Below are 288,358 nucleotides of genomic sequence, written 5' to 3'. Positions count from 1 at the left end.
ATGGAGGGAAGGTCATTGATGAAGTGGCTGAAGTTGGTTATATACATATAGTGAGAGCTAACACAACACGTCATTGAATCTTACAGCACAAAGGTGACAATTCCATCTGCCTTACACATGCTGCCTCTTTGAAAAAGCCCTGCACCAAATTTTTTCCCACAATTGTGTCATTTTAGTTCTCCAAGTATATGTCCAATTGCTTTTGGAAAATTTCTATTGAATCTGAATCCATCACTGCTAACCAGATGTTAGAGGTCATCTCGTTTTAAGAAATTTGTTTTCAACAAGTAGTTATTTACCAAATATTTTCATTTTATGATTCTCTGGTTATGAACTTGCCTGCTGGAAGAAACAGTTCTAGCTCTATCAAAATCTGTCATAACTTTGAATACCTCTATTAAGGCTCCCTTTTCTTGTTGAAGGATAACAATCCCAGCTTCTCCAATCTCTCCATATAACTGAAGTTTCTCACCCCTATTATCATCCTTCTCAAAACACTTCTCATGACTTTGACATTCTTCCTAATGTACAAATCTTGTAAAGCAAGATTATTGACAACATCCATGTGAAGAGGATTCCAATGTGGAGATTGGACACCCTCATGAGGAAGATGAGTTTTAGTGAGATTAGTTGGCTTACGATGTGGGTATCTTGTTGAAAAATCCATGGAATCAGATTTGGTTGTTTCTATCATCTTTTGTGAGGAGTGATGTGTCAGACACAGTTTGCCTGTTAATCATATTTGCCTCATTCTTACCCTGAATATTAACATGTAAGATAAGATAGATATTGTAAATTGTTTTACCTTTCTGAACTTGTATAGTAAAGTTTATTTATGTTCAAAACCAGTGGAATCTTGTGGCTTTATTCACTGAGTAAGCAACTTGAATCTCAAATTTTATTTACTTCGAACAAAATGTTATTTGTCCTCAACTGGATCTTGCCCCCCCCCCCCCGGACACCCATGTCCCAGGGTGGGCTAAGGGTCATAACAACGACGTTGATATGTTTTAGCAAACTGCAAAATCGTACACACTATGCACAAGTCAAAGTCATTTATATATAAACAAAGTAATGATCCTTTTACAATCACTGGGGTGCTACTGTATACTTCTCTTCAGTCAAAAAAATGATTTGTTCAACACTACTTTCTCCCTCCTTCCCATAGCAAGTTGGGTACCCGCATTGCTACTGTCCCTTTGAGACCAGGTGCTTCTATTTTTCAGACAAATCTGTTATGTGGTACTTTATCAAATGCCTCTTCAAAGTTACAGAGAGCAATATTGGATTCAGTAGCACCACTCTTTGGGTACTGTGGGTGCTGTTTGGGAATCAAAGTAGCATCCAATGTATGTACCCACATGAATTGCGTTGCATGCTATCTTGGTGAATGTTTCAGGTGATTGACTTACACCTGAAGTATGCAGAGCTGTCCAATCATGATCCTTATCAGCATACAATATTGACTCGATGCCATTGTTGCCATTTGGTGCTCAATGCTCCACCAAAGTCTTTTCTGAAACTTGCACACCTGAACACATAAGCAGCAGAAAGGATTTCCCACTGTGGCCCCCGATCAACAATATTTAAAGGGGACAATCAATTCCTTTCAATTTAGTTGCTGGTTCAATTCTTCTAGATGATGCTGTGAATAACAGGCAGTGTGTACAAGCTGTGAAATGTGGGTGTGAGGCATGAAGCAGTGCTAAATATGTGGGGCAAAGTTATGACTGTTAGGTATAAGTCCTGATTGGTAGAGATTATTGGTAGTTGATGTAATGTCCTAAGTTTGTCAGGGATTGTAGGTTTTAACAAAAAGAAAAAACTGTGGTTTGCAGATGTGGATTCAAAGAAACAACAACTGATTTATTGAAAACGATGTTCTCTGCACTGCACAGAGCACAAACTGAAAGTAAAACAGCAACCTGCAACACTAATGACATCACCATCAAATCATGTCATCAGCTCTTAAAGCAACCTGCAACCCTTTTAAATATATAACAGGTAATCAATGAATGTTTGGTGAATTGAAGCTAGTGTACAGTTGGAAGATATAGCCTTTGAAGATGCATTCACTGACCTTGATTACTCTTGTTGAACTCCTTATGGTACTGCAATCAAGTCTTTGGAGCTTGACTCTTGCTATTGACCTTTATCACTTTCAGCTCCCACTGCCTTAAGCTCATGTGTTTAAAGAGCCTCCTGGACTCTTGTTGGTCGATGACACCTCCTTCTCTGCACCTTTCAGTATTATCTCATGTGCAGCAGCTTAAAATCTTAGACCCTGTGATCTTACATGTTATGTCATTTTTTTATCCTGGCAAAACTGATGTGCTTTCTGCATGATTAGCAGCACCTGCTGAAACCACAGTGCTCTTCCTCTTTCATTAGTGCAGGATATCTTTAAGTGGGACGAGGAAATTATGATTTTGGAACCCTTGCTGATGCATGCAGCCAATAAACATGCAGTTAGCACTGATACATTTTAATGAGCAGACAGTACAAAGTTGGCCTGTTACCTAAATTTCAGTCTCTGGATGTGGGTTAATTGTGCATCGCTCTCTAATTTAGCCCCAATATATGCATCTATGGCACATGCTTCATCAATCCTCTCTGTTACTTTGTCAAATAACTTCTTTCTGGCTGGTCAAACATGATTTGGCTTTAATCCATGTTTCTCCAAGTGAGAATTAATTTGTCCTTCACAATGGTCCCCAGTAGTTTTTCCACCATTGCATTGGATAATCCATATAGACGGGCTCAAGATGAGAGGGGTGAAGTATAACTCAGATATTAGAGGGATCTTTTTTACACAGAGGGTGGTGGGGGCCTGGAATGCACTGCCAAGTAGGGTGGTGGAGGCAGACACGCTGACATCGTTTAAGACTTACCTGGATAGTCACATGAGCAGCCTGGGAATGGAGGGATACAAACGATTGGTCTAGTTGGACCAAGGAGCGGCACAGGCTTGGAGGGCCGAAGGGCCTGTTTCTTGTGCTGTACTGTTCTTTGTTCTTTGTTCTTTGGACTGATCTTTGTTTCCAGTCCACCGATGCCAGATCCTTTCTCAAATATCTGAAGTTTTCCTTCACTTTTGCTTTTTCTTGTCCCTCTCACAACTACTATAAACCCAAATATATTATGGTCACTATGCCCAGTTGTTTCCCTACTGCAACACATTCTAGTTGCCTTACTTCATTCTCTCAACTAGATCACACAATGCTTCATTCCTCTTTGAGCTAGAAACATACTCATTAAGAAAATTATCCTGTACATGTTTTAGGAACTTCCCCTCCAGTCTATATCAGGGTAATTGAAGCCCCCTATTATTATTATTTTTACATTTACCTGCAATGTGCCCACAGATTTGCTCCACTGTCTTTTTCTCAGTATTTATGGGTCTGTAAAAAACACACAACAGTGTTTATTGTTTCTTAACTGTTTCTTAACTCTAACTAAATAGATGCAACCTTTGTTTGAACCTTCTAATTTGCCATTTATATAATGAGGCTTCATGGAGGAGGAAAAGGGAGATTTTGTCTGTCATGGTGAGCTATAAGAACAAGATTTTGTGGTTTTGCATTATTTCTGATATAACTAGTGTTGTTGTAGGTACCCGTTTATCAACGTGGTGGCACCATCATACCCAGGAAGACACAGGTGTTGAGATCCACAAAGGCTATGGAGACAGTTTCATACACCCTACATATTGCACTGAATTTTGAGGTAACAGATATTTCTGCTCTGTAAATTATACTTCTATGATGTTTCTGTTAACATGTTAAGCGAGGTGACTGAAATAAATGTGGGTAGTCACAGTTCTGCTGCTGGGTGTGTGTGCACTTCGGGAGGATGGAAGGATAGCTTTTGTGGGAAATAGAAATGCTGAGACAGAGACAACCTCTCTGGTCTGATTCAGGAATGCTTGGTTGACAATGGAGGCAAAGCCATAAAAATGATAATTCTTAATGCTCTCTTTAATGACAGAAAATTCACTGGCAAATGAAAATCTGCTGTTGGTGTTTGTTATATCTGTCTTGCAAATTTCTGCAGATTGTTCTTCTGAACAGCTGTTGCAACTTTGATTAAAAATCCCTCAAAATGCTACGTAAATAAGGTAGTTACCAAAATTAATGTTCAATTGGGAGAAAAGCCGGTGATGTGCTGCAATTTTATAACTCATTCCAATCATCGTGCATCCATTTATGTATTGCCTGATAGATTCAGTTGTAATGGACCTTTTCCTGGAAAGCCCAGGAACAGTAACTGCCAAAGTAATTCTACACTGTAATGCTCTCTAAAGGAACATCTGAGATTGAGCCACCTTGTGCTCTGAGCTACAGTTATATTAATCCATTTCTTCTCCAGCTTTGGTGGCTCTTTACCATATGGAGAAAGGCAAGTAGCTGGTAGAGGAAACTTCTGATTTGGGTGGAGAATGGCTGCGATATCAGCACTACACACTACATGGAACTGGAAAGTCTGAAGCATAATAAGTTTCTGGCCAAATTAATATTCCAACCAACAAGCTGAGGGGGATCCAAATGCACACTCTGGTACAGCTTGCCAGTTTCTCGAGGCAGAAAATGAGCCAGCTGTGACCCCATCCCACTCATGCAATTGAACAGAGTTTAGGAATTTACAAATTGAAAACCATGGCAAGATAAACAGTGTAGCTACTTCAAGCAGAGTCTGTCAGTCATTGATTATCAGTTCTTCACCATTCAGGCTGATCTGTTCCATATTTCTGTTCTAGAACTCAGCCAGAGGGAAGCTGTTTCTTGATGATGGTCATTCATTCAACTATCAGAGCAAGAACCAATTCTTGCTCAGGAGATTCACCTTCAAGGATAATACATTTTCAGCAGTGTGAGTATTATCAGCAACTCAGCTTTTACTCTCACTCATTCAAACAGTTTTGTGCCAAGTTCTTAACTCTTTGGAGTAGCTTTTATATTTGAATGTTACTGGCTAGTGATAATCTTTTAGTCTTTGGTTGTCATAAGAAGCATATCTACAGTGATATCATCACAAGGTTTATTTTATGAAGGATATAGCCAAGAGAAGTGTTTTCAACAGAAGAGTTTACCATGATGGCAATTTCTGAGTCAGTGCAATTATCAATGAAGAGACTAAGCATGAGAACGCTTTCTAGTGATGGCCTTTTCTAGGAATCTTACTGGGAAGGAATCAAGCCACAATGGAAGTTCTACAGCAACAATTTGTCTCAAAAAATATCTCAAGATACTTCATTGAGAAGGAAAGGTGCAGGCATTGAACTTTTGTGGAAGGCTTGAGGGAGCCAAAAGCATGATAGGAGAGATTGGTTTTAAGAATTTTTTTTAAAGCTGGAGCTGAAGGTAGAAAGCTAAAGGGTTCAGGAAGAAGGGAAGTTGAGAGGAGGATCAAAATGGCTGGAATCTCTGTAACCAAAGGCACAGGCGATTAAACACAAGGCTAAGCGTGGGAAGGATGCCCAGTGGATGACTTTTAGATGCTTTGAGGTTGAAGATCAGAAGCTGACAAAGAGAACTCTAAACGGGAGGTGATGAAAGCACAAAGCGTACGTTGGTGGCAGTGTAAGATTGTGATAGAGGTGGGCAATATCTTAAAGGTGAAAGCAAGTATCCTGGGTGATGATTGGATGTTGGTTTGGAATTCAACTCTGGGTAAATTGCAGAGTTTTTGGTCTGTCCCAGAAATAATAGGGATTTTAACTTCTGAGCAGGAAAAGGCCACACGAAGAGTTGACTTATCTGGGAGCAGCAGAAACAGGCCCATCAAATGTTAACAACTGAGCATCATTAGCCACTGCCAACTTATTGACTAAAACCAGAATTGGAAATGATGGAAAGCCAGCTGGTACAGTTCTTCCGAATGCTGCATACTTTCCAGAATTGCTATGTATTTCCAGGGTCTCACTGCTACGAACCTGGGAGAACTTCATCCTTTAGATTTCTCATTTGCAGGTTTGTGTCAACCAGGCCTGCCACTGCAAAGAGTGGCCCCATGTGAGGGTGACTACAAATAGGACTCTGGGGCAGGAAGGAAGAAAGGTAGTGGAACAGAGAAAGGTATGGGATTGGATTTGATGGGTGATAACAGGGATTGGGGGCAGGAGATTGATGCTTGAGTGGCAGTATGATAGTGGGTGACCAGAAATTGTAGGTAGGTCAGTGGATTAGGGCTTGGGAATGGGCAGACAGTGATAGCAGACTGTGGTTGGGTGTTCTTTGGAGACAGACAATGGATTTAGGAACAGGGAATGGTGGTTCACAGAGGAGAGAGGGTGAAATGGGGAATTGGGATTTGGTGGGATTGGGCCTTGTATCGGGGCAGAAATGGACACTGGGGACTGGGGGAATCAGGACTCATGTAGTTTGGAGAGGGAACCAGGAAATTCTGAGCATCCCTGCTCCACCTGTCATGACAAAGGAAAGTTTTAAACTTGGAAGAACCTTTATGATTTTGAGACCTAATTGTAGCTACTAAGATGGCCACTGCAGTCGCATTGCTCTCTTTGGGTTAAGATTGTGTTGGGATCCTGTTGAGATAATTGTACCCAATTTGCATACTCATAGGAGGTGCCTCATAAACTTGATAAAGCATGCATTTTAAAATTAGATCAGAGTTGGTATTTTCATCTGCTCCATTTTAATTTTCCCTCCTCCCCCAGGCTGGGAAACCAGGAGAGGTTAAAACTCTCCCAATCACTTCAGTATGCTGAATATTAAAGAAAATTTGGGCTAATCCATTACTATTTTGGTCAAGCAGATGGCTGAGGGATATGTTGGAAAATTTGTATTGGGAACTGAAGGGTGGGCAACGTCCAAGAAGGGAGAGAAGAATATACCAGACAACTAGATAATAACTAGAGTCCAGTAAACTGAATGTTGTTTCTGGGAAAACTTGGGCCTAGATTTTCGCTCCCAAGTCAGGTGGTAGGAGTTAGCCAATTTCTTGGCTTGCTGTACCCACTTCTAGAAAAACTACCTCAAATGGCAAGATCTTGGTTGCACCTTATGCCACACCATGCCCCATCACCCTATGGCCCTTTATAACCCCTGTTGCAACTTTGAGCCAACTCATGTCAACCCACCCACCATCCTTTGCCCTTATACAGTCCATATTAATTCAGCCAGTATCCATCATAGACAAATCTCAGGAGCCATACTGAGATGAAATAAAGTAAAGTTTTAAATCCGAATATAGAGTTCACTGTATAAGCTTCTGTTCGTGGAAGTCAGTGAAATTCCCTCAAGTACTTAATCATCCATCATTCCAGTACCTAAGAAAAACCAAGTAGCGTGCCTTAATGACTATCGGCCGGTGGCTCTGACATCTATCATTATGAAGTGCTTCGAAAGGCTAGTCATGGCACAAATCAATTCTAGCCTCCCGGACTACCTGGATCCACTACAGTTTGCCTATCGCCGCAACAGGTCTGCAGCAGGCGCCATCTCCCCGGCCCTGCACTCAACCCTGGAACACCTAGATAACAAGGACACCAATGTCAGACTCCTATTTATTGACTACAACTCAGCCTTCAACACCATTATTCCCATGAAACTCATCTCCAAACTCCAGGGCCTGGGCCTTGGCACCTCCCTCTGTGACTGGATCCTGAACTTCCTAACTCACAGACCACAGTCAGTAAGGACAGGCAACAACACCTCCTCCATGATCATCCTCAACACCGGTGCCCCACAAGGCTGTGTTCTCAGCCCCCTACTATACTCCTTATACACCTATGACTATGTGGCCAAATTCCCCTCCAATTCGATTTTCCGACCCACCATAGTAAGTCGGATCTCAGGCAATGACGAGGCAGAGCACAGGAATGAGATAAAGAATCTGGTGAATTGGTGCGGCAACAATAATCTCACCCTCAATGTCAACAAAACGAAGGAGATTGTCATCAACTTCAGGAGAACATGCCCCTGTCTACATCAACAGGGACAAAGTAGAAAGGTTCAAGTTTTTAGGTGTCCAGATCACCAACAACGTGTCCTGGTCCCCCCATGCCGACACTATAGTTAAGAAAGCCCATCAATGCCTCTACTTTCTCAGGAGACTAAGGAAATTTGGCATGTCAGCTACGACTCTCTCCAGCTTTTACAGAAGCACCATAAAAAGCATTCTTTCCGATTGTATCACAGCTTGGTATGGCTCCTGCTCTGCCCAAGACCGCAAGGAACTACAAAAGGTTGTGAATGTAGCCCAATCCATCATGCAAACCAGCCTCCCATCCATTGACTCTGTCTACACTTCCTGCTGCTTCGGCAAAGCAGCCAGCATAATTAAGGACCCTACGCACCCCACACATTCTCTCTTCCACCTTCTTCCATCGGGAAAAAGATACAAAAGTCTGAGGTCACGTACCAACCGACTCAAGAACAGCTTCTTCCCTGCTGCTGTCAGATTTTTGAATGGACTTACCTTGCATTAAGTTGATCTTTCTCTACACCCTAGCTATGACTGTAACACTACATTCTTCACTCTCTCGTTTCCTTCTCTTTGAATGGTATGCTTTGTCTTTGTATAGCGCACAAGAAACAATACTTTTCACTGCATGTTAATACATGTGACAATAATAAATCAAATCAAGTTAATCTCTTTTAAGCAAACTGTTGATGCGCGATATATCACACGAGAGGCAGGATGTACTCGGGAAATAAAGGCTTTTATTGCCAACAATAACGGAGCTACTATATACAGTATACAATCCCAGACTAAAGGGTCACCAGGCAGAGCAGTGACCTTTATAGCTCTCCCAGGAGGCGGAGCCAACTGGGGTGTACCATAGGACTATATTAACAGGTAGAACAGCCCAACCCTAACCCCAACAGTAACATATCTACAGACTCATAGTACTGGCCAGACCATGGCTCAGCACTACCTGGTGGGAACCAACAATGGTTCACCACATTCACCCCTCCTTTGAAAACAAAGGCCGGCGGGGTACACAACACAGAACAATTGTTCATCTGTCTATAAGTTCAAACGGTCTGGGGGACCGCACCGTCGTTGTGACCTCCTCAACATCGGCGATGACACCGGTTCAGGCAATCGCGGTGACGTTCTCTCCAAGGCGGTGTCCAGCGACTCCTCCAGTTCCTCACGGGCCGGTAGACCACGAGGTGGTGACAATCCGCTGAACTCGGGCATGCCTTGAAGTGGCGACCATCTCCTGGACTCAGGCAAGTTGTACACGGGAGTAAGAGGGTTAAGTGGTGGTCCCAATACTGCCCGCGCAGTGTCAGGAGGGGAAATAATGGTTGGGGGGTCCCTAACAGGAGGTGTGGGAGCGACAGGGGTTTCCAAGCCCCCTGCTGGCACCAGATCTCGAATCGAGACCATGTCCTCTCGCCCGTCAGGATATGCCACGTAGGCATACTGAGGGTTGGCGTGGAGGAGATGGACCTGTTCAACCAAAGGGTCGGATTTGCGGGTCCTAACATGCCGCCGCAGGAGGACAGGTCCTGAGTACGTCAACCAAGACGGTAATGAGGTCCCAGAGGAAGACTTCCTAGGGAATGAAAACATTCTCTCATGAGGAGTAGCGTTGGTTGCCTTACACAGGAGTGAGTGTGTGGAGTGGAGCGCATCAGGGAGTACCTCTTGCCAACGGGAGACTGGAAGACCTTTAGACCTCAACGCCAGTAAGACAGCCTTCCAGACTGTAGCATTCTCTCGTTCAACCTATCCGTTACCCCTTGGGTTGTAGCTCGTGGTTCTACTAGAGGCAATCCCATATGAGAGCAGGTATTGCCTCAAGTCGTCGCTCATGAACGACGAGCCCCTATCGCTGTGGATATAACAGGGGTAACCGAACAGGGTGAAAAGATCACGAAATGCCTTGATAACCGTGGCAGCGGTCATATCAGAACAGGGAATGACAAAAGGGAATCGTGAGTACTCATCAACCACATTGAGGAAGTACACGTTCCGATCTGTCGAGGGAAGGGGGCCCTTAAAGTCCACACTCAGTCTTTCGAAGGGACGAGTGGCCTTAATGAGGTGTGCCCTGTCAGGTCGGTAGAAGTGCGGTTTGCATTCCGCGCATACCCGGCAGCTTCTGGTTATGGATCTGACATCCTCCACCGAGTAGGGTAGATTCCGGGCCTTTATGAAGTGGAAGAGCCGAGTGACCCCCGGATGGCAGAGGTCATTGTGGAGAGCCTGCAATCGATTCTCCTGCACACTAGCGCATGTTCCACGCGACAGGGCATCCGAGGGCTCGTTGAGCTTCCCTGGACGATACATGATATCATAATTGTAGGTGGAGAGTTCGATTCTCCACCTCAAGATTTTATCATTCTTGATCTTACCCCGTAACGTGTTGTTGAACATGAACGCCACGGACCACTGGTCCGTGAGCAGAGTGAACCGTTTTCCCGCCAAGTAATGGCGCCAATGCCGAACGGCCTCCACAATGGCCTAGGCCTCCTTTTCCAACGCCGAATGTCGAATTTCAGGGCCTTGGAGAGTGCGAGAGAAAAAGGCGACGGGCCTGCCCGCCTGGTTAAGTGTGGCGGCCAGGGCGAAATCAGATGCATCACTCTCCACCTGGAAGGGGATGGACTCATCGATAGCGTGCATCGTGGCTTTCGCGATGTCGGCTTTTATTCTTGCAAAGGCTAAGCGGGCCTCTGTTGCTAGGGGAAAAGAGGTAGACTTGATGAGCGGACGGGCTTTGTCCGCGTAATTGGGAACCCACTGTGCATAGTATGAGAAGAAGCCTAAACATCTTCTCAGTGCTTTGATGCTAGTGGGCAGGGGGAGTTCGAGGAGGGGACGCATATGGTCTGGATCAGGGCCAAGGACCCCCTTTTCCACCACGTATCCGAGGATAGCTAGGCGGCACGTGCGAAATACACACTTCTCCCTGTTGTAGGTCAGATTCAGGCGAGATGCAGTGCGTAAGAATCTAAGAAGGTTGGCATCGTGGTCCTGCTGGTCATGGCCGCAGATGGTGACGTTATCCAGGTACGGGAAGGTAGCCCGCAGCCCGCAGCCCGTTCTGGTCCACCATTCGGTCCATAGCACGCTGGAAGACCGAGACCCCATTCGTGACACCAAAAGGAACCCTTAAAAAATGGTACAGGCGACCATCCGCCTCAAAGGCCGTGTATTGTCGGTCCTCTGGGCGAATGGGGAGCTGGTGGTAAGCAGATTTTAAGTCGATGGTGGAGAACATCCGGTACTGCGCAGTCTGGTTGACCATGTCAGATATGCGCGGGAGGGGATACGCATCCAGCTGCGTGTATCTGTTAATGGTCTGACTATAGTCTATGACCATCCGGGGTTTGTTCCCATTCTTAACCACCACGACTTGCGCTCTCCAAGGACTAGCGCTAGGTTGGATGATCCCTTCCTTGAGGAGCCGCTGAACTTCAGATCGAATGAAGATCCGATCCTCAGCGCTGTAACGCCTGCTCTTTGTTGCGATGGGCTTGCAGCCTGGCACGAGATTCTGGAATAGGGAGGGTGTGGTAATCCTAAGCGTTGAGAGACTACATGTGGAGCGCGTTGGGCAATTTAGAGGCTGCGGGTCTCCCACTGAAAGCGGAGGGAGTGGCCCATCGTACTGCAGGGTTACACTCTTCAGGTGGACCATAAAATCTAGTCCTAGGAGTATTGGCGCGCAAAGGTGCGGTAACACAAGGAGCCTGAAGTTCTCGTAAACCGTGCCCTGCACCGTCAGATTGACCACGCAGCTCCCTAGCACGGTGACAGATCGGGACCTTGATGCCATCGAAATTGTCTGCTTGACAGTCCGAATCTGGAGACCACACCACTTCACGGTGTCTGGGTGAATGAAGCTCTCCGTGCTCCCGCTGTCAAACAAACAATAAATCTGGCGTCTGTTTACCTGTATGTCCATCATGGACTTGTCGAATCTGTGAGGCTTGGCCTGGTCCAGGATGATCGACGCCACCGTTGGTTCGTGGGTGCAACTGCAGGCAGCTGAGATGGTTGATGACGACCCCTGCTGGTCATTCGCGGTCGGTGCCGACCAAAATGGCTGCCCCCATAGGTCGCACGTGGACGATGGCGCCAAAACCTGCGGCCCCTGCAGGTCGCACGTGTCTTGCGACTCCGTCGTTCGGAATGGCGACGTCCTGGAATCGCACGTGGTAGAAGACCTTGAAGATGCAGAAGACAAGGAGGCCGGCTTCGGGGAGTCACACACCGCACTGCTGTTCTTTGATGGAGGTTTGGACCGGCATACTTTGGAATAATGCCCCTTCTTGCCGCAGGCGGAGCACAACACCGCTTTAGCTGGACATCGCTGCCGAGGGTGTTTCACCCCCCCACAGAAGTAACACCGCGGGCCACCTGGAGCTGCTGCCGTCGTCAGGTCCGAGGCTGGGAACGCAATCGCGCAGTTTTTTGGTCCCGCTGAATAAAGTGGAGTCTGCGACTGTCCCTGCCACACTGTCTCCACGCGGTCGTCAGGGTACATCTCCAGACTTTTGGAGGCCGTTTCTAGAGCGTCAGCTAACTCTATGGTTTTAGTGAGATCGAGGTTACCTTGCTCCAACAGCCAAGGGCGGATGTACGACGAGCCGATTCCCGCCACAAACGCATCTCGAACTAGGTCGCTCATGTACTGGGCTGCCGACACTGACTTGCAGTTGCAGGCTCTGGCTAGCTGCTGAAGCTCGCACGTGTACTGTTCCATCGTTTCGCCGGGCTGCCGCCGTCGAGTGGCTAGAAGGTGTCGAGCATGGATCTCATTCGGCGGTTTGTTGTATTGCTTCTTGAGAAGCTCGAGGGCCCCTTTGTAGTCGGTGGCCCCACGGATCGCTAAGTATACAGCGTCGCTTACCCTCGGTGGAGGACCCGGAGTCTGTCAGCGTCGTCGGTGACCGCTGTGGAGGCGTCGAGGTAATCTTGGAACCACTTGAACCAGTGGTCGAAAGTGTTCGACTGCACGTGGGTCCAACGTAAGCCGTTCGGGTTTAAGCATTTGCTGCATGTTTTCTTTTCAAAAAAAAAGAATTTACTTGTTGGCAGTAAAATTGATGCGCGATATATCACACGAGAGGCAGGATGTACTCGGGAAATAAAGGCTTTTATTGCCAACAATAACGGAGCTACTATATACAGTATACAATCCCAGACTAAAGGGTCACCAGGCAGAGCTGTGACCTTTATACCTCTCGCAGGAGGCGGAGCCAACTGGGGTGTACCATAGGACTATATTAACAGGTAGAACAGCCCAACCCTAACCCCAACAGTAACATATCTACAGACTCATAGTACTGGCCAGACCATGGCTCAGCACTACCTGGTGGGAACCAACAATGGTTCACCACACTGGTTAATCTAAAATTAATCATTTAATAGCTTCTCTATCTGTTTAATCTCCTCCAGTTCCAAAATGCTACAAGATACCTGCACTCCTCTAATTCTGGCCTCTCGTGCACATCCAACTATAATTGCCCTACCATTGGTGGCTATGCCTTCATTTGCTTAGGTCCTAAATATTGAAATTCCCTCCCTACACCCCTTCACTTCTCTACCTCACTTTTGTCCTTTACGACAGTCCTCGACCAAGCTTTTGGTCATCTGACCTAATATCCCCTTACCTGGCTCGGTGCCATACTTCGTTTAAAATGCTCCTGTGAAATGCCTTGAGATGTTACATTACTTTAAAGGCTGTCGGGGGTGTTTTGCACCTGCATTCACAGTGAGTGCAAATCTGGTTTGGAAACAACTGTGCTTCCAGACCAGATTTGGTCTGGAAACACATGGAGAGATGCATGCTAGTTTTCAGTCGGAGCCTGACACTCTGAGAAATTGTGGTAAAATTCTGTCCTCTATATATAAATATAGGTTGTTGTTCATCATTGAGTGCTCACTACCTGCGTAAGGCTAAACTTTCTGTTTCTCTGTTCTCTGAACATTCTCTGTTCAGGTGTGCTGATGAGAGGGGACAGTATTGCACTGATTGTGTGGTGGAGAGGGTCCTCGTTATGGGAGCTGCAAGACCTACTTGTGTGACAACACAGTGCCCAGGTAAACAAATTGATCAGACTGTTCTCAGTGAACCATTGTAACAGAGGGATTTGTAATCCAAAATGTTCAGTTTCTCAGCAGTAAGTAGAAATACTTAAATCTGAAATAAACAAAAAAATGTTGGAAATATACAACAGAGATGGCACTATCTGGGGAAGACTGGGGAATCATATGGGAAACCCACTGGAAAGGCGACACTTGTTCGATTTTTATCCGTGACACACAAACCCAGGAAAGGGAGGGAGAGAAGATGGATGTGTAAGTTATAAAAACGACCAACCTCTTCTGTTCCTGGCTAAGCAACAGAAATGAGATGCTCAATGTAAAAAACAGAGAGAGTTGAATTATTCAAAGTATTTGCTTCTGGCAGTTGCACCTAAATGTTGATTAAATGTTCTAAGAAAATCTAAACGGTGAAAAGGAGCTGACAGTAATTATCTGGTTGGAGTGTGTATTTTCTGTGCGTTCATACAGCCTTGTCACAAGCTAAGTTTCTGATCTTCATCCTCTATATCAGAAGACCTATTTCCATCTCCTTAACATCAGAAGACTCCACCCTTGATTCAACTCATCTATGCTGAAACCTTCATCCATGCTTTTGTTATCTCCTTTCTCAATTATTCCAATGACCTCATCTCTGTCCTCCCGTCCTCCATAAACTTTAGCTCTGCTGCCCTTCTCCTAACTGTACCAAGACCCGTTCACCTCATGTGCTTGCTGATCTACATCGACTCTTGGTCCAGCCATGCTTCAAATTTAAATTCTCTCCCCTGTGCTTATATCTCTCCACATCATGACTTATATCTCTACACATGCTCAGGCCACCTCCCTTCCTAATGACTTTTCATCTCTGTACTCTTCTCTGCTCCTATAACCTTCCAAAAACTCTGTGTTCCTCTAACTCCACCCTCTTGTCTATCTCTGAATTTATTCACTCCATCATTGCCTAGGTCCTAAGATTTTGAATTCTTTTCACCTCTCTCTTCCTTGAAGACTCCCCTTGTAACCTAGCTCTTTGGCCAAGCTTTTTGACATTTGCTGTAAAATCTGTTTATGTAACAGAGCCCGATTTTGCCATTTTGATTCTAAGTGCTGAATCTGGGAGTGTATCAGATCTGATTTTTAGACTCGTCTTCAGGTACCCCCATATGCACCCTGCCTGAAAAAAAAGTGATTCTGAATTGCGCTGCAAAAGCCTGTGGGCGGGGCTTATCGCACCCAAAACACTGCTGCTCTGATCAGAGTCTTCAACTGCGCATGAGCAGTAAGAAAATAGAAAAACGCTCCCCTGCCACATCGCTTCCGGGCCCGATAATGCCTCCCCCCTGGCCCCCACAGACTGATCACGGCCCCCTGCCCTCCTTCCCCACCACCAATCGCACGCAGAGTGGCAGCGGATCCCCACTTGCTGCCCCCCACTGATCGCATGCAGAGTGGCAATAGACCCTCCTGCCCCCCCCACCAGAGAGCCATCTGACCCGCCTCCCTCCCCTCCCCCCATTAGAGAGCGATCTGACCTGTCTCCCTCATCTTCCCCCCCCCAAAACCAGGGAGCCATCTGACCCATCTCCCTCCTCCTCCCCCCACCAAAGAGCTATCTGACCCACCTCCCTCCCCCCCACCAGAAAGCGATCTGACCCGCCTCCCTCCCCCCCCACTAGAGAGCGATCTGACCCGCCTCCCTCCCCCCCCACTAGAGAGCGATCTGACCCGCCTCCCTCCCCCAACCAGTGAGCCATCTGACCCGCCCCCCCCTCCTCCCCACCACCAGAGAGTGACCTGACCTGCCTCCCTCCCCCCCCCCCCACTCCACCGCCCCCCCCCCCAACCAAGGAGCCATCTGACCCGTCTCCCTCCTCCTCACCCCCTACCAGAGAGCGATCTGACCCACCTCCACCCCCTCACCAGGGAGCCATCTGATCTGCCTCTCTCCTCCTCCCCCCACCAGAGAGTAATCGGACCTGCTTCCCTCCCCCCACCAGAGTGGCATCTGACCTGCCTCCCTCCTCACCCCCCCCCCCCCCCCCCCCCCACCAGAGAGCAATCTGATCTGGCTCCCTCCCCCCTCCTCACCACCGATCTGAGTCAGAGAGCCGCCGGAAACTCTGAACTTACCTCCTCAGAATCTGGAGCACCCGAATCGGACCTTTGCAGACCATGTCTGTTTTGCGCCAAATCTGGATGGGCAAACGCGGTGGTAAAGGGGGAAATGCCGATAAGTTTGGGCGTGCAGCCCATTAAGTCAACTTAAATGCACGCAAATGCTGACGGTGGCCATTGTAGGCCCTAGGTAAAGGGGAACGGGCGCGGAGGCGGGCGCGGACCGGGCTACTCGCCTCATGCCTGACTTTACCAAGTTTTTGTGTCCGAAAACGGGCACAACTTGATGGTAAAACCAGGCCCACAGAATCACATTTAGTTTGATAATGCTCCAATGCATCACCTTGGAATGTTTCATTTCATTAAATGCACTACATAAATGCAAGCTGTTGTTGCTGTATTCTTTGATACCTACCACTCTGTTATTAACAATGTTACTGACAATTTTGGTCATTTCCCTTTACAGATGGACAGGAGAATCCAGTCCATTTCACCTATAATGTGAAGAAGTCCCTTTTAAACATTGAAGGCCTACGATTTAACTTAGGGTGTGACTGGATGCTGCAACTTCATTACTGAAGGGTGGACATTGAGCTATCTGAGTGTACCATGGAGGAAATGTTCTTCACTTGAATGCCTGGTCAGCTACTTTACTGGTACCAATGTTATGGGGAGATGATGCTAACTTGTATTACATTAGGCTAATGTGCCGCATTTCCACTCCATCTGACGAAGGAGCAGCGCTCCGAAAGCTAATGGTATTTGCTACCAAATAAACCTGTTGGACTTTAACCTGGCGTTGTTAAAGCTCTTGCTGTGTTCACCCCAGTCCAATGCCGGCATCTCCACATCTGAAATGATCCAACAGGCCACTCAGCTCAAGGGCAATTAGGGATGAGCAACAAATGCTTGCCCTGCCAGTGATACCCACATCCATTAAAGAATGAAGAATACCCGTTCAGTAGATTGATTTTTTGCGAGGATTCAGTTAGTGTTATGATATCTATTTCCCAATTATGAATATCTGAATTTGAATGTTAAAACATTATTTCTTTCCTATTTCTATTTAATCTACATAATCTAATTGAAGAAAAAAATTGCATGTATTTGAGTGCAATTGATTCTCAGATGTTTGATCTCAGGGGACAAGTAGCAAAGTACATAAGAATCAGGATCATTACAGATTTGATCCTCAGTCTGTGATCTCAGTCAAGGTTGTAGTGCTAGTACCAACCATTATGCAGTGATTTCCATAGAGATGCGCATATGCATAGAATTAAGGTGAGAACAAGATTGGTCTGAGCTGTGCTGTTTTCTTTGGTTAGAAATCTATTGCTGCTCCATGTCTAGGCTTATATATGAAAAGGGGCCGCGTGAGTTAGGGTTTGAGATTAACCTGAACACTTGGAATTGTGGCCACAGATGAGTCTAGTTCTTCAGGAGTGGGGATAACGTTGACTCTATGCTCACCCAACAGGACTACACAGCAATAAAAACGTTAAGTGCTACAAAAATTCAGCAGGTTAGGCAGCATCTGTGAAGAGAAAAACAGTGTTCGCATTTTGAGTCCAATGTGATTCTTCTTCAGAACTAAAGAGAGGGAGGAATTTGATTGGTTTTATGTTGTTGAAAAGGAGAAGAGGGGTGGGTAGAAGAAAGGGAAATTCAGGGATGGGTTAGATGGTGGAGAAGATTAAATGACAAAGGTGTCATGGAACACAAGGCAAAGAGAGTGGTAATGATTGTTATGAAAGACACAAAACATTTGTCCAGTGTCGATGTTATTTGCAGAATAAAGGTCAGCACTAACTGAAAACAAAAACATGAGAAAAAGTCAGGGGTGATCTTACTGGCTCGTCACGCCAGTCAATCAGCATGGCGAGCTGGTAAGATCGGGTGACAGGCGAAAAATTGGACTCGCGCCTGTTTTCTTGCCTCTCATGATGTTACTGGCCCCGTTTTGCGGACAGAATCAGCCTTGCACCCAGGAGGTGCATGAGGCTATTTTAAATATGCATTGGTCAATTTTAGTATCATCAGTGAGTCCCGGACGCCATCGTCCGAGCTCCTTTGTCCTTAGCTGCTCGCCAGTGGAGATCCTCACTGGCGTGGATCACATATGGTTCCCATCAATGGGGACCTGACATGATGGCCTCGCCAGTGGGACCGGAGGCCATTGAGGCTCCACCCACCAGGCACCGGGAAATGCCAAGGGGGCAGTCTCAGAGGAGAGGGTGCAGGGGCTGAATGGGGGGGAAGGACTTGAAGGGGGTGGGCCCATGACAGAGGACAGGACCATGATGGGCATTGCGGGAGGGGGGGATTCCCTAAGGGGGGAGGCTACTCTGCCTGGTGGGGGGAGGGGTGGGGTGGGTAGTGTCGGCCATGACAGCAATCGGCAGTGGGGGGGGGCAATCAGGGGCGGTGATTTGCTGCGGGTGGGGGGGGGGGGGGAGACAGGATATTGGTGATGGCTGTTGGCCAGGGGGGGGGGGGGTTATCGGGGGTAGCGATCAACTGGGGTTGGGAGGGGATCCGGGGCAGTGTTCAGCTGGGGGAGGGATTTGGGAGGCCATCACTGGTGGGGGTAAGTGACATATCTCCCAGTGCACTGTACACACTGTACACATTACACTGAGAGATCAAGGCACCTACACAATGGCACCCCTATAACTCAGAAGCTAGTTTCCTGTGTGAATAGGCTCCCCCCACTCCCCTGCTGGCGAGAATCACACTTTGCCTCATTTTTTTCTCAAGTTCTGCACGATTGTGTCTGCGAGCTCGCCCAAAAAACGGGCACTATTCTTTCCCATTTTCACGCTCATTCGGCACTTAGAATTTTTTTGGTAAGATCGACCCCGTAGACTTATGCACTTTGGGGGAAATTTCAAAATGGAGCACATGGTTTTTGGTCTGAAGTTGGTGAACTCAATGTTGAATCCAGAAAGCTGTGAAGTGCTGAATCGAAAGATGAGGTGCCATTCCTCCAGCTTGCTTTGGACTTCACTGGAACATGGTAGCAGGCCAAGGATAAACATGTAAGCATGAGAGCAAGGTGGTGAATCGAAATAGCAAGCAACCTGAAGGTCGAGGTCATGCTTGCGGAGTGAACAAAGCCCAGTCTGCATTTGGTGTCCTTAATGTGAAGGAGACTGCACTGTGAGCAGCGAATACATTGGACTAGTTTGAAAGAAGTACAAGTAAATTGGTGCTTCACCTGGAATGAGTGTTTGACCCTTGGACAGTGAGAAGGGTGGAAGTAAAGAGTTAAGTGTTATACAATGAAGGAACATAAGGCACATATACTAGAAATGTTCTCACTTTTGCTGGCATGGAGCAGAAATCTGTCAGAGTTTTGTTGTTAAATGTGAGTCACTGGCCAGAATAGGTATGAAGTGCAGTAGCAGTTGTTATGAATGGGGAGAGAGATGGTGGTGGAATAATTTTTTCTCTTTTCCCTCACCTTTTGGTGGTTCACAACAAGAAGTATATATTTCGAGGGATTGTTTTAAATCCCTTTTGGGTGATGTGAGTTTTAATAAAACAGGCTTTCCAGTAAGTTTAAATCAGGTGAAAAGATAACTATTTAGTTACACAACAGCCCAAAGTGCCTATTTACAAAACACCCCAAAATGTGAACACTCACTCTCTCAAACACACAACACATATATACAGATGAATTCTAGAGAAAAAGCATGCATTTAAAGGAATTTCAAGAAGCAATCATTTGTTTAAATTAGTCCTTGAAGGTGCAAGCATTGTCGGTCTGATGGGTAGTTTCTTGTGGTTCTTTGAAGATAAAAGTGGACGTTTAATGTTTCTGAGTTCCACATATAGTTGTGGCCGAGTTTCAGTAGAGACAAATCTGTGTAGGAGAAGACAAATTAGCTCACCTCTTGCTGCTTGGCATGACTGGTTATATTAGATAGAGTTCCTTTCTCTTGCTGGTGGATGTTCCCTTGCGTCTTGTTGACTTGCTCCTGGCTGGTTCTTGAAATAACATGTTTTCAGAAGTCAGTTTCGATCATGTGTATACACGATCAATACTTCCATTATTCACATAAACGATTCAAAGTTGGAAGACATTGCTACTCAATGAATTTGATTTGATTTATTATTGTCATATGTATTAGTATACAGTGAGATGTTTGTTTCTTTTGTGCAATACAGACAAATAATACCGTTCATAGAGAAGGAATGGAGAGGGTGCAGAATGTAGTGTTGCAGTCATAGCTAGGTTGTAGAAAAAGATCAACTTAATCTAAGATAGGTCCATTCAAAAGTCTGCTGACAGCAGGGGAGAAGCTATTCTTGAGTCAGCTGGTACATGGTCTCAGACTTTTTCCCAACAGAAAAAGGTGGAATAGAGTATGTCTGGGGTGCGTAGGGTCCTTGATTATGCTGGTTGCTTTTCTGAGGCAGCGGGAAGTGTAGACAGAGTCAATAGATGGGAGGCTGGTTTGCGTGAAGGAATGGGCTTCATTCATGACCCTTTGTAGTTTCTTGTGGCCTTGGACAGAGCAAGAGCCATACCAAACTGTGATGCAACCAGAAAGGATGCTTTCTATGGTGCATCTGTAAAAGTTGGTGAGAGTCATAATGGACATGCCGCATTTCCTTAGCCTCCTTAGAAAGTAGAGGCGTTGGTGGGCTTTCTTAACTGTAGCATCGGCATGGAGGGATCAGGACAGGTTGTTGGTGATCTGGAAACCTAGAAACTTGAAGCTCTTGACAATTTCCACTTCAACCCCATTGATGTAGACAGGGCCATGTCCTCCACTATACTTCCTGAAGTCGTCGCACCAATTCACCAGATTCTCTATCTCTTTCCTGTACTCTGTCTCATCATTGTTAGAGATCCAACCTACTACGGTGGTTTCATTAGCAAACTTGAAAATCGAGTTGTAGGGGAATTTGACTCCACAGTCATAGGTGTATAAGGAGTATAGTAAGGGGTTGAAGACACAGCCTTGTGGGGCACCGGTGTTGAGGAGAATTGTGGAGGAGGTGTTGTCGCCTGTTTTTACTGATCGTGGTCTGTGGGTTAGGAAATCTAGGATCCAGTCACGGAGGGAAGAGCCAAGCCCTGGGCCATGGAGTTCGGAGATGCGTTTTGTAGGAATAATGGTGTTGAAGGGTGAGCTGTAGCCAATAAATAGTAGTCTGACATAAGGATGAATAGTGACCATTCATGCCAGTTCTTTTATACCTTTCTTTGTTAATTTCTGAATTTGCAAACACTCCGTCTGGGGTGAGAGTTGACAGTATTTGAGCTCTTGTACATACCCAGACAATGGAAGTTGTAAATTATATAAGTGGTCTCATGTTTTAAATGTATTTTCAAAGGGTCCTCTATACATGGACATTTATATGTTAATTATTTTCCAGAAGCACGTTCAGAAATGAGTTAATTCTCTCTAAACCACTACTGTGGTTACTTGACTTGCTGGCAGTTATTTTGGGAGAGTGTAATGTCCATTGTTCCACGCTTTTCCCTTTTTTAAAAATATGGAGTCCACAATAAATGGAGTTTGCATCTTAAAATTTAGAAAATCACATGTTCCTGGCCATGTATAATTATACCAAAAGATTTCTCCCTCCAACAGAATTGGACAAATGCAGCTGATTTAGGCTTCTGATGAAGGCTCACAAACCTGAAGCATTAACTCTGTTTCTCAGCCCATTGACACTTCTTGACTTGAGTATTTCCAGCATTTTCTGTTTACATAACTTAAACTAGGGTTTGTAAAAATATGTCAGTTTGCATTGATGGATTTAACCTCCTGATGTGAACTGACTCTCCCATGTTGGGCCAGCAGTAATTCTTGGATTCATTTTATTTCGTGGGAGTATTACACCCAGGATAGATGTCCAAATCACCACTCACCTCCACATTGTCACTTTAATCTTCAATTGTTATGCTAACATTTACAATCAGTTGATAACCAGGTCCATTTCACAGTCTTCTTAGATCATCTTTGGGGGAAGTGATTATCATTCTTTGTAGCCAGCATTAATAAATATGATTTGACTGCAGTTTAAATACAGTTCAAACATCACTGTTTTATCACATACAGGTGAGAATGAGGACCATGCTCCTGATCAATTGGATTTTTTACATGCTTTTAACAGTTGGATTGTTTTCTTTAGAGCAGACATGGCTGAGGGGGGACATGATTGAGGTATACAAGATTATGAGGGGTACAGACAGGATGAATAGACAGGAAAAGAGTTTAGGATGTCCGAGGTAGGTTCTTTACTCAGAGAGTGGTTGGGGTGTGGAATGAACTGCCTGCTGTGATAGTGGAGTCGGACACTTTAGGAACTTTCAAGTGGTTATTGGATAGGCACATGGAGCACACCAGACTGATAGGGAGTGTGATAGCTTGATCTTGGGTTTCGGACAAAGCTCGGCACAACATCGAGGGCCGAACGGCCTGTACTGTGCTGTACTGTTCTATGTTCTATGAATACAAAACAGCTGCTCCCCTTAGTTGAAGGGTCAACCACGAGGAGGCAGAGTTTTCGGGTAAGGGACAGGAGATAGAGAGGGGATTTGAGAAAAAAACATTTTCACTCAGAGGGTGGTGGGAATCTGGAGTGCACTGCCTGGGAAGGTAGTGGTGGCCAAAAATCTTACAACTTTTAAAAAGTATTTGGACGAGCACATGAAATATCATAACATTCAAGGATACAGGACAAGTGCTGGAAAATGGGATTAGCGCGACTTTGGGGTTGTTATCGTAGGTGCAGACTCAATGGGCCGAAGGGCCTTTTCTGCACTGTAAGATTCTATGACTCTTTGAAATGCATGGGGCCACGATGAGCTCCCAAATTCTCTCCAAGTCTCACGCCATCTGGTCTTGGACATTGACATTTCATTATTGTTATAGGGCCCAAATCTTGAGGTACATTATGTAACAACAATACGGCGGGAGCGGTATCACCATAAATACTACAGCAAATCAAGAATACGCAACCCTAACATCTGAAAGTAAATGCAACCCTGACATCACTTACCAATTCCTGAAAACAAAATAATTGAAACTAGCGGTTTAAATATCAACACACATAACAGCTCAATCTTGTTCTGATCTTGTGATGTTCTAACATGTGATAGGTTGTGTTGATGGAAAGGTACCACACTATAGTGGCAGTTGAAATGGGAATGTCAGTGACCTTCTTGCAATGCTAGAGATCTCTTCTGCAAAGGCAACAAGATTGTCACCAGTGGGTTGGCAAAAACAATATCTGCTTAAGCTCACAGATGCCAAAGTTGGGCTACGAGCATTTGTGATGTTGAAAGCAGCCCAGCAGGCTGTTGTTCATATTCCTGATCCAATTTTTCTAATAAAACATAAAATGTTGGAAATACCCTGGAGTCAGAAATAGTCATGATGTGGAGATGCCGGCGTTGGACTGGGGTAAACACAGTAAGAGTTTTAACAACACCAGGTTAAAATCCAACAGGTTTATTTGGTAGCAAATACTATTAGCTGTTGGAGCGCTGCTCCTTCGTCAGATGGAGTGGAAATGTGCTCTCAAACAGGGCACAGAGACACAAAAATCAAGTTGCAGAATACTGATTAGAATGCAAATCCCTTCAACCAGCCAGATCTTAAAGATACAGACAATGTGGGTGGAGGGATGTTGGATTTATGTCACATTATCAGTAACCCCCACATTGCAAGAAGGTCACTGACTTGCAGGCTGTCCTGTCTGGAGACAATACACATCTCTTTAACCTGTGCTTAATGCTCCCTCCACCCACATTGTCTGTATCTTTAAGGTCTGGCTGGCTGTAGGGATTCGCATTCTAATCAGTATTCTGTAACTTGATTTTTGTGTCTCTGTGCCCTGCTTGAGAGCACATTTCCACTCCATCTGACGAAGGAGCAGCGCTCCGAAAGCTAATGGTATTTGCTACCAAATAAACCTGTTGGACTTTAACCTGGTGTTGTTAAAACTCTTACTGTGTCAGAAATAGTGGCAGTGGTTATAATCTGAAGTTATTGATCTCAATGTTGAGTCCTTTGGGCTGTAAAATGGAAAATATGAGGCATGGTTCCATTCCTTGAGTTTACTTAAAACAATTTGTGCATACCACAAATGAAAACTGCTTAGTTCATATCCACTTACTATGACGTTGGTGTATGGCCACCAAATGCCATTGGGTCTTGTGTGATTCTTTAGGCATTACTTTTTTAAGGAAGGGATACTTAACTGAACCAATCTTAAAATGATGAAAATTCAAAGCATAGTCTGGGAATGAATAAGAGAATGGTTAAAAGATAAGCAATATGGAGTTCTTAATAGAGCTGTGACATGATGGGGAAGTGCTGAGTAGGGTGCTCCAGGAATTGATTTTTGGATCTGAGTTTCTAGTTTTCATTAACAATTTGAGTTTTGAAGGTCAGTAATACAAGGGCCCTGATCTCTAATGTTCGGGAAGCATCTTATATTTAGGGTATACTTAGGCGAGAGTCAGCACCTAAGTTGCAGTTGAGAACTCTCAAACTCCCACTGCCATTTAATGCTAATTTGAGTGTTGATTGGCAGTTGATTGTCTGCCCTTGGAAGGAAGTCCTGCTCATAAGAGCCATCACCCACTCAGACTGACCAACAGCTCTTCAATCCAACCAGGCACAGCGCTGCAATGGCCAGAAGCGGTATGGCAATATACTGCCCAGAACTAAGTTCCAGGACCTTTGAAAAGGTAAGTCCCGGGGGCTGGATGGTAGGGGATGCCTGGGGGCCAGCAGAGCGGCAATTGTGGCATCGGGAGGGGGGGGGAGAGGGGGTCCCAGAGTTCCAATGTCCTGGGGGAAGGGTGCCAACTCTGAGGGGGCCTTCAGAGTGAGGCATCTCCCTTATACCTTCCTGCCTGAGGTGGGAAAAAGTTTAAATGTCACTTTCCCACCCTGCCAGCATCTGCTCTAGCCAACCTAAAAATTGAGGCTGGGCAGGATAAGACTTTTAAGTGGCCATTAAATGGCCAGTTAAGTACCTTAATAGGTGAATGGGTGGGTTTCCTGCCCAAGGTCTTGCCCACCCAAGCATGAAATTGTGTCTGTGTTTGGGTGGATAAGTTCCCAAGGGGAATCCTGTCCATTCAATTTTATGCTCCCCCCCACCTCAGAACTCGCTTTGGAGGAACATAAAATTCTACCCTTAGATTTTCCAATGAATGCTTCCTGAGTATTCCTGAGCATCTGATCAGATGCTGTGTTTGTGGCGCATTTAAGTCAACTGAGTCAGATTATTTGTAATGTTTACACTGTTGTTCACTCTCCATGAGCAAAATATATGTCAGTTGTTATATGGCAAATTAAGAATGTTAAAAGACACAAATATTTCTGCACAACTCTCAAGATTGACCTTAGTCTATCTGTTCAGATTCTTCCTCCAAAATTTGTTATAAATTATTGCATTTCTCTGTTCAAAGAAATGTTGAGAAATATTAAACTGTTGCATGATGACTAAGATTTTATTTGTCTGTTTCTATTTTCTACCTTATTTCTAACAGTTGTCAATAGACAAAATAAATACAAATATTTAATTTACTCTGAAGAAGCTTCCCATTTTTAAGGACCACTTTGTGCATTCCTTTGGTTGATCATTTTGCAAATGCTTTTGATACAGGGCACACTTTGGGCCAGGAGAGACGAATTAAGAGCATTTTCACCACAAAGTCTCGTGGTATTACAGACAATTTCTCCACTCTTCAAACAGTATCATCAGGTTTCTTGAAATACTTTTTTGGCAGGAATTTGAATTTGAGACATTTTTGAAGCAGGTCCTTGATGCTTTTTGGAAGTTTTACATTCGGGTTTTCTTCCTGATAACTCAATTTGTTTCAGGATGTGGACGTTGTTGTCAACACGTAAGTATTGCTCATCTCTAGTCACCCTGCAGTAGTGTCGTTAGATGGTTTGAATCTTTGTAAGATGAATGGCCCCAGAGTACCATGTCGGCCTGACTAGGTAAGAGTGGTAAATTCCCTCCCTGAGGTATGTTCATGGACCAATTGGATTCTTCTGACAAGGTAACCATGTTAATTTTTTTCTGATGCTTCTGTTCAAATTGCCAGGTTTATTTAATCCAGTTTCAAAAATTAACTAATTGTGGTAAGTAAATCGGTACCAGCCACAATACAATTGTACTTCTTTGCTTCACATTTCACACTACTATACTTGCTTTTACTGCAACATCCCATTCAACATTGCTTTGGGCAGCAGCAGCTGTGAAACAGAGGCTTATCATTGCTCAGAATGTGTGATTTTTTAAAAAAAACTTTGATTTTCAGTATCTTGAGGAGAAATACTCCTTCTTTGTGATTCTAGATCCATTGAAGTGAGCTGTGTTAATGGGTTTTCAAATCATCTTGCAGAAGATCTGAGGAATTAAAGCTCTAGGACTCTGAAAACAGTGCTTTAAAATTTGCTCATTAGAAGGCCATCAATTGAATTTAGTTAACATGAGTAATTTCTTCAACTCAAAACGCAATATTGGTGGATGTGTGCTACTCCAGTTGCAACAGTTAGATCCTACCTTTTCCAGTTAAGTCAACCAGCAAATACCTTCATTTTTTTTACAAGATCTTTCAATTTGGTAATTCAGCTTACATTTACAAATTTTGTAGCTCTTTGATTCAAAATAAATACAAACCCTATATGTTGAAAAAGGTATAAGAGACTTCTGTCTCAGTTCTCTTCTGCTGTAATCGGTATATAAATCATTTCACTGTCTTTAACTTGGCTTTCTGACGGTTGATTGCCTTCTTTAGTGGAGGTAATAGTTTGAAGTTGAACCTTTAACGTCATTGTGTCATGAACCATTATTGTAATCAAATCTGTGGAAGTTCTTGAAAAATCTTCAATAAAGTGCTTCTCATGTACTGACCAAGCGACATGCTATTTGAAGTAGAAAGCTTGTAGTAGGTAATTTGAAGCCAGTTCTGTGTAATGATCGGTATAAAGGAACAAATGTTTCTTTTGCTCATCTATCTAAAAGAATATTTGTTTAATTTTTCTTTTTCACTTCATTTATTGCCAAACCTATGTCTGTCAAAATCCACCGTCCAGCATGGACCTTATTAGTGAGACCGCATTTAGAATAATGTGTAGTTTTGGACCCAATTGAGGAGGGATGTCATTGCATTGCAGGTGGTTCAGAGGAGGTTCACTAGATTGATTCCAGAGATGAAGGGTTTGTCTTGTGAGGAGAGATTGGGCAGTTTAGGCCTATATTCTCTAGAGAGGATATCTAATTGAGGTGTACAAGATGATAAGGAGCATTGAAAAAGTAGACATGGATAAGACGTTTCCTCTTGTCGGGCATTCTAGAGCAAGAGGTTGTAGTTTTAGGATAAGGGGTGGCAGATTTAAAACAGAAAAATTACTTCTCTCAAAGGGTCATGTGTTTGCGGAATTCACTACCCCAGAGCATGGTGGATGCTGGAATATTGAGTACATTTAATGATGAGGTGGATAGATTTTTAATTTGTTAGTGTTGGAAGGACTCTGGTGAATGGGCAAGAAAGTGGAGTTGAGGCTGAGATGAGATCAACCATGAGTGTATTAAATGGCAGAGCAGGTTCAAGGGGCTAAATTACCCACTCCTCCTAGTTCTTATGTAATATATTTCCAGTGGCAAGAATACACGAGATTTTTGCTATTGGTTTTCCACATTTCTTACAACTTATCGTATCACAAGATGTCCCTCTTCTAGGACCTCCAGGAGCAAGAATTCCTCTTTGAAGAAGTCTGATAATTGGTGACTTGCACCTGCCCGTTTTGTTTTAGATACCTTTTTTCTCTCCAATACTTCTTTCATTCTAGCAAGGTCAACCCTCAACCTTTTCTCAGTGACAGTCAGTTTAATGAATATTATCCAAAAAAGAATGATTATCCACATTCAACAGACAAACTTTTCTCATAACACCCCTTGCATATGGATTTCATTCAGAATGTTAGATGAGTACAATCACATTGCTATCTCTTCTACCAGCACCACATTTCTGCAGCTAGAGTACTTTTAACTACCCTTTTTACCTTCATAAAATCATAGAATCCCACAATGCAGAAGGAGGCCATTTGGCCCATCGAGTCTGCACCGATCACAATCCCACCCATGCATTTACCCTAGTCAGTCCCCCTGACACGAAGGGTCAATTTAGCATGGTCAATCCACCTAACCCGCACATCTTTGGATTCTGGGAGGAACACAGTAAGAAGTTTAACAACACCTGGTTAAAGTCCAACAGGTTTATTTGGTAGCAAAAGCCACACAAGCTTTCGGAGCTCCAAGCCCCTTCTTCAGGTGAGTGGGGCTTTTGCTACCAAATAAACCTGTTGGACTTTAACCTGGTGTTGTTAAACTTCTTACTGTGTTTACCCCAGTCCAACGCCGGCATCTCCACATTCTGGGAGGAAACCAGAGCACCCGGAGGAAACCCACGCAGACACGAGGAGAATGTGCAGACTCCGCATAGACAGTGACCCAAGCTGGGATTCAAACCTGGGTCCCTGGCGCTGTGAGGCAGCAATGCTAACCATTGTGCCACCGTGCCACCCCATCTTCTTGGCTTTCCAGGCCAAGGGACAACATTTTCCATTTTCACCTCCTGAGATATATTCTAACCACCCCCCCCCCCCCCCCATGCTAAAATATCCATCCAGAAGATTGGTATGGGAAGCATCACTAAAACATATCTTTTGAATCACCAAAGGCTGGAAATTTGAGTGACCAATTCTCAGAATTTACTTACTTTAATATTTTATTTGCCCTCAAAACCTCCTCAATTGTAGTGTGTTTCATTACAGTACGAAGTTCCAACATGTCACAAGTGGCAATGAGTCTTGTTTGCATTGTCAGTTTAATTGTTAAGATTAAGCTTATTAACTGCTCTGTTCCTCTGGGAACAAGATCATTCAGCAAAGACCTGGTCAAGTTACAATCAACACTTTCTACATACGATTGTTGATTCAAGATTACTCCATAACTATGCTGTTTAATATCTAACTCTAAATGTTTAAAGGTTTTTGAAGCCTTACTTCCAATCTTAAATTTCCACTTTTATCTTACCGATAAGAAACTGCTCAAATTCCACAAGAACTCCCCATAAACAATTATCGAAGTGCATCAGAAAAATGCCCATGAGTTTTTCTTTGTGATACCAGTTGAACACTGTTGGGTCTGTATTCAACTGAATACAACCTACTTTCAACCAGACAGACCAAATGGAGAAGTATCATAATCTCAAAACATCAGTCAATCCATTAGCATGTGTTGAATTCCCACAGCTTATTTTCAAAGTGATTTAGGTAGTTTCAAAAACACATGTTTTGAAAATTTTCACCCTGAAAGAAAACGTGGTTTTTGTAATTAATTGACCTATGTTCCCACAAATGTGTAGCTAAGCGAGTCATAACAATCCACAGTGGGGGGAGTCAACACTCACATCTTGATCACCAAATCTCTCTGTCAAACCCTGAGTAATAGTCTTGCTTTAATTTTATATGTCCCATCTCCACACACATCCACCTGTGTGATAAGGCTGACTGTCCCCTATCTGTCTCTTCAGAGGAGGCATCAAATTCTTTCCAAACATCCAACTCATTGTTTTGCCCCTCTTATCGATTTTTCTTCTAAAACTTCCTGATCACAAGGGCATCGACTTCTAGTGGAATTGATTGATTTCTCTATATACCTGTTCTAGGAAAACCACGGCCTATCTCTTTCTGGACCATTGACAATTGGAGCTACTGTTGCAAGGACGTGATTGTTTCCTAAGGCTGGAGTCATTTCCAGATCTGTCATGGGAACTCACCGTGTTCTCTGCCTTTCAGTTTTATCTCATTTGCCAGTCCACATATCTTACCTCCTATCCATAATCTTGAATACTTAGCCAATGTTTGAATTTGCCAATTCCTTTCCCTGCTCTTCATACAATAGTTGCATCTCTCCATTCATTGGAACCTTTCTGTATGAATGTTATCATACTACTGAATTTTGCAGTTGTCCTTTGGGAAAAATACTCCTGTGCATTGGTATCACTTTGTCTATCAACCCAGCCCTTATCTACTTTAACCTGCTCGTCATGACTGTCAAACATTGGAGCATAGGAGATGCAGGGTTCTTCATCGCCTAATAATTGCTCAGATTCTGCAAGTTTATAATCAACTGCAAATAACCTAGATAAATGTACCCTAATAGTTTGATTAGCGAGCTGGAGAATTACTATCTTCCCATCACAATCTATTACTTCACCTGGACCTTTCCATTTGTTCTGACCCTGTCTTTTGTAGTATATTAAGGACAGAATTCTCCCAAAATATGACTCTGGGAATTTTACCGTCCTGCTCGCCATGATAATCGTAGTGGGCAGGACACAGACATGCAAAGGTCTGTTAACCTCGGGCAGGATTTTGCAGTCTTGGAGCGGGCGCGGCCGGAATATCCCGCACTAAGTGTCATAATGGCGAGAATAACAAAGCGATCTGTGCTGGTCTCTCAGGTGCACTCTGCACCACAATCCTCCCACACTCTGTCATTTTTTTTGAGAGTTGGGAGTTTTGCACCGGCACTGGGGAGGGTGGACCTAAATATGTCGGTGAGCTGGCATCAGAGCACTCGGACACCGTTCTACAAGAGTGCCCTGATCTCAGTGCACTGGGAGACCCCCTCCCTCCCCCCATGAACATTGGGAGCCCTTCTCATCGGCGACATGTTCTCCCAACCCCTCCGCGACATGGGTTGCCGGCATCGGGGCCTTCCTGATGGATCCCTCTGCCTGACCCTCGACACACCTCTCCATCATCATGACTTCCGACATGATCCACCTTTGCATGACCCCCCCTCTGCTTAGCCCCTGTTATAGGCCCCTCTATTTGTTCTTAAAGTGATGATATTTACCCTATTTTGAAGTTGAGGGCCAGAAATCTGCTAATTTACTACTTGTGAACAAACTTGTAGGGGATATTGCCACTCCCTTCTATCCAGAACTCCTTTGCATTACAAGAAGACTTTTGATGACTTTGTCATAACAGAAAATTACCAACCTGCTCTCCCAACCCTTCCTTGCAATTTTTAATCTGTGTGATGCTGCTGCATTCATTCCCCTAACAAGAGCATTAAGAGGTGAAAATGGGAACCAGGAGTGAGGAGTGAAGGCTCCACAGATGTCAACCCTTGGCTCTACAGCCTGCAAACTTGAATCACCGCAGTCCTATTGCAAACCAGGTTGCCTCAGAAGGAGGCATTAAGAACTGTCTTAGACCAGGACAGCTTCCCAGAGTTGTGGCAAAGCTGCATTTCAGCCTCTATGCTAACATCCAAGGAAGATTCAACACAATTTTGTGCTACTTAGTGTGGGTGGTGAGACCTCAAACATCCCAACTTCAACAGAATGCCTCCAAACCAGTCATTGCATCTAAAATGGATACCTTTAACCACTGACCCATAGATCTTTGAGGATCTGTTAGATTGATTGAATGGATCAGACAGAATTATATAGATGTTGGTTCTAGAGATAAATTAACTTGTTGGATATTGACAATGTACAAGCAAGTCTATATACTCACAAGTAGGATACAAATTTATGTCGCCTTAGAGGAATGATTCATGAACAACATCAGGTGACTTACCATGAATCTATCAATTCTGAGATAAATTCCATGTGATCCTTGTGTGTGATGTGCTACTACATCAGTTGGTGACAGTGTTGCACCACATATACTTGAATAAAGAGGACTACCAGATGGAATGTGGACAGCCCATAAAAGATTAACATATTCTTGTGTGCCTTTTGCCATTCATTTTTGTCCAGATTATTAGCAATCCAGTCATAATATGTTGTCAACAAAGCTAGGCAATAATTCTTTACATAGATACTATTGAATCCCAATGATCAAAGAAAAGTACAGCACAGGAACAGGCGCTTCGGCCCTCCAAGCCTGTGCTGATCATGATGCCCTAACTTTAAAAAAGCCTTCAATCCTTACTCCGTCCATATCCCTCTATTTCCTCCCTATTCATGTACCCATCCAAATGCCTTAAATGTTCTAATGTGCCTGCTACCACTAGCGCGTCCCAAGCACCCACTACTCTCTGCGTGAAAAACTTCCCCCGCACATTTCCCTTAAACTTTCCCCCTTTCACCTTGAATCTGTGCTCCCTTGTAATTAACACTTCCACTCTTGGAAAAAGCCTCTGACTATCCACCCAGTCTATGCCTCTCATCATTTTGAAGACCTCTATCAGGTCTCCCCTCAGCCTCTGTCTTTGCTGTGAAAACAATCCTAGTTTATTCAACCTCTCTTCATAGCCAACACCCTCGAGACCAGGCAGCATCCTGGTGAACCTCCTTTGCACTCTCTCCAAAGCTTCGATGTCCTTATGATGATGTGGTGACCAGAACTATACGTAGTACTCCAAATGTGGCCTAACCAAGGCTTTATATAGCCGCAGCATGATTTCCCCACTCCTGTACTCAATGCCCCGGCTGATGAAGGCAAGCATGCCATTTGCCTTCTTAATCACCTTGGCCGCCTGTGTTGCCACTTTTAGGGAACTGTGGACCTGCACACCCAGATCCCTCTGTAAATGTTCCTAAGGGTTGTGCCATTTATAGTATAATTCATACCTAAATTTGATCCTCCAAAATGCATCAGCTTGCATTTGTCCAGATTAAACTCCATCTGCCATTTCTGTGCCCAAGTCTCCAATCTATCTACATCCTGTTATCCTCTGACAATCCTCAGCACTGTCAGCTACTCCACCAATCTTCGTGTCATCCGCAAACTTACTAATCAGACCACCCACATTTTTCTCCAGATCATTTACATATGCTACAAACAACAGAAGTGCCAGCACTGACCCCTGTTGAACACCACTAGCTACAGATCTCTATTCTGCAACACAGTCTTACGTTCAGTCAAGCCAGTTTTATATTCATCTAGCCAGCCCACCCAGAATCCCATGTGATTTTAGTTTTTGTACCAGTCTGCCATGTGGGACCTTGCCAAACGCCTCACTAAAGTCCATATAAACTACATCCACAGCCCTTCCCTCATCAATTTGCTTTGTCACCTCTTCAAAAAACTCGACCTTTCCCATACAAGACCATGCTGCCTGTCACTAACTAGTCTATTTTCCACCAAATGTGCATATATCCTGTCCCTCAGTATCTTCTCCAAAAGCTTCTCCACCATTGATGTGAGGCTCACCAGCCTGTAATTTGCTGGATTATCCCTGCTTCCTTTCTTACACAAGGGAACAACATTGCCTGTTCTCTGGAACTTCGCCTGAGGTCAAAGACTATATGAAGATATCTGTTAAGGCCCCAGCTATTTCTCCCCTTGCCTCCTGCAGTAACCTGGAATAGATCCCAACCTGTCCCAGGGACTTGTCTACCTTAATGCAATTTAGGATACTCAACATTTCATCCTTTGGTATATTGACGTTCTCAAGTGCATTCACACACCTATTCCTGACCTCAACATCTGACATGTCCTTCTCCTTGGTGAATGCCGATACAAAGTACTCATTAAGGATTTCACCCACTTCCTGTGGTTCCATGCATAACTTTCCTTCATTGTCCTTGAGTGAGCCTAATCTTTCTCTTGCTACCCACTTGCTTGTAATATATGCATAAAAAGCCTTGGGATTCTCCTTGACGCTGTTTGCTAATCTAATCTGAGGCTGTTATTTCATAATACATAGTTATTTGTGTGGACTTTTGAATTGTTAAGTTTTTTTTCTAATATCACATGAAATGTCCTGAGCAAGGTTGAGAAGGCAAGGTCTTCATGAATAACCTCAGCTGGCACAGGAATTGAACCCGTCTGCTACCGTTGTTCTGGATCATGAACCAGCCGTCCAGCCAATGTACCCCTGTGGTTTCTGCACTTTTACTGTAATTCTCCATGTTGAATATCCCATGATGCCAATATATATTGTGGTCGGTGCAGACTCGATGGGCCAAAAGAGTTCTATGATTCTTCCATTACCATTTGGATTAAGAACTCGAAAGCACATTCCAAGAATTTTGGGACAACAGCTCTCAGGGTTTGCAGGTGATGATACCATCAGTTCTTCCCTCCCACTGGTTAATAGTTGCCCTCATCCTGTATCCAACTAAGGTGACATGACAATGACTGCCTTCAAGATACTGTCCTTTCACTTGGTGATAGATTTATAGCCAGCCTCTCAGATGTCTACTCATAAAAGGGTCAGGATAAAGGGCTAGCTATTCCTGTATCTACAGTGGTGATATCACCTCCTTAAAAAGTTCCTCTTAATCTGACATGAGGTTTATCTCAGTTCCAAAACACTCAGAATATCATAATACAACCGATCAGTGTATGGATTGATTTAAAAATAGCATAGAATGCCATGGTTAGAGAAGAAGCAATTGATCTAAATTATATATGTGCTCAAAAAACTGCTTTTTGATATGAAGTCCAAAATTCTGAAGTCAATTGATCTTTATGTTTGAAAGGATTTTTTTATTAGTGTCACAAGTAGGCTTACATTAACACTGCAATGAAGTTACTGTGAAAATCTCCTAGTTGCCACACTCCAGCGCCTGTTCGGGTACACTGAGGGAGAATTTAGTATGACCAATGCACAATCTACACGTCTTTCAGACTGTGGGAGGAAACTGGAGCACTCGATGGAAACCCACGCAAACACGGGGAGAATGTGCTGACTCCGCACAAATGGTGACCCAAGCCAGGAATTGAACCTGAGTCCCTTGCAAATGGAGACAAATTTTCTTCTGCATGAGACCTTACTGAAATGTTGCCAGATAAGTAGGATTCTCTGGAGACATATGAGTAAGGTAATGGTGTAGACCCAGGCAGAAGGGTATCATCATCACTTTTTATAGTATCTTGTGTGCCTCCCTAATTTTTTATTTTTTTTATTTCTGTTCTACATAGAATAAAATTACAGAGCGTATATAGCACAGAAACAAGCCAATTTTCCCAATCAGCCCATGCTAAAATTATGCTCCACTCGAGCCTTCTCCTGTCCTTCCTCCTCTAAATTTATGAGCATAATCCTGTATTTGCTTTTCCCTCAGATGCTCATCTATTTTCTCCCTATAGGTATCTATTCACTCAGCTATTATCAGTGGTGACAAGTTCCACATTCCCACCCACTCTTCGGCATAGAGGTTTCTTCTGAATTCCCTATTAGCTTTCTTGATGACTATCCTATATTGATGGCCTCTAATTTTGCTTTTCTCACAAGTGGGGCCAAAATTTTCCAGCTCCTCCTGCCGGCCGGACCTTCCAGTCCTGCCTATGGTGACCCCCTAGCTGTAGATATCCCAGCGACAAAAGGTACGAACAATGGGAAAATCTGTTGACAGCAGTATGATTGGAGGATCTGGCCACTGGCCAATGAGAGGCTGCCATAAACACTGTATGTACTCTATCAAAACCCTTCATAATTTCAAAAACATTTATTAGTTCATCTAAGCTTTCTTTTTTCAAGAGAATGGATATCCAAGTTTATCATTCTTTCCTGATAGATATAACCTCATAGTTCTGTTGTCATCCTTGTTAATCTTTTCTCACCCTCTGATGTGCTCTATATTCCTTTTATAATGTGGTGACCACAACTGTACATTGTATTCCAGGTTGTTATCCAAAGTTTGATAAAGGTTTTGTTTAGTTTGTCCACTTATAAATTCTGTCCCACTAGAAATAAACACTGGTGCTTTGTTTGTTTTTTTAATGGCCATATTAATCTGCATTACCTTTAATGTTTATGTATTTATACTCACTGATCCCTTTGCTCCTCTACTCCATTTTCCAAGGAACATGTGATTAATTTTTTATTTACCAAAATGTAATGTCTCACATTTATCAATGTTAAAATTCATTTGCCAATTAAATGCCAATTCTGCATGTTTATTAATGTTCTTGTAATTCGTTGCAGTCTTCCTTAGTATTGACTATTCCTGTTAATTGGGAGTTACTGCAAAATTGGAAATTCTGATTTTGATTCCAAGGTCTAAGACATTATTATAATTTGTTAACAACAGTGTAAAGTTGTAAAGTTTATTTATTAGTCACAAGTAAGGCTTACATTAACACTGCAATGAAGTTACTGTGAAATTCCCCTAGTCGCCACAGTCCGGCGCTTGTTCGGGTCAATGCACCTAACCAGCACGTCTTTCAGAATGTGGGAGGAAACCAGAACACCCGAGGGAAACCCACGCAGACACGGGGAGAAAGGAAAGGTCCCAATCCAGAGATTTGAACCCATAATGTAGGCAGATACTTCAGTGGAGGACTGAGGGTTGGGTTTCATCTTTTGGATGAAATGTTAAACCTCTCAGTAGATGTAAAAGATCCTGTGACATTGGGGAGGTGATGACCTAGTGGTATTGCTAGACTGTTAATCCAGAAACTCAGCTAATGTTCTCAATGTTCTGGGGGCCCATGGCAGATGGTGGAATTTGAATTCAGTTAAAAAAAATCTGGAATTAATAATCTACTGATGACCTTGAAACCATGATCAAATATTGAAAAAACCCATCTGGTTTACTATTGTCCTTTGGGCAAGGAAATCTGCTGTTCTTACCTGATCTGGCCTACATGTGACTCCAGAGCCACAGCAATGTGGTTGACTCTCAACTGCCATCCAAGAGCAACTAGGGATGGGCAATAAAACTGGCCAGCCAACAATGCCCATGTCTCACGATGAATGAAAAAAAAGGACTTGGATGCAGTCCACCTGATTCTGTTCTAAGTGTTGATGCCAGCGGCAGTAGTAATGCAAGCTGACCTGGCTGGAGATCAATATTCATCTTCAAGCTGTGAGGAGGTGAAAAAGCGAGAGACTGTCAGCAAGGTCATCCATCCTTTACCCCTCAAGTCCTCTTTAAACCCATCGTGATCCAACGTATGAAAGCTGACCAACCCTCACCATTCCTGCCGCCCAGTGCAGGGTTGAGAAGCTTTGCCAACATCAGCTAGCTTGTACCACCATGGTATTTCACATTCGATGGTAGTCATGATGTGGAGATGCCGGCGTTGGACTGGGGTCAACGCAGTAAGAGTTTTAACAACACCAGGTTAAAGTCCAACAGGTTTATTTGGTAGCAAATACCATAAGCTTTCGGAGCACTGCTCCTTCGTCAGCTGGAGTGGAAATGTGCTCCCAAACAGTGCACAGAGACACAAAATCAAGTTACAGAACACTGACCAGAATGCGAATCCCTACAACCAGCCAGATCTCAAAGATACTGACAACGTGGGTGGAGGGAGCATTAAGCACAGGCCAAAGAGATGTGTATTGTCTCCAGACAGGACAGCCTGCAAGTCCAGGAGGCAAGCTGTACCCCCACTCCGAAAGCTTATGGTATTTGCTACCAAATAAACCTGTTAGACTTTAACCTGGTGTTGTTAAAACTCTTACTGATTTCACATTCGACCATGGCCTTTGGTCTGGCTGATCCCTCCCTTCACTTCACTTCAATTATGGAGCGCATCATCTTCTTGTGCAAGTGGATTCCCCTCCATGGCCTATAGCCACTGGCCCCATGGCCCTGCCTGTGACTGCCTCTTCCCCTGAGCCAGACTTATATTTAGTGCCTGGAGAATTAGCTGATTTAGCGATGATGATAGACAATTGATAGGAGGCTCAGGACTCGCAGGAATGTGAGAGGAGGGCACAGGTGCCCTCTGAGGCGAAGAAGGATGCCAGGTGTATGATCCCAAATGACCATCATGTCACCTTCCTGGGTAGTTGCCAAACTCTAAACAGCTGCACAGTCATGGTATGAGCTGGCATTTTCAGATCAAATGGCAGACCCACCCTACCCCCATGTGATTTGCATTACCCATCTGTACAGTCTGGAATAAAGTTGAGAAGGGCACTTACTTCCTTGCTCCCCCCTCAGATTCCATGGTGACAGGTCCCTGTTTCTCAGGACCTGCACTATATCACGCCCGTGTGACTTCCAGCTGGAGAGGTGGGTGCATCGCGGGAGGCTGCTGATTCAGGCTTCCAGCCCGCTAATGACATTACAGTGAGGGGTTTTACATACTTATCAAGTTCCCGTCTGATCGGGGCTGGCGAAGAGTGCCAGGAGAATCACGACGGATTCACACCCAGCGGAAATTCTGTTTTAGGCCCGATGCCCAATTCAACAGGCTGTCAGGATTCCCATCAGGGGCTAGCAGGCCTGGTGAATCCTGGCTGTTATTTTGAAGATGAGCGAGTGAGTTTTCCCTGGTGTCCTTGCCAATACTTATTCTTCAACAAATATTATAAAACATCTGGTTATTATTAAATTGCTGTTTGTTGTACTTTACTGAGTGCAAATTGGATGTCCTGTTTCCTACATTATAACAGTAACTACACTTCAGATGTACTTTATTGGCTGCTGAGTACTTTGGGATATCCTGACACCTTGAAACGTGCTATATAAATGTAAATCTTCATTTCTCAGACAGCTTCTATGATAACACAGACTGATACCATCGGAGTTGAGATAGCTGTCACCTAGTTTTGTGGACTGCTGTTGAAAGGAGCTCTCAAGGTATCACAGCATTACTGTAATTTAATCTACAGCAGAGTAGTAGGAGTGCTGAGGCACTGCACCCAGGAGACTGGCAGCAACTCCATGAGAGGGGCAGCCGCTGTCCTCGCTCAGAATCACATCATGCCTGCTTGCCAGCCAGTGCCCTTCAGCAGCCATTCAGCCAGCCAACCTAGAGTTGCTGCAGTCTGCAGCCAGGTCTTCTAGGTCCTACATTGTTGAGGGGTCGGAGGGGTCACTTCTCAAGTCATTTACAGTCTCGTCAATGGAAGCTCAGCAGCCTTCCATGTCCCAGATGTTTCAGGAAACACATTTTAGGGGCCTCAGAATAGAAAAATAGACACAAAAGGCAGGCACGATGGTTTCTGCAATCATAATCAGTCATTATGGGCAGAATGGGCAGTATTTTACCTCTTTAGGACTGCAACGTCATGACTAAAGAGGGGGTCCCAAGCCCACACTTGTCGGCAGTATTTCCCATAGGCGGCCTCCTAATTGGCCTCCTCCAGGCTCACTATCCAGCTGGCAGATGGGATGTAGTTGGTGCTGGTCCAATCAGCCCATTCTCCATTCATTAACAGTCTCGCAACTTCGAGAGCCAGCAGCTCCATAGGGAGCAATGCTAAGACAGCTAGGAAATTGAGAGGCTTGTGGAGGTAAGTACAAAAATAAAAATCTTGTGGGGACAAACAGACATTGGAACACTAGGGTGGCTTTCCCTGCTCATGGCCTCTTCTTTGATGGACAGAGTCTCTAGCTTCTCTAGACAGTGGGGCTTCTCCACTGCTGGCAAAATGACAATGGGTAAGGAAAATTTGCCTTCATTCAGCAAGCAGTTGGTCTGAAGCTTCTCCTACTGCTAAGAGATTTTCCTGGCAGCAAGACTGTGTTGGGGAACTGCCCCTGCTATTTTCCTGGCATCTCACAGCCTCCCAGCCTTCTACCGCAGAGCTGGGAAAATTGTGCCCTGTATGTTTGATAAACAGTAGACTTTGTTTGTTATTTGTCTTTTATAATGAACTCTGAGGAATACCAAAACTTTGGAGTTAAGAGAGACAATCAGATGATTTGTTATACTGTGGGTGAATGAAGGTCAGGCTGATTTAGTTAGGCTTCCAGTTAGCTGGTGTTTGGGAGCTTGGGCAGAGAAGGGCTCTGGTGATTGCTGCCTCTCCTCCCACTCCTCCTCTTCCTCACCTTGAGTGCAAGATTGGAAAACACCTGAAAATAGGCATGGGGATTGTGATGCAGGCGTGGTATAAATTTTCTGATGCCTGCTCACATAAGTGATTGTACTATGCACTAAGCTGAGCAGGGGGCACAAAATTGTGAGAGGCTGGCATAAAGTAAAGGTAGCCTGCACCTCATCACTTAAAGGGGAGTTGCATTTTGGCTGCATCACTAAAATGCACTTACTGGTATTTACTTCCCACTGTCTTGCAGGACAAGTAGATATACAACAACAGGCTGCAGCACCTAACGTGTGGCAGACAGGGACCTTTGCCTGTTCTTATTCCATGGAGGAGATTTATCACCATGAGTGGAATGGCCATGACTGAGACCATGGCCAGTGACAAGGCTTTCCCCAGCTTCCATCACCATAATCTGACCATATGCCTGTGTCTTTTTAGGTACTCACAAAGCACAATCTAATCAGACATTGGTGCAAGAGAACGCGGTTGAAGAGCAGGTGCACAGTGGTGAAGAAGACACATCATCATTCACTGTAACACTCACAGCCACTAGGTCAGATAGTGACATTGTGTCTTCCTCACAAGGTAACTTTGAGGCCAAATCTGCACATGGTGAGAGACTGCCTCAAGTGGGTTGCCAGAGGAGGATACAGGGATAGCACAGGTGCAAGCTTGCCAGATGCTAAGATTGCAGATGAGCTTTGCTGCAGAGGACTTAAATGAGGATTTTGATGAAGTGGCCTACAGAAGAAAACTGAAAGGTATGCACACTTAAATGTTTGGTGCTTTGGGAAGCTTGCCAGTCAATGTCAAGGAGCCTGAAGCCTTGACTCCAACTTGGCACAGCATGAAGCCAAACCTGTCCAACACGGAAGTGATCGTCAAATCCATGAGAACACGTGTGGATCTATCCATGAGACAATGTCTGGCCTATATCTCAGCTTCCATTACAGCAGATGGAGAAGCCACCAAGTACCTGAGTTCAAGCTCAACTTAAAGTCATGTGCTTATGCAAGCTCTATTTACTGCCATGCAGACGTATTCTGGTGCCATTATAGGACCGGGTACACATGTTCAAATGGATTTGTAATGTGTCAAAGGAGTCCAGCAGGAAAACTTTTCTGCGGGAGTGATAGTGACAGCGTGAGTACAAAACTGCTGTCCTCTCAGAAGAGCAGCACTTGTTTGCCCAACAGTGGCACTCCACCAGTGTCCTTGCCACTGCCTGTCAGTTAGCCAACTCCAAATGCTGCTGCTCAGGCTGAGATGATACATTCCACAGGTGAGCCTTTTGGAGCCAGAACTGCCTGAGGTTGTCTTATAAGGAAGGCTATCTGCAGTCTCATCCACAGAATGTCGGCAGCCTTCTATCAGCTATGCTTCAGTTACAGGGGCAGGGCTGCAGAGAAGCACTTGACTCGGCAAAGACATACAGAAGACTGGTACTAAGGGATGCACGAGGGTGATTAGTTTACTATTATGTGCAATATGGCATGGCCTGATTTTTAAATTTGGTTTGGAATTTGTCTTGTGGTGACTTTTATTTTAACACTGTGGCTAGAAGGACACTGTGAAGGTCGGTAACAGAGCAAAAGCAAATTTTGGTGGCGGCATCAAGCTGCATTTGGCGGAAATGGCAGATGATGACCTTTTGAATACAAAGGCTGGTTGGGTAGAAAGCGAGGACAAGGAAACCCTATCATGGCTCTGGGTGGGCAGAAAAGGAGTGAAGCAGCCATGAGGGAAATTAGTCAGACATGGTTGAGGACCCTCTAAACCACAGTGAAGAGAAAGCCTCTGCTCAGGAAAAAGGAAGACATGTCAGTAGCACCATTGTAGAAGGTAGCATTATCAGAACAGATGTGACAAAGACAGAGGAACTGGGAAAATGGAATGGAGTCCTTACAGGAAGCAGCAAGTGTAAGGTGAAGTTGGGATTGTCGTAGAATGGGGATTTGGGATTGTTTTCACTGATACCACAGTCAGATGAGCCGATCATGGAGAGCCTGGGTGGATAGGGACTGTGCCTTCCTCCTCATCTTTCCTTTCATTTCGCCTCCTCCTCAGCTAGTTAGCATATAGCTGGTGGCAAGGGCTGTGGCCTCATGATGATGAAGTTGAATAGCAGCAAACCATGACAAATCTTGGCACACAATCAGCTGAGTGCTGCATGACTCCTCCAGAGCGAGCCAGGCAGCGGAAGTATTGTTGGTCTGTGTTTCATTTTATATTTTCCATTATGAGAATACTGTCAATGTGCATGTGGGATATTCACCAAAGGCATGAGCTATGTGGTCAGCAGATAGCCCTTTTCAGCCTGTTGCCACCCATGAGTTTTTATGGTGGTTATAATGCAGATTGAAAGCAGACTGCAGCAGAATGAAGACATCAAGCCAGGATACTAGGCATGATAGGCTGTATATGGTAGCACACCAGCTGGATTTTGAGGGTGAGGAATCCCTTTCAGTTTCAGTACATCTGAGTTGACATGCAGCATCCACAAAGTGACCTGCATGCAGTCAACGACAACCTGCGCCGTGAGAAGGCCTTCAATCCTCCTGAAGATCAACACTTATTTGAATTGCTTCTCTCCAGCAAGAGAGAATGAAATGAATTCAGCCTTCTTCAAATTCAGAGCCCCAGTGACCCCTCTTATGCAACAATAAATAACAAACTGAGAGATGTTGCAGATATTGCCTGTTACAACCTGATTGAAGCCAGATCCATGAAAGTTCATGACCATGATCATCTTCACAGCTACTGCCCTGCTCTGAGTTTACAGTTGTAGCTGCAATGGGTAGCAGATTTCAGTGGGGACCACCTTAGTGAAGCAGAGATGTTTGTCATAAAGTCCGTCACTGAGGTTCAAGTAGGAGATTTGCTCCCCGAAAGTTCTGGCTAGATATGGTCTTCTGCTGAGAGACCTTCTCCCTTCACCCTCTTTTCAGCAACTTGCCCCTCTCTGCTCATTCTCCCTGTCATAGACCAAAGGAAATGTCAATTAGGGCATGAGAACAACTATGTAGAATTTCTGAAATCAGGACACAGACCTTCAGCATGTGCCATATCACTTTCTGGAGATGTCTGCAACTTCAAACAAGTTTAGAAATCATTACTGTGGAAATTGTAGGAAAAGCTGGCAGAAATTTTAACTTGAAAATAGTTGATGATCCCTTTAAATAATGGGAGGATGGAAGAGGAGATGGTGTCCTGCCTGTTGCCGAATGTGCGTTCAACTGTGCGAGGTTAAGAACAATTGTTGGCTGGCGCATTGAGCTCCAAAATTGGCACAGCTGCAGTAAAATCAATGTTACATGATAATTGATATCATGAACTACTTACTACTTACATGTGTATGCGTGTGTATGTGCATGCATACACATCTGGTGCTAGACATGTCACCAGTACACGCATACACAAAGCCAGGGTGGCTTTACACATGAATCACAGAAAGTTAACACTCAAGTAAACTAGCAATTTGGAAGGCAAATGGCATGTTAGCTTTTCTTACAAAAGGATTGAATTATTGTAATAATTCTTATTGTAATAACTCTAATAATTGTAATGAAGTCTTACTAAAATTGTGTATCACAGTGTTTCAACTTTGCCCTATATAGAGCATTAGTGAGGCCACACCTGGAATACTTACCTGAGGAAGAAGATTCTTGTTGTAGATTGCAGTGAAAGTTCACTAGACTGGTTCCTGGGATGAGGGTACTTAAGGAGATTGGCTATATTTACTGGAGTTCAGAAGAGTGAGAGGTGACCCTAATGAAACATGTAAAATTCTCAAGGAACTTGACTGGGTAGAGGGTGCAAAAATATTTCCCCGAGCTGGGAAATGTAGAACATGGGGTCAAAGTCTCAAAATTAGAGTTTGGCCATTTGGGACTGAGGTGTGGAAAAATTCTTCACTCAAAGAGTTGTGAATCTTTGGAATTCTGAACCCTAGTCCTGATGAAGCTACAGCACAGGACATCGACACGAAATAGCAAAAGCAGCAAAGTGATCCATAACCAATGGACCAGATCAAAGTGATTCGGTCCTGCCACATCCAGCTGTGAATGATGGTTAAACAATGAACTAGATGAGGAGTCTGTACATTTATCCCCATCCTTAATGATGAAGAAGTCCAGCACATTAGTACAAAAGACAAGGCTGAAACATTTACACTCACCTCAGCCAGAAGTGCTGAGTGGATGATCCATCTTGGCCTCCTCCTGAATTCCCCAATATGACAGCCAATTTCATTCACTCTACTTGTTATGATCCTTGCCCAGATCCTGGGATGCTGAGGGAAGGGGGTTCCAGTTAGGGACCAATAACATTTTGTTTAATGTGGATAATGTTTGTGATTCATGACATTTATTAAGTGAATAAAGCCACAAATGTGAACAAAAAATATAAACTTTACCATACAAGTTCAGAAAGAAAGAACAATTTACAATATTGATCTTATGCTCTAACATTTAGGGTAAGTATGAGGTATCGGTGAATTAACAGGTGAATAGTGGTCAAATAGATCACACTACAGAATAAATAACCAAACCGTGGATTTCTCAACAACCTACCCAAGCATTTGTCACATAGTGAGCCAACCAATCTCACCCAAACCTTGCCTTTCTCTTAAAGGTTTTCCAATCTCCGCACTTGAAGATCTTGCCTTTGAATTCTCTTCAAAAGTCATTCCCACTCAGGTGTCTTTAACAAAGACCTACCTCACAGGTTTTCATCCTTACCTTCCAAGATTCTTTTCCCTTGGATCTCTGAGTACACTCAAGCTTCAATTTCCATGCACAATCTCAGATCTTCAACCGTGGGAAGTTAAACACCACTCCTCCAGAGTTGCTCCAACGGCCCACAGCACAGAGTCATCAACCTTCGGCTGCCTTCTCAGATCTTCAGGGCTCCCCTCATGCCCACCTCATTCAAAAGTCTGATCCCTGCAGCTCTTACGTGAATTTGAATTTCTTTTTTATAATCTTACTTAAGCGGACCTATTCCTGTCACTTGGCTTTTATTCCTTGTCTGGAACTGCTTTTTGGAACCTCTCCCTGTCCCCCTCCCTGGTTAGGCCTTGTCCCTATTCTCCTCCCGTGTCTGCTCCCTGAGACACACTTACAATGGCAAGTCATCTGACCTGCCTTTTTGCACTGTTTTGTTTCCCTTCTTCTGCGCTGGTGTGCAGGACTTGTCTCTGGCCTGAAGAACACAAAAAAACTGCGCCCATGCAGCCTTTTCCCTCCTGACCATATACAGGAAGCCCAAGGATCTTAGGGAAACAGAGTTCCCAACATTTGAGCTAAAGTTAAGTATCTGAGTTTCTTAACACGTGATATCAGGAAATGGGTGAAGACACTGGATACAGCAAAGGCTATGGGCCCTGACAATATCAAAGAACAAAGAACAATACAGCACAGGAACAGGCCCTTCGGCCCTCCAAGCCTGCACCAATCATGTGTTCCTAACTAGACCATCCGTTTGTATCCCGCTATTCCCAGTCTGTTAATGTGGCTATCTAGATAAGTCTTAAATGAGTCTGGCGTGTCTGCCTCAACCACCTTGCTTGGTAGTGCATTCCAGGCCCCCACCACCCTCTGTGTAAAATACGTCCCCCGCATATCTGTATTGAATCTTGCCTTGAACTTGTGACTCCTTGTGTTTGTCATTTCTGACCTGGGAAAAAGCTTCCAACTGTTTACCCTATCTATGCCCTTCATAATTTTATAAACTTCTATTAGGTCGCCCCTCAACCTCCGTCTTTCCAGGGAGAACAACCCTAGTTTACTCAATCTCACCTCATAGCTAATACCCTCCATACCAGGCAACATCCTGGTAAACCTTTTCTGCACTCTCTCCAAAGCCTCCACGTCCTTCTGGTAGTGTGGCGACCAGAGCTGGACACAGTATTCCAAATGTGGCCTAACCAACGTTCTATATAACTGCAACATCATATGCCAACTTTTATACCCTATGCCCCGTCCAATAAAGGCAAGCATGCCATATGCCTTCTTCACCACCTTTTCCACCTGTGCTGCCACCTTTAAGGATCTGTGGACTTGCACACCCAGATCCCTCTGTGTGTTTATACTCCTGATGGTTCTGCCATTTATTGTATAGCTCCCCCCTGCATTAGGTCTACATCCTCACAGTCATACTGATGTTTTGTGCTCCAGAACTAGCCACATCCCTGTGCAAGCGGTTCCAGTACAGCTCCAACACTGGCATCTATCCAATAATGTGGAAAATTGCCCAGCTATGTCCTGTTCACAAAAAGCAAGACATTTCCAATCCAGCCAATTAATCTACTTTTGATCATCAGCAAAGTGATGGAAGCTGCATTGACAGTGCTATCAACCAGCACCTACACAACAATAACCTACTCACTGATGCTCAGTTTGTGATCTGCCAAGACCACTTGGCTCCTGACCTCATTACAACCATGGTCCAAATATGGAAAAAAGTGCTGAATTCCAGAGACAAGGTGAGAGCAACAGCCCTTAACCCAAGGAGAGTTTGACTGTATGTGGAACCAAGGAGCCCTAGCAAAGTTGAAGTCGATGAGAATCAGGGAATCCCTCCACTAGTTGAAGTCACAACTAGCACAAAGAAAGATGGTTGCGGTTGTTTCAAGCCAATCGTCTCAGCCCAGGACATTGCTTTAAGAATTCCTCAGGGTAGTACCCTGGACCTGACCATATTCTGCTGCTTTATCAGTTATCTTCCTTCCATCATAAGCTCAGAAGCAGGGATGTTTTCTGATGATTATATCGTGTCCAATACTTCACATATACTGAATCAGCACATTCCTGCATGCAGCAAGACCTGGACAACATTCAGGCTTGGGCTGATAATTGGCAGGTAACATTTACATCATGCAAGTAGAAGGAAATGACATCTCAAGCAAGAGAGAATCTAACCATCTCCCCTTGACATTCAATGGCATCGCCATTGCTGAATCCTCCATAATCAACATCCTGAGGTTAACAACTAAAATCTTAACTGGACCAGTCTTATAAACATTGTAGCTACAAACGGAGGTCACATGCTGAGAATTCTGTGGCGTGGAACTCAATTCCTGATTACCTATAGCCTCTCCATCTTCTGCAAGGTACAGGTCAGGAGTGTGTTGGAAAATTCTTCATTTGCCTGGATGTGTGCAGCTCCAACAACTTTGAATAAGTTTGAGACCATCCAGGACAAACCAGCAAGCTTGATTGCTGCCCTTTCCACAATCATTCAATTCTTCCATCGCCAACAAGCAGTGGCAGTCATGGGTACTATTTACAAGATGCACTGCAGGAACTCACCAAGTCTCCTTAGGCAGCACTTTCCAAACCCTCAACTGCTACTATCTAGAAGGACAAGGGCAGCAGATACTTGGGAACACCGCTAACTGGAAGTTCCCCTCCAAGTCTTTCATTATCCTAAATATATCACCATTCCTTCACTGTCGCTGGGTAAAAATCCTGGAACTCCCTCTCTAACAGCATTGTGGGTGCATGTACACCTCAGGGACCACAGCAGTTCAAGAAGATAGGTTACCACCATCTTCTCAAGGCAAGTAGGGCAAATAGGGATGGACTATAAATTCTGACTTAGCCAGCGACACCCGTAAGTAAATTTAAAAGAGCAACATTGAAGATGCTCACCACCAGCCAGGACAAAGCAGCCTGCTTGAGCAGTCCTATGGGAACAGCATGTGGTGAACCATTGTTGAATCCCACCAGGTAGTGCTGAGCCATGGTCTGGCCAGTACTATGAGTCTGTATATATGTTACTGTTGGGGTTAGGGTTGGGCTGTTCTACCTGTTAATATAGTCCTTATGGTACACCCCAGTCAGCTCCGCCTCCTGGGAGAGCTATAAAGGTCACTGCTCTGCCTGGTGACCCTTTAGTCTGGGATCGTATACTGTATATGGTAGCTCTGTTATTGTTGGCAATAAAAGCCTTTATTTCCCGAGTACATCCAGCCTCTCATGTGTTATATCGCGCCTCAATTTTATTGCCAACAAGTAAATTCTTTTTTTTGAAAAAAAAAACGACAAAGAAAACATGGAGCAAATGCTTAAACCCGAACGGCTTACGTTGGACCCACGTGTGGCGGGAGCATCGAACACTTTCGACCACTGGTTGAAGTGTTTCCAAGATTACCTCGACGCCTCCACAGCGGTCACCGACGACGCCGACAGACTCCGGGTCCTCCACGCGAGGGTAAGCGACGCTGTATACCTAGCGATCCGTGGGGCCACCGACTACAAAGGGGCCCTCGAGCTTCTCAAGAAGCGATACAACAAACCGCCGAATGAGATGCATGCTCGATACCTTCTAGCCACTCGACGGCAGTAGCCCGGCGAAACGATGGAACAGTACGCGTGCAAGCTTCAACAGCTAGCCAGAGCCTGCAACTGCAAGTCAGTGTCGGCAGACCAGTACATGAACGACCTAGCTCGAGATGCGTTCGTGGCGGGAATTGGCTCATCGTACATCCGCCTTCGGCTGTTGGAGCAAGGTTACCTCGATCTCACTAAATCCATAGAGTTAGCTGACGCTCTAGAAACGGCCTCCAAAAGTCTGGCGATGTACCCCGACGACCACATGGAGACAGCGTGGCAGGGGCAGTCACAGACCCCACTTCATTCAGCGGGACCGAAAAACTGCACGATTGCGTTCCCAGCCTCGGACCTGACGACGGCAGCAGCTCCAGGTGGCCCGCGGTGTTACTTCTGTGGGGGGGTGAAACACCCTCGGCAGCGATGTCCAGCTAAAGCGGTGTTGTGCTCCGCCTGCGGCAAGAAGGGGCACTATTCCAAGGTATGCCGGTCCAAACTTCCATCCAAGAACAGCAGTGCGGCGTGTGACTCCCCGGAGCCGGCCTCCTTGTCTTCTGCATCTTCAAGGTCTTCTACCACGTGCAATTCCAGGACGTCGCCATTCCGAACGATGGAGTCGCAAGACACGTGCGACCTGCAGGAGCTGCAGGTTTTGGCGCCATCATCCACGTGCGACCTATGGGGGCAGCCATTTTGGTCGGCACCGACCGCGAATGACCAGCAGGGGTCGTCATCAACCATCTCAGCTGCCTGCAGTTGCGCCCACGAACCAATGGTGGCGTCGATCATCCTGGACCAGGCCAAGCCTCAGAGACTCAACAAATCCATGATGGACATACAGGTAAACAAACGTCCGATTTATTGTTTGTTTGACAGCGGGAGCACGGAGAGCTTCATTCACTCAGACACCGTGAAGCGGTGTGGTCTCCAGATTCGGACTGTCAACAATTACGATGGCGTCAAGGTCCCGGTCTGTCACCATGCTAGGGAGTTGCGTGGTCAATTTGACGGTGCAGGGCACGGTTTACGATAACTTCAAGCTCCTTGTGTTACCGCACCTTTGCGCGCCAATACTCCTAGGACTAGATTTTATGGTCCACTTGAAGAGTGTAACCCTGCAGTACGGTGGGCCACTCCCTCCGCTTTCAGTGGGAGACCCGCAGCCTCTAAATTGCCCAACGCGCTCCACATGTAGTCTCTCAACGCTTAGGATTACCACACCCTCCCTATTCCAGAATCTCGTGCCAGGCTGCAAGCCCATCGCAACAAAGAGCAGGCGTTACAGTGCTGAGGATCGGATCTTCATTCGATCTGAAGTTCAGCGGCTCCTCAAGGAAGGGATCATACAACCTAGCGCTAGTCCTTGGAGAGCGCAAGTCGTGGTGGTTAAGAATGGGAACAAACCCCGGATGGTCATAGACTATAGTCAGACCATTAACAGATACACGCAGCTGGATGCGTATCCCCTCCCGCACATATCTGACATGGTCAATCAGATTGCGCAGTACCGGATGTTCTCCACCATCGACTTAAAATCTGCTTACCACCAGCTCCCCATTCGCCCAGAGGACCGACAATACACGGCCTTTGAGGCGGATGGTCGCCTGTACCATTTTTTAAGGGTTCCTTTTGGTGTCACGAATGGGGTCTCGGTCTTCCAGCGTGCTATGGACCGAATGGTGGACCAGAACGGACTGCGGGCTACCTTCCCGTACATGGATAACGTCACCATCTGCGGCCATGACCAGCAGGACCATGATGCCAACCTTCTTAGATTCTTACGCACTGCATCCCGCCTGAATCTGACCTACAACAGGGAGAAGTGTGTATTTCGTACGCGCCGCCTAGCTATCCTCGGATACGTGGTGGAAAACGGGGTCCTTGGCCCTGATCCAGACCATATGCGTCCTCTCCTCGAACTTCCCCTGCCCACTAGCGTCAAAGCACTGAGAAGATGTTTAGGCTTCTTCTCATACTATGCACAGTGGGTTCCCAATTACGCGGACAAAGCCCGTCCGCTCATCAAGTCTACCTCTTTTCCCCTAGCAACAGAGGCTCGCTTAGCCTTTGCAAGAATAAAAGCCGACATCGCGAAAGCCACGATGCACGCTATCGATGAGTCCATCCCCTTCCAGGTGGAGAGTGATGCATCTGATTTCGCCCTGGCCGCCACACTTAACCAGGCGGGCAGGCCCGTCCCCTTTTTCTCTCGCACCCTCCAAGGCCCTGAAATTCGACATTCGGCGGTGGAAAAGGAGGCCCAGGCCATTGTGGAGGTCGTCCGGCATTGGCGCCATTACTTGGTGGGAAAACGGTTCACTCTGCTCACGGACCAGCGGTCTGTGGCGTTCATGTTCAACAACACGTTACGGGGTAAGATCAAGAATGATAAGATCTTGAGGTGGAGAATCGAACTCTCCACTTACAATTATGATATCATGTATCGTCCAGGGAAGCTCAACGAGCCCTCGGATGCCCTGTCGCGTGGAACATGCGCTAGTATGCAGGAGAATCGATTGCAGGCTCTCCACAATGACCTCTGTCATCCGGGGGTCACTCGGCTCTTCCACTTCATAAAAGCCCGGAATCTACCCTACTCGGTGGAGGATGTCAGGTCCATAACCAGAAGCTGCCGGGTATGCGCAGAATGCAAACCGCACTTCTACCGACCTGACAGGGCACAACTCGTTAAGGCCACTCGTCCCTTCGAAAGACTGAGTGTGGACTTTAAGGGCCCCCTTCCCTCGACAGATCGGAACGTGTACTTCCTCAATGTGGTTGATGAGTACTCACGATTCCCTTTTGTCATTCATTGTTCTGATATGGCCGCTGCCACGGTTATCAAGGCATTTCGTGATCTTTTCACCCTGTTCGGTTACCCCTGTTACATCCACAGCGATAGGGGCTCGTCGTTCATGAGCGATGACTTGAGGCAATACCTGCTCTCATATGGGATTGCCTCTAGTAGAACCACGAGCTACAACCCAAGGGGTAACGGACAGGTCGAACGAGAGAATGCTACAGTCTGGAAGGCTGTCTTACTGGCGTTGAGGTCTAAAGGTCTTCCAGTCTCCCGTTGGCAAGAGGTACTCCCTGATGCGCTCCACTCCATACGCTCACTCCTGTGTACGGCAACCAACGCTACTCCTCATGAGAGAATGCTTTCATTCGCTAGGAAGTCTTCCTCTGGGACTCATTACCGTCTTGGTTGACGTACTCAGGACCTGTCCTCCTGCAGTGACATGTTAGGACCCGCAAGTCCGACCCTTTGGTTGAACAGGTCCATCTCCTCCACGCCAACCCTCAGTATGCCTGCGTGGCATATCCTGACGGGCGAGAGGACACGGTCTCGATTCGAGATCTGGCGCCAGCAGGGGGCTTGGAAACCCCTGTCGCTCCCACACCTACTGTTAGGGACCCCCCAACCATTATTTCCCCTCCTGACACGGCGCGGGCAGTATCGGGACCACCACTTAACCCTCTTACTCCCGTGTACAGCTTGCCTGAGTCCAGGAGATGGTCGCCACTTCAAAGCGTGCCCGAGTTCAGCGGATTGTCACCACCTCGGGGTCTACCGGCCCGTGAGGCACCGGAGGAGTCGCTGGACACCGCCTTGTAGAGAACGTCACCGTGATTGCCTGAACCGGTGTCATCGCCGGTGTTGAGGAGGTCACAACGACGGTGCGGTCCCCCAGACCGTTTGAACTTATAGACAGATGAACAATTGTGCTGTGTTTTGTACCCCGCCGGCCTTTGTTTTCAAAGGAGGGGTGAATGTGGTGAACCATTGTTGGTTCCCACCAGGTAGTGCTGAGCCATGGTCTGGCCAGTACTATGAGTCTGTATATATGTTACTGTTGGGGTTAGGGTTGGGCTGTTCTACATGTTAATATAGTCCTTATGGTACACCCCAGTCGGCTCCACCTCCTGGGAGAGGTAGAAAGGTCACTGCTCTGCCTGGTGACCCTTTAGTCTGCGATCGTATACTGTATATGGTAGCTCTGTTATTGTTGGCAATAAAAGCCTTTATTTCCCGAGTACATCACGCCTCTCGTGTGTTATATCGTGCATCACAGCACCATCTGCAAGTTCCTCTCCTTAGCTCCAAGATATGGCATTCTCACTGGCCAACTAAAAGTGGTGAGTTACTGAGTGAAAGAGGGAACGAGTAATTGATTCAGTGAGAGTGATTTAGAACGTGGATGGAGATTAAAAGAAGATGAGGGTGAAATTATCATTGAATGAGACTAAGGGAGCAATCTTACCAACGTTGAAACATTGTCAAACTCCTTTCACTCCACACCCACCCCTTTTCACCCACTCTTCTCCCTCACCCTCTTACACCCCTCTCATCCTCTCACACCCTTTTCACCCACCCCTCTCTCAATCCCTCACCCACCCCACTTATGATCCCATACCCCCTTCAACCCCTCAGCTATCCATCTCTCTTCAAACACCCCTTTCATTGCCCTCTCACACCCCTGTCACCCTCACACACCCCTTTAACTCTCTCACACACCACTTTCATCCTCTCACCCCACTCACCCTCTCACACACCTCACTTAGCCTCTCATGCCCCTTCATCCCTTACCTCTCCCACTCACACACTACACTCACCACTATACAAACTCTCATCCAATCCACTCACCCTATTCACCCTCTCACACCTCTCTTACCCTCTTAATAACTAGACTCACCTCACTCACCCTATTCATTATTTCATCACTTCACTCTTTCTCTCATACATTCCATTCTTCCGGCAAATGTTTCTGCGCTGGAGATTAAGTGCAGTTGGCATACAGAAAAGGAAGGGTCAAGGAGAATCCCAAGGCTTTTTATGCATATATTAGGAGTAAGAGGGTAGCAGAGAAAGAGTAGGCCCACTCAAAGAAAGTAAAGGGAAGTTATACTTGGAGCCACAGGAAATGGGTGAAATCCTTAATAGCACTTTGTATCGGTATTCACCAAGGAGAAGTGACAGATGTTGAGGTCAGGGATAAGTGTGTGAACACTCTTTAGAATGTCAACATATCGAAGGAGGAAGTATTGTGTATCCAAAATTGCCTTAAGGTAGACAAGTCCTTGGGGTCGGACGGGATCTATCCCAGATTAATGTGGGAGGCGAGGGAGAAATGGCTGGGGCCTTAACAGATATCTCTGCATCTTCTTTGATCACAGGCAAGGTTCCAGAGGACTGGAGAATAGCCAATGTAGTTCCCTTGTTTAAGAAAGGAAGCAGGGATAATCCAGCAAATTATAGGCCGGTGAGCCTGACATCAGTGGTGGAGAAGCTTTTTCAGAAGATACTGAGGGACCGGATATATGTACATTTGGAAGAAAACAGACCAGTTAGTGACAGGCAGCATGGTTTTGTACAGGGAAGATCGTGTCTCACCAATGTGATTGAATTTTTTGACGAGGTGACAAAGAAAATTGATGAGGGAAGGGCTGTGGATGTAGTTTATATGGATTTTAGTAAGGCATTTGACAAGGTCCCACATGGCAGACTGGTACAAAATCTAAAATCACTTGGGATTCGGCATTGGCTGGCTAGATGGATACAGAATTGGCTTGATGATAGGAGACAGATATTAGCAGTGGAAGGGTGTTTTTCAGAAAGGAGATCTGGAGCTAGTCGTGTTCCACAGGGATCAGTGCTGGGACCTCTGTTGTTTGTAGTATATATAAATGATCTGGAGGAAAATGTGGGTGGTCTGATTAGTAAGTTTGCGGATGACATGAAGATTGGAGGAGTTGCTGATAGTGCCGGGGATTGTCAGAGGATGCAACAGGATACAGATAGATTGGCGACTTGGGTACAGAAATGGCAGATGGAGTTTAATCTGGACAAATGCTAGGTGATGCATTTTGGAGGATCAAATTTAGGTGTGAATTACTGTAAATGGCAGAACCCTTAGGAACATTAACATCCAGAGGGATCTGGATGTGCAGGTCCACAGTTCCCGAAAAGTGGCAACACAGGTGGCCAAGGTGATTAAAAAGGCATATGGCATGCTTGCCTTCATCAACCAGGGCATTGAGTACAAGAGTTGGGAAATCATATTGTAGCTATATAAAACCTTGGTTTGGCCACATTTGGCATACTGCGTGCAGTTCTGGTCACCACACTACCAGAAGGGTGTGGAAGCTTTGGAGAGAGCGCAAAGGACATTCACCAGGATGTTGCCTGGTCTCGAGGGCGTTGGCTATGAGGACAGGTTGAATAAACTATGATTGTTTTCACAGGAAAGACAGAGGCTGAGGGGAGACCTGATAGAGGTTTACAAAATGATGAGCGGCATAGACAGGGTGGATAGTCAGAGGCTTTTTCCCAGGGTGGAAGTGTCAATTACAAAGGGGCACAGGTTCAAGGTGAGAGGGGGAAAGTTTAAGGGAGATGTGCGGGAGAAATGTTTCATGCAGAGTATGGTGGGTGCCTGGACACGCTGCCAGAGGATCTGGCGGAAGCAGGCGCATTAGCAACATTTAAGTAGTGTCTGGATGGGTTCATGAATAGGGAGGGAATAGAGGGATATGGACTGAGTAAGGGCAGAAGGTTTTTTTTTGTTTAGTTAGAGCATCATGATCGGCACAGGCTTGGAGGGCCGAAGGACCTGTTCCTGTGCTGTACTTTTCTTTGTTCTTTTTTCTTTGAAGCGCAGCTCACCCTGGCCGACATAGCTGTGCATTCTTCTGTGAGGAACAAATGGTCATTGAAACCTAAGCAACATTTGGCCCCAAGCTGCAAAGGATTATTGCCAGAATGCGCAATGTGAGTGTCCAAATCCTTCAATTGGCATTTAAGACCATAAGACCATAAGACATAGGAGCGGAAGTAAGGCCATTCGGCCCATCGAGTCCACTCCACCATTCAATCATGGTTGATTTCAACTCCATTTACCCGCTCTCTCCCCATAGCCCTTAATTCCTCGAGAAATCAAGAGGAGTATTCCGAACATGTCTCAGCTGAGCCTTGCTCGCTATATCCAAATGTGGAAATTAGTAGGGTGCCTCTTCAAAAGGCCCAAAAGTCCAGTTGTTATAGGATCATAGAATTTGTACCGTGCAGAAGGAGACCATTCAGCCCATTGAGTCTACACTGACTCTCTGACAGAGCATCTTACCCAGGCCCTCTCCCCGTAACCCCATATTCTTAACTGGCTAATCCCCCTACCCTACACATCTTGGGACACATGGGGAAATTTTGCATGGCCAATCAACCTAACCAGCACATCTTTGGACCATGGGAGGAAACCGGATCACCTGGAGAAAAGCCACACTGACACGGGGAGAACGTGCAAGCTCCACACAGTTAGCCACAGCCAGAATTGAACCCGAGTTCCTGGTGCTGTGAGGCAGCAGTGCTAACCACTGTGCCACCGTGCCCCCCTAACCACTCTCACAAGCTCTCAGACACCTCCCCTGCGATTTTATTTCCAAGGTTGTTGTTCAGCTGAGTCATTCCATCAGCTGTCGAAAATGCAGCTGCTCCACTTCTATTATAAGACCAATTTTTAACCCTCCCCAGACTGTACAAGTCCCTCCTATCATCCTGGAAGAGCATCATGTGTAAGTTTGCCTCCCTCCGTTTCCGCTCCCTTTAATCATAGAAGCCATAGGATTCTGGTAGATATACCTATCCTCCCCCAACCTATTTCTGTTGATGTCCTGATGCCTCATGTCAAATTACCCCCTTCCTATCTTCCTATGTGCAGTGACCGACTGAGGCCTCCACACATGAAACTCACCGAGTGCTTCCCCTATTTACCAGTTCCCTATTTACAGGCTGCACTGACTTTGACTGTTACATCTGCAACCAAGCTACCTATACCCAGGTCTGAAATATATGATAGACTGACCATGTCCTGTACACCATATTGTGACCGACACAGCCCAGACAGGCCTTTCCCCTCCCTGGACTAGGACCAGGATATGCATGCCAGGCACAGCCTTGTAGCATGGTGTGCACTGCCCTATACTGTCTTTGCTTTCTGGCCCTGACTACATGCTGTGAGCTGCCCAAGTAAGCCTTAGACATATCCCCATCTCTCTTGTGCTGGTGTAATGCCCCGCCAGTCATGTGTCTCTGGCCATTGCTTATCTCCTGTGCTCCTTTAACTCCTGAGCAGCCCTGGCATGGAGTTGGAGCAGCCATTAGTGCAGTGCAATGGAAGATAGGCAACAGTTGCTCGCACGGATCTCAAAGTCATGAGTGAAATATAGTTCACCAGGTAAATGTCCGTTATATCTGGTTGTGATTCACAATGGTTTAATGCTGGTATGATCGTTTGATTTGGAGTGGAAGCGTGATTCTGACGAACTGAATGAGCATTAATGAAATGCAAAGGTATGCAAATTCAGTTCCCAACATGGTGCAACAGGCAACTAAACCTGCCATGAAACTCAGAAGCAGAAAGTTACGATCCATCTTCATGCCATGGCAGAAAACCGACTTTTGGCTACACTCCAAATTTTCTTGTCCTGCCATTGAGGGGAGGCAATGGCCCAGTGGTACTATTGGTAGACTAATAATCCAAAAACTCAGCTAATGTTCTGGTTCGAATCCCGCCACTGCAGATGGTGGAATTTGAATTCGAAAAAAAATATCTGGAATTAAGAATCTATTGATGACCATTAAACCATTGTTGATTGTCAGAAAAACCCATCTAATTCACTAATGTCCTTTAGGGTAGGAAATCTGCTGTCCTTATCTCGTCTGGCCTACATGTGACTCCAGAGCCACAGCAGTGTAGTTAACTCTCAACTGTCCTCTGAACAAGGGCAACTAGGGATGGGTAATAAACGCTGGTCAGCCAACAATGCCCATGTCCCACGAATGAATAAAAAAAACACTCTTCCCACCATTGGCAGGACCAGAAAATTCCACTCACCCTCTCATCCATCCAACTATTTAGTACAACTATCGATTAAATGTAAGGGTTCCTAACCAAGCTTTGCAAGTGCTGAGTGACTGCTTGTTGCCAGTATATTGTAACCACAGCACCTTGAGGAGTGTGGTGAACCATAGTTGGTTACCACTATGAGTACTGAACCATAGATGGTCAGCACTATGGGTACTTGTAGAGATGTTACTGTTGTCACTGTTGGGGTTAGGGTTGGGCTGTTCTACCTGTTGATATTGTTCTGTGGTACACTCCAGTTGGCTCCGCCTACCTGGAGGAGTATAAAGGTCACTGCACTGCCTGGTGACCCTTTAGTCTGGGATTGTATTGTATATAGTATGGTCCATTCTTGTTAGTAATAAAAGCCTTTATTTCCCGGGTACGATCCAGCCTCCCAAGTGATTTAATCGCGCATCAATTTTATTACTAACAAAATTTTGGTAAAACAAAAACCATGGCGCAAATGTTGAAACCCGCTCGGCTTACTTTAGATCCACGTGCGGCAGGAGCGTCGAACCCTTTCGACCATTGGTTAAAGTGTTTTCAAGACTACATCGATGCCTCAACAGCCATTCAAAACGACGCCGATAGACTGCGGGTCCTCCACGCAAGGGTAAGCGACACTGTATACTCATCAATCCGCGATGCCCAAGACACAAAGGGGCTATCGAACTACTTAAGAAACTGTACAACAAACCGCCAAACGAGATCCATGCTCGACACCTTCCAGCCACTCGACGGCGGCAGCCCGGCGAAATGACAGGACAGTACCTGCGCGAACTTCAGCAGCTAGCCAGAGCCTGCAACTGCAAGCCAGTGTCGGCAGCCCAGTATACGAACGACTTGATCCGAGATGCGTTCGTGGCGGGAATCGGCTCATCGTATATTCGCCTTCGGCTGCTAGAGCAAGGTAACCTAGACCTCGCTAAGACGGTGGAATTGGCTGACACGATGGAAACGGCCTCCAGAAGTCTAGAAACTTACCCCACCGACCACGTGGGAACATCGTGGCAAGTACAGCCACCGACTCAACTTTACCCAGCGGCTCCGAAAAACTGCGCGATTGTGCTTTCAACCTTGGACCTGACGACGGCGGCAGCTCCAGGAGGCCCGCGGTGCTATTTCTGTGGATTGGCGAAACACCCTCGGCAGCGATGTCCAGCTAGAATGGTATTTTGCTCCGTGTGTGGAAAGAAAGGGCATTATGCCAAAGTCTGCAGGACCAAATCACCCTCCAAGCATAGCAGCGCGGCGTGTGATTCTCCAGAGCCTGTCTCCTTGTCTCCAGCTGCTTCAAGGTCTTCCACCACGTGCGATTCCAGAGCGCCGCCATTCCTGACGACGAAGACACAAGACACGTGCGACCTGCAGGGGCCGCCACTTTTAGCGCCACCGACCACGTGCGATCCATGGGCGCAGCCATTTTGGTCGGCACCGACCGCAGACGACCAGCAGGGGTCATCATCATCAACCATCTCAGCTGCCTGCAGTTGCACTCAAGACCCAACGGTGGCGTCAATCATCCTGGACCAGGCCAAGCCTCACAGACTCGACAAGTCCATGATGGGCATAGAGGTAAATGGACGCCTAATTCATCGTTTGTTTGACAGCGGGAGCACGGAGAGTTTCATTCACCCTGACACCGTGAAACGGTGCGGTCTCCGAGTATGGACTGTCAGACAGACAATTTCGATGGCGTCGAGGTCCCGGTCTGTTACCATGCTAGGGAGCTGCGTGGTCAACCTAACGGTGCGGGGCACAGTTTATGAGAACTTCAGGCTCCTCGTGTTACCGCACCTTTGCGCTCCAATACTCCTGGGACTAGACTTTATGGTCCACCTGAGGAGTGTAACCCTGCAGTACGATGGGCCACTCCCTCCACTTTCAGTGGGAGCACAGCAGCCTCCAAATTGCCCAGCGCGCTCCACGTGTAGCCTCTCGACACTCAGAATCACCCCACCATCCTTATTCGAGAATCTCGTGCCAGGCTGCAAGCCCATCGCAACCAAGAGCAGGCGTTACAGCGCTGAGGATCAGATCTTTATTCGATCTGAAGTTCAGCGGCTCCTCAGGGAAGGGATCATTCAATCTAGCACTAGTCCATGGAGAGCGCAAGTCGTGGTGGTTAAAACTGGAGACAAACCCCGGATGGTCATAGACTATAGTCAGACCATTAATAGATACACGCAGCTGGATGCGTATCCTCTCCCGCGCATATCTGACATGGTCAACCAGATTGCGCAGTACCGGGTGTTCTCCACCATTGACTTGAAGTCAGCTTACCACCAGCTCCCCATTCGCCCAGAGGACCGAAAATATACGGCCTTTGAAGCGGATGGTCGTCTTTACCACTTTTTAAGGGTTCCCTTTGGCGTCACGAATGGGGTCTCGGTCTTCCAGCGTGCAATGGACCGAATGGTGGACCAGAACGGGCTGCGGGCTACCTTCCCGTACCTGGATAACGTCACTATCTGCGGCCATGACCAGCAGGACCACGATGCCAACCTCCTTAGATTTTTACGCACTGCGTCTCGCCTGAATCTGACCTACAACAGGGAGAAGTGCGTATTTAGCAAGCGCCGCCTAGCAATTCTCGGATACGTGGTGGAAAACGGGGTCCTTGGCCCTGATCTAGACCGTATGCGTCCCCTCCTTGAACTTCCCCTGCCCACTAGTATCAAAGCACTGAGAAGATGCTTAGGTTTCTTTTCATACTATGCACAGTGGGTTCCCAATTATGCGGACAAAGCCCGTCCGCTCATAAAGTCTACCTCTTTTTCCCTAGCAGCAGAGGCTCGCTTAGCCTTTGAAGGGACAAAAGCCGACATCGCGAAAGCCACGATGCACGCTGTTGATGAGTCCATCCCCTTTCAGGTGGAGAGTGATGCATCTGATTTTGCCCTGGCCGCCACACTTAACCAGGCGGGCAGGCCCGTCGCCTTTTTCTCTCGCACCCTCCAAGGCCCTGAAATTCGGCACTCCGCAGTGGAAAAAGAGGCTCAGGCCATTGTGGAGGCCGTCCGGCATTGGTGCCATTACTTGGCGGGGAAACGATTCACCCTGCTCACGGACCAGCGGTCCGTGGCGTTCATGTTCAACAACACGTTACGGGGTAAGATCAAAAATGATAAAATCTTGAGGTGGAGAATCGAACTCTCCACCTACAACTATGATATCATGTACCGTCCGGGGAAGCTCAATGAGCCCCCAGACGCCCTATCGCGTGGAACATGTGCAAGTGTGCAGGAGGATCGATTACAGGTCCTTCACAATGATCTCTGCCATCCGGGGATCACTCGGCTCTTCCATTTCGTAAAGGCCTGGAATCTACCCTACTCAGTGGATGATGTCAGGTCCATAACCCGAAGCTGCCAGGTATGTGCTGAATGCAAACCGCACTTCTACCGACCTGACAGGGCACACCTTATTAAGGCCACTCGCCCTTTTGAAAGACTGAGTGTGGACTTCAAGGGCCCCCTCCCTTCGACAGATCGGAACGTGTACTTCCTCAACGTGATTGACGAGTACTCACGATTCCCTTTTGCCATTCCCTGTTCAGACAGGACCGCTGCCACGGTTATCAAAGTATTACGGGATCTTTTCACCCTGTTCGGTTACCCCAGCTATATCCACAGTGATAGGGGCTCGTCATTTATGAGTGACGACTTGAGGCAATACCTGCTCTCAAAAGGGATTGCCTCAAGTAGAACTATGAGTTACAACCCCAGGGGTAACGGACAGGTTGAACGAGAAAATGCTACAGTCTGGAAGGCTGTCTTACTGGCGTTGAGGTCTAAAGGTCTTCCAGTCTCCCGTTGGCAAGAGGTACTCTCTGATGCGCTCCATTCCATTCAGTCCCTCCTGTGTACGGCAACCAACGCTACTCCACATGAGAGGATGTTTTCCTTCCCTAGGAAGTCTTCCTCTGGGACCTCATTGCCGTCTTGGTTGATGTACTCAGGACCGGTCCTCCTGCGGCGGCATGTTAGGACCCGCAAGTCCGACCCTTTGGTTGAACAGGTCCATCTCCTCCACGCCAACCCTCAATATACCTATGTGGCATATCCTGACGGGCGAGAGGACACGGTCTCTATTAGAGATCTGGCGCCAGCAGGGGACTTGGAAACCCCAGTCGCTCCCACACCCCTAGTTAGGGACCCCTTGACCTTTATCTCTCCTCCTGACACGGCGCGGGCAGTATCGGGACCACCACTTAATCCTCTTACTCCCGTGTACAGCTTGCCTGAGTCCAGCAGATTGTCACCACCTCGTGGTCCACCCGTCCGTGAGGAACTGGAGGAGTCACTGGACATCGCCTTGGAGAGAAGGTCACCACGGTCACCAGAACCGGCATTACCGCCAGTGTTGAGGAGATCGCAGAGACGGTGCGGTCCTCCAATACGACTGAACTTGTGAATATATGAACAGTTATTCTGTTTTCTTTTGCCCCGCCGGCCTTTGTTTTAAAGGAGGGGTGAATGTGGTGAATCATAGTTGGTTACCACTATGAGTACTGAACCATAGATGGTCAGCACTATGGGTACTTGTAGAGATGTTACTGTTGTCACTGTTGGGGTTAGGGTTGGGCTGTTCTACCTGTTGATATTGTTCTGTGGTACACTCCAGTTGGCTCCGCCTACCTGGAGGAGTATAAAGGTCACTGCACTGCCTGGTGACCCTTTAGTCTGGGATTGTATTGTATATAGTGTGCTCCATTCTTGTTAGTAATAAAAGCCTTTATTTCCCGGGTACGATCCAGCCTCCCGAGTGATTTAATTGCGCATCAAGGAGGAGGAAGTAAATTTGAGAAAAACAGAAAAATCCTGCTAAATGAGCACAGATCTGTCTCCGTTTACATGATCCTTGATAAGAGGACAAATAGAGTTGTCAAAGGCACAGCCTCCTTAAGTTTATTTTTAGTGTTTGATCTTGCTTGCTAGTGTTGGCTGACTTCACTTCTGAAAGGAAACCAGAACAGCTGAGAAGCCCAAGAGAGAGCAAGAGAAAGAAAACGAGAGAGAGAGAAAGAGAAGGATCAATTCGGAAAGGTTCAACAAATATACTGCTCACAGCTTGGATGATTTTTTGAATTTTATTTTACTTACTGAACAGAAAACTGTGAGGAAGTTTTACTGTGATCATACAAAACAATCTTGAGCCTTGTGAGGAACCTGGAACCAAAACTTTTTCAAAGTCCCTGGTGCCCCTCAAATGTGATATTTGGTGGAACAGCTTATGCTTTATGGTTTATGCTTTCTTGGTGGATATATGTCCTGAAAGAAACTGATTGAAATATTTTGACTGTATTTATAAGCTGCAAAAGCAAACAGCCAATCTATTTTGCTCTTTTATGAAAAACCAAGTGCAATTTCCTTCCTGGTTCTGTGGTCTGTATTTTTTTCTCCTATTTATAGATTATTTTCCTCCATTTTTGTGAAACCGTGTGATTGTCACTATGCCTCATGTCATCAACACAGTGCAGGAATCACCAACGCGTGTCCGGAGCCGATCTGAACTGGCGAGCAAAGCTGCCCTGTATCCTATCATCCACCGTAACAAGAATGTTGTCTTTGCCAAGAGTGAAGTCTTTCAACAGCTGAAAGAGGAGTGTCTAAGAAAAGGTGTCTTGTTTGAAGATGAGGAATTCCCTGCCAATGACTCCTCACTTTTTTACAGCCAGGCTCTGCCCTTTAAGCTGGAGTGGAAAAGACCCCCAGTGAGTGACATGGTGTTTCTTCGACATAAATCAATGGGTGCAGTCTGTGGGTAGCTTTATGCTTAGTCTGTTATAGTGTGCGACATGGGAATGCTTCTAAGTCTAAGTTAGAGTATACAATCAGGTGTGTTCCTCATAATGGATTGCAATGTTTCTCTGATGAAAGGTTTGTTTTTCTGATATTTTTTCCTCCTGTTCTCTTGTTCTGTTTAAGTGGTGTGCAGCATGTTTGCAGTGAAATTGGGTATTGGCTTGCATCTGCAGTCAGCCACATTAATGGTTCCAGATTTGGCAACATATCCTTTTTTAATTGTCAGACTATTTGCCTCGACATTGAAAGTGTTTTAAAGTTTATTTATTAGTGTCACTAGTAGGCTTACATTAATACTGCAATGAAGGTAGTGTGAAAATCCCCTAGTTGCCACATTCGGGTACACTGATGGAAAATTTAGCATGGCCAATGCACCTAATCAGCACGTCTTTTGGACTGTGGGAGGAAACCGGAGCACCCGGAGGAAGTGCATGCAGACACGTAGAGAGCGTGCAAACTCTGTACAGTCACCCAAGCAGGGGATTGAACCCGGGTCCCCAACACTATGAGGCAGCAGTGCCACCATGCCGCCCTATTTACAGGGAGGCAATAAGAATGTGAGGGATGTGGAGACACCGCGGATCTTAATGGCTGACCCTTATTTGCATATTGTAGGACAGGGCCTAGCTGCCTGGCAGTCAGCCACACTGACAGCCTGGCTGGTGAGTGGGAGGGAGTATGGGTGTTGGGAGGCACAGCCAAGAACTCTTCTCATGGGGAAGGGAACACCAGCTCCAGACAGCAACTGGGAGTGGGGAAGGCTGGGGGGATTCCTTGAGTGGCCTTGTGGGAGAATTCCTTCTCCTCCTGACTCATTGGTATGTTGAAAGGGCCACTTGCTTTGGGAGCCTGACTTGGCTCAGCTGCAGGAAATCCCACAGCAAGGATCTTCCCCTCGCTTACAGTGACATTTATGTCTGTTTATTAGGACCCTGTTTGTATTTTGTGAGAGCCACATCTGTGACCTGGTTTCTGCATTTAAAAATTGAAAGGAGCTGAAGTGCGATTGGGTCGGGATTGAATGGCCCGATTCTGACATTTTAATCTGTCATAGTCCTTTAAGGGCTATTTCCCAATGGTTCAATTGGGTGCTGAGTTGAGGACTCACTCAGACTTGCCTGGGCATCTCCACATCATCACTTACTCCAGGAGTCAGAGTTTTGGGCCTGTGGAGGTCTTTTTCCTTGCTCTGTAATGTATAGTTATTCTGTTAATAAACCAGTGTTCACTGACCTGAGCTCGAGCTTTACCTCACTATGCTACAGTGGCAATGAGGGTAAATTGGAAGATCTGCGTGGTCAGCTGCATTTCAAGACCTGGCTTCTACTGGATTTAGGCCACAACAGCCAAATATGCGTCAAGCATGCCTTTGACCAGGATACCCAAAGCTTTTGATCCCAACATGGAATATTGGGATCAATACATTAAGTTAATACATTAAGTTATTCTTTAGAGCCAGTGGAATAGAGGAGGAGGAGAAACAACAGATTATCCTGTTGTCCGGTAAGATCAGCAGCGTCTCCCCATCCTCCACATCCTCAACGCCTCCCTGTAAATATTGAGGAGCCCAAAAGTACAACTTGATCCAGAGCTTAATTTCTCCAGAGGCCCCGATACCAAACCTTTCGAGCAGCTGGTGGCCTTAATAAAGGAGCACCTTCATCCCAAGCCATCTGGAATCATGCAGCGGTATAAGTTTAAGTCAACTAACAGGAACCTGGGAGAGTCTATCACAGAGTTTGTGGCTAGATTGAGACAGCTGCTGAACAGTACAATTTTGGAACCACAGTGCAAGATATGCTCAGAGACATACTAGTTTGTGGGGTGAACAATTTGACGATACAGAAAAAGCTGCTGGCTGAAATGGTTGTTACATCAGCCAAAGCCATGGAGATTGCACAGGCTATGGCGAGAGCTGACAAGGTTGCTAGTAACTACAGAGCGTGCAGCATTGTGAGGTGAATAGGCTTGGGGGAGGGGTCCTTCGTAATTTTGGCACCAAAGACGAGGGCATGGAGGTCGGTGCAAGCAGGAGCAGTGAACAAGAGCGGGGACAACGGAACAGAAGATGAGGTTAGTCGATCGAGAGAGTGGAAGAGTGTTACCGGTGCGGGATAGAGCACCATCAAGAAGCATGTAGACTTAAGAGTGTAGTGTGTTTTGAATGCAACCAGAAGGGCCACATCCACATTCATTGCAGAGAGAGGAAGAACCGCTGGGTGGCAAAGAAAAAGAAAACAACTCCAGCTCAAGGGCATAATATAAATAGCAACTCGCAGAGCAACTCCAAAGACAGGCTCGTGGTGTTACGGTTGAATAATTTAAGTGTGTGCAAATCAGTCCCATTGTAATTGAATTATTGGTAAATTGTCTTCTGCTCCACATGGAAGTAGACATTAGATCTTCAGCCATTGTAATGGGAGAACATATGTATAAATATTTGAAAGGCAGTACCCAAGAGATGAAGTTGAAAGAAACCTCGGCAAGGTTAGCTATATATAGGGGAGAATCCTTAAAAATATTGGGAATAACATCTGCGCCCATGATATCCCAGCATCAATCAGCTCGACTACCTTTCAACATTGTGAAGGGCAAGGGCCCCAGCCTATTCGGACAAGATTGGTTGAACCAAATTAAATTGGCTGGAGATCTTCAGTATAAATGATGATAGTTTCCAAGTGGTTTTCAGGAAATACCAAGAGGTCTTTTGTAATGAACTGAGGCAGATATGAGGTGTCAAAGCCATATTAATTGTTAATTCGGACTCCACTCCCAAATTGTTTACAGTTTAGCCAATGTCTTATGCTTTGCATGAATGAATCGAAGCAGAGCTGAAGCAGTTAGAAGAGTTGAGAACAATAAGGCTCGTACAATTCTCAGAGCGGACAGCCCCTATTATTCCCATGATGAAACCAGAGAGAATGATTCACTTCTGTGGGGACTACAAATTAACTGCAAACTAAGTGGCAAACTGGATGGTTAACCAATCCCAAAGAGTGAGGACCTATATGCAAAGTTAGCAGGAGGACAAAAATTTACCAAACTCGACATGAGCCATGTGTATCAGCAGTTGGAGCTGGATGAGGACTCAAGGAAGTATGTGACGACAAATACTCACCAGAGTCTGTACAAGTACACCCGGTTGGCCTTTGGCGTTTTATCAGCTTGTGCCATTTTCCAGAGAACCATGGAGGATTTGCTGCAGGGCACATCTAAGGTATTGGTGTACCTAGATGATGTGTTGGTCACAGGGATTCCCAAGAGGAACATTTGGCGAACCTCGAGGAGGTACTGAAAAAATTTAAAGATGCAGGAGTAAGGTTCCAATAAGACAAATGTAACTTTCAGGCCTCCGAGGTCACGTACCTGAGTTTCAAGGATCGTGCCCTTTAGTGGAGAAGGTCAAGACTATCAAAAAGGCACTAGTGCCTCATAACGTGTCCGAACAGAAGTCTTTCTTTGGCATGGTAAATTATTATGGGAGTTTCATACTCAATCTGTCAACACTATTAGCATCTCTACATCAGCTGCTGAAAAAATATCAATGACAGTATTGGAATAAGCCCTAGAGAGAGGACTTCAGAAAAATCAAAATTGCTCTGCAAACATCTGACCTTTTGGTGCTTTTCGACCCAAAAAAAGAGATGGTGTTAACGTATGATGCTTCACTGTATGGAGTGGGGACAGTGCTGTTACACAAGATGGGAGAGGGAACAGAATGGCCTGTGACCTTTGCCTCCAGAACTACGGCAGATGCAGAGACAGGCTACTGCTAGATTGAAAAGGAGAATTTGGTGATGATGTACGGGTTTTAAAAAAGCACAAATATGTACATGGCTGCACTTCATGATAGTTACAGACCACAAACTGTTATTGGGCTAGTTCAAGAAGGATAAAGCCACTCCTCCCATTGCCTCAGCCAGAATCCAGTGTTGGGCATTGCAGTTAGTGGCCTATGAGTACTCGGTCCAGCACAGGCTGCGTCCTCACATTTCGAATGCAGATGCCTTAAGTCCTTTTCCCTCCTGCAAAGTGATTCATCCCTGCCAGTGGTGCAAGATAGCATACCCACCCTGAACCTTTTGGATATCCTACAAATTTCCTCCCAGCAAATCTGGACATGGACCCAGAGAGACCCAGCACCGGTGAAAGTAAGAAGAATGGTCCTTCATGCTTGCAATGATGACAAATCTGCAGTTTTGGCCCTGTCAAAGCCGAAAAGAGGAGTTGAGTGTAGAGAATGGAGTGTTGTTATTGGGATTGAGAGTGGTCAACCCCGCCCCCCTCCTACTCCTCCAGCCAGTGAGGTGCTGCTACTGGAGGCAGCCCACCATGGCATGACCAAGATGAAGATGCTTGCATGCGGCTACATCTGGTGGCCAGGTCTGGACAAGGACATTGAAAGCGTGGTCAAGCAATGTGACCTATGCCAGCTGCACCATGTGCATGTGATGAGATCCATAGCCTCAATGGCGACGATAGAGAAGTTGCGGCAGACGTTTGCCAACCATGGATTGTCAGAGGTCCTGGGGACTTTCACTAGTGAGGAATTTCATTATTTTTTGTGGTCAAATGGGGTTTGGCATGTTAAAACAGCACCTTATCATCCGGCGTCCAATGGGTTGGCAGAGAAAGCTGTCCAGACCTTTAATGTATCAACCAAAAAACAGCCCCCAGGCTCCCTGCAAACTAAGAGTTTCAAGGTTTCTGATGGCTTATTGGATGACCTCTCACACTGCCATGGGGGTGTTCCCTGCTGAATTATTGGTGGGTGGGTGGGTGACTGCGGCAGTGCCTGTATCTCGTATTTCTAAACCAGGTGGGGAGGGTGGAGATAAAGCAGGGTGCCCAGACAATGTGTCACTAATCATGCAAACTGCAGTGAGCTTTCAGGGTGGGCGACCTGGTTTTTGCAAGGAACTTTTGGAGAGGACCACTGTGGATCACAGGGGAAGTTGGGGAAAAGACTGGGCTGGTGTGGTACATCATCAATGTTCAAAGAAATAGAGTGCGGAAACATGTGAATCATTTAAGGGAGAGACAAGTGAGTGTTGCTCTGGAGTAGCAGTCAAGTACTGTCGTGCCGGTAATGGGTGGTACCATCCAATGTGAGTGGGGGTGAAGTGCATCACCCAGCAAGAGAAATAACCTTGGCAGCATCGGTAAGTGAAGAGGATTCGGTAAGCATCGGTAAGTGAAGTGAAGTAAGTGGGGCAGCACGGTAGCGCAGTGGTTAGCAGGGGCGGCACGGTAGGACAGTGGTTAGCTGCTTCACAGCTCCAGGGACCTGGGTTCGATTCCCGGCTTGGGTCACTGTCTGTGTGGAGTTTGCATATTCTCCTTGTGTCTGCGTGGGTTTCCTCCAGGTGCTCCGGTTTCCTCCCACATTCCAAAGATGTGCAGGTTAGGTTGATTGGCCAGGCTATAAATTGGCCCTTAGAGTCCTGAGATGCGTAGATTAGAGGGATTAGCGAGTAAATATGTAGGGTTATGGGGGTAGGGCCTGGGTGGGATTGTGGTCGGTGCAGACTCGATGGGCTGAATGGCCTCCTTCTGCACTGTAGGGTTTCTATGATTCGATGATAGGATTCTGACCCAAGCAGTTTCTTACTGGTTGGAAGTCCATCCAGCGAGGAGCAGGAGGAGAGGGGCTTGCCCAGGAGCTTCGTCGCTCCCAGTGAATTCAGAAATCACCAGACAGACTGGACTTGTAATTAACTGTATTCGAAGCTTTGGGTTATTTTTGTAAATAGTTATTTATCTGTCTTTGTGTGTATAGTTCCAAACTTAGAGAGAAATATGGGTGGTGTAGCCCTTTAAGAGGCAGTTCCCTGAAAAGGTCATGTGACCCACTGGTCCAATCGGGAGCTGAGTTGGGGACTCACTCAGGCTTGCCTGGGCCTGGTCCAGGAGTTGGAGTTTTTTCCATGCGCTGTAATGTATATAGTTATTCTGTTAATTAACCTTTGTTAGTTCACTGACCGGAGTTTGAACCTCAGCTCGCTGCACTACATAATCTCTTCTCCAAACACTCTCCCACCTATCTGGAGACAGGGGTTAAAATAGTTTTTATTTTGAATAAATTGTGGATCATCAAACTGGGAGTAATTTTTCCCCAGTAATTTATTGCCATTCCATCTTCCAAAAAAATCTTTCCCTATTAAATAAACAAGTGAAAGTAAGTATCTGATGGCAGGTAGATTGAGATAATTTCAGATGGCACAAACAGCAGGTACTTCTTGGATATTCTTGCAGAGAAAATATTCCAGTTGAAATATTTATGGTTTTGTATCCTTAAGTATAATTATGTGCTCTGAGTAGATAATTGCTGTGGTACAATGCAGCCTTGGGCAATAAATTTATGGTCAACTTTTTTTTCCATATCCATGACAACTGATTCATTTTATCATTTAATTGTAATATATATGATAAGCTGTGCTTTACCATTAATTCAATCTGTAAATATTTTACAAGCTTATATGTTTATATATTTTACTACACATTTGTATTCTCATGGATTGTGGGGTGGTGATGCTGAGGGTCTTATGTGAAGGGCCCATGAATGTTCTTGATGGTCAGTGAATTCTTAATCCAACTCTGACTATCTGAATCAACACTAGCTTGTTGCCCTCTTCAAATAAATCTCCGTTACACATTCATTCCAATGCACTATTAGGTCATTAGTGAGAACGGATCTGCTCTCAGAAGATTATGAAGTAGAATCAGTATGGGTGGAAATAAGGAGTAACAAGAAAAACTTGATTGGAGTAGTTTATAGGCCACCAAACAATAGTCATACCATTGGACAGAGCATTGAACAAGAAAATATTGGAGCTTCTAACAAACCTAATGTAATAATGAAGGGGAACTTTAATCTTCATAGAGACTGGGACAATTAAATTGGTAAGAGTGATCTACAATGAGTTTGTGGAACTTTTTTGTGACAGTTTCTTGGACTAATATGTTTGGAACCATCTAGGAATAAAACTATCTTAGATCTAGTTTTGTTTAATGAAACAGGGTTAATTAGTAATGTCGGAACAAAAGATCCATTGGAAAATAGTGATCATAATTCCACTAAATTCCAGGTTAAATTTGAAAGTGATATACTGCAATCATAAATAAGAATCCTAAACTTAAACAAAGCCAATTTTATAGGTATGGGGGGACAACTGACTAAGGTAAATTGGATAAACAGACTAAAAGGTGTGGCTTAAATGAACAGTGGGAAACATTTAAATAAATAATTCAAAATATCCAACAAAAATACATTCCATGGAAAAACAAAAACTCAGTAAGAAAGATCCATCCAATCAAGAAGTTAGGGATAGTATTAGATTAAAAATAGAGTCTTACAATATTGCAAAAAATAGTAACCGGAAGATGCATTTGTAGAATCTCTTCATGGCAGTTTCTTGCAGCAACACATTGTGGAATTGATAAGAGATAAAGCTATCTCAGATCTAGTATTGTGTAATGAGGCAACGTTAATTAGTAATGTCATAGTAAAAGATCCACTGGGAAATAGTGATCATAATACCATTGAATTCCATGTTGGGTTTGAAAGTGGCATACTCCAATCACAGACAAGAGTCTTTTAAATTTCATCAACATCAATTACATAGGTATGAGGGGTGAGCTCGCTAAGGCTAATTGGGTAAATAGATTAATAGGTACAGTTGTAAATGAACAGTGGGAAATATTTAAAGAAACAATTCAAAATGCTCAACAAAAATGCATTCCATTGAAAAACAAAAACTTGGCAAGGAAGACCGAACTGTATCTCACTCTGGAAGTGAGGGATAGTAGTAGATTAAAGGAAGGGCTTCTCATGTTGCAAAAAATAGTAGCAAATCTGAGGATTGGGAGTGTTTTAGAAGCCAGCCAAAGGGCCACCTAAAAGTTGATAGAAAGGGAAAAAATAGAAAATGAGAGTAAAAATCCAAAAATATGAAAACAGATTGTAAAAGCTGTTATAAATCTATAATAAGTAAGTGAGTAGCTAAAATAAAATTCATCCCTGTGAAGCAGAGACAGGAGAAATTATTATGAAGAATGATGAAATTAGAGATATTTAACAAATATTTTGCATCTGTCCTCACAGTAGAATTTACAAGTTGCTTACTAGAAATAGGGGATAATCTAGGGACTAAAAAAGTGAGGAAATTAAGATAATTAGTATCAGCAGAGAAAAAGTATTGGAGAAATTCAACGGACTAAATCCAACAATTCTGCAGGATCTCCAACCTACAGCTCTAAAAGAGATAGAAGCAGAGATATTGGGGGACATTTTTGCTCTTGGTTTCAGCAGTCGGAAATGGCAGTGGGGGCGGAGAATCGAGAGGAGTCCCAAAATGGCTTTCACACCGCCAGGATTTCCCCATCAGCAACCCCCCCCACCAAAGATGTAATGGGAACCCCATTACCATACAATTACCATTTACTCAGCGGGCGTTCCACTGTGTCGTTCCCCCCACAAGGGGATTTTTCTCTCTCTCTCTCTCTCTCTTCCCCTCTCTCTCTCGTCAAGAGGGTCATGCCTGGGTGATACCATAGCAGTGCCTGGGTGCACTCTCCCCTGGCGGGAGGCAGTGCCCAGGCAGTACCAGAAGTAGAGCCGGGGCCAGGGAGGGGGGAGGTTCTGTTGGGTAGGTCTGGTGGGGAGGTTCTGTGTGTCCGTGGGTGGGAGGGGATAGGGTGTTCTCTGTGTCCCTGGTGGTTTGGGTGTGGTGGGGGTCCCTATGTTCATGGGAGGAAAATATTTTTATTTTCATTAGATTTTGCGCCGATCTAACATAATGGTGGGAAAAACTAGCAATGGAGCCAGCTTGACTTTTACTTGAAAAAACAGAAAATTCTACTCAGTGGATGCGTGAGCTCTGATTTCCCAAAAACAGGCCCATCTGTTTGGAAGTTTGAACAAAGTAACAATGCGTTTCAAGAAAGAAGGGAAAGAGAAAACGAATTTTAATCCAGATAAATGCGAAGTGATGCATTTTGAAAGAACTAATGTAGGGAGGAGTTATACAATAAATGGCAGAGCCATCAAGAGTATAAAAACACAGAGGGACCTAGGTGTGCAAGTCCACAAATCCTTGAAGGTGGCAGCACAGGTGGAAAAGGTGGTGAAGAAGGCATATGGTATGCTTGCCTTTATAGGACGGGATATAGAGTATAAAAGCTGGAGTTGATGTTGCAGCTGTATAGAACGCTGGTTAGGCCACATTTGGAGTACTGCGTCCAGTTCTGGTCGCCGCACTACCAGAAGGACGTGGAGGCTTCAGAGAGAGTGCAGAGAAGGTTTACCAGGATGTTGCCTGGTATGGAGGATCTTCGCTATGAGGAGAGATTGGGTAAACTGGGCTTGTTCTCCCTGGAAAGACGGAGAATAAGGAGAGATCTAATAGAGGTGTACAAAATTATGAAGGGTATAGATAGGGTGAAAAGTTGGAAGCCTTTTCCCAGATCGGAGGTGACGATCATGAGGGGTCACGGGCTCAAGGTGAGAGGGGCGAGGTATAACTCAGATATCAGAGGGACGTTTTTTACACAGATAGTGGTGGGGGCCTGGAATGCGCTGCCAAGTAGGGTGGTGGAGGCAGACACGCTGACATCGTTTAAGACTTACCTGGATAGTCACATGAGCAGTCTGGGAATGGAGGGATACAAACAACTGGTCTAGTTGACCAATGAGCGGCACAGGCTTGGAGGGCCGAAGGGCCTGTTTCCTGTGCTGTACTGTTCTTTGTTCTTTGAAAAGAGCAAATTCAGAGCAGGGAACAGGAGATGGGAAATGAGTGAGTGACTCAGAAAGACAGAAGCAGCGCAGGTTGAAGACGTATGCGGCACCAGAACTTGGCAGTGTTAAAAGGTATATATGTCAATGCAAGGAGCAGAGTAAATAAAGCTGATGAGCTGGGGCCGACCTGTTGGACTTTAACCTGGTGTTGTTAAAACTCTAGCTGGGGACACACAGAGACACATGACATCACCATGTAATGATATCATCGCTATAACTGAAACTTAAGGAGAGGCAAAAATAGCAGCCCAAAATCCCTAGGTACAGGGCAGAATTTTGCACTCAGTGCAGAGTGATAGCTGAGGCAAGAAAACCAGTGTGCAGCTCTCCAGCCAGGTTTTCTCTCCAGATCTTCTTGCACTCGATGCATGGTTTTGACCGTCATGCTGGCGGGCTGCCCTAATAGAGCCGGCATTGCCGGCTCCACAGAGAGAAAGGGCATCCCTTTTCCCTTGTCCTGCTTCCCGTAGCTGAGGGGTCATTTATCAGGGGGCATAGATTTAAGGTGATTGGCAGAAGGATTAGAGGGGACATGAAAAAAAAAGTCTGGAATTCACTGCCTAAGTTGGTGGTTGAGGCTGAAATGCTCAACTCATTTAAAAGGTCCCAGGGTCTGCATCTGAATTGCTGTAACCTGCAAGACTATGGACCAGGTACTGGAAAATGGGATTAAAATGAGTGGCTAGTTTCTTTTTTTATGGATGTTGCAGACGCGATGGGCTGAATGGCCTTATTCTGCAGCATACCTTTTCTATGGTTTTATGGTTCTAAAACGGAACTACTGGCCAGTTAGCCTGTATTATTATTAAGGAAATGTTAACAGTACATTTAAAATGTACGATTACAAGTCAATATCGTTTTACGAAAAGGAAATCCTGTTTGACATTTTTTTGAGGCTGTAACTAGTAGGGTAGATAAAGGATAGCATCAATAGATGTGGTATACCTGAACTTCCAAAAGATATTTGATATGGTGCCACAAGAAATGTTAACAGGAAAGATATAGGCTCATGGAGTTGGTGATAATATATTAGCTTGGATAGACAATTGTTTCACAAAAAGGAAGCAGTGACTGGCAAAAACAGGACATTTTCAAGTTGGCAAGCTGCAACAAGCGAAGTGCTGTAAGGATAGTGCTGGGGTCTCAGCTATTTCAATCCACATTAATGACATAAACAAAGAGGCAGAGAGAAATGTATCTAAATGTGCTGATGATGCAAAGCTAGGTCGGAAGCTAAGTTGTGGGGAGGACACAGTGAGACTGCAAAAAGGTTTCAACATGTTAATTGAGGTAACAAGCTGACAGATGGAAAATAATATGAGGAAGTGTGAAGTTATTCTCCTTGGTTATAAGAATAAAAATGATATGGAGATGCTAGCATTGGACTGGGGTGGGCACAGTAAGAAGTCTCACAACACCAGAGTAAAGTCCAACAGGTTTATTTGGAATCATAAGCTTTCGGAGCACTGCTCCTTCATTCAGTCCACTCAGTTGATGAAAGAGCAGCGCTCTGAAAACTCGTGATTCCAAATAAACCTGTTGGACCATAACCTGATGTTGTGAGACTTCTTACTGTAAGAATAGAAAAGCAGCATATATTTAAAAGTTGCGAAACTTGTAAATGTTGATGTTCAAAGAGAATTGTTTGTGTTTGTACAAGAAATGCAGAAAGTTAGCGTGCAAATACAATGAGCAAATGGCATGTTGACGTTCATTGCAAGGGGTTTGGAGTACAGGAATAAAAAAGTCTTACTAATTGTTCATTGCCTTCGATGAAACTACATCTGGAATATTGTGTGCAGTTTTGGCTTACGTTTTAAAGAAGGTTTACTTGCATTCAAGGCTGTACAGCAAAAGTTCACCAAATTAATCCCTGGGATGAGGAAGTTGTCCAATGTCCAAGGTTGAGTAAATTGGGACTGAGGGCAGTATTTTACGGCCTGGCTCGTCCCAAAACTGTAAAACCCTGCCCGGGTCAATGGACCTTCCCATTGTCCGCCCCTCTCCTGCTCCAATTCCCGTGGTGGACAGGGTGGTAAATTCCGGCCTATATTCTTTGCCAGTTCCAGTGGCCCAATTGATCACAATTCCGTTGCAATGCTAGATAACCTTCTTCTCTGTCCACTCTGCCACCAATCTTGGTGTCATCTGCAAACTTACTAACCATGCCTCCTAAATTCTCATCCAAATCATTAATATAAAAGACAAATAACAGTGGACCCAGCACCGATCCCTGAGGCACACTGTGACCAGGCCTCCAGTTTGAAAAACAACCCTCTACAACCACCCTCTGTCTTCTGTCATCCAGCGAATTTTGTATCCATTTGGCTACCTCATCCTGGATTTCTTGAGATTTAACCTTATGTAACAACCTACCATGTGGTACCTTGTCAAAGGTCTTGCTAAAGTCCATGCAGACAACGTCGACTGCACTTCCCTCATCTACCTTCTTTGTTACCCCTTCAAAAAACTCAATCAAATTCGTGAGACATGATTTTCCACTCACAAAACCATGCTGACTGTCTCTAATCAGTTCTTGCCTCACTAAATGCCTGTAAATCCTGTCCCTCAGAATACCTTCTAACAATTTACCCACTACAGATGTTAGGCTCACCGGTCTGTAGTTCCCAGGCTATTCCCTGCAGCACTTCTTAAACAAAGGCACAACATTTGCCACCTTCCAGTCTTCAGGCACATCACCTGTGGCTGTCAATGATTTAAATATCTCTGCTGGGGGACCCACAATTTCCTCCCTAGCCTCCCACAATGTTCTGGGATACACTTCATCAGGTCCCGGAGATTTATCTACCTTGATGCGCTTTAAGACTTCCAGCACCTCCTTCTCTGTAATATAATCACTTCTCAAGACATCACTATTTGTTTCCCCAAGTTCCCTAACATCCATGCCTTTCTCAACAGTAAATGCTGATGAGAAATATTCATTTGGCATCTCACCCATCTCTTGTGGATCCACTCATAGATGACCTTGTTGATCCTAAATTGCTCTTTTGCCCTTTAAGTATTGGTAGAAGCCCTTGGGATTCTCCTTTACCTCATCTGCCAAAGCAATCTCGTGTCCCCTTTTTGCCCTCCTAATTTCTCTCTTAACTCTACTTCTACACCCTCAATACTCTTCAAGGGGTCCACTTGATCCCAGCTGCCTATGCATATCATATGCCTCCTTCTTCTTCTTGACCAGGGCCTCAACATCCCGAGTCATCCAGGGTTCCCTACTTCTACCAACCTTGCCCTTCCCTCTAAAAGGAATCTGCTTACCCTGAATCCTGGTTAACACACTTTTGAAAGCCTCCCACTTATCAGATGTCCCTTTGCCTGCCAACAGACTCCCCCAATCAACCTTTGAATGTTGCTGTCTAATACCATCAAAATTGGCCTTGCCCCAATTGAGAATTTTAATTTTGGGCCAGACCTATCATTCTCCATAGCTATCTTAAAACTAATGGAATTATGGTCACTGGTCCCAATGTGAATCCTCACCAACATTTCCGTCACTTGTCCTTCTTTATTTCCCAAGAAAGCGTTCCCTCAAAGGGTTGTGAATCTTTGAAATTCTTTACCCTAAGGGTTGTGGATACTCCATCATTAAATGCATTTAAGGCTGGGATTGACCAATTTTTGTCTCGCAAGAGACATGGAGAATGTGTGTGAAAGTGGAGTTGAGGTCCAGGAATACCCCACATCATAATGAATGACAGAGCAGGCTCGACAGGCCATATGATCTAACCCTGCTCCTATTTCTCCTGTTCTTGGCACGCAGTATTTGATCACTCTAGTCTGCATCACCAATCCTATAACCACCAATCCGATCCCCAAGCAGATACTTAATCCAGCTCCTTTCTTCAATTAGTTTCAGCCTCAATTGCTGAGCCTGGGAACCTGATCCACAAGTTCAGCACTCACTAATTTGAGCGGTGTTTTATACTCTCCCCATGTGGCGAGTTTGGAGGCAGCGAGCGATTGTGGTGGGTGGGGCGATGGCCTTCCTGCCCTGCCATCAATTAAGGCCCTTATGTAGGCAACTAATGACCACCTAAGGGCCACTTCCCACTGCCGCTGGTATTAACCTAACAATGGGCAGGCCTGTTGCCATGCAGGAAGCATGACATACATACCTGTACAGGTTACTCGTGGTCTCCCTTAGTGGGTCTCCCATAATTCAGTGCCTGAGTGAGGAAGCTGACACTTGGAAGAGAGGGCCCACTGGCACTCACCCCCTGCCCTGCTGCCCGCCTAACTACACTCCTGTCCTCCTCGACCTCCGCCCTTTGAAACCCCCCCATCATCATCTACCTCTGGCTTGGGTTGCCCCAACCCACCCCTGGTGGTACTAATGAGCAAAAGAGCTTCTACCTCTGATTTGCCAGCTGTTCTTGGTGGATGGGACTTCCTGCCCCTGGGATCCTGATCTTGTGAAAGGCCTAACATCTCAAGTGCCTGATCGTCTTGTGATACACTTATCCAGCCGGCAGCTGAAACCTCCCGTCACCTCCATAAAATTCTCCTCTTCGAGTTTTTTCATTTTAAGCTGTGTATTTTCCAGTCCTTGTTACTGATAAATCCAGGTTCAGGAATCACGATTGACAAATTCACCTCACTGTGCCATCAAATATTTTAGGGAGGATGGTAAAAATTGACATCACTGGCAATAAGGAATAAGTATGATATTGTTGTACAAATTATGAATTAGGAGTAGGAGTAGGCCATTTTCCCCTTGAGCCTGAGCTGCTGCCATTCAATAAGAACATGATTGATCTGATTGTGGCCTCAACTCCATATTCTGCCCATCCCAGATTAGTGTTTTGACAAATGGGCCTTAAGAGTATTTAAGGAACACAAAGTTTAAACATTCAATGTCTTTCAGTGAGGGCGAAAATTTGATCTTCGACCAGTGATGTGTAATGGAGCATGGAATTTGTTGTGCTCAAACAGTTGAGTCAGCCCCTTATCTTTCTTTTTCTGAACAGTGTGCTTACATTGTTTTAAAAGCTTTCATGGTCCAGGTTGAATTCTGAACCTGATTACATGAGGCATGACAACATTGACAGGATAAACTGCTGATTCTCCCAAAAAAAACAAAGACATGTTCCCCCTGCCCTCAGAGCAGCAAGTGCAACTGAAGCACTCTGAATGTTAAAGATCCACAAGAGTTAAATAATTTCACCAATAATTAAATAGTTGTTTACTAGTATTGACAGTGCAAAAATACAACATTTGGTTTGAGATTATTATGAAATTCCTTCACCTGCAATTTTTAAAATGGCTTTCTTCAGATTTACTTCAGCCCCAGAATGGCACTTATAACTTTCTCCTTCTCTGCCAAAGTCACTGACTCTTCCTGGCAGACTGGCCATTTTTCATAGCTGAGTTCAGGCAACAGGTGCCAGAAGCTCCTTAAATGTGGAGGGCTTAGCAGCTGAGTCTAATTCTGTCTGTTGTCTATATACACACACACACCAATCCCAATGGAATTTCCATCGGAATTGCTTCGTTAAAGAGGGCAATCCTTCCTCTTCTATGGCATAATGGAGAATAGAAAAGGCCAGGCACAATTTGAACCATTTCTATATACTACATCAAATGAAAAGGACGCAATGGATGTTCCCAGAAGCCTGTCTATTACCAATTCCCACCAAGGTGTGAATCTCTGTGCTGGTGGAGGGTACGGGTGACATGGAACATCCAGGAATTCATCAGGGTTGCTATCCTGGCTGTTTTCCAAAGTTGAACTCATGGTTGGACCTGGCTGATGCACTGATTTTCCTGCAAGGGAAGGGAAGATGGCATTAATGCATGGCAGGAGCATAAGGATAGGAGTGAGAGAACTTGCGTGAAGCTAGCTAGATGGATGATTGTGTTGTGGGTCCTCATTTTTTTCTCTTGGCTTACCTTGCCGTCAGTGCACGAGTGGTCCTCTTCCCCCCGGCAAGCTACAGCGTGCTCTCCTTGAATGGGGAGAAGATTTTCAGTTTGGGCATGCCTCCACCCACCTGTGCTCTCTCCTTTTTATTGTGATCCAGCTTGGCCTATTAGGAGATAGATGTGGAGAACGGAAGCAGGATGCATGCCAGGTCAGATAGTAAGGATGCATTTCACTGCATGTATAAAAGCAAAATACTACGGATGCTGGAATCTGAAACAAAAACAGAAAATGCTGGAAAATCTCAGCAGGTCTGACAGCATCCGTGGAGAGAGAATAGAGCCAACGTTTCAAGTCTGGATGACCCTTCGTCAGAGCTGACAGCAAAGAAAATCAGACAAGATTTATACTATGTGGGGGGGATGGGGGGGTGCTGTAATTGGACAAAGGTAGTCCCTTAAGAATCCTCAGGTAATCCCTTAATCTGCACCTCTGTTCTGCCGTTCTCACATTCCAATCACAATACAGCCCCTCCCGCCACCACATAGTATAAATCTTGTCTGATTTTCTTTGCTCTCAGCTCTGACAAAGGGTTATCCAGACTAGATACTTTGACTCTATTCTTTCTCCACAGATGCTGTCAGACCTGCTGAGATTTTCCAGCATTTTCTGTTTTTGTTGCATAGCATGTATGGTTGGTGGGTAGGAAATGGGATGTGATGAAGAGAGGAGTTGCAGGGGAATTGATGAAGCTTGTGGGAGGCCGAGTGGTGGGGCCCCTTGAGATAGCAGTGAGTGAGCTCCCAGTAGATATGTGATGGGTGTGTGAATGAGTGGGTGTTGACAAATGAAAAGAGTACTTACCCTGGCTGCACGGAGGAGGTCATTCATCTTCCTGCACTAGATGCCCATCCTCTTGCGCAGGGAGTTTGCGCTTACCAGTGCGGCCACAGCCTCCCATGCAGGGTTGGTGACCTTGCTGGTTGGCATTCTGCCAGTCCGAGGTTCTCCATCCCATCCAGCATTAATCATAGATTCATAGAATCCTACAGCGCAGAAGGGGGCTATTCGGCCCATTGAGTCTGCACCGACCACAATCCCACCCAGGCCCTATCCCCATAACCCCATGCATTTACCCTAGCTAGCCCCCCTGACACTAAGGGGCAATTTAGCATGGCCAAACCACCGAACCCACACATGTTTGGACTGTGGGAGGAAACCAGAGAACCCGGAGAAATCCCACGCAGACACGGGGAGAATGTGCAGACTCCGCACAGAGAATGACCCAAGCCGAGATCAGTGCTACCTCAGAAAACCTCAGGGAAGCCTTCCTAGCAGCCATCCTCTTGACAGGACCTGGAACAAGTGCTAGGGAGGTGTTTAAATGGAGCACCCCCGACTGAAATTTCAGCTGATGGTGGGGTCAGCCTGCTACAGGCATGGTATGAAACTTGTACAAATTCTTTTTCCTAAAGTGCCGAAAAATATGGCATGAAAACTCACCAGCACTGCCGGCAAGCTGTTCACCACTTTTCACCCAAAGTGACACTTTGCCAAAAAATGTGAAAATTCCACCCATAATCTAAGCAAACACTTGATGAGATTAACTTGGACATAAGTCATTAAACAATTCCTGTCAGGCAATCATGCAGAATAATAGTTGTAATCATAGAATCATCGAATCCCTACAGCACAGAAGGAGGCCTTTTGGCCTATCGAGTCTGTACCGACCACAAGCCTACCTAGGCTCTATTCCTGTAACCCTCATTTACCCTGCTAATCCCCCTGACTCCAGGGTCAATTTAGCATGGCCAATCAACCTATCTTTGGAGAGGGAGGAAACTGGAGCATCCGAAGGAAACCCACCCAGTCACGGGGAGAAAGTGCAAACTCCACACAGACAGCGACCTGAGGCTGGAATTGAACCTGGGTCCCTGGCGCTGTGAGGCATCAGTGCTAACCACTGCGCCACCGTGCCGTGAAGGGATTGGTTTATTTATTTCTATCAATGCAAAATATATAGGTGCAATAATATATAAATAATTAACATGTGACTTGACCCTTTCTCAGTTGGTCATTTTGTTACTTGAAGCTTGGTTAAGCTCCACATATATACCATTCTCCCACAGACTTTATGACTGCTTCACTTTCCTTCAGCTTTCTTCTTTAAAAGCATTAGGTTCAGTCAAACTGACTCCCTTCCCCTGCTGAGTAGAATTCAGACACTTGATAAAGAGCTCTCCAGAGTTCAAATGAGTAGAAATTTTCCAGCCGCAGTGAGTGTGAACGATGACTGGAATGTCAAATTATCTTTTCATTGACTCCAATGTGCTGGGTCAGCCAATCCTGCAACCTGATGTATACCACCAGCCCTTTTGTTCACTGAACTGAATCCTGCGAATATAAATTTAGTTCCCCAGTCACGCCTTTAATGTACATAACACCAAGGTAGCTTATGGTAGGCAGCATATGAAACACTGAAACATAACAATCATGTTGAAAAATATTTCTACGCTATATTTTTACCTGTGCATTTTTAGCTGGACATGAAATTTAAAATGCAAGATATGGTTTAGTATTTTGAGTTGAGAACCTGTATCTGAGTGTTGACTCAGACAATTGGCATCCTTCCATTGGCAAGAGATGATGGAATGCAACCTCAAAACTTTGATATGATCAGATGAGATCATCTGCATGAGGGTGAAGTGTCCTCTCCATTTGATTTTTGGCTGCATATCCCCCAGCAGGATTTGGAGATACAGTTTTCCCCAGCATCCGCATCGCTTTACCTCTCAATCCAAAAGAAGGGTGAGAGCCCCTACATGTGGAGCCCACTCACTTGCAGAAGTTCCTGGAAGGCGATTATTTAAAGGGAGCATCAGCCACTTATAGGACTCCACCGCAATGTCTTTCCTGATCCAGACCCACAAGGCAGTGTGTCCCAATAGCTGGGAGTAGGCTGCTGGATGCCAGGGCATGTCCACATGCGGCAGGCTAGTATATCACATCTCTGGGTCCCGTTTCCTCAGATCCGTTGTTCTTCATAATGCAGAGTTTAATTTAATAGTTTATTTATTATTGTCACAAGTAGGCTTACATTAACACTGCAATGAAGTTACTGTGAAAATCCCCTAGTCGCCACATTCCGGCGCCTGTTTGGGTACACTGAGGGAGAATTTAGCATGACCAATACACCTAACCAGCATGTCTTTTGGACTGTGGGAGGAAACCAGAGCACCCGGTGGAAACCCACGCAGACACGGGGAGAACGTGCAGACTCCGCACAGACATGGACCCAAGCCAGGAATCAAACCCGGTTCCCTGGCGCTGTGAGGCAGCAGTGCTAACCACTGTACCACCATGCCATCCTTATTGTGCTCCATTCTTTGAGTTTCTGAGAGGTGTCATCGGACAAGTTTTAAGTAGGTATCCTTTGTCTTTGAGCTGCCAGTTGGTAAATCTGCTTGGAAATGTGAAGAGTTGAGAGAAGGTGAGTTCGGGAGAGTTCTGAAACTCCTGAACTCTCAGTCGTTCAGCACTTTGAATTTTTTTCGTGAAATTTCTCCCAGAGTTGAGACTCTTGCGGGCCCCTTGGGAACTCTGAGTTCCATGTAGTTGATGACAGATGTTGTTTTGATGTCTTCTGCCATTTTGAGAAGGTAATGGGCAGCACAGGCATCCCCCTTAAGAGAGAAAAGAACAACAAACAAAGAACAATACAGCACAGGAACAGGCCCTTCGGCCCTCCAAGCCCGCGCCGCTCCCTGGTCCAAACTAGACCATTCTTTTGTATCCCTCCATTCCCACTCCGTTCATATGGCTGTCTAGATAAGTCTTAAACGTTCCCAGTGTGTCCGCCTCCACCACCTTGCCTGGCAGCACATTCCAGGCCCCCACCACCCTCTGTGTAAAATATGTCCGTCTGATATCTGTGTTAAACCTCCCCCACTTCACCTTGAACCTATGACCCCTCGTGAACATCACCACCGACCTGGGGAAAAGCTTCCCACCGTTCACCCTATCTATGCCTTTCATAATTTTATACACCTCTATTAAGTCTCCCCTCATCCTCCGTCTTTCCAGGGAGAACAACCCCAGTTTACCCAATCTCTCCTCATAACTAAGCCCCTCCATACCAGGTAACATCCTGGTAAACCTCCTCTGTACTCTCTCCAAAGCCTCCACGTCCTTCTGGTAGTGTGGCGACCAGAACTGGACGCAGTATTCCAAATGCGGCCGAACCAACGTTCTATACATCTGCAACATCAGACCCCAACTTTTATACTCTATGCCCCGTCCTATAAAGGCAAGCATGCCATGTGCCTTCTTCACCACCTTCTCCACCTGTGACGTCACTTTCAAGGATCTGTGGACTTGCACACCCAGGTCCCTCTGCGTATCTACACCCTTTATGGTTCTGCCATTTATCATATAGCTCCTCCCTACATTATTTCTACCAAAATGCATCACTTCGCATTTATCAGGATTGAACTCCATCTGCCATTTCTTTGCCCAAATTTCCAGCCTATCTATATCCTTCTGTAGCTTCTGACAATGCTCCTCACTATCTGCAAGTCCTGCCAATTTTGTGTCGTCCGCAAACTTACTGATCACCCCAGTTACACCTTCTTCCAGATCATTTATATAAATCACAAACAGCAGAGGTCCCAATACAGAGCCCTGCGGAACACCACTAGTCACAGGCCTCCAGCCGGAAAAAGACCCTTCCACTACCACCCTCTGTCTTCTGTGACCAACAACGACTGAAACAACTCTATGATGACATCAACAAGTTCCATCCCACCATCAGACTCACCATAGACTACTCTCCGGAATCGGTTGCATTCTTGGACACACGCATCTCCATTAAGGACGGTCACCTCAGCACCTCACTGTACCGCAAGCCCACGGATAATCTCACGATGCTCCACTTCTCCAGCTTCCACCCTAAACACGTTAAAGAAGCCATCCCCTACGGACAAGCCCTCCGTATACACAGGATCTGCTCGGATGAGGAGGATCGCAACAGACACCTCCATTCGCTGAAAGATGCCCTCATAAGAACAGGATATGGCGCTCGACTCATTGATCAACAGTTCCAACGCGCCACAGCAAAAAACCGCACCGACCTCCTCAGAAGACAAACACGGGACACAGTGGACAGAGTACCCTTCGTTGTCCAGTACTTCCCCGGAGCGGAGAAGCTACGGCATCTCCTCCGGAGCCTTCAACATGTCATTGATGAAGACGAACATCTCGCCAAGGCCATCCCCACACCTCCACTTCTTGCCTTCAAACAACCGCACAACCTCAAACAGACCATTGTCCGCAGCAAACTACCCAGCCTTCAGGAGAACAGTGACCATGACACCACACAACCCTGCCACAGCAACCTCTGCAAGACGTGTCGGCTCATCGACACAGATGCCATCATCTCACGTGAGAACACCATCCACCAGGTACACGGTACATACTCTTGCAACTCGGCCAACGTTGTCTACCTGATACGCTGCAAGAAAGGATGTCCCGAGGCATGGTACATTGGGGAGACTATGCAGACGCTGCGACAACGGATGAATGAACACCGCTCGACAATCACCAGGCAAGACTGTTCTCTTCCTGTTGGGGAGCACTTCAGCGGTCACGGGCATTCGGCCTCTGATATTCGGGTAAGCGTTCTCCAAGGCGGCCTTCGTGACACACGACGGCGCAGAGTCGCTGAGCAGAAACTGATAGCCAAGTTCCGCACACACGAGGACGGCCTCAACCGGGATATTGGGTTCATGGCACACTATTTGTAACCCCCACAGAGTTTCACTGGCTGTCTTGTCTGGAGACAATACACATCTTTTTAGCCTGTCTTGATGCTCTCTCCACTCACATTGTTTTGTTTCTTAAAGACTTGATTAGTTGTAAGTATTCGCATTCCAACCATTATTCATGTAAATTGAGTTTGTGTCTTTATATGCTCTGTTTGTGAACAGAATTCCCACTCACCTGAAGAAGGGGCTTGCAGCTCCGAAAGCTTGTGTGGCTTTTGCTACCAAATAAACCTGTTGTACTTTAACCTGGTGTTGTTAAACTTCTTACTGTGTTTACCCCAGTCCAACGCCGGCATCTCCACATCACTTCTGTGACCAAGCCAGTTCTCCACCCATCAAGCCACCTCCCCCTTTATCCCATGAGATCCAACCTTTTTCACCAGCCTACCATGAGGGACTTTGTCAAACGCTTTACTAAAGTCCATATAGACGACATCCACGGCCCTTCCCTTGAATATTTGTTGTCACCATCCTGGAGTGATTCTAGAATCATATCTATGCCCTGAAGTTGGATTCCTTGAGGGTCATAGAGTGGTGTGCCTGTTGCTCGTATCCAGAGTTCTTTCAGTCATAGTTCCTTACCTGAAAGCACCATGACACTGGCTTCTGTGTCCAATTTGAAATGGTGAGGTGACCACTTACAGAGACGTAAGCGTTTCAAAAATAGAATCAAGGATTGTTGATGTCAGCCAAGAAGCACTGTTAAATTTTTTCCTGGTGTGGTATCTCAATCTCGTAGACTGTTTTGGGATCCTCTTCCTCACATCTTGATGTCTTAGACTTTTGCAACTTTTTGAGTATCCCAGTCAGTTGCAGTGAAAACATTGTACAGAGATTGCTGGACATTGCTCTCGTCTCTGTGGTCTTTTGGCTCCACAATGCTGACATGGTTCTCCACCATCATGTGGTCTGTTTAGTTATTGTCATCCTTTGGCCTGGCGTCTCCCTGCCCTCCAGTGGCTTTATAAGCCGGGGTTGCTGTATACCATGACATAACTTATCCTCGTAAAATGGACCTATGTTGCTGGCAAATGTCAGACTGCCTGACTATTTGGATTGCCTTTTCCAGAGTCTGTATGGATGTTCGAAAGGGCATCATCAGCCACTCGGACTACTGTTCAGTCTCATACAAGCTCTGTTGGTGAAGCCACATCTGTTCACTGGAGCGCTAGAACTTGGATGGTTGAATATGGTCGAGGCTTCATTCCGTCCATGTTGGGATTTGCACAGTCCGATACGACCTTCAGTACACAGGCTTTTCTTACTCTTTATTATACAATATCCATCCACGCATAAGCACTTATTTTGGAAGCTAAGACTTGCCTCACGGAAGCTGCGTTCTTTTGAAGCTCAGGAGGAGAGCCTTTTGTAGTGTAAACACTCTTGTTGGTGTCCATTTGAGGTCATCATAGTCATAGCCTGCAGCCAATCAGTATCATTAATTTAGGGAAGAGCCAACAGTTTCCCCAGGCTGCTGCATTCTTGAAGATGTTATTCCTTCTTAAAAAACTCTTGAAGGAACATTTTCATACTTAACTGAGAATTCATTTATTCCTTTTGTCATCAATTTCTTGCAGCGAATTTTCTAATTAGGATTTGGGCACTTTAGAATGTTGTTGGAGTAATTAAGAGGTGTGATTCCCAACTTTGGCTGAGTTTTTAAAGCTTTTGTTTTTTTTTTCTCAACAGTGCTCGGCTGCCATATGGTATGGTGGCACCTCTGAAGGGGGACTGGTTGCAGTGATTAACAAAACATAATCCTCTGACTGATTAATCACCTGAAGACTGTTAAAAGCTTGTTTAGCGTTAAAACTGAATTTTTCTGACCCTTGCTGGGTCCTTTGTTTCTGCAATCGATGGGGATTTTCAATGGATCTCCACATGCTCTGGTGGAATCCTTTTGTGCACAGTGGATTTTTCTTCTGCATCTGTAATAGAGCATCTTTTTAGCTGATGTCCAGCTGTGCCTTCAGTTCAGGTGCACTTCAGGAAGATCAGGATGCTGTTTTTCTTTGGTATTTCAGATTTTGCATCCTTCATTAGTTTCTGTTTTGGGTTTGTTCATTAGCTGCCATCATGTTGTAAGGGTTTGTTCAGTAGATCTCTGAACAAGGTTCAGAGGCTTGCCTAGTTGATCAGCAGTAACACATAACTATATACACATATACAGAGTATTGCCAAAACTAGGAGCTATCTTCATGTTGACTTCTACTCCATACAACTCTGTTTCCTCTCTACTATGTGTTTCTATACATCATTTTCTGAACACCGTTATACTACAGATACATGTTTAGATAGGCCAGTTACTACGGTGCTGCCTGAGCATCCAGAAGCAGACAACTGATTGTTCATTGTGCCCTGAGGATGAGGAACTGCAACCTCTTTATAAGAACACCATCTTGAAGGGGGAAATTGTTTGCCAAATTTTCCTATGCCCTCTCTCCCTCCACCCACACAACCCATGTCGTCTGGAGCAATATGGACCTCTTGTATAGAAAAATAGTTAAATCTGGCACAGTTCCCTCCCAATAAGAAAACTTGATGCCTTCGTCAGACCACTGCATTGTTGGAAGTGCAGCCCTTTGGACAGGATATTGAACTGATGCTTCATCTCTGCCCTCTCATGTAGACATAAATGATTGCACTGTATTGATGGACTCGATAGTCTGAATCGTCTCCTATGCCATAACAACGCTATACATTTAGCGTTGATGAGCAAATGAGGGATAAATAAATAAAAGGATTTGTAAATAGGATGAGATGAAGAGGGTTGGGAGGAAATAAAAATGGAGCATAAACACCAGCGTTGATCTGTTGGGCTGAATGGCTTGCTTTTGTGCTGTAAATACTATGCAAATTATGAAAGAAGCTGGTATCACTAACACCAGTCTAATTTGGGGTGAAGATAACTCGAGTAAACAGGTTTGCTAGATGGTTTAGCACTTGCTGTCTACCAAGGACAATAATTATTGAATTATGAAGGATGCTTGCCTTTTTGACAGGCCTGCTTTTGACCGCAAACTGTTAAAAACTGTCCAGATCAGGCAGCTTTACTGTAACATTTTGTTATATGTTTAACTCACTTGCTTCAACCATTTGGCTGCACATTGTAGCATGAGATGCAACTCTATGGTGCTAAGTGCCCAAGTTATGGACATGTAGAAATAAACTAAAGGACTCTGTGAAAGGACTCAAAGTATGGAACATTTTGCTATTTTGGTTTCAGTAAATAAAGCACCCTTGAAAGTTAGCCACTGTATTGTTTTTGGGTTGCCAAGGTATTTTGCTTATATATTAATTTATTTATTATAATAAAGACATTTTTAGTTTAGCCTGAAATGTTTACTTCAGCATGATTTTTTTTCTTTGAAGAAAGCCTGGGGTTGTGGGAGTGTGTAGTATAGCTTTGAGATAAAGGGTATTGTTCGTGTTGCTGAATGCTGATCCCTTTGTTCTTTGCATGAGGTGTAATAAGTTCCAGTTCATAGGTGATGTAGTCCTGCTATTAAATCTGGCTTGATCCTATAAGCACAAATGTTGAGTGTTGGGACAAGCCTGAAATCTAATAAGTTAAATCAATGAGAGCAGAGAAAAATCTTTTAAAAAACAGACATCTGTCTCTATACAGGGATTGAAAAGTGAGTGGGTCAGAATTAAAGGGGAGAAATGCATCAGCACCTGATGTCACAAGCTCAACACCAGCCCAGCCAGGGCTACAAGACCGACAATCAATGGGCTTGTGTCTCTATTGGATTAAAGTCTATAGACTGTCTCACACACAACCCATTGAATGCAGCTTTAAATGTCAATGCCATTTGCTGAGGCAGACTGGGCCTCTTTCAGTTCTTTCGATACAGAAAAAAGATGTTTATCTCTATTTTTCTTGCTATTCTTCGTCAATGTTATCAACACAACCTCTCTGACGGTTGTAACTCAGCAGTCCCTCGGCGTGTAGGTTTTGTTCTTTCTCTATTGTACCTCGGCCAATGGCCTGAGGGAGATCAGCTTTTGTACTCTATTCCGCAGGTGTGACGTTGCTTGAAACCCATCCAATCAGAAATGAGCAGCCTGGATTTATGCCAGGAGTTTGTGTCCTCTGAAGGTATTGTAACGTGCCGACTGACATCATCTGCTCCTGGTGAGGTAGTTGCTGCCTCACTAGCACTCTATCTGCTGATTGAGAAGTGAACATCTTTCCTGGAAATCATGCCATACACAGCATCCGGGCACTTATGTGACCGCCTGGTGCGTGAGAGGCAGAGGAGGGAGGGGGAAGGGTCAATTCACAAGCCCATCAAATTTTATGAGCAGGACTTTGTGATGCTGAAGCAGGAATGCATGCAGAAAAAGATTCTGTTTGAAGATGAGACATTTCCAGCGACAGTGGAGTCCCTCGGGTATAAAGAACTGGGACAAAAGTCCACAAAAGTGAAGAACATATTGTGGAAAAGACCAAAGGTAGGGATCCAAGCAGAATCTATTTTCTAGTAGATGTCTTGCCCAGTAGGATATGTGAGGTTGAAGTTCCTAAAATGACTCTGAGGGATATCTGTGCTCTGCAATAGATGGTTGAGGGTGGGAGTACTTGCAGTTGCTGTAAGTAAAGGGCAGTCTTTATGACGTGTCGGTGGGTTGGGAGTAGTCGCAGCCACAGCAAGTGAAGGACAGTCTGCACTATGATGGCTGAGTGAGGGTGGTAGAATTTGCAGTTACTGTAATTGAAGAGCAGTCTGTGTAATCTGAAAATGGATACAGGTGAGACTGCTTGCAGTTACTGTAAGTAAAGGGCAACCTGTCCTGTGATAGGAAGGTGACAGTGGACGTACTCAGTTACTGTAAGTAAAGCACTTGCTTTACTGTAATTGGAGAGTGAGGCTAAGAGTACTGGAGTTACTGTAAGTGAATAGCAGGCTTGCTCTGAGGGAGGGAGTACTCTGAGACTGTAAGTGAAGGGCAGTCTGTGTAGTCTGACACCGGATACAGGTGGCACTACATACCGTTACTGTAAGCCATTTTTAAAATTTATTCATCCGATATGCTTTTAAGGCCAACATTTATTGCTCATCCCTAATTCTCCTTGGGAAGGGACAGTAAACAATGTTCATGGACCATTGTAGTCACGGTGCTATTCAGGAGGGAGTTCCAGGATTTTGACTCTGTGATGTAGAAGGAATGGCAATATTTTTCCAGATTTGCATTCTAATTAGTATTCTGTAACTTGATTTCTGTGTCTCTATGCACTGTTGGAGAACAGATATCCACTCCATCTGACGAAGGGGCAGCGCTCCAAAAGCTTATGGTATTTGCTACCAAATAAACCTGTTGGACTTTAACCTGGTGTTGTGAGACTTCTTACAATATTTTTCCAGGTCAGATGTGCGTGTGTAACATGTGGGAACTTGGAACTGGTGGCATTCTCACGTACTTACTGCCCTTGATCTTCTAGATCAGGCTTGTCCAACGTGCGGCCCAAGGGCTGAATGCGGCCCTCAAGCCCATATATGTGGCCCCAGAGCCAGTTTTCAAAATGCCAGTCAGGCAGATAAGTTTGAGTGGAAGAAACTGCATGGCGCTGCTCCTCCAATCACACACCATTTATTTCTGCTGATTGGCTCGCCACTGAATTCAAGGGCTGGGAACCCAAGGGTTGGGGGCCAAGGAGCGGAGTACCAAGGGCTGGGGAGCCAAGGAGTTGGGCCCAGGGAGTCAAGGGCTAGGAAGCCAAGGAATGGATCTGGAGAGCTGAGGGCTGGGAGCAAAGCCCAGGGAATGGAGGTGCAGGAGAGCAAAGGTGCCAGTAAGCAGAGCCCGGATATCTGGAAGAGGTCCCGGGCATCTGGAGCGGGGTGCAGGAATGCGAGAGCACAGCACAAGGCAGCATGAGTAGAGCCCTCTGGCTTCTGAATGAGTGAGTGATGCAGACTGTGTGAGAGAATGTATGAGAAAGAGTGTGGGAGTGGCGGAGTGTGAGAAAGAGAATGCGATGAGGAGAGAGAGAGAGATTATGTTAGCGGAGTGAGAGAGTGTGAGGGGAGCGAGAGAGATTGTGAGGGAAGAGAATGTGAAAAGGGGGGGTGGGAGAGTGAGAGTAAGAGATTGGGTGGGTGGTGGTGAGAGTGCTGGGCAGAATGTGCCCATAAATCTGTCTCACACCCAGTATCAGGCTCCTTACTCACCCTCACCCACACATACCATCAGGCACTCCCATCACATTGGGTGAAGGTGACTGAATGAATACCCAGAGCCTGGAAATGAGCCAGAAACACACGCGCTCACTCTGTTATGCTCTAATACTCATCTTGATTCATTATGCTTCTTTTCGAGCAGCACGTTGCTTCTTTTCATACCTCAGTTTTGTTTTGAAACTCATATTTAATGTTGTACCAAATTTTGGGGGGGATTTTCCTGCCTCGCTTTCAGTGGGCAGGAATGGAAGCATAGCAGAGAATTGAATGGGAGTCCGCAAACGGCTTACATGCCAGTGGGATTTCCCCATTCGCATGTCCCCAGCCCCCGCCACTTATGACATAATGGGGTTCCTGCTCATGAAAGATCAGGAACCTCATTAGCATATATTAACATACACCTAGCGGGCCTCCCTGCTGTATAGTCCCCCAATGTAGGAATTTCCCCCCTGCTGGTGTGACGCCATGTTGGCAGGGTTTACAACAGGTTTTGTAAAATTGGAACCTGGTAAACCGTCCCTCTTGGGGGTGCAAAGATAAAAGGAGCCCTCATTAGGGAGATAGTCATGCATAGGCACTGGGGACAGTGTCTGAGCACTCCCGGTGGCAATGCTGGGAGGGCATCCCTTGGGGGTGGCCGGGGGTGGGGCGGGTGGGGTCCCAGAGAAGTGCTGGTCCCTTATCTGTGGGGGGTTTGGGGTCGTGTGGTCCCAGGTTTGTGGCGGGGTGCAGTCCTATGACTGTGGAGGGTGGGGAGATGTTATATTTATTTTTCTTCGATCGGCATACCCTTTACACATGGCACCTTGATCTTTTAAAAGCTGCTTTTGCTGAGCCTGTCCCACCAGCGAGACACGGTGGGACCAACCTCCTGTTTTTTTCAGCAAAGTGCTTGAAAATATGGCAGGAAAAGCCAGCAGTGCAGCTTCATAGAAGAAACCTTTTTTTTCATAGAAACCCTACAGTACAGAAAGAGGCCATTCGGCCCATCGAGTCTGCACCGACCACAATCCCACCCAAGCCCTACCCCCATATCCCTACATATTTTACCCACTAATCCCTCTAACCTACACATCTCAAGACACTAAGGGGCAATTTAAGCATAGCCAATCAACCTAACCCGCACATCTTTGGACTGTGGGAGGAAACCGGAGCACCCGGAGGAAACCCACGCAGACACGAGGGGAATGTGCAAACTCCACACAGACAGTGACCCGAGCCGGGAATCGAACCCAGGTCCCTGGAGCTGTGAAGCAGCAGTGCTAACCACTGTGCTACCGTGCTGCCCATGCCATACCGTGCAGCTGGAAGGCTACACTCCGCTTTTTCTGTGGGGGGTTCACACTTTACCAAAAAACCAAAAAATTCCATCCTTTAGCTTTCTGAAATTTGTTCAGTGTAGAAAGTTTTCAAATGTGACCCCTCCCTTCTACCCCTCCCCCCCCCTCCCCCCCCCCCCATGCTAAAAGGTTGGATTAGCCTGTTCTAGGTGGTAGATGTCACGAGTTTAGAAGTTGCAGCTGAAGGATACATGACACGTTGCTGCAGTATATCCTGCAGATGGTACACACTGTAGCCTCACTGTGCTGAGGAGGGCCATAGTGCTGGAAGAAGTGAATATTTAGGGTCTGGATGGGGTTCCCCTCAATGGGCTGCTTTGTCCTGGATATTCCTGAGCTTAGAAACATAGAAAAACTACAGCACAAACAGGCCCTTCGGTCCACAAGTTGCGCCGAACACATCCCTATCTTCTAGACCTACCTATAACCCTCCATCCTATTAAGCTCCATGTACTCATCCAGGAGTCTCTTAAAAGACCCTATTGAGTTCGCCTCCACCACCACTGACGGCAGCCGATTCCACTCGCCCACCACCCTCTGTGTGAAAAACTTACCCCTAACATCTCCCCTGTACCTACCCCCCAGCACCCTAAACCTGTGTCCTCTCGTAGCAGACATTTCCACCCTGGGAAAAAGCCTCTGAGAGTCCACCCGATCTATGCCTCTCAACATCTTATACACCTCTATTAGGTCTCCTCTCATCCTTCGTCTCTCCAAGGAGAAAAGACCGAGCTCCCTCAGCCTATCCTCATAAGGCATGTCACTCAATCCAGGCAACATCCTTGTAGATCTTCTCTGCACCCTTTCAATCTTTTCCACATCCTTCCTATAGTGAGGCGACCAGAACTGAGCACAGTACTCCAAGTGGGGTCTGACGAGGGTCTTATATAGCTGCATCATTATCCCCGGACTCCTAAACTCAATCCCTCGATTGATAAAGGCCAGCACACCATACGCCTTCTTAACCACCTCCTCCACCTGCGGGGCCGATTTTAGAGTCCTATGGACCCAGACCCCAAGGTCCTTCTGATCCTCTACCGTACTAAGAGTCTTTCCCTTTATATTGTACTCCTTCATCCCATTTGACCTACCAAAATGAACGACGACGCATTTATCTGGGTTGAAGTCCATCTGCCACTTGTCCGCCCAGTCTTGCATCCTATCTATGTCCCTCTGTAACTTCTGACATCCCTCCAGACTATCCACAACCCCACCAACCTTCGTGTCGTCGACAAACTTACCAACCCATCCCTCCGCTTCCTCATCTAGGTCATTTATGAAAATGACAAACAGCAAGGTTCCCAGAACAGATCCCTGGGGCACACCACTGGTGACCGACCTCCATTTAGAAAAAGACCCATCTATACCCACTCTCTGCCTCCTTTGGGCAAGCCAGTTCTGGATCCACCGGGCAGCAGCCCCTTGGATCCCATGCCCTCTCACTTTTTCTAGAAGCCTTGCATGGGGGACCTTATCGAACGCCTTGCTAAAATCCATATAAACCACATCTACCGCCTTCCCTTCGTCAATGTGTTTAGTCACATTTTCGAAGAACTCCACCAGGCTCGTAAGGCACGATCTGCCCTTGACAAAGCCATGCTGAGTATTCTTGAGCATACTAAACGTCTCTAAATGCTCATATATCCTGTCCCTCAGGATCTTCTCCATCAGTTTACCAACCACTGAGGTTAGACTCACCGGTCGGTAATTTCCTAGGCTATCCCTATTCCCCTTCTTGAAAATAGGAACCACATCCGCAATCCTCCAGCACCTCTCCCGTCTCCATCGACAACGCAAAGATCATCGCCCGAGGCTCTGCAATCTCTTCCCTCGCCTCCCACTTGAGTATTATTGGAGCAATAATAATGAATGTAATAGATAGTGGACATGCTTTGGGGAGTCAAAAGAATACCTCGGTTCTGACCTGCTACTGTAGCTGCAATGTTGATGGTAGAGGATTTGAGGATAGCATTGCAGCTTTTTAATATTCATTCATGGAATGGGAGAATCACTGGCAATGGCAGCATTTATTGCCCATCATTAATTGTTCCTGAGATGATTGTGAGCCTCTTTCTTGCATCACTGCAGCTCATGAGTTATAGATACCCAACAATGCTGTTAGGGAGGAAGTTCCAGAGGTGGCACGGTGGTACTGTGCTTAGCACCGCTGCCTCACATCGCCAGGGACCCTGGTTCGATTCTGGCCTTGGGTAACTGTGTGGAGTTTGTACGTTCTCCCTGTGTCTGTGTGGGCTTCCTTCGGGTGCTCCAGTTTCCTCCCACAAAGTTCACAGATGTACAGGTTAGGTGGATTGGCCATGCTAAATTGCTCCTTAGTGTCAGAGGGACTAGCAGAGTAAATATCTGGGGTTACGGGGATAGGACCTGGGTGGGATTGTTGCAGTCTTGATGGGCCAAATGACCTCCTTCTGCCCTGTAGGGATTTATGATTCTATGACAATGAAGGAGCAGAGGTATAATTTCAAGTTAGGCTGGTGTGTGACTTGGAGAGGAATTTGCATGTTGTCATACATCTGCAGTCCTTCATGATCTACATGGTACGATCAAGGAGGTTGTGAGTTTGAAAGGTGCTGTTGGAAGAACCTTGGCAAATTGCTGCAGTGCATCTTGTAGATAGTACACCATTGTAGCCACAGTGCACCATTGGTGAAGGGTGTGAATGTTTGAGCTCCTGGATCAATTAGCTGCTTTGTCCAGAATGGTGTTGGAGTTGCACTCTTCCAGGGAAGTGGAGAGTATTCCATCATTTTCTGACTTGTGCCTTATAGATAGTGATCAAGCTTTGGGAAGTCAGACAGTGAGCGAATTGTTCGCCGTGGAATCCCCAGCTTCTGATCGGCTCTTATTTGCACATTATTTATTGGGTTGCTTCAGTTAAGTTTCTGGTCAACGGTAAGCCTCAAGGTGCTGATGTTGGGGAATCATAGATGGTAATATTGTTGAATGATGTGGAGATGCCGGCGTTGGACTGGGGTAGGCACAAAAGTCTCACAACAGGTTAAAGTCCAACAGGTTTATTTGGCAGCACAAGCTTTCAGAGCTCTGCTCCTTCATCAGGTGAGTGAGGAGTTGTATTCACAACAGGGCATATACAGACACAAACTCAATTTACAAGATAATGGTTCGAATGCGAGTCTTGACAGATAATCAAGCCTTAAAGGTACAGACAATGTGAGTGGAGAGAGGGCCAAGCACAAGTTAAAGAGGTGCGTATTGTCTCCAGCCAGGACAGTTAGTGAGATTTTGCAAGCCCAGGCAAATCGTGGGGGTTACAGATAGTGTGACATGAACCCAAGATCCTGGCTGAGGCCGTCCTCATGTATGCGGAACTTGGCTATCAGTTTCTGCTCAGCGATTCTGCATTGTCGTGTGTTGTGACGGCTGTCTTGGAGAACCCTTACCTGAAGATCAGAGGCTGAATGCCCGTGACTGCTGAAGTGTTCCCCGACTAGAAGGGAACACTACTGCCTGGTGATTTTCGAGCGGTGTTCATTCATCCATTGTCGTAGCGTCTGCATGGTCTCCTCAGTATACCATGCCTCGAGACATCTTTTCCTGCAGCGTACCAGGTAGACAACGTTGGCCGAGTCGCAAGAGTATGTACCGTGTACGTGGTGGATGGTGTTCTCATGTGAGATGATGGCATCTGTGTCGATGATCTGGCACGTCTTGCAGAGGTTGCTGTGGCAAGGTTGTGTGGTGTCGCGGTCACTGTTCTCCTGAAGGCTGGGTAGTTTGCTGTGGACAATGGTCTGTTTGAGGTTGTGCGGTTGTTTGAAGGCAAGAAGTGGGCGTGTGGGGATAGCCTTGGCATGATATTCGTCTTCATCGATGACATGTTGAAGGCTCCGGAGAAGATGTCGTAGCTTCTTCACTTCGGGGAAGTATTGGATGATGAAGGGTACCCTGTCCGCCATGTCCCGTGTTTGTCTTCTGAGGAGGTCGGTGCGGTTTTTCACTGTGACACGTCGGAACTGTCGATTGATGAGTCGAGCGCCATATCCTGTACTTATGAGGGTGTCTTTCAACATCTGTAGGTGTCTGTTGCGATCCTTCTCATCTGAGCAGATCCTGTGTATACGGAGGGCTTGTCCGTAGGGGATGGCTTCTTTAACATGTTTAGGGTGGAAGCTGGAGAACTGGAGCATCGTGAGGTTATCCGTGGGCTTGTGGTACAGTGAAGTACTGAGGTGACCGTCCTTGATGGAGATGCGTGTGTCCAAGAATCCAACCAATTCTGGAGAGTAGTCCATGGTGAGTCTGATGGTGGGATGGAACTTGTTGATGTCATCATATAGTTGTTTCAGTGATTGCTCGCTATGAGTCCAAAGGAAGAAAATGTCATCGATGTATCTAGTGGATAACATCGGTTGAAGGTCCTGTGTACTGAAGAGGTCTTGTTTGAACCTGTGCATAAAGATGTTGGCATATTGGGGTGCGAATTTGATCCCCATGGCTGTTCCGTGCATCTGGATGAAGAACTGGTTGTTGAAGGTGAAGACGTTGTGGTCCAGGATGAGGCCGATGAGTTGTAGAATTGCATCTGGAGATTGGCAGTTGTCAGTGTTGAGTACTGAGGCAGTTGCCGCAATGCCATCGTCGTGGGAGATGCTGGTGTAGAGTGCCGAGACATCCATTGTGACGAGGAGTGCTCCTGGTTCAACTGCTCCATGTATGCTGAGTTTCTGTAGGAAGTCCGTAGTGTCACGACAGAAGCTGGGAGGAGGTCAGGAGGTGCGTCAATGCCAGATTCATCAGCCGCACTCACAAGACAGTCCTGAACGTCACCCAAGCACAATGCAACGCCATCCGCGCTCTCAACATTGTCATCAAACCAGCAGACAAAGGAGGGGCATACTGAACAGAATGGATTACTGCAAAGAAGTGTACTGACAATTGAACAACGAGGAACACTACAGACAGTTACCAGCAGATCCGACCAAAGAACACACCCGTCAACTCAACAGACTGATCAAGACCTTTGATCCGGACCTTCAGAGCACCCTCCGTGCTCTCATCCCATGTACTCCCCGCGTTGGAGATCTCTACTGCCTCCCGAAGATACACAAGGCCAACACACCCGGCCGTCCCATTGTATCAGGCAATGGAACCTCTCCGGCTACGTCGAGGGCATCCTGAAACCCATTGTACAAAACACCCCAGCTTCTGTCGCGACACTCTAGACCAGCATCCCTCACGATGACGGCTTTGCTGCAACTGCCTCCCTCAGTACTCAACGCCGACAACTGCCAATCTCCAGATGCAATTCTACAACTCATCCACTTCACCCTGGACCACAACGTCTTCACCTTTAACAACCAGTTCTTTATCCAGATGCACGGAACAGCCATGGGGACCAAATTCGCACCTCAATATGCCAACATTTTTATGCACAGGTTTGAACAAGACCTCTTCACCGCACAGGACCTTCAACCGACGCTATACACTAGATACATCGATGACATTTTCTTCCTTTGGACTCATGGCGGACAATCATTGAAACAACTATATGATGACATCAACAAGTTCCATCCACCATCAGACTCACCATGGACTACTCTCCGGAATCGGTTGCATTCTTGGACACACGCATCTCCATCAAGGATGGTCACCTCAGCACTTCACTGTACCACAAGCCCACGGATAACCTCACGATGCTCCACTTCTCCAGCTTCAACTCTAAACATATTAAAGAAGCCATTCCCTACGGACAAGCCCTCCTGGATCTGCTCAGATGAGGAGGATCACAACAGACACCTACAGATGTTGAAAGACGCCCTCATAAGAACAGGATATGGCGCTTGACACATCGATTGACAGTTCCGACGTGTCACAGCGAAAAACCGCACCGACCTCTTCAGAAGACAAACATGGGATACGTCGTCCAGTACTTCCCCGGAGCGGAGAAGCTACGACATCTTCTCCGGAGCCTTCAACATGTCATCGATGAAGACGAATATCATGCCAAGGCTATCCCCACACCCCCACTTCTTGCCTTCAAACAACCGCACAACCTCAAACAGACCATTGTCCGCAGCAAACTACCCAGCCTTCAGGGGAACAGTGACCCCTGACACCTGCCACCGCAACCTCTGCAAGACATACCGGATCATCGAAACTGATGCCATCATGTCACGTGAGAACACTATCCACCAGGTACACGGTACATACCCTTGCGACTCGGCCAACGTTGTCAACCTGATACGCATGATGTGGAGATGCCGGCGTTGGACTGTGGTAAGCACAGTAAGAAGTATCACAACACCAGGTTAAAGTCCAACAGGTTTATTTGGCAGCACTAGCTTTCGGAGCCTCAAGCTCCTTCTTCAGGTGAGTGAGGACTTGTGTTCACAAACAGGGCATATAAAGACACAAACTCAATTTACAAGATAATGGTTGGAATGCGAGTCTTTATAGGTAATTTACAGGTAATCTTTACAGGTAATCTGATACGCTGCAGGAAAGGATGTCCCGAGGCATGGTACATTGGGGAGATCATGCAGACGCTACAACAACGGATGAATGAACACCGCTCGAAAATCACCAGGCAGGAGTGTTCCCTTCCAGCCGGGGAACACTTCAGCAGTCATGGGCATTCAGCGTCTGATCTTCGGGTAAGTGTTCTCCAAGGCGGCCTTCACGACAACGCAGAATCGCTTAGCAGAAACTGATAGCCAAGTTCCGCACACATGGGGACGACCTCAACCAGGATCTTGGGTTCATGTCACACTATCTGTAACCCCCACGACTTGCCTGGGCTTGCAAAACCTCACTAACTGTCCTGGCTGGAGACAATACACATCTCTTTAACTTGTGCTTGGCCCTCTCTCCACTCACATTGTCTGTACCTTTAAGACTTGATTACCTGTAAAGACTCGCATTCCAACCATTATCTTGTAAATTGAGTTTGTGTCTGTATATGCCCTGTTGTGAACACAACTCCTCACTCACCTGATGAAGGAGCAGTCCTCCGAAAGCTTGTGCTGCCAAATAAACCTGTTGGACTTTAACCTGGTGTTATGAGACTTCTTACTAATATTGTTGAATTCCAAGGGGAGATGGTTAGATGTTGTCTTGTTGGAGATGGTCATTGCCTGCCATTTGGGTGGCACAAATCTTACTGCTGTTTATCAGCCCGAAGCTGAATGTTGTCTAGGTCTTGCTGCATGCAGGTGTAGAACTGAATACTCTGCAATCAGCAGCAAATATCCATACTTCCGACTTTCTGATGGAAGCTATTGCTGAAGCAGCTGAAGATGATTGCACCTGCAGCAATGATATGGTGCTGTGATGATTTGCCTCTACTTTTGTTTGTGCTAAGCGTGATCTCTGACAGTGGGGTCAGTGATATCATTGACCTCACCTTTAGTAGGCCTCTTTGATGTCACACTAAGCCAAATGCTGCCTTGTTGTCTGCTACATTCTACCTTCTGTAAACTTGAGGTCACCCCAAACTCTGCTGCTCATGTCTTAACTCGGAGAAGTCCCATTCTCCTGTTCGCCCAAGTGCCCGCTGAACTATGTTGGCTCCCAGCAAAGAAACATTTTAGCTGGAATCTTATCACTGATCACGGCGGCGGAATTTTCCCGTCCCGCTGCAGTGAATGGAGATTTGGCTGGCGGCCAAATTCTCCGACCTCGCTGCTGCGGGAGCGTGGTGTGAACAGCAGGTAAGATCGCTCCCTTTGATTTTAAAATTCTCATTCTTGTTTTCAAACCCTGCATGGCCTTGCCCTCCCTACCTTTGTAATCTCCTCCAGTCCCAAAGCCCTCTGAGATATTTGCATTGCTCTAATTCTCTTGTACATTCCCAATTATATTTGCTCTACCAATGGTGACCATGCTTTCAGCTGCTTAGGCCTCAGCTCTAAAATGACCTCCCTTCAACTCTACATTACTCCACTTTTTACACACTCCTTAAAACCTATCTTTTTGACCAAGCTTTTGATCATCTCTCCTAATATTTCCCTTCCATACCCAATCTGGCCTACATGTGATTCCAGACCAACTGCAATGTGGTTGACTCTTAACTGCTTTCTGACTAGCCTAGCAAGCCATTCATTTCAAGGGCAACAAGGAGTGGGCAACAAATGCTGGCCTTGCCAGTGATGCCCATATTCCATGAAACAATAAAGAAATAAATATTTTCCCAAGTTGAAGAGGGGAATGTTCGAGTTAAGAGAACATTTTCAGTTGCTGACAGGCCCGACTAATTATGATTTGTTTCCTTGTCAGGAAATCTGTGAGAATCCAAAGTTCATCATTGGTGGAGCCTCAAGAACTGATATCTGTCAAGGAGATTTGGGTAAGCTCTTGCTTGAAGTTTTCTAAGCCTTGAAATTACTTGGGAGCTAGTATGGGACCAACACTCAATAGCTTCGACAACACCATTGATCAGCTATTTTAATTTAAACAGGTTATAAGGTTATAAAGTTGGTTATAATAGAGTGGAAGAATTTGGCATGAATGCATTAAAATTATGCCAGTAATGCTTTCCATTCTGTAGTTGGTACTAACAGGGATCCAGTATGTTAACTGGTCACCCTCAAAAATAAATATTTTCATATAGTGTTGGAGCAAGTAAGTAATGCAAAAAAGAATGTCATTGCCTGAAAGTATAAAGACATCCAGTGAGAAGAAAAACTATCCTCTACCAATGTGGAAATCATAGGAACATGCGAATTTGAAAAGTATCTGCTTAGAAATTTGCCTGGACCCAAAATGCCACAGATAGACCCAGGACCAACTTAGTATTGCACCTTATTATCATTTAACTAGTGAATTGCTGACAGATTTGATTTGATTTGATTTATTATTGTCACATGTATTAGCATACAGTGAAAAGTATTGTTTCTTGCGCGCTATACAGACAGAGCATACTATTCATAGAGAAGGAAACGAGAGAGTAGAATGTAGTGTTACAGTCAAAGCTAGGGTGTAGGGAAAGATCAACTTAATGCAAGGTAGGTCCATTTAAAAGTCTGACGGCAGCAGGGAAGAAGCTGTTGTTGAGTCGGTTAGTTAATGACCTCAGACTTTTGTATCTTTTTCCCGACGGAAGGAGGTGGAAGAGAGAATGTGTGGGTGCGTGGGGTCCTTAGTTATGCTGGCTGCTTTGCCGAGGCAGCGGGAATGGATGGGAGGCTGGTTTGCATGATGGACTGGGCTACATTCACAACCTTTTGTAGTTTCTTGTGGTCTTGGCAGAGCAGGAGCCATACCAAGCTGTGATACAGCCAGAAAGCATGCTTTCTATGGTGCATCTGTAAAACTTGGTGAGAGTCGTAGCTGACATGCTAAATTTCCTTAGTCTTCTGAGAAAGTAGAGGTGTTGGTGGGCTTTCCTAACTATAATGTTGGTATGGGGGGACCAGGACAGGTTATTGGTGATCTGAACACCTAAAAATTTGAAGCTCTCAACACTTTCCACTTCATCCCCGTTGATGTAGATAGGGACATGTTCTCCCTTATGCTTCCTGAAGTCGATGACAATCTCCTTCGTTTTGTTGACATTGAGGGAGAGATTATTGTTGCCGCACCAGTTCACCAGATTCTCTATCTCATTCCTGTACTCTGTCTCATCATTGTTTGAGATCCGACCTACTATGGCGGTGTCGTCAGCAAACTTGAAAATCGAGTTGGATAAAAGGTGTCCCAGGCAGCTTGCTGGGGTTGAGAACTCAATGGTAGCACTGGTCCTCAGGTGAGACATCAACGTGTGACTAGGACTGAGGGTCAGGAGGGCACAATCAAAATGTCCTGTTACCATGGTCCCTATGTGTAGATCAGTTATCAAGTATTTCTTAAAGAGTATAATAACTCCAGGAGTCAGCTGTAAAGGAACAGCTTTATTGCACAAAATAAAATCAAGCAAAACCACAAGCCTGTGGTAAACACAAACAGGTCCCAAACGCGACAATACAATGGACCCACTCAAGGGCCTGCTTTACAAAGGGCTCGGTATATGGGCTCCATCTGCTAAGGTAATTACCAATCATCAGGGAGCTCATATTTTACGAGTCCTATAGGGAGGTCACTCAATGATTCCCCATGCAAGTCCTGGGTATTATCACAGAGAGAGAAAAAAACAAATGTTAGTTACACATCACAAAAAAACCTGTTCAGATACAAGTGTGCATTATTCATATGTAGTTCCTGAAGGGCAAGTAATTACAAACAGCAGCCGGTTACATATAACAGCATTATTAACCTCTGGTTTGAAATATCAGATGAACGGGGAGATACTGACTGACTGGTTGGCTGATTTTTGACCACTTTGGCTCCAGTTCAAAGACTCGGGCCCCCTAAGGCCTTTTGGTTCTTGTGGCCCAACCAACTGCAGTCCACCTCACATTGTGGTGAAGACGATGTTCTGTGTGATCTTTGCGACTTTGAGAAAACAATTCTTCTTCTGGGTAAATTACAGGATGGAGGTTCATTTTGTTCTACTGATCTTCTCCCAAGATTTTTCCTGGTTGATGAAATTAAGAAGGAGGAGGAAGTATTTCTGCCCCGGTAACATCCTTCCCCTCCTGGCCAGTGATTTTTATGTAATGAAAAACATTTCTGTTTCCATGAATGGGCCTTATTGTGAGTTGTTGAGAAGAGTTCTCAAATTTCCAGTAAGTATGACTAGATCACTGATCAGATGGCTTCTCACACAGTTGTCTTCATTTCCAAGTAACCACTAGCAGGCTATTATTCACTGAAAGCTGTGGTTGCTATCAGGTAGAGAAAGAGACCATTAGGCCCAAGAAAATCCACACTTAAGATTGTCCCTACTTTCCACTTTCTCCCCATAATCCTCAGCTCTTTCTTGTCAGAAATGTGTAGTTTCCTGACCCCACAAATATCCTGTTTCAATAGCCTCGCCCAGAAACTTTTATAAGACTATTATCCTTTGAAGAAAATGTTCTGTCTCACTCCACTTTCACTTTTCACTTGTGTTTCTTGGCATTTGAACCTCAGCATCCCATGAACAGTTAAATGGACATAGTGGCTGCTGCTTGGAAACTCATGCACGTGAGGTTACTGATCAGTTCCGATGAATTAGTAGGAACCAGCAATGTGAAATTTCTCATTCTGCAAAAAAATGGAAGAATTATATGTTATTAACAGTTGGCTAATGAAATCATAGAAACATGTGAATTTGAAACATATCAGCTTAGCAATTTGCCGAACCCAAAATGCCACAGATAGGCCCAGGGTCCACTTAGCGTTGCACCTTGGGCCTCGTTATCATTTAACTGGTGCATGGCTGACAGCTAAAAGGCGTCCCAGGCAACTTGCTGGGGCTGAGGACTCATTGGTGACAGTGGCCTTCAGGTGAGTCATTAAGAGGATTGTGGGTCGGAAGGACTAAAAATGAATGGGGGTCCATGAAGATGGGTAGTAATCGTGGAGATTGGGGGCTGCGGTCAGAAAGGTAGCGACCAAGTTTGTGCAGGATGGCACCAGTGATTGGGAGAGTTTATGGTTGTAACTGGGATATTCAAGATTATGTTGAGGGTGGATGGTGGAGAATGATGGTCGGAATTGCCTGCTTTGAGGGTTCAGGTAAGTATATTTTAAACATTTACCTTGCAGTGTACAACAATACTTTTAACAATTGCCTGTTAGTCCATATGTAGTGGTTGCATTTAGTTTTCCACCTTGGGCACCTTGCTTCTGAGTCAGAGATTGTGGGTTCAGGTTGTTTTCTAAGACTTGAGCACAATAATCAAGGTTGACAGTCCAGCACGTTACTGAGGCCTCTGTACTATCAGAGGTAGTGGACTGGATTTTCCTACTGTTCCCACTGGTGGGATCTTCCGGCCCCACTGATGGCGCTCCCCGTTCCCTGCCATGGGTCCTCCGGCAGCAGAGAGTGCGAACAAAAACTCCGTTGACAGCGGCAGGACCAGATGATCCCACCACGCCCATTGATATGGGGTGGTGTTGGGGACTAATAGAGGAATTATCCCTGGTGTCCTAGCTATTTTATATCTCTCAATTAACACTACAAAATAACAGATTATCTGGTCATTATCACATTACTGTTAGTGTGCAAATTGACTGTCACATATTTCTACATTACAACAGTGACAACACTTCAGAAGTATTTCATTGACTGCAAAGTACTTTGGGAGGTTTGGTTATTGTAATAAGCATTATGTAAATACAAATCTTTCTTCCTGCTAACAGCTGTGTTCATTGCAGGGAATGCTCCCAATCCCTTAGCTTATGCAACACCTCGAGGTCACTGCTTAATATGTAGTGTGAAGAGAGGCAAAACTGGGATCAAACTTCTTTCAAGACTCACCACCTGAACACTAGTCACCGGTACCTATATAGCTATTCCCCAGTACAAGTCACGAAGGATGACAAAATTAAGGAAAAATATCACAGCTTTTGGAGGGTTAATAAGTGATATAAGAGCAGAGTGTTTCTTCCATTCTTCATAGAACAATTGCTGGAGCTACTGTATGCTGACAAGCATAAAATAGCATTGTGTGAGATAGGTGCTGGGCCTCGGGTCAGTGCTTTGGAACAATGCCCATTAGGAGCAGCACCCCAGCAAGCTGCCGACCTTTGTACAGGCTATTGTTTCAGCAAACCATGTCCTAACAATCAGATGTGCTGCTAGTGGATTCTCTGTGTTCAGATGGAGCATGCTCTGTATCATCAACAGCAAAATATTTGTTTCTTGCATTTGTACATGTGATAGGGGCATCACTAGCTAGGCCAACATTTATTGTCCATCTCTAATTGCTCTTGAGAAGGTGGTGTTGAGTCTGCATGAACTGCTGCAGTTCAACTGGTGTAAGTACTCCCACAGTGCTGCTAGGGATGGAGCTGCAGGATTTTGAACCATGACAATGAAGAAACAGTGATATATTCCATATCAGGGTGGTGTCTGTCTTGGAGGGGCATTTGCAGATGCTAGTGTTTCAATGAATCTGCTGTGTTTGTCCTAGTTTAGTTTATTTTATTTTATTAGTGTCACAACTAGGCTTACATTAACACTGCAATGACGTTACTGTAAAAGTTACTAGTCGTCACATTCTGGCGCCTGTTTGGATACAATGAGGGAGAATTTAGCATGGCTAATGCACCTAACTCGCACGTCTTTCAGACAGTGGGAGGAAACCGGAACACCCGGAGGAAAGTAGAGGTTGTAGATTTGGAGGTTGCTATTGATGGAGCCCTGGTGAGTTGCTGCAGTGTAACTTGTAGATGGTATACTCTGCTGCCACAATGAACTGGTGGTGAAGAGAGTGGATGTTTTAACTGGTGGATAGGCTGCAAATGAAGTGGGCTGCTTTGTCCAGGATGGTATCAAGCATCCAGGCAAATGGAGAGTATTTCGTCAGATTCTTGACTTGTGCAGTGCAGATAGTAGTTAGGCTTTGGAGAGACAGAAAATTAGTTAATCACACAGAATTCCTAGCCTTGGAACTGCTTTTGTAGCAGTAGTGTTCATCTGACTGGTTCAGTCAAGTTTCTGATCATTGATAATCCAGGATGTTGATGGTGGATGTTCAGCAATGGTAATGCTGTTGACTGTCATGGGGAAATGGTTAGATTCACTCTTGTTGGAGATGATCATTTTCTGGCATTTGAGTGGCATGTTACTTGTCACATATCAGCCCAAGCCTGAATATTGACCAGTTCTTGCTGTATGCGGGCATGGACATCTTCAGTAAATGAGGAGTTGCGAACGGTATTGAACACTGTGCAACCTTCTGCAACCATCTCATTTCTGAGCTTTTGTTTGAGGAAAGGTCATTGATGAAAGAACTGAAGATGGCTGTGCTTAGGATGCTGCCCTAAGGAACTGCTGCAGGGGCTGAAATAATTGTTCTTCTTTGTGCTAGGTATAACTCCAACCTTAACAACTGAGACAGAACCTCAAAAAGAAATCTGTGTGAAATACTGACAGATATTTCTGAAATCCTTAGAAATACCTACAGCTAGAGAATGGCCCACATCTGATCTGCATCCAGGGGGTGGTGGCCAGATTTCACTCTGTGCCCTCCCCCCAACAGAATGAAACAAAGGCACTTTTTGCTGAGATGGTTGTGGGGAGACAGAAGATTTCTCGACACTGCACTCCTGCCTCTGGAGTGAAAATACAGGTTTAATATGTCAGACTGATGACCCTTCATCAATATAAATTCATATTTCCCCGTGCCAAGCAGCTCTCCAATGAATCTGCACTGTGTCTCCATTGCCACAATATCCAGAGTTTTACCCTGGGCTCCTGAATAATGTGTTCCAATTATACACAGTAATACACAGTTTTCAAAAGCTTATTAAACAACTAAATTTCACATAGCACTCCCCCTTAACCAGATGTAACCATCCTGTGGGCACACGGCTGTGCAATTGGGACCATGGCTTACTGTTGGGGCTCAGTGGAAAGAGCTTTACTCTGCATCTAGCTGCACTGTACCTGTCCATGGAGTGTGTGCTACATCTTGGGTAATTAAAATGGGAAAGGGTTGAATTTCTTAAGACTTACTTGATGTGCATGAAATTCACCAGGTAAAGTCCAGTTAGAACCATAGAACCATAGAAAATTACAGCTCAGAAACAGGCCCTTTGGCCCTTCTTGTCTGTGCCGAACCATTTTATGCCTAGTCCCACTGACCTGCACTTGGACCATATCCCTCCACACCCCTCTCATCCATGAACCCGTCCAGGTTTTTCTTAAATGTTAAAAGTGACCCCGCATTTACCACTTTATCCGGCAGCTCATTCCACACTCCCACCACTCTCTGCGTGAAGAAGCCCCCCCTAATATTCCCTTTAAACTTTTCTCCTTTCACCCTTAACCCATGCCCTCTGGTTTTTTTCTCCCCTAGCCTCAGCGGAAAAAGCCTGCTTGCATTCACTCTATCTATACCCATCAAAATCTTATACACCTCTATCAAATCTCCCCTCAATCTTCTACGCTCCAGGGAATAAAGTCCCAACCTATTCAATCTCTCTCTGTAACTCAGCTTCTCAAGTCCCGGCAACATCCTTGTGAACCTTCTCTGCACTCTTTCAATCTTATTTACATCCTTCCTGTAACTAGGTGACCAAAACTGTACACAATACTCCAAATTCGGCCTCACCAATGCCTTATATAACCTTACCATAACACTCCAACTTTTATACTCGATACTCCGATTTATAAAGGCCAATGTACCAAAGGCACTCTTTACGACCCTATCCACCTGTGACGTCACTTTTAGGGAACTCTGTACCTGTATTCCCAGATCCCTCTGTTCAACTGCACTCTTCAGAGTCCTGTCTTTATCTTTTAAAACTTGTCAGCACACTAATAACTGGTTGTCAGTGCTCCTTAAGTATAACTTAACGCAATTCCTTCAACTCAACAAGAACAAGCCCTGGAATATTGCAGTCAGTAAATCAAGTCTGTCTGAAGGATTAGCATTCCAGAAAATAATCCCATCAGATTACTATGTGTGAAATTTAAGCATAAAGTATCAGGATCAAACTGGACTCAAGGTGTCAAGATTTAACAGAAGCAAACATTCAAACCAATATTACAAAAAATAAGCAGCGAATTAAGTGAGACATTGGGGGGAATTCTCCATGCTGGTGGGATTCTCGTGGGTTTCACAACGGCATGGGGTGACATCAGTGGGAAATCTCATTGACAGCAGCAGGGCCAGGGAATCCTGTGCCAACGTGCCATTTCCTGCCGCCGAGAAACACGTGGCTGGGAGGTGAAAAGGATGGAAGCCTTATATTGAAAAAGTGACTTATTTGATAAAATAACATGTAAAAGGTTTGCTAATGATATTTTGGTTCATGGAATAGAAGGGTCAGTGTTAGCTTGGATAAAAAACTTGGCTTAAGGGCAGAAAACAGAGTCATGTTGTTTTTCAGATGGGGAATGGTAGACAATGATGTTTCCAAGTGTCATGCTACGAACATTTCTTGTTTGAGATATATATATATATATAAGTGACTTGGAATTCACAGAGTGAAATTACAAAATTTACTCATGATACCAAATTTGGAGATGTTTCAGGCAGTGAGGATGGTACCAGTCGACTGTAACAGGACATTAATAGACTGCCAAACGGGCAGACAAGTGACAGATAGAATTTAATTCAGAGCAGTGTGAGCTGATGCTTAAGGTGGCAGAAGAGATCTGTCGTTCAATATGGACTTAATGGCAGTGTAAAGGGATGGATGGACCCGGGGATCCAACTCCAGGAATGAATAGACTTTTGAAAGTGGCAGAATATATTTAGAAGGTTGATAGGAAACCATATGGGATCTTAAGTTCACAAATAGAGGCATTTAGTAGAAAAGCTGAGAAGTTATGCTGAACCTTGATAAGCTGTAGTTAGGCCACAACTAGAATGTTGCATCAAGTTCTGGGAGAATGTGAGCGTCCTTGGGAGGATGCTGATGAAATTTACCAGGAAGGTTCCAGGAAAGTGTGTTTTTAGCTACAAGGTTAGGTTAGAGAAGCTTCAGTTGTTCTCCTTGAGCAAAGCTGATTATTATAGGTTTGGAGAAGGTAGACAAATCAAAACTGTTCCCTTTAACTGATCGTACAAGGACAACAGGACATAGATTTTTAAGTTTTGGATAAGAGATGCAAAGAGACTGTGAGGAAGAACTTTTCATGCATTGAATGATAATAACCCGGAGCTTGCTGTCCATGAAGGTGGCAGAAATGGAGATGATGAATGATTTCAAAGGAAATTGGATTGGCACTTCATGGAAATAAACCTGCTAGGCTATGGATATGGGAAGAGAATTGCACATGGATTGGATTGCTCTTTGGAGAGCCAACATGTATTTGATTGGTCAAATTATTTCTTTCCATGCCATAGTGAGTTTTGGATTCAATGGGTGAATTGAAAGTCTGACCCCAAGATGGGTCTTGAGGTGGGAGAGAGCATTTAATTATGCTAGAGGGTATGGCATAGGGATTCCATCACCTTCTCACCTATTCCTCCATTAAGCCTGTGGATGGCTTTCCTGCCCAACATCAGTTGTTTTCTTAAATATTGTTAAATATTAGGCCCTCTATGTTTCAGCAGGCACAGAATAATTTTCTTTCAGCTTCTAAAGGGCAGGCTATTTAAATAACTTCAGAGTCTGACAGTTCTTTAGCCCTTATCCATCCATAATAAGTATTTCTATCTACTTTCTCCAGTGAAAATGGATTCTGTTTGAATTCAACATTGAGTTCAAATGGCTCTGCTAAGTTGGTATTTCTAATATGTGGGAGTCACATCCTGCTCCCTTGCCCTACCAACAAAAATGGGATGTGCCAGATTTGGGGGTGGAACTTCTTGATCTGAGTCCCACCTTCCTTTTTAAAAGATTCTGAAGTATCCACGACTCCATGAAAATCTAGGCCTAACTCTGTTGCTTTCTACAGAGGGAGGTGATGACCAAGAGGTATTATCGCTAGACTATTAATCCAGAAACTCAGCTAATGTTCTGCGGACCCGAGTTTGAATCCCCCCACAGCAGGTGGTGGAATTTGAATTCAATAAAGAAATCTGGAATTAAGAATCTACTGATGAACATGAAACCATTGTCGATTGTTGGAAAAACCCATCTGGTTCACTAATGTCCTTTAGGGAAAGAAATCTGCCGTCCTTACTTGGCCTAGCCTACATGTGACTCCAGATCCGCAGCAATGTGGTTGACTCTCAACTTCCCTCCAAGGGCAACTAAGGATGGGTAATAAATGCTGACCAGCCAGCGATGTCCGAGTCTCACTTACCTGCAGAGTGTTTCCAGCACTTACTGTTTTTATTACAGCTTTCAATTAATTGGAGCAGATTAAAGTGCTTTGATCGATTTGATAGTTGTTTAAGATTACAAGGAAATGAGATAGAGTTGATAGAAAAGGACTTTTAACTGTATTTCCGGAGTATAGAACGGTGTAGAACAATGACTAAATATAAGATGGAAGTATTTGGACAGAGAACAAGAATTTTTTTTAAGCACAGTTTGTGAAGTTGTAAATGCAGAGTTAGTGATTGAAACAAGTGATGTCAATACTCAAAAAGGAGTTGAAGAGGCAACTGAAAGAATTACCTTTTCTCGCTGTGAAACTCAAAGCAGGTCACAGATTCATTCTCTCCTTTAACTCTCTGTGTCAGCCTATAACATGCTGCTTCTAATATTAGAGGAATGATTAGCTTTGCAAAGTTCAACAGATGGTGCATCAGTGCTGTCTTTAAATGTCACAGCAATTTGAAGACAAGGTGTCCTGTTTCTTTCATTTGGTGCATCATATGAGATAGTAATTTCCCACTGATTGTTGGCATTATCTAAAGATATGAATTCATGCCTATTACAGTCTTGCACTCCTTGGGTTTGGTTTCACTCTTCCAATCCAATGTTGAGCACCTTCACCTGACTCAGAACTTAGGTAATTAAATTGATCTCTTGCAGTTCCTCTCTTCTTTCGAAGGCCTTTTATCTGCTGGAGTATAGTTTCTCAGTAATTAATACATTTCTGCATCTTGTGAAAATGGCCATTCATTATGTGTTCGGCCATACAGTGAGCATCAGCGGATTGTTATACTGTGGGGGCAGGGGATGGAAATTATGACATCTGAGCCATATCCTGTCCTTCCCTAACATCGTGATGTGGAGATGCAGGCGTTGGACTGGGGTAAATACACTAAGAAGTCTCACAACACCTGGTTAAAGTCCAACAGGTTTATTTGGTAGCAAAAGCCACTAGCTTTCGGAGCGCTGCTCCTTCGTCAGGTAAGTGGGAGTTCTGTTCACAAACAGGGCATATAAAGACACAAACTCAATTTACAAAATAATGATTGGAATGTGAGTCTTTACACGTAATCAAGTCTTAAAGGTACAGACAATGTGAGTGGAGAGAGGGTTAAGCACAGGTTAAAGAGATGTGTATTGTCTCCAGCCGGGACAGTTAGTGAGATTGTGCAAGCCCAGGCAAGTCATGGGGGTTACAGATAGTGTGACACGAACCCAAGATCCCAGTTGAGGCCGTCCTCATGTGTGCGGACCTTGGCTATCAGCCTCTGCTCAGCGACTCTGCGTTGTCGTGTGTCGTGAAGGCCGCTTTGGAGAACATGGCCCTCATAAGAACAGGATATGGCGCTCGTCTCATCAATCGACAGTTCCGACGCGCCACAGCGAAAAACCGCACTGACCTCCTCAGAAGACAAACACGGGACACGGCGGACACAGTATCCTTCATCGTCCAGTACTTCCCCGGAGCGGAGAAGCTACGACATCTTCTCCGGAGCCTTCAACATGTCATTGATAAAGACGAACATTTTGCCAAGGCCATCCCCACACCCCCACTTCTTGCCTTCAAACAACCGCACAACCCCAAACAGACCATTGTCAGCAGCAAAATACCCAGCCTTCAGGAGAACAGTGACCACGACAACCCTGCCACAGCAACCTGTGCAAGACGTGCCGGATCATCGACACAGATGCCATCATCTCACATGAGAACACCATCCACCAGGTACACGGTACATACTCTTGCAACTCGGCCAACGTTGTCTACCTGATACGCTGCAGGAAAGGATGTCCCGAGGCATGGTATATTGGGGAGACCATGTAGATGCTACGACAACGGATGAATGAACACCGCTCGACAATCACCAGGCAAGAGTGTTCTCTTCCTGTTGGGGAACACTTCAGCGGTCACGGGCATTCGGCCTCTGATCTTCGGGTAAGCGTTCTCCAAAGCGGCCTTCACGACACACGACAACGCAGAGTTGCTAAGCAGAGACTGTTAGCCAAGTTCCGCATACATGAGGACGGCTTCAACCAGGATCTTGGGTTCATGTCACACTATCTGTAACCCTCATGACTTGCCTGGGCTTGCAAAATCTCACTAACTGACCCGGCTGGAGACAATACACATCCCTTTAACCTGTGCTTAACCCTCTCTCCACTCACATTGTCTGTATCTTTGAGACTTGATTACCTGTAAAGACTCGCATTCCAACCATTATTTTGTAAATTGAGTTTGTGTCTTTATATACCCTGTTTGTGAACAGAACTCCCACTTACCTGATGAAGGAGCAGCGCTCCGAAGGCTAGTGGCTTTTGCTACCAAATAAATCTGTTGGACTTTAACCAGGTGTTGTGAGACTTCTTACTGTGCTTACCTAACATCAGCATGCACAGGGCTAGAGTTAAGGCCAACACAGAGGCACTTATGAAGAGACACCAACAGATTCTCCAACAAGAAGCACTAGAATTATAGAGCACAGAATGAGGCCATTAAGCTCTTTGTTTCTTTTCATATTCATTCAAAGATGTAGGCTTCGCTGGCTAGGCCAGCATTTATTGCCCATTGTTAATTGCGATGTCCTTAATTTGGAGGTTGGACTTGATCTGTATTGGGGATATATGGTGACAATAGCATCATGGATAGCGGCATAAGGGCTGACTAAAATATTTGTGACTATCCCATGTCCCAATTCGATACCCAGGTAGCAACTGAGTGGTCTATGCTGTTCTATTTTTATACTTTGTACTGGATTGAGATGGTTAAAATTAAGATAAATGTTAACTGTATTTTTGTGGGACTTGAGTCACATATAGGCCATTCTGGGTAAGCACATCTGGTTTCTTTCCCTAAATGCCTTTCAGGAAAATATGTCACCTACTCTGAAATGTTGACATAGGACTGTTTATTGGGTCAGTACTTGATGAGAGATCTATGCTGCAACAAAACCATTCTGTACCTTATTTAGGAGCGTTTGATGATGCAGTGTATAGACATAACTTAACTATGTGTTTAACCTGTTCTACACCTCACTGTAGAGTGCTTGACACACCAGCAATGAGTGTGAAAAGCTGGAATGCAGCTTCTAATCCCTCGAGTTTAGCCGGCCATTAAATTAGATAATCTGCAATTGAACTCTATATACCCCAGGTTGTACCACATCACTGAATGCCTTTGACTACCAATTTGGTTTAACATTTAAAAAATGTAAAATGAGAGTGATAAAGCTCTATTTGCAGCACCTACACTCCTAATCTGGTTCAATGCAATAAAAGCATCCAAAATGCACATAATTAAAAATTCAAATAGGAGGCTTTCTAGTGTACATTCCTGTAAGGATGAAGAATAAGTATGGCAAGTTTTGGAAACCTTGGATAATGAGACACATTGTGAGCCGAGTCAAAGAGAAAAAGGAAGCATTTGTCAAGGCTAGGAAGCTAAGAACACACAAAGAAAGTGTGGAATACAAGGAAAGTAGAAATAAACTTAAGCAAGGAGTAAGGAGGGCTAAAATGGGTCATGAAAAATCATTGACCAGCAGGATTAAGGAAAATCACAAGGCTTTTTATACATATATAAAGAGCAAGAGGGTAGCCAGGGAGAGGGTTGGCCCACTCAAGGACAGGGGAGGGAATTTATGCATGGAGCCAGAGGAAATGGGCAAGGTATTAAATGAATACTTTGCGTCAGTATTCACCAAAGAGAAGGACTTGGTGGATGATAAGTCTGGGAAAGGGTATGTAGATAGTTTGAGTCATGTTGAGATCAAAAAGGAGGAGGTATTGGGGTGCTTGAGAAACATTAAGGTAAACAAGTTCCCAGGGCCTGATATACCTCAGAATACTGAAAGAAGCAAGGGAAGAAATTGCTGGGGCCTTGAGAGAAATCTTTGTATTCTCACTGACTACAGGGGAGGTCCCAGAGGATTGGAGAATAGCCAATGTTGTTCCTTTGTTTAAGAAGGGTAGCAAGAATAATCCAGGTAATTACAGGCCGGTGAGTCTGAAGTCAGTGGTAGGGAAATTATTGGAGAGGATTCTTCGAGACAGAATTTACTCCCACTTGGAAACAACTGGACGTATTAGCGAGGAGCAACATGGTTTTGTGAAGGGGAGGTCATGTCTCACTAACTTGATCGAGTTTTTCGAGGAAGTGACGAAGATGATTGATGAGGGTAGGGCAGTGGATGTTGTCTACATGGATTTCAGTAAGGCCTTTGACAAGGTTCCTCATGGTAGACTGGTGCAGAAGGTGAAGTCGCATGGTATCAGAGGTGAGCTGGCAAGATGGATACAGAACTGGCTCGGTCATAGAAGACAGAGGGTAGCAGTGGAAGGGTGCGTTTCTGAATGGAGGGCTGTGACAAGTGGTGTTCCTCAGGGATCAGTGTTGGGACCATTGCTGTTTGTAATCTATATAAATGATTTGGAGGAAAATATAATTGGTTTGATTAGTAAGTTTGCGGGCAACATAAAGGTTGGTGGATTTGCAGATAGTGATGAGGACCACCAGAGGATACAGCAGGATATAGATCGATTGGAGAGATGGCAGATGGAATTTAATCTGGACAAATGTGAGGTAATGCATTTTGGAAGGTCTAATACAGATAGGAAATATACAGTAAGTGGCAGAACCCTTAAGAGTATTGATAGGCAGAGGGATCTGGGTGTGCAGGTACACAGGTCACTGAAAGTGGCAATGCAGATGGAGAAGGTAGTCAAGAAGGCATATGGAATGCTTGCCTTCATTGGCCGGGGCATTGAGCTTAAAAATTGGCAAGTCATGTTGCAGCTTTATCGAACCTTAGTTAGGCCGCACTTGGAATATAGCGTTCAATTCTGGTCACCACACTACCAGAAGGATGTGGAAGCTTTGGAGAGGGTACAGAAAAGATTTACCAGGTTGCTGCCTGGTATGGAGGGCATTAGCAATGAGGAGAGGTTGGAGAAACTTGGTTTGTCCTCACTGGAAGGACGGAGGTTGAGGGGCGACCTGATAGAAGTCTACAAGTTTATGAGGGGCATGGATAGAGTGGATAGTCAGAAGCTTTTTCCCAGGGTGAAAGAGTAAATTACTAGGGGGCATAGGTTTAAGGTGCGAGGGGCAAGGTTTAAAGGAGATGTACTAGGCATGTTTTTTACACAGAGGGTGGTGGGTGCCTGGAACTCGCTGCTGGGGGAGGTCGTGGAAGCAGATACGATAGTGAGTTTTAAGGGGCATCTGGACAAATACATGAATAGGATGGGAATAAAGGGGATAGGGTCCCCGGAAGGGGGTTTTAGTTCAGTCGGGCAGTATGTTGGTGCAAGCTTGGCGGGCCGAAGGGCTTGTTCCTGTACTGTAATTTTCTTTGTTCTTTGTTCAAGTAGCAGAATCTTTAAAATCAATTTTAAATTCCATATGTTTGCAACTGTTGGTTTTAGGACAAGATACCTGACACCCCGCTTCATTTATTGTTAATCAAAATTCTTGAACTGGGACCAAAATGCTTTTATGATGTAGGATAGAGAAAAGATGGCATGCCATCTAGAACAAGAATGCAATGTCTTGGAGAGGAGTGACAATTCTGGTGCTGTTTGAAACCTGGAGGGCAGAGGCAGGCTGTTTGAAAAGCCATGTTTCAATCCCACTGGGAAAGGTTGCTGGTTTTAGGGAGAACTGTATCTTGTAATGAACGTACCTATTGTTCCAGTGGGGATTTCCCAAATACCTTCATATCTTTAAATAAATTTTGAATTTCTCAATGGTTTGTTGGTGCCAACAAGGTCAGACACAAGGGAGGAGAGCAGAGGTGAGACATGCCCTGATAGTGCCTCATCTTCAAGTATACATGACTAAAAATTAAACCTCTGATCTTTTTACCCTCTTTTGTCCAATTGCTTGGACAATTTAGAATAAATATGAATAATCGAACATTGTGGATGATACATGAGTAATGGGACAATGCAGCGAGTACATGAATAGTGGGATAATGTTGAGCGTGCACGTGTTAAGGTCAGTTTAAAGAGTACACAGGCAATGGGACTGTGCAGAGGGTACAAGAACAACAGGAAAGTGTAAAGGGTACATGAATAATGAGACAATGTAGATGGTACATGAGTAATGGAACAATGTAGAACAGACACCAGTAATAGAGCAGTGTAGGATATGTAAGTAATAGAATAATGTAGAGAGTACATAAATAATGGGATAATGTTTTCTTTTCATTTGTTCATGGGATGTCAGTATATCTGGTAAAGGCAGTATTTATTGCTCATCACCAATTGCCTTTGAAAAAGTGGCTGTGAACTGCTGTCCTCTGCTACAGTCCATGTGATGTAGGTGTACCCACTGTAGTGTTAGGGAGGTTGGATAAATATATGCCAGTAGATGTAGTGTATTTAGATTTCCAAAAGGCATTTGATAAGATGCCACATTAAAGGTTACCACACAGTTTTTGTCCCATTATAAATGGAGAAATATACAGGTTACATTGGAAGTTCAGACAAGGTTCATGAGACTGATTCCTGACATGAAGGGTTTTATTATGAAGAAAGGTTGAGCAGGCTGGGCCTATATTCATTGATGTTTAGAAGAATGGTAGGTGGTCTTATTGAAACATAAGAATCTGAGGGGGCTTGGCAGAGTGATGCTGAGAGATAGTTTTTGTGCACCTGCTGCTCCTGTTCTTCTAGATGATAGAGTTTGTGGCATTTGTTGAAGGAACTTTGGTGAGTTGCTGCAGCACATCTTGTAAATGGTGCACATTGCAGCCACTGTGCGCCACTGGTGGAGGGAATGAATATTTAAGGCGGTGAATGGGGCGCTGATCAAGCAGAATGTTTTCTATGGACAACAAGTACTCCTGCTTGAGTACTGTTGGGGGGGGACAGCCCATCTGGGGGAAGCAGCAGTGGCCGTGTCTCCGGGGTGGAGTCCGGCCCTGGAACTCAGAGGGCTAAGGAAAAGAGGAGGAAGGCAGTATTAATCGGGGACTCGACAGTCAGGGGGACGGACAGGCGATTTTGCGGAGACTTCTTACTGTGTTCACCCCAGTCCAACGCTGGCATCTCCACATCGTTGCCCAAAGGAGGGAGAGAGTGGGTATAGATGGGTCTTTTTCTAAATGGAGGTCGGTCACCAGTGGTGTGCCCCAGGGATCTGTTCTGGGACCCTTGCTGTTTGTCATTTTCATAAATGACCTGGATGAGGAAGCGGAGGGATGGGTTGGTAAGTTTGCCGACGACACGAAGGTTGGTGGGGTTGTGGATAGTCTGGAGGGATGTCAGAAGTTACAGAGGGACATAGATAGGATGCAAGACTGGGCGGACAAGTGGCAGATGGACTTCAACCCAGATAAATGCGTCGTGGTCCATTTTGGTCGGTCAAATGGGATGAAGGAGTACAATATAAAGGGAAAAACTCTTAGTACTGTAGAGGATCAGAAGGACCTTGGGGTCCGGGTCCATAGGACTCTAAAATCGTCCCCGCAGGTGGAGGAGGTGGTTAAGAAGGCGTATGGTGTGCTGGCCTTTATCAGTTGAGGAATTGAGTTTAGGAGTCTGGGGATAATGATGCAGCTATGTAAGACCCTCGTCAGACCCCACTTGGAGTACTGTGCTCAGTTCTGGTCGCCTCACTATAGAAAGGATGTGGAAAAGATTGAAAGGGTGCAGAGGAGATTTACAAGGATGTTGCCTGGATTGAATGGCATGCCTTATGAGGATAGGCTGAGGGAGCTCGGTCTTTTCTCCTTGGAGAGACGAAGGATGAGAGGAGACCTAATAGAGGTGTATAAGATGTTGAGAGGCATAGACGGATGGACTCTCAGAGGCTTTTTCCCAGGGTGGAAATGTCTGCTACGAGAGGACACAGGTTTAGGGTGCTGGGGGGTAGGTACAGGGGAGATGTTAGGGGTAAGTTTTTCACACAGAGGGTGGTGGGCGAGTGGAATCGGCTGCCGTTAGTGGTGGTGGAGGCGAACTCAATAGGGTATTTTAAGAGACTCCTGGATGAGTACATAGAGCTTAATAGGATGGAGGGTTATAGGTAGGTCTAGAAGGTAGGGATGTGTTCGGCACAACTTGTGGGCCGAAGGGCCTGTTTGTGCTGTAGCTTTTCTATGTTTCTAATAGCAAGACTAGGGGCAAAGCTAGTTCTGGAGAGCATATCTTCAATCTTTACTGTGTTCAGTGCATTCTGCCCTTTATTGATATCATGTGGAATGAGTTGAATTGGCTGAAGACTGGCATCTGTGATGCTGGGGATCACAGGAGAATGTCGAGGTGGATCATCCACTCTGCACCTCTGGCTGAAAGAGGTTTGCAAACACTTTCACCACTTCTTTTGCACTGACATGCTGGACTCTTCCATTATTGAGGATGGGGATGTTCATTGGTTGTTTAATTGCCCATCACCATTTATGACTGTATGTGGAAAGTCTGCAGATAGATCTGATCCACCAGTTGTGTGATTGCTTAGCTCTGTCTATAGCATGTTGTTTCTGCTTTATAATTTGTTTGCAATCCTGTGTTGTTGTTTCACCTCATTTTTCGGCATACTCCCTTATTGAACTAGGGTTAATCCCCTGGCTTGATGGTAATGTTAGACTGGGGGATATGCTGGGCCATGAGCTGACAGATTGTAGTGAAGTACAATTCCGCTGCTGATGGGCCACAGTGTCTGATGGATTCCCAATTTTGAATTACCAGGCGTGTTCTGAATCCATCCCATTTAGCATGGTGATATTTCTACACAAAATGATGAAGCATGTCCTCAGTGTGAAGCGGGATTTTGTTTCCACAAGTACTAGGCGGTGGTCATTCCTACCAATACTATCATGGTCAGATGCATCGACCACAGATAAGTTTGTGAAGACCAGGTTAAGTAGGTTTATCCTCTTGCTGCTTTTCTCACCACCTACCACAAGCTTTGCCTGGATATAGCTCCTTTAGGATTCAACCACTTTGGTCAGTAGTAGTTCTGCCAAGCCACTCTTGGTGATTGACATTGAAGTTCCCCACCCAGAGTACAATCTGTGCCTTTGCTACCCTCAGTTCTTCTTCCAAATGGAAGAGTACTGATTCATCAGCTGAGGGAGGGTGATAGGTGGTAATCACAGGAGATTTCATTTCCCATGGTTGCACTGATGCCATAAGACTTCATAGGTCTGGAAACAATGTTGAGGACTCCCAGGGCTACCACTCCCTTACAGTATATAAACTTACACACAGCAATACAGAAGTAAATACTTTTCACTGTATCCCAATACATGTGACAATAATAAATCAAATCGAATCAAAAGCTGTATGGTATAATAAAATAAGAGGGGTCTCTGTTGTTTGAAACAAATCAGAGCAAACATACTCAAAGATATACAATTGCATTATTTTACATAACTTTGTTTCTTCCCAATCAAAGATGAACCAAATATTATTTTCAACTATTTTCCCAATTTTTGGTATCTTAAATCTTGCGCAAGTTTTTTTTCTAAACCTGGAATTGAAAACAACAAAACTCATTAATATATCAACTTCAAAGGCAAACATTTTGGTCAGGGAAGACAGCATTTTAGATTAATCTCCTATTGTTTCTAATTTTCTTCTCAAACTGATTTGTCAATCACAAGTGTTTGCGAACAATATCCTGCTTTAACATGATTTGACAATGGCTTGAATATATGGTGTGCTCTCAGTTGGACTGAGGGGACCATATTAATATCCTTAGTCTGTTAATATCATTGGATTTGATCACATTTCCACAGTCATGTTTACTGGTGATGATGTGGAGCTGCCTGCGTTGCCCCTTCATCACATGAGTGCAAGTGGCAGCGCTTCGAAAGCTCGTGCTACCAAATAAACCTATTGGACTTTAACTTGGTGTTGTGCGACTTCTTACTATGTTTACTAGTTGCCAGTGCAGCTGGCACAGACTCGAGAATCACCTGTGCATTGGGATCATTCGAGGTAGCTGGTCTGTTCTCCTCTGTGAAGCTGAATAGCACTTAATAACTCCCAACCATTGACACTATCTACATTTCCTGCTGCCCTGGAAAAGCAACCAGCATAATTAAGGACCCCACGCACCCTGGGCATATTCATTTCCACCTTCTTCCATCGGGAAAAAGATACAAAAGAGTATCTTTTGTATCTTTTCAGAGTAATGAAGTGCCTCCTAGATCATGAAGTGCTTGACACTGGAGTTCCCTCCTTGGAGTGACCTGTCTCTCATAGACCGATATGTCATTTTCCCCCTGCACCAGAATGATTAAATTGGTTAAATGTGAACAGTTGGGGAGCAAGAGATGTTGCAGATCATTCTGTGGGAATGTTTTTAGAGTTATGCATGCAAGTAATTACTGTTATTAGAACTGACTTTAACATTCAGGATGTCTCCAAGAGCAATGAAACTCTAATTGACCTAAACACTTAGGATGTTCCAAGACCAATTAATCTCTAACTGAGCTGAGGACATTGCAGAAATTGGACATGAAAATAGTAAGTCAGGTGGCATACAAAGGAATAAAGCATTACAAATATGACAACCTATCTGGTTGATACAGCAAATTCTCTGCTTAATTATGAACAGTGCACAAAAGATCTCCAAGCTCCAAAATATGTTACATCTTCTTTCCATGACCCATCATCATTGCCTGGCATGTGAAATATTTTTCTTACAGACCTATACACATTGGGTGGGGGCCTTCATTTATGCCTTTTGGTTAGGACAAAAATGCTTCATGTTAAAATCAGGCTATCTCCATCCCCCATAAAATGTCCCCCATAAAGATGATACAGAGTACCAAAGAGGTGAGTTTATGGTGAACTCAGATTTGGATTGCAACATTGGGAAAAAAGATCATAGTCCATTTCATTCATTTTCTCCCATCTTGGTAGTCATACTATATGATGATAATGGAGTTGTTGACGAGTTTGAATAATCAATCTCTGTCAACTTGTCTTCAACACACCCACCTACATGAGAAAAACCCCAGTGGTGGAGAGCTTTGGGAATCATAGGACTAAAGTCACCTGCTCCTCCCAAACATGCTGCAGTTGCCATGTCATGTCTCAAATTACTCAGATCCTGTAGCCCTGAATGTTGGGATTGGGTGAGTCAATACTGATGGTTTCTATTTTTAACCAGGTGATTGCTGGTTCCTGGCTGCCATTGCTTGTCTGACTCTTAATGAGAAGCTGCTGTACCGGGTCATCCCTAGAGATCAGCACTTTACAGAAAACTATGCTGGGATCTTCCATTTCCAGGTACTGTCATTCTCCAGAAGGATAGTGATTATAGAAGCAAGCAGGCTATCATCAGAGTCAGTTTCGCAGTATGTTACAGCATCGGCTGTGGGCTGTTTCTGTTCTTGTTCTGCTAGGTCACAGATAGCAATCAACCCCTCTCTTCAAAGGGAATCTGGAGTTTCCTTGGGCCTCACAGTCTCAGGACATCCATTGGCACTTCCCAACCTTATCACTTGCATCCCTAACTCTGGTCCACTTTGTGAGTGAAGGTCATTATTATATTGGAAACAATTCCATGATCGGCCCAGACATGGAGAGCAGCCACATCCTCCCTCAACAAAGGAGATAGGATGGACGTAGGGAAGTTGTTTCCATTAACAGGGGAGACTAGGACGCGGGGGCACAGCCTTAGAATAAAAGGGAGTCACTTTAGAACAGAGATGAGGAGAAATTTCTTCAGCCAGAGAGTGGTGGGTCTGTGGAATTCATTGCCACAGAGGGCTGTGGAGGCCGAGACGTTGAGCGTCTTCAAGACAGAAATTGATAAATTCTTGATTTCTCGAGGAATTAAGGGCTATGGGGAGAGAGCGGGTAAATGGAGTTGAAATCAACCATGATTGAATGGTGGAGTGGACTCGATGGGCCGAATGGCCTTACTTCCGCTCCTATGTCTTATGGTCTTATGGTCTTATATCGACAGGGAATACTCAGGCATATCACAGGCAAATGACAGGGAATGCACGGACAAATCCCCCTGTACAGACACTTCCCCCATTCACACAGGGAACTTGCCATTTATTTTCTTCCACTGAGACAGTCAGGGACGAGCCAGACATTTCCCCACAAGTTAGCTAGATATCAGAAGGATGAGGAATGCATGGACATGTTCTGGTAGCTGTGAAGCTGTTTGGTCTATTGTTCTTTAATAATCAGTGTGGTAAATGACTGTGTGCAACATGTTGGGGAAATCTGAAACACTCTCCCGCAAAACGCTGGTGATGTTGTGGGTCAACAGAACATAGCTGAGGTTGGTAGATTTGACTGGATCAGGATAACAAGGGTTATGGAGCCAAGTGTTAATATCAAATGTTAGTATATCATGGAGGAATAATACAGCAACTTGTCTTTTACCATCAGCAAGTTTAATCTGAATCCAGCTCAGTAGAGATAGAAACTCCTTATAGTTTCCCCACCCCAACTGTTCCAGCTGTGTCTATTTTATACGGTTTTGGAGATTGCGCCAACAACCATTACCTGACATTAATAGGACATTTAGCTTAACAATGTAATTGCCAAAGCATGCACTTGCTGCGACATTGACATCAACATTGTATGGACTTAAGACTCTCCATGATTGAAGTGAATGACAAGACAGACTCAAGAGACTAAATGGCCTACTGCTGATTCTTTGTCACTATACTTTAGTGTGAGTAGAATTGCATGGATGAAAAACTACCAGCGTTTGAAAGGGCGAGGCCTGTGACTGAAAGTAAATCATTTTGACGGTGAAAGAGAAATGCCCAGTCAGTGAAGCCAGACCCGGACTTGACGTCTTTCTTCATGGTGTAGTTCTGTACTGTTCCAATTCACCCACCTGTCCTGTTCCACTTCCCCCACCTGCCTTGTTCCACTTCCCCAACCTGCCCTTCTCCACTTCCCCCACCTGCCCTGTTCCACTTCCCCCACCTGCCCTGTTCCAATTCCCCACCTGCCCTGCTCCACTTCCCCCACCTGCCCTGCTCCACTTCCCCAATCTGCCCTGCTCCACTTCCCCAATCTGCCCTGCTCCACTTCCCCAATCTGCCCTGCTCCACTTCCCCAATCTGCCCTTCTCCACTTCCCCCACCTGCCCTGTTCCACTTCCCCCACCTGCCCTGTTCCACTTCCCCCACCTGCCCTGTTCCAATTCCCCACCTGCCCTGCTCCACTTCCCCCACCTGCCCTGCTCCACTTCCCCAATCTGCCCTGCTCCACTTCCCCAATCTGCCCTTCTCCACTTCCCCCACCTGCCCTGTTCCACTTCCCCCACCTGCCCTGCTCCACTTCCCCAATCTGCGCTGCTCCACTTTCCCAACCTGCTCTTCTCCAATTCACCCACCTGCCCTGCTCCACTTCCCCCACCAGCCTTGCTCCACTTCCCCCACCAGCCCTACTCCACTTCCCCCACCTGCCCTGCTCCACTTCCCCTACCAGCCCTACTCCACTTCCCCCACCAGCCCTACTCCACTTCCCCCACCTGCCCTGCTCCACTGTCCTGTTCCAATTCACCCACCTGCTCTGTTCCACTTTCCCCACCTGCCTTGCTCCACTTCCCCCAACTGACATAAGACATAGGAGCAGAATTAGGCCACTCGGCCCATCGAGTCTCCTTCACCATTCAATCACGGCTGATATCTTTCTCATCCCCATTCTCCTGCCTTTTCCCCATAAGCCCTGATCCCCTTATTAATCAAGAACCTATCTATCTCTGTCTTAAAGACACTCAATGACCTGGCCTTCACAGCCTTCTGCGGCAAAGAGTTCGACAGATTCACCACTCTCTGGCTGAAGAAATTTCTTCTCATCTCTGTTTTAAAGGATCGTCCCTTTTAGCCTGAGGTTGTGCCCCTGGTTCTAGTTGTTCCTACTAGTGGAAACATCCTCTCCATGTCCACTCTATCCAGGCCTCCTGTAAGTTTCAATAAGATCCCCCCTCATCCTTCTAAACTCTAATGAGTACAGACCCAGAGTCCTCAACCGTTCCTCATACGACAAGCTCTTCATTCCAGGGATCATTCTTGTGAATCTCCTCTGGACCCTTTCAAAGACCAGCAGATCCTTCCTTAGATACAGGGGCCAAAACTGCTCACAATACTCCAAATGGGGTCTGACCAGAGCCTTATACAGCCTCAGAAGTACACTCTTTCTCTTATATTCTAGGTCTCTTGACATGAATGCTAACATTGCATTTGCCTTCCTAACTGCCAACTGAACCTACACGTTAACCTTAAGAGAATCTTGAACAATGATTCCCAAGTCCCTTTGTGTTTCTGATTTCCTAAGCATTTTCCCATTTAGAAAATAGTCTGTGCCTCCATTCCTCCTTCCAAAGTGTGTAGCCTCACACTTTTCCACACTGTATTCCATCTGCCACTTCTTTGCCCACTCTCCTAGCCTGTCCAAGTCCTTCTGTAGCCCCCCTCAATACTACCTGTCACTCTACATATCTTCGTATCATCTGCAAACTTAGCAACAGTGCCTACAGTTCCTTCTTCCAAATCGTTTATGTATATTGTGAAAAGTTGTGGTCCCAGCACTGACCCCTGAGGCACACCACTAGTCACCGGCTGCCATCCTGAAAAAGACCATTTATCTCCATTCTCTGTCTTCTGCCCATCAGCCAATCCTCTGTTCATGCCAGGATCTTACCCTTAACATCATGGGCTCTTAACTTATTTAACAGGCTCCTATGCGGCACCTTGTCAAAGGCCTTTTGGAAATCTAAATAAATCACCTAACTTCCTTGTTACCTCCTCGAAGAACTCTAACAGATTTGTCAGACATGACCGTCCCTTGATGAAGTCATACTGACTCATTCCTATTTTATCATGCACTTCCAAGTACTTAATGATCTCATCTTTAATAATGGACTCTAAAATCTTGCCGATGACTGAAGTCAGGCTAACCGGCCTATAATTTTGTGTCTGCTGCCTCCCTCTTTTCTTAAAAAGTGGTGTTACATTAGCTACTTTCCAGTTCTTTGGGACCCTCCCTGCCTCCACTGATTCCTGAAAGATCACCACAATTTCCTCAGCTATCTCTTTTAGGACCCTGGAGTATATTCCATCCGGTCCAGGTGATTTATCCTGGACCTTGCATTTTCCCCAGAACCTTCTCCTTAGTGATGGTTTGCTCCACTTCTCCCACCAGCCCTGTTCCACTTCCCCAACTTGCGCTGCTCCATTTCTCCCACTTGCCCAGTTCCACTTCCCCCACCTGCCCTGTTTCAACTCGCCCACCTGCCGCCTTCCAATTCCCCCACCTGCCCTGCTCCACTTCCCCCACCTGCCTTGTTCCAATTCCCCCACCTGCCCTGCTCCACTTCCCCCACCTGCCTTGTTCCAATTCCCCCACCTGCCCTGCTCCACTTCCCCCACCTGTCCTCTTCCAATTCGCCCACCTGCCCTGCTCCACTTCCCCCACCTGCTCTGCTCCACTTCCCCCACCTGCCTTGTTCCAATTCCCCCACCTGCCCTGCTCCACTTCCCCCACCTGCCTTGTTCCACTTCCCCCACCTGCTCTGCTCCACTTCCCCCACCTGCCTTGTTCCAATTCCCCCACCTGCCCTGCTCCACTTCCCCCACCTGCCTTGTTCCACTTCCCCCACCTGCTCTGCTCCACTTCCCCCACCTGCCTTGTTCCAATTCCCCCACCTGCCTTGTTCCAATTCCCCCACCTGCCCTGCTCCACTTCCCCCACCTGCTCTGCTCCACTTCCCCCACCTGCCTTGTTCCAATTCACCCACCTGCCCTGTTCCACTTGCCCCACCTGCCCTTCTCCAATTCACCCACCTGCCCTGTTCCACTTGCCCCACCTGCCCTTCTCCAATTCACCCACCTGCCATGTTCCACTTGCCCCACCTGTCCTATTCCACTTCCCCCACCTGCTCTGTTCCACTTCCCCGCCTGCCCTTCTTCAATTCACTCAGCTGCCCTGTTCCACTTGCCCCACCTGTCCTATTCCACTTCCCCCACCTGCTCTGTTCCACTTCCCCGCCTGCCCTTCTTCAATTCACTCAGCTGCCCTGTTCCACTTGCCCCTCCTGCCCTGCTCCAATTCCCCCACCTACCCTTCTCCAATTCGCCCACTTGCCCTGTTCCACTTTCCCTACCTGTCCTGCTCTATTTCCCCCACCTATCCTGCTCCACTTCCCCCACCTGTCCTGTTCTACTCTCCCACCTTTCCCTGCTCTTACTCCTCCTCCCCCACCACACTTCACCCTCCCACCCTAATGTTCTAGACAGTTCTGGACTGTCTAGAACTCTTGGCCCTGCCACACTTGTAAGGGCAGAGTGGAAAATCTGGGATTCCATCTTCTTAATATGCAGTTAGAACCCAAAGTCTGAAGAAAATGGAATTTTCACTGCTCTTTGGTTCAAGGCCCTTTTAAACACCTGGATGGATTCTACCCCTAACTTTTACACAGCTCCAGGAAATTGCCTCCCCCTTGACATTTTACAACACCCTTCAGCTCACATCTCATGAAAGCGAGACTGCTCCAGTAAGAACATTTACATGCAGTATACTTCATGGGTAAATATTCATCCTGTTGCCCAAATGTAAAATTGATATTGTGCCCATTATAGAAATTGTCCAATTATCGTTTCTGGCAGGTGGAAAACAGGAATCTGTTTCTCACTTACTACCTACATACAGGCAAGTGCTTTTCCAGAGGGTAGAAATGAAGTGGCAAAATGGAGCTAAAGCCTGGTGGAAAGGAACACCTGGTGGCTACTCATTTGTTATGTTGGATGGTTAGGAGGGGAAAACTCAGATTTATTTCAATAACATGATGACTGACGTATCAGAAAACTGTCTCAGTGGACTCTTACCCCATCAACATATTTTTCTATTTTCCCTTCAGATGCTTATCTGGTTTCCTTGAATTTCCTATTGGAATTATTAGATACTATTTTGTAATTATGTCTACTGTGACCTAGGATAAAAGCAAATTACGGTGGATGCTGGAATCTGAAACCAAAAGAGAAAATGCTGGAAAATCTCAGCAGGTCTGGCAGCATCTGTAAGGAGAGAAAAGAGCTGACGTTTCGAGTCCAGATGACCCTTTGTCAAAGCTGAACAGGGCAGGTGGGGGAAGTGGAACAGTTTTGACAAAGGGTCATCTGGACTTGAAACGTCAGCTCTTTTCTCTCCTTACAGATGCTGCCAAACCTGCTGAGATTTTCCAGCATTTTCTCTTTTGATTTCTACTGTGACATAGTCTGAATGTCCTTACCGGTGGTTGGAATGAAGTAGTTCAAGCCCACATCAGACAATTAATGGTGTGAGGAGTAAAAGTTCTTTCCCTGTGCAGTGAGGCTACAGTACTAAATCTGTCTGTTCATTGCAGTTCTGGCGTTTCGGTGACTGGGTGGATGTCACTGTTGATGATCGAATCCCCACCTTCAACAACCAGTTGGTTTTCACTAAATCTGCCGAGAGAAATGAGTTCTGGAGTGCTCTGCTGGAGAAGGCCTATGCCAAGTGAGTGCGGTCATTGGGGTAAGAGCTCCACTCTCTTGCCATTGAATACTGCTTAGGCTGGCTGGGTCACAACACCTGATGTTTCTTGTTGAATCTTCCAGAACTCACAACTCCATTGTTGAACTATCTCAGAGTTATCTTAGTTGTTCTAAAATTTCCAGGAATATTGCCGGCTTTCCAAGTATTCACCTGTTTTCTCGACAATGTTGACTTTCAAAAGCAGCCTGTGCTAAAACTGAGATTTAATACCTCATGACTTGGGGCACTTTGTTTGAAATGAAAAGGACTAAGCTCAGCCATGAAACTAGCCGCAATTAATAACCTGACATCGCTCAATCTTGGGAAGAATGGGTAAGGCTCTGGAGGGTGGAGATCTATCCAGCAAGGAGTGAGTGTTACTAGGAGCAAAGGAGAGATAATTGGGGAAAAGAGGATTTGTTTCTCCAACAGTGAGTGGAGGGTCAGGCTGTGCTTTCACCCACCACCCTATTTACCTTTCACTCAGGCTGCATGGATCCTATGAGGCGCTAAAAGGTGGCAATACCACAGAAGCCATGGAGGATTTCACTGGTGGTGTTACTGAATTCTTTGAGATGAAGGAGGCTCCCAAGGATCTGTACAAGATCCTAAAGAAGGCAACAGAGAGAGGTTCTCTTATGGGCTGTTCTATTGATGTAAGTGTGCCCTCCAGTGGCAAAATATTGGCAAGTCAGCTCTTGCGTGTCTGTTTTCTCCAAACGTTTTTTTGAGTTACATGTACACATTGAAATGTTCATTCAAGTTCGAGAATGTCTACTTGGACTACTGTTTCATTCAAACTGTCCGAAGTAGATTGATTGAGAGATATTTTGGAGCAGGACACCAGTTAATGTACTCATATCATTCCATGGAGGAACTAAGAGACACCAGTTGGTGCATAGATATATCCTTGGAGGAGAGAGACGAGAGACAACAGATACCTCATTGATCAGTGAGTTACAGAGGAGCATTTCCTGCCCATGTGAAACTACAGACCCTGTATTATCGCCATGTGATATAGCACACTCTTCCTGCTCCATTTGATATCACAGATCCCCTTCCTCCATGTGTGATATCATAGAAACCACTTTTGTCACTATGTGTTATTAAGCCGGGGTATTACTCTTCTTGCTGAATACTTAGCGACATCGTGTGACAGTTTTGCATGCACCATTTTAACACAGCAATAAAAGGGTTATAAATAGAAGCAAAATACTGTGGATGTTGGAAATCTGAAATAAAAACAGAATATGCTGGAGAAGCTCAGCAGGCCTGGCAGCATCTGTAGAGAGAGAAATAAACTTAACATTTCAAGTCCAAATGATCCTTCTACAGTTCCATGGAAGGGTCAAATGTGCTCAAAATGTTAACTCTGCACCTCTCTTCACAGTTGCTGCCAGACCTGCTGGTTATAATAGGCTGGCCTCGCCCCTGAAAGCTTTGGTATACATTTGTGATGCAAAGTTGTTTGCTGATCATCTACTGCTTCCTGGTAGCTTAAATCTCAGATCCTTGTCTGTACCATTTATTCAGACCAGTAATGAGGCATCTCTTAGAACATAGAACATAGAACATTACAGCGCAGTACAGGCCCTTCGGCCCTCGATGTTGCGCCGACCAGTGGTACCAATCTAAAGCCCCTCTAATCTACACTATTCCAATGTCATCCATATGTTTATCCAATAACCACTTGAACGCTCTCAACGTTGACGAGTCCACCACTGCTGCAGGCAGGGCATTCCACGCCCTTACTACTCTCTGAGTAAAGAACCTACCTCTAACATCTGTCCTATATCTCTCACCCCTCAATTTAAAGCTATTCTCACCCCTCAATTTAAAACTATAATTTAATTAAAGCTATAATAGATAAAGCTATCTATTTCTATTTCTCTTGGAAACAATGAATTATGAGATTAGGATTAAACAAATCCTGATGCCCCTTTCCTATGGCTCCATGTGTTCCCACACTTTGACTTCCCTTCTCCTTTCCTTATGCCTAAGAAACACCTGGTGGATAGTGGGCAGCTGCTACCTCACCTTTTGGCACTCTCAGCAAATGGTCTAAAGCACTGTAAAATGATAGAAATCAACTGATTTCACCAGGGTTAGTACCTGAGAGGGCTGATCAGAGTGGGAGGACTATTATCAACACCTATATGTAGCTTTTTAAAAAAAACTGCTTTATCTCTTTCACTAACATGTTTTATAATTCTGCATCTTCTTTTTACAAGTCTCACTTATTCTCACTCCCACCTCTCTATTTTTTTCTCTTCCTCTCACTCTTCCTTCTCATTACCCTAATCACTCACATGCTTTCTTTTCTTTCTGGTTCTCTTATTCTCTTTCACTCTGTCTCTCTCACTCTGGCATGACCTCTCATGTTATCTCTATTCTGCACTCTTTTCCTGTACCAGTTATCCCATTTCATTACCCTGTGGTGTCTTTTTTGCTTACTCCTGTTCTGTCCCTCACCAATGCTATTTTATTCACTCTCATTTCTATTTCTATTTTTCTCAATCTTAAGCTCGGATATTGAAGCAATCTGTGTTCATAGACAGCAGGACCTGGACAACATTCAGGTTTGGGCTGATAAGTGGAAAGTAACATTTGTAACATGTACCTGCTAGGCAATCTCCAACAAGAGAGAATTCAATCATCTCCCCTTGACATTCAATGGCATCACCATTACTGAAAAAAGACATTTTGTTGATGCAGTCATCAAGACTATTGCAAGAACACTAATTTCAGGGAAACAACTTGATACTGCACGAAAAGAGGGTACTAAAAATTACACTGACAACCAGTTTAAGATTGTCAGTTAGGCTTGCAGTGTGCTGCATTTGCATGTACAGGATGCTACATATATGAATACACAAGGCCCTGGTCTTTTCAGACAGAAAGAACATGGACATAGATTGCACCTGTTTCAGCTAAACAGATTAATTGATTGCAATTCACTGGTTCCTTCCTCAGGGTGACACCTTGACCAACTGGAGTCAAGTTAGTTTAAATTTTCAAACAATGCTTGGCAGTTAGCTGTCCGTCACCATCAACTGGTTAATTCTTCATGGCCCCTACCAATCAGAGTCTTTCTTCTCATACGGTATAAAGTTGATGTTATCCCTGACATCGGTATTCTTGAATTGTCCTGATGAGTGCAACGTGAAAAGCTTCAACAAAATGGTGGGAACCCCAACCCCCACCCCCTTCTCCATGATATGTTTTGCAGTTGTGGAGGTGGCCTACCATTGGCAGCTATCAACAGGGTGTCCTGTTGTTCCTATCCCCTGCTGCCGAGGGACCCACGGTAGGGACTCCCCGTCCATGGGACCAGATGATCCTGCTGGTGCAAAAGGCTGGAAAATCCCACCCAGTGTCTTTTTTCAGTAATACTCAAGTTTTGTACTGCCAAACACCTATTGGCATTACTATTGCCGAATCCCCTACTATCAACATCTGGGAGTTACCATTGACCAGAAACTGAACTGGACCAGATATATAAGTGGGAGTGATAACAAAACGTTGGCCTTCCAGCAATGCCCACAGTCCAAAAAAAAACTTTTTAAATGCTGCCTCTTTCTCTCCAAAACGTCCTTGCGTTCCAATGTCACATGTTTATCTTTCCATTTCTGTTGACTTCTCCCTTTTATGTCTGATATCTTTCCTTTAATTTCTTGTCCTGTTTTTCTCTCTCATGATGTTTTGTGTTGCCTCTTTTTTTCTCTCTCATACTGTCACATTATCTCTTTGTGTATCTCTCTTTGTCTCTCTCTCTGCTGTTCCTCGTTGCTCTTTTGATGTCTGATATCTTGTGATGGTCTCTGATATTCCAGGACAGACTGTTTCATGGGACAGGTGTCATGCCACAAGCACTGATCCAAAGATTTCTGCTTAACAACACAATTGCTCCGGATAACTCTAAGTTCAAAATTGGCGATCAGAGCAAGAATTTGGATGACTTTCCTATCAGGGTTTGTATGGCAAGAGTGGTGATTTGAGGCAACTAAGGAGTGCATCTGCAAGGCATGCTGGCTAACCGGTACGGTTAACTATCTTGAATAATCAGGAACTCAGCACATTTACACAGTGAGGAAAACTTATCCAGCTGAACGAACAGGAATTCTGCACAGTTAGTGCGTAACCCTTACCCTCTTGACTAAATAGGAACGGTGCAGTTACATCATGGATAATCCTTTCGATACTGAATAAGTAAGAACTCTGTACAATTTTGCAGTGAGTGCCATTACCCTGCTGAATGAACAAAGGAATGGAATTCTTTCAATGTTGTCCCAATCTAACATTATGTCTTTGGCGGAGGTTTGGTACAACCCACAGAGAAGCATCTGAAATGGCTAAAGTACAACTGGGGATTAGGAGAATCCTTGCGAACATTCTATCCCAGGAACCCGACACCATTCCAGAACAAGCATCAAAACCGCTTGCATCTCAGTTGTGTGGTACTGACTAAAATCTCTGATTGGCAAAACCAAACACATGGCCTTAGATCTTGATTGCTTACTTAGATGAAGTGTCATTTTAAGTCATTGCTAATTTTACAAAATTAGGGACATTTTGTACTGGAATGCCAAAATGCCATGCTGACACTGATTGATATACAGTTGGTGATGAATTAACTCCCACAAGGCTGGTGTCCCTTCACCAAATCCAGCTTCATTTACAATAGCTAATGATACTCAGTTGATATTTCCCAGTACAGAGGATACACCCTGAGTGCTGGTAACTTGTCCACTCCACATTATATACATTTGCAGGGTTCCTGGACTGGACAGCCTTAATCAGGGAGCTAATTTTCTAACAGGTCCACCTTGTGGACCTTTTTAAAGTCATTACAGGTGACAATTCAGTGTGTCCAATGAATCCCAATTAGCATGCGAGGACAATAGAATTCCTTTAATCATGTCAGCCTAATTTTACCTTGTCTCCGTTTTGAATGTGTGTCATTTGCAGTTTCTCCAAGCCCAGTCGCATGCAGCGTGGTAACAGAAGCCACCAACCCTGTTTGAGTTCTTAGCTGTGCTGAGCTAACCTTGCAAAGTGCACACACTCATCCAGATACTTTCAAAGATGCTAATGAGGTGGTTACATGTCTGTCTGTGCCTAGTTGCCATTTTATGCTTCACATCTGGTTGGAAGGCTGTGCTGAAATATTTGAGGTAACCATTAATTCCATCAACCATTCGATTAAAGCGCTTTCCTTAAAAATTGACAGGAATTTGGGAGGGGGTGAGGTGGTAGATGGCAGGGACATATGCCTGTATTCCCTGAGCCTTCGGCCAAGAATGAGAATACCTGCATGCCAGCACGATGCATGTTGCTTTCCTGCACACAGGACTACGTGGAACAAATTACTGTGCTCTTGTGAGGCAGGGTCTAAGTACTGTGTGCTTACACAGTAGTTCAGTGCAGTTATATCATTGGTTTAGGCTTATTCCCTTGCATCCCTATTCCAGAAAATTTGAGGCATGGGGTTCGTAGATTTGGTGGAAAATGAGGGGCCCAGGAGTCGCAGAAACCTGGTGAGCTTAGAGAAAAACTTTCACCGCCTCTTTTCTTCTGCCCATGATAAGTAGTTGTTTTTCAGATTGAAGGAGGGGTTCTAATGGAATTCCCCAGTGGTCTAAGTTGGGACCTTTGCTCTTCCTGATTTATATTAATGACCTAGACTCTGGTGTTCAGGGCATGATTTCAAAATTTGCAAATGATACGAAGTTTGGAAACGTCAGTTATGATGAAGATAGTCTTGAACTTCAAAAGGACAGAGACATGTTGGTGGATTAGGCAAAGAAGTGGCAGATGAAATTTGATGCAGAGAAGTGTGAAGTGATTCATTTTGGCAGGAAGAATACGGAGAGACTGTATCAAATTCTAAAGGAGGTGCAGGAACAGAGAGAGCTCAGTGTATGTGTGCATAAGTCACTGAAGGTGGCAAAGCATGTTCAAAAAGCAATTCATAAAGTATATGGTATTCTAGGTTTTATGAGTAGGGACATTGAGTACAAGCCAAGGGGGTCATTGTGACATAAGTTAGGCCTTCTCTGGAGTACTACATCCAGTTCCTGGCACCGAAGTTGTGGAAGGATGCATTGGAGAATGTGCAGAGGCGATTCACAAGAATAATTCCAGGGATAAAAAATTGTAGCTATGAGAATAGATTGGAGAAGTTGGGACTGTTTTCTTTGGAGAAAAGAAGGCTGAGAGGAGACTTGATAGAGACATTCAAGATCCTTAAGGCTATGGACAGGGGGGGGGGTAAGAGAGAAATTGTTCCCACTCAAGAGAGCTTCAAGAACTAGAGCGCACAGATTCAAAATAATTAGCAAAAAGAGTAAATCTGGTGAGGATTTTTTTTTCATGCACAGATTGGTTGGAGTCAGGAATGAACTTCCTGAGAGGGTGGTGGAGGCAGGTTCAATCTAAAAGGGAGTTAGATTACTATCTGAAAAAAAAAGGTGCAAGGTTATGGGGATAAGGCATGGGAGTGGGACTAGGTAGAATGTTCTTTCAGAGAGCCAGTGCAGACTTGATGGGCCGAATAACCTCCTTCTGCACTGTAAAGATATTGTGATTCTGTGATGCCGCTGATTCCCACTGGGATACAGATTGTTGGGCACTGGAAATTGGGGTATGGATCTTTGAGCATTGACAATTGTGATGCCAGTCATTAGACACTAGCAGTTGGGGTATAAATGATGTATATCTGGAAAGAAAGCTGGCTTTCTGTCATTAGCCAGAAATTAGGTCATAAAAAAGACAAAAGGGCATAAGCCAAGCCACATCGCAGAAAGACTTATCACCGTACACAGCTAACGGTTAGGCAATGTCACACTGCCAGCGCAATCTCACTGACTCTTCTGTTTCAACAGTCTTTCGTACCTTTACAGTTTGAGACACGGACATCCAGTGGCTTGGTCAAAGGTCATGCCTACTCTGTGACCAGTGTGGATGAGGTAACGTTTAAAACCTGCCCATTGATTAACTTGATTTGGAAATTTGTGGAGTGTATATAATAATGAGGTTCACACATGAGCAATGCAGAAAGTGATTTTGGGAGAATACCAGGGGTATGCAGGGAGTGATTACGGGGGGAGAATTGTGGTACAGGGAGTGAATATGGAGAGATATTGGGGTATAGAGAGTGATTATGGGGGGATACTGGGCATACAAGGAGTGGGGGTAATACTGGATCATAGGGGGTGATTGCATGTGGAGTACAGGAAAAAAAGGAATTGATTAGAAAGGAATACTGGGATGCAGGGAGAGGTCACATTGGAATAGAGGAAGTGATTACAGGTGGCATACTGAGGTACAGGGATTGATTAAAGAAGAGCCTGGAACACATGAAGTTGAGTGGGTGTACTGAGATATAGGAAGTAATTGTGGGGGAAATACTGGGGCACATAAAATGATTATGAGTATTTCTATTCTTGTGCTAGTTTATCCCAAGATATTGTTCTAATAACTTAATTGTGAGACCAAAGTCTAAATAGATTAGGGAGGAATCTGCGTGCTGAAAAAAGACATTATGCATGATAATCTTTATCCCTCCATGTTTGTAATTTATGTATGGTGTGCACATATGAATTAAGAGCAGGAGTAGGCCACTCGGCCCCTCGAGCCTGCATATCTCAATATTGTGACCAGATTGACAGGTACAGCAGGAATTGATCATTCTGCAATTTTTTGATTTCAAAAAGAAATGATCTCAGTGGGTCCTGCTCTGTTTTTTCTGCTTGGTTGATTGGTTTCCTGTGGCAAAGTCATATTAATAATTGAAAGGCATCCAGGATTGTAGGTGCTTAAGCATGCTGTGCTTGATGTGATGGATGATTATAAAATGAGTTAAGACTGGGATTTAAGGCTAAAAAATATATTTTGTTTGGGTTTGAAGTTTCATAGGAACCCAATTATTTACCCTGATTCCTACTCATTTTAAGTTTGATGTGTTCTAATGAAATTGGGAGGATATTTGTGAATAGCCTTAAATTTGCAAAATGAACTCATTTTGGGCCAAGATTTGGGTACAAAATGTTCCTTTATTACATTAAAGCTGTTATGTAAGGATAAGTTGCTATCATTATGTCTACAAAGGAAACTCCAGGTGATTGTGGTAGGCAGTATACAGTTCAGTTTAGTATGTTTGTGTTTATTAATCTGTGTTGTCTTTGATATTATCCATAAATGACAATGGTAATTTTGCCAACAGGTCACTTATAAAAGTCAGAAGGTGAAATTGCTGCGTTTGAGGAACCCATGGGGAGCAGTGGAGTGGAATGGGTCCTGGAGTGACAAGTATGCTTCTTTTCTAAACATTTGCCTGTTGTGGACCTTAGTTTTCACACTGCCTTTATCCTTGTTCTGCTCCAAATATACATTTGTCCCTCCTGAGTCTGGGCATAATCTGTTTTATCTTTGGTGGTCGTGCCTTAAGTCACCTTGGACGTACTTTCTGAATTTTCCTCCTTAAACCCCCTCCACCTTGGCACTTCTCTCAATTACAATAATAGCCTCATAAAACCCACCCTCTCTCCTTTTTTTCCAATTACTGATTAATATGTACTTCTCCTTTGTGAAGAATCCACGTGTGTTTCTTGGATTAAAGGTATTATACAAGTACAAGTGGTTGTCAACCAGAATCATGCAGGGAGCTTTTTTCTCACCTCTTAGATTGTGTTCAGTTTTTTTCCTGCTTATTGAAGCTCAATTAGGGATGGCATTTTTGCACCTGAGTAGGGTACACATTGTTAGGAAATTTCCATAAACCCAACTTGGAAAAAACTGCTCTAAATTACAAAGTTTTCATTCCGGGGGTGGATGCTAAGTAGAATCAGGCCCACCAGGGTGTGAAACAGTGTGGAGACAGACACAGAGGCTGCCAGGTGCCGAGGCGCGATGGCTAAATGGCCCACCTCGGTGCTGTGGGACTTCGCCCAGTTGAAACAATGCAGCAGCAGATGTGATACCAAATGGTAATCTTCAGTACCAGAACAAGCCTTTGTGTGTCACAGTTGTCAGAGATTCCTGTGCTGCCTTCTCCACATTCATTGTAAATAGCGCAATTTTGCTGAAATTTTGGCTGTCTGTCAATCCCGCAAACAAGTCTTCAATGTGAGGTAATGGGTACTGCTCAACACATAACATTGGATTTATGGTGACCTTGAAATCCTCGCAAATCCTCATGGATCCATCTTTTTTGATGACTAGAACAATAGGCATGGTCTATTCGCTGATGGCTGACAGGTTCCAGAACTCCAGTCTTCACAAGTCACTTCATGTCAGCCTCCATATGGTACAGAACTTGCCTTCAAACATTTTGCTTGGTTTCCTGCTTTTATTTTCAATTTGACTATAATGTCCTTTATGCTCCCTAATTCTCCATGGAAACAACACTGTGCTTTTTTAAAGATTGTTGTGAGGTCTGACTCTAGATTGGTCATCATGTTGAATTCAGCCCAGTTCAGTCAAATCCTATCCAGCCATACATGACCCATCAACGGTGGGTAGTTTCCCTGCAATATGCGTAGAAACAAATTTGTACGTTGAGTTGTACAGCCACTTCAATATGACCCTCCAGGGGAATCACTTCTCCTGTGTACATCTTCAGTACCATCCTTGATCGTTCTAAGGGAATGTGTTTGAGTTTTCCATTGAAGATATTCTATGGAATCAGTGAGACTGCTGCCCCAGTGTCAACTTCCATTCTTATTTGCTGTCCTTCCAGCAGTGAAGTGACCCAGTATGTGCCTGAAGTACTGCCGATGGCTAGCACATGTAGTGATAGCTCCTCCTCTGACACTTCGTTCTTCTCGACCCTATTTTACAGCATGGACATTTCTCCTTTTATTTTGTTTAAGTGCTGTCTTGGTTTCTCCTTGCTTCTGATTTTTATTCATAGCTTGCTTCTTCCTTCTGCAGGCAGGCTCTATGTATCCTTTTGTTCCACAGCTTCGACATTCCATGTCTTTACGCCAGCACTCAGTAGCAGAATGCACTGGCTTTGCCATTAGTAATATGTACAAGATCCGAATCTCGGGTGTCAATTCAGTGAACATTTTGGGCTTGATTTTACCATCGCATTGTGTCCGTTTTCGGGTGCGAAAACATGGTAAGGTCGAGCGTGAGGTGAATAGCGCGATCCATGCCCGCCTCTGCATGCATTTAAATTGACTTAATGCCCAACTTTACTGGCACTTCCTCCTTTACCACCGCGTTCGCCCATCCAGAATCGGCGCAAAACAGACATGCTCCATATAAGTGAGGATGAGTGAGGAGGTAAGTGCCTAGTGTCCGATGGCTCTCTGCTTGAGATCGGTGGGTGGGAAGGGGGGTTCGCTGCCACTCTGCTGGAGATCAATGGGGAGGAAGGGGTGTCCGCTGCCACAGTGCCTGAGATCAGTGGGGGAGAAGGGGGGTCCACTGCCACTCTGCCTGAGATCAGTGGAAGGGAATGGGGGGTCTGCTGCCACTCTGCCTGAGATCGGTGGGGGGGAATGGGGGGGTCCAATGCCACTCTGCCTGAGATCGGTGGGGGGGAATGGGGGGTCTGCTGCCACTCTGCCTGAGATCGGTGGGGGGAAGGGGGGGCCTGCGATTGGTCTGGGTGGTGGAGGGTGTGGGGGAGAAGGCGGTCAGTAATGTTGTGAGACTGGGGCATTGTCTGTGAGGGCCAGGGAGGGATGTTGCAGGGGAGCAACATTCTATCTTTTTTTTCTGTGCATGCGCAGTTGGAAGTGCCGATCACAGCTGCAGGGTTTCAGGTGCATTAAGCCCCGCCCATAGGCTTGTGCAGCGTGATTTGGACTCGCTGATATTTTTGCAGGTAGAGTGCATATGGGGGAGCTCAGAAGGGGTCTAAAAGTCAGATCTGAAACATTCCCAGTTTCAAGTCCGCCCAGCACTTAGAATCAAAATGGTAAAATAGGGCCCTATGTGTACTCGAGTACACAAACTCAATTCATAGAAATCATAGAAACCCTACAGTACAGAAAGAGGCCATTCGGCCCATCGAGTCTGCACCGACCACAATCCCACCCAGGCCCTACCCCCATATCTACCCACTAATCCCTCCAACCTATGCATCTCAGGACACTAAGGGCAATTTTTAGCATGGCCAATCAACCTAACCCGCACATCTTTGGACTGTGGGAGGAAACCGGAGCACCCGGAGGAAACCCACGCAGACACGAGGAGAATGTGCAAACTCCACACAGACAGTGACCCAAGCCGGGAATCGAACCCAGGTCCCTGGAGCTGTGAAGCAGCAGTGCTAACCACTGTGCTACCATGCCGCCCTGGGTTTCCTTTGCAGCAAGTTCCATAGAAACAGCAATTTCAATGCCTTTCTCGAAAGTGAGATTGTTCTTAGTTAACACACGTTTTTGTGTTGCTTCACTGTGCAGACCACAAACAAATCAGTCATGAATGATATCATTTAGCATGTCTCCAAACTTTCAATATTTTGCAAGTCTTTAAAGTACTGCAACAAATTGTGCAATTGACTCACCATCCTCCTGGTTTCTTTTATGGAAACTAAGCATTTTGCAATCACCAAGGGTGTAGATGAAAAACATGTTTACAAAATATCCACAATTTTCTTTCAGGATCTGTTTTATCAGATTGCACTGGACTGTGGAGGACGGTGGAGGAAATTAAAAGTTTATCGCCCCAATCATGCTTAGGAAAATGGACACTATAATACCTTCGGCTATTTTGCTTGCCTGCGCAAAATAGTGAAAACACTCGGTATAACAGTTCCATCACTCCACATTTTTGTCAAAACCTTCAACGATGCTGAAACCTGCCTTTTTTTTAACGAATGCAGGGTTGTTGTACGCACACTTTACAACCACACTTCCAGCAACTGCTTTTCTTTACACGAGGTGCTAATTTGAGCTTCAGCCTTTCTTTTGTTCCAGTCAGCTTTATAATTTGTTTGCAGAGTATCTTTTACTCACGTCTACGTTAATTCTCTGTAACACGTGTGAAAAGTTTTCTTTTTCTGATGTTTCCTTGCTAAAACGTCTTCTTCAAGTGGCTCAACAATGCGGCTCAACAATGTGGCTCATAGTCCTCATCGCCAGTTATGTTGTGTATTTGGAGACATGACACTTGGAAGCACTGGGTTAAAAACAAACAAAACTTTATTTGTGGTGTGTGGTCTCTTCTATAGCTGCTGTTTCTCTCTCTGTTTTCCTCTGTATATCTCATCACATCACTTCCGTTTGCATACATTACTACATTATTACCGCAGATCTCCACAATGAGCCAACAGGAACAAATACATATCAAACAGGTTTTGAAAATATCTGAGTTAACTTAAAAGGGATCTGAGTATATCTGGTAGTACTAACTAAACATGTCTTTGAGTAATATTTAGTGTGTGACAGTAGCTGTGAATAATACTTAAGCTGGATATCACGATACAAGCTTTTTGAAAAGAAGTAACTCTGTAGAGTAGTATTGGTAATTTAATGTTACACTACTACCTACAAACAGCATTTGTGTTACAATTGACCATTTCATTCGTTGACTAGGAAAGCTAAAAGCCAGGTTTGACTGTCAACTGCCCAGTGTCCATCCTGTTTGGGTAAGTTCATGATCATGTGGTGCTCCTGCTCAGTTTCTAAAACTCACTGTCAGCACGTGAGTGATTTACACTCTGAGTTGTCCTGGAGCATTACATGGCAGCTCCTCATTTCCCATTTCTACACAGAGAGGCAGTGGTTTGTTAAAGTTACAGGCCTCTCCCAGTTTTGATGAAGAAATTTTCTTTCTGTCCCAGGGCCCGGGAATGGTCCGAGATTGAGAAAGTACAAAAACAGCGGCTGCAACATCAAATGAAAGAAGATGGAGAGTTCTGGTGAGAATAAAATCCTGCTCCCTTATTTTCAAGCACTCTGATTGTTAAATAGAAAGTTAATTTATGGGGGTAAACAGGGGGTGGAATTTAATAAGAAGAGCTCAGATCCTGAAAATGGGACTAGAAGTGGACACCAATTTAACTTACAGGTTGTGAGTCACCATGCACACAATCAAAGTACAAATTGTAATTGCATGCAGAAAGCATGTGCAGTCATATGGTAAGGTATCACTTTCAGCAGCCTGCCTTCTTGCTGATTGATGCACCATCAATCGAGCAAAGACTAGTTTGTATGCAAGAACAAATAGACTTTTATTAGCAAAAGACTTGGAGCACACCCATGCCGATGAACTGGTCCAGACTGAGGCAGGGGGGTGGGGAGCAGTCGCCTTTATACCTAGACCGGGGGGGGGGAGGAGACTCGGGTAGGGCCGGCACCGATGTGTCCAGGCATGTCACATATACAGGTAATAAGCTAACAGTGGTTCACCACACTGATGTCACAGCAAGGCAGAGTGGGTGTGAAAAAAAAATTAACAAGTATTGAGGGTGCAACGATTACACTATTGTTAAAACACTTATGATATGCATATGAACATAGTTATCACTATATATTTTGTTCACTTGACTATCATGTGTATTCTGTGCATTTGTTGGGGCATCTTCCCTCAGGGCGTATTGCACTGTCATGCTTCATTTTGGCATTTGTTGCTGAATGCTGTTCCTAGGGAGTTTGTGAAGTCAATTGCACCCTACACCTGTGGGAACCACATGATGGCCCTGAAGACAATTGCTCTTGCAGTTTGGCTATCAGCATCTGTCATGCGTAGCTTAAATTCATTAGCTGTTTTGAATTGGTCGCCTCCCGTATGCACTTAGTTGTTTCAGCCTGGGTATTGTTGCACATGTCCCCCATGGAGCCCTGAAATGAGCTGTTGATGTAGAAATTTAGGGCCACAGTTATCTTGGGGGCAATTGACATGGGGTTCGCTCAAAAGCCACAGGGTTGCAGGTCTTGCTCTGGGAGCACACACAGGTTTTGCGATCTCTAACATTACATCTCAGATATCTGGAGGTGGTTGGTGTACATTCTGAACATTCGATGAGGCACTAATGTTCTTTGTCGATGAAGACGACCCTGGTTAAGTTCCTCCTGACCTCCCTTCTCCTGGCTGGTGTCAACTAATTGCCTCATGGCCTATGTTATTATGTGACCAAGTTCCCCCTCTGGCGAATCCTCTCCTCCACCATCTAAGGTTTTAAAAAGATTGAGACCCATTGCCAATCCACAAAGTAGAACTGTGTGAAGAAGGCAAGCAAAGATATGAGCAGCTCTGTTGTCATGGCTTTCACTGCTAGAGCATCTGCAGTTTACCAATGGGAATGCATGACCCTCCCATGGACTACATGCAGAACTCGTCCTATCCCACACTAGCTTCCTCCTGTACATATCCCACAGCCCAATCTCCTGCAAGATAGATGTTTCCTTGCAGCGCCTGATCTCCAGCAAGCTAGAAAATTCCTGCTCTGCCCAAGACCGCAAGGAACTACAAAAGGTCGTGAACGTAGCCCAATCCATCATGCAAACCAGCCTCCCATCCATTCACTCGGCCTACACTTCCCGCTGCCTCGGCAAAGCAGCCAACATAATTAAGGACCCCATGCACCCCAGACATTCTCTCTTCCACCTTCTTCCTTCGGGAAAAAGATACAAAAGTCTGAAGTCACGTACCAACTGACTCAAGAACAGCTTCTTCCCTGCTGCCATCAAACTTTTGAATGGACTTACCTTGCATTAAGTTGCTCTTTCTCTACACCCTAGCTATGACTGTAACACTACATTCTGCACTCTCTCATTTCCTTCTCTATGAACAGTATGTTTTGTCTGTATAGCGCTCAAGAAACAATACTTTTCACTGTACGTTAATACATGTGTATAACACTGTACGTTAATACATGTTAATAAATCAAAATCAGATCAAAATCAAAAATCAAATCAATGGACACTAACATTGTGACCCTGCAACTGGTGCCCATCCACCTGCATCCTTTCTTTGTCACCATTGAACTTGCTCCCATCTCCATTGACCCTCCCAATATTATCCTGCTCCTTCTCCCAACCAACCTAGAGCATTCAACCATTCCATTTGACTCAGAGCCATTGACTCTCAACCTACTGACTCTCAGCCTTGACACTTCCGTCCTCACCTTGACACTCCAAGCATCACCCTTCGCCTCCCTTTACTTTCCTTCCCTCAGAAACCATTGACCCGCTACCCCTGCAGCTGAACCTGCCCTTCTTCAAACTCAAGGGCCCGTCCCTGACTTTTGACCAGCCATATGTGGTGCAGCAATCTGTCTTGGACTCAAAGGATGAGACCACTGCAACGGTGAATCTGTTCCTGTAAGCCAGAGGAACCTCTCCCCCCACCCCACCCCCCCAAAGGAATCATGAGATATGGGTGATTTCCAAGGATGTTCAAACTTTGGACCATATGTGATCCTTAATTCATGTTGCAATATGTAGGATGTCTTTTGATGATTTCAAGAAGAATTTTACAAAGCTGGAGATTTGTAACCTGACGCCAGATGCACTGGGTGATGACAAGCTCCATAAGTGGACTGTGTCCATTAATGAAGGACGGTGGCTAAAAGGCTGTTCGGCTGGGGGCTGCCGCAACTATCCAGGTAGGTCCTAACCTGTACCAATAGTTGCTTCTTTCTTTCCATCTTTCTCTATCACTTCTTTGTTTTATTTATTCTCACTTTGTCTTCTTTCTCTTTTTGGTTTCTTTCTCTTGTTTCATTTGTCCTTGGGATGTGGTGTGAATTTGTCAAGACAGCATTTACAGCCCATCCTTGGTTGCCATGAAAAACTGCTGCCACAGTCACATTTAGTAGAGAATGTTCTTATTACTGAACTTCATGGCAATTGCATAGAACTGAGTGTTTGCTCATCAACTTCAAAGGCCATTTCGAAGTAACTACACAGTGTGAGGCTGGAGTCAATTGTAGGCCCCATCTGAATGGTTGTGGCATTCCCAACTCCTGCACAACGTTTGCTTTTTATGATAATGTGAAGTTTTCATGGTTATTTCTTTGGTGCCAACCCATAAATCACCAGGTTTATTACTTCTTATTTACCTTCTTTCTCCCTCCCTCTGTGGAGGGATGATGCTCACATCAGTATTGTAAGAAATTACTTGGATTTATATCTCACCTTATCTTGATTTCTTTATTCACTTTTCATACCTTTTCTTTAGCTATCTTACTCTCTCCTGTCTCTCGCTGTTCTCTATTTCTGCTTATTTTCCCTTTTCTTTCTTTCAGTCTGTTCTTGCCTCCTAGTCCTTTGTTTTCTTTCTCTTTACTTTAGACTCTGTCAGTAGAAATTAGCCAAATACTAATATCTTTCCTTCTCATTCTTTCATTTAAGACACGTTCTGGACAAACCCTCAGTACCGACTGAAGCTCTGTGAGGAGGATGATGATCCTGATGTTGCTGAGGTCCTCTGCACATTTGTTGTTGCTTTGATGCAAAAGAATCGTAGGAAGGAGCGCAGGGTGGGCGTAAACTTTCATACCATTGGATTTGCTATTTATCAGGTAAATTCTGAAATTTGCCGAATATTTGAAGATTCATCTATAAAGCACGCTTAGCGTTATGCCACCACACCAATCTGGTCATAATTTGACATTAATTTAGGCAGCAAGAGCAAGACACTGCCTATTTTGGGTTTTAAAAAATGCTCATATCAGTATAGTAAGAAATTACTTGGATTTATATCTCACCTTTCATAATCTTAAGAAGACCTAAAGTCCTTCATAGTCAACAAATTACTTTGGAAGTATAATCCTGTTGTAATGTTGAAAAACAGCATATTTGCCAGATAGCAAGATCCCATAAACAGCAACAAGTTAAGGATGATAGAGTATATAGGTAGGGAAGTCTTGCTACAACTGTACAGCACATTGGTGAGATCACACTAGAGTATTGTGTACAGTTTTGGTCTCCTTACTTAAGGAGGGCTATACATGCATTGAAAGCAGTTGAGAGAGGGTTATCCCTGATTCCAGGGATAAAAGGATTGCCTTAAGAGGAAAGGTTGAGCTGGTGGGTCTATACTCATTAGAGTTTAGAAGAACGAGAGGTGATTTTATGGAAAATGTAAGATTCTGAGGGGGCATGACAGGGTAGATGCTGGGAGGATGCCTACTTGCCTGAAAATTATTCCACCCTTCTCCTGTAAGCCTGCCTCCCCTGTCCAGCCTTCGCTTTACACTTCTTGCTAACGATACTCATGTGAAGTTGTGCAAGGTCCCCAGGGAGGGGAAAGCAACATTTCCAGGCCTCAAAGTTGTTGAAAAGCTGAAGCAAGCCACTTATATACAGCTGTAAAACTGAATATTCTAAATTCTCGCTGGCAGTGATTTAATTCTGGCGAGGTGGCCTTTTAGTGAGCACAAATGAGATGCCAATGCATGAAAAAGGGATTCTTGATATTGTTTGTCAGGAAGCTCAACCTGCCTTTCACCCGCCCTGAAAATTGGGAGAGCTAAATTCCATTGTCAGGAAACAGATTTTTTGCCTCCCGCCAAACTAAGTGTCCTTGCCTGCCACAATTCCCACTGCTGGCAGGAGCTGAAAATTTGACCCATTGTCTTCAGCTCCACTAGGTCCTGCTTGCTCATCACCTCTATGCTTGTAGAGTTACATTGGTTTCCAGCCCATCAATGCCTTCATTTCAAAATTCTCATTCCTAAATTGAAATTGCTCCATGGCTTTGCACCTCTCTATCTCTATAACCTTCATCATCCTTATACGTCCACGTGATACCTTTATTCCTCCAATTTGTTTTTTTGCACACTTCCTTTTTTATTGCCCCACCATAGCTGCTGCACCTTCAGCTGCACCTTCAAGCTCTGGATCCCTCCCTAAACCTCTCTATCTCTCTCTCTCTCCTCCTTTAAGTTATTTCTTAAAAAATACTTCTTTGACCAAATTTTTGGTCGCCAATCTTAATATCTGCTATGTGGTCCATTGTCATATATTTGTATGCGCATGCTGCTGTGAAATGCCTTTGATGTTTTATTATGTTGAAACAATGATATAATTGTCAGATAGTGTTGACCTTTGTCAAACAGAAGCAGGAAGACAGAGACTAGAATTTGCAAAAAAGGAAGGCGGTTTGTCGTAACTTTATAAAGAAACCTAAACCAAACTATTCAGTTCAAAGGACAATTGTAAACATGCTATAGGTAACAAAGAACTGGTCTGTGGGATAGACCGAAGGCAGTGGATGGCTGAAACTGGCTTCAAGTTTATTTCAGGTCAGACTAGGATAAACATTGACCTAAGGCAGACAAATCGAAGGTGATCTGGTGGAAAAGATCACATACTCATTCTCAAACCTACTTTAATCCATTTACATTCAGATCATTGGTGAGTTCTATAAGAAAAATAGAAAGATTTGCATTTATCTAGCACCTTTAATGACCTCAGGGCATCCCAAAGTTTTATACAGCCAGTTAAGTTCTTTTGAAGTTTAGTCACTATTGTAATGTAGGAAACATTGCAGCCAATCATGCAAAGCTAGCTCCCACAGTGAGATGAAAATGACCAGATTATATGTTTTTCGGTAGGCTGCCTGGGGAGAGAGAGGGCAAGCTGTCCAAGTGGTAGGTTCAGGCTGTCCAGATGCCCTTTAAATATGGCGCCCAGACCTTCCACCCTATGAAGTAATCGCCAAAGAGCCAGGCTCCTTACAGATGAACTGAACATTGCAAGAGTATGGTCAGCTGTTTCCCCCCCTCCCACAGCAGAAGTCACTTTCACTTCTGCTCCCGCCACCAGACTTCAGAAGAGAAGATTGCAGCCACAAAGTTAGATTGACAAGTTACAATCAATTAGTCAAAATGTTGGTTTGTGGAGTTGGCTCTTTTAACACTTTTTCTTTTCATTGTACAGGTGCCCAAAGAGGTAAATAAGCAAACAGGTGACCACGGATTGGAGTAACATGTTGTAATGTAATGTTTGTCATAATGCTTGCTGTTACAGATTTACTATAGCATGTTTGTTGTAACATTAGTAGTGAAATATTTGCTTTAACACATTTTCTGTGTCTTGTTTTCTGTGTTTTGTTTGCAGTGCACTATCCTGTTCTGTGTCATGTCTCTTGCCATTGCAATCTGGTTGGGCTTCAGATAAACAAACTTGCACTGGTTGGAGATGATATTCCTCTTTTTCCTTCCCAATTTGGTTAATATTTTGTAATCATCCTTCTGTGCAACTGGAGAAATCCTGCTGTATAATCTTACATGATGCATGGCAAATAATTCCTCTCAATGAGTCAATGATTTCATGAACTTCACTTGTGCAGCTAAATATAAAACTTATATATGGATGGCCCCAGAAGTAGAAGATACAGCAAGAGATTTGCAAAAGATTTTAGAATTCTTATACAATTGGGTAGACACAGGTAAAATGAAATTAAACTCTGATAAATGAACAGTAATACATACTGAGCTGAGGAGTATCATAAGAAGGCAGATGGGTTAAGTGGCAGAAGGACACTTAGAAAAGGTCTTGGGAGTGACAGTAGACCCAATAGTCTAGACTAGAGATGGAATAACACTGAAGCCATTTAACTGCCAGTGTCAACAGATTCTATACAATATAAATATTGACATTTGATGTTGCATTTTGCAAGTTGCAAACATTTATTTGTTCAGTTATAAAGAACCTGAGTAGCAAGAGGAACCTTTAATAGATACAAATGCTGTGCACAGAATGCATGTTCAATTGGTAATTTCTTTGAACATGTACAAAATATTTTTGGGTGGGATGGATTATTCAGGAGTGGAGAGGGGAGTGTATAGGAGCCCCCACTATACTTGGTGACCAAGGCCAGTTGCCTTCTTAATCCGAGAAGGTCTAGACAATGTACTGAAGCAACTATCAAAACAAATAGCTTGCCAGGATATGTTTTGCCAGAATAGTGTAGGACAAATATTGCTAGGTTATGTTCATAGAATAGAATCCCTACAGTGCAGAAGGAGGCCATTCGGTCCATCGAGTCTGCACCAATTCTTACCCAAGCTTACCCTGTAACCCCACGTATTTACCCCTCTAATCCCCCTAACCTATATATCTTGGGACACTAAGGGGCAATTTAGCATGGCCAATCCACCTAACTTGCACATCTTTGGATAGTGGGAGGAAACCAAGACTCCCGGAGGAAACCCACACAGACTTGGAGAGAACGTGCAAACTCCATAAAGGCAGTCACCCAAGGGTGGAACTGAATCTGGATCACTGGCGCTGTGAGGCAGCAGTGCTAACCATTGCCACCGTGATGCCCAGAAAAGTTGAGACTTTACAATTCACGAATCAGAGTTGGAGTACTATGTTCAGTTCTGGTTGCCAAGCCATAAACATCAAATGCATACACTGGGATAGGAAAATTAGGAATGAGACCACTCCCAAGTGTAAGATAGATGATTTGTATTGCAAGGCCAAAGACTTCTATGTCCTTTTTTGCGACAGCCATTCAGCCATCTCAATTTTATGCAGCTATCCCTTTCTTGGCTAAATAAGTTATATCCTGCAATATGCTAGTCCTGTTTATTATGTACCTATGTTTTAGTTATCGTGACTATAATTAATTTCTCTCTGAAATTTTTGCTTCCAGCTTCCTTGATTTGTTTTTGATACTGTTAACATTGTGTGAACAGGCAGCTAATTTATTTTTCCCTCACTTTATTTTGAAGTGTTTGTATAATTATGTTTCATGGCTTTATTTGCTCCTTGATAATTTGTTTTCCTTACATTGGTCTCACCTTTACTCTGATCTCTTATTTCCCTGTCTTCATGTTACTGTTATTTCTCTGGATCTCTGGCATCCTCCCCCACCACCACTGCTCCCTCTCCTCCCCCATCCCAACCCATTTATCTGAAACCCTATTCACAAGCCTGTTTATCCTTTCTGCTAGGACACTGATTCCACCCCAGTTCAGCAACGGGCCATCCCAGTGATATAGCTCCTTCCTATCTCAGTATGAATGCCAGAGTTCCATGAAATAGAATTACTTCCTACACCAATCTTTCAGTTGTGTTCTGTCTTTCCCTGTGCTAATTAGCAAATGGCTTGGGTGCTAATTCCAAGATTATCACCAATAGAGTCCTACTTTTAAAATTGAATTCCTTGCTCTTGACACTCCATAATTAAATCTTTCCTTTAAATTCCTTAACTAATCCTTATCTTCATCTCTTGCCTTTAGCTGCATTCACATTCTTGCAGTCTGCTTGAACAATTTATACCCCAATTTGCTTTCAATTGGTTCAATTTAAAGATTCTGTTCCTATTGTCTTGTTTCTCCTGCCGGTGGAAAGATTCATTCCCTATCCAACACTGCCAGTCCTCCCAGAATCCATATATGTTATGCAGTATGGAAATGTTTAATTTCACTACTGGAACAGAGATGTGCAAAACTTTATTCACTTGTTTCTTTTTTTAGATGCAAGGCAATAAGCAACACCTTCCCAAAGATTTCTTCCTCTACCAGGCATCTAAGTGCAGGTCTAAGTCTTACATTAACCTACGGGAGGTATCGCAGCGTTTCAGCCTCCCCCCAGGGGAGTACGTCATTGTCCCTTCCACATATGATCCACACCAAGAAGGCGAGTTCGTTCTCAGGGTCTTCTCGGAAAAACAGAACATGTCAGAGTAAGTCAGATCTCACCAGGCAAGGGTGTGAATGGAGATCAGGGTGGTAAACAGTGTCTTACAAAGGAGAGCTGCCTGGTCAGCTGTCCCCTCCTTGTCCCACCTGCCTTCTTGATAGAAGAGTGATAATTGCAGTATTAAAGAAGAGCAGGGAGTTTTCCCATTGTCCTAACGCAACACCATCGAAAAATATGATTAACGAGATGCTCATTTCTCTGTCACGCATGTGGGCTTAGTGCGTGCAGATGGTTGTTAAGTCTGCAACGCAAAAGCAGTTAGTGTATTTCAGAGTAGTCCACAGTGTGTGAAGTGAACTGAAGAGTTTCTGTGAAATGTGATTCAGTATTTCATAAATGCAGATTTTAATTTATTGAAGATTGCTCTTTGCTGCTATGTAAGCCTTTGGTGAAAGCTAAGTTTGGTCAACTGGTTCATTTTCTTTCTCAGTTAATTTTGAAAATTATTATTAAACGATAAGTCTTAGCTGTCCCTCAGCTTGTTCGCTATGGGCCATGAACTGTGCAAACCCAGAAAGTTTGTGCTTTGATCCAAGTCTCTGCTGTGTTATCAGAGCTAAGCTGGATTTTATTTGATTTGATTTATTATTGTCACATGTATCAGTATACAGTGAAAAGTATTGTTTCTTACATTCTATACTGACAAAGCATACCGTTCATAGAGAAGGAAAGGAGAGAGTGCAGAATATAGTGTTACAGTCATAGCTAGGGTATAGAGCAAAATCAACTTAGTGCGAGGTAGGTCTATTCAAAAGTTTGATGGCAGCAGGGAAGGAGCTGTTCTTGAGTCAGTTGGTACATGACCTCAGACTTTTGTATCCTTTTCCCGACGGAAGAAGGTGGAAGAGAGTATGTCCGGGGTCTGTGGGATCCTTAATTATGTTGGCTGCTTTTCTGAGGCAACAGGAAGTGTAGACAGAGTCAATGGATGGGAGGTTGGTTTGCGTGATGGACTGGGCTACATTCACGATCCTTTGTAGTTTCTTGCGGTCTTGGGCAGACTAGGAGCCATACCGAGTTGTGATACAACCAGAAAGAATGCTTTCTATGGTGCATCTGTAAAAGGTGGTGAGAGTCGTAGCTGACATGCCAAATTTCCTTAGTCTTCTGAGAAAGTAGAGGTGTGGCAGTAGATGCACAGAAGTGATCTCAGTTCCCCAGAGTTGGCAATTGGAAAATACAGCAAGGTCCCGGGTGCTAATCACCTCCGAGAAGTGCGTGCAGTTTGGTTGATTGCAAGATTGGGCTGCATTGTGATGTTCATTACAGCAGAATATCCTGCAAATATCATCGATGGCTGCACATGAGAAATGGTTACTTGTTGAAGTCCAGAAAGATGGCACTATATTGCAGCAAAGTGTATAATGATGAAATCACATTTGGAGTACAATACTGTGCACAGTTCTGGATATGCTTGCCTTAGATGGATTGCAAAAAAATCCACTGGACAGATCCCGATGTTCTATAAGAAGAGCTAAATGGGCCTATATTCTCTGGAGTTTGGAGAATGATAAATGATATTAGTAAAATGTATAAAATTCTTAGAGGGCTTGATTGGGTAGATGCTGACAGCCTGTTTTCACTGGAGAATCTAGAGTGAGGATAGGATTGTATTTAATGGAGGTGATGGGTGTCTTGCCCACTGGCTGAAGACGCAGTGAGAGCCCCATGTCACCTCTTTTCGGGAAGGCCTGCTGAATTTAGTGCCACTCACGTAATTAACTAGACAATGGCATGCTTTCCCCTGGATTCAGGAGCTCAGTGATGGAAGTCCCACCCTCCGAGTGCTGCCCAGTCAGAGGCACACAGCTCTATTGAACGGCAGTACCACTGGGAATGTAGTTCCCAATGTGACACCCCACCCAAGTCCACCATGGTATTTATCAGGGTGAAAGTGACAAGGAGTCCATCCACAACTCTCTTGCCCAATTAAATGCCCACCTGCCACCAAACTCGCATGGGGGAGGTGGGGTGGGGGGGCCGGGGTGGGGGGGCCGGCCCGGCCCCCAAATTCATAACTTGCACACGGGGGGAGAGTTATCATTCATTTTCGCTGGAATATTCCACTCCTGTTCACCTCTGGTGGCTTTGGCATTGACAGTGTAAAATATTGCGAGAAAGCCAAAGTCACGCTTCGCATTGATATAAAAGCAGGAAGTGATCTTCCCCATCCCCTCTCAGTGATGTTTCCCACCATTCAACGTGTGGAACCTCATTGTAATGCGTTAACGTATCATTATCGAGCTCATGTACCAAGAACCACATCCCCATGTATAAAAGTGTGGCATGATGTCAGAACAGTGCGATGCATGACTGGTCTCAAAGGGAGTGCACCTGAAAAGCAGAACCCCAAGGAAGGCTCGGAGGTGAGTGTAGCATTCAGGGAAAGGGTGAAGAAAGGGAAATGCCAGTTTGATGCCGGGGGTGTCCCTGGGTGAAGAATGTTTCCTGATGTGCTCGCCGTGCACTGAGGTAGACGTTAAAAATGACGCCTGGATCATCAAAGTGCTAAGCTGAAGGAGGGATGGGCAAATCAGAGGCCGCTGCTAGCGGGACCCCTGCCTGCCTTCTCTTCCTTTAAATCCCACACTATATGGTGGAAAATGTCGCCATTGCCTCAGAGCTGCTTTTCCCATCTGGCATCAGCCTTTGCCAATATTGGAGAAAATCTCACCCATAGTCTCAGGATAAGTTGACTATTTAAGCCTGAAATGAGAAGTAATTTCTTCACTTAGACTCTTGTGAAAATAGGAAACGTAATCAAATCTTTCGGATGTGACTGGAGGTGTCCACAGGGAGCTGTACTATTTTCTCAGCTTTTCAATATATTTGTAAATGGCTTTGATGAAGGTATGGAGCTGCATATCTAAGGTTGTCAACAACATCAAGTTGGATGGCACAGTAAGTCATGTAAGTTGGAGCAGAAAGTTGCAATGAGACATTGATAGATTAATTCAGCAAACAAAACAGATGAAGTTCAATGTGGGGAAATGTGAGATCATTCACTTTGGACTGAAGAAATATAGATTGATGTATTTTCCAAAAGGTGGTAAGGTGTGTGTTGTGGATGAGTGGAGATGCACTTTAGGAAGGAAGTGAAGGCATTAGGGAAGGTGTAGGAAATATTTACACAAATCATTCCAGCTATGAGAGATTTTAGCTACGAGTTTGGATTGGAGATATCAGGGTTATTCTCCTTTCAGAAGAGAAAGTTGAGAGAAGATTTAATTGAAGTTTTAAAAATCATGAGGCAACTAAATGGCGTAGATAGTGAAATTGGTGGAAAAGTTGAGAATAGGAGGATGCAGATTTAAGGTGATTGGAAGAAGAACAGTGATGTGAGGAGAAAGGTTTTTACACAGTGAGTGGTTAGGATCTGGAATACACTTCTTGAAAGGGTGATGAAGGACTGAGTCATAGAATCTACAGTGCAGAAGGAGGCCATTTGACCCATCGAGCCGTCCCCGACAACAATCCCACCCGGGCCCTATTCTCATAACCCCGCATATTTACCCTCCTAGTCCCCCTGACACTAAGGGGTAACATCATGGCCAATCAATCTAACCCACACATCTATGGACTGTGGGAGGAAACCAGAGCACCCGGAGGAAACCCACGCAGACGCAGGGAGAATGTGCAAACTCCGCACAGAGAGTGACCCAAGGCCAGAATCAAACCTGGGTCCCTGGCGCTGTGAGGCAGCAGTGTTAACCACTGTGCCACCATGCCACCCGATTGAATCGTAGCTTTTAAAAGTTTAATGGCTCAGGAAGCCCAACTGGAAATGAATCTAGTTTATTACAGATTGCAAAGTAAAATCACTACCATGGTATACACACAGTAGTCCCTGCCTGGGACTACAATTCAACAGGCCCCGTCTGGGCCCGCCTTATAAAAGACTCAGGTATTGAGCTCCAGCTGGGCAGGCCACTGCCTGTTACCAGGGGACCCATATTTAATGAGCCTCACAGGGAGATCAATCAGTGATTCCCCATGGACCTCATGGGGAATTGGATAAACACCTGAAAAAAAATGCAGGGTTGCAAGGGATAGGTGGGGGAGTGGGACCAGTTAAATTGTACCTGCAGAGAGTAGGCCTGGAATTGATGGACCAAATAGCCTCCTTCTGAACTGTGATTTTAGTTGTGAGGGTGTAGGTGAGAATGGCTAGGGCTTGTTTACTGTCCATCCCTTGTTGCTCTCAGAAAATAGTGGACCTTTTCCTCCGATTAATGAGTGGGTTGCTGGGCCATTTCAGAGAGTGTTAAGAGTTGGACAGATACGCCGTCCCGCGGGCAAGAGGCGGTCCATGACTTCAGGTAGGATTTTACGGTTTCAGGACAAGCGATGCCATAAATTTCTGCCCATAGTGTGGAGTTGGAGTCACATATAAATCAGACTGGGTGTGGGTGCTAGGTTCCTTTTCTAGAAAGTTGTTAATAAACTAGTTTGAAATTTCTGACAATCCAGCAGTTTTCATGATCAATTATTGTGGCACAGTGGTTAGTACTGCTGCCTCACAGCGGGTTCGATTCCCAGCTTGGATCATTGTCTGTGTGGAGTTTGCATGTTCTCCCCCTGTCTGCGTGGGTTTCCTCCGGGTGCTCCGATTTCCTCCCACAGTCCAAAGATGTTCAGGTTAGGTGCATTGGCCATGCTAAATTGCTCCTTAGTGTCCCGGGATGTGTCGGTTAAGTGGATTAGCGGGGTAAATATGTGGGGTTATGGGGATAGGGCCTAGGTGGGATTGTTGTTGGTGCAGACTCGATGGGCCGAATGGCCTCCTTCTGTACTGTAGGGTTTCTATGATTATCCCACACTTCACCAGATTTATAAATCTAATTTCACTATTTGTCATGGTGGAATTTGAACCTATGACCTCTTGGCATTCTAGCCCAGTGCCATAAACACTTTCAGTTAAACCAGTATGTCAGCAGGTATTCCTGTTTACTCATCTTCACTGACCCCTCCTCATATTTGCAAACTTCAGAAACCATGGCCAGAGTTTTCAATTCTGAGTCCAGAACCCAGTTGCTAATTCTAGTTTGGTTCCTGACCCCACACAATATGTTCCAGACACACTCTCCCAGGATTTTGAGGGCCAGGACAATGGATTGAGGGTGGGCTCTCAAGGCTGGAGTGTTAGTTCGCGACCTTCTAACACTGACAAATAGGCAACCGCACTGGCTAAGGTGGGTGGTGCTGATCCGTGATGGAGAGACAGGCGAAGCCCCAACATGGAGGTAGCCTCCAAAGGAGAGGTAAGTTTTGTTTTAACTTAAAATGGCCACAGCTACCCTACCATGATCATGCTGGAAAATCTAGTCATGGGTGGCCAGTGGCCACAACTGTGGTTCGCCAGCCATAATGGATTGTGAGTGGGAGTCTGTCACGTGGTCCTCTGCCCATCCCTCACACTTCCTGTCCACCAGATTGGCCTGGACCATGTCGCTCGCATTGTGACTATAAAACCCAGAAATGGGGTGTTAATAGACTGATCAATGATGAGCCTCAATCCGTTGCCCACCGTGGCAATGATAATAGCTTGGGGTTGGATCATGATGGTGAACTGGCACAGAGCCCAGTGGCACAAAGTTATGCACCAACTGCCCCTGGTCTGGAGCCCACATTGATTTAAAAATCCTAGCCCATCTCGCCAGACCTTGCTGAGACATCTTACACAGGTGAAATTTAGACAAACATTTTCATTTCTTACAATAAATATATGTGTGATTTATTTATTTCAGGGAAACTGAGAGCCAGATCATAGCTGACACCCCTGAGGTTTGTACCATCTTTACTTTTGTTCATCCTTTTGGTTTTGTACACATTTATTATAAACTGTTTGTGTTCTGGTTTTCCAAGAATCCTCCCAGTGCAGCCTCTACTTCCAACAGGCTCAGTGACAGATCACATCTTATAAATTCAACAACCTTTTAATTTTGGTGTTGGGGCTTTGCCTGCTTCTCTACGAGCAGAAATGTGGGTCTCTACCAAAACTTTTCTAAAATGATGGTGATAACTTGAGGGAATCTCCATGTCTGTTTAACTGGCTTGTTTACTTGCCAAGTGTGATACATCCTTGAGAAGCAGCTCTCCCTCATACTAAATAAGATACTGAGTGACACAGCAGATTAAAATTGTCCTCCCATGTCTGGGGCCCAGGTTAATCTGCAGCCCAAACCGATGGGATTAAAATCCCCTCTGTTTTCTGGCTATACATCATCCTTTCTGACATGCACCAGAAACCCAGCAAAGGCCTCTCAAACATAGTTTGACATGTGTTGCAAAGCCACAGGACATCGGATGTGGAAAGTATAAATGCTATGCAGGGAACCTGGGAGTTGAGGAACACAACTGGGGCAGAGTTGAGGCATTCAAACAATGTTATAGCTGATCTAGGAGCTTGATGTTGGCATTGGTTGCCAAAAACAGAAATAGTTCCATTTTTCAGAACTAACTTAACGGCAGGGAATGAACAAGTCTGCCTGTTTGTAGAATGGTGCAGGTAAGCAGTTAAATTGCAGTGGTTTAATTTCCCACTCTGTATCCACCAATTTCTGATTCAATGCCACTGTCATTGTGGCAGATGTGGGTGCCCACAGGTTTCAAGTGGGAGCTTCATGCACAAATGATAATCTGTGATGTCGGTAGCACCGCAATGGTATTTAATCCTCTCCTGGGGCAGTGAAATTTTTCCAACACTAAAATGCTTTCCTCAGTGGGGCCAAGGAAGTAATTTCTAGTGGGCAGCTGCCTGGCAGCCTGAAATTAAATCTGGGATTTAAAATATCCCGAACTTGAAGTTTCACATGACCCTGCCACCCTCTGCCTGAAACCCACTTCAGCTTAAAATACATCCCAAAATTTATAAGAAGTTTTCAGACTGTTCAGGATTTATGTCATGGCTGAAAATGTTAATGTAGCTTGCTCATCGTTTTCCTACTATTATTTTTATTTCTTCTATGATCCGAGTGAATAATCTTTCTTTCCCCTCTGTCCAATCATCTTCTGCCGGTTCAGCTGCAGGTATGTGAGCTCTGCTATTGAATGTTTGTTATGCTTTGTTAGTGTTTGGTGTCTGAAAGCTCTTGGACAATTTTGGCTCATTCAGAGAGTAATGCTGTCAGTTGATGATGAAAGGGCATAGAAAATCAGGTGATGAGGGTGCCACGTCAGAAGTGGGAAAGACACCTTTGACTCAAAAGCACCAACGAAGCACATTTAGGAATGAGGGTCTTCCTCCACAATAATGCTTGGACAAATGTGTCTCCAGTATTTAATTATGTTCAGGATTAAAGTATGGGGTGCAGCAAGGCCTACTCCGCCTCCCTATGCGTGAACATGGGGCGACACGGTGGCACAGTGGTTAGCATTGCTGCCTCACAGCGCCAGGGACCCGGTTCGATCCTGACTTCGGTCACTGCCTGTGTGGAGTTTGCATGTTCTCCCTGTGTCTGCTGTGTGAAGTTCCATTCAAGGTGTATGTCCAATACTCAACTGATGGACTGTGCTTATGTGCAAGGTAGACTGTATGTCCACTGACCAGAGTAACTCAGGCTGCGTTGACTGTACTTTGTCTCTCAACATAGTGGGATAAATCTTGACTTTCTGCAATAGTATAAAATTAGTGATTGTGATGGAACTTAACATTTGAGAGGGATGTAAGATTGCCTATCAACTCGTTATCACCCATTTTGTAATGATGGAGTCAAGATTTACTACACTGTATCCAATATGGAGACTAACTTAATAGTTTGTGACTTATGCCTATTTCACACCCAATCTGCATGTTTCAATGAGTCTGTCCTACTGGGTGGTCCAGATGAACCAATCCTGGAGTTCATGAGACTTTTGTCAGTCCATGGTGTAAGTGTTTGCAAGGAAGGCTTATTTTCTTGTTCTAGACTATCTACAGACCTCTCATATAAAGAATCCTACTCACTGAAATATTGACCCTTGTAACAGTCATTCCCAGCTGTCAGTTTACAGACCCTGTCAGGATTTAAGTTAAAATCTTTTATGTACAGACGGTGGCAGTAGTTTGGAAATCTCTTTCATAAATGGCTGTTGATGTTAGGTCAACTGTTAATTTTAAATTTAAGATTGATAGATATTTGTTAACCAAAGATATTCAGGAGCATGGGGTTAAGGCAGGTATGTGAAACTAGTTCATACCTTAATCATGATCTCACCTAATGGCGGAACAGACTTAATGGCCTACTCATGTTCCCATGGCCCCTTGCTCCCAGCACCTAACTTACAGGCTCCCTCAACCTAACTATAAGCTCACAAGCCTTTCTTGTGCCCAGTGCAAGTCTCTCCTTTCCTCTTTGATCATATCGCAGGCCTTTGTCCCACTTTTTCAGCCTCTAGGCACTGCTTTGCTTGATTGGAAACCCAAAGACCCTTGTCCTCAAATAACCTAAAACCCAAAATGTGGGATACTTTTCCCCAGTCTGTCAAAATACTAACAGATTTTCATCCTCAAATACCATTCCATGGACTATTCAAATAGTACACCATGGATCTCATTTCTGCCCAACACCAGGTGGAAATTCAGCATTAACATACTGTCTCATCACCTCCTAGAAACACCTCACCCTTGATGCTGGCTGGCATGGCTAATTTTGGACTTGTCATTTCCCAACAAACATTTCCAGCACTATCGCTGAGTGGTGCACAGTTCCAGATTGCTAGGATGTGGAGTCCTAGATGGTTGCTAACAAGCTGTTAGACTTTGGGCAGGTATTGTCTGCAGATAATTCGACCAAACAGATCTGTGTGGTTACCGACAACAATCGGACAATTTTAATTCTTTTCACTCCCAGTAAAACTGCAATCACAAACTTACATTCCATGATCAATACAGGAGAGAGTGGAGGAAAATGTGCTAAATGTTAGTTTTATCCTGCCTTGAAATGAGTTGTGGACATGTTTTGGATTAGAGTCATAGAGGTTTACAGCATGGAAACAGGCTCTTCGGCCCAACTTGTCCATGCCGCTCTTTTTTTTTAAATCCCTAAACTAATCCCAATAGCCTGCATTTGGCCCATATCCCTCTATACCCATCTTATCCATGTAACTATCTAAATGCTCTTTAAAAGACAAAATTGTACCCACCTCTACTACTACCTCTGGCAGCTTGTTCCAGACACTCACCACCCTCTGTGTGAAAAAATTGCCCCTCTGGACACTTTTGTATTTCTCTCCTCTCACCTTAAACCCATGCCCTCTAGTTTTAGACTCCCCTACTTTTGGGAAAAGATATTGACTATCTAACTGATCTGTGCCCCTCATTATTTTATAGACCTCTATAGGATCACCCCTCAGCCTCCTACGCTCCAGAGAAAAAAGCCCCAGTCTCTCCAGCCTCTCCTTATAACCCAAACCATCAAATCCCGGTAGCATCCCAGTAAATCTTTTCTGCACTCTTTCTAGTTTAATAATATCCTTTCTATAATAGGGTGACCAGAACTGCACACAGTATTCCAAGTGTGGCCTTACCAATGTTTTGTACGACTACAACAAGACATCCCAACTCCTGTATTCAATGTCCTGACCGATGAAACCAAGCATGCCGAATGTCTTCTTCACCACTCTGTCCACCTGTGACTCCACTTTAAAGGATTGTTTATTCTGATTTAATGCTCCAGTTGACTGTTGTTGGTCAGGACCCCTCTTAGAAGAAAATTATGTATTTTTCTTTCTTAAATTTGTGTTAGATATCTGGATTTTACAGATGTTTTCTTGAAGGATCATTTATTTTCCAGTGTATATGTTAAATTAAGACCTTATTTTGTTCCTTCTCTAACACATCCCTTCCTCGTAACTGTCCCTTTATAATAGGAACCTACCTGATAATATCCCCTTTATTGCATAGACCTATTTGATAATTCCCTCCATTGTTAGAGTCCCTTCCTAATAACACCCTTATATACCCACTTTATAACAGACCCCCTCCTGCCCTTTCCTCGTGTTGCCTCATTCATAACAGGCCCCTCTAAACAACACTACATTATAATATACCCCTCCTTATGAAACTACAATATAATAGTTCCCCTATTTGTAACATTACTTTGATAATGGATTATTTTCTTATGTCACAAGTTCCTGTTCCTATAGGGTTCCTCACATACATCAAGACATATCAAAATGCTTGACAAATGGAATGAAAATAATGGTTACCAAGTAAGAGACAGGGAATTGAAAAACAAGGATCCTTAACAAGTTGTTGAAAATGAGCAGGAAAGGTTAAAGGTGGAGGGAGTGCAAGAGCCTAATGACAGCCTTGATGTAGGAGACAGAGGGGCAGAGCCAGGTGTTTTAGGCCTGCACTTGGCATCTGACCGCCCCCCCCGCCACCCACACACACACCACCCTCGCTCCCCCACCTCCAGTTGTAATCAACAAGGGACAATGTATTCGTGATGCATGGGAGAGGACCAAGAATGGAGACCTGAGGCAGTATGGACATGACTATAGAACCACTGGTAAAACCATTTACAATTTCACATTGCTGCTGGGAGTTACTTTAATGTAATTCAATTAATGGTTAATTCTCTGCTTACAGTGAAGACTTGTAAATATCTTTCTTTATTCCATGCACCTCCTTATAAAACATCATCTATAATATCTTCCTCTTCACGTAACACATTGCATCCTTACTTTTTTGTCAAGTGTTATTTCCTCTAAAGCAGTCATGTAATGGACCTCGGGTTGTTGATATTAAGCAATGTGTGCAGTTCTAGAACATAACTTCTGTCCTACGAGGGAGAGACCTCGTAGCTGAATGTAGGGATGTGTGAGGAGTGAAAAGCTCCACAAATACATTAAAAGTGTTCAATCCTTCCCCTGCCTCAAAGAAAGCTATTCCTGAAATGAAATGTAGTAATCTATAAATTAAACAAATAAATGTACCTTATGTTCACTTCATTTTATCTGACATTTTTCTTTCCATCTGTACTTCTTTCTATTTTCTGTGGTTCAGGTCTTGCTGTTATCAGATACCTTTCACTACTTTGCCAAAGTGAGTTTAGACAGTGACTGTGGGGACAATATTCCCCTCTCCTAACTCAGCAATGGTCAACTGTAGTGCGGCCTGGCTGAGACCAGCCAGCTTAACACAAATTGACCAAACTGGAACTTTACTGCTCCATATGGCCCATTCTGTGGAGCCAACTGAGTGGAACTTGAGTAATTGTACCTTCAAGGCACCTGTCAAACCCATTCTGCATCTCCACCACTCTCTGTTTCATCATTTCTAATCACTCCCTCTTTCCTCTAGCCAATCATCTTTGTTTCTGATAGAACTAAGGACACTGTAGACTCGGAGATGGAAAAGGAGAAAAAAGTGGAAGAGAAGAAAAAGACAAAGGTTTTTCCATGTACTAGCATGGCTTGGATTGTGATAGCCTGACCTCGGTGAATATGCTCTGCACTGCTCTTTCCCATTCAGAAGGGTCCTTAAATAGCAGACAGATGCTGACACTTAAAATTTTGATGCGTCTGAATGGAAAAAGGTCAAAGTATGACAGAGTTCAAGAGCATCAGGGTTACACCATGTCTCTGAGCTTCCTGTAAGGATCAAAATCTGTCCCGACTGAATATGGGGATTTCCTAATGCAACTAGGAATGCATCACTGGCAGAGAACTAGAAGGTGCTTGAGAAATGGGAAGGAAATAGGGCTGCAAATAGATTAATCTCACTAATAGGTTCAGACTCCTAGAGAGACAGTCTCAGTAACAGGACCCATTTCATAGTGAGAGAGAGCCTCGCGAACAGGACCAGAGACCTAGAAAGAGAGATAGTCTTACTAAAAGGATCTGATGTCTGGAGAGAGACTGTCTCAGTAACAGGACCCGACTTCTGGAGAGAAATATTCACATTCAAATACAAAGTGCAATTAAATTAAAACATTTCAAGGACTATTGCCAGAATTTCTTAATTAAATATCCTGATTCTGAGGCCAGCTTGACAAAGGAGATTTTTATGGTGCTTCTCCCCATTTAGAAGTGATATCTTGTCCCTCAGTCCTTACTTCTGGATTTACCAGAGTCAGAAATGAATAGAAACGCCCATTTCATCTTCTATTCTGAGTGGACAGGTGAATTGCAATGAACAAATTAGGAAATTCAGAGTGTGCAGCTAGGGCAGTCCTGCTTGTGCATGTTGGAAAAGAAGCAACATCCTTGTTTATACTTTAACTTTGAGCCAAGTAAACTGTCCGTGTGCAGAATAAACAGTGACTTGAGGCTGATGTACAGCATCACCTGGATTTTCATAGACAGTGGAATTATGTGAGCAGCTGAAGTGAGCATGAATTTTGGTTTGTTTGGAACATTAACTGAGGCAGTCTTACACTGCAAGGGATGTTTTATGCCAGATTATAAATGTGCTTCCTGATGCTTAAGTTAATGCTTCATAAAATCTATTGGACAGAATTATCATTGGCCTTATGTGGGGTTGAGAGTCCTGTTGAAATGTTGCCCATCGGCATTTTCCAAAGCTGAACATCAAAAGTCTTCTAGAGAAGCAGCCACCAGAGGCCTGTTGACAAGACGTACTGCAAGCTCGTCACAAAAATAGCTTTATTGCTTATGCTAGTTGTTTTGAATTTGGCTTTGATGTTTTAGACTTTTCTCAATTGACTTTTTACACAAATGCCTTTTCTAAGATGCTAAGAGACCCATTCTCGTTGCATCAACAACTGTTTAATCTTTGATTTAATTTCTTCCACGGTTAGCCTTCAGCAACAACAGCCAGGGAGGAGAGTGAGGAGGACCTGCAATTCCGCTGTATTTTTGAACAGATTGCAGGAGATGTAAGTATTATTGACTCTTGTTACCAATTTCTTTCCAGTGAAGTTGGGAGTTTGGAAATATTGATGCAGACCTTCCGGTCACCAGATTGTCAGGGACCGATATATCGGGATCAAAGATTATGGGGAAAAAGCAGGATTAAACTATTGAGTTGGACGATCAGCCATGATCGTAATGAATGGCGGAGCAGGCTCGAAGGGCCAATTGGCCTCCTCCTGCTCCTATCTTCTATGTTTCTATGATATATAAGCCAAGATGTGTGTCAGGATCCCATGGAAGTCCTCGTGCACTGCCTCCATGGGAAATACTCGAAGTTTGAACTTCTAATGGGCTGTTCCAGAGACCCTCTGAAATAGAATCAGAGACTTCGGACAGCTCCGATGTACTCACTTTTTGACATAGTTACCAGGAAATGTTGGACAGAAAAATCCTAATCTAACTCCTGGGTAATTATGCAATTGTGAGTCAATCACTCACACTGGGTCACCACACCTCAACTGCCCCCCAACCTTACCTGACTAGCCCCCACCATCTGACTCCACTACCCGACCTGATCGGATTACCTCCTGACCAGGTCTGACCACACCACATTCCCCTAGACCAGACCTGACTAACCCCACAATCTGACCTGAATAATCTGACCCACCTACCCACCTCACCCATCTGCCATCTACCTACCTACCACCTTAACCACAAGTCAGTCTACCCACCTGCCATGCTACCCATCTGCCACCTTAACATCCTGCTACACTACCACATTACGCACTTTAAACCCACCTACCACCCTACCCTAATGCTGCCCACCCATGTACCACCTCGCCTACATAGAACATAGAAACATAGAAAAACTACAGCACAAAACAGGCCCTTCGGCCCCACAAGTTGTGCCAAACATATCCCTACCTTTTAGGCCTACCTATAACCCTCCATCCTATTAAGTCCCATGTACTCATCCAGGAGTCTCTTAAAAGACCCTATTGAGTTTGCCTCCACCACCACTGACAGCAGCCGATTCTACTCGCCCACGTCCCTCTGTGTGAAAAACTTCCCCCTAACACCTCCCCTGTACCTACCACCCAGCACCTTAAACCTGTGTCCTCTCGTAGCAGCCATTTCCACCCTGGGAAAAAGCCTCTGAGTGTCCACCCGATCTATGCCTCTCAACATCTTATATACCTCTATCAGGTCTCCTCTCATCCTACGTCTCTTGCCTTCCTATCATCCTGCCCACTTCCCACCTCACCCACCTGCTACCTTACAACCCTATCAACCTGCCACTTCACCACCCTATTCACCTACCGCTCTGTCACCTGCCACCCTGTGACTCTACCCACCTACTACCTCACTCACCTATCATCTACTTACTTACCTCATTGATCCTACCCACTTACCTCACTCATCTAACCATATTACCATACCATCCATTCATCCATTCACCCATTCAGTAACATTCATCCACATCCATTCAGTAGCATTCACACTGGACATTTAAATAACCTTGAGTCAGCTTCTGTTCTGCTTCTCTTCACTGTTTACTGCATGGATTTCTGCACTGGGGGAGTTCTTCTGCATTGTGGATCAGATATCTGACCCTTTCAGCTGTATTAAAGTAAGTGATTAGTTTTTGTTTAGTTCTGATGCTGATTGGATGAGTTGGGCGTATTTCTTTCATCTCAGGACAAAAATCAGTTCCCAAAATAGGAGTGATGCCAGAGGACAGCTGGTGATTGCTAATATCACACCGCTTATTCAATAAAGAGGAGATTGATAAACATGGCAACTACAGACCCCAGTCAGCCTAATGCCAGTGGTGGGGAAATTTGAAAGCCAAAATTTCCATGACAAAATTAGTTGGGAAAATATTAATTTATAAGTACAAACTAGTACAGAATTGTTTAAGGAAAATCATACTTGATAAACCTGATTAAATTCTGTGATGCATTAAGAGAGAGGATTGATGAAAGAAATGTAGTTGAAGTAAGGAATATGCAATTTCAAAAAGTGTTTGATAAAGTACTACACAAATGACATATTAGCAAAATTGAAGCCCATCGGTAGCATGGATAAAAAACAAAAGCTAAAGGTCAGAAAGCAGATGGTAGTGGTGAACATTGTTTTTACAACAGGAGGGAAATATACAGTGATGTTCCTTAGAGATTTGTACGAGGACCATTGCTCTTTTTGATATATATTTGTGTCCTGAACTTTGTTTTGTAGGGCATAATTTCTAAGTTTGCAAATTATACAAAACTCAGAAATGTTGCAAATAGTGACAAAGTTAAGGAGGATACAGACAGGTGATTGCTAATAATTTAATTTTAACACAGAAATATGAAAAGATGTATTTGATATGTATAAGGTGGAAAGATAATAATTAATGGTACAATTTTAAAGGGATGCAGGAAGAGGATCCTGGCATCAGTTGCTGATACTAATTGTGACATTCCTGTTGTCAGGTGATTCAAGTGCTCGCCTGGATGGAATTATAGGATATCCCCACCAAATGTAGCAAAAGGTGCTAAATGAATATTTTTGATTACTTTGACAAGCCTAAGAGACAGTTGTCAGAGTAACAACAAATGCTGTTGTGTTAAAGTGGAGGAAAGGCAAACTCTGGGGCAAGATTATCATAAAATTTAAATGTTTTATCTTGTTCATCACAGGATATGCAGATCACTGCATCTGAAATGAGGAATATCCTAAACCGTGTTGTTAAAAAATGTAAGTATCAATTAAACAAACTTAACACTAAACCTCATCATTACAGGAAGGTTGAGTGAGATAATGCCCAGCACCTGCACTATTACCTCTGGAGGTTGTCCTTTATCTCATCCGCACACTGCTCTTGGTGACATTTTAAGAAGTTCATCCATGAGATGTGAGCATCGCTGTCAAGATCAGTATTTATTAACCATGCTGAACTGCCCTTGAGAAGGAGTAGCAAGCAGCCTTCTTGAACCACTGGAGTCCATGTAGTGTAGGTATATCCACTGAGTTATTAGAGAAGAGTTCCAGGATTTGATACCCTAACAGTGAAAGAACAGCAATATATGGATGATGTGAGACTTAAACAGAAACTTGAAGGTTGTGGTGTTCCCATCCATCTGCTACCCTTGTTGTTCTAGGTGATGGAGACTGTAGGTTTGGAAGGTGCCATTGAAGATGCCTTGGTGAGTTGCTGCAATGTTCCTTCCTGATGGTACAAACTGCTGCCAAGGCACAATGGTGATGGAGGGAATGAATGTTTAAGGTGGTGAATCAGGTGCCAATCAAGCAAACTGTTTTGTCCTGAATGGTGTTGAGCTTATGAGTTTTGTTGGAGGTGCAGCCACCCAGGCAAGTGGAGAGTATTTCATCGCACTCCTGACTTATACTCTGCAGATGGTGGCTGTGAACAGTTACGAGATAAGTTACTCTCTACAGAGTTCCCAGTCCCTGGTCTGCTCTTATAGTCGTAGTATGGTTGTCCAGTTATGTTTCTGGTCAGTGGTCATAGAGTAATTTATAGCACAGAAGGTGGTCATTTTGCTAGAAGTGCACAAGATTATGAAAGGCTTAGATAGGGGTAGACAAGGAAAAATGGCTCCCATTAGCTGATGGTACAAGGACTAGGAGGCACAGAATTAGGATTTTGGGCAAAGGATGTTGTCCTTTAGAGTCATACCTGGAAAATGGTCATGAATATGAGGAAGAACTTTTATACGTGATGAACAATAATGTCCCTGGAACTTGCTGTAAATGAGGGCACTGGTAGTGGGAACAATCAATGATTTGAAAAGGGAATTGGATGGATACTTGAAAGAAATAAACTTGCTAGGGAGAATGATTAAATTCTCTCTTGTTCAAATGGTCATTGTCTGGCATTTGTGTGGTGCAAATGTTAAATTATTTGTCACTTATCAGCCCAAGCCTGAACGTTGTCCAGGTCTTGCTCAAGCGGGCATAGATGGCCACAATCACTGAGGAGTTGCGAATGTTACTGAACATTGTACAATCAGCAAACATTCTCACTTTTAACCTATGCTGGAGGGAAGGTCATTGATGAAGATGGTTGGGCCTAGGACGCTACCCCGAGGAATTCATGCAGCGATGTTGTGGGACTGAGCTGATGGGCCTCCATCAACCACAACCATTTTCCAGGTATGACTCTAACCAGTGGATAGTTTCCCCCTTAATTTGAATTGACTTCAATTTTGCTCGGGCTGCTTACTATCACACTTCGTCAAATGCTGCCTTGATGTCAAGGGCAGTCACTCTTACCTCACTCTGGAATTGAGCTCCTTTGTCCATGTTTGGATCAAGGCTAGAGTGAGGTCTGGAGTTGAATGGTCCTGGCAGAACCCAAACTGAGCTTAAGTGAGCAGGTTATTGCTGACTACGAGTCACTTAATAACCTGTCAACACCATCTTCCATCACTTCGCTGATTGACAATAAATTGAAATAGCGATAAATGGCCTGATTTTATTTGTCCTGCTTTTTGTAGACTGGGCATAGAACATAGAACATAGAAAGCCACAGCACAAACAGGCCCTTCGGCCCACAAGTTGCGCCGATCACATCCCCACCTCTAGGCCTATCTATAGCCCTCAACCCCATTAAATCCCATGTACTCATCCAGAAGTCTCTTAAAAGACCCCAACGAGTTTGCCTCCACCACCACCGACGTCAGCCGATTCCACTCACCCACCACCCTCTGAGTGAAAAACTTACCCCTGACATCTCCTCTGTACCTACCCCCCAGCACCTTAAACCTGTGTCCTCTCGTAGCAACCATTTCAGCCCTTGGAAATAGCCTCTGAGAGTCTACCCTATCCAGACCTCTCAACATCTTGTAAACCTCTATCAGGTCACCTCTCATCCTTCGTCTCTCCAGGGAGAAGAGACCAAGCTCCCTCAACCTATCCTCATAAGGCATGCCCCCCAATCCAGGCAACATCCTTGTAAATCTCCTCTGCACCCTTTCAATGGCTTCAACATCTTTCCTGTAATGGGGTGACCAGAACTGCGCGCAGTACTCCAAGTAGGGTCTAACCAGGGTCCTATAAAGCTGCAGCATTATCTCCCGACTCCTAAACTCAATCCCTCGATTAATGAAGGCCAGTACGCCTTCTTGACCGCATCCTCCACCTGCGAGGCCGATTTAAGAGTCCTATGGACCCGGACCCCAAGGTCCTTCTGATCCTCTACACTGCTAAGAATGGTACCCTTCATATTATACTGCTGCTTCATCCCATTGGATCTGCCAAAATGGATCACCACACACTTATCCGGGTTGAAGTCCATCTGCCACTTCTCCGCCCAGTCTTGCATTCTATCTATGTCTCGCTGCAACTTCTGACATCCCTCCAAACTATCCACAACACCACCTACCTTGGTGTCGTCAGCAAACTTACCAACCCATCCCTCCACTTCCTCATCCAGGTCATTTATGAAAATGACAAACAGCAAGGGTCCCAGAACAGATCCCTGGGGCACTCCACTGGTCACTGACCTCCATGCAGAGAAAGACCCCTCCACAGCCACTCTCTGCCTTCTGCAGGCAAGCCAGTTCTGGATCCACAAGGCAACAGCCCCTTGGATCCCATGCCCTCTCACTTTCTCAAGAAGTCTTGCATGGGGGACCTTATCGAATGCCTTGCTGAAGTCCATATAGACCACATCCACCGCTCTTCCTTCGTCAATGTGTTTGGTCACATTTTCAAAGAACTCAACCAGGCTCGTAAGGCACGACCTGCCCTTGACAAAGCCGTGCTGACTACTTTTGATCATACTAAACTTCTCTAGATGATCATAAATCCTGTCTCTCAGGATCCTCTCCATCAACTTACCAACCACTGAGGTTAGACTCACCGGTCGGTAATTTCCCGGGCTGTCCCTGTTCCCTTTCTTGAATATAGGGACCACATCTGCAATCCTCCAATCCTCCGGAACCTCTCCCGTCTCCATCGACGATGCAAAGATCATCGCCAAAGGCTCCGCAATCTCCTCCCTCGCCTCCCACAGTAACCTGGGGTACATCCCATCCGGTCCCGGCGACTTACCAACCTTGATGCCATTCAATAGTTCCAACACATCCTCTTTCTTTATGTCCACATGCTCGATCCTTTCTGTCCACCGCAAACCAGCAGTACAACCACCCAGATCCCTTTCCACCGTGAATACCGAGGTAAAGTATTCATTAAGCAGCTCCGCCATTTCTAACGGTTCCGCACAAACTTTTCCCCCTTCACCTTTTAAGGGTCCTATGCCTTCACATCTCATCCTTTTACTCTTGACATATTTGTAGAAAGCCTTGGGATTCTCCTTAATCTTACCCGCCAAGGCCTTCTCATGACCCCTTCTCGCTCTCCTAATTTCCTTCTTAAGCTCCTTCCTACATCCCGTATACTCCTCTAAATCCTTAACACCTCCTAGCTCTCTGAACCTTCTGTACGCCTCTCTTTTCTTATTCACCAGGTTCATCACAACCTTCGTGCACCACGGTTCCCGTACCCTACCAACACCCCCCTGTCTCATCGGAACGTTGTCATGCAGAGCTCCAGACAAACATTCCTTGAAAATCCTCCACTTTCCTTCGGTACTTTTCCCCAAGAATGCCTCCTTCCAATTTACCCTTCTAATTTCCTCCCTGATGACACTGTATTTCCCTTTACTCCAGAGAAACACTTTCCTAGCCTGCCTGATCCTATCTCTTTCCAATGCTATCGTGAAGGAGATAGAATTATGATCGCTATCCCCAAGATGCTCACCCACCGAGAGATCCTCCACCTGTCCAGGTTCATTAGCCAGCACCAGATCAAGTACAGCCTCTCCTCTAGTAGGCTTATCCACATACTGTGTCAGGAAACTCTCCTGGACACACCTAACAAACTCCTCTCCATCCAAACCCCTAGCCCTAGGGATATTCCAATCTATGTTTGGGAAATTAAAATTTCCCATCACGACAACTCTGTTATTCCTACATCTCTCCAGGATCTGTTTCCCCATCTGCTCCTCAACATCTCTGTTACTATTGGGCGGCCTATAGAAAACACCCAGCAACGTTACCGACCCCTTCCTGTTCCTAACCTCCACCCACAGAGACTCCGTAGTCAATCCCTCCACGGCGTCCACCTTCTCTACAGCCGTGACACTATCCCTGATCAACAGTGCCACTCCCCCCCCTCTCTTGCCTCCCTCCCTGTCCTTCCTGAAACATCTAAAACCCGGCACCTGAAGCACCCAGTCCTGTCCCTGAGACATCCAAGTCTCCGTAATGGCCACCACATCACAATTCGAAGCAGCAATCCACGCTCTAAGCTCATCCACTTTATTCACTACACTCCTGGCATTAAAATAGACACATCTCAGACCTTCAGCCTGAGCACTTCCCTTCTCCATCACTCGTCTAACCTCCCTCTTACCCTGTTTACATTCCTTATCTATTTGCGAGCTAACCTCCTCGCTCTCAGTCCCCTCATTTCGATTCCCTGCCCCCAACCTTTCTAGTTTAAAGTCTCTCCAGTAGCCTTAGCCAACCTGAGTAATTTTCCTCACTCTAGGCTTACATCATCTACTCAGTCCATTCCTTCTCTTTTGTCTTCCTGCTCCCCTGTCACTACCCCTGGCATGTAAACCTTTTGGATAAGGCAGCAGCTACCCCCCATGGGTCTCTTAGGATTGTCTGAAGGTCCAATGAGGCATGTGTTGCTGCCTCTTTTGCAAGCAGTAACACCAATTTTTGAGGCCTCCTCTCTTGGTTATTTTCCCACCCAGTATGTCCACTACACCCCAGGCGCCATTGCTTCCTTGGATTCTACCAGTGGATCAATTATTGACTCTTGATGCCTTTCTCTGCAGCATGTCCATTCACTTCTGAACAAAATTCTTGCCATCCCTGACTTATTGTAGACTGTTGCATTTATATTGTGGCTTTGACTGCAGTTTGGCTCTTGGGTCTTGGGTGGTGATCCATATTTATCCCCTCCTAATGCCTTTCTATAACCAATTGTTGTGATGCTGTAGCCCTTATCACCAAATTCCACTTTGATTTCCTCCACTATCCTGGCACTTTCCTCTTTGAAAACCTTGTCCCATTCCTCCCACTTCTGCTTTAAAATCTTTGCTAATTATTGTGCATCCCCATCTCCCAGAACCAATGGTGATAGGCCCCTTGTTTTCAAATATGTATAAGCTGTAAATGACTTTGTCGTTTTTCTTAAGTGAATATGCTCAAGCCTGCAGAGCCCAATATAAGATCAACCTGGATGCCCACAGGACTGACAGTTTAGTGTTTTGCTGCTTGGAGGAACTTCTGCAGCCGCACCATCTCTGGCCTTTGGGCACATTGGATCTTATGGGTTTGGTAAAATTGACTCTTGAAGTATGTTGGACCAAATTTCAAGCTTACCTCCACATGGGTTGTTTGGCTGCACTGTTTTCCCAATAGAGCTGATCTACAAGATATAAATTTGTAAAGCTCTTTTTTAGGGTGCCCTTGTATCATTTGTACTGACCACTTTGATGCTGTTTCCCCTGAGACAGTCCTTCATAGAAAATCTGTTTAGGGATTCTTTAGTAAGCTACATGGGAGACCTGGCTTGCCCATCTAAGTTCTGTTTTTGGGAGGGTGCATTCCATGCTGTGCCACTGGGTTGAGTTGTTTCCAGCTGTGGTATTATCGACAGTAATATAAGAAGCAGGCTTTGTTTAGGACTCTTTTTATTAGCCCCTCCAGTGAAAACCAATCAGTTATGCATCCCTCTTTAGGGCAGCTGTATTGCCTGATGCTGATGTTACGTCCAAGCATCTCCACCAATTAATCATCATCTAATGACTGCCTACACTTGTTGAGGACTGCGACTTCCAGTGTGACTGCACCTGTCATTTAACTCTCTTCCTGCCATGATAGATCTGGGTTGTATGTCTACAGGTCAGACTTCACAACTAAACCCACACTAAGGAATTTGGCTATAGTGGAGGAAGGGCGTGTACTGCTGCCCCCACACTGTTGGCTGCTTTTGCATGACCCCAGAGGTGAGGAGAATCCAAGATATCTAGATAGCTTGGCAGCTGCAGTGGATGGCTGTTGCTTCCTGCTTTTTCCCCTTGCTGGAGTCCACAGTGTGTTGCTATTGTTCCACATCTGCCAAAAGTACCAAGTACTTGTAGGTGTTGTCGTCATGCCTCCACGACTTTGTTTCATCCTTCCAACATCTGTTCCTCCACTGTGAGGTAAACATTAACAGGGTTCACCACGAGAATGGATGAATTGGACTTCACTTCAAGTCGTATTGCACCCCCAACCCCCAGCCACACCCCAATTTTGCCACAAAGACTTGTGCTGTCCCTTCCTCCTTCAGCACTTTGATTATTCATGCTCAGTGATTCCAATCTGCATCTCAGCTCCTCTCCCTGTCTCTCTCCTGAATTCACCTGCCCCCTATTCTCTCTTAATCTCTCCTTCTTATAGCCTTTCTTACCCAGACTCATTGGCGTTCCTCAAATCTTCCATCTCCCATGGCCTCTCTAATCCTCAGTGAAGCACTGTGGGTTATTTTCTACTTCAGAAGTCTCTATATTATATTTTTGTGTACATTTTTTTATTTTGTGTGTGTGTTTTTTAAAATTGTTTACTCCATCCTTAAAGTTACAAAGCCAATGCTCAGAATGGACCAGGCAAACCCACGTCAATTCCTTGCTTGCTCCAAAAACCAAATTCAAAATCCAATTGAATCCAATTCATGGTCCCGTCAAGAAAGATCCAAGCTGATAAGATAAGGCATTGCACTCCATCTTGGGCTTGATCTTAGCCACAAGGCCGAGAAGTGTGTGTGTTGCTACTGATATTGCAGGAGCCCCTCTATGAAACATTGTCAGTGCAGTACACACTGATTAATAGGATCACTGAACTGTGTGAGTGATTGTCAGTGCAGTAAAAACCGACCAGTGAAACTCCTTAACTGTATGAGGGATTGTTAGCACAGTATTGGTGTTACACTGCAGATAGAAAGTTGGTGAGGGATGAAACCAAAGCCAGTCTTTACTTGGGATACATTTATTTAGAGTGAAATATTTCCAGTATATATCTCCTGACTGCTCCCACTCTCGTATCAGTAAGTGTCTGTGTTCAAGTAACCATCCAATCAATGACCTCGCCTACATTACTTAACTTTAATTGATACAATTCACAAATGGGACTCCTCTGTTGTGCGAAAGATTGTTAGTACGGGTCCCACTGATTAATAGGATCCCCAGACTGTGTTGCAGATTGTCACTATTATCCATATGGTTAATGGAATGCCCCAAAGTATGTGAGAAAAGGCTGGCATTCCTAATGCAGTAGGAGATAATTTCCTTTCCTTTTCCCCTTCCATCCTTTCCTATACACAATATTTAAAATGTTTTTTCTTTTGACATGTGATACTGTGATTTTGAATATTAGTATTCTTTCTCCTCACAGACAAGTTGAAAACTGAAGGGTTCACTCTCGAGTCTTGTCGCAGTATGGTTGCCCTCATGGATGTATCCTTTCATTGTCAATAATCTGAAGTCTTTACCTTTACTCCAGACCCAACTGAGTGCCAGGTTTCAGTGATGCAAGTTGGTTCGATGTTTGTCATTGACTCTGCAAAAGGCTGAGGGGAACAGTGCATTTCCACAATTTTCTGCTCTAGATTCTTGGTCTATATTGAGATAGTTGGCTACAGGCTGGACAGTAGTAGAAGTTGTACAACTGTCCTTGGCACTCTTTTAAGATGAGAACTAGGAGCAGGAGTAGGCCATCTGGCCTCTCGAGCCTGCTCCGCCATTCAATAAGATCATGGCTGGTTCCACCTCAACTCAGTCCTAAATCTGCTTCCCCTTATTTTGAGGCCATGCCCCCTAGTTCTAGTTTCACCTGCCAGTGGAAACAACTTCCCTGCTTCTATCTTATCTATTCCCTTCATCATCTTATATGTTTCTATAAGATCTCCCCTCATTCTTCTAAATTCCAATGTAGCCCCAGTCTACTCAGTCTGTCCTCATAAGCCAACCCTCTCAACTCCTGAATCAACCTAGTGAATCTCCTCAGCACCCCCTCTAGTGCTAGGGACCTTTCTCAAGTAAGGAGACCAAAACTGTACACAGTACACCAGATGTGGCCTCACCAGCACCTTATACAGCTGCAACATAACCTCGCTGTTTTTAAACTCCATTCCTCTAGCAATGAAGGACAAAATTCCATTTGCCTTCTTAATTACCTGCTGCACCTGCAAACAAACTCCTTGTGATTCTTGCACAAGGACACCCAGGTCCCTATGCACAGCAGCATGCTGCAGTTTTTTACCATTTTGGTAGAACAAAGATCAGCTGACTCCATAATTGTGTGACTTTCAAAATTTGGAGCCAGCTAATTTATCCCCATCATGGCAGAAAAGCATTTTGGTTTTTTTTCTATTTTACAAGTATTCTATTCTTTCATTCTAATAGTGCTAACTTGCACTGGGACATGCTTCCACAGACAATGGTGAGCTTTCAGTACCCTGTCAAGTGACTGTCATTTATATGGGAATTGGGCGGCACGGTGGCACAGTGTTTAGCACTGCTGCCTCACTGTGCCAGGGACCCGAGTTCGATTCCCAGCTTGGGTCACTGTCTGTGTGGAGTTTGCACGTTCTCCTCGTGTCTGCGTGGGTTTCCTCTGGGTGCTCTGGTTTCCTCCCACAGTCCAAAAGATGTGTGAGTTAGGTAGATTGGCCATGCTAAATTGTCCCTTACTATCAGGGGGACTATCTAGGGTAAATGCATGGGGTTGTGGGGATAGGGCCTGGTGGGATTGTGGTTGGTGCGGACTTGATGGGCTGAATGGCCGCCTCCTGCACTGTAGGATTCTATGATTTCAGAAAAATTGGTCAACTGCAAGGCATATCTCAGTAGAGCTTGAACCTGCCCTGACTCAATGTCCATGCTTATCCACTTTCAACAGAAACTGCAGGATGGCAATTGTGAGAGAGAAACTTGACCAATTTTCACCACCTCACTTCTGGTTACTGATGCCAATTGGAGCTAATTTCCCTCATGTTGACAACTGGCTGTGATCAGCTAACTCAGCCTAGGGCAGGACTGGATCCAGTCTATAGTGGCAGTGGATAGTTGAACTAAGTTCCCTGATCCTTTGACTTTAACTTCCTTTCTGTTTTTTGAGTTTGCACGTAAATTGTTTTCTTCCCCAAAATTTGTTCTGCTGAAATATAACTTTACTTCAGAGTGCCGACAGTGTATGAAATGTAGTCCTGATATGCAGCTTCTGATGGTCATGCAGAGACCTGAAATGGCAAAATGACAATTGCCTGTAGGCAAAAGTATATAAGGCACTTTAGGAACAGGAACAGTCCGAACAAAACAATTCCCCTTAAATGGATCAACTACCCACCTTCTCAATCCTTTCTCTCCCCAGAACATAATCCAATTGTTTTGCTGTATCTTCGGCGGAGATTCAGGGAGCACGAATGATGTTTCGGATCAAGTTATAGCAGCAGAGCTGGAAAATATATTCACCCCTTAATTTTTGTCATCTTACTGCCAAATTCCTTCATTTTAACTTGCATCACTGATATATGAAACAAATTGACTAAATCAGTCAGTTCCCTAGATACTTGTGCAAACATCAATCAGTCATCATGTGTCTTCCCATTTTCCACAGAAACCACATCCATGTTCTTTTTAATTTTCAACATAATATATTCCTGATCGCTTCAATATCTCCGTTGTTCCCTTCAACCTCTTGTCAAGGGCAATAATATCTACCCAATGATGAGGTATGCTCCAAGGAATTCAGATAAAGGCCTGATCACATTATCTTGGATTAGTGCAAACACTTTTAATTTGTCACAAACATGGGTGTTAGACTTGGTGCAACAACTAAAAACGGTCTGCTAACTCGCTTTCACCTATTCTATGCACTTGCATCCTTTTGCGTGGCATGTTGGCAGAGTGTTTAGCACTGCTGCCTCACAGTGCCAGGAACCCAGGTTCAATTTTGGCCTCATGTTGCTGTCTGTGTGGAGTTTGCACATTCTCCCTGGGTCTGCGTAGGTCTCCTCCAGGTGCTCCGGTTTCCTCCCACACTCCAAAGATGTGCAAGTTAGGTTGATTGGCCATGCTAAATTGCCCCTTAGTATTCAGGGGATTAGAAGGGTAAATATGTGGGATAGGGTCTGGATGGGATTGTTGTCATCAGTAGAGGCCCAATGGGCCGAATAGCCGCCTCCTGCACTGTAGGGATTCTATTCTACGATTGTGTTCATTTGCTTTCATAATTGCAAATTGAGTACAGAAGTAAAGGAACTGCTGATAATTCCTAGCTGCAGCGGCTACTTTCTTATCAACAAAATGTGGATGTAATATTGGTACTGTGCACCCTTTTGAGCAACATGCTGCACAGTGGTTAGCACTGCTGCCTCACAGCACCAGGGACTCGATTGATTTCGGCCTTGAGTGACTGTGTGGAGTTTGCACATTCTCCTCGTGTCTGCATGGGTTTGCTCCAGGTGCTTAGTCCAAAGATATACAGGTGGATTGGCCATGCTAAATTGGCCCTTGGTGTCCAAAGATGTGTAGGTTAGGTTGATTAGCCATGGGAAATGCGCAGGGTTACGGGGATAGGGCAGGCGGTGGGTCTGGGTAAGATGTTCTTTCGGAGAGTGGTGACAGACTCAATGGGCCAAATGGCCCCTTCTGCACTTTAGGGATTCTATGAATTAGTAATCTTATTACTCGCCTGCTGAACTATCATATTATCTTCCATTATGTCTTCCTTAACATTGCTGACAGACGGATGCGTCTGGGAAGCTTAATTTGATGGAATTTAGACAGCTCTGGAACAAGATTAAGAAATGGCAGGTAGGATGTGCTGGAGGATTTAAGACACTTGTATCACAGGGAGCGTTACTGTCTTTGAATTATACTGGGTTCAACCTCTTGGCCATTAGCGTTTGGCTAATGATAGTGCAGCCAATTAATTTCCTCCCAGATTATCAGTAATGGTAGAAAGGTTAATTTAGAGTTTGACAGGCTTTTGTTTATAATGGTGGAAAAATTTGAAATTATAGTTAATTGCTGTCTATTTCCATTTGTGTATTTCTTTATTCAGTAGTGGAGGAGGTAGTGCTGATTTAGGGGGTTATGGTCTTCCTTTGCCCCACCCCTTCCTCACAGTTATTGAGGTCAAATAACTTTGTGGGTCAGGATTCAATCAAAACCAATTGCAAATAACTTGCACTCACCTAACTTTTAAATTCCAAATTGAGTTAGTTCTTAAGTCTGAAGTACATATTCAAGTCTGTCACTTTGGGAGTCATCTGTTTTCCTGATGGTGCTTTTTTATCCCTTTGCTGTCGTACTATTCCTATTCAGCAGGCCCCCACAGGTACATGTCTACTATTGACTATGCATATTAGGGAGTGATACTGTCATAGCCAAGCCTGAATCTATCATTATGAACAGGACCGGAGCTCGGATGGTTTGGCTCCTTCACAAGTCATGAGCATCATGGCCAATATTTGCACTGACAAATCAGCACAGAACATAGATTGAATCTGCAACCTTCTAAGCCAATATGGAGAAATGGGTCACTTTAAGATGCAGTTACCCATTCAGCCATTTGGAGTGTGGACTGTCTGAGATGTCAGTTTCTCTAATTGTCTGTTTGCTTTATAATGTAAGAAGTGTAACAACACCAGGTTAAAGTCCAACAGGTTTATTTGGTAGCAAAAGCCACACAAGCTTTCGGAGCTCCAAGCCCCTTCTTCAGGTGAGTGGGAATTCTGTTCACAATAGGGCATATAAAGACACAGACTCAATTTACATGAATAATGGTTGGAATGCGAATACTTACAGCTAATCAAGTCTTTAAGATACAAACAACGTGAGTGGAGAGAGCATCAAGACAGGCTAAAAAGATGTGTATTGTCTCCAGACAAGACAGCCAGTGAAACTCTGCAGGTCCAGGCAAGCTGTGGGGGTTAGAAATAGTGTGACATGAACCCAATATCCCGGTTGAGGCCGTCCTCGTGTGTGCAGAACTTGGCTATCAGTTTCTGCTCAGCGACTCTGCGCCGTCATGTGTCATGAAGGCCGCCTTGGAGAACGCTTACCCGAAGATCAGAGGCCGAATGCCCATGACCGCTGAAGTGCTCTCCAACAGGAAGAGAACAGTCTTGCCTGGTGATTGTCGAGCGGTGTTCATTCATCCGTTGTCGCAGCGTCTGCATAGTTTCCCCAATGTACCATGCCTCGGGACATCCTTTCCTGCAGCGTATCAGGTAGACAACATTGGCCGAGTCGCAAGAGTATGTACCGTGTACCTGGTGGATGGTGTTCTCACGTGAGATGATGGCATCTGTGTCGATGAGCCGGCACGTCTTGCAGAGGTTGCTGTGGCAGGGTTGTGCGGTGTCGTGGTCACTGTTCTCCTGAAGGCTGGGTAGTTTGCTGCGGACAATGGTCTGTTTGAGGTTGTGCGGTTGTTTGAGGGCAAGAAGTGGGGATGTGGGGATGGCCTTGGCGAGATATTTGTCTTCATCAACGACATGTTGAAGGCTCCGGAGGAGATGCCGTAACTTCTCCGCTCCGGGGAAGTACTGGCGACGAAGGGTACTCTATCCACTGTGTCCCGTGTTTGTCTTCTGAGGAGGTCGGTGCGGTTTTTTGCTGTGGCGCGTTGGAACTGTTGATCAATGAGTCGAGCGCCATATCCTGTTCTTATGAGGGCATCTTTCAGCGAATGGAGGTGTCTGTTGCGATCCTCCTCATCCGAGCAGATCCTGTGTATTCGGAGGGCTTGTCCGTAGGGGATGGCTTCTTTAACGTGTTTAGGGTGGAAGCTGGAGAAGTGGAGCATCGTGAGGTTATCCGTACCCTACGGACAAGCCCTCCGTGTACACAGGATCTGCTCGGATGAGGAGGATCGCAACAGACACCTCCAGACGCTGAAAGATGCCCTCATAAGAACAGAATATGGCGCTCGACTCATCGATCAACAGTTCCAACGCGCCACAGCGAAAAACCGCACCGACCTCCTCAGAAGACAAACACGGGACACAGTGAATAGAGTACCCTTCGTCATCCAGTACTTCCCCGAAGCGGAGAAGCTACGGCATCTCCTCCGGAGCCTTCAACATGTCATTGATGAAGACAAACATCTCGCCAAGGCCATCCCCACACCCCCACTTCTTGCCTTCAAACAACCGCACAACCTCAAACAGACCATTGTCCGCAGCAAACGACCCAGCCTTCAGGAGAACAGTGACCACAACACCGCACAACCCTGCCACAGCAACCTCTGCAAGACGTGCCGGATCATCGACACAGATGCCATCATCTCACGTGAGAACACCATCCACCAGGTACACGGTACATACTCTTGCAACTCGGCCAACGTTGTCTACCTGATACGCTGCAGGAAAGGATATCCCGAGGCATGGTACATTGGGGAAACTATGCAGACGCTGCGACAACGGATGAATGAACACCGCACGACAATCACCAGGCAAGAGTGTTCTCTTCCTGTTGGGGAGCACTTCAGCGGTCACGGGCATTCGGCCTCTGATATTCGGGTAAGCGTTCTAAACCTTCACGACACATGACGGCGCCGAGTCGCTGAGCAGAAACTGATAGCCAAGTTCTGCACACACGAGGACGGCCTCAACCGGGATATTGGGTTCATGTCACACTATTTGTAACCCCCACAGCTTGCCTGGACCTGCAGAGTTTCACTGGCTGTCTTGTCTGGAGACAATACACATCTTTTTAGCCTGTCTTGATGCTCTCTCCACTCACGTTGTTTGTATCTTAAAGACTTGATTAGCTGTAAGTATTCGCATTCCAACCATTATTCATGTAAATTGAGTCTGTGTCTTTATATGCCCTGTTTGTGAACAGAATTCCCACTCATTTGAAGAAGGGGCTTGGAGCTCCGAAAGCTTGTGTGGCTTTTGCTACCAAATAAACCTGTTGGACTTTAACCTGGTGGTGTTAAACTTCTTACTGTGTTTACCCCAGTCCAACGCCGGCATCTCCACATCATGCTTTATAATGCACAGATTGAAAGAATTGATACCTTAAGGCCTTGTCTATGTATGAAACTATCTACTCAACTATACCAAAGAATATGTCCAGGATTGAATTGATTTCCTTTAAAGCTTGTCAGGAAAAAGTATGTTGGTTCTTCAACTTACAACATCACTACAAAACTGAGCTCTGATGAAGGATCATCCAGACTCGAAACATTGGCTCTAGTCTCTCTTCACAGATGCTGTCAGACCTGTTGAGATTTTCTAGCATTTTCTGTTTTTACTAAATTATCATCACTTTAGAACTTTTAATTTGTGAGAGCGCCACATAGAACCACCCAGGAATGAAAAATGGACAATCGTCATCTAATGACTCAGAACTATGAGTGTTCCCAATAATGTGGTGAATATTCCTGAACTCAATCTCATGCAGATCTTGTAACTGCAGTATGGCCTCAGTGCCTCAGACATGATTCTGCAGTTGTATTACAGTCTCAGCCCATCAAATATAGCCCTGAAACTGTATTCTAGCTTCAGTCTCTCAGATATGATCCTGTAAATGTATTCTGACCTCAGTCCCTCAGACATGATACTGTAACTGTGTTCTGATGTCAGTACCAGCCAGATATGTTAATTGTTATTTCCTGTTTTTTGCAGGCAATCTTTATGGAATACGACAAGGATAATTCTGGTTTGATTGACAGCTATGAAATGCGCACAGCTGTAAATGATGCAGGTGAGTCCGAATGGGCTGAAAGTGTCTACAAATGGGAGTTAGACTGTGATGCAGGTGAGTGGGAAAGAATCAGCATGATTGTGATGGAACCGTGCAAACTGATATCTGTGAATAGCTGGACTTGAAAGGATTTGTTTGAAGTTCTTGAAGTTTAGGTGTTTCAACAATGCAGTCAGTAGATTAAAACATCATCAGATAGAGTTTTTCCAGAAGGAGAAATGAAAATATTGATGGAGAAAGATGTTCTCATCTGAGGAGCACAGCCTGCCCCTCTGGATCTGCTGCAGTGTCAGGTTCTTTAACACAACATGTGAACTTTTTTGTCCAGATCTTCCCTTCCTGTCGCAAGATCTGTGGACTTGATTTTGGTTTACAGGTGTGATTGATTTCCAAGTGAGAAGCTCCAGAGGAGGTCCCAAGCCCACCAGGACAGCAATGTCAGGCATTCTGGAATCATTCTTATTTCATTGATAACTGGTAGGGGAATTTCTGCAACACTTCAACTTGCCCCAGCAGGAGAGGGAAGGTGGTGACTGAAAAATATTTGGATTTTGTAACTTGCCGAACATACATTGTTGTTGGTGCCGTCTCAATGGGCTGAATGACCTCCTGCACTGTAGGAATTCCATGATTCTATGAATACATGAACTTACCTTCTGCCATAATGCAGGAAAAACATGATTAACCCTCTTGATGTGTACAGCAACCAGTACCTTAGCCCCTGATATTCTTAAGGCTGGAGCATCTCAAAATTAGATCAGACCTCCTGATACCAATATTGAGATGGTGATACAGCAATTCTGTTGGCAATGATTGTCCCGGTTATGTTTGCAAAACATTCTGTCTGATACTTTCATATATTAGGGTGAGTGTTTAATAATCCAGGGCACTAAAGTCCTATAAAACTGAGATGTTACCCACTGCACTTTCAGTCTTGCACTCCAAAAAATGTTAATCATTTTTTTTACAGTGGACTGTGTATAGTGTTACCACAGTGATCTATAAGCGGTGTTAGAACAGTGTTTAGCAGCGTTAGCACAGTTGACTGAGAACCGTGAATTATGGCGAAGGGTTCAATTCAGTAAGAAGTTTAACAACACCAGGTTAAAGTCCAACAGGTTTATTTGGTAGCAAAAGCCACATCAAGGGTTCAATTGCCAGAGGACACAGGTCAGCTGTGCCAATTGGCTGGAACCTGCTTGACACGGTAGCACAGTGGTTAGCACTGCTGCTTCACAGCTCCAGGGTCCCGGGTTCGATTCCCGGCTCGGGTCACTGTCTGTGTGGAGTTTGCACATTCTCCTCGTGTCTGCGTGGGTTTCCTCCGGGTGCTCTGGTTTCCTCCCACAGTCCAAAGATGTGCGGGTTAGGTTGATTGGCCAGGTTAAAAATTGCCCCTTAGAGTCCTGGGATGTGTAGGTTAGAGGGATTAGCGGGTAAATATGTGGGGGTAGGGCCTGGGTGGGATTGTGGTCGGTGCAGACTCGATGGGCCGAATGGCCTCCTTCTGCACTGTAGGGTTTCTATGATTTCTATGATCCCTCTTTCTCCTTCAGCCTACATGAATTATGATATTACTTGTTGCATTAGATGCTAACATTTTCTAGGGATGTCTGATTTCGTATGTTTGTTAGACATTTCGTTCCAAGATGTATGCTGACCTTTATAAAGCTTGGGTTAGCTCCCGCTGAAATATTATATCCACTTCTGATCACCACACTTCAGGATGAATGTGAGTGCCCTTGAGAGGGTTCAGAAAAGATTTACTAGAATAGTTTCAGGGATGGGGCAGCTCCGGGACAAAGTTGGGTTGGAAAAGCTGGGATTTTTCTCCTTGGAGCAAAGGAGATTGCGGGAAGGTTTGACAGAAATGTACAAGATTATGACGGGCTTGGATAAGATAGACAAGATAAAACTGTTTCCATTACCTGGATAGTACAAGGACAAGGGAACACAGAAAGAGATGCAGGAAATGTGAGGAAAGTACTATTTTATGCAGCAAGTGACAATAACCTGGAACTCTCTGGCAGCAAGGGGGATGGAAGTGGAAACAATCAATAATTTCAAAAGTATATTGGATGAAAACTTAAAGGAAATAAATCTGCAGGACTTGAGCTGGGGAATGGGACTGAATGGATTGCTTCATGGAGAGATGGCATCTCCTTCTGTGCCTTAAATGACTGACCAGAGGAGCTTGGATTGTTGGGCTTTGCTTTTAATTTATTCATTGGATGTGAGTGTCACTGATAAGGACAACATTTGTTGTCCTTAATGGTCCTTGAGAAGGTGGTGATAAGCCGACTTCTTGAAGTGCTGATATCCATGTGGTGTAGGTACACTCAGTGTTATTCATGAGGGTGTTTCAGGTTTTTGATCCAGTGACATTAAAGGAATGGTGATATGGTTCAAAATCAGAATAGCATATGGCTAGGGGACGATCTTGCAGATGTTGGTGTTCCCATGTGCTTGCTGCCTTTGAACTTCCAGGTGATGGAGATCAGGCATTTAGAACGTGCTACCCAATGAGATTTGACAAGTTGCTGCAGTGTATCTTGTATATGGCAGACACTGCTATCACTCTGTACTGGAGGAGGGCATGAATGTTTTAGATGGTGGATAGTGGTTGCTTTATCCTCGATGGTGTCAACCTTCTTGAGTGTTGTTGGAGCTGCGTTCCTCCAGGAAAGTGGAGAGTATGCCATCATACTCCTGACTGGTGCCTGAGGATGGTGGACAGGCTTTGGAGAGTCAGGAGGTGAGTTACACGCTGCAGAATTCCTCTCACCTGCTCTTGTAGCCACAGTATTTACATGGGTGGTCCAGTTTACTGGAACTGGAGGGGAGTGTTGGTGACATTGTCGATGAGATTACCTGAGATGTAGTATATATTCTTATTTCTTGTTCTTCAGGTTTCCGTCTGAACAGCCAGCTCTATGAGATCATCTCCATGCGCTATGCTGATGAAAATATGAACCTGGACTTTGACAGTTTCATCTGTTGTGTTGTGAGACTGGAGGGGATGTTCAGTAAGTGCAGCATCATTCTTAATAGAACATAGAACATTACAGCGCAGTACAGGCCCTTTGGCCCTCGATGTTGCGCCGACCAGTGAAACCAATCTAAAGCCCATCTAACCTACACTATTCCAATGTCATCCATATGTTTATCCAATAACCACTTGAATGCTCTTAATGTTGACGAGTCCAATACTGCTGCAGGCAGGGCATTCCACGCCCTTACTACTCTCTGAGTAAAGAACCTACCTCTAACATCTGTCCTATATCTATCACCCCTCAATTTAAAGCTATGTCCCCTAGTGTTAGCCATCACCATCCGAGGATATCCTTTCCTCAGTCACAATGGAGTCTGCAGCTTGTGTGGAGCATTGGGCTGAGCTTTATCCTTTTTGATTTTGTGGTCTTTTAAATTCATCAGCACACGAGTGGATGCCCCTTCTCTTATGATCCATGAAATGACTAAGGCAGAACTGAATACTTTGAGTATGGTTCCATTGTTCAAAAATGTCCCCAAGCACTAATTTAAGTTTAAGTTTATTTATTAGTGTCACAAGTAGGCTTACATTAACACTACAGTTAAGTTAATGTTGAAATCCTCTAGTCAACACACTCCAGCACCTATTTGGGTACACTGAGGTAGAATTTAGCATGGCTAATGCGCCTAACCAACACGTCTGTCTGTCTGGACTGTGGGAGGAAACTGGAGCACGTGGAGGAAACCCATGCAGACATGGGGAGAATGTACTTGTACCTGGTGACTTTTCTCCACCATTCCTGATGACTCCTCAAATTTCTGGTTAATTTCCCCCACCATTCCTGGTGACTCCCTGTACCATTCCTGGTGTTGAGACTCACCACCATTTATGGTCAGATCCCCCCATCCTTCCTGGTCACAACCCAAGCATTCTTCAAGATTAAAATTTACTGAGTAAGCCAAACTTTCATGATCTGTTTGCTTCTTTCCACCCATGATTAGATATCCTTGACCATCATCTGCTCCAACTTCAACTGCCTTCTTCTCCTGACCACCATCTAACACCAATTTTGACCAGAATCCCTTAACCAGCAGCAGCATTTTCCTGATCACCATAGGATCCTCCTTCCCCCAATTGCTATGATCAAGATAATCCTGTGTTTGGGACTCTTCTGCAATCAGGATCCCCTCCCCTCCACCCCATCTCTCCTATCAGCTCCCACTAGACCTGCCTACTCTCCATGGTTGTATTCTTGTGCTGCAGGCTTCCCTTTACAATAGGTCTTTAGCCTGTCAGTCAGACTGTCTGTGGGCAGAATATGGACTGGAAATAATTTATAGAAGTATTTGCAGTAAAAAAAAATGCAGGAATGCTGAAATCCCATTCTTCTGAGTTGCCTAACCTCAAAGCAGATCCTTCACACAGAACATGCCTCAAGGTTAAGTTCTGGCTTCAGTTGTGCCACCAACTGTGTAGACACTTATAAGCCATCAGGGAAAAGCATATAGTTTGTGATCTTAGTTATATCATTTAGAGTAATAACGAATAGAGAAGTATTAAATTGGAAGTTCAGTCCCTGGGCAGACATATGACTCATGATTCAAGAGCTTCTGAGAAAAGATGTGTGGTTTCTTCAGTTAGGGATTAGAATATGCCCCAGTGAAGGATGGGTACAAAGTGGCGCGGTTGAAATAGATTTAAATATTATAAGGAATACTCAACAATTTGCAACTGTTCTGTATTATGTGGGACACGCCACTGGCTCAGTTGGCATTGAGCCATAAAAAGGCAGAAGGGTTGACCTCTTGAATTAGCTGATTGCAGCTAGATGTAGGGTTCAATACAAATTACAACATGGAAGTAGGCCATTTGGCCCAACCAGTCCATGTTGGGGTTTATCCTCCACACAAGCAGTTTGTCCACCATGATCCGATTTTCCTTTCTCCCCTCTCCCGGATTAGGGAAAGATTGGGATTTGTCTGTGACGTCCTTGTGTGGCGTTCAATATAGGAACACTTGTCAATTCTCCACCAGCTAGACCTATGCATGGGTGAAGTACTTGTGTGGGACCTGCTCTTGTGGAACCATATTTAAATCAGAGGAGAAATTGGACAATGTTACAATGGTACCAAAAGGAAGATTTTTTTCTTGCACCTTTCAATGCTTTAAGTGATCTCTATAATGGGTTTTGTCCTCAAACATTGAAATAAAGGCTGGAAAACCAAATAGCAAGATCAGAATGATGCAGCAAGCTGGACAGTCTTGATTCCTTTCCAGTGTCTGGACTCTTATTGTGTTCTCGGGATTATTGCATTTCACCAGTGATAAAATCAGTTTATGCCCTTGTGTTGTTTTTTTTTCAAGAGAAGTCACTGTCTTCTTTGGCCCCTTTTTTATTCTGCAGGAGCTTTCCATGCCTTTGATAAAGATGGAGATGGAATCATTAAACTCAGTGTGCTGGAGGTAGGTGCATCTGCCACTCATATGACTGAACCATATTTGCTTATCGGGCACTGAGTGCATATGTGGTTTAAAAGGAAATGTGCCTTTCTTGGGCCTTTTAGCTTCTTGTGTACATATTCTGAAATGTTCAGGATCTTTTGGATCTAATGCATTGTCTTCCGTTCCCCTTAATAGACATCACAAGAAATAGTGTGTGGATGATACCTGGCTGAAGCAGCCATCAGAGTGCATGATAAACATTACAGAGATATTGCAAAGTGACCATGGTTGGGACCTGAATTTTCAAGGGACATTTCAGAAGGATAGGAAGAAAGGAAGAGGAAAATGGGGTAGCTCTGTCAATAAAGGATGAGATTAGTACAGTAGTGAGAAATGATCTTGTTTCAGAGGGTCAAGATGCAGAATCAATTTAAGTGGAGACAAGAAATACAAAGGAGAGAAGTGACTGGTGGAAGGAGCTTATAGGCTGCGGACAGTAGCTACATTGTAGGACAATATGAATCAAGCCCATTTGCTTGAAAGTAACTAACTGCAATAATCATTGGTGATTTTAATCTTCATGTGAATTGGATTAATCAAATTGGGAAGGTAACCTGAAAGATGTGTTCATTGAATGTATTTGGAACAGTTCATTAGAACAATATGCTCTGGAACCAACCAGGGAATAGATTATTTTAGACATATGTAATGACAGTAAGAATTCTAACAACACCAGGTTAAAGTCCAACAGGTTTATTTGGTAGCAAAAGCCACGAGCTTTCGGAGCGCTGCTCCTTCGTCAGGGGAAGCACTTACCTGATGAAGGAGCAGCACTCCGAAAGCTAGTGGCTTTTGCTACCAAATAAACCTGTTGGACTTTAACCTGGTGTGTTGTGAGACTTCTTACTGTGTTTACCCCAGTCCAACGCCGGCATCTCCACAATATGTAATGAGGCAGGGTTAGTTCATGACCACATAGTAATGGATCCTTGAGGGAAGAATGATCATAACATGTCAGAATTTCATATTCAGTTTGACAGTGAGAAATATGGATTTGAGACTTAAAAGCAATTAGAAGGGTATGAAGATAGAGTTAGGTAAAGTGGAATGAGAAAATAGGTTGAAAGATAAGATGGTAGAAAACAGTGACAGACATTTAAGGAGATATTTCATAGCTCTCATTGATGATATATTCCATTGAGAAAGAAAGATAGTATGAGAAGGGTGCACCATCCATGGCTAACGAAGGAATTTAAGGATGATATCAAATTAAAAGAACTGATGTACGATGCTGTGGAAATTAGTGATAGACCAGGGGATTGACAATTTTTGGAAACCAGCAAAGGGTAACTAAAGCAATAATAGAGAGAACAAATAAATGTTTATAAGTAGCTAAAGCAAATGTTGGTCCCTTTGAGGTTAAAACTGGGATTAATAATGGGAAACAAAGAAATGGCAGTGATTTTGACCAAGCACTTTGTATCTGTCTTTACAATAAAAGACACGAGAAGCATTCCTGGAGTTGTAGAAAATCAAGAGACAAAAGGGAAACAATCAATATCACCTCAGAGAAAAGTACTAGGAAAGAATGGAATTAAAGTTGCCAAGTCCCCTGGACCAACTGGCCTACATATTAGGATCTTAAAAGAAGTGACTGCAGAGACAGTGAATATTTTACTGGTAATCTTCCAAAATTCCTTAATTCTGGAAAAGTCCCAGCTAATTGGAAAACTGCAAATCTAACATCTCTATTCAAAAAAGGAAGGAGACTGAAAGTAGGAAACAATAGGCCCGTTAGCCTAACATTGCTATTGGAAACATGTAGAATCCATTGTTAAGGAGGTATTTGCATGACATTTAGAAAATCATACTGTGCCAATATGATTTTGTGAAAGGGAAATCATGTTTGACAAATTTATTAGAGTTCTTCAAAGATTTAACAAACAGGGTAGTTAAAGGGGTGACAGTGGGCGTAGTGTATTTGGATTTCCAAAATGCATTCAACAAGGTGCCACATAAAAGGTTACTGCATAAGATAAGAGCTCTTGGTTTTTGGGGTGATATATTCACATCAATAGAGGATTGGCTACCTTAAAGTAAACGGAGTTGGGATAAATGGATCAATTTCAGGTTGTCGCACTGCAACAAGTGGCGGGCCAGCGGCCAGAAGAATCAGTGCTGGGACTCAACCATTTACAATCTTGGATGAAGGGACTGACTGTATTGTAGCCAACTTTGCAGATGGTACGAAGATAGGTAGGAAAACAAGTTGCAAGGAGGATACAAAGAGTATGCAAAGGGAAGAAGCCAGGTTAAGTCAATGGGCAAAAAAATGGCAGATGGAATGTAAATTGATGTTGTCCACTTTCGACGGGAGGAAGAGATATTATTTAAATGATGGGGTACAGAGGGATCTGGGTGTGTTGGAAAACATTTCCACTTTTATATTTGATCCCCCTTGTGAAAAGTCCAATATTCCATTTGCCTTCCTAATTACTTGCATGCTAACTTTCATGATTCATTGTATTCCTACAGCCATATAGCCATGTCAGCGCTTTGTACAGTGTTGGTCTCCTTACTTTAGGAGGGATATACTTGCATTAGAAGCAGGTCAGAGAGGGCTGATTCCTGGGATAACAAGGTTGCCCTTTGAGGAAAGATTGCGCAGGTTGGGTGCATATGCATGAGAGGCGATCTTATTGAAACTTATCAGATTCTGAGGGGGCTTGATAAGGTGGATGCTGAGAGGATGTGTGCTTCTACTTTTGCTTTTCTTAATGGGGAATCTGGAATTAGGGGGCCCAATTTAAAAATAACTGGTCTCCCATTTGAAATGGCGATGAGAAAGCAAAGATTATTAGTATTTGTAATTCTCTTTTCTACAAAGCAGTGGAGGCTGAGTTATAGAATGTATTCAAGGCTGAGTTAGAGATTTTTGATCGACAAGGGAGTTAAGGGTTTTTGGGGGTAGGCAGAAAAGTGGAGTTAAGGCCACAATCAGATCAGCCATGATCTATAGAATGTGGAGCAGACTCAATGGGCTGAATGGCCTTTTGCTGCTCCTGTTTCTTATGATCTTATCGTAGCAGTCCTAGAATTCATTGCACATACAATTTTTGACTGGGAAAAGATATGAATCTGGCAGACCTCTAGTCAACAGCTCCCTTTCTCTATTATTCTCCAGCATGTGGTCCATTCTTCTCATTGGGGGAGCAGTGACCTTCCCTGTTGATGCTATTCTGTTAAAACCATACTAGTGGGTGTAATCCAACTGAAATTGCTGGCATTTTAAATCCCCTCAAATGTGTCAAATATCATACACTTCTGTTGAAGCCAAGGTTACAGAATGTGACTGGTTATTTATAAGGACTGATTCGAGAGAATGGCTTAACATCTACTGGATTATTTTTGGAACATTAGGGAGAAACCCCACAGGACCTTATTTCCTTGGTACACTAACTGATTTATTATCTCCTTAAGTTATGTATGTTACGATAATAAAGGGTGGAATTCTCTCAAATAGCCAGCGGCGGATATGGTGGCGGGCAGGCATAGTGAATCTGGCAGGAGACAAGTCAGAAACCCACAGGCTTAAAACCCTGTTGCAATTCTCCCAATGGCGGGTCGCTTTTCCCGCTGGCAGGTGGTACAAATGCCATTTACACCTCATAAAGGCTAATTGAAACAGCTGCCTGTCAGGCCTTTCAATCTTGCATCACGTCAGTGTCTAATCCAATTACTAATGAGTGGCATGCACAAGGTGGTCCTCAATTCACTAGAGACTTTGGGTGGGTGTAACAACTTTCTGCATAGTGCTGTGCTGCTCCTAATATACTGTTCACCACTCTGCCGGGACAGACCCGTTCCCACCTGCATCTCCAGGCTGAGCTGGTCTTCATGGACAGCGCTGTGCTTCTGAATCCATGGACCTTCCTGTGTCACTGAATTGGGGTAAGCACAGTAAGAAGTTTCACAACACCAGGTTAAAATCAAACAGGTTTATTTGGTAGCATGAGCTTTTGGAGTGTTGCTCCTTCATCACGTGAGTGAGAAGTTGTGTTCACAAACAGGGCATATATAGACACAAACTCAATTTACAAGATAATGGTTGGAATGCAAGTCTTAAAACAGGTAATCAAGTCTTAAAGGTACAGACAATGTGAGTGGAGAGAGGGTTAAGCACAGGTTAAAGAGATGTGTATTGTCTCCAGCCAGGACAGTTAGTGAGATTTTGCAAGCCTAGGGAAGTCATGGGGGTTACAGGTAATGTGACATGAACCCAAGATCCTGGTTGAGGCCATCCTCATGTGTGCGGAACTTGGCTATCAGTGGAGCATCATGAGGTTATCCGTGGGCTTGTGGTACAGTGAAGTGCTGAGGTGGCCGTCCTTGATGGTGATGCGTGTGTCCAAGAATGCAACTGATTCCGGAGAGTAGTCCATGGTGAGTCTGATGGTGGGATGGAACTTGTTGATGTCATCATATAGTTGTTTCAGTGATTGTTCGCCATGAGTCCAAAGGAAGAAAATGTCATCGATGTATCTAGTGTATAGTGTCTGTTGAAGGTCCTGTGCGGTGAAGAGGTCTTGTTTGAACCTATGCATGAAGATGTTAGCATATTGAGGTGTGAATTTGGTCCCCATGGCTGTTCTGTGTGTCTGGATGAAGAACTGGTTGTTGGAGGTGAAGACGTTGTGGTCCAGGATGAAGCAGATGAATCTGGAGATTGGCAATTGTCGGCATTGAGTACTGAGGCAGTTGCAGCAATGCTGTCACCATGGGGTATGCTGGTGTTGAGTGCCGAGACATCCATTGTGACGAGGAGTGCTCCTGGTTCAACTGCTCCATGTGTGCTGAGTTTCTGTAGGAAGTCCGTAGTGTCACGACAAAAGCTGGGGGTTCTTTGTACAATGGATTTCAGGATGCCCTCGACGTAGCCGGAGAGGTTCTCACACAGGGTCCCATTGCCTGATACGGTGGGACGGCCGGGTGTGTTGGCCTTGTGGATCTTCGGGAGGCAGTAGAGATCTCCAACGCGGGGAGTACGTGGGATGAGAGCATGGAGGGTGCTCTGAAGGTCCGGATCAAAAGTCTTGATCAGTCTGTTGAGTTGACAGGTGTTGTTCTTTGGTCGGATCTTGCTGCAACTGCCTCACGTGTTTATCTGGACAGGGCTGTGCTGCGGGACTCATGCTGCCACCGTAACAAAGGTCTGAAGTTTGACCGGGGGTGGAGTGTGAGGTGAGGATGGGATGTGGCCTAATAAAGATAAGGGGAGCAATATAGGAGGGCTGTGCAAGGAGCGGTGAGAGGCAAGGCTGAAGAGGCAGGCTGAGCGGCAAGGAGGTGGATGAAGAAGGCAAACAATGGAAGACAGAGGGAAGACCAGTGGAGGGAAGCTGGACCTTGACAAGCCTGCATGAAAAGGTTACAAACAATGGGTCAAAGGGATACTACATTATTTACTGGAAGGGAGGGATGGAGACCCCCAGATGCGGTGGATAGAGGTCCAAATGGGGCCTGGGCACTCCTCAGGTGATTGGCTTGGGGAGAAGGTAGTTGAATCAAGGAACAGACTTCTTCCTGAGGCTGCTCACCTTTTCCCTCTGGGTTGCTGACACTCTGCATGGTCTGGTGTAGATGGGTGGGCTGGAGAGAATGTTATGAGTGTGCTGGATTGGTATTTAAACATGACGCTGGGACTTTTGAACCCATCAGCTAAGGGAGGGCAGACAAGGCTGCCAGTAGGGTTGCAAGGGAGTTCGCTTGTGCATAATTAATTAACTTCCAAGTGCAGAATCTGGCACGGGATCCCGCCATTCTGTTTAGTGGGACAGGCTCCACCAGAGCCAACCGACACCGCACCTTATCTCAAAATGAGAGAATTCCGCCCAAATTTGAGATTATACATTTCAGAACAGCTTAGTATGCCTCAAATAATGCATTTTATTTATTGAAATTGCAGTGAATGTTTTTCAGTGAAGGGAAAGGTTGTATGGTGCAAATTATGTTTTCTTTGTTCCTCTGTTCTTATCTGATTTGACCTCCAATTGAACACATTGCATTCCTTACTGATAGGATTAATGTGTATGCTGTTCTTATTTCCACAGTGGTTGCAACTCACCTTATATGCTTAAAAGTCTCAGGACATCTGGTAGTTTACATGCCTGGCTATTACCTCAAACTCAACGCCCAAACCTCAATAGCAGCATATGCGAAATCAACGTCTTCTACCTATGATGACATCCAATGGTACTTCAGGAATCCAGGTGTAAAGCTGCCTGTTACATACTGTCACATCAGCATGTCTTACTGCAACTGTGTGAACCTTTGCAATTGGGAACACATGAAGCCAGGATAAAAGTACAAGTTTTCTTTATCGCTCTTGTATGATTTTACAATAAACCCCTTATTCTAAACTCTGCCTCCTAGTGGGTAGATGCATTGTCTGGTATAACATTGAATAGAAGATTCCCTGGTTCAGGGTTTGGGATCAGTCACTACAATTGGTTTCAGGCGTTGGGGAAATTATCATCTAAGGTTCTATTCAGTTGGCCCTGGTGCAACAGCGCACATTTGGAAGAATCAACCAAATCCGGCTACTACAACCTGTGTCCAAGCTAGTTAATATTGGTAGATTGTTTGAGGGAGCATTGATTAAATTACATGCCAGCTTCCCCACACATGTATTATCCAGCAGGGAAGTGACCAACAATTTCTTCCCCCCTCTCTCAGTCAGGGCTGTTCCTAACCCAGCCTGAGATCATTGAAGTCAGTACTGACAATAGATCACATATAAGTACAGCTGCACACCAAACTGAAGTGAGTGTCTCAACTTTATACAGCCACTTAGTGGTTCAAGAACAAGCTCCACCATTACCTACTCAGGGTAACTAGAGATGGGCAACAAACATTGGTTTGCCCACTGATTCCTGGAACTTGAAATTGAATCAAACAAAAGCATTGCAGTTAAAACACAGCAATAGACCATAGAGCGGCTGTCTTCCTCGTGAGTTTGTACTACTAATCACATTTACCCATTTTATCTCATTCCTAACACCTTTCCCTTCATCCACCTATCCAATTTAAACATCAAAGAGATGAAGGACCAGAAATTGCTGCAATGATGAGATTGGTGGGGAACATCATTACTTGGGCTTTTCTGTTCACCGGTTAAATTGTACTATATTTACAGTGCAAAATGCTGGAATGTTGATCTGATAATGGTGCAGTGATGTCAATGTTACATATAAGGCCTCATGAACATTATGCTCAATGGTCTTATCACCTTAACCTGTAGTAAAAAGGATAAAGAGACAGAGTGAATGATGGAGAAGGAAATGAGCTGAATTGGAGTCAAACAAAATTTTAAAACAGAATGAGTGAGAAATAGAAAGAAAACAAGAATGAATTAAGAGAGAAAAAGCGACTTACTAAAAGTAAGTTAGAATTTTTAAAGAGCAAGCAGATGGAGAGGACATTGTAACTCATGTGATTGGAAATTGCCGTATTATTCCTTGAAATTTTGGAGTGAGTGGCAGGATAGATGGCAAAAGGTACAAACACTTTTCATCCATGAAGTATAGAACTAGCGGAATTATCCTTCATGATAAAAACTGTGGAACACCCAGTGGGTCATTGCATCACTTTCATAGGAATGTAGGAATTGCTAAATGAAGAAGTACCAAGGTCTATCTAGTTTGCCTTCTATCATCCTGATGATCAAATAATTATAGGCTTGTTGACTAATTCAGGGTATATCAATCTTTATCAATTAGCTTATAATAGACCCAGAAATGACATGAACAAAACCACTGTGGTTTGGGAACCATAGATCCAAAATCACCCATTCCTTCCAAGCCATACACATGGCACATGCTGTTCAAATTCCTCATATTGTCTATTCCAAAATATAAAGGAACCTATATAATTTGCATTTCAGTGTTGAACAAGCTTTAAATCCTTACATTTATTGCATTCTGGCTATTGCTGAGGTTTGAATGGCAAGAATAGCACAATAGATTGACAAGACAGATTAAAGGTTAAAGAAGACCTCTAGGAACAATTCAATACCGATTGAAATGAGACTGCACAACTTCCTTTAGTTACTTTATAGATTTCCGTGATTGGGTGCTGTGTCAGGTCTATAAATTGCATCATTATCAGGGTTCTTTGCAACATTAATTTCAACTAATAAATGGCTGTGACAAATAATTCATATTTACATTGTAATTCATGATTGTCATCAAGCTTAATAGGGAAACTCTTGAGAAGGGATTTGATAGGCTTCACTATCACTAATAGCAGAGCACTGCATATTGTCCAGCAATTTCTTTTCCTCAGTAAATTACACCATTATTAATTTCTTAAAGTGCCACTGTAACTCCCGAAATTTATGGGCCCCAACTGCTACCTCAGATGCTTGGATCTGAATTCAGCAGCTTCACAACCCTCTGAGTGAAGAAATGTTTCCTGTTCTCTATACTAAATCTCTTCCATTAACCTGGTGTGGTTCAGTGCAGCTCTGGTAGTGTATTTATCCAGTAAGAAGTTTAACAACACCAGGTTAAAGTCCAACAGGTTTATTTGGTAGCAAAAGCCACACAAGCTTTCGGAGCTCTTAGCCCCTGAAGGGGCTAAGAGCTCCGAAAGCTTGTGTGGCTTTTGCTACCAAATAAACCTGTTGGACTTTAACCTGGTGTTGTTAAACTTCTTACTGTGTTTACCCCAGTCCAACGCCGGCATCTCCACATCGTGTATTTATCCACCAGACCATTGAGACAGCTCTAAGACATCATTTAATAAGTTTGAGAAATGTTTTGTTTCCTGGGTCTATATGTAAATCAGTTGGACACATTGCTGCAAATAAAACACATGACTAGTAGGTGACTGCAGTGATGAACTTGGGTAGATTGAAGATGTTAACATCACAGTTTCCAAGAAGGTTGAAGGAGGTGCAGCAGAGATGTAAAGATGGATCATGACAGTGTTTCACTACTGAGAATTCAAACAGTCAAACAGCCTATATATGTCTGATTTATTTAGGTTCCTTCTTTTTCCTGTGTGCTTTTAGTATATTAAAGTTCTGCTTAAAGAATTAATATTTTATTAATTATAAATGTGTGGGAGCAAAAACAAAAATAAAAAATTGCTGCTCATTGATGATCAGTTTTGGTTTCTCCAGAATATTTTGTCTCCAGACCACTTTATAATCTTAGTTTAAATATGGGTAAAAGAGCTGAATTTCAGAGGTGGGGTGAGTGTGACTACCCTTCATGCCAAGATAACTTGTGACCAAGTGAGGAATCAAAGAATCTAGCAAAATTGAAGTCGACAGGAATCAAGAGGGAAACTTTCCACTGGCTGGAATCATGCCCAGCACAAAATATGATGATTGTGCTTTTGGAGGCCAATCATCCCAACCCCAGGATATTGCTGCAAAAGTTCCTCAGTGCAGTATCCAAGGCTAAAACATTTTAAGCTGCTCCATCAATTTCCCCTCATGGACTTCCTGAAGCCAGTTATGGGAATGTTTGCTGAAGACTGCAAAAGTGTTCACAATCATTTAAAGCTCCTCAGATGCTGAAGCATTCTGCACCTTCATGCAAGACCAAGATGACATTCAGGCTTGGGCTGATAAATGGCAAGTACTATTTATACCACACACAGACCAGGCAATGACCAGCTCCAACAAGAGATAGACTGACAACCTCCCCTTCATATTCAATGACATTGCCATTGGTGAAACCTCACTACCAACATCCTGGAAGGTCACTATTGACCAGTAACTTAATTGGACAAGCCATATGATTATTGTGGCTACAAAGGCAATTCAGAGGCTGGAAATTCTGCAGCAAGTAAACTCCCCTACTGACACCAAGGCCTATCTGCCATCTACAAGGCACAGTTCTTTTGCAAAAAATATACTTTATTCATAAAGTATCTGCAAGAACATTACAAGCATTCCAAAACGGCCATCACACAAAATGCAATCATATTTTTTATATACATCAAGTAACACTCTGAGATGCTTCAATACAGTCAAAGAAACAAATGCAGACATTTTACAATGATCCTTACAAATGGTGCAAAAGTATTTAAAGTGTCTACATAGAACAAGTTGCACTCCAAGGTGCTTCTGTACAACCAGGATACATGTAATATTCACTGTGTGCATTCAGTGAATCATTCAGCCTGAGGAGGTTCCGCTTCCCTCAGTTCACCGTGGTTCAAAGGTCATAGACAGTGACCTTCCCCATTGTGCCTCCGTGGCAGCTACCCCAAGCTTTAGTGCATCCCTCAGCACGTAGTCCTGGCCTTTGGAATGTGCTAGTCTGCAACACCTCTTTGCACTAAGATACCAACAAGTTTCGACAGACCAAAGAGTGCCTTTCACTGAGTTGATGATCCTCCAGCAACGTCTGATGTTTGTCTTGGAGTGTGTTCCTGGGAACAGCCTGTAGAGAACACAATCCTGCATCACTGAGCTGCTAGGGATGAACCTTGGCAAAAACCACCTCATCTCTCTCCAGAGCTTCTTTGCAAAGGTATATTCCACAAGGAGATTGTAGATGGGATTTAACAGTAGAAGGGACTAGGTAGATTAGGAGTTAGTTATAGGAATCAACTTAACATCAGATAAACAGCTGTTTATATAAGTAACTGAATTATATTAACTTTTTAATACATTATAAGATTAGATTTAGTCTTTAAATTAATTAGGCCAATTGGAAGAATTTCCCACAACAAAGATGGGCAATGCTCTCACCCCCCTCCCCCCCCCCCCCCCCCCCACCACCACAGCCACCTCAAGGGCAACATGCAGATGGATGAGACTCAGGGTGTGAAGGAAGAATCTGACAGGGAGATTCAAACATTAATACACAATGTGAATAGTTGGGGTCCTAGCAGATCCCTGCAGCACCCCACAAGTCACTGCCTGCCAATTGAAAAAAGATCCATTTATTCCAAGTCTTTGCTTTCTGTCTGCTAACCAGCTGTCTATCCATGTCAAGACATTACCCGCAGTCCCAGCGCTTTTATTTTACATAGTAATCTGTTATGTGAGACCTAGTCAAAAACGTTCTGAAAGTTTAAATAAACAACATCCACTGGTTCTCCTTGGCCAATTCTACTAGTTACATCCTCAAAGAATTCCAGTAGATTTGTCAAGCATGACTTCCCTTTTGTAAATCCATCACTGCTTTTCAATTAATGGACTCTTGCAACTTCCCTACTACCGACGTTAGGTTCACTGGTCTAATTCCCTGTTTTTTCTCTACCTCCCTTCTTAAACAACATGCCTACATTTGCTACCCTCCAATCTGTGGGAACCATTCCAGAAACCAAGAATTTTGGAAAATTACCACCCTGGATCTACTATTTCGAGGGCCACTTTCTTAAAGATGAAGATTATCAGGTCTTGGAGATTTATCTGCCATCAATTACACCAATTGCCCCCAAACATTTCTCTATTAATACCAGTTTGCTTCAGTTCCTCACTAAAACTTGTGTTTCTCAGAACTTCCAGTATATTATTCATGTCTTCCTTTGTGAAGACAGAAGCAACGTACACATTTAGTTACTCAGCCATTTCCTTGTTCCCTATTATGAATTCCCTTATTTATGTCTGTACAGGGCCTACATTCATTTTTGTCAATCTCTTTTCCTTCATATGCCTCTAGAAATTCCATCATATGGCCACTCATCCCTCAGGGTTCTCTCACCACTAAATTACCACTTAATCCTTTCTCATTGCACAATTCCCGGTCCAAGATGGTTTGTTCCTGTAAGTATAGTCAGCCTATAGTCTCCTCTTTAGCAATTTTCATCTCATCAAGTATCTCAATTATCTCCTCTCACTATGGCTGGAAACTTTTTTCTTGGCAAAGAAAATGCAAAGTTCTCATTTAATGTCTCAGCCATGCTCCTGCCTCCAAGCATAAATTCCCTACCAGCTCTGAATCGCCCTCACTCCTTTTTTTAACCATTCTTTTTTTTATGTCTATCGAAGAATTTAGGATTCCCTTTTAGTTTATCTGCCAGTTTCTTCTCATACGTTTCCTTCATTTTCCATATGTCTCTCATCACTTCCTTGAATCCCTCTCTACCCACGTCCCTCTTCCATACTCGGTCTTACCTTTACCTGTATCCATCCCTGGGGAACAAAAACCCAATTCACCAGACAAGATACAGGCCCAGCAATGGAAATGCTGAGGCCCTCAGCCTGAAGACTTAACATAGAAGACTTAATCCACTTCTCATTTAGAGCCATTCCTGTGCCTCAAGCAAATGGTATAATTCACAACCCAATCCCCTACAGATCTCAGCAGGGAGTAATCAATCCTCATTACAACAGCCTTGGTTCAAACATTGACAAAAGAGCTGAACTCCAGAATGAGGTGAGAGTGATTGCCCCTGACAACAAGGCAGCATTTGACCAAGTATGTCATTAAGGAGTCCTAGCAAAACTGGAGTCAATGGGAATGGGAGGATAACTCCCCACTGGTAGGAGTCATACCAAACACAAAGGAAGGTGCTGTTGGAGATCACGCATCTCAGCTTCAGGAAATACTGCAGGAGTTTCTCAGGGTAGTGTCCTTCGCCCAAACATCTTCAACTGCTTCACAGATGGCCTTGCTTCCATTATAAGGTCAGAAGTGAGGATGTTCACTGATGATTGCACAATGTTCAGCACCATTCACGACTCCTCAGATACTGAAGCAGTCCATGTCCAAATATAGCAAGACCTGGACAATATCCAGGCTTGGGCTGACAAGTGGCAAGTAACATTCACGCCACACAAGTGCCAGATATGACCATCTCCAACAAGAAAAAGTCTAACCATTTCTCTTTGACAATATAGAATATAATATATAATTCTCCTCCTGCACTGTAGGAATCCTATGATCCTTTGATAAAGCAATGTGGAAAATTGCCCAGGTATATCCTGTACACAAAAAGCGGGACAAATCCAACCCAGCCAATTACCGTCCAATCAGTCTACTCCCGATTATCAGTAAAGTGATGGAAGATTCATCAACAGTGCTACCAAGCAGCACATCTGCTCAATGATGCCCAGTTTGGGTTTCACCAGGGTCACTCAGCTCCTGACCTCATTACAACCTTGGTTCAAACATGGAGAAAGAGCAGAATTCCAGAGGTGAGGTGAGAGCGAAAGCCATTGATGTCAAGGCCGCAATCAACCAAAAGTGGCATCAAGGAGCCTTAGCAAAATGGAAATCAATGGGTATCAAGGGCAAACTCTCTGCTGGTTGGAGTCATACCTGGTATATAGGAAGATGGTTGTGATTGTGAAGAGTCAGTCATCTCAGCTCCAGGATATCTCTGCAGGACTCCCTCAGAGTAGCGTCCTAGGCCAAACCATCTTCAGCTACTTCATCAATTACCTTCCATCCGTCATAAGGTCAGAAGTAGGGATGTTCACCAATGATTGCACAATGTTCAGCACCACTCGCGACTCCTGAGATACTGAAACAGTCCATGTTCACAGGCAACAAGATCTGGACAATATCCAGGCTTGGGCTGACAAGTAACATGTAACAAGTAACATTTATGCCACACAAATGTCAGGCAACGACCATCACCAATAAGAGATACTCTAACCACCTCCCCTTGACATTCAATGGTGTTACCAATATTGAATCCCCTACTGTCAACATCTTTGGGGTTACTATTGACCAGAAACTCAACTGGACCCACGACATAATCACAGTGGCTACAAGAGCAGGTCAGAGGCTAGGAATACTGTGGCGAGTAACTCACCTCCAAAGCCCATCCATCATCTGCAAGGCACAAGTCAGGAGTGCGATGGAATACTACCCACTTGCCTGGATGGGTGCAGCTCCAACAACGCTCAAGAAGCTTGTCACCATCCAGGACAAAGCAGCCCACTTAATAGGCATCATATCTACAAACATCCACTCCCTGACACTCAGTAGCAGCAGTGTGTATTATCTACAAAATGCACTGCAGCAATTCACCAAAGATCCTTAGACAGCACCTTCCAAACCCACGAACACTTCCACCTAGAAGAACAAGGGCAGCAGATACATGGAAACACCACAACCTGCAAGTTCTCCTCCAAACCACTCACTGTTCTAATTTGGAAATGTATCACCGTTCCTTCGCAGTCATTGGTTCAAAATCCTGGAATTCCCTCCCTAACAGCATAGTGGGTCAATCCACAGCACATGGATATGACGATTCAAAAAGGTGGCTCACCACCGCCTTCTCAAGGGCTACTAGGGTTGGGCAATAAATACCTGCCAGCCAGCATCGCCCATGTCCCACAAATGAATAAAAAACAAAGGGTACTATTCTTAAGTGGTTGCAGGAGCTCAGGGACCTGGGTGTAGATGTGCATAGATCATTGAAGCTAGCAGGTCAGGTGGAGAGAACAGTTAATAAAGCATACAGTATCCTGGGCTTTAATAGTAGGGGCATAGAGTACAAGAGCAAGAACTTATGCAGAACTTACACAAGATACTAGTTAGACCTCAGCTGGAATATCGTGTGCACACGATAAGGATTTGAACTCATTAGAGAGAGTGCAGAATGGTTTACAAGAATGGTTCCAGGGATGAGAAACTTAAGTTATGAGGATAGATTGGAAAGGTTAGGTCTGTTCTCCTTGAATATAAGAAGGCTAGGAGGAGATGGATAGAGATGTTTAAAATCATGAGGGGGCTGGACAGATTAGATAGGGAGAAACTGTTCCCACTTATGACAGGATTTAGAACAACAGGGCACAGATTTAAGGTAATCTGCAAAATAAGCAAATGTGATGTAAGAAAAAGAAATTCACACAGTGAGATGTTTCTGTCTGGAATGCACTGTCTGGAAGTGTTTTGGAAGCAGGTTCGATTGAGGCATTCAAGAGGGCATAAGATGATTATTTTAATAGAAACAATGTGCAGGAAAAGACAGGAGAATTACACTAAATCATAATGCTCATTTGGAGAGCAAGTGCAAACACAATGGGCTGAATGACCTGCTACTGCACTGTTACAATTCTATGATTCAACTGCGCGAGAATCCCCCACTATTAACATCCTGTGGGTTACCATTGACCACTGTCTGAACTGGACCAACCATATAAATACTGTGGTTACAAGAGCTAGTGAGAGGCTGGGAATCTGGTGGCAAGTAACTCACCTCCTGACACCCCAAACCTTCTCCATCATTTGCAAGGCACAAGTGGGGAAAGTGGTGGAATATTCTTTACTTTCCTGGATGTGTGCAGCTCCAACAATAATCAAGAAACCTGACACCATCTAAGACAAAGCAGACCCATTTGCTTGGCATCCCATCCACAAATTTTCACTCCCTCCACCACCAATGTACAGTGTCAGCTGTGTATCCCATCTATAAGATGCAAGCAGGAACTCACCTAGGCACCTTAGGCAGAACTTTCTAAACCCACAGCTGCTATCATCTAGAAGGACAAGGGCAACAGACACATGGTAACATCACCAGCCGTAAGTTCCCCTCCAAATCACTCACAATCCTGACTTGGAAATATAGCACCGTTCCTTCATCGTTGCTGGGTAGGATTTATTTGAACTAAGATTTATGGAGTTTGCTTGCTTGCTTGCAATAACTCCCCACTTGTAAATCACACAAGCTTTTAGACTTAACCACATGGCAAGAGGTAATATCCAAGTGTTTGCCCCATGACCAGCTGTGCAACTAGCTCTTCAAGAGACAAGATGAAATGTGCATCATAAAATTGTCGGCTTTTAACACAAGGTTGAATTTACTTTAAACAGTAACCAGAATATCAGAACTGGGAACATATTGTCAATAAGGAAATACACCATTGTTTCTGTTTTTGTCCTGATGCTTTGTTTATACCAAAGCTTTTATCAAATGTTGGTGTACTATTTAGAAAGGTTATTAAATAATCTGTTGTAAATGTTTTGAACTCACTGAACTCACTGTTTCATTAATGGGTTGCAACTTTCTAAATCCCCCGGGCCCTAAATCAACATTGTTGCACCCATATTACAGAAAATGTAGCAATGGCAAGGATATCCCTAATTTGTCTGTACATTCCAGCCACTCGAAACTGCCTGAAATATGCACCGGCCCCATCTTAATATTGAAATACTGCCTCCAAGTTCAATTCTAAATCTGTTCACAAAATTGGTTAAAAGTAGTTGGAGTGTGCGTTGTTGCTCCAAGTACTCATGCATTCATGAACAAGTGGGCCTGAGAGGGACTGCAGATAAATTTGTTTTTTATGCCTTAAACTGGCCTAGATTAGTCAGACTCTCAAATGGCAAGCTGCATCATGATGGACAGCAGATTGCCTCCTTAAACTTTTCACATCATTATTTTTGTAATCTCATCCAGTACCACAACTCTTTGCGATATCTGCATTCATCTAATTCTGATCTCATTGGCATCCATGATTTTAACTGTCCCACCATTAGTGGTTTCACTTACAATTAACTTTGACATGAGATCTGAAATTGCCTCCCTAAAAAAACCCACTCACCTCTCTCCTTTATTTCCTCATTTGAGACACTCCTTAAAATGCAACTCTTTGACCAAGCCATTGGTCACCTCACCTAATGCATCCTCATGTGACTCAGTGTCATATTTTGTATTATATTGTTCCATTTGGGATGTCTTATTACACTAAAGGTACTATTTAAATACAGCTTGCTATTTTTTTCCAACACACAAACCTATTTAGAGATTAAATAAACCAGTATAATGAGGTTTATGAACAAATTATCAGCTCTCAGTTCTTTACAAGAACTATAATAGCTCTGAAATTGCTGTATAAAGATGTTTTTAATAATTCCCACCTGAGGTGGAGGGATCTAATGTCACATTCTGTTCGCCGAGGTGAATGAACCTGTAGCAAAAGACACTGGATGTAGAACTTGTGCATCACAACTACCAGATTTTGGGCAGGAAGACAAGAACATTCGCTATCATATTTCTGCATCAATATATGCATTTATTGGTGTGTTCATTAGATCAATGTGTCTCCTTTATGTTTCAATTAATTGGGCTGGACATGTTAATATTAAATGTCTTTCTGAGCACTTGTGTGTTAGTTATCGACTAAGGTGACCATGTTGAAATGTATAAGACTCTGAGTTAGTGGTGGGTGCGGGGGTGGGAGGGGGGGGGGGAGGAAATGCCCTACTCCTGCTCTTGTTTTAACTTAATGTATTTACCTTGCGAATCCTCCTAACACCAACAGAAATTTAGCATGGCCAATCCACCTAACCTGCACATCTTAGGATTGTGGGAGGAAGCTGGAGCACCCGGAGGAAACCCACACAGACATGGGGAGAATGTGCAAACTCCACACAGACAATCGCTCAAAGTTGGAGTCAAACCTGGGGCCCTGGCGCTGTGATGCAGCAACATTAATCACTGTACCACTGTGCCGAATTTCTCTCCTGGTTCTTTCCCCATTTATCTTAAGTCTGTGTCCTTTGGTTACTAACCCCAAACCCGGATCGGGTACCTGGACGAGCACTCAGACCCTGCGTGGACCAACTGGCAGGGCTATTTACGAACATCTTTATCCTCTCCTTGCACTGACCTGAGGTCCCTACCTGTCTCAAGAAGATGAGCATCATCCCTGTACCAAAGAAAAACCAAGCAACATGCCTTAATGACTATTGTCCAGTGGCTCTGACATTCATCATTATGAAGTGCTTTGAAAGATTGGCCATGGCACAAATCAATTCCTGCCTCCCAGATTGCCTGGATCCACTATAGTTCGCCTACCACTGCAACAGGTCCACAGCAGACACCATCTTACTGGCCCTGCATTCAACCATGGAACACCTGGATAACAAAGACATTATGTCAGACTCCTATTTATTGACTACAGCTCAGCCTTCAACATCAGTATTCTGATAAAACCCATCTCCAAATGCTGTGGCCTAGGGTTCAGCTCCTCCCTCTGTGATTTTTCCTAGAATTCCTAACCCATGGACCGCAATCTGTAAGGATAGACAACAACACCTCTTCCATGATCATCCTCAACACTGGTGTCCCACAAGGCTGTGTCCTCAGCCCCTTACTATGCTCCTTATACACCTATGACTGTGTGGTCAAATTCCCCTCCAACTTGATTTTCAATTTTGCGGATGACACTGTTGCAATGGGTCAGGTCTCAAACAATGATGAGACAGAATACAGAAAAGAGATGGAGAATCTGGTGAACTGGCACGATGACAATAATCTCTCTCTCAATGTCAGTAAAATGAAAAAGATAGTTGTTGACTTCAGGAAGCATAGTGGAGGACATGCCCCTGAGTACATCAATAGGGACGAAGAGGAAATGGTTGAGACTTTCAGGTTTTTAGGTGTCCAGATCACCAAAAACCTATCCTGGCTCCTTCACGCCAACACTATAGTTAAGAAAGTCCACCAAAGCCTCTGCTTTTTCAAGAGAGTAAGGGAATTTGGCATGTCCGCTACGACTGTCGCCACCTTTTATAGTTGCACCATAGGAAGCATCCTTTCTGGTTATATCACAGCTTGGTATGGTTCCTGTTCTGCCCAAGACTGCAACAAACTACAATGGATCATGAATGAAGCCCAGTCCATCACTCAAACCAGCCTCCCACCCATTGACTCTGTCTACACTTCCCACTGCGTCAGAAAAACAGCCGGCATAATCAAGGGCCCCATGCACCTGGAACATTCTCTCTTCCACTTTCTTCTGTCGGGAAAAGGATACAAAAGTCTGAGGCCACATACCAACTGACTCAATAACAGCTTCTTCCCTGCTGCCATCAAACTTTTGAATGGATCTACCTTACATTAAGTTAGTCTTTCTCTACCCTAGACATGACTGTAATATTACATTCTGCACCCTCTCCATTCCTTCTCTGTGTACGGTATGCTTTGTATAGCGCGTAAGAAACAATACTTTTCACTGTATACTAATGCATGTGACAATAGTAAATCAAATCAAGTCAAAAAACCCTGCCTACACCCCCGACCCCCATCCTCCAACCCCCGCCAGTGGAAACCTTGCATGCTTTTAAACACACGTTAATTTCACCTTAAACTTCTCTGCTCTAAGGACATGATTCCAATTTCTCCGAGTCTAGCCACATAAGCAAATTCTTCCATTTCTAGCACAATTCTAGTAAATTTCCCACATCTCTCCGTGTCCTTGATACCTTCCTCTGGTGGTCAGAGCACCACTGGGGTTCAACTGGTGAGTTTTAAACGTTCCGCGTAGCATTAGCAACAAGGATCCGCTATGATGTTTAAAATATAAAAACAGCCTTTGTAATTTCACCTGCCATCTTCGCAGAATTTCCCGACTCCTACAACTATACCGACTGTGTTGGAATAGTGACTTCAAAATGCTTCTTTATGTTATTCCCATAACATTTTCAAACACTTTCCCAACAGTGCAATAAAGGGCGAATAAGGATCTGTAATTAGATAACTCATCGCCCTCCCCTTTTGTGAGCAACTTCGAGATCTCGAAGTTACCCATTTTCCAGAACATTGCACCAGCAGTGAATGTCAAGCTGGCGAATATTCTCCGTACTTTCGGTCTGTGGCGAGAATCCCAGTTATTCACAAAACCGCAAACATGAGCTCGCTGTTTGGGTCAAACACTTCTGTGGGACCGTTTACAGCGGATGATTTCATGCCGATTGTCACCCGGAGCAAAAGATAGGTTATCATATCAAAACATTTCGGGCTAAGATCTGGGATGTACAGTTACATCAACCACAAAAACCCATGATTTATTTCCTAGCTGTTTGTTGCATTTTTCCTGCATTTCAAAAGTAAACCACGGCTGTAAAATACTTTGGATGTTCTGAGTCAATAAAAAGCTCTATAAGCCGCAATGCTTTCAAAATTCATATTTCAAGTATTTTTCTACAGAAACGATGAATGATCGCAGATGTTGTATTTAGCTGTGGGAGAGTTTTAAATTCAGAATGAAAACTTCACTGACCGAGAACAAGTTGGGCGCATGCACACAGAACGCGAGAACATAGAGCAGCATCAAGTGCGGAAGCGCAGCGCATCTGGCCAAGAGAACTGTGCTAAGTGACCTTAGTGTGAAAAACACATTGCCATCGCCTCAGCCTCGCTCGCAAAATGATTTTACAACGCAGCAAACAACGAAACTTGCTGTCAATATCCAACTGGACCCTAGTTCTCTTTCCAACTCAATCCAATCATTTGATAAATAATCCGAGAAGATTAAATCGCTCAAGCCGGGGTAGCGAGGAGTGGGTGACAGTCTGTCTTCATTCTCTGGATCACCGAGCTCAAAGCAATATTCTTTAGGATCCAACGGGATGTCCCGACCCCAGTGTATAAAAGGTACGTGGGGGTGGAGAGAGTAACTCCAAGTAAGATTTATTTTGGCTACCGGCGCGAAATATATCGTTTTGACTGGTTTCATGTTCTGTTGTGGTAACCCCTACACGACCTGACGTTATCTTGCCCCAAACTTGCTGTACAAACTGTAGCTTGGAGAATCAGAGAAGTAACTTTAACCTGCCAGTCGTATCTTAACGGTCGTACTTTCACCCCGAAGAGTAACAGGGATCAATCTGAAATTGGGTTCAATTCAATGAATTTGACTTCATAACCTAGGCTGACACTCCAGCGCAGTTCTGAGGGAATGCCAGATTTGCACCAAGATGTTAAACAAAGGCCACCTCTCTCCTCCACCCTAAGTGAATGTAAAAGATATTGTGGCGCTGATGGAAGGAGGAAAACCAATGGGACCCTGACCAATAGGTACACCTCAACCAACACCAAAGTTAGATAATATTTTTGTTGTGAGACCTCCTTGTTATACTATAACATAGCTACATTTCAGAAGCGAGTTATTGCTGTAAAATACTTTGCTTATTAAAGCAATAGAGATCTCTACATAGACGTCCGTGTTTCAGTTATTTTCCTACAGGAAGGGTAGGAAAAAGGGGTTACTTTGAGGTGTCATATGTTAAGTTATGGCGAATTCATGCACGTTTGAAATGATCACGGGTTGTCAAATTACAAATGAAACAAGAGCTGATGTTCCTGCACATTAAATAGTAAAAAACGCTCGCCTCGCTCAGCTTCCCATAAACATTGAGCATTCATTCAATTGAGAAGTCCTTTTTTGCCTGAGAAAATAAAGAACAAATGTAACAGAGGCACAGACAACTATTGGCTTTATTTAAGGAATGATGTGTGAAGAGTCAGGCTCAGTTAAGTGTTAGTGGAGATTAAGAGAGGAAGGTTTAAAGAATATGCCACGAAAATAACAAGGATTGTGGCATGGTGGCACAATGGTTAGCACTGCTGCCTCACAGCGCCATGGACCTGGGTTAAATTCCCGACTTGGGTCACTGTCTATATGGAGTCATAAAGTCATAGAGGTTTACAGCATGGAAACAAGCCCTTTGGCCCAACTTGTCCATGCCACCCTTTTTTTAAACACCTAAGCTAGTCTCAGTTGCCCGCATTTGTCCCATATCCCTCTATACCCATCTTACCCTTGTAACTATCTAAATGCTTTTTAAAAGACAAAATTGTACCCACCTCTACTACTACCTCTGGCAGCTTGTTCCAGACACTCACCACTCTCTGTGTGAAAAAATTGCCCTTCTGGACCCTTTTGTATCTCTCCCCTCTCACCTTAAACATGGCCCTCTAGTTTTAGACTCCCCTACCTTTGGGAAAAGATATTGACTATCTAGCTGATCTATGTCCCTCATTATTTCGTAGACCTCTACAAGATCTCCCCTCAGCCTTCTACGCTCCAGAGAAAAAAGTCCCAGTCTATCCAGCCTCTCCTTATAACTCAAACTATCAAAGCATCCTAGTAAATCTTTTCTGCACTCTTTCTAGTTTAATAATATCCTTTTTATAATAGGGTGACCAGAACTGTACACAGTATTCCAAGTCTGGCCTTATCAATGTCTTGTACAACTTCAACAAGATGCCCCAACTCCTGTATTCAATATTCTGACCAATGAAACCAAGCATGCTGAATGCTTTCTTCACCACTCTGCCCACTTTCAAGGAGCTATGAACCTGCACCCCTAGATCTCTTTGTCCTGTAACTCCCCCCAACGCCCTACCATTAACTGAGTAAGCCCTGCCCTGGTTCAATCTACCAAAATGCATCACCTCGCATTTATCTAAATTAAACTCCACCTGCTATTCATCAGCCCAGTGGCCAAATTGATCAAGATCCCATTGCAATTGGAGATAACCGTCTTCACTGTCCACTGTGCCACCAATCTTGGTGTCATCTGCAAACTTACTAACCATGCCTCCTATATTCTCATCCAAATCATTAATATAAATGACAAATAACAGTGGACTCAGCACTGATCCCTGAGGCACACTGCTGGTCATGATGTGGAGATGCCGGCGTTGGACTGGGGTAAACACAGTAAGAAGTTTAACAACACCAGGTTAAAGTCCAACAGGTTTATTTGGTAGCAAAAGCCACACAAGTTTTCGGCCTGGTCACCGGCCTCCAGTCTGAAAAACAACTCTCTACAACCACCCTCTGTCTTTTGTCATCAAGCCAATTTTGTATCCATTTAGCTACTTCCCCCTGGATCTTGTGAGATTTAACCTTATACAACAACCTACCATGCGATACCTTATCAAAGGCCTTGCTAAAGTCCATGTAGACAACATCAGCTGTACTGCCCTCATATACCTTCTTGGTTGCCCCTTCAAAAAACTCAATCAAATTTGTGAGACATGATTTTCCACTCACAAAGCCATGCTGTCTGTCCCTAATCAATCCTTGTGTCTCTAAATGCCTGTAGATCCTGCCTCTCAAAATACCTTCCAACAACTTACCCACCACAAATGTGAGGCTCACTGGCCTGTAGTTCCCAGGTTTTCCCTGCAGCCCTTTTTAAACAACAGCACAACATTTGCCATCCTCCAATCTTCAGGCACCTCACCTGTGACAATCGATGATTCAAATATCTCTGCTAGAGGACCTGCAATTTCCTCCCTAGCCTCCCACAATGTCCTGGGATACACTTCATCAGGTCCCGGGGATTTATCTACTTTGATGTGCTTTAAGTCTTCCAGCACCTCTGCACGTTCTCTCCATGTCTGCGTTGGTTTCGTCCGGGTGCTCTGGTTTCCTCCCACAGTCCAGAGTGTAGCGACTAGGGGATTTTCACAGTAACTTAATTGCAGTGTTAATGTTGTGACACCAATAAATAAACTTTTTTTTAGTTTAATTTTATTTTTATTTTAAAAACTTTTTTTTAGGATTGTAGGAAAATTAGTAATCCAGAGAGTGGTTAGAAGTTATAAAAAAAGACCCACAAAGACAAGTTGAGCCAATGAATAAATCTGGTCATGATGATGAACATATGAACTATTCAGGGTGAATTAAAGGACCTTCGGAATTTGCTCCCTTCGCCTGAACAATGATTTCAGTCCACCATTGAAAAAACGCGCATGTGAGAGTGTAACACCTCGGTCATAACCTGGTCGAAACTTGGTCGTCTTCCATCGAAAAGAGCTTCCACGACCCAGTGTTGCTGACTGAAACATGTATATATGTGTGTGTGTATATGCGTGTGCAAATATAACCTGTAATGGTAAGAGTGCCTCGGAATGCCACGCACTGTACTGAAAGAAATAGAACTATATTGCACTTTGTGTAATGTCAAATTTGAACTGCTTTGCAATGTACCTTTGCAAACTTATATAAACAAAGCATATTTTTAAGAAAAAAGGTCTGTACCGCGAAATCTGCTCCAGAGACTATTTGACAAGGAATATGGTGTAAATATAACATGCAATTATGTGGAGTAAACACTTCAAGAGTGTCACGTACTGTATTGACATAAATTGAACTGAACTGCATGGCACATTTTGTAATGTCAAATTTGAGTTATCAAAATCAGATTTTTAAAATACACTTTATGAGTAAAGCATATTTTGGAATGAGGAAATCTCGGTCGGATCGCTATGTGTATTTGTTTGCTACACAGCTGGGGTGTACAATTACAATTTCATATTAGTTGGGAGCTCCAGCTAACTATATATTGGTTCGCAACGTACTTAGACCACTTACAGGAGCCGTACACACTATTAAACGTTATTCAAGTCAATACCCCAGACTTGAGACAATTATGTATTACACGACTTGAACTCAGCAGACGCTAGGTTAGATTCCAAGACGGTTCGAGCACAAGTCAAGGTGATTTATTCAATTGCTCTATCGATATGGGATCTGACCGAAATTTTGACGGAACTGAGCACGGAATGTCATTCCATATTATAATGTGCAATTAATGCATAATATTTACCGCGCCAAATTATTGGAGTATAGAGGCTCATGGCTAGGCGCATTTCCTATTTAATCCAACAGTACTTCATTTTCAATTATGTCTCATATCAGCTTAGTTATGCAAATGGACAGAACAACCCGTCTCAATCCATCTCCCTGAACACCTTTAATAGATACTTGTCCAATATGTGCACATAAAATATTTTAAAAACATGAGAAGTTATTTCAGATATAAATTATTCCTATATCCAATCAGGGGATTGATGACAACAAAAAATATTCTAATATGAGTGCCATCAGGGTGAGAAAAAGCCCGGGGCAGTTACTGCAATTAAAATATTTCCATTTTATTACAGACCGGTGGAACTCAGATAGAATTCCCCATAACACCGGGAGTGGTCGTGGTGCGGCGCGGTGCGGGGGGAGTGGTTGGGATATTTCTAAAATGGTGCAAAGAAAGTTAGGGTTCAGATGAACTCCGTTTATCACTGGGAGCAGCCTAATCGGACTGACTGCTCTGGGCTCATTTCTAGGGATTTAGTTGAGAAAATTAAATTGACCCGCCCCCTTTCCACAACCCCCTCCCCCCCCGCCCCCCCCCCCGACCCACAAAAAAATCAGACCATTCTGTCAGCAATTTTAGTTCACGTTTTCTTCTCATTGGTCAACGGTTATGTTATTGCGATAATAACCTGGTCGCCTTTAGTTCTGGCGAGATTTTGGCAGGTTAAAACTGGGGCGCAAGTTTGCTGTTGCAGAGCATTTCTGCTCAGTGTGTGAGGTACGTGGGTTGAAGGAAAGAGAGCTAAAGATCACTGAGGGAACAGTGAGACATTTTGAAGTGAGTTCTACCTCTTCCTTATGATTATTCAATTTGGAACAACTTTTTCGTTTTTCTCCCTATAGCTGCTGTAGTGCCGGAGTACTCATTAGGCGTCCCTTTTATGCAATGATTGCTGTGTGAGGGGTCTGGACTCCCGCAAGCTCAGAGCCTCGATGGAATAATGCATTGCAAAATAAATTGATTTGTAGCTCAGCTACAGAATGGATCGTTATTATTTCCAGTGTAAAAAGCATTGAAAAAAGTAAAAAACTGCTTTTGTTGATATTATTCCAAGCAGTTACAATATTACTATTTAAATGAGTGCAAAATGTAATATTGTTATTCATATCATTAAGATATATTATTAGTAATGTAAAAATGAGAAATAAATATAATTTCATTCTGATTATAATTGCCATTATCAGAGAATCGCCTTCCATCAAGCAATATACACACCATTGGTGTTTTATTAATTTTAAAATCTGATTGATAAAGAAAGAAAGTTGTCCCATTAGTATATGCAAAACGAAGGAAAAGTTGGAATTCACCACTTTTTATTCACCGATTTCAAAATAAAATGGAGAATTGTGAGACAGAAAGCCGAACTTTTTCTCGTATCAGAGTGTGGGTTCGGGAGGAAGATTGGCTTTTTAAATTAAGACAAATTATATTTGGATCCATGACCAGCACCAGCGCTCGATTACCAACTCGAATTGATGGGGTTCGTGCGCAGTTTCTGAAGTTGATTCAGTATCCGTGACCCCACTAGTCAAGATCGTGGTTTATCCTCCCATTATTCCCTGTTTATGCTATTTATTCTTGCATTTCCCCAGCAATTTCTGGCGCAACATTGACCGGACTCCTGGGCAAAATGTTTGCAGGGGCCGGTTATAATTTCTCGGTAATGGAAAGTGCCTGTTACTTCGGTGGAATTTGCATTGTCTGACATTTGATTCCATGAACTTCTTGTCTGCAAATCCCAACAAGCGTTCGCCATTCCCTTTGAAAGGCATTCGAATTCATTAAAAAAAAACAACGTACACCAGCAACTAAGGGGGTAGTTTTAACCTCCCAAAACGGATGGGTTTGGGTCAGGGGAGAAATTAAAATTAGAAAAAAACGGGAAAGCCGGCTCTAACTGGCCCACATCGGGTTTTAATGGAGGCGCGCGTCAAATCAGCTGTCAGGGTGGGTAAATAAAGCGGACACAGAGACTGGTGCTTTCATTTTATATTGAAGTTTTCATTTTTAAGTAATTCTGGCTGGATTTCCTGATCCTTGGGAATCCTCGGAGGAGAGGAGTACCCACAGATTCATAGAACGGTTACAGCGCAAAAAGGCCATTCAGTTCCCCCCAGCTATGCCAGCGCAATGGCAAGAGCAATTCACCAGGAGTCACTCTTCCCTTTTCCCCTGCATGTTTTCCTTTTCGGTTAATAACCCAATTCTCTTTTGGAAGCGCGGTTGAATTTACCTCCGCCGCACTCTCAGGCAGTGCATTCCATACCCTAACCAGAGAAGGAGCAGATCCAGAACTTTACAGCACTGCTTGTGGGCCAAGAGGAGTAGCCGCGTTCTCTTCTCACCCACTCCGCCAACGAGCTAACGTTTTCCAGCTCTTCCGCTGCCGCGCTGCCATCCCAACGGTCATATTCCTCTGACCACCAACACCCCGAGCCCCGTAATCTCTACCTCTATTGCTCTGCTTTCCTTCTACCACAGGTCGCCTGACTATGATCATCTCTCCGAAATCTCACCCCCGCACCCCAGACACTCCCCTTTGCAAACTCTGTCCTTTAGCTAGATTCCCGACCGTGAACTAATTTCCCATCCGTGATCTCTCCACCCCCATGCCCTCGCCTGTTGATGTCCCACCTTCCTATCAGGAGACACCCCAACTGATCTCTCCTCCTGCCACTCTGTATCTGGGCAAGCTGCTTCTGCATCACATTCGCAGTTCTCCCGCTGCTCCTGTGGCTCAAGCCGGTGACTCACCACCACCTTCCAAAGGGCAAATACGGATGGGCAACAGATGTTGACCATTCCAGTGTCGCTCACACCCCATGGATAATAATACCAAAGCTATGTGGAGTTTCATACGATCCAACTTCAGTAATGTCAGGCGGTGCTCAACCTTTCGCTTGAACCGCTGCAGTTCGAGAAGTGAGGGTTCTCCAATAAAGAGCTGTTTGTTGACCATTTCACAGGGCAGTTGAGGGAGAATCGCAGTGTAGGGCAGCATAGGGCAGCATGTTTCCTCTCCAACCCTAATAAACATTGGTATAGCTACATTATCACTTTTACTAATAACAACTTTTCATTTCCAGGTTTCGCAATGAACTGAATTTAAATTCAGTGAGATGTAAACTTAGTATTAGTCCCGCATCATAACAGCACAGAATCGAAGTTTATGCTCTGGTGCTTTTTACAGGGATGATGCGAATCAATTGTCATTGCCTCTCCAAAGATCATTTATTATTTTAATCTATAAGACCATAAGCCGTAGGCCATTCGGCCAGTTGTATCTGCTCCTCCATTCAATGAGATCATGACAGTTCTGAAATGATAATCCTCAACTCCACTTTCCTGCCTTATCGCCATAACCCTTGATTCCTTGACAGATTAATTTTTTTTCTACCTCAACCTTCAACACACTTAACGATCCAACCTCCACAGCCCTCTGTGGTAAATAATTCCTAAGATTCACTACTCTCTAAGAAGAAATTCCTCCTCATTTCTGTGTTAAATGGGTGATGGGGTTAAGCACAGGTTAAAGAGATGTGTATTGTCTCCAGCCAGGACAGTTAGTGAGATTTTGCAAGCCCAGGCAAGTGGTGGGGGTTACAGATAGTGTGACATGAACCCAAGATCCCAGTTGAGGCCGTCCTCATGTGTGTGGAACTTGGCTATCAGTTTCTGCTCAGCGACTCTGTGTTGTCATGAGTCGTGAAGGCCACCTTGGAGAACGCGTACCCGAAGATCAGAGGCTGAATGCCCATGACCGCTGAAGTGTTCCCCAACAGGAAGAGTGTTCTCTTCCTGTTGGGGAACACTTCAGCGGTCACGGGCATTCGGCCCCTGATCTTCGGGTAAGCATTCTTCAAGGTGGCCTTCACGACTCATGACAACACAGAGTCGCTGAGCAGAGACTGATAGCCAAGTTCCACACACATGAGGACGGCCTCAACCGGGATCTTGGGTTCATGTCACACTATCTGTAACCCCCACCACTTGCCTGGGCTTGCAAAATCTCACTAACTGTCCTGGCTGGAGACAATACACATCTCTTTAACCTGTGCTTAACCTCTCTCCACTCACATTGTCTGTACCATTAAGACTGGATTACCTGTAAAAACTCGCATTCCAACCATTATTTTGTAAATTGAGTTTGTGTCTTTATATGCCCTGTTTGTGAACAGAACTCCCAGTTACCTGATGAAGGGCAGCGCTCTGAAAGCTAGTGGCTTGTGCTACCAAATAAACCTGTTGGACTTTAACCTGGTGTTGTGAGACTTCTTACTGTGTTCAAATGGGTGACCCTTTATCCTGAGATTATGCCCTCTTGTATTAGACTCTCCCACAAGGGGAAACAATCGCTCAGCATTTATCCTGTCAAATCCTGAGAATCCTATATATTTCAATAAGGTCGGCTCTCATCTATCACGGTCTCTTTGAATATTTATATGTAACTTCCCCAACGAATCAAGGACCAATGTTGTGGTCGTGTCGAATTTGGTAAATACTGTTATTTATCTGTGTATCCATCTTGACGTGAAGCGAGTTCTCCTGCGTTCTGGCGTGGGCCTTCCAGTGATATTCTAGGATTTAACGTTCGATAAACGGTAAATTGACTTCTACATCAGATGTTTATTTAAATCCCGTCCTTATTCCTAGATAACAAGTTCGGAGTGGCTCTGCGGAAGTGTATCTGATCGAAAGCTGCATCTAGGACTGAAGAGAATCTGTTTGGAGATCGGTGAGAGTGCTTTTGAAATCAGAGGGGATGAGTAGCAACCTTTCCATGGAGTTGGAGGAAAAGGACTATGAATTCTGTGGACACCCTATAAGGATCACAATGTTTAAAGGAGCTTCTCTGGGCGTCTCTTCTTATGTCTGGGGACCCGTAAGTCCAGAGGCCTGCTACAAATGTTTTGTTTGGGTTTCAAAGTGAATTCCCAGCCTATTGAAACACTTTTGAAAATTGGGCTATGCTCGCTTGGTTTAAAAGCTGATTTAGGTCGGTGCATCTCGAAGGTCAGCTCCGGGTCTCATTCCGAGGCAGAATGGTACCAGTTCCTTCATGGAGTGCAATGTTCCGCCATTTGGATTGGCAACGTGGATCTCCTGGACACGGCATAAATATAATGAGTGTTCTCAACTGGGTCCCTTTTCAATTGCCATAGAAACTCATCGCAACTAAGAAATGAAACCAAAGAATACTGCTTCGAATCACAGTCACTGCAGTAATGTAGAAAAGAGGGCACTGTGCTTGATGGAAGAGTCGGCTTATTCTCACGTCCCTTGCTTGAAACTTGAAGCCCCAGCATTTTGACTCAGAATATGTAGCAACAGTTCTACTCCCTGAGTCAAACTTAATACCTGTGATCTGCATGTACACATTTCAAAATGCAAAGCTCCGTTTATAATTGGAGTCTTTCTGTGCAGAAAACGTCTGAAGGATTTCCATATCTCTAACCAGCACTAACCAGCACACAGTTGTTTTTTGGGGCACACTTACTATTTACGTGCAAAAGAAACATAGCGATACAATTCAGGGGACGCAAAGCAATACATTATTGGAATGTATCTTTGGTGTCTTGCACGTTCGGAAGACACAATTAAACGTTAAATGCGATAGTTAAAATTCCTGTAGTTAATGGCCTCCTTCTGAACTGTAAGGATTCTATGGAACTTGTAAGCATCTGACCTCTTCGAACGATGGAGACGAATGCATGGTACAATTTAAAGTTGTTCCGAACAACATTTACTTGGTTGACGTGCTGGCTCTGTGCAGAAACACGGTACCACATACAACAATGAGTGAAAGATCAGATAAACATGAGTTGTGATGGCCGAGGGGTAAATGTTGGTCGGAACAACTTTAAATTCTACCATAAAACACAAATATAAAAAACAATATCATATAAAAAAGCACATGAGGTTCAGTTAAAAACCTACACTTAGACATTATAAATAGCCGTCATTATGATGCGATAGGGAGAAGTTCAACATTCTTAAATTATTCATGACCACAACATAGCTTCTATTTTCATTTGGGAGATAGCGATTCTCCTTCGTCCTCTCTGCCCCACAGCCAAGAGTCTGAGAAGAGTCTGAACCTTCCTGCACCAAGGTGCCTGGGCGATCTTTTAACAACTTCCCACCTTCCATTCATTTTCCAACACTGCTCTCAAGATTTGAGCACCTTGCGACTAATCGTCTTGATATGAGTGTGTTGTTTTTCAGGGGGTGATCCTTTGTCGATATTTCGAGGCTGTGAAGATTGATTTTACTGGGAAGAAGGTGCTTGAACTGGGCTCTGGCACAGGAATTGTGGGGATTTTAGCGGCGCTGCTGGGTAAGTTAATTCTCCGATTGCCATTTGGAGTTCTAACCATTTAGTTGCTGATTAAAACGATATCCATATAGTTGGAATCGTGGAATCACCGAATGGTTACAGCACGGCCCTTGGGTCCCTATAGCCCTGCATTTTATTTTCGCTTTGAGGTAATTACCAACTTTCTGGCCTCCGCCAGACTTTCAGGCAGTGAATACTGGAATTTAAACTCTCGCTGAGCCAAAAGGTTTTGTTTTCTCATCCCGCCATCGGTTCTTCCCCAAGCATTTAAATCGGTGTCCTTTAATTCTGGACTCGTCCGCAGATGGGAACTAGTTCTCTCTAGATCCTCTGTCTAGACTCTCCATGATCTTGAATACCTCTATTAAATCTCCTATCAACACTCCTATTAAGGAGAACAGCCCCAGTTTCTCTTATCTATCCAGGTAACTGACATCCCTCAACTCTGAAACCATTCTCAGAAATCTGTTCTGCACCGTCTCCAATATTTTCACATTCTACTGAAAGCCCAACATTGGGCACAATACTCCAGTTGAGGCGGAACCAGTCTTATATTTAAAACAAATCACCACGACATCCTTGCCTTTGTACTGTGTGCCCCTACTTGTAAAATTCAGGATTCTGTAAGTCTAATAAACCACTTTCTCAACCCGCCCTGCTACCTTTAACGATTTTGAACCAGTAGCCTAGGGCTCTCTGTTCCGGCGCGCTTTTTGTAATTTGATTCTTTATATTATATTGCCTCTCCTCAATCTTCCAATTAAAACATATCACTTCACACTTTTCTGCATTAAATTTCACCTGCCACTTATCCGTCATATGTTACATGTATCATGAGCTTTACGACAAAAGCTCCTATTCACAATGTATACCATTTATTTACTATTTGTGGTGCCTAATATTCCATCTATTATTTTTCGTGCTTACCCTTCGAACCCCTATACTAATCTATATATAAACTGTATATATATATATTTATGTAATGCACTAAAATTATTATTCTTAGTTGTTGGTGTTAGCCTTTTTGCCTCTCCAATTACGTTGTGCAATCCACAATGTGCGATATCAAATGAGTTCATCCTGTCAGGGGTAACATATCAGCATGGTTAGAGGATTGGTGAGCTTACATGAAGCATGAAGTAGGCTTTGTGTGGGGCAGGTCATGTCTTACTAACTTGATCGATTTTTTTTCGAGGTGATCAATGAGGGTAGAGCAGTGGGTGTTGTCTACATGGATTTTAGTAAGGCTTTAGACAAGGCCCCTCGTAGTGGCTCATTCCGAAGATTAAGATGAATGGGATCCACCTTGACTTATCCACTTTGATTCAGAATTAACTTCCTCACAGAAATCAGAGAGTAATGGTGGAAGGATGTTTTTCTGGGTGGAGGTTCGTGACTAGTGGTGTTCCGCAGGGATCGTACTGGGACCTCTGCTTTGTGCAATACATAGAAATCACTTGGATGAAAACGTAGGTGGGTGGGTTAGTAAATTTGCAGACGACAAAAGATAAGTGGAGTTGTGGATAGTGTAGAAGGTTGTCAAAAGATACAGCAGTATCCAGATCAGTTGCAGATATGGGTGGAGAAATGGCGGATGGAGTTTAATCCGAGCAAGTGTGAGGTACTGCACTTGGGGGAGATCAAATGTTAAGAGTAAGCATACAGTTAATGGCAGGACCCTAAACAGCAATGATGTACAAAAGGGATCTTGGGGTTCAAGCCCATAATTCCCTGAAAGTGGCCACAGACGTGGAATCATATAATCCTACAATGCAGAAGGAGGCCATTCAACCCATTGAGTCTGCGCCGACCACAATCCCACCCAAGCCCAATCCCCATAACCCCATGCATTTACCCTAGCTAGTCCCACTGACACTAAGAGGCAATTTAGCATTACCAATCCACCTAACCCGCACATCTTTTGACTGTGGGGGGAAATGGGAGCACCGGGAGGAATCCCATGCAGACACGGGGAGAACGTGCAGACTCCACACAGATAGTGACCCGAGACAGGAATCAAACGGGGGTCCCTGGCACTGTGAGGCAGCAGTGCTAACCACTGGGCCACCACAGATAGGGTGGTAAAGAAGGCTTACGACATGCTTTCCTTTATTGGTTGGGGCATTGAGTACAAGAGCCAAGATGTCAAGTTGCAGCTTTATAAAATTTTGGTTAGGCCACACTTAAGCAAGGCTTATTGAGAAAGTGAAGGGACATGGGATACAAGGGGACATTGCCTTGTGGATTCAGAACTGGGTTGCGCACAGAAGGCAAAGAGTGGTTGTAGGTGGGTCTTTTTCAGCATGGAGATCGGTCACCAGTGGAGTGCCCTAGGGATCTGTTCTGGGACCCTTGCTCTTTGTGATTTTTATAAATTACCTGGATGAGGAAGTGGAAGGATGGGTTGGCAAGTTTGCTGATGATACAAAGGTTGGTGGTGTTGTAGATAGTGTAGAGGGATGCCAGCAGTTGCAACGAGACATAGATAAGATGCAAGACTGGGCGGAGAAGTGGCAGATGGACTTCAACCCAGATAAGTGTGTGGTGGTTCATTTTGGCAGGTCGAATAGGATGAAAGAATATAATATTAAGGGTAAGACTCTTGGCAGTGTGGAAGATCAGAATGATCTTGGGGTTCGGGTTCATAGGGCGCTCAAAGCAGCATCGCAGGTAGAGGCTGTGGTTAAGAAGGCGTATGGAATACTGACCTTCATCAATAGAGGAATTGAGTTTAGAAATCGGGAGATAATGCTGCAGCTGTATAGGACGCTGGTCAGACCCCACCTGGAGTACTGTGCCCAGTTCTGGTTGCCTCATTACAGAAAGGATGTGGAAGCCATAGAAACGGTGCAGAGGAGATTTACAAGGATGTTGCCTGGATTAGGTGGCATGCCTTATGAGGATAGGTTGAGAGAGCTAGGTCTTTTCTCCTTGGAGAAGCGAAGGATGAGAGGTGACCTGCTAGAGGTGTATAAGATGTTGAGAGGTATTGATAGAGTGGATTCTCAGAGGCTTTTACCCAGGGCTGAAATGGTTGCCACAAGAGGTCACAGGTTTAGGGTGCTGGGGAGTAGGTACAGAGGAGATGTTAGGGGTAAGTTTTTCACTCAGGGTGGTGGGTGCGTGGAATCGGCTGCCAGTAGTGGTGGTGGAGGCGGATTTGATAGGGTCTTTTAAGAGGCTTTTGGATAAGTTCATGGAAGTTAGTAAGATAGAGGGTTATAGGTAAGCCTTGTAGGGAGGGACATGTTCGGTGCAACTTGTGGGCCGAAGGGCCTGTTTGTGCTATAGCTTTTCTATGTTCTATGTTCTATTCTCTTCAATTATGGTCGCCACATTACAGGAATAGTGTGAAGGCTTTGGAGAGGGCTAAGTAAGATAGCTTTTTGATTGACAGGAGAATCGTGGGTTACGTGGGCCGGGGCGGAACCGGCAGGTAGGTGGAGTTGAGGCCACACTCCTGTCAGTCACCAGCTTATCGAAAGGAGGAGCATGCTCGGGGGCAAACGGCCCTCTCCTGTTTCTGATACTTGTTTGTCATACCTCTGCTTCAAGTGTTTACCCTGACAGGCATAAATGGAATCTAAGAACACGAGTGGGTCATTCAACTGTTCGAGTCAGCTCCTCTGTTCAATTAGACAATGGCTGATTCATATTATAACTCTATTTATCCACATCGGTTCCATGGTTCTGAATAGTCTTAAAGGAGAAATTTGACACAGACAACCGCGTTGATATTATCCGGTGTTCTCTGGGAGATCACAAACATCCAAGTGAATAATGGTTGCTTGGGTCAGATGATAAAACTTGCTCCGACCCACATTTGAAGCGGTGCGAGAGGCACTGTTTTCAGGGCAGGAAATGTTTATTGAAATAAAAACTTCTCATCTTGTACAACCGAGTGGATCTCCACATCCAGCCTTAGGAGTGAAACTGATCGGCGCTGCAATTAGTCGGATTTTAAAAAGTCCGACAAGAGAAACAACGCTAAAACACGCTTATTGAGTGACGGGGAAGCTTTCTATGAATGAATAAGATCGAATTATTAAATCTATGTGAATATTAGATCCAGGCGGAAAGCCTTCTGCCAATAAGATGCACTTAGAAGTTGATATTCCGCTGCTAAGTGTTAATAACATCTTCACTAATAGCTACATTATCTCCTGACCCACTGGGCATCAACCGAGTTCAATATTTCTGCAACAAACTACCGAACCCACTCCCCTCATATTCTGCAACTTTTCAATGACCTTAAGAATCTCCCATCACCACTCAATATTACTTAACATATTTTTTAAAGAAATACATTACATTAGGAACAAGTGCGAAAAGGAACGCAAGAGAAGGTTCAGAATCTCTTGCTGCACATTATATTCCTTTCCCTTGACAAGGATTGGATTCGGCAAGACTCGGATACAACACATTTTTAAACAAAATGGGCACTCGCCTAACAAACTTCTTTTTTCTGTAAATCTCCTGCGAAGTTTGTGAAACGAAGTTCAATACAACCGTACTTATTGTCTTCAAATAAGAACAAAGAACACAGAAAGTTACAGCACAGGAACAGGCCTTTCGGCTCTCCAAGCCTGCACCGACCATGCTGCCCGACTGAACTAAAACCCTCTACTCTTCCGGAGACCATATCCCGCCATTCCCATCCGATTCATGTATTTGTCCAAATGCCCCTTACAAGTCACTATCGTATCTGCTTCCATTACCTCCCCCGGCAGCTAGTTCCAGGCACCCACCACCCTCTGTGTAAAAAACGCGTCTCGTACATCTCCTTTAAACCTTGCCCCTCGCACCTTAAACTTACGCCCTCTAGTAATTGACTTCTCCGCCCTGGGAAAAAGCTTCTGACTATTCGCCCTGTCCATGCCCCTCATAATCTTGTAGACTTCCATCAGGTCGTCCCTCAGTCTCTGTCGTTCCAGTGAGATTCTTCAATCTCTCCCCAAAGCCCTCTATACCAGGCAACATCCTGGTAAATCTTTTCTGCACCCTCTTCAAAACCTCCACATCCTTCTGGTAATGTGGCGACCAGAATTGAACACTATATTCCAAATGCGGCCTAACTGAGGTTCTATAAAGCTGCAACATGATGTACCCCTTCGAGTCTTTCGGTTTGAATCTCCCTGCAATGACAGTTTGTCAGATCTCGAATATTATAACACTCTCTAAACTGTCCACAGACATGGATCTTTCCGCATGGTCAGGCGTTGGAAAAGTGCTAAAACAATGCTGTCGTGTGCTTGTCTAATACTCCCCGCACTAAAAGGACACGGACAGTAATTGCAGAATATTGTTACTCTGTTTCATTTGCAGATGAATTAGGGACGATCTTCTTCTTAATTAATCTTCCGGCGAAATCTACATTACAGTTAACGAATGCAGAGCAGGCAGTGTGTGGCTGATTTCAATTCACATATTCCTGCACAGGACATGTGCTTCCTAATCATGTGCAATTCTGCTATTGCCCGGCTCACTCATACACAGTGGGTAGCTCAGGCAGTCCGTATTTTACAGAATTCTATTTCTCTCTCTCTCCTGTGACCAGAGCGGACGTTGCAACCAGCGCTGCGGGGAAACAGTAGGATAATTGTGCTCTTCTTTTATTATATTTGCCAGGTGGAGATGTCACCATGACGGACAGGCCGTACGTTTTGAAGCAGATTGAATATAACATCGTTGCTAACGTCCCACCCAGCTGCAGGCACCGTACGAAAACCAGTGCCCTTGCTTGGGGGAACGATCAGGATAAATTTCAAGCCGACTTTGATGTAATCCTCGGGTCGGACGTTGTTTACAGCCCAACGCAATTTCTGGGCCTTTTACAGACACTGCGGTATTTCTGCCAGGACAAGACGGTAATTTACCTGTCCTCTGATGTGAAATACAGAGAGGGCTCCGCCAAGTTCCACGACGAGATGGTGCCAGAGCAGTTTAATAGCGAGATCATCCACACCAGCGGGAGCAGCTGTGTTTTCAAACTGACCAGAAAGATTCCAGGCGATTCAACTAGTTTCTGATGCAGGGATGGGGAAAGACAACGATCTATTTTCCGCTTATCGCTCTTCAGGGGAATAGACGAGGTTTACTAACTATTCGACAGTCAGTTTGAATAAAAATCGTGCCTTTACTTTCCTTTCTTCCCTTTTCAAGTTCCTTCCTGTTTCTCCCAAACATTGGTGATATATATGGCACAATACGCTTTAGAAACATAGAAACTAGAAGCAGGAATAGGTTATTCGGCCCGTCGAGCCTGCTCCGCCATTCATTTTGACCATGGCTGATCATCGAATTCAATATCCTGGTCCCCCATTCCCCCATATCCTTTGATCCCTTTAGCCCGTAGAGCTATATGTAATTTATCCTTGAAACAAGACAACGGTACAACACACAAAAAAGAGAAAATAAAAGTTAATCACCTTGCGTCCAGATTCAACAATCAGGAAAGTTTACATAGAAGCAGGAGTCCCTGAAATGCTAAACTAGAAACCTCTTTCCTTTTAACAACACTGTGGTTAAAGGATTTCATTGACCCATAAGGTTTCACCTTCTCCACATCAGCCCGTAGTTCAGCACTCATCTCCTTCAAGGCACCCAGAAACGAAGTCAGGGTCTAGGCAAACGCGACAGCTTATAAAGGGATTGAGTCTGAAGAGTTACTGTTCCCGGCATGGAATACATCATCCCCGAACAGGTTCATAGTTAAAATGTAAACATTATTGAGTTACAGTTCGATTCGGTATCAGCGATGAACATGCAGTGGTACTGGTATGAAAAAATCTGTCCCTTATTAAACAAAGACGCACATGTTAAAAATAAAGTAGTTAAACTCCTCGTTAAATACGAGAAGTCACACAAGGAGCAATTTAATTGGTAGCAATATTTTGAAGGGCATATTACTCATATTTATTCAGTTCTGGGTAATTCACTGAATAAGTATGTTTCAAAACTTCCAATGATTTTATTTCAATTTCATTCATACTCTGGGAATGTAATTAACAGTTACCGCCTCTAATCGTCGATGGCTCCACCATCCTCCAACTTCATTCTTCCCATTGACCTTAAATGCAATTTTCTATCACAAAATCTGATTGCAAGATGCTGCATTTACCCCAGGCAGCCCAGCAGCCCCTTTGGTTGGAATTCCAACTCTGCAGGCTGAGCTATGGAATACTGATGAGTACCCCCAATTATAATCTACAAGTTAAAACCTGCTGCTTTACCCGCCTGCATTTATTGGACTTTGAATGTCATGATTGAATGTATGACCAAAAAGACAACCCGACGCCTGAAATAAAGCTTCCCAACTTAAACGGTGCATCTGACGAACTGAAACTCGCATGATCTTAGTGAGCATGCGCCTGATGCATTTTCTTCTCACTGCCTTAGCTAAACCCGACCGAACTAACCGGCTTAAATCGGTAAAGGTGAACCCTTTGTTGTTTTGTGAAGCGGCAATTGGATCCAGTGTTAAAATTAAGGTTTTGCGGTATTCTCTTTTTTTATTCGCTATCACTAGCTCCAGTATACACGTTTCCTAACTACTGGAGCATTATTTTCCGTTGCGAAATAACACAAATACGGAGCATGTATGAATAGTGCAAACACTTGGAATGTAACACGATAGAACGCTATCGTACATCAAATGTTGGGAATATCTGAATGTCTCTGGTCTGGTGTATATCAATGTCATTTGTAAATGTTGATTATTTCGTGCTGGATACAATAAAACACTGATAAAGCTGAACTTTGTTCCAGTATCTGAATAAAACATATCTTGTAGAATAAACAATGGCTCATTTGCTTTATTTGTTTCCTCTCCCAAAACCATGTGGTTTTAAATAGTATCACTGCGTAAAATATGAATAACAATAATCAAAATAATAAATGAAGTTCATCAGCTTACAGCTTGACATTGCATGGTTCTTATATCAAGATAATTCTTATATACAATCTCATTTGAAATATGAAACTATGTATCACCACGCAGGATGAGTGGGCAAACCGGTGGCAGATGGAGTTCCATGTAGAGAAGGCTCATCCACTTTGGAGTTAAGAAAGATAGACCAGATTCTCTTTTTAAATACTTAGAGTGGAGTAGAGAGCCGTAGAGTCTCCAGGTCCAGAAATCACTTAAACCTAGTGGATAAGTATTAAAATGCTTAAAAAGGCTAATACGACGTTAGCCTTCATCTCGGTAGGTCGGAAGTACAAATAGGTGGAAGTTACACAATTCCGATTGGATCACATCTGGACCACTGCATTCAACTTTAGGCCTTGCATCCTGAAAGGATATATGGGCCTTGGACTCGATGAAGGGTAATTTCGCCAGAATTATATCGGGATTAAGAAAGTTTGTACTTCCGCGAGTATTGAAGGTGTAGACTGAATTAGATTCTCAAGTCCCGAGTCCAGAATCACAATCCTACTGACTCACAGTCTAGATTTCTGGAATTATAGAAGATTAAAGGGTGATAATGCTGTTTAAGATGATTCGAGGATGTGGTAATGTAGATTGAGAAATTATTTTTTCTGGTGAAAGTGCCCAAACCATGGGGATACAACCTTACAATATAATTATGCTGGTCTGGATTGTTGTCAGGAAGCACTTGGTCACACATGCTAGTGGGAGCGTGAAATTATCTTCTCCTAAAAGCTGCCGAGGCTTGTTCAATCGAAACATCCAAAACTGAGATTGGCATGTTTTTGTTAGGCAACAATATATGGGACTAAGGCAGGTAAGTGGAGTTGATGTACAGATTAGCTGAAATCTGAGTTCAATGGCAGAACAGAGACAAGGGGCTTAATGCCCTACTCCCCTCCAGGGATAAAAGAAACCGTTTAGCACTAAGGAGAAGGCTCCATAACTATCTCCGTTCTCAACGCTAATTGCACCCGGCATCGAGTGCAAAGGGCAAATCTGAAGCTTTCGCAACCGTTTTCAGCCAAAAATGGCTCGCATTAAGACCGATACTTGGAAACTTGTGTCACCGGTAGATTTCGGTGACATTGGGTTTGTTGCGCTTGTTTTTCTATATAGCTGAGGCTGTACAGTTATGATTTCTGGCTGTTCAGAACCTAGCAAGAAAACAATTCTTGTAACTATTTGGTATCCAACGCAATGTGCGTGGCTGTATATATACGTTCAAGAAAAGCTCCTTTTCTGATTAGTGCGCCCACGAAATTAAGACTCCACTAAGAAACACCGCTTTCAAAGGTGCTGCACTGGACTAAACCGTCAGAAAATTGCAGCATTATAACATGAATGGGTTATTGTATTGCTATTTTTCTATATATTCCTTAACTAATGCTTTAGCCATCTTGGAAACTGTGTTTCTCGCATATTAACCTTCGATACTCGCCAGAACACAAGCCTAACCTTTGAAACCTGTCTTTATAATCTAAATCTTTTAACCTCAGAATAATTCTGGTTAATTGGCTCTACACCCACTCGAATTTCAATGCATTTTTCTTGTCCGGAGCTGAATGCAATACCGGGGAAACAATCTAAGCAAACACGGGGCGGCACGGTAGCACAGTGGTTAGCACTGCTGCTTCACAGCTCCAGGGTCCCGGGTTCGATTCCCGGCTCGGGTCACTGTCTGTGTGGAGTTTGCACATTCTCCTCGTGTCTGCGTGGGTTTCCTCCGGTTTCCTCCCACAGTCCAAAGATGTGCGGGTTAGGTTGATTGGCCAGGTTAAAAAAAAATTGCCCCTTAGAGTCCTGGGATGTGTAGGTTAGTGGGATTAGCGGGTAAAATATGTGGGGGTGGGGGTAGGGCCTGGGTGGGATTGTGGTCGGTGCAGATTCGATGGGCCGAATGGCCTCCTTCTGCACTGTAGGGTTTCTTCTATGAAGCCGTACGTGCAACTGCAATTTAACCCGCACTCCATTCCAGCCCGGTGAAGATTAATGTTAAACTTGGCTGCAGCGTGTTATTTCGAGTACAGAGTGTTCTGACAAAACATTTTTCTATGTACTTATTTTACATGCGACTGTTGAGGTTTCTGAGCAAGTGCGGGATTTGGGGAATTTTCAGTAGACAAAGGGGTGGCCTGTAAGCAAGATCTGTTTTACCAGTCCTCCTGTTTTCGTAGTTATTACTGTTATTATGTTCTGCTGAATTACTGTTATTGTCAAACATCGTTACTTATTTATATTAACAGTTTGTTCTTTTAAACAATGCATTGCACTACCTTATTTGTGGTCTCAAGCCATACAGGTTTTTAATTTTTTTTGGTAATCTGCCTACTAGTTTAGTTTTAGTTTTTAATGTACAGGATCCGTCTTCTCTGCCCACTGACAGCTTCTCACCACATAGAAAATGTAATGATCCATTTTCCTTTGTCCAAAGTCGATGGCGCCACCTTTCCTCAAAGTTTGACTCCATCTGCCAGTTTTACACACTCAGAATCTACTACTGTCTCTTTGTTATTTCCTGATTCCATTCGTACTAATTACTGTATCACTTAACTTAGTGTCCTGAGAAAATGTGTCTCCATTCCTTCTTCGAAGTAATCGATAATTGAAATGAAAACTATGGTCCAAGTAAGACACCTCTAATCACCTCTAGAGAGCTGCAGTTCTTTACCATTAAGCCCACTCTCTACCCTCTACCTCAGAGCCTACCCTCTACCTATGTGGGAAAAAATTGCCTCCAACCCCATTGTTTTCCATTTCTCTGAACGGTCTTTTATTTGGACCCGTTCAAATGCCTTCCGGAAATCTATATCTTTAACATCACTGGGCAGCCCATTCTATACCAAGTTAATTAATTGGTTATCTGTAAATCAGGTATGTTTATATGTTGCCATGCGCATAATCGACCCCTATAGTAGGATATTGAGAATTTGCTGCTGACAATAAAATGAGCAAAATTGTAGCCATCTGTTCAGAAAATGCCATCGGTAAATAAGTTATGACGATGTTTTGCAGCATTCGGCCAGACCCCTATATTAATCTGCAATGATGTTTAATTAAATTGTGTGCACAGTAATATTAAGTTTGATAAATATGTATGTTCTTGAACCCATGACATTCCTTATGTGTAATCATTACCCCCCCCTCTATCCTGCAGATACAACTAATAGTCACTGGTTTATTGGCTACTATAATTTGCTGTGTATGTCTTTGTTGTCAAATCTCTCCCAATTTAATTGCAAAATAATTTTATGTTATCTTTTATCTGCACTGATGGTCAAAATTAATTCTTCATATTGCTGTATTAAGTGCTTTTCATTTAAAACTGCCGGACTTCCTAATGTGCTTTAACCTAAGAATTTCAGCTGGACATTATTCTATAAGATTCCATGCAGCTGATATATTTTGTAACGTTTAAGTTCCTATCCTCCCAATGATTCTGCCTGGATACAGTTTACGAGCAACCTCCTGCAGGGATGTTAATATTCAAAACTATGGGCGAGAAAGAAATACTGTGTCGGGTGCAGTGGGACATTCAGCTCGTATTGATTCCCCCCTCCCCTTTGTGCATCCCACCTTGTCTCCAACTCTTTCCCGCCCTAAAGTCCCGGGGTGTGACTGGTCCGGCAGCTGTCAGCGCCTATTAACTAGGTGAGGGCAGCCGGTGTTTCCCCAGTGGACTCCTCCCAGCTTTCTCGTGGTCGGGAACCATGGCGCCCGCATCATGCAGCCGAAACATGCTTAATTGAAAGATAACTGAATGACCCAGACTCGATGAAGGAGAGGCTTTATCGCCTCGATGGCTCTTTAATGAAAGTTCGCATGTGATACCGCATTCAACTGGGTGTGGGATGCGCCACTCAGTGACTGATCCTGTTAGGTGACAGTTGGACGGGCAGAAGAAGCCCATGGAAAAATTCAGGGCATCAGCCAGGGGCAACAAGCTGAGATAGACTGGACGGTGTCTGACACTCCCCAACAACAAACAAGAGAAAGCAGGGGAGTGTTTCACTCAGGCGGCTTGCAGGCTATTTTTTAAACAACAGGATCCCATCTCCTTAATTTGCACCACTCTCTTTCTCGTCTGTCAGAAACAATGAAACGGTGCAATACAAGGGAATTAAAGCCAAAACAAGAATAGTTAATAAAGTGAAGACCTGGTACTATGGCCCAAAACTGAACTCAATGGACATCAGGGGAAGAGTCTCCACTGGTTGTAATCATATCTAGCAAACAGAAAGATGGTTGTGGCGTTTCGAGGCCAATCATCTCAAACCAAGAATACTGCAGCACAAGTTCCTCAAGCCAATCCACTTTCAGCTGCTTCGTCAATGATTACAGTGCAACATAATTTCAGAGGTAGGGATGTTCACTGATGATTGCACAGTGTTTCAACGTCATTTGCAGCTCCTCAGAAATGAAGCAGTCAGTGCATTACTGCAAAAATCTTGGGTATCATACAGGCTTGGGATGATCAGTATCACGTAACAGTCACGCCACACAACTGGCAAGCAAAGAACATAACCTGAAACAGAGGACACCCATTTAAGGTGAATGGGAAAGGTAACATGAGGGGAAAAAATCTTTTACACATTAATATTTGGAATGTATTGTCTGTGAATATGATTGAAGCAGACTCAATCGTGGCTTTCAAAGGGCAATTCGATAATTATCGGAAGACAGAAAATGTGAAAGGATGCAGGGAAAAGACTGAGGAGTGTGGCTAACTGAGGGAAAATGTTAGAAGCTATTATTAAATAAATTATAACAGGGCACTTAGATAAGTTCAATGTAATCAGGTAGAATCAACATGGTTTTGTGCAAGGGAAATCATGTTTAACCAACTCATTGGAGTTCTTTGAAGAACTAACCTATGCCCTGGATAAAGGGGAACAAGTGGATGTACTGTACTTAGATTTCCAGAGGGTGTTTGATAAAGTGCCACATCAAAGGAGAATGTGGGAAATAAAGGCTCACGTTATAGGGGGTATCATATTTGCATGAAAAGAAGATTGGCAGCATAATAGCACAGTAAGAAGTTTAACAACACCAGGTTAAAGTCCAACAGGTTTATTTGGTAGCAAAAGCCACACAAGCTTTCGGAGCTCCAAGCCCCTTCTTCAGGTGAGTGGGAATTCTGTTCACAAACAGAGCATATAAAGACACAGACTCAATTTACATGAATAATGGTTGGAATGCGAATACTTACAACTAATCAAGTCTTTAAGAAACAAAACAACGTGAGTGGAGAGAGCATCAAGACAGGCTAAAAAGATGTGTATTGTCTCCAGACCAACGGTAGCACAGTGGTTAGCACTGCTGCTTCACAGCTCCCAGGGTCCCGGGTTCGATTCCCGGCTCGGGTCACTGTCTGTGTGGAGTTTGCGCATTCTCCTCGTGTCTGCGTGGGTTTCCTCCGGTGCTCTGGTTTCCTCCCACAGTCCAAAGATGTGTGGGTTAGGTTGATTGGTCAGGTTAAAAATTGCCCCTTAGAGTCCTGATGCGTAGGTTCCAGGGATTAGCGGGTAAATATGTGGGGGTAGGGCCTGGGTGGGATTGTGGTCGGTGCAGACACGATGGGCCGAATGGCCTCCTTCTGCACTGTAGGGTTTCTATTTAAAAAAAAATTCTATAATACAGCCAGTGAAACTCTGCAGGCCCAGGCAACTGTGGGGGTTACAAATAGTGTGACATGAACCCAATATCCCGGTTGAGGCCGTCCTCGTGTGTGCGGAACTTGGCTATCAGTTTCTGCTCAGCGACTCTGCGCCGTCGTGTGTCGCGAAGGCCGCCTTGGAGAACACTTACCCGAATATCAGAGGCCGAATGCCCGTGACCGCTGAAGTGCTCCCCAACAGGCATAAATTGATCTTTTTCAGTTCGGCAAAGTGTAATGGGTATTGTGTCACAGGAATCCGTTCTGGAAACTATTTAAATGACCTGAATGAAGGGATTGAAGGGATGGTTGCCAAATTTACTAATGATATAAAGATGGGTAGGATAGTAAGTTGTGAAGTGGACATAATAAGGCTACAAAAATATATAGATAGGTTAAGTGAGTGGATGAAGATATGGAAAATGGAGTTTAGTTTTGGAAAATGTGGAAAGTTGTCCATTTTGGCAGGAAGAATAAAATGAAGCATATTACCAAATTGGTGAGAGATTACAGAGTTCTGCTGTGCAGAGCGATCTGGCTGTTTTAGTGGATGAATCACAAAAGACTAGTATGCAGGTCTAACAAGTAATTAGGAAAGCTGATAGAATGTTATCCTCGATTGTGAAGGGAATTGAATACAAAATAGAGAGGATATGCTTCACTTGTACAGGGCACTAGTGAGAACACGTCTGGGACAATGTGTACAATATTGGCCATCTATTTAAGGAAAGATGAAAATGCGTTGGTAGCAGTTCAGAGACGGTTTATCAGACTAATTCTTGGAATGGGCGGATTTTCGCATGACGAAAGCAGGCAGGCTATGCTTGTATCCGTTGGAGTTTCGAAGAGCAAGAAGCAACTTGATTGAAACGTATAGGATGCTGAGGGGTCTTGACTGGATGAATATGGAGAGGATGTTTCCTCTAGTTGGAAAACCTCGAAGTAGGGGTCACTGTTTAAGAATATGAAGTCACTCATTTAGAACAGAGATGAGGCGATTTTTTCACTCGCGGTGTAGTGAGTCTTTGGGACTCTCTGGAAGCAGAGTCTTTGAGGATTTTAAGATACAGGTGGGATTGATTTTTGGTAAGCAAGGGGGTGATGGGTTATGGGGGGCGGGGGGGGGGGTGGTAGGAGAGATGCAGATTCGAGGTGACTATCACATCAGTAATGGTCTTAGTAAATAGAGCAGGCTGGAGGGACTGAAAGGCCTATTCCTGCTCCTTGTTCGTATGTTGCTCTTGCCGAGAATCCGGCAAGGTAACGAAGGGCAAAATGGCGCTCTACTGTGCTGTAACACTTCTATATTTCGAACCTGTTCATGTGGTTAGTAATTGTATGGGAGAACTGAGCTCAACAATCCAGCGGCAGCCTAACCAGTGATGCATAAAGATTTAACATAATTGCCTTTGCTTTGCACTGTTTGCCTCTCTCTATTAAACCAGTCATACCGTATGTTTTTTTTCCGTCTTGCTACCTTTGAAGATTTGTTTACGTTCACCCCCGGGTTTGTCTATTGCTGCAGCCAATTAAGTTTGCACCAGTTGGTTAATATTACTTCTCCTAATTCACTTTATCAAAATGCAACTCTTAACTTTTCTATTCGAACTGACTGTGTTGTCTCTGAATGAGAACGAAAGCGCACATTTTGGTAGGATCTCCACTTGCCACCAAACGGCTGGATAAAGGAATGCTGGTCTCCTTTAAGATGTTGTTAATGTCAATGGACAAAGTGATGCGGAAATGTGGTCGCAGTTTATTCAACTTGCAAGCTGATGTGTAATAAAATCATACCGGAGAAATTTTGTCAATTTGTGTATATCCTTTATGTGAACCCAAGGCTTTATCCCAGTGAAGGAATTTCCAAATTAAAATATTTGCATGGTGATATTGCCTTGATACCAATAGCAGAAACATTATCTATTCGGTGCCTACTGTTTGCGAATAGCTTAGATTTATTTTAATCGAATTAGATTTCTAGTTAGAACAAAGAACAAAGAACAATACAGCACAGGAACAGGCCCTTCGGCCCTCCAAGCCCGTGCTGCTCCCTGGTCCAAACTAGATCATTCTTTTGTATCCCTCCATTCCTACTCCGTTCATATGGTTGTCTAGAGAAGTCTTAAACATTCCCAGTGTGTCCGCCTCCACCACCTTGCCTGGCAGTGCATTCCAGGCCCCCACCACCCTCTGTGTAAAATATGTCCTTCTGATATCTGTGTTAAACCTCCCCCCCTTCACCTTGAACCTATGACCCCCCGTGAACGTCACCAACGACCCGGGGAAAAGCTTCCCACCGTTCACCCTATCCATGCCTTTCATAATTTTATACACCTCTATTAAGTCTCCCCTCATCCTCCGTCTTTCCAGGGAGAACAACCCCAGTTTACCCAATCTCTCCTCATAACTAAGCCCCTCCATACCAGGCAACATCCTGGTAAACCTCCTCTGTACTCTCTCCAAAGCCTCCACGTCCTTCTGGTAGTGTGGCGACCAGAACTGGACGCAGTATTCCAAATGCGGCCGAACCAACATTCTATACATCTGCAACATCAGACCCCAACTTTTATACTCTATGCCCCGTCCTATAAAGGCAAGCATGCCATATGCCTTCTTCACCACCTTCTCCACCTGTGACGTCACCTTCAAGGATCTGTGGACTTGCACACCCAGGCCCCTCTGCGTATCTACACCCTTTATGGTTCTGCCATTTATCGTATAGCTCCTCCCTACATTATTTCTACCAAAATGCATCACTTCGCATTTATCAGGATTGAACTCCATCTGCCATTTCTTTGCCCAAATTTCCAGCCTATCTATATACTTCTGTAGCTTCTGACAATGCTCCTCACTATCTGCAAGTCCTGCCAATTTTGTGTCGTACGCAAACTTACTGATCACCCCAGTTACACCTTCTTCCAGATCGTTTATATAAATCACAAAAAGCAGAGGTCCCAATACAGAGCCCTGCGGAACACCACTAGTCACAGGCCTCCAGCTGGAAAAAGACCCTTCCACTACCACCCTCTGTCTTCTGTGACCAAGCCAGTTCTCCACCCATCTAGCCACCTCCCCCTTTATCCCATGAGATCCAACCTTTTTCACCAGCCTACCATGAGGGACTTTGTCAAACGCTTTACTAAAGTCCATATAGACGACATCCACGGCCCTTCCCTCGTCAACCATTCTGGTCACTTCTTCAAAAAACTCCACCAGGTTAGTGAGGCATGACCTCCCTCTCACAAAACCATGCTGACTATCGTTAATGAGTTTATTCCTTTCTAAATGCGCATACATCCTATCTCTAAGAATCTTCTCCAACAACGTCCCCACCACGGACGTCAAGCTCACCGGCCTATAATTACCTGGGTTATCCTTCCTACCCTTCTTAAGGGTACCCTTCTTACTTTTGCAGTTAATCAAACATGATAAAAGAACATTAACACAGGATTTAAAACAAACAACATAAATGCTTAATTTGTTCCTTATATAAACCGACTCGGATCAAAATATCAAACGTCACTCAGATAACTGTCAGTAAATTGTGGGGTCGCAATAACATCGTTCAGCAGTTATTAGTTATTTGCGAAATTTAACGGGAAAACCTACATAACAGGACTCAGATTTTTCTGCTGTATCCATTTATTTTATTTCACTTGTGTTTTCAGAATCACAATGCCATGGTATCAACTAGGCTCAACGTAACAGGGTCCAAGTTAATTTCAACATTGTAAGCAACATTGCATCAACTAAGGTCAAGTATTAGACATTTTGCAACACTTTTGGAACAGTTGGTTTCAATCACGTAACTTTTGCATTTATATTTAAATGGTTGAAGCATGGAGTATTTAACTTTGCCATATTAGAAGTTCATTGGAGATCGTTTACGAGGAAGTGGATAAACCGTCATGTTCAGACTTTGGCAACATAATTAATGTCCGTTTACACAATATTTTCCAACGGAAAGTATCCTAGGCAGATATGTGACGCAGACATGGTATAAGTCACGCATAATATGCTCATTATAATCGGCTTGCGTACACACATAATATTTTAAATTATTACGTTTAGTTACAATCATATACCACTTTCCCAGACCGATGGAGTAACGCACTCTCAACGATCAAAGAATATTTGCACCCTGCTTTTCATCTTGTTATTCAACCAAAAGGATAAGGTGCTCTTGCTCACGCCTGCGAATGTGAGCACTGCATGTCTAATGACAATGTGCATTGTTGTTGCATTCGCCAATTCCCAATGAATTACATGCAGCTAGTATACTGGACTAGCTGACATGCGGTTGCCCTTTATTCCCATTATAAGAACACGTTGTGCAGCTTTTGAACAGTGAATATGTAGTTAGCCTAATGTGGGTTGCAGTTCATTGGGGTGGCCGACTTGCTGTGGCAATATATACTTTTACACATGTTGTTGTCTCAAACTATGATAGAGGCACCAGCATTCTTTCCATCACATGGCGATGCCCACGATGTTGGGACGACCCAAACTCGTGGTCGCGGGTTGCATGAATGAGTGTAATTGGTGGGACGAGGACAATAAGGGTTAATCATGTAGTTTGGGGCTGGAGTGGTTTGCCATAGTATTGGAAATTTGGTCGCAAATATCAACTTCCCTGGTCATTTTACTGGTGCCAACTCGCAAATGACCAGACTCATTGAAATTAATTCCATAATTTGCCACCCCGCATCATGACATAAAGATTTATGTATAGTTAACCTATGACCATTCCTACTTCACCAGAGTAAAGCCAACGCATCTTCACGCAGGACAAATAGGCCCTTGGCTCAAACATTAGAAATAATCGATCCCTGTGAAATGATGTCAGTTAAACAGGGGCAAATAGGAATGAAGCCTAAATTAAAAATGCTGAAAGAATATTGAATATTTCTTAGTGAGGCGATGGTAGGGCGGCTGGTTTAATCCCAGTGTCGGGTTCAGCGACACATTGATTTCTATCGTTCCTTGGGACACAATCCCCAGGACTTGTATCAATTTTAGTCATTTCGTAGATGGTGATATCTTTGTTATCCAACCTGTCAACAACCTGACAGTTAAAATATTGAGGCAGATGCTCTTCATGGAACGAAACGGATCCGTTCCTCTTTCGTAATTCTGAAGAGAGGTAGATTGTAGTCCCTTGTCTGGCCAGATAGCGCAATGTTTCTGCGAGAGCCGGGTAGGTGACTGAGCTATATACAACATCCGAACCGAGGATGAAGTCATAATCGGTAGGAAAGTCAACGTGGTTTTCACCCCATATCAAGGTACAGACTTGTAAACGGTGTCTGCAAGCAGCGGGGACGTTGACCAGGATATTCTTTTCGATTTGCTTCAGGACTTTCGGTCTATCTGTCATCGTTACGTCTCCACCTAACAAGGGGGAAAAGACAAGTCATTTCTGGTTGGCCCTTTACAACTGATTCCACATTGTGATCGCATAATCAAAAAGTAACCACTCGAGGACTGCCACAAGTATTGTCCCACACGGTGCCGGACAGCATTGGGCCATGTTATGTCACACCTTTGATGGGCTCTAGGCCACCAGGAGTCACCGTATGACGATGATTGCAGCCTTTCAGAACACCTGGGTACGGCGACTCGCTTGTATCTTCTGGGCTGACAAAATATCTTTAATTTTAAGTCAATTTCCCAGGCGCACTAACACAACGGCTGATGTCATGAAAACATTCAGCTCAGCAGTGCTAACCACTGTGCCACTGTAGGCAGTGCCAACCACTGTGCCACCGTGCCACCCATGGTGGTATAGTGGTTAGCAATGTTGCCTCACGGCGCCAGGGACCTTGGTTCGATTCCAGGCTTGGGTGACTGTCTGTGTCCGGTTTCCTCCTACATATGTACAGGTTAAGTGATTGGCCATGCTAAATTGACCCTGAGTGTCAGGGGGATTAGAAGGGTAAATACGTGGGATTATGGGAAGCCAGGGTGGGATTGTTGTCGGTGCAGACTCGATGGGCCGATTGGCCTCCTTCTGCATTGTAGGGATTCTATGATTCCGTAATTCTAAATTCTTTGAATGATTCGATTTCAGAAAGCTGTTTCCACATTTATTCCAATTTCCAATTTCTTCCAATTGCCAATTACTTACGCAATTTACTTTATTTCCCAAGAATTAAAATGTGTTTTTGGTAGCGTCGGTTGAGGGATAAATGCTGGTCAGGACACCAGGAGAAGTTGATTTTTTTGGTTTAGCGTTGAGGAATATTCTTCACCCAATTGGACCAACAGGTGAACATAAGAGCTCTTTTGGAAATTTATTTGACCTCGTTTACGTTATCTTTTAAAGTTAGATGAGAACTAACAGTTTGCTGTAAGCTGACCGAATTCCTTCCAATATATGCTTACCCAAAGTCAAGGGAGCTTAATCCTAAAACCATCCCGTCGCTTGCCATTTTAACTCGGCATCTTGCTCTGATGCCCACACGTCCATCCACGGCCTGATGCAATGCTCCATTGATGTCTAAGGCAAACTGGGGGAGTAACACCTCACCTTCCGATTAGGCACATTACAACCTTCTTGACCCAACATTGAGTTCAACAACTTTAGACTGTGAACTTTCCCCTCCATCTTGACCCTCCTTTTCTTGGTTCCTGATGGCCCCAACACGACTCCAGTCCTTCCTCACATGGCCACCTGTCCCTTGTTAGGTTTTGTTTTCATTAACACATTCTCCTCTCTTACCTTTTGCCACTATTAGTACTTTTCAGTCCCTAATGGCACCATTAACATCCACCATTGCATCAGGCCGTGGATGGACGTGTGGGCATCAGAGCAAGATGCCGAGTTAAAATGGCAATTCACTCTTATGTCCATGGCACTTTTGTCAATCTCGCCTTTGCTCTGACCTATCCTGTCCAACTATTCTTCCCCACTTCCTCCACCCCCTCTCAAACTATGTACTTCATTGCTTTTCCACCTCTCTTCCGTTCTGTAGAGAGGTCACATGGACTCTAAACGATAACTCTCTTTACAGATGCTGCCAGACCTGCTGAGCTAATGCAGCATTTTCTGTTTTCATTTCAAATTTCCAGCATTCGCAGCATTTTGCTTTTATTAATCAAATCACAGACTGGCAACATACATTCATCGACTTAGATACGCATTGCCCTTGTCCATATTCCTGTCTGAGGCAGAGGCTCAGTGCACTTCCCACCCTTGCACTCACCAAGTAGTGTTGCTAAAATCCCCACGATTCCAGTGCCCGATCCCAGTTCAAGCACTTTCTTCCCGCTAAAGATGATGTTTCTCTTCTCAAAATACCGGCAAAGAGCAATTCCCTGGAACGAGGGATAACATAGAGTTTAGGATTTCAAGAGATAATCTAACCATCGCCCCATGACATTCATTGACATTACCATGGTGGAATCAACATCCTGATGGTTTATCATTGATCAGAAACGGAACTTGCCTAGCCGATTAAATACCGTGGCTACATGGGCAGATCAGCCACTCGGGAACCCTGTGGTGAGTAACTCATCCCTTCACTCCACAAATCTTGTCCACTAGCTCCAAGGTACAAATCAGGAGTGTAATGGAATACTCTCCACTTTTCTGGAGGAGTGCAGCTCATACAACACGCAAGCAGCTCCACATCATCCAGGACAAAGCCGTCTGCTTGATTGGCACCCCATCCACAAACATTCACTCCCTCCACTACCAGTGCACAGTGGTCTACAAGATGCACTGCAGGAACTCACCAAGCCTCCTTAGGCAGCCCCTTCCAAATACACGACCACTCCCAATTAGAAGGATAAGGGCAACAGGCAGAAGGGAACACCACCACCTGGAAGTTCCCCTCCGAGCCACCAACCATCCTGACTTGGAAATATGTTTCCATTCCTTCACCATTGCTGGGTCAAAATCCTGGAACTCTCTCCCTAACAGCACTGTACACGTGCCTACACCTCATGAAAATCAAGATGTTCATAAAGTAAGTTCGCCACCACCTTCTCAAGGGTAATTAAGGATTGGCAATAAATGCTGTCCTAACTAGGGAAGCCCACATCCCTTCAACGAATAAAAGAATGACTAAGTAATTTAAAATTCTGGGACCTGACACCTGGTTTCAAACTTGGTGGGATCTGCGTTCGAACGATGCGTTACAAAGATAAAGGTAGTGTCCTCGGAACTACTGTCAGTCAAATACTGACCACGCAAGCACCCAGATTGGCATTGACTGGTCTAATCACAGGTCACATATTTTGGGCATAATCTTCCTGGGACGACGTGGCATTCCGCCGTACTTGCAAGGTCAAATGGAATAATAATGGAATTAGTAAATTTAAAAAAATGTACCTCGATGAGGTGTAAATTGTAGAGCATTGAAAGACTGTGGCCTGAAAGCAAAAACAATAGAGAATGCAAAAGTAAAACCAACACCTGCAAAGATAAAGGGGACAACATGGGGCCGATGTTAATTGAAGACTTGCACTATCAACTCGTTCCCATTTACCCTCTCCTGCAAACCCCCGGCCTCTCTCTTAGTTCGTTATCTTGGATGGTGGCCTAGTAGTATTATGACTGGACTAGTGATCTAGACACCCAGAGCAATAGTCTGTGGAGGCGGGTTCAAATTGGAATCCAATAAAAACTGGAATAAAAAGTCTAAAGATGACCTTGAAACCATTGTTGATTGTTGTAAAAACTCATCTGGTTCACTATTGTCCTTTAGGGAAGGAAATCTGCCTTCCTACCTTGTCTGGCCTACATGTAACTCGAGACCCACAACAATGTCTGACACTTAACTGCCCTCTGAAATAACCACTCCGTTCAATGGCAATGGGCAATAAATGCTGGCACAGCCCGTGGCGCCCGCCTCCCACGAATAAATAATTATTTTTCTTTCTTTCGCTTGTTTAAAACCTAATATATTCCGAACCCTTCCCTAATTCTGATGATAAGCCATCAACATTTTTCTGCTTTGCCCACGGCAGATGCGTCCTGGCCTGTTTTCAGCATTTCCCCTTTACTTCGGATTTCCAGCATCTGCAGCGTTTTACTTTAGAGCAGATAAGTGATCTAACTTGCCTCCCCACCGTCTCGCCCTGCACATAATTTAAATGAGAGTCAGTCCAAGTCCCTCATCCAACTACTTGGATCGCAGTCAAAGCTGCATCAATGACTCAGTGAAACTGCAACATGCGGCGTGGTACCCGGACCACGAAAAATAAACATCTGGAATGTTCCAGTAACCCGCGTCGGCACTATCCAAAGACTCTAACCCTGAAGTTATTAAACTTTCCATAAACGCTCCGCCTGAGACCGCACGCTCGCAGGCTGAAGAAGCAGAAGGTGATTGTGGGGAGCAGCACAGATCAGCAAATCATGGTGGAGAGAGAAAACACGCCACCCGGAACAGAGTGGATGATTTCATCAGCTTCACTGAACATCAAACGGGCATTGAAATCGCCATTGGAGAATGGGTACGCGGGTGAAAGCTACAGGGTTCAGTTTCAAATGTGCTTGACAATTGAATGTTCCAGCCAGTCACACACCGGGCTGTGGACCAGACGTGCCAGACGGTGATCTCTTTTAAAGCTTATTTCCCGAGTAAAAGAGGATAATTACAAACAAAATGTCAATGGGAACAGAGAAAGAAGTTACAATTTATCTAATAAGTACATTAGAGACACAAGACTGGCTTTGCACCGACCAACGAACGCAACGAACTTACAGCGTCCCAGACATATGCAGATACGCCCAGGTTAGAGCCCAAAATCTGTGCGACCTTCAACTGATATCCACAGAACTGGAAGTTGCTGTGAGTGATATAGCAGCTTGGGCAGTAATTCTCCTCATTTGCGGCATCATTGCTGGTGTACTCAGAGGACAGCGTTGTCGCCATCCTTTCCAATCTTCCTCCAGACTTCCCCGGATGGGCACTCGGCGATTTGGAATGGGACCGTGGCAGCGGCCTGAAACATCAACTTGCATTTATAAAGCGCCAGGCGCGTCCTCCGGAAGTCCCAAGAGCTCTTCATAGCCAATCATTCTGCTTGCTATTGTTATGCAATAAAGCATGGTCGTCGACGTTGCAATCCGCTAGGTCGTCGCAACGGCCCTGAGACAAATGATCAACTGGTTAATAATGAACGGAATATCGAGAGATCTTTCTTTCTATTAACGCTTCCAGGCAAGGAACCCACTGTCTTCTGTGCTAAGCCATGAGATTCATTCATTGCCCTCTGCCTTAAATAATTAAATCTAAACTGTCTCTTCAGTCTCCCTCCTTGAGTTTCTATTCGCGTCCCTTGTGCATTCTGTGATTATGTGAAACATGCTGACATTCCTCTTGGTATTCACTGTCCTGACTGCTTCAATAAGTAACCTTCGGAACCTCCCCCCCCCCCCGCCCCCCCCCCCGCACCTCCAATCAATATATCATTGAATCATCGAATCCCTATAGTGCAGAAGAGGCCATTCAGCCCTTCGAGTCTGCACCGACTCTCTGACAGCGTGTCTTACCCGGGTAATCTCCCCCGCCCTATCCCCGAAACCCCACACATTTACCATGGCTAGTCAATCGAACCTACACATCTTTGGACACTAAGGGGCAATTTAGCACGATCAATCTACCTAACCAGCACATCTTTGTATTGTGGGAGGGAACCGGAGCACCCGGAGGAAACCCAGACGGACATGGGGAGAATGTGCAAACTCCACACAGACAGTCGGCAAAGGCCGGAATTGAACCCTGGTCCCTGGCATTGTGAGGCAGCAATGCCACCACTGTGCCACCGTGTCTCAGGATTGGCTTTGTCTTGGCAGGAATTTCTCCAAATGCGAAGCCACAGTCTATTCACACGGGTTAACAATGAATAACAAAATAATAATAAAGCCATAATGTTCAAATCCACTGCCCTTAGGAAGCAGCGCTCGCCGTTACCTTCTGAATGATGTGGAAATGGAAATGGATTTCACTTTCAGCTCCTGGTCGCACTTACTCGCACTACCTTATCTCATTCCAGACTATGGAAACTTAGCCACCGGAAAATTAAATCGAAAAGGAAAGGGCGGGAATGCGTGGGGGCCGGGGTGGGGCTGGAGTAGGGTCGGGGGGTTGGGGTGGGGTGGAGTGAATAATGTGTGGTCAAAGACAGTATAAGAGAGTTTAAGAGAATAAGTGAAGCAAAGGTGACACCGCTGTCTACATTTAAAACCTAAATGATCTCTAAATGCAGGAATGTGTTATTCATTCCATACCACCGAGGCATGTTCTCTGTAGGTGAATGATAAAGGGTCTGGACAGTATGAACTACTGCAAACTCGAATCATCAGTGCTTGCATGAGGCAACAATGGCCAGCAGAACGCATTGTTATTCAGAAAGTGATGCAGACGAGCGCCCCATGTTTCCTTTATATCTGAGAGGCCACGAAGGAAGCAGAGTTTTTGGGGGGGCAGAACTAGGTCGGTGCTTGATTAACAAGGAGGTGGAAGTTTAACGGGGATAGGCAGGGATGCAGGGTAAAGGTTACAATCAGATCAGCCATGATCTTATTGAATGGCGGAGCAGGCTGGAGGGGCTGAGTGGCTTATTCCTGCTCCTAACTTGTATGTATGTTCGTAAAATTCCACCTCACCTTCCAACCCCGTTGTAGGGAATAAACAATATAGGGTAATTACTGCACCAATTTACAGGGTCTTTAACAAAGTAAAGACCAGAGGATTTCTGTGCAGGACTGTACGGATTATCAGCCCGAGTTCCGACGCCCTCCCCCACGATCCAGAAAGTAAAAAATTGTATTATTAACAATTAAAAAGCGAACTTATTGATATCTATGTTGCAGGCGAATTATTCATCCTCGAAAGATAGGACGGGAGGAAGAATAATTATTTTCTCCTTCTGGTGAATCCTCATGGAAAAGGAACTAAGCCAGCAATATGAAGAATATATCGGGAGGATTATGTCTAACCTAGCCACTGTGAACCTACAGCACAAGTTTGCTACTGTTAACGTGAATATAACACTAGCAGCAGAGCTAAGCATTTTATTTAATTTGAATGTGTCTGGCCTAATTCTGTATAAAAGTACTATGTGGTTTCTGGCGCTTTGTATCAATGTTAGCAAACAATAATGGAAGAAAGCATCGGTACAGTTGATCATACATTGCATTTCTATTCGTGCTCGCGTTGCCAAACCAAATGTTATATTGGAAGAGGTTGCTGTATCTGAATGTGCAATAATGCACGCAGGAAAATTCGACACCCGGAAGGGATAATGTCTGCATACCAACAAGCCTGATCTATAGTCTGTATCCATTGGATCGTTGACTCTGGGATTGTTTGGTGAACATATTAAAACCCTCCTGTTAACAACGAGGGATCATCATGTTTCACACACATCCAATCAGGGTGATGGCAGTGGAAGAACATTGACCGAGTAGATTGTAAGTGATCCATAAACAGTTGTTCAGATCCGGACAGGTCTGGAATGAACCTAGGCTATGGGCAGATAGCATACAATATACGCTACACTCTATGCTAAATGACATCAACATTCCAAGAGGCCAAATCATAACAAGTCGACGACACTAATTCCGAACTCAGAAGGTGAACGGAGCATGGAGAAGGAGAGACAGTGTGAAGAGCTAGGGTCGAATATGCCTTCCGATTGACAAAATATTGCACACGCAAATCAAACCACAGGTCATTGACTGCTTGCATGCGTATAAATGCCAGAACAAAACTCTTTTCATTAAAAGTAACTCTGGGGTGCATCCCTACTTGTGATAGCAAAACAAAATTTAGAGTCCCCTGTTCTGAAATATAAGCTATTACATTTGATGAAATATAAGACAGGTTTGATTAATATTCATAGAAATTCATAGAATCCCTACAGTGCAGAAGGAGGCATTTTGGTCCATCGAGTCTGCACCGACCACCCGGGCTCTACCCCATGACCCCACATATTTACCCTGCTAGTTCCCCTGACACTAAGGGGCAATTTAATATAGCCAACCCACCAAACCCGCACATCTTTGGAGTGTGGGAGGAAACCCACGCAGACACGGAGAGAACGTGCAAACTCCACACAGACAGTGACCCGAGGCCGTAATTGAACCGGGGTCCCTGGCCATTGTGCCACCGATTAAGATACAGTAATAAATAGCTGTTGAATACATTGATATTCAAAAAGGCATTTGATAAAGACCACGGAACAGAGTTATTCGGAAAATAGAAACATAGAATTAAATGGATAATGGTAACTGGGGACGAAGGATCAGGAGACAGGGTGGTGTGATGAACCAATGTTTTTTTTGACTAATGCATGCACTGGGGCCCCCAAGGATCGGTATTAGGATTATTGCTTTTCTTGATTTGCATATAATGACGTGGGCTTGGGTATATGGAGTACAGCACAATTTCGAAGTTTGTGGATGATACAAAAATTGGCGAAGTAGCAAATAATGAGGAGGCGAGTTTCAGCAGAGCACAGGCTAGTGAAATGGACAGACTCATGGCGGATGCAATTTAATGAGCACGAGTATGAAGCCATGTCCTTTGGGATAAACAACGTACATGTTCTCTTCGTGTCTGTGGAGAGAATATAAAATTTCAAATGGTAAATTCTGGAAGGAATTGCAAGTGCTGAAATACCTGAGCGTACATCATCTACAAACCTTTGAAGATGGCTGGACAAAATTCTAAAACGGTTAAAGAAGCGTATGGAATAACTGACCGTTTAAATCGGGACACAGTATAAAGAAGCCATGCTTTGCGAATGACTGGTTTGGCCTCAGCTCGAGTTTCGTGTGCAATTCGCCACGCCAAATTTCATTCTATTTTGCTACTAGACCTTTCCTGCATCCTCTAACAAGTCATCTACCTTCCACCCTCCATAGCCTCGAGCTCATGCAAAGTTCTGCTGCCCATGTTCTAACTTGCACTAAGTTCCATTCAGTCATCACCCTTTGGTGCTCACTGACCTATATTATTTTTACAGTTCTGCTCTCTTGTGCCATTCTGATATTAATTGCCCTATCTTTGCGGACCATATATTGAACTTCATAGGCCCCGAGCTCTGGAATTTTCTCATAACTCTTCACCTCTCTCTTTTCCTTTGACATGTTGCTTAAAACCTATCCCTGACCAAACTTTTGAACATTCCCCCCCTCCCCCCCCTCCCCCCCTCCCCCCCCCCCCCCCCAAAGATTCCCTTATCTGTCTCAGTGTCAAATTTTGGACACGATACCAAATGAGAGTTCATGGCCAGGGTAAGTAATTCAATGTTCCTTATGAAAGGACAATTTAACCAAACAGTAACGCTACAGCCAACATCTGCGCAAAATAGCCTTATTCAAGTATGTCTCTTTGGATACTGGATGAATTTACCCAACGTTTAGAAGTGAAACAATAAAGGAATGGCTCTTTGACCTGGAGCATTAACCCTGTTTCTCAGATGCTGCCTGATCTCTGAGTATTTCTGAGCATTTTCCCACTTAATCTCAGAGTTTTCGCATCCGCAGCATTTTGCTTTTCTCTGGGCTTGGCAAGCATGCCTACCTTGCTTTATATCATCTCCAGGTTAGATCCATAATGTAACTATTTCTAATCCAGAACCAGAGTTTCGCGGTGAAGAAATGGGCAGGGCTGAAGTTGTTGCAAGATTGCACGATATTAAGATGGTAATCTGACATATTTATTCATTTTAAATAAATCTATTTCGGATGTTGTGAATTTCAGTTACTGAACTAAAAGTTCCATGTGAAGAAAAATCGAAGTGTTTTACATGATTCGCGGGAATATCCAACCCAGACTTCACAAACACACTGTGTTGAGTTTATATCCATGATCAACGTGGTCATTGATACTTATCGTGAACAAATGTAGCAATAAATCTGCCAGAAATATGAAGGCAAGTGCCAATCATTGGCAACACTGATTCTCGCCAGCTAATTAATAAGAGCGCCTTTGAGATCCATATCAATCATTATACCGAGAAGGTATCTGGATTCAGGAAGCTGCGATAGCAGCATGACGTCTAAACGTGGAGTTTGCTGTTGAGCTCGAAAATCTCAATGAACCAACTCAATCAGAAACGTGGACACGATATTCCATCTCTCGCCTAAACGTAGAAGAACAGATACAAAGGATATTTATGTTGACTTCCTATACGTTAATTCTTGGACTTCTGCTAGCCTTACTGAACCTCAAGGGCATTTTGGCCTCTACATCAGATACGCAAAACATTTGTGAAATAACCAGAAATGATTCAGCCACTTCCCACTCTCCTGAATGAATAGGGCACATTGCGGACTAAATCGGATTTGCAGAGCGTGATAATGTTTGCCTTGCTCTTACAGGTTTTCCAATACTCCTGACTTAATTCTCTCTGTGCGCCAAATTGGGAAGGTTTGGGAGAAAATGGTTATATAATTACCTATGACTTGGGCTCGAACTCCTCTCTCAAACCGTGTCTCTGGTTATACATCCGATTTGGTGTCCTAATTAAGCAACATGTTGAACGACATCACAAGAGATAATCTTGGATCTTTACTAGCTTCGCTGTTTTTAAAATAATACGTTGACTAATTGGACATGCGCTGCATCTCTCCAAAATGATGTAAAGACCTTGAAGACTGGAGGATGATATCTCAAATGGATTCGTTTGAGAGAGAGGGAAAAAGATAAGGGGATCAGTTCTGATTGTGGATATGTGTCAATATTTTGGGTTCTGATATATTTCAATTTTAGTCTTGATACGGAATTGTTACAGCACGGAAAGAGGCCATTCGACACTCTGTATCGGTGCTCCAATGAGTACTTTACCTTATAACACTCCTCCATCTTCTTCTCGTAACCCTGTATATCCTTCCTTTTCTGATAGCGATCTAATTCCCTTTTGAATGCCTCCACACTCTTAGGAATCGCATTCCAAACTTTAACCGCTTGTTGCATGAAAAGATTTTTTTTTCTCATGTTCCCGTCGCTTCTTTTGCCAATGATCATAATTCACGATATTTCCGCGAGTTGGGACACTCCTTCCCTTGTCTGTCCATATCCCCTTGATTTTGAGTACCTTCATGAAATCTTCCACTTGCTTTCTCTTCTCCAAGGAAAACAGTCTCAACATCTCAAATCTATCTTTGTAACTGAATTTCCTCATTTGTACCCATTTTCGTGAATCTTTTGTGTACTCGGTCTCCGTTCCTGTACTAGGATACCCACAACTCGATGCAACACTCCAGTTCAGCCTCAACCAATGTTGTATATACGTTTAACATAGCCTCTTTGGTCTTGTAATCCATGTCCTTATTGATAAAGCAGAGGATGCTGTATGTTTTATTGACTGTTTCTCAACCAGTGCTGCCACATTGAATTACCATGCACACATCCATCCATGTCTCTCTGCTCTTACATGCCTTTTAGAATTGTACCCCTTACTATATATTGTCTCTGCATTCTTCCCAGCAAAATGAACCACTTCACACTTCTTTACATTGAACTACATCTGCCACCTGTATACCTATTCCACCAATTTATCTCTGTCCTTCTGCTTGCCTTGCACTATCTTCCCCATAATTCAAAATGCTCCTAAGCTTCGTCTCGTCTACAAATTTGAAAATTGTGCCCTGCAGACCAAGGTCAAGGTCATTAATATATCTCAGAAGAAACAAGGGGAACAATACTGACCCCTGGAGAACTCCACTACAAAACTCCTCACATTCTGCAAAGCATCAGTTAACCAATTCTTTTCTGTTTCCTATCACTCAGCTAATTTTGCAACCGTGTCTTTTGCTTATACGTTTGCTTTGTGGCATCGCGTCAGATGCCTTTTGGAGTCCATGTTCAACAACATTGTCCTTATCAATCTTCGCTGCAATCTCTTCAAGAAACTCCAGTATGTCATTTAAACACGATTTGCTCTGAGCAAATCCATGCCGACTCTCCTTAATTAACCTGCATTTGCCAAAGTGACTGTCGGTTTTATCCCAATGATTGATTTTCGATGTTTCCCCAACACCGAAATTAAATGGACTGATCTCAAATCGCTGGCTGATTTTAACACGCTTTTATGAACAAGACTATAACATTTGCAATTCTGCAGTCCCCCGGCATCACCCTTAAATCTAAGAAAGTTTGGAAAATTAAGGGTAGTGCCCCTGTAATTTCCATTCACACTTTCCTCACTATCTTTGGATGCATCTCGTCTGGTTTTGATCTTTTCCACTTTAACTGCGGACAGCCTTTCCAATATGTCATTTTAAATTATTCTAGTACATCGATTAGCTCCTCTTTCATGATGACCCGGGAAGCATCTTCTTACTTGGTAACGACAAATCCAAAGTATTTGTTTAATATCTCAGCTATTCCCCTCGCCTCCATGTGTAAATCAAGTTTCTGATTCCTCATCAGCTCCACTCCTTGTTTTACTAACCATTTACCATTTCTATGCCTATAAAATACTTTGTGATTCTGTTTTATATTGGCTAAGAGTCGCTGTTCATGCTTTCCCTTTGCTTCTCTTATTTGCTTTCTCACGACTCCTCCAAAACTTTTGCTTAAACCTGGTTATCCGTTGTAGTATCCACCTGATATCTGTCACAGCACACTTTTTCTTCATCATCCTGATATCTAGCTCTTTCATCATCTGGAGAGCTCTGGGGTTTGTCTGCCCTACCTTTCCTCTGAGTGGGAATGTACCTTAACTGTGCCCCAATTATCTCTTATTTGAAGGTTGGCCATCATTTAGGTATACCTTTTCCTGCCATCCGTTCATTCGAGTTTATCTGGTCCCGATCCATTCTTACCATCTTGAAGTTGGCTTTCCCAGTCCACTAAGCATTGCCCTTTTAAATAGCCAACCTAAACCTTATTTTTAATTTTTTTTTACTCCATCCTTAAAGTTACAAAGTCAATGCTCAGAATGAACCAGACAAATCCCAATCCATTCCTTGCTTGCACCAAAAACAAATTCAAAATTCAATTAGATTCAATTAATAGTCCTCATAAGAGAGACAAACAAGATCCAAGCTGACAGGATAAGGCATTGCACACCATCTTGTGCTCAATCTGATCCTTGATCGTTGCCTCCTAAATGCTTGTGATCAACTTGGCCCATCTCTTTCCTAGAAGCAGATATAGCAATGTCTCCTTTCTCGTTAGACTGGAAGCATACTGCTGTAGAAGAAATTCCTGAACACACTTCAGGAACACTTATCCCTCGCTGCCTTTACACTACCGCATATTATTTGCATAAATAAAATCCCATTAATTGGATGATTCTTGCACTTCTCTGCAGTTTACTTGCAAATTTTCCTCTACATTTTTCCCACTGGTTGGTGATCTATAGCCAACACTGAGGACTGCAATTGTACCCTTTGTGTTACTTGCTTCTAGCCTTTGGCTGCTCTGGGATATCTTCCCTCCCCATCACTGAAAAACGTTCCTTAACCAATTCTGCCACACTTCCCCATTTTCGACCATTCCTATCTTTCCTAAGCGCTTTGCACTCAGAAAAGTTTAATGTCCAGTTCTGACATTTGAATCAGGTCTCTGTTATAGCCACAACACATCATATATTTCCACATGGCAGTGTACGTCGTTAACTCACCAATCTTAACACAACCCATGCACATACATGGATTGTAACCCTGTATTTAGGCGTCATCACTTTTTCCCTTACTCGGAACTCACTTGACAAATTACTGCAGCCAGATCTAGTGCTATCCATCTTTCCTAGTATTTTGTGCACCTTGGTGTTCCTCTCTGATATTACCTCCTGGTTCCCACAGCCCCGTCAAGTTAGTTTAATGCCACCCCAGTAGCACTAGCAGATCGCTTGGAACTTGGTTCCTGCTCTATTTACGCGCAACCCGTTTGGCCACGTAGGCCCTATCTCCCCAGTGCCAGCCCCAGTGCCTCGGTGATCTAAATCCATTTCTCCTCACCATCGCTTTAGCCACGCTTTCATCTGCTTCACCCTTGTATTTCGTGCGTGGTACTGGAAGTAATCAGGAAATTGCTACCTTCGAGAACCTGCTTGCTAATTTCTTTCCCGTTCCCTAAATTCTGACTGTAGGTCTACATCCCTCTTTCTATTAATATAAATGATATTTAGGAGCCCAGAACATGGCATTCATTCGGGTTTAGTTCTATTCATTTTGAAAAAATATAATTCCTGCTTATTTCTTCTTGGAATCACTGGTGGGGACAGAATCCCCACCTCCCGGCTCGCTGCCGCTGCTCCCCTCCCCTACATTTATTCATTTGGCAGGGACGATTAAACGCCACAAAGTGGCTGGTTTGATGGAAAATATGAAATTAATTTTCGTAAATTTGCAGGCAAGTCCCCGCGGAAAATCACGCCATATTCTGAAAGCCCGCAAATTGAGCCTTCGTTCTGGATCAATTCTTCTGTTCAGCCTCTTATGGCTGATGACTCCATTCCAATTGTTACCGGTGACAAGAAATATATTGTCATGGAAGAATACTTCGGAATAATGTAGCGGACATCGCAGCCAATCTTGCTGACTGGCGAATACGGTTGTAACCAGCAAGATAATTACACATGTTGCCTTATTATGGGGGGTGCACAGAGTTAGTTTATCAACAGCGGCAACTTCACTGCACAAGAACAAATTGAACCCATTTACTTTGGAAACTTAGAAGCTGGAACAATAAGTGCTGAAAGAACAGAGCATTTACTGAAGAGGACAATACATAATGACCTCAGCGTGAAAAAATTCTCAATGCCTCCACGTCATTTACAAAACAACAATGATACAAATAAGTAATTAATGTGCCAAAATGCAATAGATAATTCAGTCTCTTTTCCAGATAAGCTCTCCATTCGTTAATAAATCTGACAATATTAAATAACTCAAGCAGCATTATTATTTAGGATCACATTTGAGATTGCGCATGATGAATAAGTAATTATTTCTTCCGGTATCTGCATCATCACCTGGTAAAAAAAACACCAATCTTTGGAAATCTGCTTGCTAGCATCTTATATGTAGTTCCGTTTCTCTTACAAGTACAGATAAGGAGTGTGGAAAGTGATAACCTCTAAAGTACATATTTACTGCTACCAGTGAAATGGGCCATTCTCACTCAGTCAGTACTCTGTATTCCAGCCCTGTGAGTACATCCTAAGAAACAGTGAAGATTGTTTACCGTCAGATCCCCACTGATGTGCGCCCTCACCCTTTGGTAAAGTACTGTGACAGGTTCACCATGGGGCAGCTGCAAATGTTATAGATCCTGACTTCATGATATTTTTTCAAAATCTAAGAACATAAGAAATACGAGACCGAAGAGACTATTCGGTCCCTCGAATCGTCTCCACCATTTAATATGATCAGGACTAATCTTTAAACACAACTCCACTTTTATGTTCCCCTTTTATATTTCTAGATTCTCAGAGTGATTAAAAATCTTGAATGTACCCAACTATGGAACATCCACAACTTTCTGGACTGGGAAACTGTATACCACAATCTGAATGAAGAAATTGCCCCTCATCTCAGTCTTCAGTAATGGAATCTTTTATTGTGGGGCTGTGCGATTCACATTCATTTCGCTTGGAATGGTTACAGCACAGAATTAAGACATTTAGTCCGCCGAATCCGCGCCAGCAGTCTGGAACAATCTATTTATTAGTCATGAAATTATTTTTTCTAGCCTTACTCGTTCCTGAAGCTCTTGCCCCTTTTACAACTGCATTAAATCTTCCGTTTCGCGGCTAAACAAATTGCAAGTATGATCCATATATTAATCTTGAATGATAACTCAGGTTTCAGATACAGCCAACTCCCAATACTCTGAATCACACACACTCACACTCGCACATACACACACGCACACAGACATACACACAAACAAACACGCAACAACGCGCACACACGCGCTCACTCGCACACACGCTCACTATCTCTCTCTCTCACACACATACACACGCTCACGCCCACTCACACACACACATACATACGCTCACACACATACACACACTCACACATACATACATACACTCACACATGTACACACACACACACACACACATATACGCACAACACACACTCAGACACACCCGCTCACGCACATACAGAAATGCACAGAAACGCACACACAATCGCAAATTACACACACATTCAGATACACACACATACTTTCACACACACACACACACGCACAGACACACACTCACACACATATAGTCACTCACACGCAGACTCACACACACTCAAACACACTGACACACACACTCATGCACGCACAGCCACATACACTCTTTCTCTTTCTCGCATACACAGTTCCCCACAATGAATTCGGAAGAGTTGAGTTTGCCCGTTCTACTTCAAAGCATGGCGCCTCAATAGATTTATTTTAAAGTTTTGAATCTAGAGATGGTAAAAATGAAAATAAACCACGTTTTGATGCTGTTTCTCCATAGACTCTATGCGATGTAAACCATTAGTATGCCCCAGCAACTTATAAGCGGATCAAATACATCTTGTTTTATACACACGAACATACGGACATACGAACATATGAATTAGGAGCAGGAGTAGGCACCCAATTCCGCTATTCAATCCGATCGTGGCTGATCTGAATGTAACCTGAAATTCACATTCCTGTCTACCTCCGATAACCTTTCAAACCCCTGCTTATCAAGGATCTATCTACTTCTACCTTAAAAATATTCAAGACGTTGCTTCCACCGCTTTTTGAGGAAGAGTTCCAAAGACTCAGAATCCTCTGAGAGAAAACATTTCTCCTCATTCCTGTCTTAAATGAGCACCCCATATTTTTAAACTGTAGCCCCCTAGTCTTGATGCTCCTACAAGAGGGAACATCCTCTCCACATCTTCCTTGTCAAGACCCTAAGGCTCTAATACGTTTCAATCAAGTCACCTCTTACTCTTAACTTCAGCGGATACAAGCCTAGCCTGTCCGACTTTTCCTCATAAGTCAACCCGCCCATTCCAGGTATTCGTCTAGTAAACTTTCACTGAACTGATTCCAATGGATCTACATCCTTCCTGAAATAAGGTGATCAACATTGTACACAGTACCCCAGATGTGGTTTCACAAATGCGCTGGCTAACTGAAACATAACCTCCTACCTTTTGTATTCAATTCCCCTCACAACAAACAGTACTATTCGATTAGTTTTCCTAATATTTTTGCTGAACGGTGACTGTTGGGAAGTCACTGATTGCTTTCGCGAATGAACATCAAACGGCCAGTCATTTATTTTTAAGAAATGATATGTGGATAGGTAAATAAACAAGGTAAGAGGGGAGTCGGGATTGAACCAAAATACTCTGACCGCAGTCATATTCAACGAAGCTTTCAGGAAGCACCGGGACGCCACAAAGTATGCAAAAGTTACTTCGATGAAGTGAAACCAGACGACACGCCATGTGGGGGAAGTGTGATGCTTTCATTATTTTGTAGCATCGTAGAGGACTAAATGAACTCATTAAATGAAGTAATTGATGTCGGGTGTATTGAGTCAGTAATAAATGAAGGAGTTTTGAGACGTCCCACGGCTCCGTTATCGCGTCCATCTTTGAAGGAACTGGCGAAGCACATGGGTCAGATTGAGACGTCCCTGGTATAGAGCGTTAGGGGATTCAATTATTGCACATCTCAGTAATACTATTTTACAGCATCATAGTGAGCATTGAGGGCTTACGGCTGTTCTTAAAATGCTTGCCTGTTACATGCTTACTGACTATATATCAGCCAAAAAAGTATAACAGTGATGTGCAATAATAGCATTCCCGAGCGATCTGAATTAGATCGCTCATTTACACCTGCGCCTCTTCAATATCTTGTAAACTTACCAGGGGTAAGTCACAGTGACCAGGTCACTGGCACAGAGTCAGGCTCTGTGGCCCGGAAAGGAAAGAGAGGGGTGAGGAGAGCAATAGTGGTGGGGGATGCGTCGGTTAGAGGCACGGACAGGCGATTCTGTGGGTGCGAACGGGACTCCAGGATGGTAGTCTGCCTACCTGGTGCTGGGGTAACGGATGTCTCCAAGCGGATAGGAGGCATCTTAAAAGAGGAAGATAAAGAAACGGATGTCATTGTACACATTGGTGCAAATGACGTAGATAGGAAGAGCAGGGGGGTCCTACGAGAGCAATTCAGGGAGTTGGGAAATAGACTAAAAAGTAGGGCCTCCAGGGTGGCCATCTCTGGGCTGCTCTCAATGCCTCGTGCCAGTGAGGCTAAGAATAGGGAGTTAGTACAATTGAATGCTTGGCTAAAGGACTGGTCCAGGAGGGATGGCTTCATTTCCCTAGATCAATGGGAAGTTTTCAGGAGAGGATGGCACCTGTACAAGAAGGATGGGTCACAACTAAGTTGGAAGGGCACGAATATCCTGGCTGGGAGTTTTGCTAGTGCAGTTCAGGGGGGTTTAAACTAGTATGGCAGGGGGGTGGGGATCAAAATATTAGGTCTACAAGTGTAGAGGCTGGGGACAAGTTTGGGGCTGGGACAAGGCTGGCAAAGAAGAAGAGCACTCTGGGGGAGGATGACCTCACTGGGCCTGGAGGTCTGGAGTGCTTATACTTCAATGCAAGGAATGTAGCAGGTAAGACAGACGAACTTAGGGCCTTAATGCTCACGAGGAATTTGGATGTGGTTGCGGTGACAGAGACTTGGTTGAAAGAGGGACAGGACTGGCAGCTGAATATTCTGGGGTACAGGTGTTTTAGGCGAGACAGAGGAGGGGCCAAAAGAGGTGGGGGAGTAGCAGTATTAGTTGGAGAGCATATTACAGCGGTGCAGAGGGAGGACAATTCAGAGGGGTCGTGTAACGAGTCACTCTGGGTGGAGCTTAGAAACAGGAAGGGCGCAGTCACTATGTTGGGGGTATACTACAGGCCCCCCAACAGCCCAAGGGAAGTGGAAGAACGGATATGTCAGGAGATACTGGATAGGTGCAGGAAAAATAGGGTTGTTTTAGAGGGAGACTTCAATTTCCCTGGTATAGACTGGAAATCGCTGAGAGCTGGGACTCTGAATGGGGAGGAATTTGTAAAATGCGTACAGGAGGGTTGTTTGGAACAATATGTAGATAGCCCGACGAGAGAGGGGGCTACACTGGAACTAGTACTGGGGAATGAGCCCGGTCAGGTCTTCAAAGTTTCGGTAGGGGAACATGTGGTAAATAGTGACCACAATTCTGTTAGCTTTAGGATAGTGATGGGAAAGGATGAGTAGTGTCCCAAGGGCAAGGTGTTGGATTGGGGGAAGGCTAACTTTAGTGGGATTCGGCAGAAATTGGCAGCTCTTGATTGGGAGAGGCAGTTTGAGGGTAAATCCACATCTGGCATGTGGGAGTCTTTTAAGGAACAGTTGTTAGGGCTACAGGACAGGCATGTGCCTGTAAAAAAGAAGGATAGGAAGGGTAGGATTCGAGAACCGTGGATAACCAGGGAAATTGAGGCACTGGTCAAAAAGAAAAGAGAGGCGTATGTTAGGTCCAGGCAGCTAAAAACGGAGAGAGCTCTGGAGGAGTACAAAGAAAGTAGGAAAGAACTCAAACGGGGAATTAGAAGGGCAAAAAGGGGTCACGAAATGTCCTTGGCAGGCAGAATTAAGGAGAATCCCAAGGCATTTTATTCATACGTTAGGAACAAAAGGGTTGTCAGGGAAAACATCGGACCTCTCAGGGACAAAAGTGGCGAATTATGCTTGGAGCCCAAAGAAGTAGGGGATATCCTAAATAAATACTTTGTGTCGGTATTCACAAAGGAGAGGGATGTGTTGACAGGGAGTGTCTCGGAGGGGAGTGTTGAACCGTTGGAGAAAATCTCCATTACAAGGGAGGAAGTGTTAGGTTTGTTAGAGAATATAAAGACTGACAAGTCCCCAGGGCCTGATGGAATCTATCCAAGGCTGCTCAGGGAGACGAGAGATGAAATCGCTGGGCCTCTGACGCAAATCTTTGTCTCGTCACTGGACGCAGGTGAGGTCCCAGAGGATTGGAGGATAGCTAATGTGGTCCCGTTATTTAAGAAGGGTAGGAAGGATAACCCGGGTAATTATAGGCCGGTGAGCTTGACGTCCATGGTGGGGAAGTTGTTGGAGAAGATTCTTAGAGATAGGATGTATGCGCATTTAGAAAGGAATAAACTCATTAACGATAGTCAGCATGGTTTTGTGAGAGGGAGGTCATGCCTCACTAACCTGGTGGAGTTTTTTGAAGAAGTGACCAGAATGGTTGACGAGGGAAGGGCCGTGGATGTCGTCTATATGGACTTTAGTAAAGCGTTTGACAAAGTTCCTCATGGTAGGCTGGTGAAAAAGGTAGGATCTCATGGGATAAAGGGGGAGGTGGCTAGATGGGTGGAGAACTGGCTTGGTCACAGAAGACAGAGGGTGGTAGTGGAAGGGTCTTTTTCCAGCTGGAGGCCTGTGACTAGTGGTGTTCCGCAGGGCTCTGTATTGGGACCTCTGCTGTTTGTGATTTATATAAACGATCTGGAAGAAGGTGTAACTGGGGTGATCAGTAAGTTTGCGGACGACACAAAACTGGCAGGACTTGCAGATAGTGAGGAGCATTGTCAGAAGCTACAGAAGGATATAGATAGGCTGGAAATTTGGGCAAAGAAATGGCAGATGGAGTTCAATCCTGATAAATGCGAAGTGATGCATTTTGGTAGAAATATTGTAGGGAGGAGCTATACGATAAATGGCAGAACCATAAAGGGTGTAGATACGCAGAGGGACCTGGGTGTGCAAGTCCACAGATCCTTGAAGGTGACGTCGCAGGTGGAGAAGGTGGTGAAGAAGGCATATGGCATGCTTGCCTTTATAGGACGGGGCATAGAGTATAAAAGTTGGAGTCTGATGTTGCAGATGTATAGAACGTTGGTTTGGCCGCATTTGGAATACTGCGTCCAGTTCTGGTTGCCACACTACCAGAAGGACGTGGAGGCTTTGGAGAGAGTACAGAGGAGGTTTACCAGGATGTTGCCTGGTATGGAGGGGCTTAGTTATGAGGAGAGATTGGGTAAACTGGGGTTGTTCTCCCTGGAAAGACGGAGGATGAGGGGAGACTTAATAGAGGTGTATAAAATTATGAAAGGCATAGATAGGGTGAACGGTGGGAAGCTTTTCCCCAGGTCGGTGGTGATGTTCACGAGGGGTCATAGGTTCAAGGTGAAGTGGGGGGGAAGTTTAACACCGATATCAGAAGGACATATTTTACACAGAGGGTGGTGGGGGCCTGGAATGCGCTGCCAGGCAAGGTGGTGGAGGCAGACACACTGGGAACGTTTAAGACTTATCTAGATAGCCATATGAACGGTGTGGGAATGGAGGGATACAAATGAATGGTCCAGTTTGGACCAGGGAGCGGCACGGGCTTGGAGGGCCGAAGGGCCTGTTCCTGTGTTGTTTTGTTCTTTGTTCTTTGTTCTTTGTAAACGGAATCAATACATCACTTGTTAAATGTTAGTGTACGAATTCTGAAGCTGCTTTATTCACAATATAGTGGCAAACAGATGGCAATTATCATCAGATTTCTAGACAGGGATCAACAAATATTAGGGTGCACTTAAAACATATGGTATGTCAAATATGAAGACTACACCGCTATTCAGCTCAGTGCACTTCAGTGCACTTCAGTTGTAACTATCTCAAATCAGCTCGGTGGCACAGAGAAGCATGTTGACCCCTTCTAATCCATCCCACGAAACTGTTATCTACAAACGCTTCTCAACATGAGTATTTAATAGAAACAAATCAAAGAAATGATGATGATTTGTTTTTGCAACTTATTATTATTTAATCAGGAGATTTAAGACAAGGGGAGCTATCATAACATATATAAAATGAAACAGCAAGGAATGAAGCCATTCAGCCCTTCATGTCTCTGCGGGCATTTAGTTGGGCTCACGAATTAATCGCATCTCATATTTTTTTCCCCAAGGCACTGTGCAATTCTCCATTCAAATATGTTCTCAATAATCCTTTAATTTTTTTCTTACTGAATCTGCTCCCACTAACCTTTGAGCCAGTGCGTTCCAGGTCGCAACAACTCGCGATGTTGGTTAGAAAATGTTTCGTCATGTCTCACTCTGGTTCTTTTGCCGATCACCTTAAACCTGTTTCCTTTGGTTACCGACCAATTATACTGCATTTGCGCCAGTCAAAGAGTAATGATTGTGAACGTCCCTGCCAAACTTATTCTATGGGCGGCACGGTGGCACAGCGGTTAGCACTGCTGCCTTATAGCGCCACGGACGCGGGTTCAGTTCCGGCCTCGGGTCACTGTCTGTGTGGAGTGTGCATATTCTCCCTGTGTCTGCGTGGGCTTCTTCCGGGTCTCCGTTTTCCTCCACAGTCCAAAGATGTGCAGGTTCGGTTAATTTGCCAAGGTAAATTGCCCCTTCGTGTCAGGGAAAACTGCGTGAGGTTACGGGAATAGAGCCTGGGAGGGATTGTTGTCCGTGTAGACACGATGGGCCGAACGGCCTTTTCCTGCACTGTCGGGATTCTATGATTCTATGACAAGGATGAAGATATCAATAAATGGAAAGTTAACCAAAGCATTTTCGTGAGGCGTCAAGATGAGAAAAGTCCTGGGGCAACAATTGCAATTGAAGTATTTTACCGCTATGAGAGATTTAGAAATCGGATTTAATAGCAAGCTCCGTGTAAAGCTTTTCTGAAATTGCGGAAATCAGAACGTGGATTAAAACATATGGTATGTCAAATATGAAGACTACACCGCTATTCAGCTCAGTGCACTTCAGTGCACTTCAGTTGTAACTATCTCAAATCAGCTCGGTTGCACAGAGAAGCATGTTCTTACGGGAGCAGTTTTCATTCATTTTTGGGAGCGACCCGAATTTACTGATTCCTTGCTCAGTAGCTGCACAGAAATCTCAAGGTTTAGTTGCACAATGTAACCATTCCCCGCTGTCATCTTGAGATTTAAAAATTGTGCCCGTTTTACCTAGCTAGGATAGATGCACAAGTACACGGCTCAATGTGGCAGTACACGTTTTAATCAGTTGTGAGGGACAAGGGTTGAAACAACGCGTGAAAGATTACTGCGGAGCAAGTGAGACATCTTTAGGTGAGTTTCACGTCTTGCTCATTCTTATTTATTTTCGAATGATATCCCTTCGCATGCCTACGTCCTGCACTGCTCTCTCTCAGGAATTCTTCATAACAATCGGCACGGGCGGCACGGTAGCACAGTGGTTAGCACTGCTGCTTCATAGCTCCCGGGTTCGATTCCCGGCTCGGGTCACTGTCTGTGTGGAGTTTGCACATTCTCCTCGTGTCTGCGTGGGTTTCCTCTGGGTGCTGCGGTTTCCTCCCACAGTCCAAAGATGTGCGGGTTAGGTTGATTGGCCAGGTTAAAAATTGCCCCTTAGAGTCCTGAGATGCGTAGGTTAGAGGGATTAGCGGATAAATATGTGGGGGTAGGGCCTGGGTGGGATTGTGGTCGGTGCAGACTCGATGGGCCAAATGGCCTCCTTCTGCACTGTAGGGATTCTATGATTCTATGAACCGTTTGTCAAGTCATAGAAAGAGAGAAGCAAATAAAATAGGGGCAGCAGGAGGTCATTCGGTCCTTCAGCCCTGCTCCGCCATTCATTATGAACACGGCTGGTCATCAAATTAAATAGCCTGATCCCGCTATCCTTTGATGCCATTCGCCCTAAGAGTTATAACTAACTCCTTAATGTTTTGGCCTCAAATACTTTCTGAGGTCGTGAGTTCCACAGGCTTCCCACTCTGTCAAAAAAATTCTCTTAATCTCAATCCTAAAAGGTTTACCCTGTATCCTTAGATTATGACCCCTGGTTCAGGACACCATCACGATCGGGAACATCCTTCCTGCATCTACTCTCTGTCTGGTCCTGTTAGAATTTTATAGGTTTCTATGAGATCCCCAAATTTTAAATGAGAGGCATGAGGCATCTGGAGGCTGCGGTCCTGGTGAATAATTGCTGTTAGTACCATCATTAATAGCATTGCTTCAGAATTTTAAAAATTTTACTTTTGGAGAAACTAATTTTAATAAAGTTAGGATTGAAAATAACTCATTAGTAGGATTATCAGGATATATTAATAGTGTCAATAGTGTTGGGGATATTTTATATTTAGAATTTAATTATCAGCATTATTTGGAGCTTACGTTTTATTCGTGGTATTGGACTAATAACAAAATTATTAGTTTTAGCAGGATGGTTAGCTGATTCATAGTACTAAACTGAATCTTTTTCTAATTGCTGGTACTATTATTATTTGAATTCGTAGTATTACTGTTGTTATTATTGACATAGTTATAAATTTCAATTTATTTCCTGTGTCTGAAGTAATGACTAATGCTGGCGATCAGCAGTTTAGAATGTTTTCTTTTTGGGAACTCTCTTGCCTCAGGAGAAATCACTTCTTGACGCTGCAGAGACTCGAAAAAATATTTGAGAAACACATTTCGGTATCCCATTTGTTTAATTTGAAGAAACCAGTTGTATACATTAGGATATTGTCAGAATAATTAAGGCTAATTTATTGATATTTTAGATGCAATTTTTGGTTTGGGGCAGATTACAGTTTAAGAGTAAGGTAATTAAAATGGGGGACTTTAGAAACTGTAAGAGCTCCTCAAGTAGTGACATTTCGAGGGGTCGCATGTGTACTTATAAGATCCGAGTTAGGAGGATGAAAGCCACCAAACGGCATGTGGCCTTCATTTAGCTGGGGACCCGCGGACTTAGGAGAATTGGTCTGATTTTATGGAGAAGCGTTAGAGCATGTCCACGTCTTCACTTACGTCAGGAGTCTTGTCAGCAACGACAACAGTGCTAAGAAGGACAACTCGGCTTGGCTGAATAAAGTTAGGGGTGCATTTACTACATTTTGAACCATCAGGAAGTCCAAGCAATGCATCATAAGATCAAAATCAGACTCCACAACAGTAATGTAACGTCGGCCCTGCTGTACAGATCTGAATGCTGGAGGGTAGCGAGGACATGGGCAAGGACAACGCTTTTCATAATAGTTGCCTATGGATGATCTGGAACATCAACTGATCAAATACATTTCCCAACGAGGACCTGTACAATGAGGACTGGTTGCTACAGAATTGCCACTGAGATCAAGAAGCACCTGATAAGATAGCTAGAGCACGTGATAAGGATGCCCCAAGAGTGTACAGCGAAGATTGATTTAAGATGGGCAGCAGCCGGGAAACATAAATGGGGCAGGCCAAAATAACATGGTGTTGGACTGAGGTGACTGAACTGGAAGAGATGGGGCTTACATGGGGCGAGACACAAGCCACAGCACATGGCAGGGCCCGATGAAGAAACATTGTTGCGGCTTTATATCCTATCCGGGACAAGGAGAATGACTAACAAACTTCATTTTGGAGAAGATTATATGTATGAAAACAAGGTAATTAAAATGCTGGGCTTTAGAAATTGACAGAGCACGTCAGGTAAGGTCATTTCAAAGCGTCCCACGTGTAGTTATAAGGTCAGGGTTAGGAGTATGAAAGCCATAACACGGCAGGTGATCTTTTGGCGGTTGACGTGCAGACGATAAGTCTTAGGAGAATTTCTCCGACTTTATTAGAAGTTTAAATTATCCACGCAGACCTCTGGGTCAAGACGTTTGGTTCAGGGATTACAAGTTAATTTATGGAAATAGCTATCCAACATTCCGATTAACTTCCTTTGCCATGCAGATGATTGATTCAGGTGAAGCCTTATTTGGAAATTATCTGTCGGATGTTTCATGATGGCATTTGGGGTTGTAGCGTAAAGCATCCAAGCTTGTTGGTGTAAATTCTGATTTCAACAGGCAGAGAAAGAAAGGGTCTGATGACAGCTGAAAATAACTGTCGACTAGAAGCAAAAAGGTTAGTAGAGCCTAGTAGAAAAATCTCAAGAAATTTTAGCCATCGGAGGAACACAGAGGAGAACCAGAGTGAAACGGTGAATGCTGTGGCATGTTGGATTGTTCTTAGGAAGTTCAAGATAAGTAGCTAAGACTTGTTGAGGGGAGTCAAAGTGGAAAGGGAAAGGTTCAGTCGAGGAGTTCAGTTTTAAAGCTGAACTCCTCGACTGGCGTACATGGTGTGTTCATTATTTTTTGAGTGTAAAGCATAATCAATAACATACGTTGTGTCTAGTTGCTTTGCTTGACTTTCGTATCGTAAAATAATTTGTTTAAACCATGGGATCTTTAGGTATTATTCATAGAATCATAGAAATCCTACAGTACAGAAAGAGGCCATTCGGCCCATCGAATCTGCACCGACCACAATCCCACCCTACCCCCATATCGCTACATATTTACCCACTAATCCCTCTAACCTACGCATCTCAGGACACTAAGGGCAATTTTTTTTAGCATGGCCAATCAACCTAACCCGCACATCTTTGGACTTCATTCGGTGGATAATGAAGATTTCAATTTTATCTTTAAACATCTCTGATCTCTCCAGAGATGATAACATTATGTATATAAAAAAGAGAAATATACAATTTGCAACTTCTGTTTCAGTTGTGGAAGGTAAACGTTTAAAATATGAAAATATTGCAAAGCTTGTATTCTTCAGTGTCAGGATGCAGGTTATAAATGAAGGGAAATGCTTTTAAATTAAGACAAGTGAGCAGATTATTACTGGGCCTGTTACTTGTACACAAGGCTGGGGCTCAAATCAGTAAATGCAATTGGCGAATCCCGTCTGCACTTGTTAATTTGCCATAGCTGGCTTAACCTGAGGCAAAAGATTGCTGCAAAGTTCATTATAAACTAGTGGCCCACAACTGTAGCAATTACGATACACGAAGGAAGGGAATTGATACTGATAATCATCTCAATAACACGAGCAATGTATTGTGTCACCACAGCCAAAATCGCAGCCTTTTTCATCAATGCCTCCGATTTGATTTAATTCCTTATATTTATTTACCCTTCACTATACCCAGATACAAATTGCAGTATTTGATTCTGGTTTATGACTTGGGCACAATTTCGGTGAGAGTAAGCTATTGCGGCAAATTGGCTGTCGGGTGAAAGTTGAGAGTCTGGAAATTGTTTGTTATGCAGTTGGAATGCGAGAGATAACTGAAAGATGCTTTATTGCGCCATGGCCCATTGGTTAGCATTGCTGCCTCACGCTACCAGAGACCAGGGTTCGATTCGATGCTTGGGTGACTTGTCTGTGCGGAGTCTGCACGTTCTCCCCGTGTCTTCGTGGGTTTCTTCCCGGTGCTCCAGTTTCCTCCCTAGTCTGAAGGACGTGCTGTTGAGGTCCATTGACCATGCTTAATTCTCCCTCAGTGCGCCCGAGTGTGACGACTAGGGGATTTTCAGAATAACTTCATTGCAGTGTTAACGTAAGCCTGCTTGTGACACTAACAAACATATTGCTTTATGGAGGCAAAATGAGCACATTTTCTTCAGCTCTTTCTGAGGAGATTGGAATTTACTACAAAAGAAACAATAAACACGCTGAAGAAATTAATAAGCATTAAGGGAGCAGTCATATTGGTTCCTATGATTTCTTCAAAAGATGCCAAACACGTAAACCTTGATTTGCTATCATGAGAGGTCTTTCTTTACACGAGAACCATCCTTCTGTGAAACACAATCACTTTTGCACTTTTACATTCCTATCACTTGATGGAACTTCATCCGCACGATGAGATATGGTCCATTACGCGCTAATTCCTGCGTAAAAAAATACTTCGGATATAGTGAACACGATATTTAAGCCGGCGAAACTTTTATATGCAAACAAAGACATATCCCCACAACACTTTCTAAAACTATTCTGAATTCACATTAAAGCACACGATGGACAAATGGAATCCATTATTAAAACTCCATTAAATAAGCTCTCTTGAGAAGTCATATTGGTTCTTCGGGTTCCAAAAGCTCACTGGCCAATTCAAACAATTTGAGACGCGAAGTCGCAAAATCTTAAGAAGCCCATTATTCGAAATAGGAACAGTCTAATATCGCAGGGCACTGCCGCTTAACAGGGCGTCAAGTTTGCCTTCTACATCAACGCCTCAGTGCTGTAGGTTCGATGCTCATTGGCCGATTCTGATTTTTTTTTTGTTGACCTTTAGTTTCACAAACATGAACAGTTACGATGTTTCCAAATCTTACCCTGGACAACTAAAGGACAATTCCGTAAGGCACACACTGTTCTATTTCAGTAGAACCCTACTGTGCCTACATTGTTACTTTTTCAAAGAATCCAAATGTCAGAGTCAGCAGTTATGCCAGACACTTATATTATGCGGAGGATGAGAGCATAACGGAAAATCAGTTGATACTTTGTCTTCAAATTTCCCTTATTAGTTTACCATGTCACGGTCTCTTTGAATAGTGTTGTTTAATTTCCACTGCTTGTAAGTTATCTCCACCTTTCTTCCCCCTCGGCTTTTCTCTCTGTTCTTTGTTCTATTAAACCTTTAATTTGGGAATTGGGCTAGTTCTCCCCCAGTACTTTGCAAGACTACTTATTGACTTTCAGTCACATAGATTTGATTTGGTACCACAGAGCTATGTGGAGTGTGAAGATTAAGGTTTGCTACAGTTGTGCCAAGTGTTTAATTTTGTCGCCAATTAAAAAACTAAAAGCGGCCGCTGTTGGGCTCATACTCAATTTTGCCGCTTATTATGAAAATGAACCTTATGTTTTGTTAAGAGCCTTCTGCTATTTAAAACAACAATTTGCTGCGTTTTACATCATTTTTTAACCGTTTTTCTTTATTAGAAATAAAACTTGAAGTCTGCAGGTTGACGAGAAACTGATAGAAATCCGCACCGCATCCGGGGCACAGGACGAAACCTGTTTGGAGTTCGCAGAAAGTCCGTTCGAGTTCAGAGAGCATGAGTAGCATCTTGGATGTCAATCCTTCCTTTGAATTGGAGGAGAAGAGTTATGAGTTTAGTGGACACCACTTGAAGATCTCCATGTTTAAAGGAGCGTATCTTGGTGTTTCTGCTTTTATCTGGGAACCCGTAAGTCTAGCAGCCTACTGCAAATATGTTTTTGTATTTAAGAGTAAGCTTACTACTTATGTTGCAATGTATTTGCTAGATACATTGACATGGATGTATAAAATACTTACAGACCAATCGGGCCGACAGATTCATGCTCCAAAGAAAATTCCTTCCATTCCTTTTCATTGAACTTATCAGCATATCCTCTAACATTCTCCCCCTCGCGTGCTTATCTAGCTTCCGTTGCATGTACCTATGCTGCTTTTGGCCTTGCAATCTCTAGGCCCACCATGCTGTTTTTCTTCTTTGATCTTGTTGAGTTGCATCGGTACTTTTAGCAAACTGCATTTTCACCCTGAGATCTCGTGTTCCTCTCCCCAATTTAGACGCGTATTTTTGAAGAAAATATGGTTTTCTTTTCATATTCCTATTCTTCCTATCAAAATACTCATACACTTATCTATATTGAAGTTCATTTGGAGATCAAGCGTCCATTTTGTAATTATATTAATGTCTTCCAGTATTTTCTCGAAGTCATCATCTGTAGAAAATGCGACACATAATTTGATGAATTCCAGAAATTACAAAATACACTTCTGATTCCTGAATATACCATTTGTGTAAATAGTGAACAATTACATCTACTCATTACATTTCCGTTATCTATATTTATTTTACATCTTCAAGAAATTGAATGAAGTTGGTCAAGGGTCACCTTCCACTTTGGAATTCTTGCGGCATGCTCTGTCATATTTTCAGTTTCTAACTATTTTCTGAATGATGAAGGATTGTACTATCTTGCCTGCAACCTATCCAATGTTAGCTATTTCCTGATTTGTTCTGGCTTCCTTTTTGGAAAGTAGTTACATTAGCTAAATGGCAGTCTGCTAACACTATTCCTTTTCATAATGAATGATCGTACATGTAATTATGTCTCTGAATCTCAGAGTCATAGAGTTTTACAGCACAGAAAGAAGCCATTCGGCCATCGTGTTTGTGCCGGTCATCAAACGCTGATCTGTTCTAATCCAATTTCCAGCACTTGATCCATGGCCTGTATGCGGTGGCGTTTCAAATGCTCATTTAAATGTTTCTTAAATGTTGTGAGGGTTCCTGCTTCCACCACCATTTCAGGCAATTAGTTTCAGATGCACACCACCCTCTGAATGAAAAAGCTTTTCCTTAAACCCTTTTTAAATTTCCTGCTCCTTACCTTAAATCTATGCCCTCTAATAATTGACCCATCTACTAAAGAGAAAAGCTTATTCCTAGCTACTCTATCTATATCCCTCATAATTTTGCACACCTTGGTGACGTCCCCCTCACCCTCCCTGCTCTAAGGAAAACAACCTCCAGCCGATCCAGCCTCTCTTCACAGGTGACACGCCTCAACCGAGGCTGCATCCTGCTGCGGAATCTCCTCTCCACCTTCTCTAGTGCAATCACATCCTTCGTATAGTTTGGCAACCAGAACTGCACGCAGTACTCCAGCTGTGGCCTTACTGATCATACCCTTCCCCCTCCCCACACATTGACGTCTAGATCATTAATGTACACTACAAACAGTAAGGGGCCCTGCACCGATCACTGCGGTAAGCCACTGGGCACAAAGACAGCCTTCAACCATTAGTTTCTGCCTCCTACCATGAAGCCAAGTTTGGATTCAATTTGCCAAATTGCCCTGGACTCCATGGGTTCTTACCTTCTTCATCATTCTTTCATGTGGGACCTTATTAAAAGCCTTACTGAAGTCAATGTAAGCTACGTCTCTGCACTACCCTCATCTACAAATTTGGTCACCTCCTCGAAAAATTCAGTCAAGTTTGTTAGAAATCATAGAAACCCTACAGTGCAGAAGGAGGCCATTCGGCCCATCGAGTCTGCACCGACCACAATCCCACCCAGGCCCTACCCCCATATCCCTACATATTTACCCGCTAATCCCTCTAACCTACGCATCTCAGGACTCTAAGGGGCAATTTTAGCATGGCCAATCAACCTAACCCGCACATCTTTGGACTGTGGGAGGAAACCGGAGCAAACCCACGCAGACACGAGGAGAATGTGCAAACTCCACACAGACAGTGACCCAAGCCGGGAATCGAACCCAGGTCCCTGGAGCTGTGAAGCAGCAGTGCTAACCACTGTGCTACCGTAGACATGATCTCCTCCTGGCGAAGCCATGTTGACTATGCTTGATTAATCCTTCCCTCTCCAAATGGAGGTTAATTCTGTCCCTCGGAATGTTTTCTAATAATTTCCCTAACGCTGAAGTTGATGTCTTCCTTATCTTTTAATATGTGGAGATGCAATTCAGCGAGGCCGAAGGTGTGTATCTTTTTGCGTTTGATTAGTTTAGGAATTAAGTGGTCCTTCCTAAACAACAAAATAGTTTACAGTGTACAGCAGCTTCAATGTAGATCAGCCATCCCAACGTAGTTAACAACAGCATAATGACTAAAATAATGAGATCGAGTTACATAAGGAGGCATCAGGACTGATGGCCAAGAACTTGACAAATGAGGTAATTTGAAGGAGCATGAACAAGGAGAGGCAGAGAGTCAGAGAGACTGGTTGACCTGAACTTCTCATACAAAGGTCCCTGAATGGCCTTTTTGACCCCAACCATTTTTACGTCACTGCCCACATCGCCCTATTTCTTTGTGAGCGTTATAAATCGATTAGTAATCTAGAGACCCAGCAAAATGCTCTGGGGAACCGGGTACAAATCCCACCATGGCAGATGTTGCAATTTGGATTAAATTAAAAATCTGGAATTAAAAATCTATTGATGACCATGAAACTATTGTTGTAAAAAGTCTATGTGATTCACTAATGTGTTTTAGGGATGAAAAGCTGCGGTCCTTATCTAGCCTGGACTACATGTACTCCAGACCCTTAACTGCCTTCTGAAATGGCTACTCTATTCAACTGCAACAAATGCGAGCGACGTCCAGATGCCACGAATGAATTAAAAAATCATTAACATGGCTGTGTTTTTCTGACAGGGCCTTGTTCTCTGTCGGTACTTTGAGAATGAGAACATTGATTTTATTGGGAAGAAGGTCCTTGAACTGGGATCCGGCACAGGAATTGTCGGGATTTTAGCGGTGCTACTGGGTAAGTTGTCATTTTGAAATAAGAGGCACAAAATTTTTGTCTTAGTATTAATGGTTTATCTTTATCTACCTCGTCTTTTCCTGTTGATATATTAAAGAATTCAATCAGATCATCCGTTAACTTTCTAAATTCTCGGGAAAGCAGGCCGAGTTTGTGTAATCTGTCATCAAAAGTTAAGCCTGGAAGTCCAAATATTATTCTTGTAAACCTACGCGGTACTCCCGCCAAGGCCAATATATCCTTCCTAACAGTACTCCAAGTGGGGTTTAACCAGGGTTTTGTATAGCGGCAGCATAACTTCCTAACATCTCTTCGGAATACCCTGACCTATTTCTTGGACGAGGCCCCCTAGTTCCAGAATCTCCAACCAAGTTCGAGGTGTTAAGTTACCCTATCCTTGATTATAGACTCCAATAATTTCCCCACCTCAGATGTTAGGCTAACTGGTCTTTGTGCCCCAGTTTTCCTCTTTCACCCTTCTTAAAAAATAAAGTGACATGAACAATTTCCCAATCCAGAGGGACCACTGCTGAATCTGGGGAACTCTGAAAGATTATAATTAACGCATCTACAATATGCTCTCCTACTTCCTTTAACACTCTTGGATGGAAACCATCAGGTCCTTGGGGACTTGTCACTCTTTTGTTTCAATAATTTCCTTATTATCAGGGTTTTACTTACGTTAATATGCTCTACCCTATTCCATTGGCAAACAATAATCTTAAACTTAAACGATGCCAAAGATTTGGTATGGGGGGAGAATTGGTTAAGGTTAATGGGGTAAATAGACTAAAAGGTGTGGAGATAAATAAACAACGGGAAACATTTAAAGAAATATTTCTAAATGTTCAACAAAAATACATTCCATTGAAAAACAAATAGTCAGCAAGGCGGACAAACCCGTGGCGTACTCAGGAAGTTAAGGATAGTATTAAAAGAAAATGCTCCCAATGTTGACGAGAAACAATAGCAAGTTTGAGGGTCTGAAATGTTAGAAAAAACAGGAAAGAGCCACAAAACCTTGATTAAAAAGGGAAAATACTTGATTAGAGTAAGTTAGCCAGATATATAAAAACAGATTGTAAGAACGTTTTATAAAATGAGGAGAGAAAACCGAAAGTCCCTTAGGAGAAGTGACAAGATAAATTATCATAGGAAATTATGAAACTGCAGAAACAAATACATTAAGTCTGCCTTGGCAGTAGGAGAAACAAGTTCCATAACAGAAATATGCAGTAACCTCGGGACTACAAAGAATGAGGAAATTAGGGAATGCAATATTAGCAGGAATAACGTACCAGAGATACATATGGAACTAAAATCCAAGAAATCCTTAAGACCTCAAGGCTTACAACATTGGGTTCTCAAAGAGGTAGTTGCAGAGGTAATGGATGTACTGGCTATGTTTTTACAAAATTCATCAGATTCGTGAACAGTCCCACTTGATTAGCATTGCCAAATGTTACACCGCTTTTCAAGAAAAGGAGAGAGGAAAGAATGAACCGTAGGTCAGGTATCCTCGCATCAGTTGTTGGTAAAATGCTGGAATTTATTATTAAAGAAGTCTTAACAATGCGTTTAGGAAAGTATAATATGTTTAGACCAAGCCAACATGGTTTTCTTAATTGACAAATTTATTAGAGTTTTTTGAGGGTAAAAGGAGCTAAACCCCACGATCAGCCGAGATCACATGGAATGGCGGAGCAGCCTCCAATAACTCCACCTCTCATTCCTCTAAACTCGAATGGATACAAGCCCACTCCGTCCCTGGTAAGATGACTACACTCCCTTACCCTTTATATCTCATCATAAATAAAAAGACCAAAGCTGCACATAATTATCGAGATTACTGTTTAATATTCATAGTCGACACTGTTACGTTAGAAAATGAACTGTGGTCTCCACACCCGGGATTAAAAGGCAATACTAATAAAAGGAGAATTGACCGCTGGCTCTGAATTCTGCTTTGATACTCACTGGGATGCTCCATTGTGGCCAGTGTGTGTTTCGCCCCCGCAGCACCATGCAGTTTCTGGGAACTATAAAACCTTCTGAAGTTATGGGGCTAATGATCATACCATTCACATTGTTTACCACTTCAGTTACTGTTGTTGGTATTTACTTCTCCATTTGCATTTAAAGTGCATATCGGTGTTGTTATGCTTCGCCATACTTACTACTATAGTCAATGTTCATAGCACCTAACTATTTATTATTTGTAGTGCCTCGCATTCTACATATCACTTATAGTGTTTACCCCCAAGCTTCTACTTATGACCTGTAGCCACAATTATGCACGTTACTCTATTAGCTGCTATTAATACGAGACGTCTCCATTCTATAGTTGCCACAAATTGGATTTGCCAATTTAGTAACATAAAATATACGATCAAGTGTCGGCCAGTCCACTACTCAACATATTATGAACATTCATAATAATACTTTATTGTTAATATTCATAGTAATACTTGCCTCTCGAATTATTACTCGTCGTATTGATTACCCTATAATTAACATTCATGGTGCCTATACTTGTAATTATTATTCTAGCGCTAACCCTAATAGCTGCATTCATTATGTTGACCACCTTCTCCTTTATTTCTTTTTCACATCCTACGATTTCTTTAGTCATACCCCATAACTAAGATGCACAACTCATACCGTGGGCGGCACGGTAGCACAGTGGTTAGCACTGCTGCTTCACAGATCCAGGGTCCTGAGTTCGATTCCCGGCTCGGGTCACTGTCTGTGTGGAGTTTGCACATTCTCCTCGTGTCTGCGTGGGTTCCCTCCGGGTGCTCCTGTTTCCTCCCACAGTCCAAAGATGTGCGGGTTAGGTTGATTGGCCAGGTTAAAAATTGCCCCTTAGAGTCCTGGGATGTGTAGATTAGCGGGTAATATATGTGGGGGTAGGGCCTGGGTGGGATTGTGGTCGGTGCAGACTCGATGGGCCGAATGGCCTCCTTCTGCACTGTAGGGTTTCTATGTTTCTACCCGTGCAGTTATTATTCCGGGGTCCAATAGCTCAGTTGACTAGAGTGTGATCCAGGGTGACACCAACAGCGCGGGTTCAATCGCATACCGGCTGTGCTAGTTTATGGAGCTCGTAATTCAAAGTGAAATATCTGCTGTTGACTCATACGATTCTCCACTTCGACTACAATCTTTCTACGACAATATTTTAAGCAGACAATGGGTCAGCAGTGGCCCTGTTGGTAGCACTCTCATCTCTGAGAATGTCCTGCGCCCAAATCTCACTCCAGAACAAAGCTGAAGGCTAATGCATTGGTGCAGAATTGAGGAATCAGGTTCTGATGAAAGATCACGGGCCCTGAACTTTGGCTTTGCTTCGCTCCATAGATGCGGTCATGATTTGCCGAGTATTTCCAGCAGTTTCTGATTCTATTTCTTTCAGATTCTAGTGTGCGCAGTATTCTGATTTTCAATTCCTTAAACTGACATGTTACGTGATTTCAGACATGGACTTTGGTCTTAAAATTGGCACTGGTCCTTGGCCGCTTTAGTCTCTAGAGCCAATGACGTTGAGTAGACTTGCAATGGCAGAGTCTTATGTCACAAGGCACACTGTAAAGTGCTTCCCAAATCAAAATATTCTCAAACAACTAAACCGATGGAGAAAATATACATGAAAGTGAGACGAACTTTTGTTTGCTCGATACAGTGATGCCTATATGAATAGGGAACAGGTAGTACATGAGAGAAGAATGTCAAATTTGTATACGGAATGTGAATTTGGAAAGACCAGATTTTGGTTGCTCTTCTTATGAAACTTATATTGCAGCTAACACAGGGTTTACAAAATCCCACTCTGTGGACTGTTTCTTCCTGGCTCTTTGGTTCATGACCATTCGGCCCCCAATAGCTAAGAGAGATAGCAAAGCAAAGTGGGGGTAAATGGATGCTTTTTCTGGTTGTCGATCAGTGACTAGCGGTGCGCCTCAGGGATCAGTGTTGGGACCACAATTGTTTACAATTTACATAGATGATTTGGAGTTGGGGACCGAGTGTCGTGTGTCAACGTTCACAGATGACACTATGATGAGTGGTAGAGCAAAGTGTGCAGAGGACAGCGAACGTCTGCAAAGGGATATAGATAGTTTAAGTGAGTGGGCAAGGGTCTGGCAGATGGAATACAATGTTGGCAAATGTGAGGTCGCTCGTTTTGGTAGGAAGAACAGCAAAATGGACTATTATTTAAATGGTAAAAAATTGCAGCATGCTGCTGTGCAGAGGGATCTGGGTGTCCTTGTGGATGAATCGCAAAAGTTTGTTTGCAGGTGCAACAGGTAATTATGAAGGCAAATGGAATTTGCCCTCCATTGCTAGAGGGATGGAGTTTAAAAACAGGGAGGTTATGTTGCAGCTGTATAAGGTTCTGATGAAGCTGCACCTGGAGTACTGTGCACAGTTTTGGTCTGCTTACCTGAGAAACTGGCACAGGATGGGGTGCAGATGAGATTCACTAGTTTGATTCCAGAGTTGAGAAGGTTAGCTTATCAGGAGAGATTGAATAGACAGGGATTATACTCATTAGAATTTAGAAGACTGAGGGGGGAAACTTATAGAAACATGTAAAATGATCAGGGAATAGATAAGATAGAGGCAGGGAGGTTGTTTCCACTGGTGGGTGAAATTAGAACTGGGGGCATAGCCTCAAAATAAGGGGGAGCAGATTTACGATTGAGTTGAGGAGGAACTTCTTCGTCCAAAGGGTTGTGAATCTCTGGAATTCCCTGCCCAGTGAAGCAGTTGAGGCTATCTTGTTGAATGATTTTAACGCTAAGATTGACAAATTTTTGATTAGTAAAAGAATTAAGGATTATGGTGAGCGGGCGGGTAAGTGGAGCTGAGTCCACGAAAAGATGAGCAATGATATTATTGAATGGCGGAACAAGCTGGTGGTGCCACATGGCCTACTCCTGCTTCTAGTTCTTATGTTCTTATGTTACAATTTCTTCAGCTAACTGGACTCTTGTTGCTCCACAGTGAGAAAACAAATGCAGCAAATAATTCGCGCTTTGGTGAAATCATGAGATAATGGTGCTATATTTTTCTTTGTACCAGGTGGAAATGTCACCTTAACGGACAGACCGTACGTTTTGAAGCAAATAGAATATAACGTACTTGCTAACGTTCCACTCACCAGTCGACACCGTTCAAACATCTGTGCCCTTGCGTGGGGTGACGACCAGAATAACTTTTCAAACGACTTCGATTTCATTCTGGGTTCGGACATTGTGTACAACCCAACGCAATTTCAAGGTCTGTTACAGACGCTGTTGCACCTCTGCAGCGAGAAAACTACAGTTTACATGTCTTCTAACGTGACTGCCAGAGAGGGTTCCGTCAATTTTCACGAGCATCTCCTGCCACGGCAGTTCAACAGTGAGCTCCTTCATACAAGCGGAAGCAATTTTATTTACAAACTGACCAAAAAAGTTCCACGTAGCATCTGATAAGCCGGCGAGACAGCGAATGATTTGTCATCTAACAGTGGTCGATACACTAAGCTTATTAACTTTGAGAAGTTAGTTCTAATAAAAAATCGCGTTTTCAATTTATATCTCATAATTTTCCAGGCGTTTTCCTTGGATATCTCAACATTTGGTAATTCATACGGACACATTACTTTAATATGCTTGACTTAAACGCGTTCCCGTACAAGACACACGATCCCTTCAGGATCTATATAAGGGCAGGCACTAAATGGAGTAACTTTGAGGCGTTACTTTTTTTGATCTCCAAAAGCTCTCACACTCACCTCCTAAAAAGTGTGTAGTTAAAATGTTAACGTTATTGAGTTAAAGTAAAATATAAGATCCCAGAGTACGAATTATTCTGTTCCATATCAGCACTGAACCGGCGATGGCTGTGGCAAAAAAAATGCCGCCTTTCGAACACTAAAATTGTAGTTAACAATTTGAAATGATTGAGACAAACCCCCTCGTCAAAAAGCACACAGGGGTTTTAATTCGGGGGAGGGGGATTTATTTCTTATCAGTATTGCAAAGGATTCTTTAAACCTCTATGTGCCCACTTCTATGTATTGGCGGAATCAGTAAGCCTCACACTACTTCCACTGACCGAAATAAAACTTTTTATCTCAATTTCCTTTTTACTTTGCGAATGTATGCCAAACAGTCCTGATCTTCAATATCTCCACCATACTCCTCCGACGCCCACCAGCCTGATGCTTCCTCTTCCCTTTGGCCTGAAGTGTAACTCTCGCGTTTCCTGCATTGAGAAATCGGATTGCAAGGTGCTCGGTTCATTGGTACCAAGTCTCCAAGTGCACTTACCGGCTCTCGTGACACTCATTCAAATTCTATCCACTGAATGGGGGCTAATGACGATTGATTTTACTGAATGATTTGCTGAATGAGTGGTGCTCATTGCGGCTCTACACATTTGGTCGAATGAATACTTGAATGCCCCGTGTGAAGTCAGCCCGGTGCCTGGAATAATGGATCCCAAGTTAATTGACTAAGGATGCATCTGACAAAATGAAATAGGTGATTATCTTTTGAATAGTGCTATTCGATGAGCATGTTCCCTCTTCTCCTTAGATAGAACTGTGGAAAGATTTAACGCTATAAAGGTGAATTTTCAATCTCCCCCCCCCCCCCCCACCCCCCACCGCAATAATCCTTATTGAATCATAAGAACTTGGAGCAGGAGTAGGCAATTTAGCCACTCGATCCTGCTCCGCAATTTAAGTAGATCATGGCTGATCTCGTTTCAGCCTCAACTTTCCTGCCCGTTTCATAGCCCTTCAGATCTTTACTAATTAAAAATCTGTAACCTCTTCGTTAAATTTATCGAATGTCCCAGCATCCACCACACTCTGAGGTAGTGAATTCCACAGACTCATGACGCTTTGAGAGAAGTAATTTCTCTTCATCTCTGTTTTAAATCTGCCAACCCTTATCACAAATCTATGACCTCGTTCTAGATTGACCTACAAGAGGAAACATTCCCACCACGTCAACTTCGTCAATATCCCTTATCATATTGCACACCTCAATTAGATCTCCTCTCATTCTTCTAATCTCCAGTGAGTATAGGCCTAAACTGCCCAATCTCTCTTCGTAAAACAAACCTCTCATATCTGGCATCTATCGAGCAAACCTCCTCCAATGCAACTACATCTCTCCTGAAGTAAGGGAACCAAAACAATACACAATATTTTAAATGCGGTCTCACCTATGCATTGTACAGGAGCATCAACATTTCACTAATTTTATATTTTATTCCTTAAACAATAAATGTCAAAAATTCCATTTGTCTTCCTTATTACCTGCTGAACCTGCAGATTAGCTTTCTGTGATTAATGTACGAGGATACCCAAATCTTTCTGCACTGAAGCACTCCAAAATTTGCCTTCATTTAAATAAGAATTTGCCTTTTTATTTTTCCTACCAAAACGGACAACCTCAACCAGCTTCAACTCCTTCTGCGAAATTTTGTCCCATTTACTTAACCTATCTATATCCATTTGTAAATTTCTTGTCACAACTTACTATTCTACCTATTTTAGTATCCTCTGCAAATTTAGCTATGGTACCTGCTATCTCTGCATCCAAGTCATGCATTAGAATAGTTGGACCCAAGGACCAAACCCAGTGGCACCCTAATAGTTACATTTTGCCAACAATAAAAGACCCGACCCTCTGGTTTTTGCTGGTTAGCCAATCCTCTATTCAAGCTAATACATTATTATTAATCCCATGTGAACTAACCTTGTATATTAACCTTTTGTGTGGCACCTTATCAAATGCTTTCTGGAGGTGCAGATATATGACATCTACAGGATCACCATTATCCACCTTGCGTGTTACATCTTCGAAGAACTCAAGCAAATTAGTCAAACATGAGTTACATTTCATAAAACCATGCCGACCCTGATGGAATGCATTTTGACTTTCCAAATGTCCTGATATTACTTTCTTTATAATGGATTCTAACAATATTTCAACATTAGATTTTAAACTAATTAATCTATAGGTTCCAACATTTTGCCTCCTTCATTTTTCAATGTGGGTGTTATATTAACATTTTCCCAATCCACAGGATCCATTCCCACATCGAAGGTATTTTGGAATACTGTAACCAATGGATCTACTGTCTCCAATATCACTTTCTTTAAAATCCCAAGATATAGGCCATTAGACCCTCGGGACTTGCCTGCCTTTAATCCCAGTAGTTTGCTCATTACTTTTGATAATGGTGGTTCTAAGTTCCTCCCTTTCTATAACCTCTGCATTTTCTGTTGCTATTGGGATGATACTCGTGTCCTCTGCCGTGAAAACTGAGGCAAAATATTGATTTAGTGTCTCAACTATTTCTGCATTCCCCATTATTAACTCCCCAGCCTCATCTTCCAAGGGACCAAAATTCACTTGAGCTACTCTCCTCCTCTTGATATACTTGTAGAAGATTTTGCTAATGGGCCTTTATTTTGTGACTGTGCTCGTTTTCCCTTCATTGAATAAGTATCATTAGTTCTAGTTTGCCAACGACAAGAACATTTTCTTCTAATTTATAGAAATAAATCACAGCACAAGCAGGCATCAAGTGTTAGCAGTGCAAATATTTAGACTATAAGATAGTAAAATTTAGTTACACATCAGATGTTGGAAATATTCGCACAGTTCCGGCCTGTGAATATTGACATTGTAAGTGTTAATTGTACGGAAAGTAATAAAAAGTTGATGACGCTTGAACTTGTTCCGTGCTTAAATGGAAACGGAAGTGCAGACTTAATACTCAAAACGCCGTCTTACTTTGTCCACAAATCTCTGATTCCAAATTGAATCATTTGGTAACAAAACACGCATCATAACTAGCAATAAAACCCGAAAATGCTGGATAAACTCGGCAGTTCCGACAGCATATGTGGAGAGAGAAACAGAGTTAATGTTTCGAGTTCATATGACCATTTACAGTTCCGTTGAAGAGTGCCTCAGGTATCAGTACTAGTCTTCAGCTACGTACAATCTATATTAATGATTTGGATAAAGGGACAAAATGCAATTTACCCACATTTGCTGACGATACAAAGATAAGTAGGGAAACAAGTTGTTCGGAGAACACAGATAGTTTACAAAGGGATATAGATGAAGTAAGTGGACGAGAGATTGACAGACGGGGTATAATATGGGAAAGTATGAAGCATTCCATTCGACTGGGAAGAGCATTGTAGTGGAGTGTGATTTAAAAGGTGAATCGGTGCTGTGGTACAGAAGGATCTTGAACATGAAACTCAAAAAAAAGTACACGGAATCGGGAGGTCGAATGTAAAGTTTCACTTTATTGCCCTCTTTTTAGATCAAACCAAATAAACAAACTCAGATTAAGTCAGGACAAAGTAAAAGGGGCAGCTCCCCAAAAAGGAGGGGGAACAGCCCGGACAGAAATCAAAGTACAAAGGAAACTTAAAAACATCAAATTAAAATGTGATTATTAGGGTCGATAACGCACCCCAACCCCTGCGGTGCCCAGCGGGCGCGGAAGGCGTCAACCGCGCCCGTGGACACCGCATGCTCCCTCTCCAGGGACACCCGGCCGCGAACGTAGCCGCGGTAGAGGGGAAGATAGTCAGGATGGACGGCCCCCTCGATCGCCCGCTGCCTGGACCGGTAAATGGTGCGTTTCGCCAGGCCCAGGAGCAGGTTCACGAGGAGGTCGCCATCCCGACCCTCCCCTCTCCCCACCGGGTGAGTTTCACTTTATTGCCAGGAGGGTGAAACTTAAACGTCAGCAAGTCTTGTTACAACTGCACAGGACATGAACAATACTGCATAAAATTTAGCGCTCCTTTTTAAAGATGAATATTCTTACTTTGGACATAGTTCAGAGAAGGTTCAATGAGTTTATTCATAAATAATTATATTATGAAGAAAAGTTGAGCGGTTGGGCGTATGCTTATTGGTTTTTTAGAACAATGAAAGATGATATTATGCAAACATATAAGATTCTGATGGACGCTAAAAGAGCGGATACTGAAAGGATATTCTCCTCATGGGGAATCTAAAACAAGAGGGCACAGTTTCCAAATAAGGGCGGCACGGTAGCACAGTGGCTAGCACTGCTGCTTCACAGCTCCAGGGTCCCGGGTTCGATTCCCGGCTCGGGTCACTGTCTGTGTGGAGTTTGCACATTCTCCTCGTGTCTGCGTGGGTTTCCTCCGGGTGCTCTGGTTTCCTCCCACAGTCCAAAGATGTGCGGGTTAGGTTGATTGGCCAGGTTAAAAAAAAATTGCCCCTTAGAGTCCTGGGATGCGTACGTTAGAGGGATTAGTGGGTAAAATATGTGGGGGTAGGTCCTGGGTGGGATTGTGGTCGGTGCAGACTCGATGGGCCGAATGGCCTCCTTCTGCACTGTAGGGTTTCTATGATTTCTAAGGGTTTCCCATTTAAGAAAGTGATGAGAATCAATTTCTGCTCTCAAAGGGTTTGTTGTGTTTGGAATTCTCTCGCCCAGCGATTAGTGGAGGCAGGGCTAATGAACGCAGTCAAGGCTGAGATAGACAAATGTATCACGGGTAATATGGGTTGGGGAAGGGGGGCGGGGAGTGGCAGGCAGGAAAATGAATTTAATGCTACAATCAAACCGGCCATGATGCTAATGAATAGTGGAGAAGGCGCCTTCTCCTTAGCTGAGAAATCGGTGCTTCTCCATTGTGAACACCACTTAGAAGGAGCCCTAAGGTAACGATGGCATAGAATGTACTTCAGTGAGAGACTTCAATGCCTGTCACAAATAGTGCCTTGGTAGTATCAATAGAGAGGGAAATGAATGGGAACTGCAGGGCATATTGGGCAGACTTGACCCGCAGGGTGTGTTCAGAGACCGGGAAGAGGGGAAAACATGTTTAACCTTGCCATCATCTATCTACCTGTCACAGATGCACCGGCTCATGACAATATTGGTAGGATTTAGCACCGTCGGGTTCTTGGGGTGAAGCAGTCCCATCTTCACATTGATTATGCCCTTGCTACATTGTGTTGTACCACCGAAGATTCAGAATAGATCCGGAACATTTAGAGCAGGTTGTAACGTTATCATTTACGATGCTTAAGTTGATGTCGAGTGATCTGTCCTAATTTATTCCTTTTATTCTCTCTTCCGAGGTGTTTAGTACAACTAGTCTTGGTGGTTTATTTTAGAGGTCAGCTGTGGGTTGATCACATTGATCAATATAGATGAAGGTAGTGCTCACAGTTGTTTAATATGGACTGTTCACGCCGAGGTGGCAGCTAGAGCTTTCTCAACTGAGAAAAAGGAAAAAATCTTTTGTGTCTTATTCCTGAGAAGTCCTTTTGCATTCCTAAGTACTATACTGTACAGCAGCCGATTGATGCCTGAAGAAAACCAAGAAGTGGTAACAGGGGTAATCACTAAAATATAGTTTAACATGTTCATTTCTTCTTTAATTTTAGTTAGTAATATATCTGTTCACAAATATTCACCCCGAACCTTCTCCTGGCATTGTATCCACACACGGTACAAATCCTGAAAACTTCTGTTACTCCCCCAAACCCACCCAAAACGATGACGGATTTCTGGAGGTGGTCTCACTGGTGTTGGGGAGAAATGGTGAGTGTCCTTCACAGCCGAGCACAGACCTGTCTTCATAGAATACCCAAGAATGTATTGGGACAGAAATGAGTCAAAAAAACAAAGATCAGTTTCCCTCTTCCCAACTCAGGGCTAAAGAGGACATTTGTAGAACCCATGCCAATATCCCAGTTAAGATCGGCTGACTCAGCACAGTCTACGTGATAAATAGTAAGCTAAAGTAGCTATTCAATACTTTCCTGACTTATAACTAAATAACTATTAATTCAGTTTCGCTGTCTCTAAATGATGGAACTTGCTACCAAACAGCATAAGAAAGTGCCCACACCAGCGGGAAAAAGGGAGTGTTTCCCGCTGGCGTTGGTAGCGTCAGTCAGGTGGGATTCAGCTAAAGCCCGCATGCCAGTCCCGCTGTTCTGACATCGGGGCGCCGTTTTAAAAGCCCGGCCCTGATCTTCGCAGTCGGAGACAGGACACCTTTCCCTCAAAGATGAAATGGTGACCCCTCCCCGCCACGCTGACCAGAGGAGCACCACCAAACGCCCAACAAAAAGGGGCATCTCCTCCACCACTACTCAAATAACGGGTCACTCTCCCTCCCACAAAGACCACGCAGGCATGAAGGTGACCCGACACCCCTCAGGCCCCCTCAGACCCCCTCCCCCTCAAACCCCAACCCCCTCAGACTCCACATTAACCCCCCCCTCCGCCCTCAAACCCACTCAGGTCCCCTCGATTCCCCATTCTGCTTCCCTCCACCTCCAGACTCTCTTTTCCCTCAGACTGCCACTCAGAACCCAAATCATGTTCCACGCCTTGGCAGTAGCAACAGCGCCGGGCACCTGGGCATCTTGGCACTGATATCTTGGCCTGGCACCTTGAGCCCCGAGAGGGATCAATGAGGTAAGTCCACTGACCAAATGCCCCTCTACTGCTGCCAGGTGGCAGGAGGAGACCCCGAAAGGTCGAGGCGGTTGGTGGGCTCGGTCTGGAGGCAAGGGTTTGACCTTGCACTCTCCCCCAGGATGGTCTTGTGACTGAACTGCACATTCTAGCCTTAGCATGGTGATTTCAGGTAGCTCTCTGATCAAGATCTCACTCCTACCTGCCAGCTGTGAAAAGCTTGATGTGGCCACGTCATTTTAAAATCCCTGGGCAACTGGCAGGCTTTCAAATCATGGAAGAACTCTATTCTGTAGCAGGGATTTAATTTTCTCTCTGTCAGAAGCTGCTAAGGAAATCCCTTTGAAGTCATCTGACAGAGATGTCAATTGTGTGTGTCATGTATGTGTGTGTGTATGGGGGGAGGATCCCTTCTCCACAGCTTGCACTCAGCTCCAATGCGTTCAGGAGCTTTTATTTAAAGTTTCCGAGACTTCCAAGCATGCTGAAACCTTTGAAACCCTCTCTATTCCATTGGAAACTTTTGATCTCCGTCAATCTCATGGTGCATTGCTTTGAAATTGGCATCCATTGACAGCTTAATTGATTCATACTCAGCATCCAGTCAGTCGTGTTTAGTTACATTTCCGTTCACACTTGAATGCATCACAAGTACCTCCATTGTTCCTAACTGCAATCTTTACACAGATTCTAAGTCTGATTGCAGTGGTGGTTTCTTCAAATGGATTAACTTGTCTGCAAACGAGGAAGTGAAACCACTTCTACATAGAGTCTATGTAAACATTAGGTTAGAAACAACAGAGGTACTTGAGATGCATTCAAGTGTGAAGGAAAATGTGAGGAAAAAGCTGACTATAGCCACTGTGTTAGCTTCCTAGTTTCTTCTTTTCTGCCTTGGTGAATAGAGGCATTATATTAGCCTTTTTCCAATCCACTGGAACCTTTCCAGAATCCAGGGAATTTTGCATTAGTATGTCCAATGCCTCCACGATCTCTGCCGCCATTCTCTCCAAGACCCTAGATTATAGGCTAGCAGGCCCTGGGGACTTGTATGCTTTTAATCCGAAAAGCCTGCTCAGCACTTTTCCCCTAGCAATGGCGATTGTTTTAAATTCCTCCTTTTCAACAACATCTGCATTACCTGTTACTATTGGATGTTTTTAATGTCCTCCACCGTGAAAACCGAGGCAAATTATTGGTTGGTGTCTGCCATTTCTGTGTTCCCCATTATTAACTCTCGTCCTCGAAGGCGCCAACATTGACTTTAGCTGCTCTCTTCCTTTTTATATACTTATAGAGACATCATGGTGGAAGTTCCTTCACCGCCGGACTGTAGTGGCTCACCACAGGCTTTGCAAGAACAATCAATGATAGGCAAGGCCAATGATTTCTTTTGCATCTCATGGAGTACAAAGACCAATGGCTAGTGAAGTAAGGTAGAATAGCTTCCGGAATCACTCAGTGGAGTGAACCTAAGCCTCCCTCACTCTGCTCGTACAATTCAATAGTTGGGATCGTGTTCAAGTATAAGAGTTTTACAATAACGTATATTGAAGCAAGATTGGCTGGTTCCTACCACTCAAAGCTGTAAGTGCTAACTATTGTGTGAACAATGCGCGTAATACTAGCTTTTGTGTGAACAGCTAGAAGACATGTTGCTGATTCAAGCCCATAGACGCTGGTACATGAGACAGTAGATAAAAATTAACCTTAGCAATATGATGTAATTTCATCTTAACCTGTGTCCCACCGTGCCCTCCTAAAATATTTTTTCAAAGGAAATCTCTGCCTTGACAGAGGTGTGCCGAATAGGGCAATCTTTAAATCACTCTTGTAACTGTATTACAACTGTGCATGACTAACATATTTATTAACTAAAATGCAGTTCACCACAGCTCGATGCCTAATAGCAACATAGAGGTAACAGGTCGGAAAACGATGAAATTGTAATTTTTCCGGCTGCTTAACTCCCTGGTAACGTTCGGACCGGCTGACGATCAATTTTCCCCTACTTTTGCGCTCCAAAAAACAGCACGTTGTCGAACTTTTGTGCAGTGAATATGCAGTCACACTAACGCACAGAGCATCTAAATGAAATAAATCCAACTTAAAAACAAAACAATTTCTCCAGTCAAAGTAATCAATTCACAAGTCTTACATTAGCTCTTATTTTAACTAAAGTAATGCATGGTTAATTTAATCTCTGTAATATGAATCATCGCTGGGTTTAAATATTGCGAGTTATACTTACACGGACAATTCTTGAAATATTAAGAGTTTAGACATTCTTTGATCGTGAGGGGAAATGTGAAAAAACTGTTTTATATTACTGCACTCATGTGATGTGCATCTAAAATGCAAACTTCTTTTGCGTATCTACATCATTTAAAAAAGGTAAACCATAAATGAATGGCTGCACCATAGCTTCTTCTGGACTTCAAAAAAGGAGCAATAAGAATATCGGGGAAGGGAACTCGTTTATATGTTTCAGAATTTTTCATTGGATCGAAAGACATTTAAAAGGCTGTTAAACATTACATTAATCCGAACGAGATGGATCTTCAGTTGCTCCTTCTTTGTAATGAACAGGAACGCTTCCGTGTCATTGAACAAATCGTGCCAATTTCAATGAATAACTTATTTCATCCGTGCTTTACCGACTGTAATCGTATGCTACTTTTCTTTTCCTTGCCAACTTGTTAGAGGCCAAGAGTTGTATGAAACGATGCAACTGGCGGTCAGTGAACATTAAAAGGAAAACATGAACTACGATTGGAGTCAGTGACAGCAAAATTGAACAGATAACCGTAATAATCGACTCCACTGGTTATTTTATGTTTGTCAAATCACCATTTAGCATATTTGTTGAAAATATTTCAATGCTTTGCCGTGTTGGGATTGAACTAAAGGCCCAAGAGAAGTCACCAGCAAACCGTGGTAGGTATCGACAAATGGACCCCACTATACTCATAAAATGACAATAACGACTCAAATATCGGAAAGGTACAGGCATTCGAGAATTTCTTTTCTTAAATTAATCGGATGTTAGCGTCGCTGGCTGGGCTCGTTCCTAGTTGTCCTGGAACTGATTGACTGAGGTTAACACATTTTCAGAGGCATTTAAAGGACATTAGTGAACCGGATGGGTTTTCCGACAATGGTTTCATGGTCAACATTGGACTTTTAATTCCAACTTTGATTGGATCCAATTTTCCTCATTTGCCATAGTGGGAATCGAACCATGGTGTCCAGAGCAATATCCTGAGTCTCTGGATTACTAACCCAGTGACAATATCTCGACGCCAGCACCTCTCCATTCATGCGACATTCTAGCTAGAGGCAAATTGGAGTGTGATCTAAATATAAATAAATATGTTTGGAATATTTATTCTGATTTTAAACCCCAATTATAGGGAAACTCGGAGACACAGAGGCAGATTTAGTGACAGGAGATTGCATATTTAATGTCAGAAGTTCATCACAGGATGTGCACCCTTGTAGATCATTTTGTACACGAAGTTATCCAAGTCTTGGACGCCGTCAACAATGTAGCAATTATAAAATCTAGGTAGAAACACGTTATATTAGCATCCCATCGTAATTTCTCAGCGAAATACATTGTAGTCGTTTTGTTAGCGAGATGGGACAATGTTTTTAGCAACTTGTCTGAGGGAGGAACAAAATTCGAACCAAAGATGAATTCATAATACTTAGGCAAGTCATTGCGATCTTTGTCCGAACTTCGGACACTGATTTTTAAATGTTGTCTGCAGCTACCGTGGATATTAATGGATACATTGTTTTCTATTTGCTCCAGAAAGCTTGGTTGATCTGTTATGGTACCATTTCCACCTGCCAAGAGAGACAAAAAATTTCCGTTTTAGAATTCCTTTGACGATTGATCCTCTATTGCGATCACAGTGGCGTGAAGAATAGAATTCAAAGGTGAACAGTTAGCAAATGTCGCCCCACATAGTATTGGACAGGATTGCTTCATTTTAAGTTACTCCCGTGATGGGCGTTCTATCAGCAAGGGTCACTGCATGGCAATGTGAAGTGGGTTGTATCGTTCAACACCTGTAACACTCCAAGAGTTCCTCTATCTCAATCACTGGTCTGTTGCGCACCCTGCACTTTCATTGGCATAGCAATGGAGACGATTCATTAAGCTGTCTCGCCTCTAAGTTCTGGACTTGCCACCCTAAATGTTTCAATTCTGTCACTGTTCTTTTCAAGTTCTGCTTACTTCAGTGATCATTCCTGTTATTTCGTTTGGCTCTTGTTAATACACTCCCATGGTACATTTTAACCAACTGTTTGTGGCAGTTTACATTCTTGAGACTAGTTTTCTGAGGCTGAGCGTTGGCTTTTACTTCTCTATTGTGTCTGTCATGAGATCTATCAAGCACGGATATCTGCGCCACTTAGCCTCTCGAGTACTTCATAAAAAACAAGCAAAATAATGAAGTCCGGTAGTAATTGAGCGCCTTACAAAATGATTGAAATTATCGATCAAGACTTCACCTCCGTTATACACAGATTTCCGACAATGATGTAATATCCAAAGTTAACAGCTTACTGCTCCGTTGCAAAATTGTGACGTGTTGGCTAACATAGAGGCCCTTGTGCTCGACCGTCAAGTCAGCCAGAGTCCGCCTCACTCCGCGCCCAAATGTCAGGGCGGCGATTCGAATGCATGACGCCCACAATGACTGCAGACATGAACGCCTTCAACTCCATGGTGAAACCTAAACTGTTGTTATCAAATGGAGGTGTGGGACTTGCAATTCATTGGAATCTTTTTAAATTTTTTTACTCCATTCTTATAGTTACAAAGCCAATGTTCAGAATGTACCCGACAAACCCAAATCCAGTTCTAGCTTGTTCCAAAAACCAAATTCAAAATCCGATTGAATCCAATTCAGTGTCCCCACAAGGGAGACAAACAAGATCCAAGCTGACAAGATGAGGCATTGCACCCCATGTTGGGCTTCATCAGATGTTTGATCTGAGCCAGAAGGCCGCGAAGCGTCACATGCATCCACTCAGTAAACAAGCATGTGGATTCAAGTTTTCCCTGGAACGTAGTTTGGAATTAGCAGACGTTATTCAAAGTATAGACAGTTCTGTACTTAATTTTATCCTCGCAGAAAAAAATGTAATACATTGATATTAATTAATAGCTCATTTAGTGATGTTTTATGTTTCGAAATATTCGTTCTCCTATGATGTACATGAGCGAAGTTGAATCATAATGACTGTAAACTCCCCTTCCAGCTGAGTTTCCTGTCTCTTTCTCATCTTGCTCCTGTTTCCCACTATTTCCCCCCATCTTCGTTGCTGATGTCTGCTTACCATCATTATCAAGTGCTCTTTATGCTTCTTCAATCGTCATGTAAAGTAGGACAGATTATATGAGAATCTTTTCTATCGAACGGAAAACGGTGTAGTTCTTGGAATTTTTACCGACTGAGGTTTGTTTTTGCTATTTCATGGGATGTGGGCGTTACTGGCAAGGCCAACATATGTTGTCAGTCCCTGGTTGCCTTTGAACTGCGTAGTTCCTAAGCCATTTCAAAGGGCATTTATGAGCCAACTACCTGGGCTGTGGGTATGGGATCATTTGTAGGCTAGACCAGGTTTCATTCCTTATAGAGCATTAGAGAACTAAATGGAGTGTTATTATCACCATTGTTAAAGCTAGCTTTTAATTGCAAATATAATTAACTGAATTTATATTCCACCAGAATTTGAACCCATGTCCCCAGGTCGGGGCACGGCAGATGGTGGAATTTGAATTCAATAAAAATCTGGAATCAAAGGGTGCAAGATACCATGAAATCATTGTCGATTGCCGTAAACATCCATCTGGTTCACAGTCTGTTAGCGGGAGAGACTCTCAGAGAAATCACTCAACGCTCAGGGTTGGTCCACGCATCAAACGGTTTATTTCCGCCGGCAGGCTTATGTTAAACCCAGTGCCTCTCTCTGACGAACAAAGGAAAAACATCCATTCTTATACATTTCTCAAACATCTACACAGCTCATCACGTCTGGACCTTGTCCAATAATATTGATTACAGATGACATACAGTAGTCACATATCCAATAAAAAAGGCATTACGTAAGGTGGGCTTGTGCATGATCAGCTCGTGGTCTCCGAGTCACGACTCATGGTACCTCAGTCAATATTATTTTTCTTTCTCCCATCTGGAGTCCTTGAGTGTACAATACTCCTTGTCCAGTGGGCCTCCTTATCATCTCCAATGACTGTCCTCCCTAATCCTCCTGCCTGGTTTTCATCCGAGACCTCAGATCATAGGCTGGTACCAGTCACCAGTATCTGTGGTCTATTGTGCATAAGCTTGTGCTCAAGCCAGCTAGTGGTGCTCAGGAATGTGGCTAAAAGCTAGCACCCATCTTGTGTCGTTTTACTATTCTGAGCTCCTGTTAACATGGTGGAGTTTTCATGCATGCCCTTTGTGATCGTATAACAGTAAATTCATACATATTTACTATATACTATTTATCCCTACTAATATAAATTGCTACACAGTCACCTTTGAATATAAATTGTTTTGCATGCACCTAGACCAAGGATATTGTTCCCTCTAAACCCATTCTTTAAATCTCCTTTCAACACCGTCCTTGCCATGATCCAGAACAATGCGGCTGACTTTGAAATGGCCTGGCAAACAGCCATACTCAGAGAATCATACTTTATGGCAACAGGTCCTTGGGCAAGGAAATCTGCTGATAATTTCCACGTATGATTACGCCAGACTGTTGCTGGACTAAGTGAGCTTTGACTAAGGGTCATCCAGACTCGAAACGTTGGCTTTATTCTCTCTCCGTAGATGCTGTCCGACCTGGTGACATTTTCCAGCATTTTCTGTTTTTGTTGCTGCAGTAATCGGTGAGACAGCTCTCCCAATTTTGTCCCCCCCCTCCCCCCCCCGCCTCCCCTCCCCCTCGAAGATGTTCGGACCACCGCCTGCAGGCTGATGAATCACTACTCCTCCATGTTGAATACAATTTGGAGGAAATGTTGATTGTGGCAAGGGCGCAGAATGGATGAGGGATTTCATTGCCCATTTCCAAGAGTGGTTCCGTAGCCCCACTACAGACCGAGCTGGCCAAGTCCTAAGTGACATAGCCGTCAGACTGGATATATTGCGTGTGGTGAGAGAACCAACTAAAGGCAAATACATACTTGACCTCATCCTCACCAAATGCCTGCTGCAGATGCAACTGCCCATAGCAGTATCGCAGGGAGAGCCACCACACAGTGCTAGTGGAGATGAAGTCTGGTTTTCACACTGAGGACACATCCATTGCGTTATGTGGTATTGCGACTGTGCTAAATGGGACAGACTTTGAAAAGATGTCACAACTCAAGAATTGGCATCCATGAGGCACAGTGTACCATCAGCAGCAGCAGACCTGTACCTAACCACAAACGATAACCTCACAACCTATGCCAGCATATGCCCACTGTACCATGACCACTCTTCCAGGGGATCAACGATGATTCAATGAAGAGTGCAGGAGAGCAGGCCAGGAGCGAAACCAGACATAGATAAAAATGTGGTGTCAACCTGGTGAATCTCCAGCACACAACAATTTGTGTGCCAAATAGCATAACTAGCAAATAATTGGCAGAGCTAAGCGATTCAAAAACTAACTGATCAGACCTAAGCTCTGCAGTCCTGACACATCCAGTAACGAATGCTGGTGGACAATTAACCAACACACTGGAGGAGGGGGCTCCACAAATATCTCAATTCTCAATGATGGAGGAATCCAGTGCAAAAGGAAAGGCTGAAGCAATGGCAATAAACACCAGAATTGCCGAGTAGATGATGCATCTTGACCTCCTCTGGAGTTCTCCTGCGTCATGATGTGGAGATGCCGGCGTTGGACTGGGGTGAACACGGTAAGCTTATGGTATTTGCTACCAAATAAACCTGTTGGACTTTAACCTGGTGTTGTGAGACTTCTTACCGTGTTCCCCTACGTCACAGATGCCAGTTTTTAGACAATTCCATTCACTCCATGTGATATCAAGAAATGGCTGAAGGCACTGGATACAGAAAAGGCCATGGTTCCCGATAATATTGCAGAAATGCTACTGAAGACATGTGCCCTAGAACTTGCTGCACCCTGAGCCAAGCTGTTCCAGTATAGCTACAACACTGGCATCCATCTGGCAATGTGGAAAATTCCCCAGGTATGCCCTGTACACAAAAAGCAGGACAAATCGAACCCATCAATTACCATCCTATCCGTTTACTCTCTATCATCAGAAAAGTGATGATAGGAGTCATAAACAGCACTGTCAAACGACACTTGCTTAGCTATAACCTGCTCGCTGATGCTCAGTTTGGGTTCCACCAGGGCCTTTAGGCACTGAACTTATAACAGCGTTGGTTCAAACATGGACAAAGAGTTGAATTCCAGAGGTGAAATGAGAATGCCCTTGACATCAAGGCAGCTTGTACGATCGATGGTGGCACCAATGAGCCCTATCAAAACTGGAGTAAATGGGAATCGGAGGGAAGAACATCACTTGTTGGAGTCATTTTTGGCACAAAAGAAGATGGTTGTGGTGTAGGGAAATCAATCATCCCAGATCCAGGAGGTCCTAAGGGTAGTGTCCTAGGACCAACCCTCTTCAGTTGATTTATCAATGACCTTCCTTCCATCACAAGGTCAGAAATGGGGATGTTTGCTGTTAATTACATAACATTCAGCACCATTCATGGCTCCTCAGATACTGAAATACTTCATGTCTACATGCGGCAAAAAACTGGACAATATCCAGGCTTGGGCCGACAATTGGCAATTAACATTCGTCCCACACAAGTGCCAAGCGAGGCCATCACCAATAAGAGAAAATCTAACCATCAGCCCATGACATTCAATTGCATTACCATTGTTGAATCACCCACTATCAACATCCTGGGGTCTATATATTGACCAGAAAATAAACTGGACTATGCTCCCCAAAGTCTGTCCAGAATCTACGAGGCAAAAGTCTGGAGTATGATATACTCTCCACTTGCCGAGATGAGTGCAGCTTCAATGACAATCAAGAAGCTCGACGCCATCTGGGATAAAGCAGCCCACTTGACTGCCAACCTTTCCACAGGCATTCAGCCTCTCCACCACTGCTGAACAGTGGCAGCAGTGTGTACCATTTACAAGAGGCGCTGCAGGAACTCACCAATGCTTCTAAGACAGCACCTTCCAAACCCACGACCGCTACCATCTAGGATGACAAGGGCAGCAGACACATGAGAACACCACCACCTGTTATTTTGTGGCTTTCTAGTGTCGTCAAGAAATTTAATTTTTCTTTAGGAAAAAATGTATTTATTGAATAAGAGAAACTTGGTACAGGGGTTTCCAGCCCTTGGCTGCCTTGAGCATAGCTTCCTTCTCTCCACTTAATGGTTGCTCGATGATTGTTCTTGAGAGAGGGCTCCACCCTTTAGGGTGATCACTCACTCTCAGTTCCCCGTTGGTCTCTCCAGTCAGGTGACTCCCCGCTCCCCGGTGCAGTACTGTCTTAAAGAG

General features: G+C 44.1%; 5 protein-coding genes across 15 annotated transcripts in view; 4 read left to right on the top strand and 1 right to left on the bottom strand.

The window, feature by feature from the left end:
- LOC144507012 (neutral alpha-glucosidase C-like) overlaps window positions 1–18,338 on the top strand; it is a 116,137-nt gene extending 97,799 nt beyond the window's left edge. Inside the window, exons 21-24 of the mRNA XM_078233547.1 lie at window positions 3,613–3,726; window positions 4,757–4,869; window positions 13,928–14,028; window positions 16,595–18,338. Coding sequence (XP_078089673.1) covers window positions 3,613–3,726; window positions 4,757–4,869; window positions 13,928–14,028; window positions 16,595–16,707 — 441 coding nt within the window. The 3' untranslated portion in view covers window positions 16,708–18,338. The remainder of the gene's footprint in view (window positions 1–3,612; window positions 3,727–4,756; window positions 4,870–13,927; window positions 14,029–16,594) is intronic.
- A 43,462-nt stretch (window positions 18,339–61,800) lies between these two features.
- Window positions 61,801–194,034, top strand: LOC144507009 (calpain-3-like). Of its 11 annotated transcripts, none has more exons than XM_078233533.1 (24): window positions 61,801–62,505; window positions 62,596–62,834; window positions 100,206–100,275; window positions 120,859–120,977; window positions 127,069–127,202; window positions 127,708–127,876; window positions 131,054–131,191; window positions 134,123–134,188; window positions 135,445–135,530; window positions 140,020–140,097; window positions 142,625–142,785; window positions 143,534–143,703; window positions 146,066–146,077; window positions 148,615–148,823; window positions 154,588–154,624; window positions 160,128–160,217; window positions 161,587–161,664; window positions 164,326–164,383; window positions 172,105–172,166; window positions 175,458–175,526; window positions 179,354–179,432; window positions 182,342–182,458; window positions 184,829–184,887; window positions 190,977–194,034. In XM_078233533.1, exons 1-24 carry the CDS (start codon window positions 62,469–62,471, stop codon window positions 191,001–191,003), a joined length of 2,364 nt encoding a protein of 787 aa, XP_078089659.1. In that variant the 5' UTR covers window positions 61,801–62,468; the 3' UTR covers window positions 191,004–194,034. The 11 variants fall into 11 exon arrangements, with proteins under 11 accessions (XP_078089659.1, XP_078089656.1, XP_078089657.1 ...); XM_078233530.1 differs by having other exon boundaries at window positions 134,105–134,188; XM_078233531.1 differs by lacking the exon at window positions 146,066–146,077 and having other exon boundaries at window positions 134,105–134,188.
- Window positions 194,035–213,999: 19,965 nt separating this feature from the next.
- LOC144506897 (EEF1A lysine methyltransferase 3-like) lies at window positions 214,000–221,603 on the top strand. The gene is made up of 3 exons (XM_078233251.1): window positions 214,000–214,119; window positions 215,463–215,574; window positions 221,203–221,603. The coding sequence occupies exons 1-3, from the start codon at window positions 214,000–214,002 to the stop codon at window positions 221,601–221,603; spliced, it is 633 nt and encodes a 210-aa protein (XP_078089377.1).
- Window positions 221,604–234,069: 12,466 nt separating this feature from the next.
- On the bottom strand, window positions 234,070–239,044 carry LOC144506896 (EEF1A lysine methyltransferase 3-like). The gene is made up of 3 exons (XM_078233250.1): window positions 238,874–239,044; window positions 236,366–236,477; window positions 234,070–234,551 (listed from the first exon to the last, which is right to left on the bottom strand). Exons 1-3 carry the CDS (start codon window positions 239,042–239,044, stop codon window positions 234,070–234,072), a joined length of 765 nt encoding a protein of 254 aa, XP_078089376.1.
- Window positions 239,045–263,041: 23,997 nt separating this feature from the next.
- LOC144506895 (EEF1A lysine methyltransferase 3-like) lies at window positions 263,042–271,752 on the top strand. Its single transcript, XM_078233249.1, has 3 exons — window positions 263,042–263,173; window positions 266,164–266,275; window positions 271,361–271,752. Exons 1-3 carry the CDS (start codon window positions 263,042–263,044, stop codon window positions 271,750–271,752), a joined length of 636 nt encoding a protein of 211 aa, XP_078089375.1.
- Window positions 271,753–288,358: the final 16,606 nt, after the last annotated feature.

The sequence above is a fragment of the Mustelus asterias genome, chromosome 18, assembly GCF_964213995.1.
Source record: "Mustelus asterias chromosome 18, sMusAst1.hap1.1, whole genome shotgun sequence".
Taxonomy (NCBI): domain Eukaryota; kingdom Metazoa; phylum Chordata; class Chondrichthyes; order Carcharhiniformes; family Triakidae; genus Mustelus; species Mustelus asterias.
Note: the sequence above shows the minus strand (reverse complement) of the source record. Positions and strands in the feature narration are given on the sequence as shown.

What these genes read in the sequence shown, in the direction of transcription:
- LOC144507009 (XM_078233530.1), top strand. Translation starts at nt 62,469, where the DNA reads ATGAAAAACCAAGTGCAATTTCCTTCCTGGTTCTGTG. An exon ending in AATGGGTCCTGGAGTGACAA is followed by an intron (nt 135,531 to 140,019) that starts GTATGCTTCTTT and finishes TTTCTGTCCCAG; the next exon opens with GGCCCGGGAATGGTCCGAGA. An exon ending in GAAAAACAGAACATGTCAGA is followed by an intron (nt 148,824 to 154,587) that starts GTAAGTCAGATC and finishes TATTTATTTCAG; the next exon opens with GGAAACTGAGAGCCAGATCA.
- LOC144506897 (XM_078233251.1), top strand. Translation starts at nt 214,000, where the DNA reads ATGAGTAGCAACCTTTCCATGGAGTTGGAGGAAAAGGACTATGAATTC. An exon ending in CTTCTTATGTCTGGGGACCC is followed by an intron (nt 214,120 to 215,462) that starts GTAAGTCCAGAG and finishes GTTGTTTTTCAG; the next exon opens with GGGGTGATCCTTTGTCGATA. An exon ending in GATTTTAGCGGCGCTGCTGG is followed by an intron (nt 215,575 to 221,202) that starts GTAAGTTAATTC and finishes TATATTTGCCAG; the next exon opens with GTGGAGATGTCACCATGACG.
- LOC144506896 (XM_078233250.1), bottom strand. Translation starts at nt 239,044, where the DNA reads ATGGCGACAACGCTGTCCTCTGAGTACACCAGCAATGATGCCGCAAAT. An exon ending in CTGCATATGTCTGGGACGCT is followed by an intron (nt 236,478 to 238,873) that starts GTAAGTTCGTTG and finishes CCCTCGTTCCAG; the next exon opens with GGAATTGCTCTTTGCCGGTA. An exon ending in GATTTTAGCAACACTACTTG is followed by an intron (nt 234,552 to 236,365) that starts GTGAGTGCAAGG and finishes CCCCCTTGTTAG; the next exon opens with GTGGAGACGTAACGATGACA.
- LOC144506895 (XM_078233249.1), top strand. Translation starts at nt 263,042, where the DNA reads ATGAGTAGCATCTTGGATGTCAATCCTTCCTTTGAATTGGAGGAGAAG. An exon ending in CTGCTTTTATCTGGGAACCC is followed by an intron (nt 263,174 to 266,163) that starts GTAAGTCTAGCA and finishes TTTTTCTGACAG; the next exon opens with GGCCTTGTTCTCTGTCGGTA. An exon ending in GATTTTAGCGGTGCTACTGG is followed by an intron (nt 266,276 to 271,360) that starts GTAAGTTGTCAT and finishes TCTTTGTACCAG; the next exon opens with GTGGAAATGTCACCTTAACG.